The following is a 288358-nucleotide window of genomic DNA, read 5'->3' on the forward strand; positions in this document are numbered from 1 at the left end:
CCTGCTTATGAATGAAACAAGCACATTTCCAGCACTGGAGAGGCCAAAGCAGGAAGAAACAGAGTTCAAGGCCAGCCTGTGCCTCAGAACAAGGTCCTGTCTAAAAAACAAACAAACAAAAGATCTCCTTTCCAATGGGGAACAGCTAATAATTTGTGCTCATCAACTCAACTCTTGTTTTAAGATGGTCTAACTAACTTACATGTGTGTGTGTGTGTTACTTTTCCTTTTCCTTTTGAGGAACGAGTAAGCATTAAACTTCACTCTTCTTCCTCAGGCCCCGTGTTTTGTAGACTGAGATGGTTTCTGTTATATTAAGTGGAAATTAACAGTACAAAACCTATGTAATTGTTGTTTCCCATTTAATCCCAAGGAAAAAAACATTAATATGCTATTTCCCTAGAGAAGAGCTATAGTTAGATATTAAGTTGAAGGGCTTGAGAGATAGTTTAGTGGGTAAAGAGACCGAGCCCGATGACCTGAGTTCAATCCCAGGACTATGATGGTTGCGGTTAACAACTGCACACATTTGGTCCCCAGCTCTGAAAAAAAAGAAAAGAAAAGAAAAAAAACCTCCACACATGTTCTGTCATTTACACACACACACACACACACACACACACACACACACACACCCCAAAACTTTAAAACTCAAAAATAGGTAATACACAGAGACTAATAAAAAATAAAATTAATAGTAAATGTAATACCTTTAATATCCAATTGTTGTTCCTCAATTTTTATTCTAACTATCAAATTTTACTCTTTTTACCTCTAAGACTGTTGTGGCTAAGGTTACTAAATTAACAGGACACAAGCTTGAAGTAGTGGCTTGGGTGGAGTTTGATGGTACCAAAGAGCAGTTCTGTGAGTGGGATCTAACTCACTGCCACAACAAACCACAGAGGAATTACTTTTTAACATTTTTTTTCAGTGATACACAGCTATGTGGTCTCGTGCTGACTGTGCCCAGTTTGGTGATGTCACCAAGGGCAGGCGGGCGGTTGCTGCTTATACAGAAGGAGTGACACCACATGTTTCTAGTGAAGAATTACAAGGCTTAAATTCTCATCGGTCTGTCTAATACCTAGCTTCTTTCCTGGTTGCAAAACTAAGTAATTTTACATAGTATTTGCATGTCTGCCTCTGAATTTAAAAGAAGAAAATAATTCCCCATAATATATATAATATTATGGGGATATATATAATACTATGGGGATATATATAATATATTATGGGGATATATACATATATATATCTACTATGGGATTTGGACCCATATAAAAAGAGATACCCGTATAAGAAGATAGTCACTGTCTTTTTCAATGATCCCCTGTGAGAACAGAACAGAACCAGAGAAAGCAGCCATCTGCCAGTCATGAAGCCCTCTAGCCCTTACCAGGAACAAATTGACCTGCACCTTCCTTATGTTAGGCATTCCATATCCGCTGTAAGAAATGAGTATTGGTTGTTTAGGCCACATGCATTTAATGACCCATGACACCAAGACATCTATGTAATGTTACTATCACAGCCCGATGGCAGCAAACATGTGTCACCTGGTGTTTTCCATAGGTCAGGGGTCTTGGCATAGCTTAAGAGTTTTGCCAGATTACAATTAAAACCGGTAATGATGTTGATTTACCTGAGGTTCCAGTGGTGGTGAGTATGTTCTTTGTCCCACTTCAGTTATTGGAAGAATTCAGTTTCCTGCTGTTGTACAGGTGAGACCTTTGGCTTCTTGCTAGTTATCAGTGGGAGACCTCCCCAGTTCCTAGGGACCATCTGCAAATTTCTTGCAATGTGGAGTTCCCCACCATGGTCACTTGTTTCCTCAAAATCACCTATGAAGAGAGAGCACAATGAGTATTAAAGTCTCTGTCAAAGAATTAGTCACATAACCACTTACTTCCCAACATGGTTTGTAGAGTCTTTTGGCTAACACAGGCCCTAATACTGACAGAGTCAATATCGTGTTCCTCTCAAACCTATAGGTTGCATCCAGCCCAGGATAGTTATGAAGGCATTCCAGCCTGAACTTGCTTAAAACATTGGATTTTCTTTTTTAAATATTTGTTAGCATTGTGTGTGTGATGGGGAGATGGTATGTGGATGTCAGGGGACAACTTTGTGGAGTTGGTTCTCTCCTTCCACTTTTATATGGATTCTGGAAATCAAACTCGAAATCTCAGGCTTGCATTGTCTCTGATGGCAAGCAACTTTCCCTCCAGAGGACCCAACATTAAGGCTTTTTGGTACAAAACAAAAACAAACACCATAAAACCAAAATCAAACCAAACAAACTAACCAAAAAACCAACCCTCAATTGTGAGGTGCTAGAGTTTGACCTTTATAGAGAGAAGTGACAAGGCCATGTGGCACTGTCACAGGGCTAGACATGCCTGACAGAGCAGGAACGCCAAGGGCCAGGGTCCTGTGGATCATCGTAGGAGATCGCCACAGGCTGGCTAATTATCTGAAGACAAATTTACAGCACACACTGTGTAAAAGTAGATCCAAAAATGGGGAGAAGTGTTGAAGTGACGAAAGTTCCTGGCAGGGAAAAAAATTCCCTCATTTCTATAGTTGTCGATCCATGAACCAAAACCCAATTTCTAAAATTGAGTCAACCAATTTCTAAAATGCAATCTAAAGTGGAATCTTGTTTTTAAAGCTGTAAGGTTCAAGTTAATTAGAATGTCAGATGTGTGGAAATGGATGCTACCACAGTAGCAACTCTGGAAACAATAAAACTTCATGGTTACAAATTCACAGAGGTAGACATGCCTGGTTGGATTAAAGGTATGAACCACCATGCCCAGCTCATTGCTCTGGTTTTGATGTGTAAGAAAAATAATTCAAGGGTTGGGGATTTAGCTCAGCAGTAGAGCGCTTGCCTAGTGAGTGCAAGGCCCTGGGTTCGGTCCCCAGCTCCGAAAAAAAAGAAAAAAAAAAAAAAGAAAAGAAAAATAATTCAGCGTTTTATCTTTATGATCAGGGTAACCAAATTAATATAACTTGGTTACCTGTATTTCAGGATAAGAAAGCTTTTTTTTTTTTTAATTACAAAGTGCTAGAAACTCACTGTTCTAGAACAAAATGAGGACTTCTAAAAAAATTTTAATGATACAAATTAGTAATAAATAGCATATTTTATTCAATCACGTAAATTTGAATATGTACAATACAAGTTTGGATAAAAGGATTAGAATCGGGCTGGAGAGATGGCTCAGTGGTTAAGAACATTGACTGCTCTTCCAGAGGTCCTGAGTTCAAATCCCAGCAACCACATGGTGGCTCATAACCATCTGTAATGAGATCTGATGCCCTCTTCTGGTGTGTCTGAAGACAGCTACAGTGTACTTTCATATAATACATAAATAAATAAATCTTTAAAAAATAGAATTAACTTTGTTGATGATAACAGTGACTATTTTAAATGTATCATATATCATTTGGACTAGAGTGTATACCTCAATAGTAGGGTGCTTGTAGCATATGTGAGGCCCTAAATTCAATTCCCAATGCTACAAAAATAATGAATGGATGAATAAATAAACGATATTATTATTTGAGACACTGGCTAATTTTAAGGTAAAGTGATACTATGAAATTTCTTTTTAAAAGAAGAACGGATCATGGACAAAAGCTGACTCACTTTTGCCTCTCTAGTTTGCACTTCGTTTGTTTTTAGAAGCAGAGACTATGCGTACACCATACATAATTCCAAGAGCAGTCGGCTGGAGATAGATTTCCTATTACTGAAGCCAAGCCCAAAATATAGGAGCTTGGATTTCTTCACCTTGTGGAAAGAGGCTTTTAGAAATAAAAGTACCCAATTCTAGCAGGTGAAGGGACCCCCCAGGGACTTCTAGAAGAGACTGGCTGCAAGGGCTGTCACTAGCAAATTGCTCTTGGTTTCCTCAAGTAGCCTTTCCTGGCATCTACTGGGCAGAATCCTCCATCCATCCTCTAGCCTCCTCTTCCTAGCTCCGCTTCTTTCCATGCCAGCATTTCCCCCTTCTCTTGACTACTCCCTTCGGGTAACAAGCTCCTCAGGTCGCCCCACAGTTCGCCTCTTCATTCTGCCAGGTTTGTCCACCCTGCATCCCCACATCCACTCTGCCACTCCTTCCTGCCACTTCAAACTGCCCCTCGAGGCCCAGCCCTTTCACTTCCCAGCCCTGCCTCCTGAAGCTCGCCCCGCCCCTTATCCCTGCGTGCGTCTGAGGTTGCCATAGCTACGGTGTACACGGCTACCAAGCCTCCCATAGCTGGTTTTCTGCTGGCGGGAGGAAGACGGCAGCACCATGAGCCAGACAGTGACCATTCAGGAGCCCAGGACTAACGTTCCGGGGTTTCTGTTCCAGTGCAGAGATGTGTTGAGGGCCAAGGGCAGATCGGCCACTCGAGTGTACGATTTCCTGTACGGTAAGGACTGCCCAGACCTCCCGGGGGTTGGGGGGAGGCTAATGTGACCTGGTAGGGGTATGGCGTGCTAAAAAAAACTAGCTTCAAGACAAACCTTTTGGCTCTGGACCGCATAGCTGGGACCCGAGTCCCAGCACACAGTGGGCCACGCTCTCTGCAGCACTTCGGAGGCCACAGGTGTGCTCAGCTTCTCCAAGTACCAGACCCGGGTCACCCCTTTTCCCCCCATAATTTATCATCCTGAAACCTAGTCTGGTTCATTCATTCAGGTACATATTCATAAAAGTGTGAAGTCATTTGCAGAGCTGGAAGGTGTTCTGGGTAAAGAGGTTCCAGTTTGTTTCATGTTTGTTTTCAATGGTTTCCCTCCTCCTCCTCCTCTCCTCCTCTTCCCCCTCCTCGTCCTCCTCCTCCTCCTCTCTCTCCCCTTCCTCCTCTTTTTCCAACCTTTTATTAATCAAAACATTGTTGATAAATTCAGTGCACTGCTTCCCCTAGGACCAATTAAACTCCAGTTTATGTTATGTCCCGATTTTCCTCTTGTGATCTATCTCTCCAGAGCTTAAATTCGGGTTCACGCGTGCATCATCCTCTAGAGCCTATTACAGTACCGTACACAATATTATGTATAAAAGTGTTCACTAGATTACTGGATTCACTATAAGTGCAACCATTTAAGCATGACACTTTCTTTTCCTGATTTTTGCCTTCTGTAGAACCAGGCTGTTACCTGAACCCAGCATTCGTTTCAGCCTTATGGTATTTCCTTTGGATCTCCAGACTCTTCTTCTGAAGACCCATTTCCTTGACTTAGGCTGTGTAATTACCGATTGCATGCTCTTTTACTTAGGGTTTCTGATGCTGGGACAAAACATCATGATCAAAAACAAAGTTGGGAAGGAAAGGATTTACTTAGCTTACACTTTTGCATTACTGTTCATCATCAAAGGAAATCAGGACAGGAACTCAGGCAGAGCAGGAGCCTGGAGGCAGGAGCCCATGCAGAAGCCTTGGGCAGTGTTGTTTACTGGCTTGCTTCCCTGGCTTGCTCATCTTGCTTTCTTATAGAACGCAGGACCACCAGCCCAGGGATGGCACCATGGGCTGGGCCCTCCCCCACTGATGACTAATTGAGAAAAGGCCTTATATCTAGACCTCAATGTGTTTGAATGCTTAGCCCACAGGGAGCGGCACTGTTAAGAGGTGTGGCCTGGTTGGAATGCCTTACTGGAGGAAGTGTGTCACTTTGTAGGTGGGCTTAGAGGTCCCCTATGCTCAAGCTCAAGAGGATGACAAACACGTGTAAACCAGAACTTAAGCTCTGGAGAGATAGATCGCAAATGGAAAATTGGGGTGTAACATAAGCTGGAGTTTAATTGGTCCTAGGGGAACTAGCGCACTGAGTTTATCAACGATGTTTTGATTAATAAAAGGTTGGAAGAAGAAGGCATTGCTGGAGGCATTTTCTCAACCGAGGCTCCTTCCTCTCTGATGACTCTTGTGTCAAGTTGACACACACAACCAGGCAGTATAACACTTCTGTCTCAGGGTTTATTGCTGTGAATAGACACCATGACCAAGGCAACTTATAAAGGAAAACATTTCATTGAGGCTGGCCTACAGGTTCAGAGGTTCAGTCCATCATCGTCATGGCAGGAAGCATGGCAGCATCCAGGCCGAGCTGATGCTGGGGACAGAGCTGGGAGTTATATGCACATCTTGATCCACAGGCTACGGGGAGAGACTGTGTGCCTCACTGGGTGAAGCTTGAGCATAGGGGACCTACAGAGTGACACACTTCCTCCAGTAAGGCCACACCTGCTCCAAACAGGCCACACCTCCTAATAGTGCCACTCCCTGTGGGCCCAAGCACTCAAACTCATTGAACCTATGGGGACCATACTTATTCCAGTGGTCCACTTTGTTTATTCTTGGTTTCATCTTATGAAATTAATCTAGTAAATGTTTGGCCATGGTATTTTCATCCTTTGACTCTCTCTCTCTCTCTCTCTGTCTCTCTCTCTGTCTCTCTCTCTCTCTCTTTCTGAAGGCTGCTTATGGCTTTAGTGTCACGTTGGTTGACTTTTTTCTTAAGTTTTACTTAATTTATTTTATTTAATGTGCATGAGTGTTTGCCTGTGTGTCTGTCTGTGTACCACATGTACGTCTGGTACTCTTGGAAGTCAGAAAAGAGCATTAGGTTCCGTGGAACTGGAGTTACAGATGGTTGTGAGCCACCTTGCGGGTGCTGGGAATCGAATCTGCTAATAGCTAGAACAACAAGTGCTCTTAACAGCTGAGCCATCTCCTGGGCCTCACCTCGCATGATTTTGATAGATAGTATGCTTAGTCATCAGTACTCTTCATCATTAAACATGTACCCAGGGAGCAGATACTTGCAGTAGTGAAGTAATCGTTTGTTGACCATTGGAGAGATAACTTGGGCCCATCATCCACACAGTTTGTATAAATCTAAGGGATAAATTCTAAAGATGGCTGATCTTATCTCTTAATAGAGAATTATTTTTTTTTAACCATGTCTATAGTTCCCAAGGTTGAGTCATGCTGTTGGCATCTTCTGAGTGCACTGAACGTGGAAAATGGTGGCTAAGTGTATTCCCCTCTGTGTGTGTGGTGAGAGAGGGGCAGAAATTAATACCGGATGCCCTCCTCAATTGCTCTCCGCCTTATATTTTAAGGCGAGGTCTCATTGACCGTACTGCGCATTGTTGCTGCTAGACTGGCTGACAGGAGCCTCAGGGCTCCTCCTGTCACCTCCCCTGGCCTGGGCTCACACCAATGCAGGCCGCCGTGCTGCTTTTTATGTGCATGCTGGGGCTTTGAACTCGTGCTCCATGCTTGCGCAGTAAGGACTTCAGTGAGTGATCCATCTCCTCAGCACTGTTAACTTCGTTCTTTTAACTGGAAATAGGTATAGTGTTTATATATACGATTCCTCGTGTTGAAGTAGTTTTTAGGTGACTCAGGTAACAGAAGTCCACTCACAGGAAAAAAGAAGAAGGACTATTTAGGGTCACATGACAGGCTTCTTGTTTGCATTCAAATTCCATGAGCTCTGACTTGGAATTCACAGGAAAGAAACCCATCTGACAGACTCCCTGGTAAATGGAAGAAGGTAAGAAGACTGTAGCTGTTCCAGTTAGGCGATGTCTGAGCTCTCTAGTTTGTGCTCCAGTTAAGAAATGGCAAACCAGGCACACTGACACTTGCCTCTAGTCTCTTCCTCAGAAGGCAGAGGCAGGAAGATCTCCTGCATTCAGGAGTTCAAGGCTAGCCTGGAAAATATAGCAAGACTCAGTGTTGGAAATGAGAGAGGCCAGCTCAGTAGTACATAAAGGCCTGTTCCTCCCTAGAACCTACTCGAGGCTAGGAGAGAACTGGCTCCCGCAAGATGTCATTCGGCATCCGCACACGAGCAGTGGCAGATGAACAAATGCAAAACCAGTCATTTTTAAAATGTGCGACAGTGGCACAGAGATTCGATTGAAGGCTCACTCCCTGAGTTGGAACCTATCCCCACCATGGCTCAGGTAGCCAAGAACCTGAGACTAGATCTATCAGCCATGGGCACAGGGGACAATAAAATGCCACTGTCCTGCAATGACTTCTAATGCATTCTGCTATGCTCATGCACTGGCACCTTGCTCAGCCATCATCGGAGACTTCCTCCTGAAGTAGATGGGACCAAATACAGAGGCCTACAACTGAACAGAGAATGAGAGACCTTGGAGCATCCAGTCCTGCATGGGACGTCTCCACCAAATCCTCCTTCTCAGGGCTGCAGAAAAGGAGGCAGAGGGGATAGAAGACACCATGGAAACAAGGCCTTCTGAACACAGGAGGACCGATGCCAGTAGGAGCTCACAGAGACTGTGACAGCATGCACGGGGCCTGCACAGGTCTCAGCCTGCTGGGGTCCCAGTGCTGAGAGGGGAAGTAGACACAAGCCCTAGCCCTAGCCCAGAAACTATCTTCAGTCGGTAACCACTCACAGAGGAAAAATAGTTATCTCCAAGGAAGGCTAAGCCCCATGCCCCGCAGTAGATGGCCAACCCAGAGTGAACTCCACCGCATTTTTGAAGGTTCTTTGTTGTATAATGCTTTGCTTTGCTGGGCTTTTTTTAAATGTTATTTTATTTATAATATATATATATATATATATATATATATATATATATATATATATATATATATATAATGGTTTTCACTTTTGTGTTTTTATGGGATTTCTGTGAAAGCCAACATGTGTCTCCACCATTGTGTTTTCTTCATTTGGGTCTTTTTCTTCTGTCTGTTTTATCTTATCCCAGTTTGCTTGATTTTTACTTATTATCATTTTTAGATGCCCGTTTGTTTTCTAAAGGGGGGGGCATGGATTTGGATGAGAGGGGAAGAGAGAAAGATCTAGAGGAGTTTGGGGAGGGAAAGGTAATCAGAATATATCGTATTAAAATTTTATTTTTAATTTAAAAAAACAGAGAAATAGATAAAAACGAGAGAGATAAATGCGAGAGTCACTCTGTTCCCGGTAAACATACTTTATTCTTTGTGTCATTTTACTGCTTTACAGACCCGTTATTTATTGTGTCGAGCGAACGAGACCATGCACAGGCCAACATCCAAGCCACCCTGGTTCGAAGCAGACTGGTAAGCCTAAGTCATCTACTAACACAACCTAATCCATCTGAATCATCTGGTCTGGCTACTCACTAATCAGATCGACTGATCAGGATCTGGGGACTATAGGAATTACTCTACTATGATTACCTGGCCCAGGCCTGTTCATACATGTAGGTCATTTCGAGGGTTAAGTAGTAGTGGACAAAGAACCCACACACTGGGCTGGAGAGATGGCTTGAGGTTAAGGACGCTTGCTGCTCTTACAAAAGGATGGGAATTCAGTTCCCAAGACCCAGGTCCAGTGACTCACAACCACATGTCACTGAGTTGCTCATAACTCCATCTCTGGGGGGATTGGATGACTTTTGCTGACTTTCTGTGGGCACCTGGATACACACACACACACACACACACACACACACACACACACACACACGGAGACAGACAGACACACACACACACATACACACACACATGGAGATAGACAGACAGACAGACACACACACACATACACACACACGGAGACACACGGAGACACACACACGGAGACACACACACAGAGACACACACACAGGAACACACACACACGGAGACAGACAGACAGACACATACACACACACGGAGACAGACAGACAGACACATACACACACACGGAGACACACACACACATACACACACACGGAGACACACACACGGAGACACACACACAAACACACGGAGACAGACAGACAGACAGACAGACAGACAGACACACACACACACACACACACACCGGAACCCATAAACTAAGTCAATGGAAATTACGTATGTGCCCATGTTAGAGAATTTAGGTAGGGGCGAAGCACACAGAGCACAGAATAACATAGTCCCAGCCCTGGCCTCATAGCCACCATTGTAGGGACAGCGTGAGTGTACAAGTGGTTCCTCCCCTGCTGCCCCACACACTGTACTTTTGGAAAAGCTTGCAATGTGATTCGTGTTAGAAAATCTGACCGTACAATTTTGACCTTTCCCCCCTCTGCCTCCCGTTCCTAACATCAGAAAAAAGTCCCCAACTTTCGGTCCATGTTCAGTAACCTGTTTCATCATCCAAGATACTCTATGTACTGGAGCAAGTCAGACCCTGTCCCACCTCACGTCTCTCGAGAATGGAGGGGACAAGAAGCCAAACACAAAGAAGTTCTCCGGCTTCGTGCTGCGTACGTGCCTGGGGTTCCTGCCCTGAAACATAGTCATGTTTTTAACGGATGTATTGATATTTTAAAGAATTAATTACTCTGCATGATTTGAAAATTGACAGCTGTGATGAAAATCCCTCTTTCTAAAACAGGACTGATTGAGAGGTAATGGCTATGCCTTTGGATCCATTTCCCCTAGCTGGGCCGACTTGTCTGGCCTCAGTGGGAGAAGATTTGGTCCTGATGTGACTTGGTGTGCCAGGGTGGGTTGGTGCCCGGTTGGGGGATACCCTTTCTCTTCAGAGAATGGAAGGGGGAAACGGGAGAGGGGGTAAGAAGGTGGGACTGGGAGGAAAGGAGGGATGGAGGCTGTGAATTATTCAGCATAAAGCAAATTAATAAATTAATGAAAAAGGTAGTAATGGTCCTACATTTATATAATTATATACATAAATATTATGTATAATATATATTAAATGATTTAACTGTTACTGCTTAATATATAACCATATAATAATTAATATATTATATGTAACATATTACTATAATACAATATATAGTTGCATATAATTATATCATTATTACATATGTCATAATATTGTTGCATATGCTTATATTATTATATACAATGTGCTGTATATTATATACAATAAATAATACATGTTTAACCATATGCATATTTATGTGTATGTTAAAGGATAGCTCACCACCAAAGACAGGGATGACCCAGTCTGTTATTTCTTTCGTTTATCTCAGAAATTGCAAGTAATCTTTTCTGCTAGAACCTTAACTATGGTTTTTGTTTGTTTGGGTTTTTTTTTTTTTGTTGTTGTTCTTTTGTTTTTTGAGACTTACAAGTAAAGCACCTTCAAAAATAATTCTACCGAAACCCTGATTATTTAAATGACTTAGAAGTCATGGTGAGTAGTTAATAAACAGTGAAGTGTCCCAGACAGGGAACAAAATCACCCTTTGAGACTCTGCTCTTCTCCTTAAGAGCCGCAGTATCTTTATTTGGGACTTTGTAAACCTCCTCACTTTCCAGCTCTTACTTTCCCCTTACCAGATCCAGTAACTGTGTCTAGCCTAAGGCGGGGGACAGCTAAATGCACCGCTGTCCCTCCTACAACACACAGAAATATGGCCGGGAGAGCTGATGACTCGAATATCTTTCTCTGCTTCATTTTAGAGTGGATGCCTCTTTCCAGAAGCCCGAGGAAAAGTATGAAGATGCGGATGTCTCTGGAAAGAACCGCTATAAGTTCTTCGACAGGTAAAATGTAGAGAGTAATAAATGTTAGAGCCCCAGGGAGAGGTCCTTATGGCGGGACAGCGGTTATAATGTCAGCCATCACGTTTAGTCCTTTCTTTGAATGTTAGCCCATTTTCACAACAGACATACCACAGAGGGTATATGAGGTACCATGGCAACAAAGGATGCATAGCAGATAAGGAAAGGGAGTTATCAGATGAAGTCAGATCTAACATGCATCTCGAAGTCACGGTGCAGGGGAATTGCTAAATGTGCCAAAGGGACAATCCTTGTGGATGCTGCTTCAACCCAGTCAAAGGATTTTCCGAATTTCATTTGTGACTCATACTCTCGCGACCAATCCAAAAGGAGGATTTTGGGCTGGAGAGATGGCTCAGCAGTTAAGAGCACTGACTGCTCTCCCAGAGGTCCTGAGTTCAACTCCCAGCAACCACATGGTGGCTCACAACCATCTGTAATGAGATCCGATGCCCTCTTCTGGTGTGTCTGAAGACAGCAACAGTGTACTTATATATAATAAATAAAGTAAATTTTAAAAAAAAGAAAACAAAAGGAGGATTTCCTTGCCAATCTTGGATTAGAAAGTAATTTTGATACCACATCCGAATAAGCTTCTTTTCCAGCGGGAATTTGTGATCTACCCTATGATGGACAAACATTTCCTAATAGAGGTGTTCTGATACCTTTTTTTTTTTCTTTCAGAAAAAAAATGTTAACTGAAGTTAGATACAGATTCTTAGGCTCTGGGTGGGACGGGGAGGCTGTAAAGGAGGACGCCCTTGGTTGTTTCCAAAGGTTTTAGGAACTTGAGGAGCTACTGAAGATTCATAAGCATCAGATGCCCAAGTAGAGAGAGGCGCCAGGGAATGTGGCTGCACGGGAGACACCAGTGTGCACGCTGAGGGAGCAGAGCTCCTGCTATGTCCTGTAGTGGCTGTACCTCCTGGGCCACATCTGGAAAGTTGCATTTTTAAATAAGAACATCTCCAGGGTTCTTGTATACACAAAACTTGGAATATTTCTTTTTTTTAAAAAGAAGTTTATTCAAACTCACTGAGGTTTTTGTTGTTGTTGTTGTTGTTTTGTTTTGGGGGGGGGTGGGAAGAGTAATTAAAATAAAAAGAAAGTTTGAGCCGGAATGAAAACCTCACAAGTGTGCTTTGTCCCCCACCCTCAGGCCCTTCCTGCCTTTTCTTCAGCCGTTGCCGCTCAATGTCGTTTTATCAACAGCCAAGTAAGTGCTTTATTTCAAAACCTTCTAGACTTCCCATTCACATCACACGTGCTTCCAGAAGGCAGCTTTCTAGGCCAATACTTTGGGAGCTACGGATTGCTGGCCGCCATAGGCAAAAGCCTTCCTGGCCCCTCTAATGACTTTGTATGCCAAGGTCCGAGTATTACTATTATATGGAATATCAAAACTTACTGATAAAAAAAGAAAAAAGAAAAAAAACTTACTGATATTTTTACTAGGTTATTGGTAATATTTAAAAAACAATAAGAATAGAAGTAAATAAAGCATCAGACACATGTTGCCGTTTTAATACTTTAACACATGAATGACTATGTGTGTAGGGATACAGCGGTTTTTGCCTGGTCCTGTAGGATTTTAAACGTTCACATTGGGCCTTAACTTTCATCCTTGTAGGACAGGACCACTTCTTCTCTCTCCTGAATCTTCCAAGTACTCAATCATGCCTACCAAGTCCACTGTGGGCACTCAGACTGACTACCGGGACGCAGACATTCAAACAGACCCATACTCTCCAGAATACGTTGTGTGTCAAGACACCATTCCTGAGCTCTTGACCCTGGCTAACCTGACCTGGGGTGAGTTAGTAATTCACACTGAATATTACAGATAGTAGTATATACTACTGAGTTCCTGGGAATGACCCATATTCAGGCAATTCTGGTTTACACAGCTAAGCAATAACTCACACATTGGGAGAAAATGTTTGCATAAAAAATATTAGGAGGGGTTGGGGATTTAGCTCAGTGGTAGAGCGCTTGCTAGCAAGCACAAGGCCCTGAGTTCGGTCCCCAGCTCTGAAAAAAAAGAAAAAAGAAAAAAAATATTAGGAAGGGGCTAGTCTCCGTCTTTAGAATAGGCAAGAACAGGGAACTAACGATTCAACAGCAAAAAAGCATTACCTCACTTAAAAATGGGCAATGAGGGGTTGGGGATTTAGCTCAGTGGTAGAGCGCTTGCCTAGGAAGCGCAAGGCCCTGGGTTCAGTCCCCAGCTCCGAAAAAAAGAACCAAAAAAAAAAAAAAATGGGCAATGAGCCTGAATAGATATTTCTCAAAAGAAGACAGTGGCCAGCAGATGTAATTATATATATATATACATATACATATATATATATATTTCCCAGAATGCAACAGAGATAAAATGAAATGAGAGTTAGTGCTGTAAGGTAGGAAAAAGAAATAAAGGATGAGGTTTGGCCAGCAGCAGCAAAACTATTTTAATTTGTAGATAATATTCATTTAAAAGCCTAATGGGGGTAGGGTGGTGGGATGAATCAGTGCTTAAGAACACTGGCTGATCTTCCAGCTGACCTGGGTTCAACTCCCAGCACTTATGTGGGAGCTCACAACCATCTGTACCTTCAATTCCAGGGAACATGGCCTCTTCTGGCCTCTGTAGAGTGCCAGACATGCAAGTGGTACAATATCATACATGCAGGCTAAACACCCATGTGCTTAACATTAAATTGTGATATTAAAAACAAACAAACAAACAAACAAAACCCTGGGCTGGAGAGATGGCTCAGCGGTTAAGAGCACTGACTGCTCTCCCAGAGGTCCTGAGTTCAACTCCCAGCAACCACATGGTGACTCACAACCATCTGTAATGGGATCCGATGCACTCTTCTGGTGTGTCTGAAGACAGCTACAGTGTACTCACATACATAAAATAAATAAACAAATCTTTAAAAAAACAAAAACAAAACAAACAAAGAACCCCAATAAAGGGCCAGCATGACAGTGCGCCCCTCTAATCTCAGCCCTCAGGAAGCAGAGACAAGTGGATCTCTGAGTTCTAGGCTAGCCAGTGTTATATAGTGAGGCCCTGTCAACAACAACACACTAAGTAACTAAAAAGAGTGATCCACAAGAAAGCTGATCATGAAATCAACAGGCAAGGAAAGACGAGCAACTTTACTGCGTGGGCTGTAATGTAAATAGAAACGCTATTGGACGAGTTCACAGAGTAACTACGACAGAAGAGAATGTGCTTAGTCACCTAGTGACTGGACATGCCAAGAATTTACAGAGGAAAATTTAAAATGGTTCTTTAGGCCTGTAGAGGTGTGATGATGCAGAAACACACCATGTGGATGTGGGAAGCTCACGCTGAAACGGATATGATCTCTCTCCTTAATAAGTTATACCTCCAAGTAATTCTAACCCAAATTCCTATTCCTGGTCTGACCGTCCCCGTCCCCGTGGAGGTTAACTACCTTTCTCAAACTCCCTTTTCGGTGAGCTACTCTGGTTTATAAAGCCTGCAGGGGGCGACTGAGATGGACTAGAAGCTGTGTAGTAAGGAGGGAGGGAAGGACGGAAGGAGGGAAGGAGCTGTGAATACCTTCTGAGGGTAAACCTGGCAGTTTCCAGAATTAAAGCCATCCTATCTTATGTTCTAGCTACCAGACTGGTGCATTTCTCCTAAGACTCCTAGGGAAGCTCGCAGCGGGCACAGCGAGACCAGGACAGGGAAGTTTGCTGCAGCGCTGTGTAGACCCAGGATGTAGACCCGGGCTACGCGCTGCTTAAACAGGATGACGTCCTCCATCTCTCTGTGGGCGGAGGCCACGCCCCCACCACGTGGTGGATTAAAGAGGAGTTTCAGAACAACACACATGTAACAGCTCTTCAGCTGAAAGCAAGCGCAGCCTAACGCATGTAGCACGCTATGTAGGTCACTATTTTTAACAGTCAGTACGTTTTGTTTTCATGTACTTCTTTTTTTCTATCTCATCTCGGAATCAAATCTGGCTTCCAATTCATGCTCATTACACGGGACATACCTCCATACATCAGAACACAAAGTAGACCGCTGCATTTGATACCGACCTCCACTCCACGCAGCTGACTTCAACGTTGAGCCCCTCGGTTCCTTTATTTGTAAAACAGGAATCATTATATTTCCGTGACAGAGATTTGCTGAAGGATAAATGAATTTGAACAGTCCTTGCTATATTATAAGTGGTTAAGTCATAGACAGACGAGCCTTCACAGCTCACAAAATGCCAAGCTTGGGAAAGTGCTCTAAAGTCCTCCTGTGTTTATCCTGGGAGAGGGAAGAGGAGGACAGGGCTCGATATGGTGATTAAAACAATCATTAACTTTATTTTTAATTTTTAAATTTCTTTCATTAGAAAAGGTGAAAAAGTTATTTGATAGATAACATGGCTGTCAAGTATGGTATTTTTGTACTTTTTGTTTTAAAATACTGAGCAAAACCCTACACAAATACTACATTGATATACCTGTATATATTTTCAAATACAATAAACATGGGATTATTCATTTTTCTTAAGTTGTCTTAGACCTAAAAAATTTATACAATTGTATGTGTGCACGCATGTGCATGTGAGTGCAGTGCCTGTGGAGGCCAGAAGAGGGCGCTGGATCCCTCAGTGCTCATAGGCAGTTATGAGCAGCCTGATGTAGGTGCTGGGGCCCAAACTTGGGTTTTGCAAGAACAGCGTGCACTCTTTGCTGATGAGCTATCTTTCCAGGCTCTCCTCGTTTCTTTAACTTATGTATTTCTTCATTAAACGAATTGATAGTCCTTCCACTGACGAGTGAACAAGACATGAAACAAATTAAGAAGTAGTTTTTTTACATGTGGTAGGAACTTTTTTCGTCAGACTTTCATGTACAGTTATTTTTAAAATGAAAAAGATTCAAAATTTAAACGGGAAACCCACACGGTACCTATTTCCCTTAGTAGTTTTCAGTTTTAGGAAGATGATGTACCAGATCCAAGCTGCCTTTAGATCTGCTAGCCACCAAATGTCCAACTGGGTTCCTAAAACCTGTGCCAGAGAAGGCTAAGTTGAGGTAGGCCTCAGCCTGTGCCTCTGAACCATAGCCACAGCTCCATAAATATTTAAACTCTTAAACGTGGAGATAAGATGTGGCTGTAGATTGTATACTCACTGTAGGAGGCAAAACAGGAAGTATCAGCTAATGGTTACTCATTGTCTGTTCTTTTTTAAAGAATGTATCTCTTTTTAACATCCATGCAACAAGTTCTAGTCACTGACATATCTCTCCCTCTTCATCTAACTTTTTATTTATTTATTTATTTATTTATTTTGGAAATTTTAGTTTTATTTCAAGTGTGTGGGGTATCTTGCCTGTATATGTGTCCGTGCACTACATGTATGCATTACTCACAGAGCCCAGAAGAGGGTGTCAGGTCCTCTGGAACGGATGGTTTTGAGCTGCTATGTGGGTACTGAACCTGTGTCCTTTGGAAGATCAGCCACTGGGCCCTCTCTCCAGCCCCCTCTTTGCATTTTAAAACTATGAACTTGTCCAGTACAGGACACTCCAAGGTGATCATTTGGTGGTCATTGAACACGCATGTGACTAAAACAACTTCTGTCTCAGTAAGAGGAGGCATGGAGGCCACAGACGATGCTAGTTTTGAAGCATCCAGGCTGCCTTTCTCAGAGGCACCACGGTATATCCTAAGGCTTGAATCTAGAGCGGGATTAGGAGGAAGGCATGTAGGGTGGCTAGCGGTTTGCCCTCTGTTCCTGAGCTGTGACATCCCCTGCAGGCCGAGGTCTCCCAGCAGGACTGGCTGAAGTGGAAATGATAGAGCGTGCCCGGGAGAAGCGAGCTTGGGAAGCCACTCTGCCCCCACTGAGTGACAGCTTGCAGGCTGAGAAGAGGAGGAAGATGATGAACGCCATGGAGAGGAAGGAGTGGGCCTTCAGAGAAGGGGAGATCGAAAAGTAGGTTCTCCGGCTCCTGGACAGCTATCAGGGGGTTGGTGAGAGCAATGTTCCTACTTCATTATTATTATTTAATTTACATATTCATTTTGGTTTTTCAAGACATGTTTTTTTCTGTGTAGCCCTGGCTGTCCTGGAACTCACTCTATAGACCAGGCTGGCCTCAAACTCAGAGATCCACCCATCGATGCATTCCAGGTGCTGGGATTAAAGGTGTGCCATCACCACCACCTGGCCATTTTATTGTTTTGTTTAATCTGGAAGCATTTCCCCCTAATATGTGTGTTTAAAAACAACCCTCGACTTGTGCAGATACAATATTGGGCTTCTAATTCTTTTGGGAGCAGTCGCCCACTCCTGATCTTGTAGAAGAGCTCTGTGAAGTTGAACATGAAACCCAAGAGCCCTTCTCCAGGGTTTGTTCTGACTGTCACAGAGTCCCAGTGATTTCTGCAAAGCTTCTTAGAGATCCCCTCTGGGTCATTCCCCTGGGTCAGGCCTAGGCCAGAGGCCCCTCTATGTCTCACAAAACAGCCTTGTGACAGTCCTCTCATTCCTACCCTCCAAGACTCATAGGACACTTGAGTTTCTTTTTTTCTTTTGTTTTATTTTTTATTGGATTTTTTTATTTACATTTCAAATGTTTTATCCCCTTTCCCACCCCTCCCCCTTCTATGAGGGCATTCCCCCACCCATCCACCCATTCCCTCCCACCTCCCCGCCCTGACATTCCCCTACACTGGGGCAGGACCAAGGGCTTCTCCTCCCACTGGTGCCCAGCAAGGCCATCCTTTGCTACATATGCAGCTGGAGCCATGGGTCTGTCCATGTATTGTCTTTCAGTGGTGGTTTAGTCCCTGGGAGCTCTGGTTGGTTGGTATTGTTGTTCTTATGGGGTTGCAGACACCTGAGTCTCTAGCCAGAGCTGATGGAGTATTTCCCACCGGAAAGGCAGATGGTGGAGGTTTTATCTGTGAAGTGACAAGCTTGTACAACAACATACTTAAATGACACCAGGTCTCGGAACTTCTCCAGTTTTCCATTTACCTGGTGGTGGTGGTGGTGGTGGTGGCGGTGGTGGTGGTGGTGGTGGGTGATGATGATGGTGGTGGTGGTGATGGTGGTGGTGGTGGGTGATGATGATGGTGGTGGTGGTGATGGTGGCGGTGGTGGTGGTGGTGGCGGTGGTGGTGGTGGTGGTGGTGGTGGTGGGTGATGATGATGGTGGTGGTGGTGGTGGTGGTGGTGGTGGTGGTGGTGGCGGTGGTGGTGGTGGTGGTGGCGGTGGTGGTGGTGGTGGTGGGTGATGATGATGATGGTGGTGGTGATGGTGGTGGTGGTGGTGGTGGTGGTGGGGGTGATAATAACAATGAGATGATTGTTATTATATTGTACCACATACGGCCATTTTCAGATGTGTATAATTCGCTTTCAGCACATTTTCCTACTGTGTTTTTGGTAATGAGGCTGCTGTTGACGTCTAGAAACGAGGAGACATTATTAGGACCGAAGGGTCCTTAACAAGTATGCCAGGAAGGCTCTTGCTGAGGTGGGCCTTTGTTCTAGTCCGTGCCGGGCTGGGGGGTCTGTGCTTTTGCACAGTGCTGTCAAAGCCCCTTACGCACAAGAGAAGACCCGAGAGAGGACTCAGTCTGTTGTTGAATTTAAAAATTTTTTTTCCAATTCCTTTCCGACTAAGCCAGAATCATACTGCACGCAGTTTGGGTAAAGGCTAGCAATCCACTGAGAAAGTGTGTGGCAGGGGACTCAGTGTCCTCTGTGCTCCATAGACATTTAAGTTGACTGCTGTCCTTTGGAGAGGAATGTGTCTAGTAAAAATGCATTAAAGTACTTAGAATGTTTCTGGGCAGGGTGATCACTTCTGAAGGCGATTTAAACCTAGGGCCAAATTTAATAAACATGCTTCCAGTTCCTCCAGTGTGGAGATGGGAAAGCCGGGTGACTACCTGGGTTCTGAGCCTCAGGGGAGCTGCTCACTGGCTGTTGGGACTGAGGAAAGGAGGGGCCAGAGGATGAGGTCAGAGCCTTCCCCTCTCCCCAGGCTGCAGTGCTCTGACTCTAGAGAAAAGAGCTCTGCTGTTTGAAGTGGGAGACTTGAGAAGGCTGCAGGGAGAGCCGGAAGCCACCAATGTCGCAGGGGATGACGGTGATGACGAGGAGAGATACAGGGCACAGCACTCCACCATGCTCAGAGAACTTTCTAGAGCTCGCCCACAGCCTATTGAATCAGGAGGTTAGAATCAGCAGCCTGTGTAAGAGCAAGCCATCCATTTTACACTTAAGTTTGCCTGCATTAACTCATTCTCTGCCAACCACCTTGGGGGAGAGGCAGAGAATGCCCGTCTTGCCGTGGAGGAAACCGAAGTAAAAGCAAGCTGGAGAAGTGACCCTGGCACAATCTCGTTTAGTCACTGCCTGCTTAACACTGGGGTGTGTTCCGAGAAATACGTTGCTCAGAGAATCCACCCCTGGGGTGAACCTGGGCAGTTACAGGTCACACTCAGTGTGGCCCTTCGATGTGACCGAAGATGTGGTCAATATGGCTGCCACCAGCATGACGCGGCAGTGGATTCTGATGACAAACTTTAAAAATAACACAGTAAAATAATAAGAAAAGCCTGGGTTGGGGGCTTAGGCCTATAAAGTCAGCACTCAGCAGGCTAAGGCAGAAGGATCGGGCGTTCAAGGCCAGCCATTGACTGCATATTGAGTCTGAGGTCATCCTGGGCTACGCGAGGCTCTGTGTATAATTAGTGAATTATTAACAATAAACAGCAGCATAAATCTGTCAGCCTACATAGTGGATGTCAACATTACCAAGTGTTCTACATTATTACATTTGCTGTGCTTTTACATGGCTGGCTGCCCAGAATGTCTGCTTACAACAGAATCACCATAAATGGGAATGATGTGTTGAGCTAAGGCGTTTCAATGGCCACATTGTCACTAGGCAATAGGAATTGTTTTGCCTCCTTACAATTCTAAGGACCGGCATGGTAGATAAGGTCCATTATTGGCCCCAGTTCGCTGTAGCATGTGACCGTATCCTTCACTCAAGTGGGGGTGGGGGCTGCTGTTGTGTGGCTTAATTTTAAGAGCATCTACTTCCCCAGAAGCCTTTATCACCCGGCCCCCCACCCTCCTCCACGATCTGCACTTAGTGAAGGCCTGAGACACACCTGACCTGTCTCTGGTCCCCTTGGTCTTTTCTGAGACAGAATTTCCCTATGTGATCCAGGCTGGCTTTGAACTTGTGCTTTTGTGCATACCACACCAGGCTTCCCAAGGCCTTTTGAACCATTTCGTCTCCCGGCTGAGGCTGAACCTCCCCTTCTCCATGTAACAAACCCCACTCCTGTCTTCCGGCTCCTTGTACCTCTGACTCCCATCTTCCTCCTGGCCTGGAACTGACCTCGTGTTGGAGGGTTGGCTTGTGGGCCTGCACGTCAGCAGCATATCTTGTTTGCCGTTTTTTTTCTGCCTGACATACAGCGGTCACCCCATAAACATTTGACAGATGAGTGCGAAAAGTTAATGAATCAGTTTCTAAGTGGGAGTGGGCATGTTCAGAGAGGGAGGGCAGGCTGGGAGACAGCCAGAGACTGGATACAAGAAGCTTCTAGAGGAGGAAAAAATTCCTAGAGGGAAGGTCGGAGGCAGGGGTAGACGAGAATGAGCACGACTTGTTGTTTGTTTTGTTTTGGGAGCCCCAGAAAATAGGAGGGGATTCAAAGCTGGCAGAAACAATGGTTCAGAAGCAGCTGGGTTACAGCCTGGACGTGGCTAGACATATAAGCAAGAGAGGGAACTCATGAGCACAGATTTATGAAGTAAAGGGAAGGTTATTAACTGAGTTCCTACCATGTCAGGACCAGCCCCGTTCACAAATCCCTTGTTCTCTAGGTTCAGCTGCTCAGAGAGCCCATCTCTTACCCCATCTGCCCGCTCTTCTGGCCGAGCTTCGGCTTCTGGACTGTGCGCATGCGCGCCCCTTCCCCACGCCCTCACTGTCTAGAGATTTGCTGCTGCTGGAGTGGACGTCTGCCCCTCCGTTTCAACTTGCTTGTCGCATGTTTGCCACAGTGGTCTTTTTAAAGCACATGAATACGATGCTCACAGGAAGGACCTGCACTGGCTCTCAAATAGAGCTCCCGATTTGAGAGAGTAATACTCTGTAATCTACCCCCCCAAGACTGCAGGAACTGCGCCTGGAGGTCTTGAAACAGTTGCTGAAGAGGCGTGAGGAGAACCAGAATGAGATGGACATGAGGCACCTGAACAACCAGTGGTGTGAACTGCAGGAAAAGAAGGAGGCCAAAGTATCGCAGATCCATCACAGACATGTATCAAGTAATCTGTGGCATGAGCCAGCCAGGGAGGGGACCGGGCTTTGGGGCTTTGGCCAAGCCGGACTAAACTGGGAGGGAATTCTATGGTCCTGCTGTATTGATTAGGAAAGGGAGAGGAGTTCTATTTGAAAGGTGGACATTGGAGGAAAATGACTAAGAAAGTCAGGTGACCGAGTTCTAACAGATAGCCAAGTTACAACTATATCAGTGTTGGTTTCCTACATTCATAACCCAAGACTCTGTTTAAAAAGTTCATTGATTAACTTTTTTTTAAATTCCTGCCCCCAGAGATATCATTTTTTTCTAATTGCTTCTCTCCAAGAAATTTTTAATGCCACAGATGTATTTATGTTTATATATCTTACAATTATACATTCTCATTTTATGCATTAAAAATGAGATACTTTACTACTTACTCAGGGCAGGATTAATAATAATTTTTTTTTATATCAGAGTCTGAGGAGATGGTCCAGTGACTAAGCTCACATCCTGTGCAAGCACAGAGATCTGAGTTCGGATCCCCGGCACACCACGCAGTTGTGGCCGTGTGTGCCTGTCACCCCAGTACAATGTAGGAAAGAGAGGAAGATTTCTGGGGCTGGCTGGCCAGCCAGTGTGTCTGAGAGAGCAAGCTCCAAGTTCACTGAGAGACCTTGTTTAAGGGTTTAAAGCAAAGAGCGATAGAACAGGACGCACAGTGCTGGCACAGAGGGGTACCTTCCTACACGTGTGACATTCTCTACACAAACACACAGACACAGAAGAAGTAAAGTAAAAATCTAAGTTAGAATTTATGAAAGCTGAAATTATTAGCAAGCATTTAATTTAATTTTGTAGTTTTTCTTAATGAAAACCCTTTTTAAAATTACCTATAAAAATTGTGTTAGTGGGGCCATTGCGATTGTTCACTGGATAAATACATTTAATTCCTGGGACCCATACAGTGCAAGGTGAGAACCAACTCCTGAAAGTTGTCTCAACCTTCACACATGTGCCACGGCACTTGGCAGCGCCCCCTCCATGCACGAATACACACTCAGTATGTACGTGCACATTCACACACACTTAAAATAGAATGTAGTTAATTTTTTAAATGTTGTATGGCCTTTTAAGAGTGCTGAGCCTGTTAAGTTGCCACACCCCAGTGGAAGGCTACATACCCATGCATATATGGACAACACAAGTAGGGCATTATGGGTAAGAAACAAATAAGCAAAACGAGGGCACTCAGTTGAGTGGGTAGGAAAATGGAGGGTTGAGGAGGGGTGAATATAATCAGCCCATGGTATACTAAATTCTCAAAGATCTAATTAAAAAAGAATTTAAAAACCAGCTCTGAAAGCTTTCCAGTTGCCTCAAATTCATGAAAAAAATTAAGAATTATATTACCAGTGTGCTCAAATAACAACTCAATCACATTTTTAAAGACCATTAAAAAGTTTTATTTAAAAAAAGTAAAATTAATTCAAAAATTAAAGTCTGACCTTAAATTCTTTTTAGTGAACTCAGCCTATTATTATTATTATTATTATTATTATTATTATTATTAATTATTGATCTAACTAGCTTGCTGTTGGCTATGTATTTAGATGTCACTTACATTTTTTCCTCTTCGGTGATTTGCTAGTGGTGGATTTGACCACCTTTTGTAGATAAATGACCGAATGTGAACTATTCTACTAAATTCTAACACTCAAAGTCACACACAAAGACCTGCAGATGAACTGTGAACAGGTGCAAGGCAGCGGTGGCTCTGGGTCTCCCTGAAGTGCGACTCCTCACTCTTTCGAGGGATTTCAAGTGTGTGTGTGTGTGAGTGTGAGTGTGTGTGAGTGTGAGTGTGTGTGAGTGTGTGTGTGTGTGAGTGTGTGTGAGTATGTGTGTGAGTGTGAGTGTGTGAGTGAGTGTGTGTCAGTGTGTGTGAGTGAGTGTGTGTGAGTGTGAGTGTGTGTGAGTGAGTGTGAGTGAGTGTGTGTGAGTGTGTGTGAGTGTGTGTGAGTGTGAGTGTGTGAGTGTGAGTGTGTGTGAGGGTGAGTGTGTGTGAGTGTGTGAGTGTGTGAGTGTGTGTGTGAGTGTGTGTGTGTGTGTGTGTGCTCGCTCGCACGAGTCTGTGCCGCCCTTCCCTGTATCGGAGCCATCTGGGTGGAAGAGCTGTTTCTAGTGCTGCCCTCTAGCTGTGGTGGGCCCTCAAAGCATTCTGCGTTTATAACAGAGCAGGGAGAGAACCATGAGAGACAGAGCCCTGTATTTCAGACATCAGGAAACTCGTGGGCAAAGGGAAGAACATAGAAGGGAAGCTGCAACGCAGAGACATCATCAGGGACTATTCCAACTTCGCATCTCAGGTCTACGGACCTCTGTCTCGCCTTGGCCGTTTCCCAGACAACAACTCAGAGGACTTCGTCGTCAGAAACCACTATCTCAACACCTATGAAGGTAAAAAAATAAAAAATGCTGTTAGAGGTTTGGTAGAAGACATCTGCATTCGGTACATTGACGGTAAGCAGTAGAATATTTGAAAAAGCATCAATGAACACATTTCCTGCTTTGTCAGTAGAGTACAGGTTCATACAAAGTAAAAAAAACAAAAAAACAAAAAAAACCAAAACAAAACAAAAACCCAGACTCAAAAGCAACACCTGTAGAATAAATAATATAACGGAGCAAATTCAGTTAGCTACTAAACATGTATGTAAACACGGTAGCTGCGTGTAGTGGCAAATGTCTGTAATCTCAAATCCTCAGAGCTGGAGGCTGGCAGATCACCCGAGTCCAGAAGTTTGGGGCTAGCCTGTGCAACTTAGCAAGACTCCGACCTAAAAACAAACGCCAGCAATCAAGTTGTGAAATAAATTTTTATTTAAAAACAAAGATGGAGACAAAAACCTTTACGCCAGGTTTACGAAACAAACGCCATTTATAATAAAATCACAGACATTTAAAACCTAGACGTCGGAGTCACCAGGTGGCCAGTTTATGGAGAGACCTGTGCCTCTTATGAAGCCCTAGAGACGAGTTTACATTTGTAAAAGTTCAGCTCACAAGCTGAAGCATCGTCTGGCCAGGATCGTGAGTCAGGGCTTGGTGAACACCCCCTTCAAAATGGGGGTGCCATCTGCCACAAGGCTGTAGACTTGCTTCCGTAGGGCACATCATTATTTTAGAATAGTCTCTCGCTGTGTCACCCAGGTCACTGAGAACAGAGGCTAGCCCCGCAGACCCCACAGTGCACTCTCAACACAATAACTGTAAGCACTGGGCAGTGAAAACGTGTTCTTCCTCCCGCAGGATTAATGGAACTTGAATCGTCCCTTCCTGATTTTGTGACGCAGCCGAGGATCCAGGCTCCGAAGCCTAAAGTCATTACCACCAAGGCCGGCTTCCTGAAGAGGATGGCCAGGACTGACTACGAGTTGGCAGAGATTCACAAGGTATAGTTGGGCTCTGAAGACAAGATGCTTCCATTCCGACTTCTACGGAGGAATGCCACACCCTGAACCACAAGTCATCAAAGGCAGCAGTGACGACGTACCCGAGACACAGTCCACATTCTTTCTCCTTCCTAGGCTTTCTCTCTTGGAGGAACCCCACGCTGTCCAGAACTAATGCATAGTCTGCCTTCCTTTCAAACTACCAGCAGACCTTCTAGAGGTTACCTCTCCCTACACAGAAGTTTCTGGAAAGTGCTTCCTCCTTTGGCTCAGCACAGTGTAAAACCTGAAACTGTGGCGTTCAGCAAATTCTACTCTTGGTCGTTACTTGGTGTTTTGAGTTGTAACAGGTTCCTTTTTCTTCCTTGTACGTTTGCTGTGAGGGCACCAGGAGGGAGAGGCGATGTGGCTGACTCCCTTTTCATCTAGTTTAAAAGCTAAGCAAGAACGTTGAATGTCCATCAAATGTCAGCATCAGACTCCCAGGGCAGACTTGTTAAAACGTGCCGCTAGGCTCCACTCCCGGGTGTCTGCTCAGTAGGTCTGGGTGAAGCCGCAGAGATGTGGGGCAGTTTTCACAAGTCTCCAGGTGACACTGTTGCTGTAGGCTCAGGAGCTGCGCTTTGGAACCCCTGGTTTATGACATCCTCCTGTCCAGAGACATTTGCTTGCCCCAGTAGTGTCTGTAACATAAGACTTTATGGGATCCCCAACTCTATATGAAAAATATAGAACCTCAGGGCCTGGGGAGTCTGTAAAGCACTTGCTGGGCAAGTATGAGGACCTAAGTTCAACCCCCAGCACCCAGGTAAGAAAGCTAGGTGTGGTAGCACATATCCCAGCCCTGGACAGATAGATGTAGTCCCTGGGCTCACTGACCAACCAGCCTGGCATAATTATCAAGCCCCAGGTCTCAGCGAGAGATCATGAAAAAACCAAGGTGGCTGTGTCCAGAGGAACCACATCTAAGTTTGACCTCTGCTTTACACACACGCACGCACACACGCACACACGTACACACAAGCATGCACATAAAACTACACGTAAGCACATGTAAACGTGTGGACCCAGACACATGCACTCTGAAAAACCTTAGGACCTTGATAACAATCACAAATATCTTTTGTCCCCAACTCTGTCCCCACCTGTGTTTGCCTCACCTTGAATGCTGTGCTCAGAGGTCTCACTTTCTGTAGGATTTGTTTTTCCTGTACTTTGTATTGTACTACAGAAACTTACTTTTGCTTCCAATTTGCTAAAGCGTGGGACCTCGTGCTCATGTTACCTTCTCTAGTGCTCAGCTGTGTTTATCAGAGCAAAAGTCCTGTGAGTACCAATGTACCCTGCGTCAGCGTATGACCCCACGTTGGTCAAAATGCATCATCCATTTTAAGTCACTGTTAGATCTGGTTTTCTAACGTTCCACTTCTCTGCTCACGGGCGACATAAGAGAGCTCATGGCTCTCTTATCTTTCCTTCTGATTGTCCCATGTGCGGGATTGGTACCAGTCTTGGGCAGTCCCCTAGAATGACCTTGAAGCATCCCTTCTTCCTTCTCCTCTGAGAAGAATTTAGACAAGACTGAGACGATCTGTCCCTCTAGTGTGGAAAGATGCACAAAGCCATCTAGGGCTGGTATCTTCATGGGGAACAATTTAACCTGTGCTTCAATTTCTCTACAGCACAGAGAGCTACTTTGTATTTGTTTTTAGTAAATTATATTGTCTAGAATCTCATTTTATCTGTTATTTTTGACACGATCACCGATGGTATTTTTTTTATATTTTGTGTTATATATATAATCATGTCCATTTTTTCATTTGTAACATTGTCTTGACTCTTTTCCCTTAATCTCTCCTACTGAGGGTAGCTCATTTTCTTGGAACTGTTCTTCCAAACAATGGATTCTCAGGTTTAGATATTCATCCACACTACTTTCTTCTCCTGCGTTTATTCTCTCTCTCTCTCTCTCTCTCTCTCTCTCTCTCTCTCTCTCTCTCTCTCTCAATTGTTCTGTGGTAATTTTTCTAAGCTTGGAAAATTGAATGTGTAGGTTATCAATTTCAAACACTCAACCTTAATAAGTGTTCTAAACTAAGCATTTCCTTCAAACACTGATCTTTGCTGTCTCCCTTGTTTCGATATGTGATGTTTGCCATTCTTAATCTCTAAGTATCTGATTCTAAAAGTATCCAATGTGACTTTGAACCTGTATTTTAATGCGTCATAAAATTTCTGAATACATAGGAATTTTAACTCGATTTCTAGCTGGCTTCTAGCTTAAGGGCACTGTGGTTAGAGTTTCCAACCTTTGAAGTTGGTGAGGCTTTGGGGTTGGGGACGAGAATCGAGCCGCATCATACCCAGCATGATCAAGGCCCTGCTCTAATTCCTCAGTGGTACTGAGAGTTGATGCAGAGAGCAAGGAGAGGCAGGAAGAGGAGGAAGTGAGACCAGGATGTGATTACACTTATAAATTAATACAAGCCTATCTTCAGCCTATAACACACAGTGTGCGTGACAGATTGTCTCCAAGTCCTCATTCATCCCTGGGGTGTTACTGTCACCCAGCTCCCTAACATATGTGCTGTAAACACGCAATACATTTTTACTCTCTGTCCCTGCCCCGTCCCTGTTTGTTTCGAGGAAGAGCATAAACTAACTCCTTATCCTCCTGTCTCCACTTCCTGCGTTCAGGGATTACAGGTGTGTGCCAGCATGCTTGGCACATTTTTATTTTTATTGCTTTAAATTTTTTTAAAGATTTATTTATTTACTTAATGTATATAAGCACACTGTAGCTGTCTTCAAACACACCCAACCCCATTACAGATGGTTGTGAGCCATCATGTGGTTGCTGGGAATTGAACTCAGGACCTCTGGAAGAGCAGTCGGTGCTCTTAACCGCTGAGCCATCTCTCCAGCCCCCTGCTTTAAATTTTTTTAATCAATGAAAAAGAAAAAGGAAATGAAACAACAACCTCCCCCCCCCCCGGGAAAAAACAAAACAGGCCAAGAAGATAGCTCAGTAGATAAAGGTGATGCTGATGAATCCTGGCAACCTGAGTTCAATCCTCAGAAAGGCAGGAGAAAAGTGATTCCACAAAGTAGTCCTCTGACCTCCACAAGTGTACCATAGCAAAGGGAATGGGTGCCCCGCACATGCAAGTGCACACACAGACACACACACACACACACACACACACACACACACACACACAATGAGAACGAATATTTTTAAAATTAAGAACAAAAGACTTTATTTTACCTTTGTTTATTCTGTCTCTGCTGCTCTCCCTGTCTTTACAGATGTGTACACCTCTGACCCCTATTGTTTTTCTTGCACCTTAAAAATTTGATCATTTTCAGCATGGTCTGCAGGCAGTGAGCTCCAAGCTTTGTGTCCAGTCTTCTTCCACTTTTGCTCTCAGTTGGGGCAGGAAGGTAAAAGTTCACATACAATAAAATCTACCCTTTAAAGTGTCCAGTCTGTTAGCATGTCCACAGGCTGGTGTCTGTGCTCACTGTCTAATTCCATCGCCCCTCACCATACCCCGAAACACCCCATACCCATACTTCTTAAGTTTTTCTCTCTCTCTCTCTCTCTCTCTCTCTCTCTCTCTCTCTCTCTCTCTCTCTCTCTCTCATCCCTACTTTTTCTTTATGGATTTGTTTGTTCTGAACAAACTATACTGCAGGAATCGTACAATAAATAGCATCTTGTGGCTAGCTCCATTCATCCAGCATAGTGTTCCTGAGGTCCTCTCCTATTCTAGCACAGCTCCAGGTCTTTTTATGACTACATAATATCCCATTGTGTGGAGAGACCACATTCTACTTAGTCCCTCCTAGACCGACGAGCACCTCAGCTGTCTCTACTCTCAGCACCATGGCCTCCTGTGTTCTAGTCTTGGAGAGGCATGGCTGTAGTTCCTCTGGATGTGTCTGGACGTGTCTGGAGTAGAACGATAGGCCATACGGCAACTGTTTTATGTTTTGATGAACTGCCCGGTTGTTGCCAAAGCTACTACAGTATTTCTCTCAGTGGCAGTGTGTGTGTTCCAGTTTCTGCACACCCTTTTGTCTCCTATGGCCTTTTCTCTTCTAGTCACTTCGGCATGCGTGAGGTGGTGTCCCCATGTGGTTTTGACTTGCACTTCCTGGATGCTTGATGACGTTTAAGAATCTTTGAAAGTACCTGTCGGTAGCTTGTCTGTTTTTAAAGACACGTCTATTTAAATATTTTGTCCGTTTTAAAAACCAGTTGTCCTTTTGTTACTGAATTTGAAAAATATTCTAAAGTCTAGACCTTTATCACTTTTGAACTGTCTCCTCAAAGCACAAAGATAATTATTTTAGTCTTCTCTTTAAACGTATCTTTGTGTGCATGCCTGTGTGTGTGTGTGTATGTGTGTACACATGATTGCAGGTGTCCACGGAGGCCAGAAGAGGGTGTTAGCATAGCCCAGACTGGCCTCAACTCACTATGTAGCTGAGGATGAGTTTGAACTGCTGATCTTCCTGTCTCTGCCTCCTGTGAGCTGGGATCATGGACGTGAACCACCGTGCTGGTTTTATGAGGTGCTGGGATTGAAGCCAGAGCTTCACGCAAGCTTTCTGTTGAGGAATGCCCAGCTCTCCCACTCTTTTGCCATGATCCGGTACTCCAGCTCCCCGTGTGTTATGCCTTTTGCTATTCTCTGCAATTCCTGGGGCTTCTATTCCATTTCTGGTTGTTTTCTCATTGCCACTCACCCTGAGAAGCTTTTATTGACCATTTTCAAATGACTTGACTCTTGCCTTGGCTATGTTAAGTTGGTTCCGAGCCTGTTGAAGGCATTTTCTGTTTCTGTTACAGCATTTTGGTTTCTAACTACGCACTGTGGTTCTGTTTGAATGTTTTCATCTCTTTGCACTGCTTCTCATAGCTTGTCTACTTTCTCCCATCCATTCCTTTATCATATTAATCAGAGATATTTTTCAATCTTTGATGATTCCAACATGTGCATGCTTAGGTCTTGTTGATTTGACCATTTAGATAGACTTTTTTTTTATTTTTGCCTTTTTAGCGTGCTTTCTAGAATATAGCCTAAAATTGACAGTCTGAAGTTTGGTATCAAATAACTGAGGTAAATTGGCCGTGTGGTAGCATCCTAATGTCTTGCTGGGAGCTGGACCACATTTGATGTCTGAGGTATCTGTGTAGGCGGTGCTCTGTTTTGGTGTCCTTGTTTCTGTTTCTCCTCTTGGGTTTGGAGTGAGAAGCATTTACATGGACTCTCCTGGTTTGGCGTACTGGGCTGAAGAGACTCATTAGTGCCAGGTTTTCAGTCTAGCATCTCCCCAAGGATATATTATCTGGAGAATCCAGGACTGTCTGAGGGGAGGGTGAAGGACCATCTTCCAAAGGTGTTTCATGAGCTATGGCACAGAAACCATGGAGGAGAAATTCCCAGAATGCCCTGAAGCAGTTACCGCCATACAATACTTTCAGGTTGCTCTTGGTAAGACATTTAGCTGGAAAAACACTTTTTTTTTTTTGGTTCTTTTTTTTTTTTTTCAGAGCTGGGGACCGAACCCAGGGCCTTGCGCTTCCTATGCAAGCGCTCTACCACTGAGCCAAATCCCCAGCCCCGAAAAACACATTTTTGATGGACAGGTGGATTGGCTCCCTGAACTGACCTGTTTGAGTTCAGTCTCTAAGAGCCATGTGGTAGAGAGAGGGAGCCAACTTCTAAGAGTTGTCATTTATCTGCACATACATGTGTGCTCCAGCAACCCTACACACATACTCAAACACACACTAACACTAAACTAACAATTTTTTTTTAAAATGCATACATAGTGAGGCAAAGTATCACCGTGTAACTTAGACCACCTTGGGATTGATGGTCCTCCTGTTTTGGCTTCCCAAGTACTGAGATTACAGGACTGAGACACCATGCCCAGTTTCATTGGATTTTTAAAAAAAAAAAAGAATGAAGTGTGTGTGTGTGTGTGTGTGTGTGTGTCTGTGTCTGTGTCTGTGTGTCTGTGTGTGTGTGCGCGCGCATGTGTGATGCGTGCACATGTGTGGGCCAGAGGTAGATGTTGAATGTCTTCCTCCCCACCGCCTTGTGTTTTGAGAGACTGTCCTTCCCTGAACCCGGAGCTTGCTGATTTATGTGGCTGGCCAGCACGCCCCAGGGGTCTTCTACCTCCCCAGGGTTAGGATTTCAAGTGCACATTTCTTCATGTGGCCTCTTAAGTAGATTCTCCGACATCTGACTCGGGTCCTCTTACTTGTTTGGGTCGTGCCTCACGGACCAAGCCACTCCCTAGCCCCCATAAGGCATCTTTCAAAGCTTTTTTCTTTTTGGTGCTGGGGGTTGAACTCAGGCAGCTAAGGTCCAGGCCAACAGCTAGCATTGAGCTGCAGCCCCAGCCCTAAACTTCCTCACCTAAGTCATAAATATATAAAACATACCGTTCTGCTCTTGCCTTTTATTAATTTAATGTCTTGCATATCTATCTATATCAATATTGCCAGAACAACTACCTTACTTACTGTTTTTTACACTTCAATGATGGATTGCTGTATGCCTCCACCTTAGTAGATATGTAGGTTGTTTATGAATTCTTAGCAGTGAACTCAGTGTTTCATTGACTCTTGTCTGCACCGTTTGGTATACATGGCTGAACACAAATCATGTTCCCAGACACAAATTACTTCACCACAGCACCACAACATGTGAACATCCTATTGTTTTGACGGATATTGCCAAATTTTCTTACAGGAATGATATATCTGTTTTGGCTGTACACACACACACACTCCAGTTTCCGCGTGGTTTCTTGTGGTGTGGCCCAGAGCTCTGCTCTCTGAGCTCCCCAGCTGTTAGCGTATTAATGCCTGCCCACAGCTGTGTCTTCACTGCACCCCCAGCCCTGGCTGCCCAGAGCTGGCAGCAGTCCCTGCCAGTTCTTTCTCGGATGAACCCAGAGGTTTGGTTACTACCACAGTTAGGAGATATTAAGTTTCTGCTACACTTTGTACATGTTTAACAACTTCAACCATTAGGGCTGTGCTTTTCGCTAAATGTCCTTTGCTTACATTTTTATGAAAAACATAATGTAAAAATCCCTTTTAATGACATTATTAACCAAGGTATAGGCTTTAAATCACAAACACAAGAGCTCGTGGTACTTTTACATTTAAAGTATTTCCCGATGCTAAGATTGAATTGCTGAAATAAACCTTACGTATAATTTTGACGGGACTTTTGGAGACATAAAAGGGGGAAACCTTTAAAAATACAAAGCCACAGTACTCTGTCACCAGGAATGAGTTAACCGGTATTTTATAATTCACATTCTTCCAGGCAAAAGGAAAAGTCCCTCTCCACTGAGAGACAAATATCGTTTAATGTCCTCCAGCTCCCCTGCAATATCAAAACATACTAAACATTTATTTACCTACTCTCCGCACAGGAGAATCTCCTCTTTTTGATATTGAAAGCGATCAGTGAGTGATGCGTGAAAGCAGGTGCTTGGGCTCATGCATGTGCCCACACAGTACAGAAACCTTTAAAAATTAAAAATAAAATCCCAGAGCTCTTTGATGGAAATTGATACAAAAAACCAGGTAGGGGTTGAAGAGATGGCTCAGCAATTAAGAGAGCTTAGTGTTCTTGCAAAGGACCTGGATTTGGTTTGCTGAGGACCAGGGTTCAGTTCCCAGCACCTACATGGTGCTCTCAACCACCTGTAACTCCCAATTCCAGGTGATCCGACTCCCTCTTCTGACCGCTGAAGGCTTCTGCACACGTGTAGTGCATACATGTACACTCGGGTGCACACACGCACACACACAGCATAACATCAACTAATATGTATTTGAAAATAGATTCTGTGTTTATTTAATGGTTAATGTATCCCTAAGAGTGCGATCGCACACTGTACACAAACACCCCAGCCAGAACCACTTGGCTAACCTTGAATATAGGCTTAGAGACCCTGAAACTCAGATACACGGTCTAGATCTGGCGCTGGAGGAGTCTGGGAGAACAAGAGATGACGTCAGTTGGTATCTATTTCAGGCACTGTTGGATAAGAAGAATAAAGGTCCAGAAGGACCGAAACCTCTGCGATTCCTGCAAAAAAATCCCATCCCTCAGCCTCGGCTTCCAACCCCCTCTTTGGAGATGACTTCCTATGTAAGTCTGAGGCTTTTATTTGGAACACTAAGTACAAGGACTTCAGTTGGCCCCTGCTTAAGGTAGTTTGGGTAGAAAACAAATATGAGTTCACAGTGTTAGTGTCTCAAGCTGTGATTTAAAATCAGCTCCCTCTCTTTTAAATTTCTTTTGAATTCTATTTTATTTTATGTGTATGGGCATTTTGTCTGTACATATGTCTGTGTGCCACATGCATGCATTGACTATGGAGACCAAGCAAGGGTATTGGATTCCCCTGGATCTGGAGTTGCAGACAGCTGTAAGCTACAACGTGGGTGCTGGGGATGGGAACGCAGTCCTTTGGGAGAGCAGCCAGTGCTCTTAACCACTGAGCCATCTCTCCACCCAATTCTCTCTTAATTTGCACGTATCAGACCTCTAATGCATGCAAGTGAAATCTAAACCCAGTCCTCTCAAGAATAAAGATACAAAGAATGAAATGTATGTCAAAAGGAAAAAAAAGAAGAGGGGGAAGGGAGTGAGGGAGGGGAGAGGGAGAAGGGGGGAAGGGAGGAGGGGATGGAGGGAGGGGAGAGGGAGTAGGAGGCGGCCTGACTGGGTATGGTGGCAGGCCTCTAATCTCAGCACTGGGGAGAGAGACCAGGGCAACGGGATCACTCAGATGCCTGCAGTGCATTCTCAGAGGAGGGATGCAGCAAGTAGAAAGTAGGGTTTTAGCAGAGAGCAGCAGAGAATCTGTAGGGTTTTATTTGAGGGGGGTGGGGTGGGGGGGGCGGGGCTCTGAAGGGACCCTGACAGCTTCACTGCTGAGCCAAGGCTCCCTCTGCAGGCTCTGCTCACTCCTTCAGTTGTTCACTGTCTGCCATGGGCGTCAGCTCCCCCCTGCGCTGCGGCTTTACTTCACATCTAGAGGCCTTGATTAGACCCCCAGGTTTGCTGCTTTTTGACACACCGGTTTAGACAACACGTTTTAAACAGGACTCCCGTTCCCTCTGCTCCTAGTCCTCCCTTATCCTCCACCACGAATTCCTTTCATTTTCATGTGCTATTCATTTATTCATTCATTCGTTTATTTATATCCTAAATGTTGCTCTCCCTCCCGGTTCCCCCCTCCCAGAGCTCTTCACTCCATCCCTCTACCCCTTCCCCTCAGAGAGGGTGGCCCCCCTGGGGGGTATTCCCCTTCTCTAGGGCATCAATGTCTACAGGACTAGACACATCCTCTCCCACTGAGGCCAGACAAGCCAGTCTGCTACACAGGTGCCTGAAGCCTCAGACCAGCCCACGTAAGCTCTTTGGTTGGTGGCTTAGTCTCTGGGAGCTCCCAGGGGTCCAATCAGTTGACACTGTTGGTCTTCCTATGGGGTTGCCATCCCCTTTAGTTTCTCCAGTCCTTCCCCTAACTCTTCCTTAAGAGGCCTCCATCTGCATCTGTCTCAGTCAGCTGCTGGTAGAGCCTCTCAGAGGACAGCCATGGGAGGCTCCCGTCATGCGTGTCCTTTTGGGTCTGGGTTACCTCACTCAGGATGATATTTTCTAGTTCTAACTCATTTGCCAGCCAAATCCATGATGCCCTCATTTTTAATAGCTAAATAGTACTCACTGGCTCTCTTAAAACCCACCGAGTTTTGTGGGTTGTGTATGGGCCACGTACTGGAGCACGGGTAACCTCTCGAGGTTGCATTCCTGAAGAAAACGGTCTTCCCTCCCATACCACCATCAACTGCTAATAGCTCATCAACAGGAGGTGGGACTTCGTGAGCCCGTGCCCCATCCATCCTGGGATGTTGGCGGGCCTGATCTTGTGCAAGTCTTGCACGTGCAGTCAACACACCCACTGTGAGTTCCTGTGAGCAATGGTACCGTCATGTCCAGAAAACACCATTTACTTATAGTCGCCTGCCACTTCTGTCTCCTACCATCCTTCTGTCCCCTCTCCCACGACAACCCCTGAAGCTTTGGAGGAGCAGCGTGATAGAGTTGTCCCGTTTAGGGCTGAGCACGTTGAAGTCTCTGGTTCTCATCACGCTGACCCGGTTATTTCAGTCAATTTTCATAGGTGGTGACTCTTAACCACTGTATTCTGATTTTGCCAGTGTAGCTAACTCATGTGAAAAGCCCCCTCCCCCCTCTCCCTGCTTTCTCCATTGCTCATAAGCAAACACAAAAATCCGAAAACTAGAGGACATAACCAGCTGTACTTGGAGGATGCAGTATATGTGGAGGGCTAGCCTGGCTCCATGTGGAGGGCTAGCCTGGCATTCCCAGCATCCCTCCTTTTAGGCTCTCACTGATGATTTATTATTCACAAAATAAAATGATGAATTTTAATGACGCAGCAGGTAACCTTTAGGACACGTTGTGTTTGTTCAAGGAGAGCAGAGCCCCGTCGAAGTCTTCTCCTTATGCTTGAGGTCAGCCTTCAAACAACAGCGTTTGCTGCCTGTTCTCAGGCTGCTCCCCTTTGTCCTCGTAGGAAGAAGGAGAAATAGAAATGGCTATCATCTACTTGCAGAAGTTACTCCGGGGCAGAGTCGTGCAGAACATGGTGCGTAGGTCTGCCCACCGGGCCAGCATTTCTCCCTTGACAGTAAACAATGGAAACTGTCTGTGCCCGCTGCCTAGGTGAATTCCCTCCTGTACGTTGATCCCTTGTTCCGCTGTACAATACAATTAATTACCCCCACCCCCTTCCCATCCCACCCCAGTGCCATCCTTGTCTAACACAAGGCCAAGAAAAGAGGAAGTACCCGCCTGCTGTGGGTCACAGGTGTAACTCCGGCTGCATGAACTTCTTTTCTTCCATGGGATGACTTATTCCCCAGGCTTGCCCCTCTGTATTTTGACTTAGGGCACTACAAGCCAAGAGGGAGTCCCTAGCTTTCTATTGTGTTTTAAAACGGTTATCTGAGTTCCATAGAGTGGGCAGTATCTGTGTTAGAAATACACCGTGGCTTCAGCTCGAACTCCTGCTGTACGCCCTCATTACCCTGTGAGTGTCCTCCACTGTTTCCTGTCTAGGACTCAGTTTAGAGGGAAGTGATCTGAGTCTGAGGGATGCTCCCCTAACAGCCAGCAGCCTGGGCTGCTCCCGACTTTAAGCTTTGGCAGGGCGATCTCTGTTGCTGCAGCGCTCACACCTTACTGTAAAACACACAAACCCTCTCTCGTGGTTTTCCCTCCCGAGGGCTGTCGTTCTTGAGAGACTCGGATGTGACAAGTCCAGGGCAGCCGAGTACCTGAGCTCTGCACTTGGTGCTCCCCTCTCAACTCTGTAATCCAAGGGAGAACCATGCAGTGCTCTTCAGACTGTGTGCTCTGAGGAGGCTCATTCATTGGAAAAGCACACTGACCTCACATAGTGCCATCTCGGGTTATTCTTTTAAAGGGGCACAGTGATTAGATGGGGACTCCAGTTCCTTAACACGACCCAGTAGTTACTACCTTGTCTGTGCCCGATGGAGGAAGCAGCTCACTGAAAGCACACACCCACACCCATACACCCTTACCGAGAGAGAGAGAGAGAGAGAGAGAGAGAGAGAGAGAGAGAGAGAGAGAAGGGAGGGGGAGGGGGAGGGGGAGAGAGAGAGAGAGAGACTGGGAGAGAGGTGAACTGGTGAGCAGTAGGCCTGGAACTCGCGCACACGTGCCTCCCAGCTCACTGCTCTGGATTTGCTTTGGTGCAGATGTTTGAGGGTAAGGAGAAGCGACTGGAGTTGATCATGGAATTGCGCACCAGCCACGCCCTGCAGGAGGATGACAAGCTAGTGAAGAAAGCAGAGAAGCAAGTGACCCTGGCTCTACAGCGGCAGAGGAACCTGCACGAGGACAAGGTTCTGCCCTTTGTCTTGACTTGCTGCCTCTCTGACTTGCTGTGCGTCCGTCCCCTCGAGGGGCAGTTACTGTTATTACAGCACTGGTGTGACAATAGGTGAAAGGAGTATAAAAAAATTATTCTACAGCCGGGCGTACAGCATTCTGGGTAGCCCAAAATATGAGTGGGGGCCGACCCCAGCTGAGTGGAAACGGTACGCTTTGGTTTACTCTTAAAACAAACAAACAAACAACCCAAGAGATTGAGCTGTGGTGGTGCAGGCCATCAATCCCAGCACTTGGGAGACAGAAGCAGGCCCATAATCTGAGTTCGAAGCCACAGAGGGAGTTCCAGGACAGCCAGGGCTGTTAGAGAAACCCTGTCTCGAAAACCGAAACCAAACATACCTTTTCCAACTTGAAGATTTTTCCCTTTCGAGTTTTCTTAAACATTTATTAGGAACTGTGCTGCACTCTCTCAAGCCTGGGCTTAGTTGAAAGACCAAATAAATAACAAAAATTAACATGAAAAAAATGCAGCATGAGATTTCTGTCTCACTGGGCCAGCACTTGCATTTATTTTGGAATTTTGGTGTCACACATGGATTGCTCTTGATAGCTAAGCCACCCATTAAATATGCGTCTGCCTCACAACGTTAGGCTCCCCTGCTCTACCCTTTGACACTGAACAAGTCCCCGCCCACCCTCTGCAGAACTTCAGTGTTAAAGTTGTAGTACGGACAGCAACATTGTTTGACCCACTTTGAATAACACCTGTAACTCTCATGCTATGTGATAATTGAACACAAATGATAGCCAAGTTAGGAATGACAACAGCTTTACCTTCTTGATATGACAGCAATGCCATAGGTCAGTGACCCTGGGGGGAGGGGTCGATTTTAGATGACATCGATGTCATTGAAGTTCAGTGGGCGTGGGGGAGTAGGAGCAAGGTTGGAGGTGAGACAGTAAGAGAGTCAAGTAGACGGATGAAGGGCAAAGATTATATGGACCTAGACTGTCTGAATCTGATGGTTCTGGTGTCTTGGAGATGTCCAGATAGGGAGCGCAAAGCCGTGAGAGCAGTAGGCCCAAGGGGAGAGGGGAGAATTCTCTCCTTGGCCCTTTGAGGCACACAGAGCTAAGCCAACTATGTACTGGCTAACCATGTCAGCCAAGCAAGAGGGGAAGGGTTATTGGGAAATACTGTCACCCCTCCAAAGACTGTTCAACTTAAGCCCTATGGAGGTGCCCAGTCCAGGGGGGTGAGGGAGAGGAGTGTTCCACACGCATAGGAATGCTGGCCTTTTTACCTTCCGTCATTTCTGTGGAAAACTGCTGAGGAAGCACAGATCCATTTTGGGATGAAGGAAGGGTAATGGCTGCAGCAGTAACGCCCTCTCAGCACTGCTGGAGCATCCCTGGCTACGTTTCCTAGAAAGGAAGGAAGCTGGACATGAACAAGTAGACGTGGATGGATCTTGAGTTAGCAGTTTAGGACATGAGAGCATTTAGATCCATGAAGACAGAGAAAGAGTCCACCCTCTCTGGTCTGAGCATCGCTCCTGATACATGAAAGAGTAGTGACAAGCCCCAGCCTCACCCTTTTTAGTGTTCGCCAGCAAAAAGGACATTGAACTTCAGGGCTGGAAAGGATGTGTGGGTAAGGATAGGGAGAGGGAGTTGAGTTCCTTCAGATCTGACCTTCCACATAACATTTTTAAAAATTGTATTGTACTGCTTAAAAAAAGTTTCACTAGGTCCTCTTTGTAACTCGAGGGCTGTGATCCATCAGGGACTGACTAGACACTCTGTTTCCTCAGATCTATTTGTATTACCTGGTCCAGTAAGTGCCCCAGGGTGGGGCCATTTCTGGTTTAGACTGTTCTGACAATGACCTTGCTTGGTCATTTTGTGTCATCTGACAATTACTGGCCCTCTGTCTCAGAGTCTTTATTGTTTTTCAGTTGTCAGTGATTGAAAACCACTTGGGTGACCTGGAAGGAAGAGTGCTAGCGGATATGTTCGACTTCCTGTCCAAAGAGCTGGTGAGGCTGCAGGAGGAGAGGAGGATCCACGCCTTCGCCATGCTGGCCGAGCGCCAACGGCGCATGCGAGAGGCAGAAGAGAGCGGTCGGCGCCAAGTGGAGCAAAGGCGCCTGAAGCAAGAGGACCAGATATTTATGGAGGCAAGTGGGAACAACTGGGCGGATGTAAGCTCCCCGGAGGGAGCCGGATGTGACCAGACATCCCACTCTACGATTCCTCTCAAAATCATACAGACATTTCATGACATAAAATGTGATTTGTGTGTTTTGGTTTTCACTTGGCTTTCCACTCTACAGTAGGAAGTGCGGAGCACTGTGGGTACTCTAGGGAAAACAGGACACGGCTCTCTTCTTCTGCAATTTAAATGACGTAGACCGGGTATGTAATTCCAGGATTCAAGATTCCTCGAAGGGAGCAAATGAGGCCAAGAATCAGGTCCTCTTTAAGGAGTTGAGGCCAGAGGAGAATTGAACGGTGACTAGCCCTAGCCTGTGGCTTATGCAGCCTGAGGCTGTGGCTACTCTTTTTTGAGGAAGGAAAGTGAAGAGAACGATGAGTTCAGGGACAGGAGCATAGTCAAGAATACTTGACTATGTAACCTAGTTTGTAACTGTAACCTAGTTTGGGATAGCCGAGTGGGAAACACAGACATTTCAGTGGCATCTAGGAAGGACACAAAAGAGTTGAGAAAGTTTTTGGGCCTGACTTAAGGACCATTTATGTGCAATGACATATGTCATTAATATATATATTAATATTTATTATATATCATATTGGCATATATATATCGATCATATTAACCCTGCCTCATCTCTATTATATGATCAGCTATCTAGTGTTCTAGTCTTTGCAGCTTTCTTCTGAATAAATGCTGAATTTCACAAGAGCAAGCATGCTGCATATCACGTTGTGCTTTCTGCAGCAACAGCAGCATACGCCCTGCACATATTCAACACTCAACACGTGTCTTAGTTGATAATGCATTGAACTGCCATTGAGATGCTAACATCAGGAAGGCAAGGGGCTCAAGGTTGATATTGTGGTTGAAGGCACATTAAAGAATAAGTATCAGCGCATTGATGGGTCCTCTAAGAAACAGGTCTTACCTCAAATTTAAAGAAATATTTAGACATAAAAATGGTTTTGCCTCTACAAGACTCACAATTTGTTGAGACATACATGTAAAACACATATATACAAAGGTTAATAGTTTATGCTCATGATACTTCGTGTGTGTGTGTGTGTGTGTGTGTGTGTGTGTGTGTGAGAGAGAGAGAGAGAGAGAGAGAGAGAGAGAGAGAGAGAGAGAGAGAAGCTAATTGGTTTTGCCTGAGATTAAAGAAGCAAAAGTCTAAAGCTAAGGAAGGACCATCATGAAAGTGGAAATGGGCTATGGTAGGAAGGACCTGGTGGCCTTTTCAGGCACTAGGAGCAACTGTACGGATACAGATTTATTTCCAGTTCATCATACTATACATGTATGTGGTTGCATGCCCTCCCCAAACCCTCTGAATTCTATTTCATGATCTCATGAAATCCCCGAGAGAGGAACTAGGAGCCATCATGATAATTCAGCAACCCCCGGGGTGACCTGGGATCCTTCTGGGCTCCTCTTCTGCAGCCTCTAAACTCTGGCTCTCATGGCAACCTAGGCTGACTGCTCCCATCAAAGGGTTTGTGTCCATGAAATAAAACAGAAGAAGAGAGAAAAAGAAAAGGAAAAAGAAAGCCACATCTTTCCCCATAAGAACCTTCCTGAGAAGTTGAGTAGATCACCTCAGCACACATTCTCTTGGTCAGACCTTGGTCATGTGGACCTGACTAGGCCCCGTGGAAGCTGGGAAACATAGTCCTTGGGTAGCTGTTCACCTGGCTGAAATCCAGAGAGTCTGTTATTTAATAGAAAAGACAGAAAGGATGTCTGGACATATTCTGTAGCCTCTGATACAGTTAGGTAGCTTGGCCAAGTCACACTACCGACAATCATCAGGGTCCAACCCAGGCTATTGATCTGAAGCGACCATCTTTGAGGGGTGCCTTTTACCAACATCCGAGTAGGATCTGTAGTTCTCAGATGGGCTAAATGGGTTGGGCTGCCTAGAAAGCATAGACAGGCCGATGAGAAACAGATGGGACTAGTGACTTAAGGAAAGAAACGTACGGACTGTGAGATCATCAAGCAACGCCTGTGTAGCTCTTGTCTCATTTACAAGAGAAGTTCCCAAGTACTATTTTCTTTTAAATTTTTGCAGGTGATTAAAGTACACCAAAGTACGGTGACCTCCTACCTGGAAGACATTATACTGACCACTGAAGAGAGAACTGCAGAGGAGCAAGCCAGGGAAGAAATTGAGAAGATCGCCCAGGAGATCAACAATATCGCTTATGAAATGGAGAACCGGTATGCATCGCGAGACTGAACTAGATGTTGATGTAGCTACTGTTATTCAGATATGATCTTTCAGGCACTTAGGGCCCCACAAGCCATCTGTAAGCCATGATTCAGCGCTTGCCTAGGAAGCACAAGGCCCTGGGTTCGGTCCCCAGCTCCGAAAAAAAAGAACAAAAAAAAAAAAAAAAAAAAAAAAAAGCCATGATTCGACATCCATTTGTCTCCCTAACATAACTCTTTTTTGCTGGAACTCAGCATGCCCATACCCTTCCTGGTAGGAGCGTTGGGGATTGAATTCCTATTTTTCCTCCATCCTTCAGGTTATTGCCAGCCCAGGCCTCATTACAGTGACTAGAACTGTGAGCAAAGTGGATGTATGTGTTTGACATTATATGCACTTAATCCTAAGGTTTTAGACTTCTAAGCACTTGCTGAATTCTTTAACATGCGCTTCATAGCAGGCTGGATAGGGTCAGACTCTAAGTTTTGAGGAAATCAGACATCGCCAGGAATGTACTCTTTCCAATCACGGTATTCACGAGCTGCTCACGTAGGCCACGGGTCTCGGTGCCCATCAGCCGCCCAAGCAGGGAAACAGTGAGGAGATCATTCGCTTATCCGCCCCTTTGCTTGTTTCTGTTCTGGTTTGCCAGCCGAACGAATCTTCAGTCAGAGGAGATTGTTGCCGAGCTGGTTTACAGTTTTCTCATCCCAGAGGTACAAAAAGACTTTGTCAAAGAGAAAGGTAAGCCTCTGCGGGCTCCCCCCTTCACTGTCCTGTCACGGGGCTGTATCTCCAAAGGGGTGGGGATTTCTGAAGAGGCCCTGGGTTCTGGCTTCACAACTTGTTCAGCTCTCTTCTTGCTGCTTGGCCTCGGGGTCTCACCACCCCCAGCAGAGGCAGGGGTAGCCCCAGTAAGATCGCCAGAATGCCAAACTTCACCCTTCTTTAAGAGGAAGTTCTCAAGTCCCCAGGAAGCTGTGCTCTTTGATCCACACAGGGGCAGCCTCCTGCTGACCGTTCCCAGAAACAGCAGGTCCTGAAAAGCAGGGACACCCTGAGAGTCTAAGGACATCTTGCTGTTTCCTGGGTCACTAACAGTTGCTTCTGGTAGGGTGGCATCTGAGTACAACAGTTTCAAGTTATCCTGTGTCAAGAATGGCATGTTTTAAATAATGGTACTTTTAGTCAGTAGAAAAGGAAAGGATATGTCTTAAGAAGCAAAAAACATTTGGGGCCAGAGAGATCGACACAGTGGTTAAGGGCACATGCTGTTTGCTCTTCCTGAGGACCTGAGTTCGGTTCCTGGCACCCATATCAGGTGGCTCCCGGGGGATCTGAAGAATCTGACCTCTGACCTCTGTGGGCACTCGCATTCATGTAGACACCTGGCTTCCCAACCACTACATACGCACAATTAAGATAATAAAATTAAAATTAGGGGTTGGGGATTTGGTTCAGTGGTAGAGCGCTTACCTAGGAAGCGCAAGGTCCTGGGTTCGGTCCCCAGCCCCGGAAAAAAAGAAAAAAAGAAAAAAATTAAATTAAAATTACAAAAGAAAAAGATTCTTACGTAACCTTCAAACTGTCCCAGCCAGGTTTGATCCCAGGGAGGGATGTCATCAGGACAGGAGGACAGGCAGTGACTCACAAGCCTTTAGCTCGTAGAAAGAAACTTCTGGAGAAATTGAAGCAGAAAAGTATAAGATTTGCTTCATTAGGGACAAAGGGCTAGTGGACTCTAGTCCATCAGATCAAAGAACGCTGATATTTTTCCCACACACGGTGGTATAATTTTACAGCAGGTGCCCTCTAGCGCTCAACATTTACCTGTTCACAGTGTCCATTTGCAAACTCTTATTTTATTGTAGTCAGTGTATTTACACACTTCCTGGCCATGACCCTGAGACTCCCAGGAACATAACTGTCAGCAAGCAGGAGGTCGAGTTTTATGTTTTCCTGGATTCTACCTCATTGCCACACAAACAGTTGTTGTGCTTTTGGCCTTGGGGCATCACAGAGTCCACAACCTTAGGCTAAACACTCAGATCAAGTAACATACGTCACAGCGTACAGGGCTGCTATGCTTTCAAGATCCTTGAGAAGACAGCAAGCCCTTTCTTCTTTTTCCTGGTCCAAAGTTAGGTCAGCCTTCTTCAGAGCCATCTTTCTTCCTAAGTGAATTGAAAGAGATGGGAGTGGAAACATGAGCTTAATATTTACCAGTTTGAAATTCCCTCCCAACGGCAGGAGCAGAAGACCCAATTTTGGTTCCCAGCGCCCAGGTTGGGTGGCTCACAAGTACCTGTAACTCCCTCTCTGGGGGATTGGACACTTCTGGCCTCTGAGGGCACCTGCACTTACGAGCATGTACCTACAACATGTACATATCAAAATCTAAAAGATGAAATAGCTAAGGACAGAAAAGACGTTCTCAAATCTCCCAAGAGCCCAAGGGGAAAGATTTGGAGGGGGATATTGAATGTCGGGGACCCAGAGGGACACGTCAGCATGCGAGTGCGCGGGTCCACGGGTCCTCAGCCTTTTCATGTAATACTGATTTTTATTTTAATATTTAGTGTTCAGTTCCTTCTACATCTAGACAGAGAATAAACACTTGGAATTTTTGCTTCTCCTCTCTCTCTGTTTCTAAGACAGGAGCTCTCCATGTAGCTCTCGCTGTCCTGGAACTCTCTATGTAGACTAGGCTGGTTTCAAACTCACTGAGATCCACTGTCAGTGCCTCCTGATAGCTGAGATTAAAAGTGTGCACCCAACACCTGGCTTTGTTTCTCTTTTCAAGTAAGAGAGCTGTATGTTTTACACACATGCATTGCCCAAGACTAAGATATATTTATAGGCCATTTAAAATTATCTCATTTTTTAATAAAGATTTATTTATCTTCTCTGTCTCTCTGTCTCTCTCTTCTTCCTCCTCTTCCTCCTCCTCCTCTTCCTCTTCTTCCTCCTCCTCCTCCCCCCTGATCTTCTCCTCCTCCTCCTTCTCCTCCCTCTCCTCCCCCCTCCTCTTCCTCCCCTTCCTCCCCTTCCTCCTCTTCTTCCTCTTCCACCTCTTCCTCTTCCTCCTCTTCTTCCTCCTCTTCCTCCTCCTCTTCCACCTCTTCCTCTTCCTCCTCTTCTTCCTCCTCTTCTCCTCCTCCTCCCTCTCCTCCCTCTCCTCCCCCTCCTCTTCCTCTTCCTCCTCCTCTTCCTCTTCCTCTTCCTCCTCCTCTTCCTCTTCCTCCTCCTCTTCCTCCTCCTCCTCTTCCTCCTCTTCCTCCTCCTCTTCCTCCTCTTCCTCTTCCTCCTCCCCCCTCCTCCCCCCTCCTCTTCTTCCTCTTCCTCCTCTTCTCTTCCTCCTCTTCTTCCTCCTCTTCCTTCTCTTCCCCCTCCTCCTCTTCCTCTTCCTCCTCCCTCCCTCCCTCCTCACCCCTTTGTGTGTCTACAGAAGCAAGAAGAGGGTATCAGATCCTCTAGAGCTGAGGTTACAGGTGGTTGTGAGCCAGCTACCTGACGTGGGTTCAAGGCTCCACACTTGGGCCCTGTGGTCCTTACTGAGCCTTCTCCCTAGCCCGGTTATCTTACTGGGCATGCCCAGCTCAAGGCAGTACATTAAGCACGAGAAATCGCACACTATCTTTTAAGAGCTACAAGTGTGTTCTCGTTTTTTTTTTTTTTTTTTTTTCCTGTAAAGGAAATTAATGATTGGGAACAAAGGACTTGCAGGGTCAAGTCCTGGTCAATGTGGCCTCAAAGCCCCTGCCTTTTCAACCATATTACTGCAAAGTGGGGTGCTCTGCTATGCAAAGTAATCAATACTTGAGGAGTAAAGGATACATAGTACTTTTTATTGTTCTTTTGGAACTAAGGTCTCATATATTTACCTAGCCCAGGCTGGCCCTGAATTAGTAATCTCCCTGCCTTAGCCTCTTAAGTGCTGGGCTTGCAGGCACGTGCCACCATGCCCAGTCTATGGTACATCATACTGTCCTTAATTAGCTAGCTGTATGGTTTAGAATAAATTATCTAATTCCTTTGTGTGCCTGTCCTTCTGAAAATGAGGCTGTTAACAATGCCTCTTTTACGGTTGTGGTTGAATTAAATACAGGCCCAAACAGTCTCTAATGCAAATTAAGGACAAACGCAGCTTGCTGACGTCACCATCATTATCAACATGACCACTTGTCCTTCCCAAGGATTGCAGCACTTGCTGCTGTCTGTCCTAAGGCTTGCTAATACACGTTCCTAGGTTGTGTACTTAGGATTGCCTTCTAAGCTCATAGTCTCAGATGTTTCTACCCAACAAAGGGGAATCTGTTGTTTCTGGGCCATGGAAAGGCAGAAGGAGGACAGAAGGGTGTAGCTGAGGAAGGACGTGCATCTGCTGCAGTCTGAGGAGAAAGGAGTGGTCTAGAGCTAAGACATGCCCTTCAACAGCACAACTCAGGACCCCTTCCTCTTAGCTCAGAAGACCAGGACCCATCAATGGGCTCTTTGTTATGTGAATTTTATTATCTTAAGAAAGCTTTTAAAATTCAAAACATAAGAAAACTAGCCAGCTCCAAAGTCTATACAATCCAGGGAACCTGTGTAAAGTTAGATTTGGCCTTCGGATTAACTCTTTGGTGAAGTTACAACCTTGATGACCCGATTGTCTCTCAGTAGTGCCACAGGCGTAACCAAGCTTTCTGTGGAAGAACGCTTCAAATTTAAAAGATAACAGGTCTGGTTTACTGTCCTTCTAAAATACACCTTAAGTCTTTTTTTATTGAGTATGGTTAACCCAAAGCAGAAAAATGTGTGTTTTGAAAATTTACCATGTTTTCCCCCTAACTACTATCTTATAAATACTCACTGAGGGATGGCTTCAAGCAGGAAATTAAAAAGTTCTCCTGTTGTTTGGCCCAGTGAGGAACGCACAGCGGAAGCACATTCTAGCAGCCCATCAGATCATTCACAGCAACACGGAATCCATGCTCCACCAACACGCCATTGAGGAAGAGCAGAGGTCGTTCCTTGAGCAGACTGAGACCTCAAACTCTGACGTGCCAACTCTCTCAGTCTCTGATGCGCCAACTCTCTCAATCTCTGACGCGCCAACTCTCTCAGTCTCTGACGCGCCAACTCTCTCAGTCTCTGACGCGCCAACTCTCTCAGTCTCTGATGCCCCAACTCTCTCAGTCTCTGACATGCCAGCTCTCACAGTCTCTGATGCACCACCTATCTCAGTCTCTGATGAGCCTCCTCCCTCAGTCTCTGATAAGCCTCCTCCCTCAGTCTCTGATGAGCCTCCTCCCCCAGTCTCTGTTGAGCCTCCTCCCCCAGTCTCTGATGAGCCTCCTCCCTCAGTCTCTGATGAGCCTCCTCCCCCAGTCTCTGATGAGCCTCCTCCCCCAGTCTCTGATGAGCCTCCTCCCTCAGTCTCTGATGAGCCTCCTCCCCCAGTCTCTGATGAGCCTCCTCCCTCAGTCTCTGATGAGCCTCCTCCCTCAGTCTCTGATGAGCCTCCTCCCCCAGTCTCTGATGAGCCTCCTCCCCCAGTCTCTGATGAGCCTCCTCCCTCAGTCTCTGATGAGCCTCCTCCCCCAGTCTCTGATGAGCCTCCTCCCTCAGTCTCTGATGAGCCTCCTCTCCCAGTCTCTGATGAGCCTCCTCCCTCAGTCTCTGATGAGCCTCCTCCCTCAGTCTCTGATGAGCCTCCTCCCCCAGTCTCTGATGAGCCTCCTCCCCCAGTCTCTGATGAGCCACCTATCTCAGCCTCTGATTCGGAAACTGTGAAACATACTCAAGATGAGGAAGAAGGCTAGGTGAGTCTACCTTTCCACCTGGAAGAAAGTCCTGGAGGAGGACGCGCAGTTCCATTCAGCTTTGGGCACAACTTCAACCAAGTGTGACATGAGTGGACTGTCACTAAAAACAAAAAACAAACAAAAGCGAAACAAAAATGAAGCACTTTCATCAAAACTGACTCACCTCATCTAGGTTAGGGTACCAATTGTTGAGTTTATTAGACAGAGTTGGCTCTATAGCAACTGAATTCTTGCAATCTAAAAAACAAAAACAAGACCGTAGGTTATTTTTGGGGAGGTCATTTTAGCCTACAATGTACTCCATCACAAATAAAGCATCATGGATGTGTGGACGTTGTTTGTAAAGCTTTTTCTCAGCGGTGGACAAGGTGCACCCTGGAGCACCGTGCTTCTTGTTAGCTCAGACACAACATGACATAGAAACTGCCAAGTTCAGCCTAAACCTCGTCTGCAGTGCACTTCAGGGACTGGCGTTTGGCTCAGCTAAACGTCCATACACGTAGAACTAGAGCAGTCCGCATTTGGCACGGGCCTGCTCAGTGGGGTTTAAGACGGGAACACATTGGGTGAGTACAGAACCTGCCTGCTATAAAAGCCTTGCAACCCAGAGGTTAGACTCTCCTGTAATAATCTTGTTGGCATGGTTTCCAGAGGTCCCTAAATAGATTTTCCCACTTATAAAAGTTAGCGCACTGAGAGAGAGCTCACAGCTGTGATTTCCCCAGTGGGCACTAATAGTTCGTTTGCAGGTCATCCCAGTGTAGGTGCGGTTTACCCATCAGGAACCACTTTTATCTTAAGTAGTTAGTTGCTGGGTTACACAGTTGACACATGGCACATTAACTACCAGTAGAAGAGAGCTGAAGAGTAGGCCATTGAGAGGAAAGTCCTGCACGATCCATTACAATATTTGTCAATGAAATAACAAAATTGTAAAGAAATGCTGACGGTAAGTCAAAATGAGCCAGAGAGAATCGGAAAACAGTGCTAACAACCCCCAGGGTCTGCATGTCACCCTTTCCCAAACACAGTTAGCATAGAACACATTCTTTATAGAAGAGAAGGCAGGGTGCCGAGAGAGGATTCCTCACAGGGAAGTGACCATGGTCAAAACACACTGCAAGTACTTATGAAGAAGCCACAGTGGAGCCTGTCTTGTCCAGCGACGCACAGCAATTAGCAACAACAATGATAAAAAAAAAAAAAAAACCACTCTTCACAAACAGGCATGTTCCTGATTTTTGTGAGAGTCAAGAGTATGAATTGAAAATATTTAAAACTTACAAATCGATCTCACACACTATTAGAAGACCTGCGTTCTACCCCAACCAGCTTTGAGGATAACTTTAAAAGGAGTTGTGGGGAGGAAAAAAATTTATGATATGAATAGAAAACAGGCTTTATAAGGTTACAAGGGAAACTGACAAGCCAGGGTGAGCAGGCCAGGGTGAGCAGGCCAGGATGAGCAGACCAGGGCGAGCAGGCCAGGGCGAGCAGGACCGGGTGGAGGTGGGGGGGGGTGGTAGGAGGGTGGGGGGGAGGGGGGAGGGTGGGATGGGAGGGTGGGGGGTGGGGTGGGAGGGTGGGGGTTGGGGTGGGAGGGTGGGGAGTGGGGGAACCAGGGGAGTAAGTCAGGGGGAGCAGGCCAGGGGATGAAGCCAGTAAGCAGCATTCCTCCACAGATTCCACCTCAAGTTCTCGGGTCCTGGAAGAATAAGTTAAATAAACCTTTCTTCCCCTACGTTGCTTTTGATCATGGTACTTATCACAGCAACAGAAAGAAAACCAGGGCATATGTCCTCCAAAACAAAACAAAACGAAAACAAAGAACAAAACACAAAAAGGAGATGGTCCCTCTGGTCTACCCCATGGCACCTCTGGGCTCTGAAGGTCCTGGGACCACCTCGCCCCTTCCTTCAGCTTCTCCTGAACTTACACCATTAGCGTGTCATGAATTTAGGTGGCTCTCTTAGTTTTTTTTTTTTAATTTAGGATTTTGTTTATATGTATGTTTTTATCGAATTTTACCAAGGATGCTGACTGCCTAGGCTTGGCCCTGGTGGATGGTGCCGGAGCTCATAGTTCTGGTTAAGGTAGGTGGAGTAGAGGTCAGGGCTCCAGCTTCTCCTCCTTCCAGCCATGCATCGGAGTGACTCAGGCTCCTCTCTGGGCCACCAGTCTGGGGATTTTAGTAACTACCACATACTGGGTGTTTTAACTCACTTCCAAATGAAGCCCTACCCATATAAATGTTGGCACCTGGCAGCCTGCGTCTCTTATACCATCTAGAGCTCCATACAGCATCTGCAGAGGAAGAGAGACCAGACAATCCCCTCAGAAGCTGAAGAGCATTTCTTTCCTCTGGTAAGTTCCTAACTTGTCCTGGATCCCCTGTCTCTGCTGTAAATAACTTGCCATTTTTATCCGAGAGGTAAACAGAGACCTTTGTATGTGAGAGATGATAAAAGCTGTAATAATTTACCTGTGGCCCCAGGACTTCTGGCCAGGTGCCCTGTCTGAGCTGGAATCCCGCCCATTCATCTCAGCTACAAAAGTGCTGGTCAGTCCACAAAAAGACCTGCTCCCAGTCTCGGAAATAAGTGTCTCCTCTCAGTCTTCCCAGCCAGTTAGGCACCAGCGCCCAGGGCCCAGGGCATAACACCTGCTGATGTCCTCTTTCCCCAGAGCTCACTAGACAATCTGCTTCTAGAAGGGTCTGAGGGAAGAAAAGCCCTCACTCAGTTCCTGGTAGTCCCAGCCAGCTTTCTGCCCTGTGGTTGGAACTGCAAGGTCAAATCTGTCTCACAGCCATCTCCTTTGCTGCCCCTCCCTCGCTCTCCCTCCAAAAGCCAACGTGTCTGTGTGGCCTTTAACTCACTTTCATGTAAAATACTGCTGTCCAGGAAACTGACTTAGGAATAAAAAGTGTTAGGAGCTATACATTCAAAGACACTTTACCTCCAGTGGCAAAAGCACCCTCAGAGAGGCAGAGGGCAGACGTTGGCCCAGAATTACTTAGACCCTTAAAACACACTTCCCCTTCCTTATATGTTTTACAGTGAAGGCAGCTATGAAAAAAAGGGAAGGGTATATAACAAGAGTAAATACGGTAATCTGGTCATTGCTAGTTCAGGTGCTGGACTTGGGACTTAGGAGTGCCAACTGGGGCCTCTTACTACATTGGACCTGGGGTGTAATGTGGGCAAGAACAAGTATAGTTTCTGCGCCCGTGGACACTGTAGCTTAGCTGAGGGGGGGAATCAGAGGTAGAGACTGCTCATTTGTCTAGCAGGACATCGGCCTCTCCCTGGGAGCCTGACCTCGGCCCATACGAAACACCAAAGACTTAAGCTGAGACTTCTGTATGCAACCAGGAGGCTGCAGCAGGGGTGCTGAGCTCTGGGCAGAAACATCATCCCTCACCCTTCAAAGTGGACCCCAAGGGAGAAATCCAACAAAAGCAGTGGCCACCTAACAGGTATGATATTTGCCTTCTTTCTCTCTCTAGGAGTCAGATGCCCTCTGCCTCTGTACAGAAGGTTTATGGGAGCACAAATGAAGTCAGAGGTCGGCAATGGGGTGGAGTATGGAGGACAGTGGCACCTTTTTCTTTTCTCATCTCCTCTGACTTAAACAAAGCGTGAAGACAGTTGTGGAGCCTGGGCACCCTGCTACCTGGCCTGCCTGCATTGGTGCTGCGAGGAAGCATCACAACAGAAGCCCTGTGTATGCGATATCAGGCATTACACAGGCAGCCGAGCCCCTCTGTGACAGGGTTGGAGTCCCTGTCCTAGGAAATGCCACTGCTGAACACTGTGAGGACCAGGAACTGTTAGCACTGGCTCCTGGAGCTTGTCAGGTTAGTGCTGGCAGCTTCAGGGACAGAGACGGCAGCAGGATGGTCACAAGGCCTCACATCCCGGTTAGCAGTGTCTCAGCACTCACTATATCTTTATCGTCCTCAGTACTGGTGCCTTTGTACAGCGTTCGGCTTTAGAGTGCTGTTTTCTCCCGTTTCTACCTGCTCATCAGAGCCATTCCTGTTACATTCAGCACCCTAGGGCCTTTCCCTGTCCCAGACAACAGCCTGAGGCATAGGCCAGAGACACGGCTTTAAGGCTTCTCTACATCCAAAGCTACCTTAGGAGATACCTCCAAGGCCACCAACCCTTCCCTCTGTGGCACTGTCCCTTGTGCACACCTGGCTGTTTTTCATTGCTGCTGGGAAGGCAAAGGAAAGGTGGATGAATTATCTACACTGAGGTGAATCCTTGGTCTCTAATGACATGGCCAGAGTCTAAAGTATTCTAAGCAAAGCCTCTGAGGCTATGGCTTACCCCATTGGTATATAGACTATTTTTTTTTATACACCAAAGTACTTGCTAAAAATGTTTTAGTTATATAATGAACTTAATCTAAACTTGGATCACCAGGTTATAGCTCACCGGCCAAATCTGCCCCATCAGCTGTTTTTTTTTTTTTTTATCAATAAAGTTTTATTGGAACACAAAGTCATGAGGCTGTTTTTGCCCTATAACAGCGGAAGCAAATGTTCCTTCCCAGAAAACGTTGCCAACTAGTTGAAAGGTAACCAACTTGATGCTAAACAATTGTGAAATAAACATATAGACCACTACAAAACTAATTAGACTAATTGTAGGTGGTCACTGTTCAAATTGTCAAGCGATTGCTGACTGATTGCATGCTCCGTGTGGAATGAAAAAGCAGTGTAGACACAGCTAAGTACTTCTCCTAGTCTCTGTCTCCCACCGAAGCAGCCAGCACAACGTGCTTTGTCTCCCCTAGCTGCGTGCACACAGCCTTTTCATTCATGTACTGAGAAACCCAACTGTCATGTGATTCGTGTTGTTTCTGCACCACACATGGCTTAGAGATCTTCCACATCCACATAAAAACCTGCCTCATTTATTTTAACCGCCTTAAGATATTTTAGTGTTTATTTTTAAAGTTTATTGTTAAAAGTTTTGTGGGAGGTCGGAGGATAAATGGTGGGAGTCCGTTCTCTCCTTCCACTATGTGGGTTCCAGGGAAGGAACTCAAGTCTTCAAGCTTGATGGCAAATACTGGCTCCCTGCACGGTCCACTACCGCTGGTTCTTACAACCTTTCTGCCACCCTCTTCTGTGACGATCCCTGAGCCTTGGAGGAAGAAGGGTGACATGGCTGTTCATTTAGAGCTGAGCACCCCACCGTCTCCTTATTGCACCAATCAATCACCAGCCACTGCAGGATAAAGCCTTCTCTGATGAGGGTTGAAAGATTCACTAATCTATGGTCTTGAAGATAAGAAGTTCGGGCTCGGTTTAATAGTATGTCTATTTAGCAGGACAATAATATCGGGTTCCCCTTTAAAGCCTATCACCTAGCCAGCCATGCAGTTTTGGCCCAATAGTACCAGGTTTGCCTTCTGCCTGGTGAGGTGGACCTTTAATCCAATTAGAAATTAGAAAGTTGTTGCTCACTCCCGTAACATCCCCGCCATTGTTGTAGCACTGCGCGTATATTGTCCAACTAATCTTTACGACAGCTTGAAGGGCTGGCTCGCTTGCAGGGTAGGGCTGTGGATGCCTTTTCTCCCCTAGTTGCATGCACAGAGCCTTTCAGCACCACTAAAGTTAGGCAGTAGGGATGACATTTCCGGGTCAGTACGAGCTTGAATCCTCCATGTCCCATGACGTATGTACATACGCTGTGTCTGTAGCACTAGGGTCTCACCATCAAATTCTGGAGGGAGGAACAAAGAGCAACGACAACAGCCTATATATTTGGGGGAAGGTCTGCAAAACTGCCTTGACCAACAACTTGAATACGGGTAGCCCATACCCAGCCCTGGGATTTTTATATTATAGCCTGTGGTGCCCGGGGAAAGCCATCGGTGTTCCTCTTCTGTCATTGTAGGGTAGCTCCATTTAAAATTCTTTAATACACATACATTTGAGGGAGCTCTCACTGCGTATGTTTGCGTGTGACTTCCCCAAAGGTCTTTCGAGCCATATATCCTTCCCCTACCCCCTCCTCCAGCCTGCCTTCCCAGCTCGAACCCCATTTAACCCTTCCTATTCCATTATTCCCCCTTTCCCTTCACACCACCTCGCTCTAACCCCCTTCCTCGAGACCCCTCCTCCACGCCGCCTTACTAATCATCTGCCTTCTATAGGTACCACAACTTAAACACACGCATGTAAATATTCTACATACGAGAAACAAACTGTGTCACTTGTCGTTCTGTCCCCTCACTCAGAATGATTACTTCTAGCTACACCCATTTACCTACAGGTTTCATTTCCTTTACAGCTGGGTAATACCACACTGCATACATAAGCCACATTTTCTAGTCGTCAGTTAGTAGAAACCTAAGCCATTATCATTTCCTGACCAGTGTGACTAGAGCAGGATTTCCATTTCCTTAGTTATAAACTGAAGGGCTTTCTTTTAAAAAGTATTTAATTTTGCGGCCATGTGTCTGATCCCAGTGTCCATATATGCACCCTATGTGCAGGAACCCACAGAGATCAGAAGCTTTGGGTGTCCTGGAACTTGAGTTCCCTGTGGTTGCCAACTGCCACGTGGGCTCTCGGCGTCAAACTCTGGTCCCCTGCAAGAGCTGTGAGTGCTCTTAACCTCTGAACCATCTCTCTAGGCCCAGCTGAGTATTCTTTTTCTATAATTCTATAATGTGTTTCTCTTTCGTACGTTGCCTCTTCATATCCTCAGCTCATCTTTTCTGTTTCTTCAGTTTTTTGAAACAAGGCCCTGTGTAACCCACGTTGGCCTCAGTCTTGCTATGTAACTACAGCTAGCCTTGAACTCCTGACCTTCCTGCCTCTGCCTCCTAAATGCTGGCACCACAAGTACGTGGCTTCCTGCCCAGCCTTAGTTCGTCTTGTATCGAGCCCTTTTCCTCATCTAAAGGAGCCTGTTGCTAACACTTGGAGTTAATCCTTTAGTCCAGAGTCATATTCTGTGTCATGTGTTCGACTTGTAACATCCAACTACAATGGAGTAGACACAGGCAAGCTTGTTTTCTGCCCTTGGTCTTGCTCTGGAAAGCTTATTTAAGGTGGCTTTTTTTTCCAGCCTCTAGAATTATGAAAGGTATTTTAGCAAACCTTTGTCACTTAGAAATAGGTTTATAGTTCCCATGCCATGCATTTCAATGGGTTACTAAGGTTCATCTTTCCCTGACTCGTTTGAGACATTACCTTTGTCACCACAGCAATGTACTTGTCTTCTTAGACCCTCCCCTGAGCCCACTGTGGACTTCATATTTTCTGTTTCTCCTGGAGATCTATTTTGGTTTTAGCTATTTTATCTGGGTACTATATTGAGTTCTCTTAAAGGTTGTGATAGATTCCTTTGGAATTTCTAGATAGTCAGTCATATTTTTATATACAGTAGATTTTTATCCCTTCCTTTCTTATATAGCTTTTTGTCATGGCCGCCATGCTTATAATGGACAATATCCATGTCAGAGAACAGGCTCGGGCTGATGTATTCTCTCAAGTGGTCTGTATGCCAGACTTCTTCGCTTACCTTTTGAGATTTATTTTTATTTGTGGGTTGTCTTGCCTGCATGTTGTCGGTGTACCGTGTGTGTGCCTGATGTCCATGAAGCCAGAAGAGGGCACTGAATTCCCTGGAACTGGAATTGCAGATGTTTGTGAACTGCTGTGTGGGTGCTGGGAATCAAACCCTGGTCTCCTAGGACAGCAGCCAGCGCTCTTAACCATGGAGCCATCTCCACAAGCCCTGGATGCTGTAATTCTAAGGAGTGCTGCACATAGAAATTCAACATTCTTGCCATGTTCTTAACTTTACTTTCATATTGTAAGTTCCTATTTCCTGGCACCTTCTCTGTGGGGTCTTTTAAGTTGTGACTGACTCACTTTCCCCTAGAGTCAGTACTAAGTAGACCCACCATTAGCCTGGGGGTCAGTCAGGGACCACACAGGTGGTATAAATCGGAACTCAAGTAAATTTGAGTATGGGCTTATCAGGGATTCTCAACGCAGCTATTTCTTCCTACCTCACCTGGAGCCACACCAGAAAAGGCTCTGAGCTGCTGTGCTGGCCTCTGTGGCATCACACTGAGCTATGACCCTGAGGACACCCTGGTTCTTGCTGAAGGCCACGACCTCATCTTTAACCCTTTCGCCTCTGGTGCTCCTGTATCATCCCAGGCTCCAGGTCCAGAGGAAACAACCCTTTGTGTGTGGTACTAGTGATAAAACTTTTATTTTCACTTTGATGAGAAGCTTTTCTATGTATAGAGATTTCTAGAAAATGCCATGCACTGAGCTCATGAAGTCCTTGTCTCTTCCTCCTGATTAACCAAGAATTTAAAAATCCTGAGTTTTAGCAAATGCTTTTTAGCCTCTCTTAGTCTCTCTGTCTCTGTCTCCTCCTCCCGACATGTGTGTGTGTGCATGTGTGTGTGTGTGGAGAGAGAGAGAGAGAGAGAGAGAGAGAGAGAGAGAGAGAGGAGGAAAGAGAGAAGGAAAATACCTTCTCAATCTTATGGGGTCAGAGTTGGGAGACTTCTATAATAAATGACAGATTAGTGAGAGAAAATGAATATGCTTATGAGCATGTAGTTCACACACATGTAGTTCACACACATGTAGTTAACACGCATGTAGTTCACACACATGCTCCACAGAGAGAAAGGAGCTCTTTCAAAGTCAGGGCTTGGAGCTATGTCTTAAGGAGTAGTTCTAGGAAGCTGGGTACAGAAAAAAATCCTGCCTCCCTGAAATCCAGCACCTCTGAAGGCAGAGGCAGGAGGTCATGAGTTTGATGCTATCGTGAGCCTATAGACAGACCCCCCTCTTATAGTAAAAGGAGTTTTAAAGTCTTTATTTTTAAATAGGCATTAAAGTAGTGACAAGACAACGGGGTGAGTTGTGTCAGGTTTGCAAATGGGGTGAACAGAGGGAAGGAGCAGTGGACCCCAGATTCTACAGGCCCTGCTGGTGAGTCTGAGTTAAGGAGGTTCTGTGGTGTGCGTGTGCATGTGTGTGCGTGTGTGTGTGTGTGTGTGCGTGTGTGCGCGCGTATGTGTGCATGTGCGTGTGCGTGCATGTGCATGTGCATGTGCGTGTGCATATGCATGTGTGTGTGTGTGTGTGTGTGTGTGCGCGAGCGCGCGCGTGCATGCAGGAGGTAGGAGGAGCGGAGAGACCTTTGGTCTCTGATTCCCTGTATGGCTGTAAGGCGCTGGAAAAGGCAGAATCTCTCCCATTGTAACTGCTTCTGGCTCAGCATCTTCAGAACTTCTGGGAGAAATATTTGAAGGGTTTTCATCTTCATGGTGAGTGAACTTCCTGTTAGGTGGCTTATCCCAAGCAGAAATGGCCCAATGGCCGCTGGGACCCTCAGAAGGGAAACCCTTGGTTTTCTCATGAAAAGAACAGAAATAGAGAAAAGAAATGACATCAGCTCGAGTGACAGGGCTGCTGTGACCAATACTGAGCCTGAGAGCCACCCCATGTGTTGGTGCTGGTCCTGAGCTGTCAGTGAGGTCCCCTACATGGGACCTCCCACACAGTCTGTTTGGAGGAGGCTGAGGAAAATACCCTGCTCTGTAGACCCTGCTCATCCACCCACCACACACACCTCCTGCATTCCCTGGACACGTAGACAATAGTTTCCCCCATACATGAGACAAAGAAGCAAATCTAAACCCATGGGAGCACAAAATAGCTCTCAGTCTCTCTGAGGGGTTAAAGTGTAAAGCCATGGGTGTTAGGGCACTGGGCATGACCGTAGAGACAGGCACGAAATCTGAGGCTGTGATGACATGTTAGAAACTGGTCGGGGGTACAAGGTGTACTTGTACTGCCAGCCATGCCAACACTCATCCACATCCAGGCAGAGCCGCAAGCCATCTGACCTCTCACATTTGTTGACTGAGGCCAGCGAGCACAAAGGCCAGCTTTCATTGATAGCAGCTGAGTTCCGCCAGAATACATGACTTGGGGGTTGCTCTCTAAATGACCTCTAGAGGTCATCTCCATGCCAGGGCTAAGGGGGAGGAGCGCTTCATTTACGTAAACCATTTCAAAACTAATCTACTTCCTCTCAACTTGGGGAAGTCTATCCGTTTAAAGCACGGATTAACCAGAGAAGTGGGATGGCGGGGGGGGGGGGGGGGGTCCAGCCCGAGTGCCTTCATTAACACAGGCACACCTCAGAGCTCCTCAGGTTACCTCAAACCCTGCTCTGCATAGAGCATCTCTGCATGAAGTCATGACTTGAAATCATTTTGCAAATAGCAAATGTTAATCTATACTGTGTAAATGTTAGTCAACACTTTTACCCATCTTCTCCCCTCGTTGGACAAAGTTGGTAGTCTTATAAGTAAGTTCCGCTTCCCCACTTTGGTCGTTGAGTTGGTTTTTATTTTCTCTACACCCTGCCGCTCTGTTATTTATGCAGGCGTGATGCACGCACCCTGGTGTCTCCGATGGGTTCTGTCGTAAGACCAGGGCTCCACTGCAGTTTCTCCTCTGCCTTCAATTAGGCTGCTACTTATATCTCAAAGTTGTGTAGTCTCCTCATATAACTGCAGTGATCCCCACCACAAGTTTTGAGTTGTGACTCATTGGGAGACCAGTGTCCTTTCACAGCCTCCTTCCAGGCAAAGACCTGTCTCTTTGTAGATTGGCTTTAAAAACTGGTTATAACGTGAGTCGTTTCAGGGTCTATTGAAAGATGTGTTATCCGAGCGGCCACCTCCATAATACCTCTTTGTGTACCACATTAGCCGGATTTCTGAGGTCCATCCTTTTTTCCCTGATGGCAGGCACACCTGTGACATCAGTGTCACAGAGAGCCTGTCAGAGTCAGATCTGAGGCAGCTGAGAAGCTCCCAGGTGACCGTGCAGTCCCTAAAGCTAGCACAGCACTCTCTGGAGATAAGCCCAGTTCTAGATTCCTGTACTGGGATAAGGAAATGACATAACAAGGAAGGTGAAGCATCTTAACCTCGAGGCTCCGACCACACAGAATTTTCTGACACAGATCTAGATGGTTGGGTGGCCATGGCTTCCTGTAGATCCCACATTCTCTGCACTGAACTCCAGCTACTGGCTCCTCCAGGCTGCTTCTCTGGCCTCCCTATTCTGGTCGACTCCGTCAGCACACAAGGCAGCATTCTTAAATCAGATCACTATATAGGTTTTTCTTGTAAAAGTCTTTAAATGTTTGATCCACATTTGTTCTAGTTTTTTGTTTTTCAATTTTAAATAGGGTTAAAAGTACTCAAATTTTTATTACAATAATTTCTGGATTTTTAGCAATGCTAGGTTTGAACTCAGGCTCTCCCTCATGGTAGGCAAACTTCTACCCAGACTCACATCCTCAGCCACTTAACTATTTTTTTGAATTAGTTTTGTTCGTTGACCATTTCATATATGCATATATTGTATTCTGACAACTCCCTCCCCATACCTTCTTTTATTTCATTCCCTCCCCAGCAACCCCCTCCCTCAACCCTACCAGCCCCTTCTCCAGAGTCCTGTCTTTCAGGCTTCGTGGCCATTTAGTTTAACCAGGGCTCTCTATTCGGCCGTGAGCCTGGAACTATCTATCAATCCACTGGAAACTGATGAAGGTCATCGGTGTACAAGCTGAGGGCAGTGACTGCCCTTCTCCCAGAATCTGCCCTTAACAATTCACTGTGGTTTACTCATGGTAAGCATGTTGACACTGTTGTGCAAGTCTTCATCCTGTGACATCAAATCTGTGTGCCCACGAAACACCTCTCCACTCCTTTCCTCTGCAACTATTTAAATGCTTTCTGTTTCTTTGAGTCAGGCTATGCATATGTCTCGTTTAAAGAAAAACCACACGTGGTTTGTTTTGCAGTTGGTGCATTTCGTTTAGCATACTGTCCTCAAGGCAGTAGCACCTTACAGTACATGGTACCATAGCACATGGTAGCACCTCACAGTACATGGTACCATAGCACATGGTAGCACCTTACAGTACACGGTACTATAGCACATGGTAGGATTGTAGGATTGACTTCCTTCCAGGGTTAACCAGTACTTCACCACCTTGTTGGTTCATTCTTCGAAGGGATCAGTAGTTTTCCTGGTGGTACTTAGGGCGTACAATCAAGGCGAGAGCTCTACCATGAAAGCCAAATCCTTGGCCCACCATTCGATCTGGTGAGGCACATGAATTCCTTACACCTTCTTGGTCTGCTGAACAAAGCCATCCAAGGCTGTGGAAACATCTCTTTTTTTTTTTTTTCCTTTTTTTCAGAGCTGGGGACCGAACCCAGGGCCTTGTGCTTGCTAGGCAAGCGCTCTACCACTGAGCTAAATCCCCAGCCCCAACATCTCTTCAAGATGCCAATTTCAGTTGTTTTTACTTAGACCTAGAAATGGTTGTCAATAACGTAGTGATTCTATTATTCATCGGTTGAGAACTGTGGTGCCATTTTTTTAATAGTGGTGGTACCATTTCACACTGCCCCAGCAGAGAACCCCGGTTTCCCTGAACCATTGCCAGTGCCTTGGAGAGGGTTACCATCCTAACGAACGTGGGGCAGTGTCGTGTTTTACTTTTGATTTGCATTGTTTTCTAATGGGTATAAAGAGGTTAAACACCTTTGCCGGTCTCCTTTGGGAAGTGATGTGCTTCTAGGTTTGGGGGTTTCTGTTGTTTGTTTTTAAACGTGTGCCACGTCTTTTATGATGAGCATAATAGTTTTTTTTTTCTGTGCAACCTTCTTCAACTTGGAGGATACCAATAAGTGGTTAGGTAACAGTCCGTTCACCTCCTGCAAGCAGCCCTGGGCTACACATCACTCTGTTTGCTCTGCCCTCTGCTTGCAGCCCGCTGTCCTCTTGGAAGCTGGCCGGTGTGACCCTGTATGGTGCCACATAAGCACCCTCAACAGACTGTATTACATCTTCACCAACAGCAACATCTCTGTAGGAAAAGGAGAGGCTGCCAGTTCTTCCTTATGTCTTACTTGTTTTCCCCCAGTGTTTTATTTAATTCCTTTGAGTATGGCAAGCTGTACGGAAAATCAAAGCAGTCAACCCTTTAATGCAGCTCTGTCTCCATGGGTGTCTGACGTCCACGCTCAATAGGACAGCAGCTGAATGAGTCAGCAGGCCATTTGTCCCTAGGGGACAAACCCACCATTCCTCACATGCTCCAAAAAGACCCTAAACACTTTCTTTGTAAGTCTGACCCTGGTCCCATTGGGAGCCCTTTGGGGTGGGCAGAGGATCAAGAGGGAAGGTTACCGTGCAGCCTCCTGCAAGTTGAGGCTGAGCAGTTTGTAGTAATCAGGGGCAGAGGGGCTATGGACACCCCCATGTGAGCCCCTTCACGTAATTGCCTTCTTCTGATGGGGTTAGAGAGGGAGTTATGTTTTTCGTCTTTCCTTGGCCCTTATCCTAGAAGGGCCCTTTCTCCAAGCACAATCTGACTAGTTTGCTACATGATTGATTTAAGTGTTATATTATTTTTCAGGTCTTTGTGACATTTGATTCATCTTTCCTAACATTTGTAATCTCTCGTGATTTCTTTTTTCCGTTTCCCCTCATAAATGCACATCTTCTCTGGTACCTCTCTTTTGTGCTTGTAATCATCCATTCATTTTGCTGATTTGTTGATTTTTTTGAGGCACAGTCTCTCTCTTCCCCTGTGCATCTCGGGGTTTTTGCAATTCTTGGTATAGGTTAGACTAGACTCCAACCCATAGTCCCTACCGCCTCAGCATCCTGAGTGCTAAAATTATAAGATCGATCCACCAAGCCAGGGTGGTATTGTTTTCCTGGGGGTGGGCCCCCCCACGCAGTGTCAGCTCTGCTCACAGTAGCTGACTGAGGGCCGATTAGCTAAGCTGAGCACCCAAGGAATTTTACCTCCCAAATACTCCTGACTCAGAAGTTGGCTTGTGGCTGGGATGGTCAGGACACAGGACAGCAAAGGACCTGGGGAAGAGTAAAATGCAGACACCGTGATGGCCCCTCTCCTGGGCAAGACCCCAGAGAGCCTCTGGGCAGGCAGGCTCTTAAGGGTGCCCCCAGTTACAAGCCAAGGTCAGACAGCCTGGCCTTCCTGAGTCTGGGGGTGGGAGCAGGACAGAATGAGCCCTGAAAAGTCCTCAAGGATTATGCTGTTGGCTTAGTCAACCTCCCATTCTGGTTTGTTCCAGTTGCTCAGGCAGCTGTGTCACCCTCATTTATTTATTGTGCCCAAACCGCAGCTTGTGACCATTTTTCTGATTCTTTTTGCACCAACCAATGGTCTGTTCTTGCCTCATGCTGCCTTAAGGAATTAATCCAAGTCCTGGTTTCTCTTGGGCCCCATTTTCCTCCCTCTTCCCTCCCTCTCTCCTTCCCTCCCTCCCCCTCCTTCTCTCCCTCTCCTCCTCCCTCTCCCTCCCCTCTTCCCTCTCCCTTTCCTCCCTCTCCCTCTCCTCCTCCCTCTCCCTTTCCTCCCTCTCCCCCTCCCTCTCTCTTTCCTCCCTCTCCCTCTCCTCTTCCCTCTCCTTCCTCTCCCCCTTCTCCTCCCTCTCCCTCTCCTTCCTCTCCCCCTCCTTCTCCCCTCTCCCTCTCTCCCTCTCCCTCTCTCCCTCTCCCTCTCCTCTCCAGGGTCTCACTATGTAGTCTTGGCAGACCTGGACCTCACTACGTAGACCAAGCTGGCCTTGAATTCACAAGAGTTCTTCCTGCCTCTGCCTCCTGAGTGCGGGGTGTAAAGGTGCATGCCATTAGGCTGCTCTGTCATCTCTTAGCACTCTCTCCTGAATTCTAGTGTCTAATCTCCAGGCATTCAAGGTCTTGAACTTTCGTTCTGATCCAGCACTCAGGGATCAGCCTCTTCTTTGCCACCGGCCATTCCTGTCCAGGATTTGTCTCCCTCTCCTATCTAAGAGGAACTGGCTATTCACCCTGTCTCTGATAAACTTCCCAGCCTAATCTGTGGAACACCTTGTTCTTTCTTGCTCCAAAGACTCGCCATGGCTGTCTGGGATTCCTGCCTGTGGCACGGCCACATTACTGCATGACTCACCTTTGCTCTCCCACACTTTCTAAATATTTAGCTCCAAAGGTTCCTCTTGGAGCTCCCTTGCCTCCCTTTCACTTTCCCCAGGACTGAAAGTGTTTTCTGATATCTTCTCTGTCCTTCTCCACATGTCCCTTGGCAGGGACAAGTTTTGTTCTCTCTCTCTCTGTTTCTGTTTCTTAATCTGTCTCTGTCTTTCTGTTTCTTTCTCTCAAAAATCACAAATACAAAAATAAAAGTAAAAAAATAAGACATATCAAATGAGAATAAGACAGAAGAGAAGAGAACAAAAGCAAACACACCGTGAAGTGAGGTTGCTACACCCATTTTCATTTTCCAACAAGTAACAGTTGCAAACAGCTTCTTGATTAATGGTGGGATCCTGTCTCTCCTTCCCCCTCGCAGTTCTGGGACTCTGAGCACGTGCAGGTCTTGTATCTGCTGCCATGACCACTCTTAGTTCCTATGTGTATCAGTCGGTCATGCTTCCTTGGACTCATCCACCACCCCTGACTCTTAGAATCTTTCTGCCTTTTCTTCCAAACAGGTTCCTGAGCCCTGAGCAGAGGATCTTGATAAACACATTCCATTTAGACCTGAGTCATCCAAAGTCCCTCACTCCTTGTGTATGTCCGGTTGTGAGTCTCTGTGTTAACTCCCACCTACTGCAAAGAGAATCTTCTCCAATGAGGGCTGAGCAGAGAACTGATCTATAGACACAGCAATACATCACTGGGAGCCATTGATTGCTGTTCCTTCGGTAGGGGCAATGTGAGGTTTGCCCTTAGCCCCATGAGCTGTCTAGTCTCAGTTTCTTGGCTACTTTGGCAGTGAGAGTATGGGATCCATCATTCTGTGCTGGGGTATTTTCTATCATTTACATCAAGTACCTCTCCAGTCAGACGAAGATATTTACAGGTATGCCCCTCAGTGTTAGTTTTGACACTCATATTTAGTTTTCCTGAGATGTCCTGGGAGGAATGTATGAGTTGGAATAAACATACACGCACGCGCGCGCGCACACACACACACACACTCACATACACTCACACACACACGTACACTCACACACAAACACACACAGAGACACACAGACACACACACATTCACATACATAGACACACACACAGACACTGACACACAGACACACAGACACACACAGACAGACACACACACACATACTCACACACAGACAGACACACACACATACTCACACAAACACACACAGACACACACACTCACACACACACAGACACACAGACACACACACACACACACACACACACACACATCACATATCACACATCACACATCATACTGAATAAAAGATATCCTTTCAGTGAAAGCCACTGAAAACTGTTTTTCTTTTTGCTGACTGCACAACTTCTTGCCTACTAAATTCTTAAAGATCACTGTGGTGGTTTGAATGCTTGGCCCATGGGGCACTATTAGGAGGTGTGGCCTTATTGGAGGAGGCACAACTTTGTTAGAGCAAGTGCGTCACTGTAGAGGTGGAGCGTGTATCACTAGTTTTGGATGAGTCAGACCGCTGTTATTACTTTAGGAAGAAGGCACATGTCACCTCTGGCTTTTAAAAGTTTTGCTGTTTGTGTTGGTTTGGGTATTTTTTATTTGTATGTGTATTATGCCTGCATGCATGTTCTGATCACATGCGTGTCTGATGCCTGCAGAACAGGGCATCTGATGCCCAGGCACCACGTGGGTGCTGGGAACTGAATTGGGGCCCTCAGCAAGAGGAGCTGTTAACTGCCGAGCCCTCTCCAGCCCCAGCTGTTTGTGTCCTAGTCAGAAAAGATACATTGCCATTGTCCTTTCAAGAACTAGGAAGGGAAACACTTCAGGGAGAAAGAGAACATCTGCCTCTCTCTTTATTGTCCCTTGAGGCCTCTCAGCACAGACTCTCTGTGTGCTGTAGGCATTTTCAGAACAATGATCTCAATATACTCCTTCAAAACGGAAGAAAGTCTACCCAAGGAGCCCTGCTCTGTACTGCCTATGTAAAAAGTGCGTTGTTCTTATGCTGCCCCCAAGCAGGCTAGATGGCTATTTAGCTGTGAGTATGAGGAGTGGAAGGTACAGGTGCCCCTGCCAAGGCACCTGCTGCCTCACAGGAGTCTGTGGAGCCCTGGGCCTCTGGCAGTTCAGGACACAGCCTGCTGAAGGACCGAGCTGAGCGGCTTCCCTTCTGAGGCTCTTCAGAGGTGACCTGAGAGGCAGCCGGAACTAGACACTCAGTAAAAGAAAATGCATCCAACACAAACAGAGGCAGAGTCAAAGGCTGGTCACTACAGAATGAGCAGGATGCCATGCTGTGGCTTGAATAGGAATGTCCCCCATAGGCCCCTCGTTTTGAATGCTTGGTGTTTAGGGCGTGGTGTTACTGAATAAGGATTAGGAGGTGCGGACTTGTTGTTGAAATGATGTCATGGGGGGTGGGCTTTGGGGCTTCAAATGCTCAAGCCAGGCTCAGAGTCACTCTTTCCTGCTGCCTTCGGATCCGGATGTAGAACTCTCAGTTACTTCTCCAGCATCACGTCCGCCTGGACACCACCATGCTTCCCACCGTGATGATAATGGACTAAACCCTGAACCTGTAAGCCAGCCCCAGTTAAATGCTTTTCTTTATAAGAGTTGCCTTGGTCATGGTGTCTCATTACAGCAGTGACTAGGACACATGAGAATGAGGCCTGGGGAAACTGAAGCCCTTTTTGATTCTGGCCATCTGTTTACAATACCCTCAGCTTGTAAACATAATTCGTGGCTTTCCATCCAATGGTATTTGTTTTATGAAGTTGGGTACACTTGAGTTTCGTGTATTTACATTTTGAAATTTCTATATCCTCTTGACTGTCCTCCTCTCTCTCCCCTCTCCCTCCTCCCCCTCCTCCTCCCCCTCTTCTTCTTCCTCTTCTCTTTCTCCCTGTTCTTCCTTTTCTTCCACTACTTTTTCTTCTGTCTTTTTTTTGAGACGGGGATTTTTCTATGTAGCCCTGCCTGGCTGTTCTACAACTCACTCTGTAGACCAGGCTGGCCTGAGACTCAAAGATCTACCTGCCTCCCCCTCCCGAGCAATGGGATTAAGCTGTGCATCACCACCGCCACCCGGCTCGCTTTACCTGTTCTGATCAGTTTTGGTTTAAGGTTTATTTCGTTAGAACAGCGAAGCTTGCTTCTTTCCGGACTCCATTTGCTTGAAACATCTTCTTCTACCCTTTAACTTAAGGCAGTGTCCATGTTGGGGTTATAGTTCTTATAGACAGCAAAATATTGGGTTGTCTTCTAATTCATAAACTAGTCAGTGTCTTTGATTAACAAATTGAGACCATCAATTGAGAAGGTCACTGAAAAGTGTGACGATTCTTATCATCTTGTTGATTTTTGCAGTTTTTTTTTAGTCTCTTTTGCTTAAACTGTCCCAGCACTGTTTTTTCCCGTTAGGTCTTTTGGATGTTGTTGAAATTTTCCCCCCTTCACGCGCAAACTGAAGCATTTCTTCCAGCATCTTCTATAGGGATGGTTTCATGGTCATAAGTTCTTTTAGCCTCCTTTTATCATGAGAATTTTTTCTCTCTCCTTTAGTCATGACTGAGAACTTCGCTGCACACACTAGTCTGGGCTTACATCTGTGTCCTTTCAGAACCCGAAACGCATTACTCTGGACATCTGGCTTCTAAAGCTTCCATTGAAAAGTCAGCTGTGAAAAATGGTGAAGAGGTCTGTGTTCGAGGTGGTGTGAGAATGCTCGTACCCACCCACGTCCACAAACAACCCTTATCCCCAAGTACCTTCGTAATGGAGCAGGTGTGTGTGCATATGTGTGGTGTGCATGTGTGTGTGTGTGTGTGCACATGTGTAGTGTGCATGTGTGTGTATGTTGTTTGTGTGCTTGTGTGCATATGTGTGGTGTACATGTGTGTGTGCGTGCGTGCGTGTGTGTGTGTGTGTGTGTGTGTGTGTGTGTGTGTGCATATATGTGGTATTCCCAGTGGGATGAGTGCCCAGTGTTTTATTTCCCTGTATGAAGTGGTTGGTACCTACATAGACTTCATTATTGCTTTGATGTATTCTCTGTATATGTATATGAGAGAGAGAGAGAGAGAGAGAGAGAGAGAGAGAGAGAGAGAGAGAGAGATTATATGACCCATGCAAATGAGCAGCTTTACAGTATATGTCCCATAATTCTTATTTCAGGAGTAGCTGGAATATTTACACAACATTCCTTCTTAGGTCTTTATCTGCTTTTTTCCAGGCAGCTTGGGGCGTCTCTGTTTTTTTCAAGATGTCTGGGAAGGGACTCTAGCTGTCTGAGCATGGCAAACACCGCTCTGGCATGCCGTGCCCATCCACTATGCCTTCCGCCTTGCGAAAAATCATTAGCTTACATTCCTTGAGCTAGCCTCAAAGGTCTGCTTCCTTATTTGGCCTCTTCCTCCTCCTGAGGCTGACTACCAAGATCCAGCTATCACAGTACTGAAGCCCAGAAATCAAAAGCCTCCTTTGACTCGCCTAATTAACATGACCAATCAAAATTAGATACCTCATCCTAATACAGTGTTGTCCCCGTGTTCCTTTATAAACTGTGTTTTGCCTATAGCCATACCTGTCTCTTCTCTGTCCAGAGGTAGTCCTTTATGTCCAACCCCCCCCCCCGCCTCAACTTCCCTAGGACAAATATCCCTCCCCCACATCCCTTGTTCCTTCCCTCTTCTCCCTTGTCCTCCATCTCCTGTCTTTGTCACTCACTCCCTGCCCTTTGTCCTTCTGGGGCAAATAAATCTTAGTGCTGAGAGTTTGGTGTTGGGGTCTCGAACTGATACCGGTCCCTTCAGTCTGGGCTTGTCTGAGGAGACTCTCAGCTGATTTACTGTTTAGTTTCTCTCAGGAACTGTGGAGCCTAGTGAGTCTTACTCACTAGGGGACTTCTGGGGTCTATGTTGAGTTTTTCACTCCTCTGTCTTAATGATGCATGATGGTGTGATTCAATCTCAGATAAAACGACACAATACCTTAAAGAAGCAAGTAATATCAACACTTTCCTACTAGAAGTGACACTTGCAGGTCACCATAGCACTTTGTGATTGTAAAAGTCCCTGAGTTTCAACAGTAAGTCTATAGGACTTCCCCAAGGATTCCTGAAATGTCTGTAGTAATTGTTAGTCATTTTTGAACAAAGAATTTTATTGCACATGCTTAGAACAGGGTGCCGCCTTCTAAGGCTGTTGCTGGCTTACTACATTATCTCTTGGCTTTATAAGGTGTATCCAGATTTAAAATGATAACTTTGTTCTATGTGTAAAAAGGTTTCTTAATACAAAGAAAGAAAGAAAATGCTATTGACCCTTCTCTCACGGCTGTCTTTGTTTTGTGCTAATTAACGTTTTAACTGCAATATGATGATGTGAGGTGTTTCTTCTTGGGTCCATTTTCTGTTCCATAGGCCTCATACCTAGACAGGCAACTCTTCTCATAGATTTGGTTACATTTCTTCTATGATTTTATTGAAAATATTTTCTCTGCCTTTGGCATGGCGTTACTCTCCTATGCCCGTAAGTCAAAGGTTTGGTCTTTTCATGGTGTCTTGAAGATCTCTGTTCCACTAATGCAGTTTGCTTTCTTAAGTTCTTCACTATCATTGGTCCAATCCTGTGCCTTGTCATTAATCCCTGGCATTCTGACATCGACATGATCTAGTCTCTGGCCGAGACTTTCCATTAAGCCTTTGGTTTGGCTCATTTAGTTTTCCACTCCCAGCTTCATTCATCTCTGGTCTTCTTCACTGTCTCCTCTTACTGAATTCTGTCTCCATATCCCGGGTTACCTGTTCATTCATTCACCTGTCCATTTGGGGTCTCTGGAATTTATTCAGGAATTTACTTCTGTCCTCTTTAATTCATTCTGATGCCTGTGAATTCTTTCAAGAATATTTATGACTCTTCCTTTAAGTTCCTTGTCTGGAATCCCCTCTAAATCGGTCTTAAAGGTCCTTACCTTTTCTTTGGAGGAGACATAGTGTCTCGGGTTTTTATGCCGCCTGTGGCTTTACAGTGGGAGTTGTGCAACCTTCACTGTCTTAGTTAGGGTTTTACTGCTGTGAACGACACCATGACCAAGGCAAGTCTTATAAGGACAACATGGGGCTGGCTTACAGGTTCAGAGGTTCACTCCATTATCATCCAGGTGGGAGCAGGGCAGCACGCAGGCAGGCCTGGTGCAGGCTGAGCTGAGAGTTCTACATCTTCATCTGAAGGCCTCCAGGAGAAGACTGGCTCTCACATAGTTAGGAAGAGAGTCCCGTTATGCATCCCTACACTGACACACTTCCTCCAACAAGGCCACACCTCCTAATAGTGTCACTCCTGGGCCACACATATGTGGGTTCACCTTGTGACTTTTGGTGTGTGGCTCCCATCACCTATGTTTCATGTTTATTTAAGTCTTTGCTTGATGCTAACCCTCAACTGGTTAGGCTCAGCTGGGTTATTCGAAGTTCAGTCTTGAGGGTGTTTGGTACTGAACTCTATAGGAGAGGGGTCCCCGGATTGGATAGGAGAAGGTGTGGCCTCTGACCTCACAAGTGGGTACTCCGTGTGAGTTGGGCAGAGACGGGTATGGGTTGCCAGGGTTGTAAAGGTTGTAGCCTCTGACCTGAGATGTGAACCAGTGCTTTAAGCAGGTACCGAATTGCTGGGAGCTGGGACACAGGCAGAGCCTCTAATAGGAGGAGTAGGCAGATTTGCCACACCACCTAGGAGGGCAGAGATGAGGGGGACAAAGAGAGAGGAGATGTGTATGATCTCTGACGTAGGGAGTAGAGAGTGCTCGGCACAGGAAAAGGGAAGTTAGAGGGGTGGGAGGGAGGCACAGGTGTGGTTCCTAACCTGGGCTGTTAGCTCTGTCCGGATGCTGAGATGCTGTGGGTATCAGACACCAGAGGCCTTTCGCACAGGGAGTGAGCTCTGCTTGGGTCCTGAGATGCTGAGGACTGGAATGCCAGAGACTAGAAAATGTAGTCTCAGACTTAGGGTGACTGCCAGCTGGGTCCTGGGGCACTGGGAGCTAGGATACCGAAAGTGTGTGACTGAAACCTGGGGAGTGAGCCCACTCGGTTTCTGATGCTCTGAGAACAGGTTCCAGGTGGGTTCTGAGGCATTTGTGGTTAGGCTGCTGGAGGGAGGGAGGTGTGGCACTAACCTCAGTAGTAGAGGTTTTATACAGGTCTCGAGATGCAGGACGGTGAATTACGTGTGGATCCTGAAGGGCTAGAGGTTAGAGTGATGGAATGAGGGAGACAAAACGAGGATGCTGAGAACAATCTCCACCCTGGAGGGCTGGGAGTTAGGATGCTAGCAGGAAGGAGAAACGGCCTCTTAGTTGCAAACCAGGCTCTACCGAGGTCCTGAGATCCTGAGGTAGTAGGAAATGCACTTCTGTTCTGAGAGGCCAGGGTTAGAGGATGTCAGAGGAAGGATGATGGTGGTTGGGGTTGGTGGGGGGGGGGCACTAATCTGACCAACTAGTTCCAATGAGGTCTGTGTGGTTCAGGGAAATGAGCGCCACACCTCTCCTGAGCTGCTCAGGGTTGCTGGGGGGAAGGAGACCCCTAGATGTGACTGCTAGAAGTAGGAGGGAATTCCATTCAGGTCCTTTGGTGCTGGGGGATTATAAGTCTATTCAGATAATTTATACAGTCTTCCCCTCCCCTTTTGAAAAGGATCTTTTTGTAAACTTGGGTGGATGCCAGGCATAATGTGCTGTTACACCTAGCTCACGGCCTCATTTTGTCTGATGTAGAACCTTTTCTCTGTTTTGTATTGAGTTCCTTAGACTGGATGTCAATCTGCTGTCAGATAAACAGTCTGCAAATATTCTCTCCTCTTCTGAAATGTTTCATTTCTGCCCTCGGAGCCCTGGCTTCCATGAGGAAGAGGGAGGGGAGGAGCACCTTCTCCCTGGCTTATCATCCAGAAGGTGACAGATGGGGTGCGAGGGTCTGAACCCCTGGGGGAAGAGCTTTTGGGAATGGAAATCCTGTTGACCTGGGAAACTTTTCACAGCTGACTCAGCTGAATTGGGGGATAGGTGACATTACCTCCTCAAGGTTAGCTGGCCTTTGAGTAGTGTCACAGTTATCCTCCACTGTCAACCTGACGCCAACCTAGAGTTACTTGGGAAGAGGGGACTGTCAAATCAGGATGGATGGAGGCAACTTGGACATAGAAGAGGTGGAAAAGGAGCTTTGGGGATGGGAGATTCCTGTGGTTCAGCTCCCCTGCCGCCTCCAGTCTCTCCAAGGGCTAAATGCCAACTGAGGTACAAATGCTGATCTTATCAGAGGCAGCCAGGAGCCTAACAGCCCACAGGTGCTAATTGTCAAGTCAGCTTTCCAGACTTGATTTTCACAGCCAACCTGAGGCAGTCAAGTGATTAACCCTTCAGGAACCTCACCAGAAGAATTGCTTCCCTCAGATTGACCTGTAAGGCATTTTCCTTATTGCTAATTGCTGTAGGAGAGCCCAGCCCTCTGTGGGCATGCCGTCTCTAGGCAGGACAGGGCCTGGGCTATATAAAAAAAGACAGCTGACCGTGAACCTGGGAGACAGTAAGCAGCTCTCTTGCTTCAGTTCTTGCCCTGAGCCCCTGTGCTGACCTCCCTTGACAGTGGACTTAACCTCTAAAATAAGCCTCTTCTAGATTGCATGGGGATCATGTGGCAGGGAAGGAACAGAGGGAAGGAGGTTCTGTCTGCTCTTTTACCCAAACTTCCTCCCCAGACTTCTGGGTCTCCTCCCCCTTCCCCCTCCTCCTCTTCCTCCTCCTCCTTCTTTCTTCCTCCTCTTCCTCCTCCTCTTCCTCTTCTTCCTCCTCCTCCTCCTCCTCTTCCTCCTCCTCCTCTTCTTCCTCTTCTTCCTCCTCCTCTTCCCTTTCTAGATGAGGTTCAAAGCGACTGCATTCAGGGAAGAGATGGCTCTGAAACTCTGATGTGGGGAGTTGTTCCCATGCCCCTGCCTTCCCTTATATTTTTTTCAGACTGGTCCAGATTTTAGATTTAAGGGTACTGACTTCTCTGGGGTCCTGGCACCTGTCTGTTTTTCTGACCATGAAAAGAGGAATCCCACAGACAAGTGTAGGAGAGGTCAGAGATGATTCCTGCAGTGCGACTCTGCTTTACCCTCAGAGTCTGGTATTCAATTGAAAACCTTATTTTGGCATAGCCTTTTTCTCTCTGTGTGGAATCCTGAGCTACAATGCACCCAAAGGCTGTCATCTTCCCAAGATCTCCCCAGCCCCAGAAATCATACTGAATGCCAATCATTCCCATGAGTTTGCTAGCCATTGATCAAGTATGACCCCTTCAATCCACTCAGTGCCTCCATGGTCCAATCCCGACAGCGTCTTCTCATTTCTTCCTCCTGTAATAAGCTCTTTCCCATATTCTGGCATAAGTGTTCTGTCTAGGGTCCCTACTGTGCTTAAAAATGTCACAGTCACATTTTTCTTAACACCAATTCAAACAATCACACTTTCCCCATGGGATGTCAGGTCTAGCATCAATCCACACGTGAGTCTTGCTCAAAAGGAAGAGGGTTCCCAGCATCTCCCTGAACAAACGTTTCATTCTGTGTTTTTCCGTTCTAGTCCAGGACACACAGATGTAAACCTGGAGATGAGACCTGAGGAGAGGTGGAACCATGTTGGCCTTGTACAACGTGAAGAAGCAGATTCTGTCTTGGAAGAGCCTATCAACGTAGATGAGGAAGATGGAGGTCTTCAAATCTGCCGTGTATGTGGGGACAAGGCCAATGGCTATCACTTCAATGTCATGACCTGTGAAGGATGTAAGGGATTTTTCAGGTATGATCACCTACCTATCAACCTTCATGCACTTGCTGTATTGACACACTAGGTCACATCTAACTTGGGTTTTTCCGTCAACTTGCTGGACAATGTCTGTAGGTCTCAGCTTGATCTGGGGCCATGTGGTGAACCCAAGCCTACCCTCCTAAGTACTCCAAGAGAGCCACGTATACTTCAGAAGAGTCCTCATCTTCAAGGATTCTTTCATCTCCTATCCAGGAAAGGATCATTTCCATTAATTCCATTGTTCCTCTATGTGTTCTTGAGTAAAATAAAAGGTCAGTAAAAAAGTAAAAATAAATAAGTAAAATAAAAAATGTAAAAGGCAAGTATTCAAATCACTCTTACAGTACACTTGTTAAGAAAGGGATGGCATAAAGTAAATTAAAATTAAGATAGTTCCATCTAGAAACAGAGTTTTTAAAAAAAAATCAAAAAATTTAACAAACTAAACCAAACTGATTCAAAAGAGGGGAAAAAAATGTCCTACTTCACAGCATGTTAGGTCTGGAGTAAAGGTTCACCAACATCCAGATGAAGACTAGAGAGACCAGCGACAATTCAGCAAAGCCACCTTCAGCATTGGGACTCAGATCCAAGGCAGGACCTTCAGAAACAGAGAAGGTCTACAGTTCTCAGCTCAAGGCCACACTTCGGACAGTCATATATTTCCAAGACAGCAGATTTTGAGTAACTTCTCTTGGGAGAACATCAACAAACATCTGTTCGCTATGACTAGGCTATCAGCAATACACCAAGAAATTATTCGACCCAAGTCTAGCTTGGCGAACCAGTAGATTTATATCATTCTTAAGTCCTGAGGTGTCTCCATTCAGGCCCTAGTTGAGGATACATTATTGATATTTCTCTTCACGACTTGCAGGCAACTCCAGAACAGAGTCCCCTCTGCTTATACTTTATATAACCTTTGAAAGTCCCTTTTGAGTTTGCAACTTCTAACTTAATGACCTTCCCAAGTGTTGTGAATCTGCCTCCTATATCCGGGCAGGGAACTGTTACAATCCAAAGGACCTCCTCCTTCAGCTCCTAAATTCTTTCCCAGTCCTCTGAAAAGTTCCCTGAGTCGTGGAATGGATAATATACATGTCTGATTATTTCCTTTCATTGGCCTAGAAGCATTGGGCCACCAGGCACCAGCAATGACACTGATGCTAATTTGACTGGTTATGAATCTCTAAAGTAACCGCCACTCACTGCAAAAAGTTTCAACAACTAAGGCTGACAGCAAGCGGTGATCTGTAGGGACGTTTAGGGAATTTAGAAGTAGAAGTTTTCTACTGCTGGGATAGAACACTGTGACCAAAGGCGACTTGAAAAGGGGAAGATTCATTTGGCCCACATGTCCAAGTCAGTTCATTATGAAGATAAGTCAGGACAGAAACTCAGGGCAGCGATATAAAGGTATAAAGTAAGAACCGAATCAGAATGAATGGAGGAATACACAGTCTGCCTTCTTCCTCCTAGCTTACCTTTCTTCTACAACCTAGACAGGTTAGAAGGGCACAAACCACCATGGGCTGAACCCTTCCCTCTCAGTCATTGATCAAGAAAACGCTCCACAGACTCAGGCACTGGCCAATCTCCATTTTCTCAACTCAGGTGTCTCTTCCCAGATAATTCTAGTTTGTCTTAAATCGATGAGTCAAAAGACACAAAACAAAAACAAAGAAAACCGCCATTACCTGAATAAAATCGCTAGGCATATACATGTTTAACAAAGCCATAGCAGTCGCCTTCAAGTGAGACCTATACTCTCTCTAGTTGTAAGATTTTGCCCTGGCTTAAGTACTAAAGAAGTATTCCCTCCCATGGATCTGGCAATAAAGCCAATAGAAAGATATTGGTTGCATCCATGACAGTTGGGCCACTACTGCACCGGCAGGCTTATCTTGCCCGCCATGCTTGTAGCGGAGCACACAGTGACTTAAGGGGGTAGGACTGTCAGCAATAATTCTCTTCCAGTAGCTTGCACAGGGCTTTCCAATATCATGTAAGCCAGTCATCCAGAACAAGCTTCCAGCTCAGCGCCAGCTTGGTTTCTCCACATTTACAATTAAAGCATGAAGTGTATTCCAGTAGAAATTAACCATCTAATTCCACCATGCAAGAGTGCAATAGTCTACGGTATGTAGGGCCTACCTAGTCAAAACAGCGTGAGGAGGTAACCCACCTCTGGCACTGAGATTTTCTTTCAATGATTGTATGACCCCTGGGAGTACCTTTTTATACAACACACACACACACACACACACACACACACACACACACACACAGAGTACCTTTTGTTTATAGTCTTTAACTTCTGCTGTAATAACTCATTCTTTAAATCAACTCAGTGCGTGTGGGGTTATGGAATTCCAGTGAATTGAATCTGGTTGCCTTCACCCCAGTTCTTTGCATCATTACTTCTGAAATAACTATTCTTGTCAGTTCCTCAGGAAATCCAACACAGAACACTGGGATTTATAAGAGACCCTGAAGAGTAGCTTCACTCATTGTTTATTTGCATGGGAATGCTTGGAAGAGGCCTGTGGCTATGTCTACACACGAGAGCATGTTTCATAAGCCTAGGCCTTGTACTCTACCTGCCAATCCTAGATGAGATAGGTCGAATAGGCTGAACTACATATTTGCACCACCAATAGCATCCATCTGTTGAGGCCGCAATCAGGAACAAGCCTTACATGTCTGGATACTGTGCAGAATATCAGGACACCTCACGAGAATACAGTGACTTTTATCTGTTTCCTAACCTTTGCTAGCTGCCCTCTGGCCAGACGGTATAGGAATCAAATGAACAACCTCTACTGGGGCCTGGGGCCAGATGGCCCGTATTTGGGTAAGGCCATCTGCTTTCTGAGGAGACTCAATGGGACGTGTGTGCTCACTGAAAACTATGAGGGACTCAGATGTGAAAGGGGCTATGTAATAGCATTCGACAACAGACAGAGTTTGTCCTCACTGTGGCCAGACCAACAACTCCGAGTCCTCCATTTCCCCAGCAAGTCATCCTTCAGGTCAGGCCTCTACACGTCCAGCATGGACTGTTCTGGCCTTGTCTCATGAGCTACTGTCATTCGAGTTGCTCACCAGCTACTCTTCCTCCTCCTCCCATCAGCCACTCGGTGTCAGTGTTCATCTATATGGCAGCAGCCATCCATTCCTGTTTGTCGTCCCTACTTGTGCGGGCCGCCTGGGTATCAGGCGCCTGCGCGAGTAGGTGTTGGCCTTTACAGCACTTCCTTTGGCCCAGATGTTGGTTTACTTGGGGGGTGGGGGTGGGGACCCAGTGCTGACGTCACGGCCCGGGTGGCAGATGAGATGGTACACCACGCAGCCGTGAACAAGCACGCCACCTTTGCAGCATCTGATCCTGTGCCATCCAAATGGCCTTCAGTCCAGAACCTGGTCATACAAGATGCTGTTACCGTCGCCGCAGCACAGCTGGTAACTGATTCTGCTTTTAAGTCTCACAGACGCCTTGTCACTGCCGTTCTAGTGACCCCCCTCTCCGATGTGGGTTAGCACCACACAGGAACTGCTTGTTCAGGTGGCTTTTGTCATGCCCTTCCTTCCAGCCCTCTTAAGTTGCTGGTGACTTCTAGCACAAAGGGATCCTGAGGCCTTGTGAGCCACAAGTATTGATCCTTCTTAGCTTCTTTCTGAACCAATCCACACAGTACCTCCCTCTTATCAAGTCACACGAAGGATAGGCAACCTGGATAACATGGAGTACAAACGTCACCAAGACCCTGGAGCTCCAAGAACACCGGTAGCCACTGTACACCCACAGACACAGGTGCTGTAGAATCTTTTCAACAATACCGTCGTCTACTGTCGGCGTCTCGCCCGGCCATGTGTTCCTAAGAACTTCGTGTCTGGTGCTAGCTGATTTCCACCCGCATTTCTTTAAATGTACTGGCGTGTGTTTCAGACACTTCTCTAAACCTTTAACTGGTTTAAGCTACTCAGGGGCTAACATCGTATCACCTGTGTAATGAAACCTCTTCTTACAGAGGGATGGGATTAACAAAGCGAGGGCCACCCTTTCACAGCAAACAGCATTACTATGGCGGTGATCCTGGAGGTAATAGATAAGTCCTCTCTGATGGTCCTGGAGAATGCAAACTGCTCTTGGGACTCAGCAGCTAAGGGATGGGGGAGAGAGTGTTAGCAAGGTCCAGGACAGCATCGGGGGACTCCATCACTTGTATTAGTTGTTTTGTCAGGAAGAGCAGCATTGGGTGCAATGGATGCTAGGGGAAGAGCATGGCTCATTCCCCTCCAGTCATCTGCTTCCTCTCAGTCCACTCTGGACTGCTGAAAAGGCATCAGTCAGGAATAATATCCACCTCTTCCAGTTCCCTGATGGAATCAATATTGTTACATAGCCACAGCCTGATGTCGGCAGCTTCCCAGGGTCTCTTCCTGCCCAACCAGGGGAGAAATGCATTCAGTAAGCTCTACTTTGCGGAGGGAGGACAGTGACCCAGTCCTGAGACGAGCTTAGTCCTTCTTACCTACCCCACCGGTCCCTGTCTCTGTCCACTGCTGTCCACTCTCCCAGTCCTTTGGGATATGTCATGAAATAGGATTCGCTTGGTTGAGGATCCTAATAAAACCCAAGTGCTTTACACGTGAGTAAGGGATCAAGAAGTCCACCATTCAACCCGGTGCTTGGGATTTCCAAGCGTGCCCCTCATCGTGGGCAGCATTTTTTTTTTTTTTGGTTCTTTTTTTTGGAGCTGGGGACCGAACCCAGGGCCTTGCGCTTCCTAGGCAAGCGCTCTACCACTGAGCTAAATCCCCAACCCCATCGTGGGCAGCATTTGGCACCCCAATCAGAGGCGCATCTGACAGAGGTCCAATTCCACATCTCCTTTGTTCATACCAGGGGTTACCTTAAGAACCCCATTTACACAACAGTCTAAATTGTTCAGATTCACCAAAGCTTCCTCTACCCCGTAAAGATCCTGTCCTAACCACAGGGCACAGCCAAGCTAAAGCCCCATGATATCCCTGAGGTCCTTGTTAAGGAACCTTTAACTTCTTAACCCTCACATCAGTACACTCCTACCTGGCCTACAAAATGGAACTAAAACCCCTGCCTGTCTCGTGCTTGACTCTCTCAGTAACGGCCCCCATTGTTCCACTGCCTCTAGTCCCCATTAATTCTCTCAGTAACGGCCCCCATTGTTCCACTGCCTCTAGTCCCCATATCCACGGGGACTCTGCTGGTGATAGAAAATCGTGCGATGGACACATGAATCACTCCCTGAGGAACCAACATTCCTCATATGGCTTCCGGTTACGCAGCTTTTGCCTCCCAGAAATGAGGCTCAATCTCGCCACTTCTACCTTACTCAGATTGGTCCCAGCTACTCACACGTCCCACAGCCACAAAAGCCAGAGTGCGAGCGGCTCTCTCATTCCTTGTTTTTGTCTTTCTCAGTTCACTCGGATCTAAGGCATTGTGTTTCCTGGTTATCATGGTTTCCTGAGGTGGGCCATTATCAAGGACTCTCAGTGCTGAATCATGGGATTTCTCTCTTCCTCTGTATTAAAGACTGAACTGAACAAGGTCTTCTATCATTCCTACCCTGCCTCCCCTCACCCCTTATAGTCCATCTCTCTCCATGCCTTCCCAGTTTGGGATCCCAGGAAGACCTCTTTTCTTTCTCATAGGTCTTTCCAGGTGTAGGAGATGACAAGCCAAACGTCCACCCCTCCCTCACTCTGTCCATATTTCTCATCCACTGGTGTGGATGATGTTAGGGTGTTACCTGTGTTTTTTTCTCAATATACTTCCTCCCTTTTCAACGGGGCTCTCTGGCCCATCATCAGTTTGCAGAGTGTCCCCATACTTGAGCGTCAGTCCCCATTTACCGAGGGGATTTGTCACTCTGTGTCATGTAAAGGAAAACAGCTACCCGGGGTCCTCCCCCAATGATTCTCTACTCTCAAATAGCTCAGCCTGAGCCGCATCTCTTATCACTCTCTTTGGGGGCCATGAAATTGGTCCTCCCTCACACACTTTGGTTCTGTTGGTCCTTGCTCAAGTACCCATGCGTCACCAAACCCTTCCAGAGGAGACCTGAACAACTGGGCAGTTGGTGACAGATCAAAGAAATGATTCCACAGAGGTCTAGCTTGGTGAATGGCTGAGTTTCTTGGAGACACTTGGCTGAGGGGTTAATTCCAGGATCGTGGATGACTTGGGCAGGGATAGCACTGAAAGGTCCCGCCGTATCCCAGTGGATGTCTGACAGGAGCAGCATCAGTGAGGTTTCCCTGCACAGTTTGCAGTTAGCCGCCCCCACCCCCACCCCGAGTCTCCTCTCCCCTAGAAATTGCTTATTGTTTATATAACTTTGGGAAGAGGGGTGTCTGGAGTTTTTCATTTTGTGAGCATCGTGAGTCTTTTGAGCCTCCCTTATCCCCCCGAGAGTGAAAGGTTCCAGTCTAACTTGGCAGTCACCCCCACCCCCGAGTTTTTGGTAGTGATTAGTCTTCTGAATGGAAATGAATGTTCAAGCCAAGGCCCCATCCTGCAATCCCAAAGATGTGGGGTGCTAGTCATCATATGGAAAGGAGCTCAGCAGGGTTTGTCCCTCACAGGAGAACTTATGGTCCTTGATGATTCCAAAGGGGCCATGCAGCAAACCCTATGATATGATCAGGTCAGTGTCCCCAGATCCCTGACTTTGGGGATAATGCAGTCACGGGGTCACTTGGGGGATTGATCTCAGGTCACTAGGGCTAACTCTACCAGGATAGATCCAAAGGCACAATGATCCAGGAGACATGATCATTGACTGCATGGGCTGCAGTGGAGTAACACACCTCAGCAGTGCCAGGCCACATCCAGTCACAGGTCACAGAACACTTAGATCGACTCGTGGGACCAGAAGAGAATGGTGGGACCGACTAAAATGAGAAATTTGAGGTCTCCTTAGCTGAGGAGTCTGCATTTTTCTGTTTTGCCAACCCAAGAGCTCTGGTTGTAGTCTGGCTTCACTTGGAAAAGCATAGGGCCAGGAAACCCACACAGTAAAAAGGATGCTTATCCCAGGGATAAAAAAAATTTGGTCCGGAAGACACCACCCTATCATGTAGGTTAGAGCTGGCTTAAGCCTACTTCTGAATCAGTAGCAAAGAACAGCGGTTAAATTGAGCTGAGCTAAGCACGTACCACAAACCCACTCACGAAGGCAGGTTCTAGTTCTTCAAGGCAGAAAACCTGGCTTCTACATGGACTGCCCCTGGGGGTGTGAGAATCCTCCCCGTTTGGGTGCCATCCTGGCATACCTAGAGGGAGGTGAGGCATCTGTGCTTGGGAACTTGGCTTCTAGTCAAGCAAACTTGTCACTTACCGGGAGGACAGGCGATGACCAGTCTCCTTCACTGCGCCAGGGGGTGACAGATGAATATATCTTGGGGTTGGTTTTGAAAACCAAGTCTCTAAAGCTATACAAAACATGTAGGCCAGCATCTGATACACGGCGTGCTTCTGCTGTACACCGGTCCCCTTTAGCCATCCTGGAGCGGTGGGGGGACTGTGGGTAGCATCAACCTTCTTATCTAGGTCTGCAGAGATGAGAGGGTGACACCCATGACAATACTCCCAGGCTGATGGATGGTCTGAACCCCACAAGCTTCAGAGCTCAGGCCAGCCAGGCACAGGGACTTCAGCCTCAGGTGTGGGGCTCCCAGCATCCCTCTGCTCTGTTTCTATCCTTCCAAGTCAGCTTCCCTCAGCTCCCACACTGTTGGACAGAACAGAGAGAGGCCAGAGCCAAGGCATCACTTGGGTCATCCAGATGTGGAGATGAAGGACAACCAAGTTGGGGCATCAATAGTCTTTGGCGGGAAACTCAGGATGGCTGAGCTGTAAAGAGTGGTCTGAGACTTCCGACGTCACTTACAGCCTGCCTGCAGGCGCCTCTCTACCAAGGCCAGTGGCCCTTCAGCACCCTTCGGGCTGGTGACCAAAGAAGACCCCACCCCACATACATGAACTCTACTCTATAGAACTCCCAGCCTCCCCATCCCAGACCAATCGGAGCTCGAGAGGGGAAAGGGTTTCATATGTTAAGAAGTTGCTGGTTGGTGGAGGGTGGGAGCAATGTGTGGGGGGAACGGATGTTCTGTAGCTTCCTCTTCCAAGGGGAAACCCAGTTAGAAACCATCTCCATGGATACCACGAGTAACAAGGCTATGAGAAAGGGTGGGATGTATTTAAGAAAAAGGCCTAGAACCTGCATTTGACTCGTTCTCGGAAGAGACGCTGGGGCTATAGGTGCCGGTGAAAAGCACAAGTTTCATTTTCTTCAGAGTCTCCTCTCTTGAGTCCTTGACCTTGGGGTAGAACAACAATCTACACCTGCCCCATAAAATCCCTGGTGTGCGCTACCTGCTGCTGGCAGGGCTGAAGACCAGTCATGTGGCCTGTAGTATCTGGCCCCGGAGCTGAGTGGCCCTCATAGACTACCTGATTCTCTTTCTTGTCCCACAGAAGGGCCATGAAACGCAATGTCCGGCTGAGGTGCCCCTTCCGCAAGGGGACCTGCGAGATCACCCGGAAGACCCGACGGCAGTGCCAGGCCTGCCGTTTGCGCAAGTGCCTGGAGAGTGGCATGAAGAAAGAGAGTGAGTGGCCGCGGAGCAGGCGGCTCAGGCTTGGTGGATGGGGCAGTTGCTAGAGAGCAGAGGCACCAGTGTGGGTCTGTACCACAGCACCTGAGCTCATGCGCATTTGTGAGCCTGTGGGACTTTGCTGATACAAGGTACCAGTTCTCTGTTACAGGAAGTGTGGTGGGAGATGCAGGTCAGGGCTGTGTCCTCAATTTCCTCTCAGCTGTCCCTGTGTGATTCCTTTTGTCCCCAGTCATTACTGTTGTCCTGGCAGTGTATGGGGGTTGGGAGAGGTAGAAGACCCTGCCGGGGCACATATACCGAGTCCTCTTTGTTAACACACAGTGATCATGTCTGATGCCGCTGTGGAACAGAGGCGGGCCTTGATCAAGAGGAAGAAGAGGGAAAAGATTGAGGCTCCACCGCCTGGAGGGCAGGGGCTGACAGAAGAACAGCAGGCGCTGATCCAGGAGCTGATGGACGCTCAGATGCAAACCTTTGACACAACTTTCTCCCACTTCAAGGATTTCCGGGTAGGGGGCTCAGAGCTGTGACCACATCCATGGCTACGCCAGCTCCTCAAAGCCCGGGTCACTTTCCCAGGGTTTCTTGTGGTCAGAGGCATCAGAATATCCTGAGAACTTGCTAGAAACGTATCTTGCTCCCGACCTCAAACTCTGGGATGGGAAACCTTTTGGTGATTTCCCAGCCGACTCAGGTTGGAGAATCTTCTCTGTCCTCAGTGGGTAGGAACTGGGTTAAAATTAAGCAGAGGCAGACATGTTGCCCTCCCTGAGACATGAGAAGGAGTCAGGAAGAGAAGGGGTATGGACTTCCTGTTGGCTAGCTCTGTCTTTGTTCCCAGTGTCACCACCCCCCTCTTTCACTCCCCCTGAATGGTGACAAGTAGCTCAGGTGACTGGACTAGCACAGAAGAATGGTCTAGCCTCAGGTGACTGGACTAGCACAGAAGAATGGTCTAGCCTCAGTATGTGTATCTCCATTTATAGCTGCCAAACAGAGGGATGCTCAGGGTACACTATGCAAAAAGGCTGTCCTTACCGTTCCTTCACACTGACGAGGCAGGGGTATGACTATATTAACTCATAGAACACGCGTGTCAGGAGACAACCTGAGAGAAGAAACACGGGCTCTGTGTAGACATGGATGCACACGCGTGCGCACGCCTGTGATCGTGACTGCAGCTGGTCACCTGGAGCCTATGTGGGGACTTGTCTATGATAGCGCACTGCCCCCTCATCTCTTTGCCTCCTGCCCTTCATCCCAGCTACCTGCGGTGTTTCACAGTGACTGCGAGCTTCCGGAGGTTCTGCAGGCCTCACTGTTGGAAGACCCTGCCACATGGAGTCAAATCATGAAAGACAGTGTTCCAATGAAGATCTCTGTGCAGCTGCGCGGAGAAGACGGCAGCATCTGGAACTACCAACCTCCCTCCAAGAGCGACGGGAAAGAGATCATCCCCCTCCTGCCGCACCTGGCCGATGTGTCAACCTACATGTTCAAGGGCGTCATCAACTTCGCCAAAGTCATATCCCACTTCAGGTAGGTCCTGAAGGCTGCGTGAGCAGATGTAGAAAGTAAGAGGAAATGGTCAAAGGCTGCAAAGAACCTGCACCAACCCCCCATGAACTTGGGAGAAACCGGTGCCAAGAGGCACTGTGCTGTCCCAGTCAGTGGAGGACCACTGCTGCTGGAGAACGAGCCCCCTCCCAGGATGGTTCAGTGGCTCCGTTGCCTTCCCATTTTGGGATGGGAGCTAATGGTGTCAATTCTGTAGGGTTGATGTGTAAAATAATAGAAGAAGAAGATTAGTACATGCTGGTCATCAGACCTTCCTATCCCCCATAAGGACAGAAACCATGACTGGACAATCTCAAAGTAAGAGTTGAGTTGGCAGGAAAAGAAGGAGGTTCTTAGAAGAAGAAGAGACAGACGTAGGATTTCTAATTGTCTGCCATCAAGCAGGCCATGGGGAAGGTGGACAGTCCTGTAGTCTAACAGACCACACCTCCCCAGAGCTGGCCATGGAGCCATCAACCATGACACATGGTGTCAGCAAGAGAACCAGCTGGAGTGATGGGAACCACTTCTCCACAAGACGTAGTCTGCAGTGCTAGGGGTAATCTGCACTCCAGTCTTCCACCTTGCCCTGCCCAGCCTGCTCCAGTGGGATTGAATCACACTTGCAGGAAGCACATTGTCAGGCAGGGAGCAGATAATAGGAGTGGAACACGAGGCTGTCATCACTGGAGAGAAACATTACTGGGAACGTGGATGTGTTAAATTTAAATCAGGTAGCAGATATTTCCAGTGCAAGGTATGACATGTGTAGAAGGATTCCACTCTGTAGACACACTTCTGGGAAGACACTACTTGACCCAAAAACTCATCAGGGTTTTCTTAAAGGGACAATCATTCCAGGTAGGCAAACAAAGGCAAAAGCTTATGAGGCTAACAAGGAAAAACCAGGGGTTGGGGAGTTAGCTCAGTGGTAGAGTGCTTGCCTAGCAAGCGCAAGGCCCTGGGTTCGGTCCTCAGCTCCGGGGGAAGGGTGTGTGTGTGTGTGTGTGTGTGTGTGTGTGTGTGTGTGTGTGTGTGGTGTGTGGGCAAAATAACAAGGAAGAACCGAGATATCAAGTGTTAGTTAGAGGCTGTGTAGGGTGTCAGAAGAGATGGGCTAGGCTGTAAGGGGGCTGGACACAAAACTAAGGAAGCTCGGAGAGCTCCCAGAGGTAGTAGGAGAGCAGATCTTGGTGAGTGAAGTAACCTGATGGCCTGGATTACGAGGGAGAGAGATTGGGGATGACCTGGAAGGAACTGCATCCTCAGGAGGAGGCAAGCTACTCCACCCCTCTTTTCTTCAACTTTTGAATTATGAGCTAGGGACTGGTGCCAGCTCCTGGACAGCCCGCCTAGGGGCTGCCAACCCCTCCTGTCCTTGCTGCCAGGGAGCTGCCTATCGAGGACCAGATCTCCCTGCTGAAGGGGGCCACTTTCGAGATGTGCATCCTGAGGTTCAACACGATGTTCGACACGGAAACAGGAACCTGGGAGTGCGGTCGGCTGGCTTACTGCTTCGAAGACCCTAATGGTGCCCAAGAGATGCCTGGCAGGGGGAGGGAGGGAAAGAGCTCCGTGAGAGACCCCTGGGTTCTTGGGGCAGGTTCCTGAGGTACTGGCTGTCTACTCTATGTGCATCCACAGGCGGCTTCCAGAAGCTCCTGCTGGACCCGTTGATGAAATTCCACTGCATGCTGAAGAAGCTACAGCTGCGTGAGGAGGAGTACGTGCTGATGCAGGCCATCTCCCTCTTCTCCCCAGGTGACAGCTTTCCCCAGCTGCTGGGTGCCCGCTGTGACCTGCAGGGGGCAGCAGCCCCAGGGAAGGCCTCAGCCGTTAGCCTTGCTTTCCACTACACTGGCAGATCACAGACTGTTCTTTTCCTTTGGTGAGGTGGCTGGCCAGAAATTCTTTCCTCCTGGGCTGGACTGAACTTTTCCTTTGCTCCGTTCCGACCTGCGGGAACCATAACGCCTCTTCTCCCCTCTCAGATCGCCCTGGCGTGGTACAACGCAGCGTGGTAGACCAGCTGCAGGAGCGATTTGCCCTCACCCTGAAGGCCTACATCGAGTGTAGTCGGCCCTATCCTGCACACAGGTGAGGATGAACTGGGAGAGGCAGATGAGGTGCTCCTTCCAGTCCCCTTTGGCCTGCCATGCCTGAGGCAGCTTCTGATGATCAAGGCTCTGGGACTGTTTTGTGACCTCCTCTAAGACTTCCGGCCTGAGTCTAGCTGAAGGATACTTGTCTACCCAAGGCTTTCTACGTTCCTGTCATCAAGATGTGGGAAGAGCCTGATTCTGGGGTCTTTTCTATAGGGTCTTCTAGCAAAGGTCAGTAGCAACCACAATGGTGGCAAAAGTAGACATGCCATTTGCAATATCAGTGTATCTATAATAGTTACCGTTGATTGGGAAGCGTCAGCTCTGGAGCCAAGAAGTTTACGTCTATTATAACCTATAACCTTCAAAACACTCTCCTGAGGTAGGTACAACACCATTGCAAGGGAGCCAAGTCAATGCCCACAGGGTGGCAAGGCAGCTCGAGCTTGTCACTCAGGAAAAAAGCCTGCTTGGGGCTCGGCACAGACAAGTGCTCCCACGCCGTCACCAGTGCTTGGATTCCTATAACCTAGTGCACAGCCTCAGGCCCACAGACACAGGACAGCAACAAACTTGATTACAGCAAGCCCAAGGCTTTGAAGATTAAGGCCATTTTTGGGGTGTTGTACAGTGTGGGGCTCGATGCTCCAGTCTTCACCTGGCCTGCTCTCTCTCTCTCCTTCAATTACTTCCTATAAGGAGGCTGTGGTGCTAGCTTCCTTACCTATCATGGGGAGACCGAGGGAACTGTGTTCAGATGTTGGAGAGAGATGTGAGAGGTGGGAGGGAGGGAGGGAGAGGAGAGAGGGAGATAGGAGAGAAGAGAGAGAAGAGAGAGGAAAGGGGAGAGAGAAGAGAGGAGAGAAGAGGGGAGAGAGAAGAGAGGAGAGGAGAGAAGAGGGGAGAGAGAAGAGAGGAGAGGAGAGGAGGGGAGAGAGAGAGGAGAGAGGAGAAGAGAGGAGAAGAGAGGAGAAGAGAGGAGAGAAGAGGGGAGAGAGAAAGGAGAGAGGAGAGAGGAGAGGAGAGGAGAAAGGAGAGAGAGGAGAAAGGAGAGGATAGGATAGGAGAGAGAAAGGAGAGAGAGGAGAAAGGAGAGAAAGGAGGGAGAAGAGAGAAGGGGGGAGGGGAGGGGAGAGGAGATAGGAAATGAGAGGAGAGTGGGAGAGGGGAGAGAGGAGGAGAGAGAGGGAGGGGGAGGTCCTAGCTGTAAGGCCTACCCAGTAAAGACCTTAACCACGATGACGACTCCCCTCCCCTCTAAGTTAACCTGCAAGGTCTGAATTTTCTCCAGGGGTCTCTGTGTCCAGGAACTCCGGTTGGGGATGAGAGGCAAATAACAGCTTAGGCTGCCCTGCCTTCTCAGTACAGGCTGAAGGAATCCCAAATGGCCTCCCCTGGGCTGCTCTGAGCTTGAACTTGTACATTCTCAGAACAGTGTCAGTGTGGGAGAATGGGGAGGGGTGGCCTGACGCCCCAACTTCTTCTCTGGCTGCCCACAGGTTCCTGTTCCTGAAGATCATGGCTGTCCTCACCGAGCTGCGCAGTATCAATGCCCAGCAGACCCAGCAGCTACTGCGCATCCAGGACACGCACCCCTTTGCCACACCTCTCATGCAGGAGTTATTCAGCAGCACGGACGGCTGAGTGGCTGCCCCTGAGTGGAGATCTCACGGAGCAGCCAGACCCAGATGTTCTGAATTGCCACTTCTAGGGCTATCAGATGGACACACTGATAACAAACAATGCCTCTGTCTGCAGCTGGCTAGCATTTCTCAGGAAAAGGACACAGGAGCTCAGCCTGTGGAACGTGCTGGCCTAGAAATTAGACCATCTCTGTGGTTGGGAATAAACCTTCAAATCCTGCTAAATTCTCAGGTGTTAGGTGAGAAAGGAAGGATCAGGTCAAACCAGGTAACAATGGACACCCATGCACCACACATTCCCAGCCCCAAGCTTCTTCTCAAGCTGCTCGCGTGTTCCAGACTTGAGCTGGTCTTATGACAAGTGTCACTGCTGAATGCCAGCAGCTTGTCATGACCTTGTTCTGGACATTTCAGTCAAGTTCCTGCGCCTGGCCAAACACATTGTTAATCACTAACCATGTGATCAGCTGTGGGGGGCGGGGTTCCAGTACAGACCCAGATGCAGATCCCCACCTCAGAAGACAAAGCTGAAATGTTTGCTAATAGCTTATAAAACCTTCTTAAATAACTCGTGTGGAGCTAAAGAGCATGTGGCACACAGCCCAGGAACTTTGTGTAGGGTCTGGGGTTCTGTGCGTCACTGGAAGCCAAGGAAAGGTTCCCAAATGCCAAGTGTGGAGGAAGGGGGGGGAACTATGGCTGTGGGGACAGGTCTGCACCCCCATCTGACCAGGGTCTGGTTTGCTCCCAGGGCTGTGACTTATGACAAAGTAATAGACAATAAATGTATAATGGCACGATTACCTATGTACACCAAACCCCCACCTGATCCTCACCGGATCCTCAGAGCCAGTGTGTGAAAGTATCTGACTCTTTTTATAATAGTTGGTAGGACTGTTTGTGCCTTTGCACAGGTTACACCTTAATTTCACATGCGTGTTCCATGGTTTAACGTTAGAGGAAGACAAGAGCAGGACAATAAGGGAGTTTTGGGTAGAAACAAAAAACATTTGAAAAAATACTTATTTTTGCATGTGTATGTGTGCGCGCATGTGTGGGCGCTGAGGAGGTCAGAAGAGGACACTGCATCTCCAGTCGTAGTTACAGGTGGTTAAGCCAACTGCCGTGGGTGTTCAGAACTGAACTCTGGTCCTCTGGAAAAGCAGCAAGTGGTCTTAAACAGCCGAGCCATCTCTCCAACCCTATTTTTTGATACCCCTGCCCGCCGGGGAAGAAAATGTGAGAATGAGAAAATAGAAATAAAACAGAGCCAGTTGAGGCTGATGTAAGAGCAGAGCATTCAGAACAGTCCAGACAGTGAGACCCTGTCTCAAAACACAAAACAAAGCTCTCCATTCCCCAAACCAAATGAAATCACACACACACACACTACACACACATACATCACACACCACACACACACACTATATACACACATACACACCACACACCATGTACACATCACACATACTACACCACACACACACACTACACATCACACACACAAACACCACACACATACACCACACACAACACACACTATATACACACATACACACCACACACCATGTACACATCACACATACTACACACCACACCCCACCACACTCTATACACACACATTTACTACTTATTTTAGTGCCATCTTTTACAAATCCAACACCTGCTGGTAGGACATAAAAATGAATTAATCACTTGCTCTTGTGCTTATTACATATAAATATATACATAGAATGTAAACGCAGTAGCTGAAGTTTAAATATGTGATAGTATTTGGTTGCAAAGGAAGCTGAGAGTAACTGAATTCTAACAAGCAGGTAACTACTTAACTCCAGCCATCTTCCAAGCAGAGCAAACTGTAGTGGCATCAGACCAACCAACACAAGTCAAAGAAGCAAGCATATTCCCCATTCCAACCCCAGTCTACCCAGAGAGGCCATGAACTCATTCGTGTTGGGGAGAGAAGATTGAGACCCTTCTTGCCAATTCATTAATATAGTTTTCACTCCATAAAATCTGGAATAAAGGCTTGGTTCTAACTAGAAGTATATTTTTCATTTGGAAGTCTAACTTCCACTTGACTCTATCCATAAACAGTTCCCCCATCTCTGCTTCCTCTGGGACGTTACCTGCATGCCACGCATTTGGAAGCCTGATGGTGGCCAGCTATGGGTTCAGATAAGTAGGGGTAGGATTAAGATGTAGTACAGATTATACCCTCAACCCCGGCTGAGTTTTAAAACCCACGCAGGCAGTGCTCCAAACACTAACTGGCAAGGGCATAGGAATTACAGATGGTAAGCACTTATTCCAAGAGTAGCTAGGACCCCAGGTTGCACAAAAGAGCACACTCAGAATATACATTCTCTGAGCGACCAAGACTGAGTTTGAAAACCCAGAGATCCAACTCTCTGCTCCCCAACATCCTTTTTCCTCTTCACTCCCCAGCCCCCAAGCTTCTGAACAAGTAGAAGCAAGCGTTGGTTTCTAGGTATCTTGGTGGCTGGTGGCAACGCCTCCTTTTTCTGGTTTCCTGCTTGAAAAGGGATGGCTAATTTTCCAAAGTGCCGGGGAAAAGATCTGTGTGAGACACCATATACACCTGGCTCTCCCATCAGTCAAGAGTCACTCAGCAGCCACTGTCCACGTGTCTAAAGTCTTGACGTGACCTTCATGTGAGAGGCCCCAGAAGCGGCCCTTTTCTGGAAAAAAGAAAAGACTTGAACAAACCCATCCCGAACCCCACCATTACCCAGCTCTTCCCAGCTCCAGACAACTTGTTTGCCTCCATAGCAGTTTTCCCCAGGTTGCTTTTGTTTCCATGGCTACAGCCCTCTTAACACCTGAAGGTGCCCAGGAGGACCACTCACCCATCACTCTGCCTTTCCAAACAGCACCCATTCCTGCTGCCCCACAACCCAGCATCACCCTTTGGAAGGATTCAGGCATAAGGAACCTTTCAGGGTTGTGAGGGGCAGTTGGCATAAGACCTCTCCAGAATGGGCAGTGAATCAAACCAGCCCACTGCTAACCCAACCCCTTCTGCCGCTGCAGGAATTACAGGCACGTGGTACCACATCCAGCTTCTAAAAATGTCAATGTAACTAGCTCACTAAATAAAAGACCACGCTTAGTCGAATATAAATTTGTCTTTATTGAAGCAGCAGTCACATGACCTTATATCTAACCTTTAGGCCTGACCATGAGCCAGCCCTAAAAAATGGTGTTTCTGTTTGCACTAAGAGACATAACATGTTAACATACATTATCCAGTATTGGAAATGAGCAGACTCGAACACGTGTTGGTTACATGGGTGGTACAGACCCAATGTCCGTGGTGTTCATGGTTTACAGAGACTCCCAACGACCGTTACTAAGAATATGGAAGTTAAAATAAATACAGCCACACCAAACCATGGACACAGCAACCAAAGACGGCCGCTTATACATGTTTTTACAACTGTCCCTTTCAGGGACTTCTTTCCCCCAAAGCAGTGTCTGCAAAGCTTTCTCTACATTAAGTCCAGGGGTTTCCAAGCCAGAAGCTGCACCTCCTGTCTACACATCAGAGCAAGGTCATTTCAAATGAGAGTCCTGGCTTTTAGAACAAGGGTTCGTGTTTCCCCAGTGAGGGGTGAGATGGCAGTGTGCGACTACATGTTGTAATGGTAAAGTAGGTAGGTGCGGAAAGAGGGGTGGGCACTGAAATAAAGACCACACACTTGGGGATTTTAATTTCATTACCAGGCTAACCTACTTTTTATTTAATGCAAATTACAGTACCAGTTAACTATTTCCAAACCAAGTCACATAGAACCAAATGTATTTACAAGGGAGTGGGGGAAAGGGGGAAAAAAACATTGAGCATACTTTCCACAAAAAAGTTTATATTTAAAATGAAAAAAAAATTCAGTCACAGAGGCATTCAAGTAGTAATGTTACACAGCGTTTGCTTTTCCTTTATATCAAGACAGATTTGCACAAGTGTTTGCAATAGTTTGTATACAACCCACAGTCCTTTATGTATATATATAATAATAATAAATTTTGTTTAGATTTGTTTTTATGATGGAAGCGGTCACGCTAATCGGATGTGTACAGGCCCAAGTGATCCATCGCAACACATTTATAAATGCAAATTTTACAGGCAAGCACATTTCCATAGACCTATCTGTATCTGCCTATAGACAGATATAGTTAAGAAAAGAACTTAAAAATTAACACAAGGAAGTCTACTTTGTCAAGCTAACCCCTTATGTACTGGCTGTCATTTTGCTTGTATTGTGGAGACTGCACAACGGAGCAACGGACTTGAGTAAAATGGCGTAGCCCTGTGAAAAGGATCCAAACCCAAAGGATGGCTTCCGAAGACTCTCAAGGGAGACCTTCACCTGGGATTCTCCTGTGCTTCTAGCTGTTGGTTTTCAGTGGCTTCAGTTTCTACCAGGAGAGACAGGTTTCACCATAAAGGGTGCTTACTTTTCATACAGGGGAGAAACGTGTTCATCTCTGGGATTAGAACAATCAGTAGTGTAAATAGGAACCAGACACAATTTTGATTTAAAACGAAGAAAAAATAGTAACAAAAACCCCAACTCTGGGAGATCTGGCATTGGCCAAACTTTCTTTGGAAGACTCCAAAGTTAAAACCCTTGCGAAGGGAAGAGAAGGTAACAGAAATGCCAGTGTCTTTACATCCACAGGGCTAGAGAGTACAGGAGTCCTCTCAGGACCTCTGCGTTGGTGTGGACAAGATGGCCGTGCAGGCATACTTTGCTCAAACACAAACCTAAGAAGTGGGTCTAAAAAAGAATTAAGGACTTAAAAAGCCTGACAGTATGTCATGGGAGAGAAGGTGCATTCTCCTGCCGTGCGCAATGAGCTCGTGATGCCTCAAAAATAGCAACCTTTGGTTTGGTAGTGATTTTTGTGTTTTTGTTTTTCTTCTTCTATTCAAGACACATGAAGTAGTTGGTGGCAAAACGAATACTTTTTTTCCTTTCAAAAAGGCCATATTCGGCACAGTTAAGAAACTGATTTTTAAAAAAGAAATTAAAATGCTATTTCATCCAGCAAGATGGTAGGAGGGAGGAACGGGCTCAGAGTCCACTCGACAGCCCTCGTCTGCACAGCACCTCTGCAGTAACTACTAACAATGTCACCGGGGCACGCAAGCGCCACCAGGACAGTGATTTATTTTTTAAAAAATAAAACCAATCTTTCTCTCTCGTTTGGGAGGGAAGTAGGTAAGGAGGGAGTGAGCACGGGGGCTCCCAGAATCTGCTTACGATCCACCTTAGGGCTGGGAGAAAAGACGAGCAAAATCCAATCTATCTGACACCCTCCAGCTCTAGGACCCCCCAGCACCCAACCAAGTCCCTGAACAGACAAACGGATGGATGTCACCGTTACCAAGGAGACAGACACACCCAGAACCAAAACAAAGGCGAGGCCAGAATGAAGTGAGATTTCCAACAGGGGTTCCTCTCCCCAGGGGAACTGTGGAGTAGGCAAAGGTGCTGTTCTGTTGTTACTTCAGAGGGAGTGGGGCCACAGGGACACACGGATAAAGGAAATTAAAAAACAAAACAAAACAAGAAACCCAAAAACATGGAAGCGAAGGCACTCCAAACTATATAGATACACTATACATTGCTAGAGTTATTGTTACAATAGTACAGGCCGGTACCTACTGTACAGAGTTAAAACTATATGGCTTTAAAAAGCTCGTCTACATTTTTGTCTGGTTATTAAACAGAATCACTGCCCTGAACAGTAACTTTTTGCTCATTAATAACAGTTCCTGGGTCCACATATTTACATACAAAACAATAAAACTTAAATTTAAAAACATTGAAAGAAAATATAATATACAAGCTTGAATTTGGTGAGGAGCTTTTAATTATTATTTACAAAAAGATATTCAGAGACCTGGATCTCACTTGGATAAGAGTTCTGTGATCCTGCCATGATCCTTGAGAAAGAAAAAATCATGCACCTTAGCCCTCATATATGCACGCACACCAACACACAATCACTCGCGCACACGCGCACACACACACACGCACGCACGCACGCACGCACGCACACACGCACACACGCACGCACACACAGAGAAAAGCACCTGACTTTCCTCTACTCTTCTCTTACCCCGTATCTGGGTGTGGGGAGTATTTGCTAAAACAAGCACTGATTTTTATGGACTCTAGCAAGCACACCAAGTCTGGGGTACTCTGTGTCTGGCTGGGCAGTTTAATCTGAAAGCAGGTTCCCCACTCAGGCCGCAAACCTGCTTGTTCACAGATTCTCTACAAATCCTTTCTGAAAATGGTCTTCTAAGTTGCCCCCTTCAAGGAACTATGCTGTCAAATATTCTAATTTCGGAAGTCTTTCAAACTGTAATTATCTCAGAAGCACTTACAAAAAGCGCCTGCTCATTGATTTCCATATGCTTCCGTTCTTGTCAAGTCTGATCTAACTGGAGGTATGAGAAGCCCCTTTGGTGGCTTGAAGAGATTAGCCAGCCGCACAGCGGCGAGTCCAAGGCAAATGTCTCACCGATGTCTTTCTAGTACCGACTCATTTCCCCAGGCAATACAACTCTCTTGGAGAGTTACACACGTGGTTGAAGAGGCATGACAGGGTGCTAGGGCCTACATAAGGGCTGCCAAGAGACTCCTTTTCCTAAACACCTGGAGGGCAAGACCTCAATGTGACTTAAGGTTAGGTAATGAGGGTAAGAGTCTGTGTCTCATACATAACCAAGGGTTCTACAGCCCTAGTCATCAGTTAACCTTAGCAGGTGTGTGGGGAGGGAGGGAGGGAGGGAGGGAGGGAAGGAGGGAAGGAGGGAAGGAAGGAAGGAAGGAAGGAAGGGAGGGAGGGAGGGAGGGAAGGAGCGGTGGCCATCACTCAAGCGATCTTTATATGTAAAAGATAACTGATTGTGCCTTAAAGATTCATAGGTCAAGTAATGGCCCACAAGCACCAAGGTTCATTTTAGAGTATATAAGGCCCACAAAGATACCAACCTTACAAGTATCAACAAACTAGTTATGAACTCTGTTCCTCACTCAAACAAAATCCTTCAATCCTCCTTGCTCTTCAAGGAATATTGCTTTTTTTCTTCAAAAAAACAAGAGACTTGATTCTTACACCATTCATTGATAAACAAAGAAAACAAAAATAAAACTCTAAATGGTGATGGGGAACATTCTTTTCATGATTCCGTCAGTCAATTTTGATACTGTAGACAAAAAGAGAAGGCAGTATTGAATATATGTATATATAACACATATACACATTGATATAATCAGTTTTCCTATAAAGTCAGCAGATACAAGTGACTTTATTATTTTGATGTGTGGTTTTTTAATAATCCTACCATTTAAAATCATAATGGCCTATCTATCTGACATGCATCAATAAATAAATTTAAAAGCATGATGTTAAAAAAAGCAGAAATTAAATACAGAGTCTAGATTTGAATTTAAAATTCGAGCTATTTGTAAGAATGTGGCAATTCTTGCAAGCTTGGTTTTCAGTTAAAGTAAGGGAAAATAAAGCAGGAGGCTGGTTTGACAGTTCACATTACTTAGCTACGATGTCTTCTTTTCTAAGGGAAACAACTTTAGAACAAGCTGGAAAGTTCATTCACAGTGGTGAGATCTGCCCCTGGCCTGCTGCCTTCCTGTCATTTGCCTTCTGATGCACCCAGAGTTGCTCCCTCAACACCATCTCCAGTCCCACCCTAGGGCACCAGCTCAAAACAAGATATGCAGATGGCCTTTGCTCAGGTGAACCAAGATCCACCTCAGGGTGCAACAGATTCTGCGGCGCCTGCCCTCGGCTTTGGCAGCCTTCCTGAGCCAGCATCTGCAACACTTGCATTGGTCAAGAGCAAAACAAACCTTAAGTAATCGTCTCGGGTCTTCCCTTAGAGCTTCAGAGTTTAGTGACCTCCCTGGGCTACCAACAATGCACCTTTATTCTTGTCTGTCACACCTGACATCAGCATGCCAAAGGCAAGTCTTCAAATACCCAAGGAGAAGCATACATTTCACAAGTGACAGGAAGTCCCTGCGGAGTAATGCCTGCCGAGCTCCCAACCAATTTCAAGCTGTGCACTGTATCGGTCTTACGCCAGACTTTAAAAGAAAACAAATTCAGAAAGTAAACCAGCACAGAACAGGTCTTCTGCGGCGGTGGGCCATGAGGCAGGAGTCTGGTTACGGTATACAATAGCGGATTCTGATTTTAAAAAGAAAGGAAAGGAAGAGATTGTCGAGGGAGAGACTGTGTGTTTAGTGCTCTGCCCCTCCCCTTCCAACCCTCCCCACCTCTTGGATCTCCTGAAAAGTGAGAATACAATGAATCTGGTTTGTATTTATAGATATTTTACAAGGTTAAATAAGAACAACAATAAAAAAATTGAACACTAAAATGAACAGGGGTTTTTTGTTTTTGTTTTTGTTTTCCTCTTTTTAATTTTCTTTCCAAACGTGACCAGTGTTGCTGAGTGGCACTCAAGTAAGTGCTGGTCTTCCCTGCGCAGCTGGCTACTTGGGGCTGTTCAGGTAGAGTTGGAGGCTGATGCAGAAGCGGCGTTATTGGTCTGTCCACGGTCTCCAGCATTAGTATCTGCAAATCCAAAGTCCCGAGAGAGCGTGAGCAATGTTATAACACTGCAAAGAACACACGTACACCGCTTCACCCACACAGTGCTGAGGCCTTCCGGAGCTGCATCTCCTATGTGGGTCCAGCACCCAGCACTAGGACTTCCTTTCTGCTAGGAGCTAAGTGAAGTGCCTGCGTGCGTGCTTGCGTTTGTGCGTGCGTGTGTGCGTGCGTGCGTGTGTACATTTAATGTATCACAGACTCAGGAATTCAGGTTGCTTCTGTCAAGACTTTTGCTATAGCTGGGCCCAGCAGTACTCAGCTCACTGAAAACAAGTGACACTAAGTAAAGATCCAGAGTCATGCTCCAAGGGCCACTTGCTAAGGTGAAGACGCAGCAGACACCAAAGACACATAGTCACCTTACCATTTAAGGGTAAGCTGTTTCGTTTATCACCTCCACAACCACTCTACGTTCTACTTCCTTATGAAAAAGGAAGCAGGGCCATGCTGCCAGGGTGCGGAAGCGTCTAACTCACGAGTACATGGCATATGGACCAGGACCTTTCTCCAAAGCCAGCAGGCAGCCGTTCTCAGCACAGAAGAGCTGGCTAGGTCTCAGGCTTCAACCATGACTCCCTCAGCCATGCCCTACTAAAAGGAAGTTTTTCTGTTCACAGTCACCTGAATTTGGTGTACTCCTAACAACAAGAATTCCTGGCTAGATGACAGCCCTTCAGGCCTTTCTTCATGTTTATGATTCAGGCATAGGCTGCATTAAAAACATTTCAGAAGAAGGTTGGAAAACCAGTTACTTCAGAACTGTAATGTTCCTCACAAAAGCATCCCCTCGTGCATTTCCTGGTTCCACACAATTGTCACCAAATGCATGGTCATGACCAAACGACACCCACTTTCAGCAGAAGATGCCAGGAGGAACTGCTGTTCTATCTTAAAGCCCAGGACTGACAGGTACCCACCACATCCACATTTAACCAGCACTGCTGAACGATAAAATCTGCTGGATATTCATGTTCCTCAGATTTAAAATCTAACGGTCTCATTATTTTACTCAGCATTGTATCAAAATCATTTGATAAGGAGACTTTAACAGGTACTCATGATTACCTGCTGTGTTGGCTGGCCATCCTTGCCCACACAGTGAGAGAGACCTGGTTCCACACACAAGCAAATCCTTTATATGCAAAATTACAGCTCTTAGTTTGTATTAAAGCATAAAACAACCAAGCAAACAAAAGAAGATATGGCTAGAGGCTGAATGTGGCGTAGGAGCTGCTGTGCAGAGGGTGCTTGGAGGACACCCGCTCATCTTTACTACGTTGAGACAGAGCAGTCAAACACCCGTGTGGGATGGACAGAGGCAAAAGTACTCTGGAAACAACTGCAGAGCTGACACTGCCCCAGGTCAGCCATCTTTAGAAACACGCCCACTGTTCCGCTTCTCAAGAGCCTACAGACATCCTGCCTCCAATCCCAGAACAGAGTTGAGAGGGATGGACAGACGCCATCAAACAACCTGCCCTGGGAAGAGGAAGGCAGGCCTAAGCTCATCCTAATACACTGTAGCACCTCCCAAGATAACAGTGGTGATTCAGGCCTCTGGGTACCCATGCTCACTGCAAAGATTATGGTGTGTGATTTCTAAGGACATAAAAGATGGCTTCCACCGTATTCTCTCTGGATCACTTGGTGTAAGAGAAGACAGCTGATATGATGAAAGCCCTGAGATAAATAAGAAGTCCACAGGAGGAGTGGCTAGACCTGTCAAAGCATGTTAACTACATGGACGACCCAGCCCTAACCCCAGGCAAGCCATGAGATAACTGTATCCCTCGGGAACACCTCCCCTTATTAAATTGTTTTCCTCATACAATAGATCCTGATAGTGGTTGCCTATCCCTCTACTAATCCCAGTTCCTTCCCACGTCCCCTCCCATCAGATCCACGCCTTTCTGTCTCGTAGAAAACAGTCTCCTAAGGGATAATAATAAAATAAATAATAAGGTAAAATACAGTTTAATACATCAGAATAGGACAAAACAAACAGAAGGAAAGAACCCAAGAAATAGCATGCAAACCAGAAACAGACACAGAGACTCACTCATTCGCATACTCAGGAATACCACGCCAACACTAAACTGGAAGCCATGATGTATATGCACATCTTAGCCACCTCATTCAAACTCTCATATAGCCAGATGGCTTCTAGATTCCTAACCTACAGACGAAATGCCAGAGAACATCCATCCTGTTACAAGTTGCTAAAATTCAGGATGGCAACTCAAAGCGGTAAGAACGAACACATTTGTATGTTGAACTTAAATGCCACGAAGCGCTTACACTCAGAGGCCTGGGAAAGCATCACTGACCAAGTACCATCTAAGGTACTGGAGTGTCTCTAACTGTGCAGGGCTGTCTTCATTAGGGTAAACAAAATTACTTCAGAAAAACAACTGCTGGGGGGTGGGGATTTAGCTTAGTGGTAGAGCGCTTGCCTAGCAAGCGCAAGGCCCTGGGTTCAGTCCCCAGCTCCCCCCCCCCCAAAAAAAGAAAAAAAACCCAAAAAAACAAAAAAAAAAAACAACTGCTTCTTCCTTGTTTTCTGAGAAGGGTTTGTATTTGTAGTTCCAGGGCTTCTGTGCTAGATTCTACTATAAGAATTATTATAAGAATTAAAAATATGGCCGGAGAGATGGCTCAGTGGTTAAGAGCAATGAGTGCTCTTCCGGAAGCCCTGAGTTCAATTCCCAGTAACTACATGGTGGCTCACAGCCATCTGTAATGGGATCTGGTGCCCTCTTCTGGTGTGTCTGAAGACAGCGACAGTGTAACCACATAAGATAAATCTTAAAAAAAAAAAAAAAAAAAAAAGAACTAAAATACTTTTGTGACTGTTTTGTTTCCATGTGTTTTCTAAGGTATGTGGGGTGGGGTGTGCACGTATAACTGTGGAAGTTTGAGGTTTATGTGGGGAATCTTCTTGGGTTGTTCTTTCACCTTATTCTCTGAGACAGGATCTCTCAGTCAAACTCACCTATCTCAAAAGTCTCCCTAGCCAGCTTGCTCTGAGGCTCCGTCTCCTTCTTTCGGGTATGACAGGTAGGAGGCACAGCCACAGGACACTTACATGGTTCATGGACTTAATCTCTGGCAATTCCTGCTTGCCTGGGTGGGAAGCACTAACCACTAAGCCACCTGCCCAGCCTCTGGTGATTTCTTAAACGTTTGCCTTTACTTCTTGAGATTGCCTCATTCTCAGCCTAAGTTGGCATAAAATTATGCAGTACAGGCTGGTCTTGAGCTTTTGGTGAGCCTCCTGCCTCAGCTCCCCAAATGCTGTATTACAAGTCTGTGCCACCACACCAGCTTGCAAAACTTTGAACATAAAGGTCCATATCTGGCAAACAGACATACAGACATTTTCTGGGAATAGTAGGAGTGTGTGTGTGTGTGTGTGTGTGTGTGTGTGTGTGTGTGTGTGAACGCGCACGCGCACGTGAACGCTGCCCTAGCCCTAGATTCTCAGAAATGTGGAAGTCACTAGATTCTGGAGTCACGGATTAATGACAACTGTCTCAACACTGGAGACTTCCTCAGTCAAGCTTTTCAGGCCACAGACTTAACAGTCACCATCTTGAGTTCTCCTTTCTCCTTCACTCCTCATTTGTACAGCAATTCCTATGCATTCTGGGGCCCAGTGTGATTACCAAGAGTGCACTGGGAGGCAGTGAAGGGCCACATTTTAACCTGCGGCCACAGGGTCTTAGACAGGCACAGCATGTGGGACGCACTGGCTTGGAGGAGATGGTTCTGCCACCATGAAATCAGGATTTCCAAAGTGTGTCTAGAAGAGAGACCGGCTCTAACCCACAGGAATCCACACTACGGTCTAGCTGCGACCCAGAAATGTTCTATTTATACTGACCAACGAAGCCAAAGTGACTACGAGCTACATGTGGCTATTTAGGCTGTAAATTAAAAACAACATTTAGTGCTTATTTGTTCTAAACACTTTCCGAGTTTTCCAAAAACTACGGTTATTAATTTCTACAAGTGACATATTAGTAAGGGAATATTTTGGGTAGTCGAATTAACCTGTGTAAATGTGTGTTGTGTGCACTTGAGAACTCGTGTGCATTTCATTTCCCACGTTTCTGTTATTTTGCTCTGTAACTCCAGTCCACAGCCAGTGTGCTTGTACTTACTAGGTTAGTAAGAAATCTCATGACATGTCAGGTCCCATACAAAAAATACTGGCATCCAGAAATATATTATTTATACTGCAGAAGTAATTTAGTCAACCTACTCAGTAGAAAAGGCCCTAATGTAAAGCGATGTCTTTTGTTATAAGTCACAGGGATAAACAGAGCTACCACCAGTGGAATCCAAGTGCATCCTAAACTCACCCTGACTAAATCCATCTACACCAGCAAGCTCAAAGCTCCACCTGCACAGCCAGTTTTTGCGTCTCTCTCATAACACCTACTGTGATTTTCACAATAGGTGAAATATATAGTATATTTAATATAAATATAATGTAATATGTAATAAGGGAGAGGAAACCCTCCTTAGCAGCACATCTTCAATTCTTTCCATGCTATTCCTAGAAAGAGACTTGGCACAGAAACCAAGGAAGGCATCAGTCACTGCGAAAATGTAAGCAGAACTCAGACGCCTGTGGTCTAGCCCACCCACCAGGGCCCACGGACAGCCTGTCAGTGAGAGCTCCCGTATCTGATCTGCTGAGACCAGAGACACTGCAGAGGCAAGCACATTCTAAGGAAGGGGCTTGACTGTTCAGGGTAGAATATGGGGTTATAGGAAATGTTTTCTTTTTTAAGTTAAAAAAAATCTAATTAAGGAAATAATGAACGAAAAATAAATAAAAGCACGTAAGTTCAGGCAAGGAAGTGAAATCTGAAGAACACTTAAGAAACATCCACGGTGAGCTATAAAACATTCACTAGGTGAATCCTTTAGGAGGCAGTGGAAACCTCCAGGTAATCTTGACTTAATAGGACAGGACACGCTTTGTACGCACATAAGTCACAATTTTCTAGAGGCAGCACCTACCACTCACTGCTTTTGTAAAAGTAACTAAGTTAATTTTCCTTTTTTAAAAAAAGGCATTTGTGTATGCATAATTTGTATGTGTGCAGGAAAATGTGCATGCTGTGTATGGGCATGCTCAGGAACTGCGTGATTGTGTGTCAGCCTCGGAAATGCATCCTACTACTTTAAAATACTTTGTCATACATACATACATACATACATACATACATACATACATACATACATGCATGCATGCATACACCCGTGCCATGGAAAACCTGGGGTGGTGGTGGTAGTGGATTTAGTTTGGTCCTTTTACCACATAGATCCCAGGTATCAACAAGTGTCCTTACCTACCAACATGGGACAGGATCTCTCACTGGCCTGGAGCTCACCTATCAGGCTAGAATGGAGAACCAGCAGTCCCCCAGGACCCTGTCTCTGCCTTCTTACTGCTAGATTATAAGCAAGTACACCACACTTGGCATCGAAAGCATTTTGGGGATTGAAGTAGGGTCTTATGCTTGCAAGGCAAGCACTTTACAAACTGAGCCAGGGTTTTTTTTTTTTTTTTTTTTTTTTTTTCTTTTTTTCGGAGCTGGGGATCGAACCCAGGGCCTTGTGCTTGCTAGGCAAGCATTCTGCCGCTGAGCTAAATCCCCAACCCCTGAGCCAGGGTTTTAAACCACTCAAGAAGGCCAAACTCCTGGTCCTTGTCAGACCTGTGTGACTGGGGAAACGGCATGCATCGCCATACCAACCTGGCAGGTTTCACTGCAGTGATTCAGACAAGTTTATGAAGTAAACCTAACCCAACATACAGTGCACACAGACTGGCTGGTGTGAGTCTCTTAAACTGCAATAGTTTAAAATAGAAATCTAGGTCCCGAGAAGAGCTACACTCATTTGGCCACATTGGTAACATATATAAACATGTGCACAGTGAACCTTCCCCACCCCTACTCTTCTGGGAAATTAAAAAAAGTACTTTCACTACAATGGGGAGTAGAAACTGGAACAGGGTTTTGGAAGGCAATTTGACAGTTTGTATTAAAAACTTTAAAATTCCTTATTCCTTCAACATTACTTCCCAAACTATTTTTATTAGCTAGTTTGAAAGAATACGCAGGGCTTTATGAAAAGGTAAGTTTCATTGCCCTTTTCAGAAGAGCAAAAGAAAAAAAGCCAAACAATCCTTAAAATACATCTCTCATGTTCAAAAGGAACAAATTAGATGAATTACCACAAAGCTTTAGGAATACAATACTATTAAGTAATAGAAAAATACAACATGTGACTACAGTAGTATACCTTGACACTCAAAATAGTGTAAGCCCATTTAAATGAAAAGCTCATTTTTCTGGCTACTCATGTACAGACTAATACACAAAACAACATTATCTGTGATTACCTCTGGAAGCAAGAACATTGAACACACTGTCCCCCAGATTAACTATGCATTGATAGTGGAAGAAAAAAAAAGCTTAAAAAAAAAAGCCACACAATTTTCTAAATGACACACACAGTCAAAGAACTGAAAAGAAGAAGGTAGATCTAAGGGGCAGGCCAGAACTGGTCTACATCAGCAGACATCGAGAGCTTTCAAGGCAGGATCTACAAGTTCAGCCCAGTCCAAGTCAAACGACAGAGAAGCCGTCTCAGTCAAGTCCCTCGATTCCCTTTTTCTGAGAAAGGTTTTCAACCAGGAAAGGACAAGAATCCTAGTCAACAAAACACAGTCTGAACAAAGGGCAAGAAACACGTAAGATATCTTCAAACTCAGAGCCCACAGTTCAGAAACAAATCTGAGATGGACTCCAGAATTCATTTAATAATTACTGAAGATACTAGAAATTTTCCTGACTTTAACTCTCCCAAACAAATTAGAACGAGTTTAATTTCCATTTTTGATAGAGTTATTTTTCTAAGTTGGAAAGGGGCTGAGAATTTTCTCGACAACAGAATGTATTTCCTGAGAGTTTCTGCTGTTGTTCTGACTCATGTGTAAATGACTACGATATAAAGTTGGTTTATGGCTAAGCAAGCAGGAGCAGGAAGCAGTCTCGAGAGGCGACATCTGTAACGAGGCCTGCCCAGTTCCTCAGCAGCAGCGGGGTACAGTCAAACAGTCTTAGCCTTGTCTATCCCCTTAGATGGCGTTTCTCTATTTAGGTAGAAGAGGCATATTTATGGAGTGTGCATGTGATACACAAGCTATAAAAACCAACTGCCTTATCATTTTAGAACATACCCAGGACAGTCTGTCATCTTCATCAGTACTGAGAGCTGTCCTCAACAGTTTGGTTGGCTGAGCATGATCTCATGTGGCTTACTGAGGAGAGCAACACATACAGAAATCACTTGCAGAATGGCAGGGGCATCAATTTATATTGGGTGATGGAAAAATGAAATTTGCTCACTTTTGTCAGTAATGGGTCCAGTTATTGGAACAATCCTGAACAAACACCAACAATCATGAGATCGATAAATCTGTGCTCAGTAAACGATGAAAATGTAAACTGAAATCACTGGCTTCAAAGTTATTCTCAACAGCAAGAAACTTACTGAACAATCATCTATATTCTTTAGACCATCATCCTCTACAAAGAAAGATGCTCTGAGTAAGACATCCTCCTACCCTCACTTCAATTCATCTGCTAGTTAATCGTATGATCTCTGAAGTGTTCGTGTGTGAACTCATAGAAGGTTGATTGTCCAGTTTATAAAATCTGTCACTACAGTCTTTGTTATTTTATGATTACAGTCTCTGTATGTAGTAGCTTTTTCCTCTTCTACTAGATGTATTAGGAAGTTAAAGCCCTAAAATGGGATTGATGATTTTACAGTTTGAACCTGATGGTTGTATATTGTAACACTTTAATCACTGCACCTGCAGTGGCCACCTGAACACTAAACACAACCGAACAAAGAAGTAATCAGCATGCGTTTACGTCACTCATTAGCAGACACACTATCTCAACCATTTTCAAAAAAGGTGAGACACTGTGACTACAAAGTGTGTTAGTCAAAGTTTCTGTAGCAAGAACTAACTATATATTCCCAAAATAATACTGACAGGATTTTAGGACTCCATCCAGGTAAGTAAAATTTATTGGGTTTCCAGAAGCAGCAACACAAAGAATTCATCAAGATCTGGGTATCTGGAAGCCACTTGATAGTTTTGGCCATCAGTCCGTTTCATAGCAGTGAGTATGATCATGGTCTTGTCTTGCTTTTCTGTTTCTGTTCTTAGTACTTAGCTTTGCTCACAGGCTTAAAGGAAAGCCACAGAAACCCAATCTTCCTTCTAGCCAGCTACAGACAGGACCACTTCTGAGGCGCCACCGGAAGCCTCTGTATCCCAACGAGTTTGCTGTAGACAAACTCACCGGTACTGTGCAGAGCTGTAACAGGCTGGACGGTAATTTCAGGATTATGCCTTAGTTCTGAATTCATTTTTGTCCAAACCTTTTTAGTTGACTGACATGCTGCTGAAGACAGTATTTGGTTCTTTGTGACTCAGCCTCTAAATTGTAAATTCTTTCTGATACCGAGTTTCTATTACAGGGACTTAAATCAAGAAGACCAACTACTGTAGTAATGCAGAGGCTCACATTCTAACTCATTAGACCCGGGGCATGCTGGGGCTAGTATATGCTGCTCTCATTTAGGTTGAATGATTGGAAATTCTGACCTTGAAAATTTAATATTTAAAATATGTCTAGGTTCAGATATTAGAAAGTCTAGAGCTTTGCAGATTAGCTGTCAATTTCTTTGAAGCATGAAGCAGATTTGGAAATGGCTTACAAGAAAAGCTTTGTCTATGCCTAAATGTGTTCTCTATGTCTATGTGGAGATGAGGGTCTCACTTATTCATTCTATGCTCTAGCTTCAACCTGGGGTCTTTGTGAGATTTTCTTGTTTTGTTTTCTGGGTGGGGTGGGGAAGTGAGGAGGAGGACAGCCTAATGGCGCTCTGATGCAAAATCAAATGTATTTTCGTTGCACTCTTAGCCCTGTCGATGGTTTAAGATTAGATCAACGTACGTCCACTCTTCTTAAATCATCCTCTTTAGGGTATTAGTGGAGTTCATCTGGAAGTGAGAACTAAAGTGAGGCATTCTCCAATGTTCCATTTATAAAGACTGTTTTCTCCTATAAACATCTTACACTGAGAAGCCAGGGTATCTCTTACTCCCTTCCCCCTCTGTCCCTTCTCTCCCCAATCCCCTCGAGTCCTCTCTCCATGTGTTCATGGCTGGCTTCTACTCCTCTCTCCTCCCTCCCCTTCCTCCCCCCCTCTGCCTTTCTTTGTCTCTACTCCCACCTCAACTCCCCTCCCCATGCCCTAAATAAACTCTATTCTGTACTTAAAAAAAAAAAAAACAAACCCAAAACCAGAAAAGGATATGCCTTACATATAAGTTATGTACATGTGTGTTTATAATATTTCTCGGTTACTTTTTTGTAACCTTTAATTGTAACTGCTTTAAGTGGAAAGCAGTATTTTATTCTCTTTCACTCATTTGGGTACTATCTGGCTTTGATACGTAAAGGGAGTTAAACGTTCATAGCACAGAAAATGGAGATAACAGTGTCCTTTGGAAATCAGCGGGTTAGACAAGTGGACCAAAAAGACGCGCTGTGCTCACCTGAGGCTGCTGTGGCGTTTGCAGGAGGTGAAGCAGCTGCCTGAATCCGAGCGTGAGGAGGGATAAGGATGGTGGCCAGAGGTGGGTTACTTGACAGTTCTAGAGTAACAGAGACAGACATTAAAGTTCAGACTCCACCCTTTACCTGAAATACCTTTATAGGTAAAAATAAAAGGCATGATATTAAAATACCAGTTTATAAACTGCACCAGTGAGCCAGTAATTAAGTTAGAGGGGAAGTGCACAGTCATGTGACACAGAGCTGACAGATTATAAGAACTAAGTTTATCTTGGACAAAGGCAGCAGTGAGAAGTTTGAGGCTGAGTGTATATACATCCTTCCTGCCACCCCCCATCACCTGTAACTCCTGACTGTAACTTAGAACAGCAGCAAACAGAAATGGGTAAATGAACAGACAGCAGCCAAGAAGGGTGGGCAGACAGGAGCAGTGAACACAGGAATGCTTTCGCTTTCGCTCCATTTTATATTCCTTAAGGTAAGTGGGGCTGAGTTTGCTTAAGTACCCAGTGATGCCTTCAAGAAGTGTGACTGTCCTTCCAGTTTGCTGGGGAGCGAGTCATGCCTGGCACTCTGCCTTATAATCTGTGGGTTCTCTTTTCACCACCCCCCATCCAGAGTCACATTTGAAATAGCATGTGCCTGTAGGACGATACCAACCTCTCACCTAGAGTAACATCTTGACAATTTAAATGCATGGCATTAACTGAGAAGTTGTGAAATAAAGGAAGCCCCAAACCCATTAAGTAGTTTGAGGTTTCCTTTTATTCCCCTGTAAATCTCTTTCCCCAAGTTGCTAGAAAGCAAAGTGTTCAGATGTAACAGTTTAAAAATGTTCGAGGGTCAAAACCTTTGCCAATGGTGATTTATTTACAGGTTGGCAACTAAATACTAATTTTATACTAAATTAAGATTCTAAATAAGACTATAGTCTAACTAAGAAAAGCAATGAAATGATACCAAGATTCATGAAAAATTAATGGAAGAAAAAAGCTTTAAGTGCAGAGAAAGAGTCAGTGTTTGGTGAGTGAGAGCATTTAGTCAAACAGAAGTCTTCCTCTGGGAAGCTATACCCTACTAGGGAGGGTGTAAGAGGCAGGCGTTACTCCCACTGAGCAACAAGAGGATACCACACTAGTTTGCTTGCAGCCAGGCACTTTAACAGGTCCAGATCCAGGGATCTGAGTTGGCCCACCCCAAAATCTATATCATCTGTGAATTGTAGGGATGTGTGAAAGAGTGGGTCCTACTGATCCAAAGCTGCAGGATCCCCAGGAGACAGGGCAACAACAGGGTAACCAGGAGGAGTTATGATGAGAACCCAATATTGATGGTGTCACAGAAGTCAGAGATCTCGAACAAGACCAATGATTCATTGCAATGAACATTTGCCAAGTGAAGATGTGTGGACAGAGAAATATACTATGGGACATACTGTGCCATACTACAGGTTTCACAACGAGATGTCTATGCTTTGTTTACTGATGTGGGGTGGTGGTGGTGGTGATGGTGGTGGTATGTGTGTGTGATTTTAGGTTGCAAGAGCAAACGGCAGCTATGAGGGAATGGAGAGATAATGGGACTGGGATGCATGTGAAACTCAAAGAATAAAAAGTTAAAAGAAAAGTTAAGCAGTAATATCCTGACTGGGCCAGCAGAGGTATCTGGTAGCAGCCATGGCTGATTATGCAGTGTATATAGTTATTCTTCATTAACCTGAAAGAAATTTAAACTTGTTATCCCAAGTAAAATACAAAGAAAAAACCCACCCACACATTTAATAATATTGGGTGTGAATCAGTTTGCTAGGTCTCAGAGATCTTTTAGTGTCTTTGCTGGACCAACAGAAAACAGAGCTGGCCAAATGAACAAAAAGGCAGTCAAGTCTGCTAGAATGACAGCACTTTTGGATCAAAGGGCCCTATGTGTTCAACACCTAGAAGAAATCTGAAAGAGGGAAGGAATGTAATGGAAGCATGTTGACAAAGCTACATGAAGACAAACCTCCACACACACACGGGTTGGAGGTGTCCAGTGGCTCTCCTCACGGCCCGGGTGCCCATTCCCTTTCGTTGACTTTCTCTTTTCTGATCACTTGTTCAGTGTGTGTGCACACTGGCCTTACCCAGACTGATACAGCATTCCTCCCCAAGGGCTCCCAGTGGAGGGTGCACATATTTCTTATGATTAATCCAAGAAACACAAGTATCATTTGTGCACTAACTTTCGAGGTACAGTAACCAGCAGACCGAACTTAGCTGTGTTGTAAACTTTAATTGTTAACAGCTACAGCAATCAGAGGCAAGCTAGAAATGCACATAAATATCCATTACATTAACAGAAAATGGCTGTATTTATGTAAAGTGACGTTGCAGCACTCATTCAACTCAAGTCAGTGAGCACCTCAGACAGGAAGCCCAGGGCTTCTTTTTATTTGGAGACGAGGTGTAGAGCAAGGTGTCACCGAGTTTGTTTGGAGAGAGGAGAAGTCACTGCTACCAGCGGGAGCTTGCTGTTTCTTCACAATTCTTTCACCTAACAGTGGTTATCCAGATACTCCCTACGATATACAGTCAAGGGGATGACTAGGCCTCCTCCTTTAGCCTCTTGAAACACACAGTTCTCCAACCCATTAGTTACCAACTGCTCTTAAAAACTCCGCATTTTAAAGCTGCACTTTAAATATATATATTTATATATTCAAATAGAACAGCACCCAGTAATTCCATGTCCTTATGCAGAAATACTGCTCAAGAGTAACAGTGATTTAGAAATCACTGTAATTTTACAAATCACTGGGAGAAGGCACTCCTCTACTGTGACAGTTCACTTTCAGAATGGCCGACAGGAATTTTTAAGACAAAACACATACATATATACTCACATGCATTCTCACGAACTCTCACTAATATATTTAGTCTCAGGAAAAACGATTCCCAGAATCTTTCTAGAGTCCACTTGAGTAGATAGAAAGGTTTTCCAACTACTACAATTTTCTCTGATTCTCACAGAATTACAACATAGCTACCTCTGATTTATCTATCTATATTATGTCCAAACACACATGTGCAATGGTTAGTTTTAACTCTCAACTTGATATAATCTAGCATTGATCTCATGGGTATGAGATTCTTAGAGAGAGAGAGAGTCTAGCTGAGGTATAACTGTGAGGAATCTTTTATGTAAACTGATCTGAGAAGACCCACTTTAGAAGTGTGGCACTGTCCTGGTTTAAGTCCTGGATGGTACTACAATTGAAGCGAACTGAGCAGGAGGAGGTGTGCATGCATTTGCTCTCTCTGATCCAGACTGTAGATCTTACTAGCTGCTTCAAGTTCCTGATACCCTGGCCTCCCTGCAAGGAGGACCTGGAGTTGTGAGCCGAATCAAATAAACTCTTTCTCCTGTGACACTGCCTTTGCCGGGTGCCGTTTCACAGTAAATGGGGAGAGAACTAGGGTGTGTACTCTTTAAACCATGAAAACATAACCATACCAGGATGGTGTAGAATTGTGCTTGTGTGTGATATATGGGCAAATAAAATGGTTTTCAATACCAAGATAAAATACTTAGTCTTTTTTTAAAGTGTGAATATTAGGTGTGTACATTGTTAAAAAAGCTTGAACTATATTAGTTTTCTCGAATTGAGACTTTATTTTAAAACATAGCACCAGAGCTAAACATTATAATGAAACTGCAGGGTGTGTGTGTGTGTGTGTGCGTGCGCAGGTGCATATGAACATACGTATGTGTGCACACACACCAAACCATGGGTGCCATTTTGCCTTTGGGATTACAAGTACGCACCACTAGTCTTGTCTTTCTTAATCTAGTTAGCCTGATGAAAAATGGTTCCCAGGATGTATTTACAGAGTCCACTTGACTAGATAAAATTTTTTGGAGGGGTGGCTCTGGGTATCAGACTCAGGCCCTCATTCATGTATGTCAAGTTACTGGTTGAGTTATACTCTCAGTCCAAGCTTGAAAATTACCAAGGGCAGCTGATTCTACCAGATACTGGAATCTAAAAGTGACCCAAAGACCTTCAGTATTTTCAAGGTCATATTTTAAAGCATAAAGCTTTTTTTCTTTTTTGCTTATGGTTGCAAACAACAAGAGAACAGATGCAGGGAGTGAAGGAAGCCCTGAGTGTGTGACGTCCTCAGTGAATGTGCTGCTGACATGAGCTGTCCATGTCAAGGACCCCACAGCCCACCTCTCAGGATGTGACAAAGCCTCCCCACCTCTCAGGATGACAACCACAGAAAAATGACAAAGCTTTTCCTTCTGGTCTATGTGCAGATGTTGATAGCATGTGTGGAAAAGGCCCACCAGTGCTTTCTCTCCCTGGATGTCTGTGACCTGAAGTCTGCTCTACTACAGAGGTGACTTTACCAAGATTAGCTAAACTGTAGGCTTGCTCCAGCCGTACACCCTAAGTCCTGCCTTCTTGTTATCTGTAGGCAGGAACCCCAGCTCCTTGTCCAGGGGATGCAACAACCCCACTTCTCCTTTCACCTCTGCACAACAAACACGCTGCACTTCAGAGTGCAGACACTGTTCCAGCAAGGGCCCAGACCACTGAGCCCAGACCCCGTCTGTGTTTCCATCTGTCTGTCCTCTCTTCATTTCCTCAACATTCTCACTGGACCCAAGTCCCCAAGGCCACCAAAGGACATAGTACGCAGGCAGTAGCACTCACTGAATCCTGACTCAGTACAGTGAGATAAACAGGTTAAGGCTAACACCCATCAGGAAGATGACTGACAGCAAAGGCAAGTGCTGACATGCTGTGGAGGAATCGGAACTCTTTACCCTGCTGGTAGGGCTGTAAGACGTTCATCTGTGGAAATAGTGCGCTAGTTTCTGTAAACAGAATTGTCATGTGACTGAGCAGTGCCCCAATTATTGGAACAAGCATCAGCATATAAACCATTGCAGCAGGGCCCAAAAGTCCGTCAGAGATGAATGCCTACGTAAATATGGCTGCAGCCCTACAGAATGCTCTTCATCCACAAGAAGGAATGGCGGGCTCATACATGTGCTATGGATGAAAACAGGTTAGGTGGAGGAAGTCAGATCATACGTTAAGGGTTCCATTTATACAAAATATCCAAAACGGATAAATCCATGGAGACGAAAAGCAAATTGGCTGCTGCTAGGGGCAGAGAGGCTATGGGGAATTCATGCTTAATGGGGACATGATTTCAGGAGCAAAGAAAATGTTTTGGAAGTTGATAAAGGTCTTAGCTGCATAGCACCAGAGATATAAAAATGACACGACACTGTTAACTTTTTAAAAAGTTATCCTCGTGAATTTCTTATCAGTGTTTAAAAACAAAAAACCTAGGCATCTATTGAATTGGTAACGCAAGAATGTGTGCGCCTGCACATACACACCCACACGCACACACGCACGCACGCACGCACGCACGCACGCACGCACGCACGCACGCACGCACGCAGTGAAGAGGTGCTAAATGCCAATAACTTTCCTTTGTGAAGAGCACTAAGAAAAAGGCCATTTATCAACGTTCTAGCTTAGCCTTTTGTCAAACTGCAGTTGCCCAACAGTAACACCCGAACCACACAGCTTCCTTCTGGTACCTCCAGGCCCAGGGGTGGGCACACAGAAAAACAACTTGCTCCCAAGTTAACTGGACTCTCGCCGGCCCGTCGTCTGCGAGTACTCAAGCTATCTGCTGATTTCCTACTATCCTTTTCAACTTTGTAACTAGAACAATGCTTACCCTCTTTACGATGCACTAAGGAGGTGAGGAGCCCTCTCTAACCAACACAGAGACATTTTCTTTATTTGAAAATGAACATTCTCCCTATACATTTAGGTTATTCTAAATTGAATGTGGAGGGATACATGTAAGATTTGAGGGAACAGTAATGGCTTAAGACTGTCAACATTATGCGGCTATCATCTGTGCTGAGGCGGGTTTTAAACCATGTTTAAGAGTACTCAGATGTCCTGAGACTATTAACTCTGTTAAAAGCTGATCCAAAACTCTGAAATGTTTGGGATCCTGATTACCCTATGTTAAGCAGAACACTAATGAGCAGAGGGTAGAATATTGAAAGAAGCACTTGAATTATAGAGCCTGGAAGACGGAAGTTGTAGTAACATTGGAGTGGTTTTAGAATGAACCCTCCACATTCAGTAGATGAAATGTCTTTCTCAGTCACAGAAGGCTCCCAACTCCCACACATATTTCCTAGCCTGACCAATCCTTACCACTCAGCCAGTCAGCACACTAACCTTGTTCTATTCTTGTGTTTAGTTGGTGGGGGTGGGAGGGGATCCTATCAGAGGAGTAGTAAGACAGTGGAAGACTGACACGGAGTCTTACTCAGGGAAGAAGATGACGGCTCTCTTGGGACTCACTGGAAACCACCAATGAACGAGTGCACTCGGTCTCCCATTACTGTTTACTCAGCAGCAAGCAATGGGGCCCAGACCAGAAGGGACGGTAATTTCTCTATTCGTCTTGCGTTTGGTCCTGCAGTTTGTGGGCCTTCTAGTCTCCCTTGTTTTTATTTTTTAACTAAGATAATTGAGTTTAGAGAAATATAGGTGTGGTCTGACTTAGATGCACCCCCACAGACTCATGTATTTGAATGCTTAGTCATCAGGAGTGAGGATTACAGGAAACAGTTAAGGAGGTGTGGCCTTGCTGGAAGAAATGTGTCACTGAGGTTTTACAAGCCCAAGGCAGGCCTCTTTGTCTCTCTCCCTGCTGCCTGGGGATCAGAACGTAGAGCTCTCGGACACTTCTCTAGGACCATGTTTGCCACATGCTATCATGCCCCCTTTCATGATGGGCTCAACCTCTGAGACTGTAAGTGAGCCCCAATTAAGTGTTTTCTTTTTATAAGAAAATATAAAAAGGTCATGGTGTCTCTCAACAGCAAATGGAATTAAGACAATAGGCAAAACTCATGTCTAGGTTATAAAAACCTGCTGTAAATGCTGGAAAGCAAGAAATACTAATAGTCTATCTTTTAGATTTAAATCTAAGGGTTACACTATTACTTAATCTTTTTACTCGGACTCTGTGAAATCACTATATATTTCACATGTCCAAATTTACAACGATCTGGACAAAAAAAAAAAAATGGACAAACCAGGACAGTTCGCAAACTTTCATCTATCGTTACCGCTCAAAACTGATATAATAAAGTGCAGGCTCTTCTTAACCTCCGCAGGTCCTTAATGTGACTACGTCTGTCTTAGGTTATTACCAACAAAGTGTCATTTCACATCTATTCATCGGCGTCTTAGTTACTTATATATCTCTGTGATAACATATCATGACCACAGCAACTTATAGGAAAAAAGTTTATTTTGGGTGCATGGTTCCAAAAAACTCATTAGAGTCCTTGATAGTGGAGGGGGGCGGGGTGGGAGATCTTAAACCACAAAGGAAGCCGAGAACAAGCACACAGGATACATGAAGTGACATACTTCAGCAAGGCCATACCTCCTCACCCTCCCTCAAACAGCCTCGACTGGGGACCAGTATTCGAAAGCTGCAGACTTAAGAAGGGCGTCCCACTCAACAGACAAACACGAGGTGTCTGGGATTACCTTGAGTGGTAAAGTTGAAGAGGGCAGGTGTGTCTCGCCCATTTGGTAGTTTGACATTTGGGTCCCGTAATTCATCAAAAAATGAATGTGCACAAGCTTCCAGTGGTGTTAGCCGGGCGGTCGGCGTGTACTCCAGGAGACGGCTACACAGTGCGATTGCCTCTGGTGGAGTTCGGGGCCGAAAGACCTGAAAGGACAAAACAGCAGAAAGAACAATTAAGCTCTAGCTAAGAACCCAATCAAACAATGCTTTGAGTACTGAGTTAATTCTCACCATATAAAACCGCGGTTACAAAATCTAGAATGAGAGAGTTAACTGCATGGGATAGACCATAATGGGTGAACTGCTCACTAATCAAAAACTATGCAAGAAAAGCTCAGAGAAGCAAGAAAAGCTACCTCTTAGGCAAAGTGGCATAATTAATTAAGCATGCCTAGACACTACTACAGGCATATAAAAGCTGAGATCTGGAGGCAAGCATGACTAGAATAATTTTTTTTAATTAAAGTTTTTACTGCTAAAACATGAGATTGCCTTGGTATTCTTTTAAGCAGAACAACTGTTGACAATGGACTGCACAGTCAGAGTTTTTTAAAAGAGAAGCTGTTTTAATTGTAAAAATGCTAATGGCTCCATATAATCTTGATACAGAGCCTTTTATTATTCAAAGATTCTGGAGTACCTAGGCTTCCTACTTTGTTAGTCATCATTCACATTTGGATTTCTTTCAGTGAATAGTCCAGAGTTTTTAATTGGACAACAACAACTTAGTTTTTCAGCAAGGGCCATAATCTCAGAAAGGTCAATTTAAGTCTAAATTGAAGCAATTAATCTAATTTGCTTAAAAGAACACATAGCTTTCTACTCACTGTGACTTACACTGAACCAGCACATAAAATGATGCACACAGACCTTATTCTGTAAGGACAGCTAGTAGTTAAGGGGGATGTAAACAGGAGCAGATGGGACTCAGAACCCTTGAATGTAAAGAAACTAAACCATACCCTTTGATGGAAAGAAGTGGTAGGAGAGCAAGGGTGGGGCTGGAGAAGGTGGACCAGGGAGGCGTGCAGATGGTAATGGGCGAGGAAAACCCCAGGAGGCCAAGGCTTCCTAGCAGCAGCTGACAGGGCAAGTCCTGGTCACTACAGGGTTCATTAATACTCATGAGACTCCCCAGGACTTTCTAAAGAAACTGGTAACCGGATGGATTGTTTTCCTTCCCTTTACAGAACTACTGTTAATTACAGAAATGGATTATTTCCTACAGAAATTGAGTAAGTGCCTGGAGAGCATCTTAAGAACTTATTTTAAGACTTGGTCAACTTATTGGCGACTTTAAAAAGACCTGTGGCAAAGCCAAAACTTTCTTGTCTTCATACTTTTAACTACTATAATTTGCCATAGCCAAGGAAATCTTAAAGCTGCTATACACTTTTAAATGTTTCATTTTGCCACCATTTTTGGTCACTTCCCTGTTTCCAAGTGCCAATCAAATCCATAATGCAGAAAAGAAAACCATCATAGTTAGCCAGGCATAGTGACCCACATCCAGCACTCTGGAAGCAGAGGCAGGCAATTCTTTATGAGTTCAAGGTCAGCCTGGTCTACATGTTGACTTCCAGGACAACCCGAGGTACATACTGAGATTGTGATTCAAAACTGTAAGAAAAATATTAAAATGATTGGCACTTTGTATCTAACTGACAATTTATGGATTTACTTGCTAATCTAAAATAAAATGTTTTGGTACCAATTTTGGTATTAGGTAAGTAGACAGCACTTGAATATAAATATAACTCCTGCTAAAATCCAAGCACAGAGGTCATAGAGGTTCATGCTTGAGTGTGCATGGTGGTGCACGCCTTAACCCCAGCACTTGGGAGGCAGAGGCAGGCAGATGTCTATTATATGAGTTCGAGGCCAGCCCGAGTTACACAGTGAGTATGAAGCCAGTGACACATAGTGAGGCTCTGTCTTAAACACAAAACAAAACGAGCGACCTAAACCGTACTATAGTTATGAGAATTTTTCTGTTAAAAGTCTTAAGAAGTTAGAGTTATGATTTTATTTTGGATTATTTAAAAAACTAGTTCCCTGTATCTTTTTTGGTCTTTTATTGGCTACCAGGAACCGCCTGTCATTTGGGTACTAAGGCATATACATTAGCTTGTTTTGTGAAGAAATCCTAACTTGAGGTACCAGAGTTAAAAAAGAATCTATGCCAAAGTCTTTATTAGAATAGATTTTTTTGAAGACCCGCCTTTTAAAAAGTACTCGTTTACTTTAAATCTTTAGGAGAGTCCTCATGAGAAAAGCCTTAGTTTGGTACTCTATGGATACAGGGTAAGTTGAAAAGTATGTGAATCGAGGCCTAGTCTATCCATAATATGGGGTATGGTAGCATGCGCCTTCCAAAGGCATAGTCCCAACTGGACACTAGCTGCTGTAAAGACAGGAAGCCAACAGCTACTGAAATGTGGCCTCTAGCCAAGCCTCTGCATCTATTTCGCTCCTTAACCACTGAAATAAAATACAGGACCTTTGGCTGCATGTTAAGAATAATTAAAATCCATGCTTTTCCATCTAGATGTCAATGGATATCGACCAGTGAACTATGCTACGTGAAAACCTGTATTATACAGTACAGAACCAGCGACCAATCCCCCGTACTGATTTCATTAGCACATTCCAACAGCAGTTCTCACCCTTTTCCCTAGTGTTATAAAATGGACCTAAAGTTTAAAAAAAAAAAAAAAAAGTACATACCCGTGCTCCTGGGGTGAAATGTCCTGTTCCTGATGGATCCTAAAGGTGATAATGCAGTGAAATAATCCAAACAGGGGAAGTCAATGCAAGAGAGAATAGTCCAGCAAGGAAAGATATATAGCCAATGTTATAAGAAATCCATGGTGTAGGGGACATAGAAAATGTTTATACAGTTATAAACGTAAGCATTCGTCTCCACAGCAGCAAGTCCAAATTTTAAAAATTATTTTACCACAAGTGTATGCAAAAAATTTTTTAATTTGTGCAATGGTGAGGCACAGTAAAGAAACATTTCTTTTTAATTTATTATGTTCCAATGCCAGTGTGTTCATTAAAAAAATACAAAACCAAAATAAGTTAAAATCAAAATGAAATCTAGAAGTAAAGTTCTCAAAGTAAAGTGGTCTTCCATGACCTGGATTCATCATCACAGACATGGCTGGGAGGGGCCTATTGGCCTGCTTTTAAAAATGTACGTTCCCAATATGCTAAAATTTCACAATTATTTTGTCTCAGTTATACAGTATAAACATTTTTTTTTGCTAAATTATTGGTCATGACAGAGAAATATTAGGTATATTTAATTTATATTACTGTAAATTTCAAGCCAGATACTTTTAATTTGTGTGAGCTAAGAAAGAATCAGGCCACCGCGGATTATTCTCCTCGTTTGGATTGACTTCCCTGCTAGATGTTTACTGACAGTCTCATTGTGAGGACTCTCCGGAAAACTGACGTATCACCTCAGGAGTGCGGGTATAAACTTACTTCTCTCTATTGTGGGCTTTGCCCCCTCATACCCTTGCACCCATGACTTAGAAAAAAAATTAATATAGAGCATTCTTTCCTTTTAGCAAAAACTCACTGAAAAAAACCTTTATCTTTGAGTACAGATTGAACACAGCTTCATCTGCGAGTATGCCCAATTCACCCACCAAAAGCTAAACAAGAATGTATACAGTAAACAAAACAACTAAGGGACAGTCACAGTTACAGGTGACACGCAGAATAATGTACACAACACCTAGGCAGAACGGAGCCAAATGTGCACAGGAGTTAGCAGGGTCTATTGTGTCTAGGCATTGAGAACACAAAAGTTGGCAGAACTCACCGGTAGCTGTGAACTCCCTTGACTGAGCTAAGAGAATGGAACTTTCTTTTAGATAGTTTCCAGTGGGGGAATTTTGCAAAAAAATAAATAATCCGCGGATTACTTTTAGTCTGCAGACTAAATTTAGTGCATTGGACTAAAATCCGGCCCCGTCAGAATTGAAATGTTAAAACTCAGCCAGGTGGACAAAAACAGAAAAGCATACCAAAAGAACTAACCGCGTAAAGTAAGATTCAACTGGGCCAACTAACAATTAGTATGCAGACTAAATATGGCCAGGCAAGTATGCAGCAAGGCCACAGACACCCCTTTAAACGCTAAAATTAAAAAAAAAAAAAAAAGGAATAAAACAAAACAAAATGAAACAAAACAATAAAGAAAAAGAAAAGAGATAAAGGTGAAATAAAAAGAAAAAAGAAAAGAAAAGAAAGAATCAAATGAACCGAAACACTGACATGAACGTTTGAGTGCTTCATTGCTACCTCACCTATGCAGTAACAGATTGCCTTAAATTCAAACAAGCAGACATCGAGATTGCTAGTCCATGCGGGGGAGATACTGTCATAAAATTAATGTGCCCCCAAGGTCTCCATGGTACTGAACAGATGCAAACAAATCCTTAAGAATTATTAAAATAAATTTGCATTTGGGTGACTCAGATAACAGACAGATCTCTGGACTGGCTGTGAAGATCCCTCCTGGAGCTGAGCCACGGGCCCTTCCCGATGGCTACTGAGGAAGAACCCCACACACTGCAAGGCCTCCAGGTAAAGCTGCTTCTCCTGCAGTCAGCTCTCACCAATGCTGCTGTATTATGCACCCAGCCAAAGCAATAGAAAAATGCCCACTTTTTATAACTATAGATAGTGGAAATTAACCTAGTAGAACACAGAACAAATTATGTGTTTGCTGCAAATGGCTACCTCCTATTACTTCCCATTATAGGCTTATGAAACAGACTCAATTTTTGGTCACAGGCAAAAGATAATCCCCCAGTTTAAAACTGGCAAACCATGACTGTTAAAGAGTAGCACCATTCAACACAGGCTCTCAAGTAAGCCAAAGCTGTCTGCAGTTAAGAGACCTAAATATAAGATTAAAGTAAGATAATTATCATGGATCTGAGAATAGTTATTTATGTTAATTAACAACAAAAAGAAACCAACTAATTGGTTTTCTAAGCAGGTAACAATAATTAAGTAACTCATATTTTAACATTTCCTTTGTTGGTGTCTGGAGTGCTTTCATACATGCATCTACTGATACACTGAAACACAAGGCAATCCAACCTACTACTGTGGACGGTGGTTAGAATAAGAGTGGCTCCCACAGGGAGGGGCACTGGCAGGAACTGTGGCCTTGCTAGAGTAGGTGTGGCTTTGTTGGAGAAGTGTGTCACTGTGGGGGTCAGGTTTTGAGGTCTCAGTTGCTCAAGCAAGGCCTAGCAGCTCAGTCTTTTCCTTGTGCCTGTGAATTCAGATGTAGAACTCCCAGCTCCTTCTCCAGCACCCTCTAATGGTAACAAACTGAAGCTCTGAACCTGTAAGCCAGTCCCAATTAAATGTTTTCCTTTATAAGAACTGTCACCATGTCTCTTCACAGCAATAAAACCCTAACTAACACAACTATAAATTATTAATTCCCCCTAAGAAGCCACTGAAAACTAGCTTTCAGAGAATCCACAAGCCCAGTATGTCTGAAGTCACTGCCATTCAGAATGGATCACAAACTGAAAGGAGCCCAGGCCTCATGAAGAAGCCACACAGCGTTCTAACCTCCGAGGGTTGGAAAGTCGGGTAAGGAAAGCTGAGAACAAGGAAACACGAGACCCTTTCTGTAGTCACGACAAGGCTGGCCCTGCAGTTACTGAGCTCCAGCTGCCCTAATTAAACGGCGTGTACCGACACAGTTACAGGAAGTAACATTTCCCTATACCGTGAGTCCTCCTCTTCTCACATCCCCACTGTAGGACATTACTACACACAGGCACACATTACTACACACAGGCATGCCTTACCAAATGGCTCTAACCCAGTTGACTGTTCATGGTTTTACAAAACAGCTATGGTACTCAGACTGGCTTTCCTCAGAGTACACATTTCCTTTCTATCCTTCTCTCCCATCTTAAAATGTCTGCCTAGCCTTTTCTCCTACACCTCAGCAAATCGTGACTTCGCCTTTCTTTCTTTCACCTTTGAAAATTCATTTGTGTTTATATGCTTGGAGGTCAGGGGACAACTCACGTGACTCAGTAACTTTCTTCCATTCTGTGGGTTCCAGAGATCAAACTCAGGTCACCCAGACCTAGTGGTAAGACCCTTCATCAGCTGAGCCCCTTCATGGGTCCCACTTAAACGAACCTTATTCTACTTCAACAGCCCTTGTCCTATGTCGTCTTTGAGGAGACTTCTTTTGCTGCCTTCCCTAAAGGTCTGGCTTGTGACACACAGTAGATGTAAACAGCTATGAACACAAAATTTACAACACACAATTTTATATTACTTAATACTTGCTTTAACTATGCTCTTCAAAGGCAAGAACTGCATATTTTATTTTGTATCCTTTGTGGGACTCAGCATAGCACTGGTAATAAATACATAATATTTAAATCAATGATAAATTAAAAAAAATGGTCTTCTTCAATCAATTCCCAATCCCATCCTTTGTCCTCCATCTTAAACAATTAGAAAAAATATTCCTCCAATATATAGATTAATCATGGGGGGGGGGGTGTTGTGCATGCATGTGTGTGTCTCATGTTGGGTATCAAGCCTGGTGCAGTACATATGCTAGGAATATGCTGAATTACCAAGTCATGCTCCTACTGTTAAGAGTTATCTCTTATATGTGCAACTTTTAGAAATGAAATAAAGTACACAGCCTGGAAGACAGAAAAATAAGGAAGTTATTCACTAAGGAGACTGAGTATTAGAAAAAGGAGAGGAGATTGTGATGCCGGTACTAAAAGAGGCAGAAAAAACTCCTCAGTGATGGTGTACACACTCACAAGTGGTAACTGGTTACAACAGTATTCAAGGCAGAGAGTGTTGAGAAACACGAGTCTGATTTTCCACAAGCAATGACATAGATCAGAGGTAATCTTAGGAACTAGCAGATATGCCCAATAGGCTTTATGTTTTCTGGAATACATGGGAATGTTATAAGACAAAAAGGTAGGTATAGGGTTTGCAAGGAAAGTTTGACTGCAATCTTAGTTTTTGCTTTGTGGGTCTCCCTGAAGGCTTCTCATTAATGCAGCAAAAGAGTTGACATGGCTAAATCTGCCATACTAAACGGTCATGGAAAATGCAAGGTTATCAAGTGTAGGATGTCATACTGGTGAGGGCGGGTACAGGATAGAATGAGGTCTGTCATTGGATGACAAGAACGGATGGGCGGAAGAAAAGTTTAGGGGAAGAGGAGGACACTGGAAAGGAAGGAGAGAAGAGACGGCAGGAGAAGCCGCCACCGATATCTAGCCGAGAGGACATGGAGGCTGATGGAGAGATTCTTCTCTGTGTATTTACAGGTTGTTACGAATGTTCTTCAGGGATGGCTGTGTACAGGGCTTTGTGTGTCTAGGTGGGCAATTATATCTTATCAATTGGATCGGAGGTTACTGTGTTGTGTTCTTTCTTGTGGAGAATTTGGGAGAGTGTGTGGCGGCAGGGACACTGGGCCACCACCGATTGGGATGTGTGTTTCTGCCAAGATATCTAGCAGACAGGGGCTGGGGATTTAGCTCAGCGGTAGAGCGCTTGCCTAGGAAGCGCAAGGCCCTGGGTTCGATCCCCAGCTCCGAAAAAAAAAAAAAAAAAAAAAAAAAAAAGATGTCTAGCAGGTATCTTGGGGCACTGTAGTGCCGGCCCTAGTTGGGTAAAAGACAGCCCTTTGATAATTTTACAACAATCAAGAGCCTTGGAAAACAAACAGTGAGGTTTTGGTTTAGTTTTAAGCTAAGAGTATAACTTACTTAGTGTAAAATGATTCCGCTGAGAGCTAACGTGCTTCAAACTCAACTTTCTGTTTCCTCTGTTAGCAAGACGGAACAACAACGTCCTATCGAAGCACACTCAACAAATCAGCACACGTGACTTCTTTGGCTGGACACTAGTTTCCAGGCAGCCTCTATAATGACTGAGTTAATGCATATATTTAATCTTAGCTGTTGCATATTAAACAACTATGTCAAAAGCTTGGCAACAAACATGTTTTTATACCAGCACTCAGGGAGCAGAGGCAAGTGTATCTCTTAGTTTGAGGACAGTCTGGTCTACAGATGTAGCAAGTTCCAGGATGACTAGGGCTGTCTTGAAGAACAAAGGTTCTTCCCTACATTTGTCTGTGTGTTGTGTGTGCACGCTCAGAGAGACCAAAGAGCCACCACGGAACTGGTTCCCTCCTTCCACCATGTGGGGGGTTCCTGGGATCAAAGTCAGTCCATCCAGGGTTGGTGACAGTGCCTTAACCTGGTAAGCCATCCTTCTGGCTCTCAGAAAACAACCTGACGCATGTTATGATATGAATCGGAAATTAGGAATTGCTGTGATATATACAATTTGACTAAAGGGGGACTAAAGTAGTTACATGGTGGTGACTGACCGCAGATTACATGGACAATGAGAAAATTCCACAGGGGAAAGAAGATCTGAGATTAATAATTGCTTAGCAAAGAAGAAAACGGAAAACACTGTGTGTGGATTGTGGAGAGGGATAGACACTGGCAAGAAGATAAAGATATAGAAACAAACGTGGCTTCTCCTGTATCAATTAGGGAAATTTGATTAGATCAGAAAATTAAACATGGATGCATGCCCCTTTAAGGTAAGGTATAAGACAGACAACCTCATCAGACACAGCTAACTTATTAAGTGGTGTAATACAGGGACAACAGATGGGGACAGTGGGGATTCTGCTCTACTTCTGTCCATAAACCAGTTAAGTGACTTCCACCACTTTGTAAAATTATACAGACATTGGCATTACTTATCTGACCTCTGGGTCATTTGCTAAGAAGACAAAAGCGAGCATGTGACAGTCATTTAAACAAAGGACACCAGCTACTTAACAGTGGGAGCTGGAGATTCCTACGACAACTATACTACAGAAGGTTTCGACGAGCTATCCCACACACACGTCGCACACACGCATGCATACTCGTATGCACACACACACACACACACACACGCACATGCACACACGCACACATGTTGGTGGAAGCAGAACAACTCGGTAAAGAGAGTTCTAGTAACTAAGTCCCTCAGGGAATCTTAATCTTGGGGGCAAGACAAGAACTAAGTCTGCTTACTGAAAGAATTATATGGAAATCATAATAAATAAGAACCCGTGACCTCTCTTTCATAACATGCATTCCATAGCATGCTGTCCTAAAGGCTATGAGGAATCAGGGAAGTGAGGAGGCTCATTTGGAATGTAACGAGAAGGCTGGGGTTGGACCGAGATTTCTGAAGCTGCAGGGGTGAAACCAGTGAGGAGTAGGCATAAACCAAGGCCAGGACATGAGGCAGAAATAAGGGACAAGGTGGAAGTGTATTGGAAGTAGAATGTTCTCCATCCATGACTGAAATAAGCCTTTATAATCAGTATAGCTGTACTTTGAAAAGAACCTGAAGAAAAAACAAGGCACATAATCACTATCTTACAAAACAGAAACTGTTTAAAGCCCACTTCTCTCCTAGTGACCTGCTAGCTAACTCTGCCTCCATGTACTAAAGGCAGGATAAGTTCCTTCTCTTTCCCCACCCAAATCTCTGTATTTAATTCTCTGTCTACAATGTATCATTTCCTTTAGCTTTCATTCTGGCATTTCTTCTTTGAAATATACAACACACACCAAAACATAAGCCTCCATTTCCTTCCCCACTTAAATCATTAAATGCTTTATTGATGAATTGGTTTGCACTAGCTATTATAATTACTGAGATATATTTCCTTTTATGTGTGTGTGGGTTTTCCCTGCATGTTCTTATGTGTATCACATGTGTGTTTGGTGGCTGAAGAGGTCAGAAGAGGGGATCAGATTCCTTGGGAGTTCTAGGAACTGAACCCCCAGTCCTCTGTAAGAGCAACGAATGTCTTAAGGGTTGAACAACGGCTTCAGCCCCCAACTAGCTACATCTAACAGTCAAGGGCACCCTGAATAGGTTCATATGGCCCACAAACCTTGTAATGTGGCACAGTGACAATGTCGTCTCCTCTCTAGTTCCTATACACCTGCATCCTTTGTGAGGAAGGCAGTCTTCTCATGTTTGTCTACCTTTTTGAGAAGACAAATCGCTCACCTTGCAGAACAGTACATGTGCAAGAGTGGTTTGTTTTTAGAAAGAGAATGGAGACTTAAGTAGGGGTCCACGACTTGGTCTGGTGTGTTTTTAACTTGATGTGAGGGAATGGATAGTAACGACTGAGGATCACCCTGCAGCCGAGGAGCCAGGGCTCACACCCCATGGTCTTAGGGAAGAGGGCGGAAGTGGATTCTAAAGGAAGACCATTGAGAACAAGGGCGTTCTGGCTTCTCCGTCTTTCCAGATCCAAAGGACACGGTGTTTTCAGAGAACATTACGTATGGTTTTTAAATGACGCTACTGGCTACCCAGTACAGCTTATCCTTCTCAAGTTGCTGTAAATTACTGGAACAGGAGGATTAAGGAAGAGGGGGCTATGCTACCTCTTGGGATCCAATTCTACATTTTACTTTGGAAAAAAATTTTTTTAATTCAATGCGAGCACATTCTCATCATTTACTCAACTGGAGCCATGGAATTTCTAAATTTGTGTGTATTAAAGAGACATCAATACAAATTTATTTATTGTGGAATACACTGCATGAAGAGAAAGCCGGATTGTCAAAGGACACTATATAAACGAAGGGTTCCTGGTAGTTTTAATATGAAACCTAAGAGAACTGAACAACTGTTCTGTACATGGCATAGAAACAGAGATCTAAATAAACGGTTTTATACTTCATTCGCACTTGGAAAGTATCCAGGGTATAAGGGAAACATCAGAACCCACGAAGGCAGAGCAAGGTTTAAACTAATTCTCAACAGCTCTTTCTGTGGGCTACATTTAAAAATTAACCATTCTTCATATTTTATTCTGGCTGATATTTCCACTGTAGAGAAAACTGCGGGTGGGGATAAGGGATACAACACACACATCAGCGTCAGTGGGCGCTGAGTGTTAACAGATTCCGTCACCTCCAGTGCAGCACAGCCAGCTCCACCGTGTGTCAGCATCAAGGACATGTGATATATACTCAGATTCACTAAGACTGACTGATGGCTTAGAATATCCTCCCTTCTTTCTTTATAAAATAATGACTACTTAAAATATCCCTGTATTTAATACCCATAATTCTCTATTATTTTCTCCTTAACTTAGTTGGATTGCAATATATTATAAATCACTCGCAATAAGACACTGGTAGCTTCAGTCTACTTGGCTTCAAAATCCAAACAGGTCACCTAGGATCCTCTGGGTTTGGGGACACATCAAAGATCCCAAGCATATCACACTGATAAAATTAAGTGTTAAATACAAAGACCTAAGATGACTTTACCAAAGACAGAGTTCACCATGAATTTTAAAATGAAGGGGACTTGGCCTCTTAGGAGAATGAAAGTCTCAATCTATATTTCTGGCACTAAAGTATTACTGATGTCTTTGTTTAAATAGGAAAGAAATAATGAATGTTAAGTATTTTTCTTAAGAGGGGTTACGAAAATGTTAAAGGAAGAACCTGGAATTATGTGATTAGGAGAAGAGAACAGGAAGAGAAAGGGAGGCAGTGTGGTGGCTTGAAAAGGAGCAGCTCCCAGAAGCTCATGTGTGTGCATGCTTGGCCCATAGGGAGTAGCACTATAGGAGGTGTGTCCTTGCTGGGGTGGGTGTGGTCTCCTTGGAGGAAGTGTGTCACCAGGGTGCAGGGTGCAGGGTGCAGGATTTGAGGTTTCAGATGCTCAAGCCCAGGATCGTGGGCTCACAGTCCTTTTCCTGCTAGATGCAGGTCAAGATGTAGAACTCTTAGCTACCTCCCCAGCACCATGCCTTCCCACGTGCTGCCATGCTTCCTGCCATATGGTAATGGTCTAAACCTGTTCTGTAAGCCAGCATCAACAAATGCTCCTTTGTGAGAGTTGAAGAGAACATGGGATCTCTTCACCACAATAAAATCTTAACTAAGACAGGCAGGCATACTGACTACATACATGGAGTATGAATCATTTCATCTACAGCCTTAAATTACTTTACCTCTTAAACACTTAGATGTATGAAACAAGCTATGTGGACATTTTAAAATAATCTTCTTTGAAATACCAATTTAAAAGTTGACTGTTTCTAACCTATTATATGGTTGGTTACCTACCTACTAACCTGCCTACCTACCCATCTACCTACTAACCTACCTACCTCCCTACCTCCCTACCTCCCTACTAACCTACCTACCTACCTACCCATCTACCTACCTCCCTCCCTACCTACCTACTAACCTACCTACCTACCCATCTACCTACCTCCCTCCCTACCTCCCTCCCTCCCTACCTACTAACCTGCCTACCTACCCATCTACCTACTAACCTACCTACCTCCCTCCCTCCCTCCCTCCCTCCCTCCCTCCCTCCCTCCCTCCCTCCCTCTGTGAATGATGCATCGAACATGACCGTGACTGCAAAAATCCAGCATCGGACACACACTCTTGTGCACACAAGAGCAAGTGCTAGTTTAACAGCTGCCCGTGCAGTTTGGATCACTGGATTCCTAGCTTTGGCTAGAGTTTCTGAATCTACATATATTAAAAAAAAAAAAAAGGCTGCTACAAATAAACTCCATTTGTAAATACCGACACATTCTTTTTATTTTTCATTGCATAGCTAACCTCATAACACAACGCAGGGTGGGAAAACTTCTGATGAGGCTTTTCCAATGGTTAGTAACATCTTATAAACATTATAAATTACTTTCAAAGTATGTATCCAACAAGGTTATACCTGCTTTAAAAATACTGCTTCTGAAGTACCAACAGGACAGTAAGCAAGAAAAACACGCAACAACTATGAGAAGGTCAATTTTGATGTTTAAAAGAATAAAAAAATGTAAAGGTATATTATTTTGATAATATTGAATTATGCATCTCCCATTTAAATCACAAAATTTAGAACCTTAGATTTTAAAAAAATCTAAATAAATTATTTTAATGCCAAGGATACTTTGTTCTTACTTGCAAATGAAAAGCCCAGGCTGGAAATTACCCTTGGGCAATCAACAGGAATAATAGTACCATCAATAAAATACTTAACTATCCTCACAGAGAACAGCTCTGCATTTGTAGCTGACATAGGCCACTGTAATAGTCCAGCTGAAGTACAGTGAAACCCCGAGAGTCACTTAACTATTAGCTGGTGGACTCTGATTCATTCTCACTCACCTTCGTCCAAGGATGTGCCTTGATTTGGGGGAATTTGAATTCTGTATAATTTGGGTTCATTTCTCTAATTTGCTCCCTTGTTGGTGTTCCTAGGACCTACAGAAGAGAAAAAAAATATTGTCAACTTTGTATCTATTCATACATTGATGCACTGGTTTTACAATATGAATTCCAAGCAGAGATAAAATAAACAACTCAACGGATTTTGTGAAAGCTTTTTAGTTTACATTTATACAACCATGCTATAATACCAGACTAATGTTCTAGGATAAGAATGTTAAAAATCTGAGTCATAAAAATATTACTAGGAAAGATTCCAGGGACTAACTAACATACTAGTTAAGAACACAATCATCTGTAACCCTTGTCCCAGAAGATCCTATAATATCAACTAGACTTTGACGGCACCAAGCGCTCCCATATGCTCACACAGTTCTGTAAAACATCCATGCACATAAAATAAATAATTTTAGAAAATCTGAGCAACCCCCCAGCTTCCTTCCCAGCACTGTATCCCAACACTGATCTTAGCTGCTCTACATGTGAAAAGTGACACTCAAGTTGGCGAGGCCTAACAATGCTGTGGTCGGGTGTTGGTGGCAGGTTCATCATTTCACGCAATCACTGAACATTTAGAGTATCGCTACATAAAAGAAACTACCTGAAGACCTAGAGAAGACATAAAGAACAGGAGAACTCATATAGCATTTTATTAAAACAAACAATACCAGGCAAAGTAAACTGAGCACTTCATTGCCTCCAGAGCCGCAGAAGACAGGTCTAAGGAGAAGCACTATGCACAGACACAGACACGCACACACATACAGAAACACACATGATTTTACACGTTACTTTCATTACCGTAGAGCCCAGTATGAAATGGGCTTGTCTGTTTACTGAGACAGTATGTCCATAGATAGCCCTGGCTAGTCTGAAATTCAGAGATCTTCCCAATGCTCTGAGTACTGGGCTTAATGTATCATTACTACCAGCTGAAACAAATCTGTTGAAATAAAATATTACACTATTTACAAGTTAGTGAGAGTTTCACAGGAGAGTAATATAATATTAAATATTTAATTTGTGCTTGCAACCAACAATCAGGTGTAGTTCTACAAACATTCAGAACAAGTGGATTTAAAAAGCAAAAAGAAACAAAAAACCAGTCTTACTATGTAGGCCTTGCTGGCCTGGAACTCACTGATTATCTGCCTGTACCTGACTCCTGAGTGCTGGGATTAAAAGCACACAGCATCATGACGAAGCCAAATTCCTTAGTTTTTTGTTGGTTTTAATTCTCTAGACATCATTAAAACTTTCATAATGTCATTGACTTTTTAATTAGATTTTTCTTCAAAAGATACTCAAGTCAAAGACTGAGATACACGATTATAAAACACATGTTTTCAACATATGTGCACTGTGTTAGGAACTCTAATGATTCTCAAAATACTGAAGAGACAACTGCACTCGCAGGCTTATAGCTTTACAATATATGAGACCTTGGAATGGCCGGATATAGGGAAAGATGTCATGCACACACAATGGAGTATTATTCTGCCATAAGACAAACGGACTTCTGTCACTAGCATCGTGAAAAGGACATTATAAAGGACACTGTAATAAACTAAGTCAGCCATGGAAAAACAAGTAGCACATGCTCTGCTTCTTTGGAAGCCATAGACTGAGTTGTCACACACTCAGCTTTTACATCTGCAGAGTCTCCTGAAGGACACTGACTCATGCTACTTTGTAACAGTGGAACAAAGCCTACACGGTCATGAATGAGGCTCCTTAGCCATGAGTGTTGGTTGGAAGTCAACTGATGGGGTTTTTGTTTGATTTTAACTTTTAGAGCATGCACTTGCGACATTTACGAAGCTTTAGTTATAAACTTGCAGGCTGTCATTAAAAACTGTATCATTTTAAAAACCAATAAAGCATATAATGAAATTCCTCAGCACACTTTACTCACAGCCCTGCAACCCTGAATGTGAGGATCCTCAATGGGACGAAAAGATCTGAACATCACAAAGTGTTCCAGATGAAATAGTGAACTAGAGTCATTTTCCCACTCCCGTGATTAGTTGTTACATCTTAAAACAAAGCTATTTCTAGGATGTTTTTGCTGTTGGTCATGGTGATTTTAATAAGCCAGTTATGATGAAACATTAGGGAGCAAATTTTATATTAATGTGTATTTCTAGGCTGGGTGTGATGGCAATTGCCTTTAATTCCAGCACTCAGGAAGCAGAAGCAACAGGAGTTCAAGGTCATCCTTGGTCCACATAGCAAGTTCTAGGCCAGCAACGCTTGTCTTTCTACACTTTATCATGAAGGGTTATAGAGATCAGCAGACTCTGGATAACTAGCTGAGAGATCTTCTCATCCACAGGTTAGTGTATGTTTGTCCTAGAAAGGGTGAGAGTGAACAGCATAGGCGTGTAAGCCATGCTTCCTGTCACTCACCTGGCTCAGCTGTCGCTGCACAGAAGCACTCATTAGCAAAGCTTATGCTCACCATGGGCACAGACTGTAGTCAGGCTGGGCTCCATGTTGCTTCATACAGTTTTAGGCATGAAAACTGGAGGCCTAAATGAGTATCTTTTCAGAGGTAAAAGCTAGCTAGAGATAAAGTGGCGACAGAATCTGATGCTTTCCAGGGGAACACCAGTTTTAGGGGGTGATTTCAGAGAGTCTAATTATAAGGTTATTAGGAAATTAAGTGATTCAGTTTCTAATTTCAGAGGTTGTGAAAAATGCTTAGGTTATTAAATCACAAAGAAGACTTGGAAAGAAAACCATCTAGGAAGAGCCCCCCACAAAGTGGTGGGTATTGGGTATAGGAGAATGGCTTGGTGCTGTTTGTATTCAAAATGCTAAACTCTGAACCCCAAGATCTGGTAGCTCCAAGATGAGCAGATTCTCACATATACCAGCTTTTGTTGTGTAAACCTTGCTCACTAAGTTATCGATGACTGGTTAACACAGATGCAGACAGTGGGGGTGGGGGAAAGGTTCCCAGACTGGGGATTCTTGGATAGAGACCGTAAGAGGAGGAGGAGGAGGAAGAGGAGGAAGAGGAAGAAGAGGAGGAGGAGGAGGAAGAGGAGGAGGAGGAGGAGGAGGAGGAGGAGGAGGAGGAGGAGGAGGAGGAGGAGGAGGACGTCACCATGGGCTAGGTCAACTGTGAGGACATGACCATGAGGAGTAGTTGGAGTGAGAGTGGCAGATATAACATGGCAAGTGATATCTTGTGGTTATTGACAGGGAAATGGACAAAATAGCAGAGGGTTGATATCTGCCCAGCTCTAGTACTTTAAGGTTTAGTTTAAACATAAAGGTTTTGTGTCTTTTGTGAACTAAATGATCAAAGGTGGGGAAGAAACCCCCAAACAACATTAGCACAACAATTAGTTCATCATTTACTAGAGGCTGGGACCCACATGATTGCAAAAATGTCTAATGAGTAAAGCAAGGGCAAGAATGTGAAAGACAGGCCCTGAACGACAAGCATTTAGAGAAGGAGAAGCTGGCGCTGAGGAGTAACTGTGCTGGTAGAGTACCTTCTGCAAAGCAAGCATGAAGACCTGAACTGATCTGTAAGACTGCATGTGACCGTCAGGCCTGGTGGCATGCTGTTCTGGGAAGTGGAGGCAGGGCACAGTGGCTTGTCAGCCTGGCCTAGAAGGTCAGTCTAGCTCAGGGAGAGCCCCTGCCTCAAATAAAACAAGGGGACTGTGCCTGACAAATTAACACACCAAATTGTACTCTGGCCACCACAAGACACAGGCATGTATGTGCACACAGTGGACAAAAGAGAAATTGAAAAAGAAGACTGGCAAACTGCCTTCTAAATGTTTGTTTTTATGCCTACAGACAAACACGACTCACAACTCCAGCTTTAATCAGATGGTTCTCTTTGCAATAAATAATAGTAAATATGGAGGCTTGTGGCTACCTAACATGCTGAGAACAAGTACCACTGCATGCTCAATGCTATACACACACACACACACACACACACACACACACACACACACACACACACACACACACACATATATATATTTTTTAAAAACATCCTTCCCTCAAAGATGCCTGGAGAAAGAATGTAAGAGCTAGAAGACAGGGGAGAGGCTGTGAAATGATGTCACTAGGGTCTGACACAGCCACTGTATCATGATCTCTCCATAGCTGGGACTATCGCATAAGACTGCCAGTCAGAGATCAATCACAGATCCGAGAGAGGTTGATGCGGGAGGGAACTACAGAAGATTCTGAAGTAGGGGCAGTCATGGTCTGTAGTTGTACTCTCCCTGGACAGCCTAACTGGCTCCAATAGACAGAGGTTCAAAACCATGGTCACTCTGGGTCACAAAAGAAAGCAAAACACCAGGAATATGGGAAGGAGACCTGTAGGGAGGAGGGGCTACTGATGAAGATAGGGTGGGGAAGGGGAAGTACCCTGAATGCATTATATACTTGTTAATAACGGTTTTCAAATAAAACAAATTTTCAAATAAAACAAATAAAGGGCATTAAAAACTAAAACAGAGGTCCACGTGGCTGGACTAGGTCCCATGAAGGGAGTATCATGGAAGTCAAGGAAGGAGATCAGCCACATCTTACATAACTCCTAAAGATGTTTTCTAGAACTAAGGCAATCACCTGTCAGTTCCTGTGTAGAGCTGCTAAGATTCTTTTGAACTACATCATATTACAAGGACAAATGAATTCTTTTGAGTTGTTTGAATATATTATTTTTTTAAGATTTATTTAGTCTATGTATGAGTGCTTTATCTACATAGATGCCTGCATACCACAAGAGGGCATTGGACCCCGGGGTTGACGGTTGTGAGCTGACATGTGGTTGCTGGGACTTGAGCTCAGGACCTGTGGAAGAACAGTGCTCTTTACAGCTGAGCCACCTCTCCAGCCTGAATATATTTTTTTTCTTCTGGGTTTTTCAAGCAGGATTTCTTTGTATATAGCCCTGGCTGTCCAAGAACTAGCTCTGTAGACCAGGCTGGCCTCTGTAGACCACGGATCTGCCTGCCTCTGCCTAGAAAGTGCTGGGACTAAAGGCATGCAACCACTGCCTGGCCATGACCTGTAACAGTAATAAAATTAACAAAAAACAGCAAACTGTAAAGTAACAAACTGTTAAACAGACTTCTCAACAACCTGAAAAGAGCTCATTTAAATAAAATTGACTCGTGATGGAAATTCAACTTAGAAAACAGAGTATCATAAACTGTTTATAATATGTGTTCGGCAACGGAATCACAGTTATCTAACTGGCTATTGAGATCATAAATATACTGTATAAAATTAAACAAACAAGGGAAATCACTTGTAAGGTTTCTGTAGCTGTAGACTTACACTAGAAATGTCTGACTCATTCACGTTTAGGTATACACAATATGACAGTGTGATGTCAAAGAACCATAGAAGGACACTAGTAAATGTAATGTTCAAAGAGTTTTCGTAACCAAAAGGTCCAACCATACAAAGTATGGTTCCTGTGAAAACTCCAACAGGGAATGGCCCCTTTAAAGCGGCCGAATACCAGCCAAAGCTATACAGGTGTAACTGCTGTGCAACTCAGTTCAGGAGAAGGGCGCGATGGAAAATAACCTGAGTAATTGGGGGGGGGGGGTTGGGGAAAGACACTGTACACCACAGAATTCTGCTTCTATTTTTGGAGTAGTAGTAACTGGCTTCCAGGAATAAACAAGTTAAAGACAAACAAACAAAAGCCACAGAAAGCCAAAGAACTAAAAATGAACAGCACTGAAGTCAGAAAATACCAGCAAGAAGTGGGTGGGAGGATCAAACACTCAGAGCTGGAAAATGACAGCATCGGTACATACGGACACTGGGTTAGCCATCGTGACCAGGGAACAAAAGAGAATGGAGAAGCACGGGGAACGTGCATTTACTACAGGGTGTAAAACGTAGACCTGACGAGAGGGAGCTACACACAGAAGGACTCAGTGAACGAAAACTAGCAGAGGAACGACTGCAGCTGAATCCACAGGAAGAACAAAAGCACTCCTCTCACTCCTTACTCAACACACTTGGACCCATCCATCCACCCATCCATCCATCATCCATCCATACATACATATATACATGAGATATCCTGCAGGTAGGATATAAGTTTAAACAAAAATATCTCATATCTCATATATACCTTATATAAGCTAAAAATAATTTTATACAAGATTTTCAATGTGTCTGCATTTTTACTGCAATCCATTGATTTTTACTGCAACCCATTGTATGAAGTCAGATGTGGTATTCATTTGTGCATTATGCAAAAAAAACCACTTCAGATTTTGAGTATTTCATATTTTCTATTTTTGGATTAAGGATGCTCAACCATATAACTAATATATACACACGTATGTATGTATGCATGCATGCATGTATGTATGTATGTATGTATGTATGTATGTATGTGTATTTCATTTTAGCTGAGAAAAGAGTGAAGGATTGAGGATAAAAAAGAAACCGATACAAAACCAAAATTTTAAAAACTACAAAATTTTTTTAATTTGATAAATACCATGCAGAGTTCACAAATCTAAGAGAGTCAAGGAAACCCAACTATCATAACTGTGGCATCATGTCGAGTAACAGTAGATAAAATCATTAAAGGGAAAATTTACAGGTATATCAGAGGAATATGCTGGGCTTTTAATAGGCAGGGAGGATAATACAGGAAAGGAGGGCAAAGGCATTAAATAACGTCAGGATGCTAACAAAAGTTACTTTAAAAATCAAATGAAAGGGGAGTAGCAGGGAGTTGGTTCAGTGAGTAGGAACACTTGCTGTTCTTAAGAGGACTGGGGTTCAATTCCCTGCACCCACATGATAGCTCACAACCATTTTTAGCTCCAGTCCTAGGGGATCTAAGACCCTCTTCTACCCTTGGCGAACAACAGGCATGCACACGGTGCACAGACATGCATGCAGGCAAAATACTGCAACATGGGCAGAAGAGATGTTACAGTTATACTGCACAGGATGAGGAGATACAGCCAACACTGGGTTGTGTGTGAGGTGGCACATTGTTGTGTTATTATTATTACTGTTGTTGTTGTTCTTGTTTAGAAACACCAACATTTTAAAGAGCTGAATTTTTAATCCTAGAAGAACCTCTAAACAACACAAGAAAATATAACTTAAAAAGTCATGAGTTAGTCCTCACTGTCACCTGGACAGGATTTACTGTAACCAAGGAAGCACCTCTAGGCGTCTATGAGGGGCTTCCACGAGCTGGGGTTCTGGATGAATAGAAAGGAGAAGGGCTAAACAACAGCATCCATGCGCTCTGCTTCCCGGTCATGAATGAGTATGAAGGGCGGCCTCAGGCTCCTGCGGCTATGCCTTCCCCGCCACCATGACTGTGTCCCCTGACTGTGAGACAATTACTGTGAGGAATTTTGTCACGGCAGTATGAAAATAACTAATAAACAGGCCAACGGGATAAGGCCTGGCGGCTCCCAGCTATAATCCCTGCACTTGGGAGGCTAAGGCAAGACACGGAGTCTGACAACAGACAGGGTTACACAAGTGTAAGGGCAGGCAGGGCTGTGCAGCAATTCCCTATCTCAACGCAAAAGAAGCAAAGCCAGGAGTCCCTGGACCACCAACATAAGAAGAACACCAAGGCCTATATAATTCAGACAACAGAAATCACCTCGATGGAGAGCGAGGAGCCAGGGTTTATGTAGGAAAATCCAGGAGGCAGATGGGACAGAAGCAAATTCTATTCCCACTGGCAGCTAAGGTAAAAACAATTATGTGGCTTGAAATAAGGACTGCTTAGATCAAAATCTAAAACCTAGGGAGACACTGTGACAGCAGAGTAAAGCCAAACCACAAGTGGAAGACATTTTAATAACTATTACAGCTCAACTTTGGAAGGTCCAGTAGTCACATTAGTTTTTAATGGGTTTAGAGAGCATTTTATCTGATTGATCATAGCTAATGTTTGAAATTGGACAGCTTAATTTTTTCATTTTATGGATAGCATGTTTAAGAAGGACCGTATCACTTCAGACACAGAACAAAGTTCAGTTGGATTTTAAGAAATACAATTATTATTTTAATCTCCAAAAAACTTGATGAAAGATACCCATTCACAAACAAGAATGCTTACTTATGAGTCCCTACTAATGAGTCCCTCAATGACTTGAACTAGTCCCCTTGGCTTTATGCACTTTTCTCTAAGCACGGCATTTCAATGTCCTAGTGAGCTTTTAACTGCCAACTGGACACAGCCTCAAGTCACCTGAGAAGGGAGTCTCAACTGAAGAACAGCCCGGAGGAGGCTGGCCTGTGGGTATGCTTATTGGTTTCTATGGACTGCTAACTGCTACAGGCGAGCCCAGGCCATCGTGGGAGACACCACCCTGGGCAGGTGAGTCCCCGGCTGTGTAGGAGAGCCACCAAGCAGCACCCTGACAAGTTTCTGCTGCACTTCTTCAGCTACGAACGAGCGTCCCAGTCAGAAGTAATGTTGTGTGCAGATGTAGCAAGCAGGCTTGTCACCAAATTCCTGTCCTGACTTTCCTCAATGATAGAATGTGACCTGGAAGTGTAAGCCATACTTGTAAGAATAAATTCTTTTCCCTTAAGGAGCTTTTGGTCAGAGTATTTTTTGTTTTGTTTTAAAATCATAGCAACAGAAAGGAAACTAGAATATTCACATAGTCAAAGAGGAAGGAAAAATAATAAATTATAACCCAAATAGAGGTAGAATCACCCTTCTATTGTAACAGTTTATGACCTGTCCACCTATGCAAAAAGTACTTTTTCTTTTGCCCATCGTTGTATCATGTAGAGATGAGCAGAAAGATTCAAAGAATCGAGGCTCTACCTGCTACATCCCTTTGACAACCCTTAAATAATATTTCCGCTAGATCTGGTATTGTCTACATTTTATACAACAGTTTTTCACCTACTAGCTACAAACTGACCGCATATGGAAAACACAAACATCACAGAAAATATCTGTAAAAAGCTCTGAAAAGGGTGTTTCTTACATAGGTTTTTTAAAAAATAATTTTCTTAATTTTTGAGGTAATTATATCATTTTCCCTTCCCTTTTCCCAAACCTTACCACTCACCCACCCCACTCAAATTTCACGGCTTTTTTCATTAATCATTGTTATATACGTGTATGCAGAGCTCACACGTGCAGGTGCACACACACACACAGAGGGAGGGGGAGCGGAGGAGAGAGAAAGAGGGAGCGCTCAGTCTGAATAATGTTACTTTCTTGTATACATTTTCAGGGATAACCATTTGGACTGTATAATCAATTAAGTGAGCTATTTGCTAGAGAAAATCACTTTTCCTGCTCTCTGCATTCCTTGGCTGCCTGTAGCTCTTAATCTAGGGTTGGGGTCTCCTGAGCTTCCCTCCATGGCTGTCTAAGACTGACCTGAACAAGGACTACGCTACCTTAAAGAACAACAGACAAAGCAACCGCAATGCAATGCAGTTACAACACGCAGGAGGCACTGGGTGCCTTTTTATGGCTCCACACCAGAGGGCACCAAACTTCAACAAAGGAAGCCAGTTCTGTTTAAAACTACTGTGTACTAAAGAAGCTATATTAGAAATGTTATTCCTCTGCTTAAAACCCTGCAGTGGCTTTCTAAGTCCCTGTAATATAGCATCTGCCTGCTGCTCACAGCTCTAGACTTCTCCTGATGCACTCAGTCTATCAACCCTGCTATTCACAACCACAAGCTGTGTTTAAAACACACCACGGACCTGACTTCAGGTAAATAGCTAAGCATTACCTTCCTCTTTAAATAGTGGCTGCGTTTCCATGGTGAAGATACTCAGCTCAAGGGTTAGTTTCTTAAGAAGAAGCCTTTCCACATACACCACCTCCAGCAGAAATCCAGTCTGCACACTGCTCATACTGCTCAGTGATCTGAGATGACACCACACACTCCTTGGTCTCCCCTGTCTCCTCTCAACCTACCTTTCAGCTCCTTCAGTTCAAGAACATCTACATTCCAGGCCCAATCCCAAGACAACATCTTTGACTAACTCAATTCATGCAGTTAAAAGGGTGTATGCACTGAAAGACTTTAAAAGGATAAGGGGCATGTTGGCTAGTTTTATGTCAACATGACATAAGACAGTATCACTTGGAAAGAGGGACTCTCAACTTAAAAATACCTCCACAAGACTGGCCTGAAGAGAAGTTTACAGTGCATTTTCCATGGCTGAAGACTGAGACGGGAGGACACATGCCATTGTGGGTGGTGCTACCACTGGGCTGGTGGTCCTGTGTGCTATAAGAAAGCAGGCTGAGCAAGCCACGAGGAACAAGCCAGTAAGCAGCACCCCTCCATGGCCTCTGCTTCAGGCCCTGCCTCTAGGACACTGCCTTGAGTTTCCTAGACACTCCATCCTGACTTCCCTCAGTGATGGAGTGTGGCCTGAGCTATAAGCCGAAATAAAGCACATCACCATCCGTTTACTCAGTGATGACATCACCATCTGTTTACTCAGTGATGACATCACCATCCGTTTACTCAGTGACACAGGTCAGTGTCATTCATATCTTGGCTGCTGCAAATGCTGCTGCGATGACCGTGTGAGTACAGTTCTCACACACTCATATTTGGGATAGATACTCATACAGGAATGGGCTTGGTCCTGCTAGAGTTAAACATTTTGTTGTCTTCTAAGGAACCTCAAAATACGTTCTCCATACTGTCTATACTAATTCACAGTTCCATGGATTGTATAAATGCTCTTTCCTCCACAGAAATGTGACTAAGGAAGGTTCTAACTTTACTCTTCTGAACATACATACCCAGTAGTTTAGTATTATTGTCTGTAATTACGGTTTTCTACCAACGAATTGTCTTAGAATACATGTTGAAAAAAATCAACTGGCCATAAATGTAAAGATTTATTCCTTAGCCCTCAATTATACTCCATTTCTACATTCATGCAAGTTCTACATTCTCTTAATTACTATAACTGTACGATTAATTCTGACACTAGGAATGCAAGCCTTCTAACCTATTCTTTATCAGAACTGTTTTAGCTATCAGCCTTGAGTCATAAATACTTAGAAACAAGTTCTATCCTCCTGTAAAAAAGGTAACTATTCTGTGATTATATAAAAAACACTGAGCATTAAAGTGAATATATTTGTAGAAAAACAAAAACAAACAAACAAAAAATCTAGGTGAATCTCAGCCTAAGAATATTCAAGAAAGGGGCTGTCTGAAAATCTTAGGTTAAATAAACCCCTAAATGAACAATACTTCTGTTTCTGCAACTTTAATAGTAGGAACCAGAGGGGTTAAGGACACCCAAAAAGACATGACAAAACAAACCCCATGGAATCAACTAACGTGGACTCACAGGGCTCACGGAGAGGGAGCCTGCATGGCCATGTCTGAGCTAGAGCCTCTGCATAAACATGGCTGTGTACCTTGGTCTTCCTGTGGGACTCTTAGTAGTGGGAGCAGGGACTGTCCCTGACTCTTCTGACTGGTCTTGGGACCTTCTTCCTCCTACCCGGTTGCCTCATCCAGCTTAATGTGAGGGGATGTGCTTAGTTTTATTACAAGCTGATACACAGAGTTTGGTTGACATCCACAGGAGGCCTGCTTTGTTCTGAACTTCTGAGGAATTGATGGGAGGGGAGAGGGAAGGACTGGCAAGAGGAGGAAGGGGAAGCTGCAATTGGGATGTAATGTATGAGAGAATACTAAACAGTACTACTCCCTTTGAGACACACAGGAGGTGTCTCTATCTAACGCCTAGATTGTGTTTCTTTTAAGAACTGAACACCAGTTCACTAACACTAGTGTAATACCAGAGCTAGGATTTCTTTCATGTTTTTCCTGTATGTATCATATACACATATTTAAAAAGTGCAGACTGTTTCATAAATGCTGAACGGTACTCTGTACACCTGAAAAAGCCCTTCTTTAACACTGCTTCACGATTCCATGGTTTCTACTCTGTGTTTCTAGTGAGTAAGGAGGAAGCAGTACTCTTAACAAGGTTGTGGGTTCATTCAGTCTGACATAAGAAATGGCTACCAAGGATGTCAAAGTGCAAGGCCAGCCTTGTTTACAAGATTACCAGGGCTACAAGGAAAAACCTTGTCTCAAAAAATAACACAAAACGACATCACACAACAAAAAGAAGTTACCACAGTGGTCTCAGCTATGAAACCCAACTCCACAGAGTTAAGGAAGATGACCAATCACCAGCCTCTTCAACTACATTTGGACCCAGTAACATTGAGTCCCTATTTTTCCTTATAGTAAAAGAAAAAGCAATTTTGAATTATGACACAGATCTTAAAACATTGTGATCATGGAGCTGGAAAGGTGTCTTAGCAATTAATAGCACAGGCTCTTCTTCCAGAGAATCCAGGTTTGATTCTCAGAATCCACGTGGTAGCTTACAATGGTCTGTAACCCTCCCAGTTCAAGAATCCAAATGATCAAAAACCCTCTGCTAGCCTCTAAGAGCACTGTGAACACACGTGATACACAAATGTACAAACAGGCGAAAAAACGCCATACGATAAAAATAGATCTGTAAAAAGGAAACCAGTGGCTTCCCCCAACCTGCTCTACTCTATAGCACAGCTGGCTAAATGACCTATAATCCTTTCTCCTCTTTACCCTCTGTATGCCTGTACGTGAAGGCCCAAGGTTGGGAGGTATCAGCAGTTACCCCTGAGCACTATTCTACTCCATTCATTTAAGCAGCGTCTCCATCTAGCCGAGAGCTTGTAGATAGGGCTACTCTTCCTAGGCAGCTCGCTCTGGGGCTCTCTGGATGGGAAATGCTAGGCCCAGGCACACCCATGCAGGTTTCGGGGAGCCAAGCTCTACTTCTCATGTTTGTACAGTGAGTGCTTGAACTTCCGCATCATGTCCCCAGCCTGCTTTCCCATTGTTTAAAAGTGTTATTGTGTGGTTTTTCTGTGTGTGTGTGTGTGTGTGTGTGTGTGTGTGTGTGTGTGTGTAACATTTTTTGGTTCAAAAGTGTAAAACCATCTCACCTTTATTATTTCCACCAACTGATCCACACCACTGTCCCCAGGAAATATTGGTTGTCCTAGCAACAATTCAGCCAACACACAGCCTGCAGACCATACATCTGAAGAAAAAAAAAACAAAATAAAAGAAAGGCTTATCACATTAAATTTGAAGTGAAATGTATATTTAACTTAGATTGCATAGTATTGATTATATTCAAATATGACAATAATTTAGTCAAAATCAGTGGTGGTTTCATTTACAACATTGTTAATTTTTTTCCAAAAAGTATTCATATACTTGAACCCTTTTTATTTTTTAATAAGTATTTTTATAAGTATTCAACTTTCACAAATCTCTTCTGCATGCCTGAGAAAGCGTGAAGACAGAAAGACAGAGACACAGAGACAGAGACTGGCTCAGTACATGTAGCCCTGGGCTGGCTGGATTCACAAGAGAGCCACCTGCCTCTGCTTCCTATGCACTGAGACTAGAGGCGTGTACGCCATCACCCACGTCTTCTATAAATCCTACAGTCTTAAGAAGCAAGCCATGGCTATACATATGGTTTATCCACTGAGAAAGACTACTGGCTGCTCTTGCAGAGAACCTAGTTCAATTCCCAGCACCCATATAATAATGGCTCACAACCATCTAGATCTCCAGTTCTAAGAGACTTGATACCCTCTTCTGACCTCCACAGGCACTAAGTATGCATGTGGTATGCATACATGCATGCAGGCCAAACACTCATACACATAAAACAAATGTAAAAGGCAAGCATCCTAGATCCAAACCCATGTTTTCTAAAATGTGTCAGGTGATTTGGTTGTGGTTATTTTAGAAGGACTGCCCATATTTTTGCAGACCCTGGCACAACTCAATCTATTATCTTTGTGTGTGTGTGTGTGTGTGTGTGTGTGTGTGTGTGTGTGTGTATGTGTGTGTATACACACATACATACATATACATATACACACACACAATAGATAACTAGTTATCAAACATTTGAACAGAACACCAATCAGTAACTGTATCTAATGGCATTACTGAGGACAACGGACTAAGATTTGCTCTTGGAGACAGCTGAATTAATAAGGAGACTAAAGAATGTCACCTACAGTACTTGAGTAACATTTTATTGACTCCTCACAGCAACCATGAAGAGGAAGCAGAATCAGGATCTCCACTTGGCAGCTCAGATACTCAGTTATGAGTCTGGAAGATGACTGGAGAAAACAATCTCTCTGTAGCACGTCTCACTTCTCAGTTACATACGCCATGTCCCTACAGCCACAGTAAGACAGCACTACCACCACACGGGGTACCACACACTCAACACCCCTCCTCTCCTGTGGCAGGTTTCATCAAGTGTGGACCATAGAGCCCTAAGTGTTTTGGACATATTCAGATCCTAGAGTGTAAAGCTATTTCCATACAACATTACACCAACAGCACAAATGACCTAGTATGTAAAAAGCACCAGCCTCTTGGCATGAGTGAAAAGAAGCGTTGGCATATTGCCCTTTCTGAAAATAAAAAACACGTGCTGGTGTTCATATCAGAAAGACAGAGAAAAAACTGTACTAAATTAGCTGGGTTTTATATTTGTGTTTTATTTTGTATTCTGCCTCACCCCCATGACTATGGGATTTTCCCTGGGGGAGGAGTGTAGTATGTAAGCTTTCGTTCTTAGGACTAAGGGGTTCCTATCAGAAACAAAGCATAAGGGGCAGTGGAGGTGGCTTATGGTGAAGACAGGATGGAGTCTCCTCAGACTCATGGGCCAGCTATTCTAGCCACATCAGTGGGACACCCTGACTCAAAAATATAGTGCAGAGCAATGAAGGAAGACACCTGACGTCACCCTCCCCCTCCTCCCCCCCCCCCCCGCCACTGCCCTGATAAATACATGAAATAAACAGGTTTTTGTCTGCTAACATAGCAATGGCACTAGAACAGGTTAAGAAGATAGGGTCAATGCAGACCTCAACCATCTCTAACCCTTCTATCAATAGACATCTCCAGCGAGATCTGAACAACCAGTGGGCTTAGCTGAAAAGCTAATGAATTAAGTTGCTCAAAAATTAAGCGATGCATCATTGTAGGGATTCAGGAATATCATTGCCCTACCGATTACAATATTAACATTTTAAAAGTAACATTATTTATTAACACATTTCTAAGTAGTTTAGGCTCAGAAGTAAACATTTCAGAACTAGAAAACCAGTGCAGACCCCATTAGTTAACTCAGCAGCTGAGTTTCTCCAGCGCGGCTGGGACTGAGCTCCACACACGTCTTTTTGCCATCCATCTCTGCCTCAGTAATGTTTTTAAAAGCTTATCAACATTTGTTTGAAACTTAAGAGCCAAACAAATGCATTAAGCAACTACAATACAAAATAATATTTTTATAATTCTAATAGTAGAAAAGCATAAATTCTAAAATGTAAAAAAAATTAATTCTACTCATTTCTGCAAAAGTGTACTGCTGCAGCCCTGCTCTGTCGTGCCCTGCCTTGTTGGAGAAGGGTCAGGACAGTTAACAGTCACACCCACCGCACCCAGAGCCAGCACTTACCTATACTAGACGTGTAATCGGTGGCTCCAAAGATCAGCTCTGGTGCCCTGTAGTACCGAGAACAGATATATGAAACATTGGGCTCTCCTCGGACCAGCTGCTTTGCACTGATGAAAAATAAAAATAAAAAACAATCTTTAATCGTCTAAACCTTGTAAGCAACACACTTGAAATGTTTCCAACAAGAGAAATACACAAGTTCAGCAAATTGATACTTTAAAGAGGAATTTTTAAAGTGAGCATTTGTCAAGCCTTAGCTAAGGAACAAAGAGATTTAAAAAATTACAAAAGGACACACATGTTCAATTTCTTCTGGTTTCCCCATTTCCTACATTCAACTTGTGAAATATAAAATGGCTGACGGGCAAGGTGGTGCGACCTTCCCTCCCAGCACTCGGGAGGCAGAGACAGGCGGACCTCTGCGAGATGGAGGCCACTCTGTAGTGAGAGTTCCAGGTCAGCCAATGGTATACAGTGAGACACTGCCTCAAAATAATAAGTAACTAAATAAAATATAAAGATGAAGGGCAGGAAATTAAAGAGCAACCTTCTGCAACAAAAGACTGTTAGCAAATCATAGAAGTGAATGTATCAGTATTCCCCACCTATATGCTTTTAAAAGGGGGAGTGTGGGGGGGACCTGGCTACTCTGTTAAACTTGGTCTTCAGACCCGGGATGACCAGCTCGGCCTTACACAGCCAATCCATGCTTCCACACCGCAGTCGATTTAAACACCTACTGCTAAACAAACTGTAAAAGGCATTTGATTTAAGTGACTCAGGCCCGATCTGCTCCATCGCTGCAGTGCTACGTTGAACATATTATTACAACTTTCCTCCTAAAGTAGTTTACAGTACATATTTTAAATGTTAAAGTGAGTCACAGTGTCTCTTGAAATGTCTCTCTGGGTAACTCCATCTCATATAAGCAGGCTGCTCTAGGAGCTGTTCTGACAGTAGCATGAGATACAGAAAAGAAATACATGCGATAAAATCAAATGAATGAACAAATAGAAAAAAATAAATAAATGCCAAAAACAGGTGGAAAATCTGAGGTAACAGTGCAGGACACAGACATGTGAAAATGGTCATTCAGTCTTGGGGGTCTAGGTTTCCTCCCTTTCAGTTTACTTCTACTCAATGATGGCTCTAAACTTGATTTGTTCTTTCCTTCATTATCTGTTTCAAATTTTAATCTTTTTCTTAGGCCCAGATAAAACAGTGTTCGCTATGTTAACAACACTAAGGTTTTCAGACTGTCAAAAAAGTCAAGATATTCAGTGTTAGTGCCCTCGATAACAGACGTTTCTATCTTCAGAAGTGCGCCTTGGGGACTTGGAATGGCCCCTTGAAAAAGCAGCTCTAGGATGCGGAGTTTAAATCCAGCTCCCGAACGAATGACCAGCAAGCAGGACACAGTGGCCCACACCTTCAGTCTCAGCGCTCTACAGAGGCAGAGGCAGCTGCTGCTGCGACAGCCAGGGCCACAGAGACCCTGTCTCAGAAACCAAACACACGAGGCACATTTTTTTTTTTTTTGGTTCTTTTTTTCGGAGCTGGGGACCGAACCCAGGGCCTTGCGCTTCCTAGGTAAGCGCTCTACCACTGAGCCAAATCCCCAGCCCCACGAGGCACATTTTTAATGGGTAAAGCAGATGCTTAGAAGAGAAACGCACAACAACTCAGTCATCCAACTGAGAGCTTTGACAGCCTGTATCCTTTTCCCTCATCACCAACGAAACTAACTTTTCCCTTTACCTAATGGCCCTTAGACACCCCAGTTAGACTCTATAAAATGGGTTTTTTTCACACCCCATTTCAGCTACTGCCAGACCTGTTACACCTAATTAAAAATTATTAAGAAGGCAGTTTTGTTAAGTTTTCACCTTAAGTGTCTCCAAAATCCTACCTCAGAGTTGCTAAAGAATGAGCTATTTCACACCTGTGAAAGCCCTCTTTCAAATGTATCCAGGCACAGCTACTTTACACCCGTAGAATCCGCTGGGCGCGGGCGCGAACAATGCTCTGACATGGTGGTGAGCAGAGGAACTTGCACTAGGTGGCTCTTGCAGGACTCGGCAGTTACTCTCCCCAGTAACAAACCCCATGTGATTTGGGTGCCTTTTCATAGGTGAAACAAGCAGCAGCCCACCATTCAACCATCAAATAAAAAAACGCCTTAGTGTGTATTTTCACCTGAGCCGCAGCCTGCAGTGCTGAGACCCTGGGATAGGGTTTGTTAAGTGGAATGGCTTGAAAGAAACTGCAGAACAAGACTAAGCATGAACCTACTGACAGCAGGTTGGCTCGGTTTTTCCAAATACCTCCCTTCACCTGCACTGATGTTAAACCCACAATCTAATCTACGGTTTGGTATAGACGTCTATATAAAGAGGAGGGACTATAGACAGCAGGAGTCAATGTATCATCTGTGGTGCTAAACTGAAAAAGAAGAACTTCTAACAAGGATGAAAAAGCACCCAAGTTATAAGGACAGAAGTCTCAGCACAGAGAGTAGGGCTACCCCCGGAGGCGACAGATAGAGAATGAAGAAGGGATATGGTGATCTGTCCTGTGGGGTATAGGCTTGGCTGCATGTTGGGAGGCTTTATAGCTAAATGCTACACAAAGAGAAAGCATGAGGAGTTTACACTAGCAACAGTATATAACCAAGAAATCGGCGGTTTAAAAAAAAATCATACTTGTTAGAATCTGCAAAAATGGGGAAATAATAGAGGAAATATTAATAGTAAATATTAATAGAGAAAAATATTGCCTCTCTGTATTTTACTGCACTCCTGTATTGAGGTTGAGTGTGAAGTTAAAGGAATATATGCAAATGTATAACTTAAGAGATTTATTAGTAATAAAGATGGAGCAGATATATGTATTCCATAAGCTCAAGGAGTTTATACTAAAGAGCAGTCATTGGGAATGTAAGTTTCCCAAGTACACGATAATCCTCAAACATCCCGTCCCAGACAATCGTGTATGAGGTATTACATATCAACTCAGAATAAGCCATGTTTGTTATGTGTGTTTGCACACTAGTCACAAAAGGGTTTTTAAAACAAAAGCTACCATGCATACAGTACTGACTTGACAGAGGCTTTCCTTTCGCACAGGGTCTCACTACCTGGCTTAGGCCAGCCTCAAACTAATGACCTCCCACATCTACTGAGTGACTGGAATTATCAGCAAGTGCCGCCACGGCCTTTTTGAGCCTGAATGTTAGCATTCCAGCACTCCTGTGGCAGGCGGGACAACTTAAGTCCCTGGGATCAAACTCAAGTTACCAGCCTTGAAAGCAAGTGCCTTTGCCGACTGACTTCCTCACTTGGTACTTCCTAGACATCACTCCCACATTAGACAGCTCCCTCACTTTTCCCTCAGCAGCATGTGTAACACTGTATCTGTATATATTAATTTATTTGGACATTTTCTCGCTACTAGATATTTGCAAGCAACACTGTATTAAAGATCCCTAAATATGCATAAAGAAATAATCCTCAGAAGTTAACTGTAGGATAAAGGGCACACACATTTATTGTTCCCATAAAATTATCAAAACCATTCTGACATGGACCTTCATTAGTTTGTATTCCCCGAGTACCGAGTAATGAGTGCGGTTCAGACTAGTACTGTTACAGGAGTCTATTTAAGAAAGTGTGAGGGAGGGAGGAGGAAGAAAGGAAGGGAAGAGGAGGCTAGCTCACCTTCCAAAGTCGCAGAGTTTTAATACAGCTGTATCAGGATCCAGCAAGAGGTTCTGTGGTTTAATGTCTCGATGGCAGATCCCAAAGGAATGGATATAGGCTAGACTTCTGAACAGCTGGTACATATACAACTGGAAAAAGAAGAGACATTCACTCGATACCCCTGCTTTCAAACACATCTGAGTCATTATGCAGTATATAACGTTCTCAGCAGAACATGCAAAATGTTGATTATCAATACAGTTTTCCCTAATCAAAGTTTCATGGCATTTCTACATAAATCAGGAAATTAAACTATCATTAAATATATACCTGTGCTATCCTTCAGTAATTTAGAAAAGCATCCAGGTGTGGGGGCACACACCTGAGGCAGGGAATTCTAAGTTTAAGAACTACCTGGGCAAGTCGGACCAGGTCTCACACTAAGATTCAGAGAGTCAGGGATCTAGAGCACTTGCCTAGCATGCCCACAGCCCTGCACTCAGGCCAGCTGGGTTTTAACTTAACAGAGACAGAGATCAGAAGCCATATGGGTGATAGACAGCAGCAGCCTTTAGATTAGGAGGCAGATCCATCATTCTTCCTAGAATCTCAGGCTGTAAAAATGTAGTCAGTGTCATCTTTTAGAACCATTTTTCTGAAATGTTTTTCTGAAAAGTTAGCCTCAAATCATTAAGAGAGACATAGGAAAGCTCATGAGTAAGTAATCTTATCAATTCCTACTGAGACACCAGTAACTCGGATGGTAAATTAGCCTTTAACATCCTTAGAATAATGTAGACTTCCAATGTAATTTAAAGGCAGATGCCCAGACAGATCTGAGTTTTAAGGCCTACTTAGTCTATAGAGTGAGTTCCAGGAGAGCCAGGGTTACACAGAAAAAAAAAAAAAAAAAAAAAAAAAAAAAAAAAAAAAAAAAAAAAAAAAAACCACACACAAACAGATGTCTAGCTGACTTGACATCATTGCAGAGGTAAATCTTAACTGCCAGCTTGAGAGTACTTGGAATCGATGAAAACAATTTTGGACATGTCTGTAAGGGCATCTGCACTATTCGATGGGCTAGCTACCTGAACTGAGTAAGAGAAGAAAAGGAGCTCACGCACCGTGTATCCTCTCTGAATGTGGCTAGCTGCCCCATGCTCGCCCACCATGCCTTCCCTACCACGATGCACAGTATCCCCTAGAACTATTAAGCCAAAATAAACCTTTCTGTCCTTGAGTCGCCTTTGTCTGGAATTTCATCAGAGCAAGCAGAGAAATAATATCTTAAGAGATTGTTTTAAAGCTTTGAAAAATGTACCAATGTAACGCCTTTAATCTTCTACTTATCTGGAGGCCAAGCTTCTTTTCCTTCCTTCCTTCCTTCTTCCTTCATTTTTCCTCTCTCCTAAGACAGACTCCCATGGAATACAGTCTGGCCCTGGTCCTGTCATCCTCTAGTCTATAAAGTGCTGAGATTATAGACATGTGCTGCCTTCTCCAGCATCATCACCTCCAATCTGTTGCACACGCTCACTCTCTGAGCTCTACTCCCTACTTAATACCATGGAAATCAAAACTACTACTGTCTGATTAAAAAAACAGGAGAAGTACTGATAAAGACACCATCTTTTCCGACTGTACTGCTAGGGACTGGCATTACTAATGTTAACAGGAAATACTTCCTTCAGAGGTATGAGAAAACTGCTAAGGCTAGACAGGTTCAATTTTGATTTAAATCTCACTACCCAAGTTAAAGCCTTCTTCAAAATGAACCATGACAAAAATGTAGGCATAACATCTTTAATGTCAGCATTTTGGAATTAAATTAAATCCAACTCCCTATGCACTTATACATTGTCCTTTAACTAATTTTTTTCAATTAAAAAAAGAATGGCATCTCTATATTGTTGCCTGCTCCACAACCTGATGCTAGAACCTGCTAGAAAACCCGTGAAGGACAAAAAGAGGGACTAAATCCTGTGCTGGGAAAAATCTGGACCCATTCAGGAAGTACACCCCACACAGTTTTACACATGAGTAATCTTCCTCTCCATTAGAGTTTGGCCATACGATGATTTACTCGGGATCCCGGGGAGAGTTCAGCTATGCTCCCTCCTAACCCCTGCTTTAAATGACTTTCAGTGGAAAGTGGCAGCATTATGACAGTCACCACATCAGCTCTATGTCAGGGGTGGGGTAAAGTAGGTAATTATATTGCTGTCACTGAGAAATAGAAAAAAAAAATCAGCACCTAGTTGACAGCACACATATTAAAAATGTGTTCCTAACTAGATTTGGTAACTCACACTTATAATCTCAGCACTCAGGAAGCTGAAGCAGGAGGATTGCTACAAGTATCAAAAGTTTCAGGGTGGTCTGAACTACAGGGCAATACACTATCCACCCCTTCCCTATCTCTCACCTAAAAAGAAAAAAAAAGTTTCCCATCATCTACCACAACTGCAATTAGAAAAATACTAGATAAATTCCTAACTACAGTTACATGAAAAAAAAAAGGGGGGGGAGGGATTAATATGAGATTCCAACACCTAAATAATATAATCTGTTTGCTTAAAACGGGCAGTTTAAATGTCTATGAGGAATGCAATAAACAGTAATAGAATGCTACACGGGAACTGTGGAGACTGAGTTTACTTACGTATTTGTGGTGTGTGGCACACGAAAACACTGAGAGCGAAAGTGATGCTATGGCTGGGAGCCGCCTCGCTGTAAAAGAGTTTGCTGTACAAACACGGAAACCTCACCCTGACTCCCCAGCACCATGCATGAAGTTGGGACGAGGCGCACTTGGCTGCCATCCCACCACTGGTGGGAAGAGAGACCAAGACAAAACCCAACTAAAAGCTTATACAGGGCCCAAGAAGAGGTCAGCCCAAGGTAAAGGTGAAAGCAGGAGTCTGACTCTGGCTTGAATTCACCTGTGCTCCCCTCCCCACACCACACCAAAGGTGTATGGCTATCACAGTTAAAATCCTTAACTTTGAAAGCTTTACCATATTTTATCAGAATATTTATTCAATTCCTTTATCTCATGGGCATGTGTGTGCACACACATGGGATATGCACGTGGAGGATTAGAGGACAACTTCATGAGGCTGGTTCTCTTCGACCTCACGTAGGTCCAGGAATAAAACTCCAGTTATCAGTCTCCCACAGCAAGCACCTTTACCCACTGCTGAGTAATGAAAGCTTTAAAACAACTCCATGCTTTAAAACTGTAACAATTTAGCACCATCCAGAGCTTGCTGTTTTAACAAGGAGTGACCAGTGTCAGTGGGGTTGACACATCCCAACCCTTCTGTGAACTGGAGGGGGTCCCATTGTCACATACCTTGACATAGATCACAGGGAGTGTCTGCTTGGCTCGACTATAGTGTCTGGCGACTCTGTACACTGTTTCCGGAACATAGTCCAGCACCAGGTTAAGGTAGACCTCATCTTTCTGTACGGTTTTAAAAGAAGAAAAGGACAAAACCAGATTAGAGGCTCATCTTAAGTATTCAAGTTAGAGTAAATCTCTATATACCTCTTATTCAGATGTTTAAAGAAAAGCTTCATATGGTCAATTTTAATTACACAAACTTACTTCTGGGCATGAGCAGAACTGTACAAATGCATCTAGCAGACTTTATAATCCGGGTATAGTTATAATCCATCACATTGCTTACACATGTGTTATGATAGCTTTTCGTTTATCATAATGTTTATTATTTTCTAGGCTGAAAAAATCAATATCTTTCCTCCTCTGTGGAAAGATTGCTTGAAGACAGCACTGAGTCAAAAGCCAAGAAAGCAGGCTGCTCGCCCTGGCTCTGCTGTCAACTGATGTGTATGTCTGACTGATATATATGTCTTGGCTTCAGTTTCTTCAGCTCCTGAGGAAGAATGAACTAAGTATTCTTGGAAACACTGTAGCCTCCACACAAATGCTTTGTTTGTCTGACGGTCTAGATCACTAATACATACATACATACATACATACATACATACATACATACACACACACACACACACACACACACACACACACACACACACATATATATATATATATATATATCTCAAACATATGGATGAGATCATGCCCACAAGCTTGTCCACTGGTCTCCGGTGTAGCAGCATAAAGGCAAGAGTTCAATGTCAGTCAAGAGAAAGAAGGGAGCTAGAGCCAAACAGGAAAGAGGAGAAAGCACTAGTGACACCCTGTTCTCTGAACAGCACCAGTTGGGTAAACTGAGGACGAAAAGTGAACTTAAGGATTACGCTTGGTTACTGAGTAGTGAAACTGCAGGTGACTGTTCATAATTCCACCTATCAAACTCAAGTCTGAGGCAGTGTTTTGGGCGCATCTACAGGTCAGAGCTGCTACAGGAGGGAAGGGTGGGTGCAGGTGTCAAGTTACCCACGTGTAACTCTGCTCTCCCACTCTGTGACTAGGAACAAGTATAGCTTCTTATCTTTCAAATGAAGACTGAAACAACAGAGAGAAAACTTTATTCAAGATATGAATATATCTTTTTTGATGGTCTTCCTTCTTCCATAGCTAACTGGTCTATCACTCTCATCAGCACAGAGGCAAGCAAATGATGACAACAGCCTGCGATTATCTTTATAAACAAAGTCTAACTGCAGCTCAGCGACACCCACCAATTAAACACTGCCTGTTGCTGTTTGGGGCTAAAATGACAAGAATCAAGTACTTGTGGCAGTGACTGGGTAGGTTGCAAAACTCAAAGTATCAAAGAAAAAATGGGTGTTTTTCATAACCCTGGTGATATTTAGTTTTCTGCACAGCCTGAGCTCAAAAGCAGCATGGCTACAAGGAAACCTCCATTGTGTTGACTGCTCTCATATTTAAATCATCATCGATAAATTAAGTTGGAGAGATAGATTCTATCTTGGTTTAGCTATCTAAAGTCCCTGTAAGAATTTTGGGTTGGAGCAGTGATGGTTCATGCCTTTAATCCCGGTGTGCAGGCCATAACTGTCTGGAACTCTAGTTCCAGAGGGATCTTGACACCCTCACATAGGCATGTAGGCAAAACACCAAGGCACACTGAATGAATGAATGAATGAATGTGAAATTTGGGTTCAGGCTGTGGGTGGTGGTACATGCCTTTAATTTCAGCACAGGGATCTCTGTGAGGCAAAGCCAGTCAGAAATAAACAGTGAACCTCTGCCTTGGAAGAAGAAAAGGAGATAAAAAGAGAAAGGGTGGATGGGGGATGGGGGTTTCTAGGTTCACAAGTGAGTAAACAGCAAGAAAGAAATAAAAACCAGTTGATTAATTTCAACCAGATAGCCCCCAAGTTTGTTCTTACATAACTTGTGTTGGTAGAAGAGGAGAGTTGGCAGGCAGTGATCAAAGCAAGGCATAGCCAATACAAAACTACTGTGCTCCTTGTTCTGGATTTTTACTGGCAAATGCATATGTATGTTAAGAAGCTAGGACAAAAGTCTAAGGAAAGACTGGTGAAACACGACTCTAGAGCAGTAGCTCTCAGTCTGGGGGGTGTGATCTCTTCGGGTCAACATAACAATGAAAATGCGCCCTAAATCATAATGCTTACATTACGGCTTATGAAGTGGCAACAACAATATTTTTATGGTTGGGGTCACTACAACATGAGGAACTGTGTTAAAGAGGTGTAGCACTAGGAAGTTTGAGAACCACTGCTTTACAATACTGTGAAACAAAAACAAGAACACAGAGAGGTGAACAATACAGTAAAACTTCAAAATGCTCTGAGGTCTGAAACATTCTGGGAATGAACACGGCATCACAAATGGGTAAGTTCTCCATCATACCATAGGAAAGGCTGGTCACAGTCCAAACAGGCAGTAGATAAGTGGGATGCATGGTATGTGTTCTCCAGCTGCTTAGGAGGGTGAAACAGAAAGACTATTCGAATCCAGGACTGGTAAGGGGAACACAAAGGGGAGAGAGGACGGGCAGGGGCGCTTGGTGGTTAAGGTCACTTACTCCAGTTCCCACATGGAGGCTCACAGGTGCCCTCCTGTGAGCTCACTGCCCTCCTCTGGCCTTCACCACCATCAGGCATACATGTAGGAAAACACCCAAATACCAAAATAAAATTTAAATTAAAAAGTACAGAAAACTAAGCTAAAAATAAACAACATCAGCAAAAAAGAGCACAGGAGACATAGGTGTGCTGAAATTTTGTGTCAACTTAATATTGTCAGGCTACATTTTTCAGGTATACGTGAAACACAAATGCATTTCCTGTTGAGATTCAGAGGCCGTTCTCAAAACATCTCACTAAGTAACATTCTACAGTCTTTCCAAAAAACCACTCCTGGGTTCACAAGCTCAAATAAGAGAAATTCAACTTGTGTTATAGGATCCAAGTATGGTGAACCTCAGGAGTTAGAAGGCTTTTATTTAAAAGATTGCTAGACTCAAGGGCTCCTGATTCTAAAACGTATTTGACAGAGTTTATCATGATTGACACACTAATGAGAAACCCAGAAGTGTGGGCAATGCTAGATTACGGTTTCAGCATTTGCTAACGGAGCACACCGAGAAGGACCGATGCAACAATTAAGGATGACTGTTGCATGTTCAGGAGCTTCCGGCCCTAAGGCTCCGGGTCTGTCTGTCAGTAAGTGTTAGCATTTGGTCTGGGGCTTTGACCGCTTACTTTATATTACACTCTTGAAATCGCAAATGTCCCCTACTGACTCATACACTGAATGGTACTGGGAGGTGGTGGACGCTTTAAGAAGTAGACCATGATGGAGGACACAGGTCACTGGGCATGCCTTGAAGGACAGAACCTTGTCCCTGCTCTAGACGCCAGTGCACACACCACAGTGCACTCCATCCAACAGTCTCCACTACAGCAGCACTTGTAGCACTGCTCAGCAGCCCGAAACCAGTCTCCTGAGCCTCAGACCTGACCGTGAGCTCTGAGCCTGTGACAGTAAGTCACATGCTCTAACACACAACAGTGGACAGGCAAGTTAGCATGATGCAAAAGGGAAGCAGAGTAGAAAACCAAAACCAAACAAGGATGGGATTAAATCCTAGCCCTCGGATGTCCATTTGCACTCCTCCCACCGTATGTCTGCATGATGGTATTTTCAGGTTACTAAAGGTCTCACTCATCACAACTGACAACCTGAAAACAGAAGTTGACGTCTTAAATTGTGAGTTGAAATAATTTAAATGTTTTCCATGTATATTTTTGTCACGCCAGTGTTTCGGGAGGTGGCTGACACTCTATAAGCTTATAGATTAAAGGTTTGAAGAAACAAGTGACTTTAACAGTTAAGTAACAAATGTAAAGTATACAAACAGGGACAGCGGGTGGTACATCAGTACACGATTTAACTAGACACATCCATAAACAATTCACAGAGCGTACCAACCAAGTAAAAGCACCAGGAGACAAGTCTGACAGTCAGACTGCAATCTCCCGTTTTAACCAGCCATCTAAAGCTGACACCACTAACAATGGCTTAAATGGAAGAGCAAATACGGACTGTCAAGCCTAATAGGCCAGACTGAGCGAAGCCTTAATGTGATATCTAACAAAGCAGAAAGCCTTATAATGAAAATTCAGAACATCAATATACAAAGATCAACCAGACAAAATCAAGAGCAAATGCAACAGTCATCTGGAAAGTATGCACCAGGTGTAACTACGCAGAACTCAAGAAGGATGGGTCACTGAGGCACTCCTAAGGGGACACGTGAGACGTAGCATACGTGCTGTGTTCGGACCATCACGGCCAACTCTGCTCTGCACAGTTCAGGCCTCGTTACTGACAAAAGTCCAGTAGGCAGCAGTTTTAACAGCGCAGAATGCACCAGAGAGGTGATAAAATCATGTCTGCTACAAGGCCAGTAGTCCAACTTATTACAGTATGAGAATAAAGGAAGATTAAGTAAGGGCTTTTGTAAGTTTAAATGTTGTAATGTAAATAACCATGATATTAATTCCTGAACTCCTGAGAACATTCAACTACAGAAAACATGTAGAAAAAAGTGCTATTTCATGTTCTCACAGTAGTTTTTAATTTTCTTATTTGGAGGTTCCTATAAAGATTATTCAGGGGACTCATATTTATGACAGTATTTTAAAAAGAAAGAAGACCCAGGATGCTCCACTTCTGGCATTTCTAATTTTCTAAAACTCTGGTTTGCTGTAATCTCAAAACAATTTCCTGTGAGTTGCCAGAAAATTCAGCAATTCAGCAACTGGATGTAAATTAAAGTGACTGACAGAAATACACAAGAAAGAACACGGCCTTAAAGGAAGTTCGCCAGCATCTCAGAGCCACTGCTGAGCCCCCAGATCTGTCTTAGGTTTGCTCCTACAGCGTCTGTGAGAGCCTCCTCTCTCAGACAGAGTGGACCTTACTGAGGAACTGCCCAAACTCACACAGTGTGTAACTATGGAGCACTGCTCCACAGAGGCTCAATGGGTCCTCCATGAGGCTGGTCTAAGCTATCCAACTCGGCGTTTAATAGCATGGTTGAACACCGCCTAACAGTAGCTGCAGGGGCAGGGAGACTCCACCTTATCACTATAAAATGTAAGATGGTCCATCATCCCCCACCTCACATGACTTGTAAGACCAAGGGATAAAATGGCTTGAGGTCAAAGCATTAGAGACACAAATATCACTCTAAAATGTTCATGGAGGAGAAGCAGTGATTCAGAGAGTTTAGTAATAAGATAGCCAACCCTGCATTCTCAGAATTTATGGACAAAATGTCGTAATCAGTTGTCCTTCCTCAGATGGGTGCACTGTGCTACCAAAGGACAGACATTGCAGCAGTCATACAATGGGCTGAGGATTAATGGGAAATCTTTTCCTTGAGAAGCTGTGGAGAAGATAGGGAAGGAAGGAAGGCGCTGTGGTTTAAATAACCAACGTCCCTATAGGCTTGCATGTCTGAACACTTGGTGCCCAGCTGTCGGCACTCTCAGGGTAGTTATGGAACCTTTAGGAGGTGGAGCCCTGGAGCAGGTACACCACCAGGGCAGGGTTTGAGGTTTGACAGCCTGACCCCAGTCTCTGTTCTCTTTCTGTTCCGTGTGGGATATGAAACGTAAAACTTTTGCATCCTGGGTGCCAGGCTGTGCTGCTGCCAACACCTTACAGGCCATCATGGATTGCTCCCACTTTAACTCTACCACCAAATAAACGGTTTCTCCCTGCAACGTTTTTTGCCAGGGCACCTGGCACACTACAACTACAACAGAAAAGAGTTGTGCGCAGAGGGTACACCAACACCTAACAGAAAATGGAACAAACATCTAAAACTAACTTCTAAATCACCAACACTTTTGTGCGGAAAGAAATGGACTCGCAAAGTAAACCTTGGAGGATGGAGCAGCTGCAAGATATTAAGAAGGGGAAAGGAAAGGACACCTTTAATTCTAGCACCCAGGAGCCAAAGGCACTAGTCTCTGTGAGGGAGTTCAAGGCCAGCCTAGCTTGCTCCAGGACAGGCAGGATGGCAGGACTATACAGAGAAATTCTGTCTCAAAAACAAAACAAAACAAAAAACAACCGAAACAACAAACAGAAACAAAAAAAAAAATCCAAAAATCAAAACAAAAAACCCCAAGATATTAAGAAAAACAAATCAGTTTGATGACATAAAAATATAAAACTCATGCTATTCAAAGGCGAAATAAAACAAAATCAAACACAGACCATGCCCAAAAAATGCTTTTGGGCAAAGGGATTTCTACTGCACTAACGAAGGACTGAATGATTTGTTTTGTTTTTAAGGATTGATGTATGAACAATAGGAAAACACGAATACTGAAGCTGAAGAAAGCTGGAAGAAGTGCAACTTCACTCATAATTACAGCAATGAAATGAAGATAAACAAGCTACATTTTCTCTTCTCAATGAGACAGGAAAATCCAATGTGAGGAAATTAAGTCTTAGCTCTAAGCTCCTGGAACCTTGAGAAGTCTGTGAGTTAATACCCTCATGAAAGTGAAGCTCCTCAGAGCCCATCATGACTTAGCAATGCTATTTGCTGGAACTGTCCATTAAAACTATGTATGCCTGCCTATGTGTATGGTGCCCGTATGTATGGACAAGAAGACATATTCATGGAGAGTGAGGAACTAAACATAATCTACATGCCTATGTCCTCACTGCTCTCTATGGCTAGGATATAAAGTCTACCATCAAAGGCAACTTGGGGAGGGAAAAGGTCAGCTTACAACTCTCAGGTTGATCCCATCACTGAGGGAAGTCAGGACAGAACTCAAGGGAGGAACCTGGAGGCCGAGGCTGAAGCAGAAGCCATGGAGAAGCACTACTTATCGTCTTGTGCAGTTTGTTTTCTGACACACCCCAGACAGGAATCCAAGTTTCCAACATTTTTGTGGTTTTTCTATCTCTCCTCTTTGCCCCTCTTTCCCTCCCCCTTTCTGTGTTAAAACTTAGTCTCTCACAGCCCAGGATGTCCCTGAACTCCTGATCTTTCTGCCTCAGCCGCTTGAGTGTTAAGAGATTGTAGGTGTGTATTAGCATGTACTTTTGTACTTATACCTCGATATATTTAAACAATAAAAAACCAAAAACTTAAAAAGCAAGAATTGGAAAGAACAAGGACCATAGAGATGATTCTGTATCTGAGACTCCCATGGATGAAGTCTTGGGATTTCCATCGCTGCCATGAAGACCAGCAACTCCTATCACCGAAGGCAGCCAGGCCAGGAACTCAAGGTAGGAACCGGATGCAGAGACCATGAAGAATGTTGCTTGCTGGCTTTTACAGCCTGTTCTGCCTTCTCTCTTACCGAACAAAGAACCACTTGCCCAGGACTGAAACCACCCACAGTGGGCCGGGCCCTCTCACATCAATCATTATTAATTAAGAAAATGCCCCACAGCCTTGCCTATAGGCCAATCTTACTGAGGCATTTTCTCAATGGAGAGTTAGTTCCTCTTCCCAAATGATTCTAGTTGTGTCAAGCTGACCTAAAATTAACCAACACATATGGTTGCAAACTATGAAAAACAGTAAATTTTAATCTCACTAGAGTGATTTTTCTCAATAACAAAGCTTATAACATTGTCACATTCCTTGTGGCAGTTATAATTAACTATTTTTAAAAGAAAAAATAAAATTCTCAGAAAACTTTAAAGATCATTATACTTTAAAAGAGTAAGTGTTCATGTTATTTTCCTTGGTTCTAATTTGAAATATTTTGGTATGTTCTATAATGTGTGATTAAGTGTTATTCCTTTGCTGTGCTTGCTTTTTTTAATATGATATACCCATTAGTGTTTAGTCTGTGCCCCTGTACTACAGCCTGCAGCCATGACAACTGGAAGCTTCAATTTCACTCAGCTTTTAGACCTAACAGCAATTTCTCAAAGCAGTTCAAAAACAAAGTGTAGAAAGTCATGAGGAGGTAGAGACAAGGAAAGAAAGGAGGCTAACTTAGGATCTCAAACAACGAACACTCAACCTGTGAAGTAATCTGGTGTTGGAAACTCTTCTAAGGACATACAGCAAATGAAAACACCAGTTGTGAGATTCTGCTAGCCTGGGTAAGACACCTAGGATGTGGTGCCAGAGCCACAGTGCACTGGGGGCTACATACAACGCAGTAAATCCACAACAGTGGAAACTGGCTACAGAGCTCCACACTGCCAAGCACATCGATTCACCAGAGTGTTACCGTTCTACACACATCCCAGCAAGCGTCAGAGCCACAAACATATGAAGGCCAACACTGATGTAAAGTAAGGAAGATGAGTTCCTCAGGAACTGCTGGGAACCATACGGAACTGTCTTCAAAACCAGCAAACAACTTGCACGCCATGTCCAACCCTTCACCCTAATAGCAACTGCACACTCTTCTCAAGCAGGAGATTATCCATGACCAAACCACAGGAAGTCACATGACAATTTCGGTAGGTTTAAAAAGAGTGAAAGCATGTGGAACACCTTCTCCAGCCACACTGGACACCAGCACCACAGACGGGAGGACGCTGTGGAGATGGCTTGGCTGCTAAGGAAGGCACTTGCTACTAAGTCTGATGACCTGAAACACACGGTGGAAAGAAAGAACTGGCTCCCACAAGTTATCCTCTGACCTCTATGCTCATGCTTCGGTGCATGCGTGCACAAGCGCATAAACACACACACACACACACACACACACACACACACACACACACACACACGCTCACACGCACGCACGCACGCACGCACGCACGCACGCACGCACGCAAAGCAAAAATATGAGGAAAACTGGAGAACCTACAAATGTGTGGAAATGAATCCAATCCAGACAAGGAGTGAATGAGACAGGAAATTAAGCATCAGAAATTATAAAAATGAGAAAATACTTGAGATTAACTGTAAACAAAAATACCACATACTAAAACTTTATGGGATGCACCAAATGCAGTATGCAGACACACACAATTAAAAGTATTTTTAAAAAAAAGATTTCTGGGGGCTGGAGAGATGGCTCAGCGGTTAAGAGCACTGACTGCTCTTCCAGAGGTCCTGAGTTCAATTCCCAGCAACCACATGGTGGCTCACAACCATCTGTAATGAGATCTAATGCCTTCTTCTGGTGTGTCTGAAGACAGCTACAGTGTACTCATATGTAATAAATGAATAAATCTTAAAAAAAGATTTCTGGCTAGACTGCCGGCTCAGTGGATAGAGTGCTCACCAAGCAAGCTTGAGGAACTGAGTTCAGGTCCCTAGCACTCACATAAAAGCAAGGCAAGACTAGATGAACTTAGCAACACTGTTGGAAAAGGGGTCATGAGGATCCCGGGGACCTGCTGCTCAGTCAGTCTAGCCCAACAGGCAAGTCCTGGGTTCAGTGAGCAACCCTGCCTCAAAAAAGGTGTAAAAACAATTGCAGCCCCACACCTGCACACACAGGAAAGCACACACATGCTGACCACACACACATAAAAGAAGACCTCATGGGAATAGTTACTTATCCGTATAACCAAACATTTGGGACGCTGAGGCAGGAGACTGCTGTCAGTTCCAGGTTAGCCTGAGCTATAGAATAAAACATCTCAAAAAAGAAAAAACTAAAATTGGAAAGAAGGAAAAGGGAGTAGGAGGGGAAGAGGGAGGGAGGGAGAGGGAGGAAGGGAAGTGGGGAGAGAGAGAGAGAGAGGAGAAGAGATCAGATCTAATAAGGAGTTCAGCAGGAGACACAGGTATATGCAAAAGGAGAGCAGACACACACACACACACACACACACACACACACACACACACACACCAGCACCCTTGCATAAAGATCTCAAATCAACAATCTGAGACTTTGGGGGGTAAAACTAAATATAAAGCTGAGAAGAAAATAATTTCAAACATTTAAGCAGAGACGACAGAGAATAGAAAACTACCGAATTAAAAGGAGAAGTTGAGTTTGGGGCGGGGGGGTGTATGTACATACATGTGCAGTGTATGGAAACCAGGACAGCCTTGGGTATTATTCCTTAGGGGCCATTCACAGGGTCTTTCACTGGTGCTCATACACATAAAATTAAATACATTTTAAAAAATAGTATAAAATAAATCCTAATTCAAATAGTAAATGTTATCATACTGAGCTCTATTTTGGCACTTGGACTTTTTAATTGTGTGCATATGCATGTGCATATGCATGTATATGTGTGTAAGCATTTGTAGGCCAGAGACTGTCTCTAGCCCACGATGCTGGGATTAAGGGCATGCAAAGCCTGGTTTTTATGGGGACACTGTGGATCTGAACTCAAGATTCTCAAGCTTTCAGAAGCACAGCAAGAACCCTTACCCACTGAGTCATGGCCCCAGCATAGCACTCTGTTTTCTAAGAATATCTAGAAGGCTTTCAATACATCATCAACAAAACTAACTAAACTGACTTGGCAATTATACTAAGTATTGAAGAAACAAAACTGAGTAAGATCTAAGAATGCTTTTGAGAAGGACAATATAGTAAAAAAAAAAAAACATAGCTTTTTAAAATTGTGGTAAAACTTAAGAAAATATTTAAAAGTATATGCAAGATATTTTAGATAAACTCTGAGGAGTTACAAAGGCAGAGGAAAGGGAGTGGTGAGTTATCTGCTGAACTGAGGTAAACAGTGAGTAGGAATCTGTATGAGCAGAGCAGTGGTGTAGAGTCCAGAGAGCACTACAGAACAGCAGAGCAGAGCAGACATTCCGAAAGCCTCAGGATACAGAGAAGATGCGCACAGAGAGAACTGTGCTTGGGCCAGACTGGAACCTAGATACTCAAAGGTGCTGGGCTGGAGAGCTGGCTCGATGGTTAAGAACGCTTGCTGCTCCAGTTCCCGGGGACTCCAACATCCCTTCTGACCTCTGTAGGCACCTGGCATGTACATGGTTCTCATACATACATGTAGAAAAAACTCATAAAAAGTAACAAATATAAAAAAATGAGGAGACCTTCTAAGTTATGCTAAGAAATCTGGAATTTGCCTTTTTTTTTTTTCCTTTTTCTTTTTTTTGGAGCTGGGGACCGAACCCAGGGCCACTAAGCTAAATCCCCAACCCCTGGAATTTGCCTTTTAAGTGAGTAGCGATGCCATCAGAAAGCAGCCCACTGCTGATTTACACAGAACAGCTCAACTTCCACTTCTAGTGGCCATGAATTATCAACATCTCGCTAAGAGCAGATACTCAGTTCCCAACACAATGACCCATACAACCCTTTGCAGTTGATAATAGCAAAAATAAGGTAACTATGGATCTGCTTTAAGTGACTGTTTAGGTTAGGGACAGAGACGTCATATATAATAAAAGAAGAGAAATCAACAAGTTTTCAGATGCTACTTGTAACCTGTCTAATAAAACCAACCATGGTGGTGTCCGGTAAGTACTAACGCATTTTAGCTATTGTTATCTTTACTACGCTTACAACCATCATTGCCACTACAACTCTGTTGCTCAACCATCATCAGTACGCTACTTTAAATGTTACGTTTCTATTGCACATACTATGGTGAATAATATGGCATCTTTTATACTCTGGATTCAGACTCCCAAACCCCATTTAGTAGCTGTATAAATCTGAGGTAAATACTTATATACTATTAGCTCAGTGTAGTCCGCATCGGTAACATGAAGCTAAAAATAGTATTCTTCGCAGGGGTACCATACAATATGAGTTATGAACAAGTGAAAGGGTCATGATACCATCTAATGACAGCAAGTACTCTGAATTCATACTATTACTAAATAGAGTAGTTTATTAAATGGTAAATTAACGTGTGGGGTTCTCAGCCCAATGCTATCAGTAATGGGTAAACACTAAATAAGTTCCTTACAAAACTCCAAATGTTAAGAGATCGGAGGTTACTTAAAAATGAATAACTTGCCCGAGTCATGGTTCTACTGCATGCCTGAACTGCAGCGCTAACCCACCTCCCAGCTACAAAGCAGGCCATCCACTTCATTTCCAGACGGGTTGTGTCATTCATTTTCTGAATGGGTTATTGCTGCATCATCTTTACCCGTTCCCTCCCCAAAGCCAGGGTACACAGTCATAGTTAAGCTTAGCTTAGCATAACTCTGCCCAATCTCAACACCACATGAAGTTACAAAAAGTGACATCATTATACTTTAAAAGTCTGTTATGTAAGCAGAAGGGAAAGTTTTTCCCTTCACTCAAAACAACCTATGATGTGAAGTATTTTCACATGCAAGATAACTTGAGAAAACAATTTAAATAGAGCTTGGGATTCCTACAGGCAGAATGTGGCTTTATAATATATCCTGACTCATAAAGTTCTGTGGAGTGAGTTATTGTTAAGGACAGGCAAACATCTGTTTCCACAGAAGAGCTATTTTGTGGTTCATTTATTCTATCACAATTCTACATGAAATTTCATGAGGATGTTTCGTACAGCTAAATACTAAAGTGGTGGGGGAAAATAAATCACTATTCTGTAGAATTGAAACTCACAAAATTATTAAATCTAAAGTTTCAAAACACTCTATAAATTCTCGTTGTTATCTAATCAAGGGGAAAGGCACTATTCATTCTAAATTAGAGCACCTAAAACTTACAGAGCAACCTACAATATGCTGATTGCAACAAGCTTCTGTCACCACAGCAAGCAATAATCCCAGCAGGAATGCTCAGCCTGGGCTCTGAATAACCCCTTCTAGTTACAATAGCTGGTAGCATTTCCCTAGTTATAAGCAGAGAGCTGACTGCCTAAAGGAAAAGTCTTTAGGGGTAGAGTGGGCACTGGAAAGAGGACACAGTGGTTAAGAGCACTGGCTGCTCTTCCGGAGTAACCCAGTCTGGTTCCCAGCACTTACGTGGTGGCTCACAACCGTCTGTAATTTCAGCTCCAGACCTGACATAACCTGACATGACCTGACACCCTCTTCTGGCCTTGGTAAGTACAGCACACCATAGTGCACAGGCTCACACATGCAAAACACCCACCCACATTAAAATACAAAGGTTCCCCCCCCCCAAAAAAAAAATCTAAGCCAAGAGTGATAAAGGTACTGAGAAAGTAAGAAATATGCAAGACAGACAGGGAATTTGCAGACTCAGAACTGGAAAAGGGTGGGGATGGGGGGGTGGGGGAGGGGGTAGGCAAGATAGGGCAAAACTTAACAAAAGAAAGGTGCAGAGACCTATGATTGAATTCACATAGATTCAAGGGTGGGAAGTGAGGAATAAAGTTGCAGAGTGACAGAAACCAGTCTAGGAGAAATGAAACAGAAAAAGATTTGGGGAGGGAAAGTACTCCAAATAGTAAGTATCTTTTAACTTTGCTTAAAAGTTAAGATATTTTACTTTTAGTAGAGACTGATTTATTGCTCTTCTGATAACCTTCCTTTAGAGGTCTTCCAGCATCTGCAGGAGCAGCCATAAACAGACAACTAAAAGCAGGAGCAAGGAAAAATCCCCATCTGTGGCACTCACAGAATAGCCAGTCAGTTTTCAGTCAGAACGACAGAGCCTTCCTACAAAACCAAAACCTGAAAAGCCTCCCTCTCTGCCCTTTCATTCCAAGTTAAATGTGTTAACATTTACAAAGCATTAAAATAAGCCCTGGTATGTAGGGGCTATATTTATTAACGTATACAACACACTGTTTAGGGAATTTTTCAGGAGACATTTGCAAATGAATCTGTCTGTTATCTAGTAGATCAGGAAAGACATAATTCTGACCTTTACTTTCCTCTCCGGGGTACTACAATGTCTGGCATCTAATAATAAAGAAGTCATGAGGATACGAAATCCCATTCTAACAATGCTGTGGGCCAAGGAGATGCTCTGTGACCTTGTTTGGAAGGGACAGGAGAAGGTAGGCACGCCAGAATGGACACTAATGGGCAGCTTGCTAGCCTGAGAGACGGTCTGAAAATAGGCCTACTGACCAGTCGCTCTACAATAAAGCGCCAAATACTGAGAGTCTACCATTCCTAACAGAAGCAGAAAGACCTTAAACGTAAAAAGAACAGAAACAAGTGTTACTATCAGATCAACTTGCTAACTGTGGTGGTTAAAACATTGGTTATGACGATACAGATCTGCAGACATGAGCCACAAACACGAATTAAGTATCTTCTTGGATTATAGGTCTGAGGTAAGACTAATAGTTAAGGACACACACATAAAGTTTAGTGAAAATTGTTAAAAATGTTTATACTAGAACTTTTCTGTAAAGTCAAAAGGAAATGTGGGCCTAACACTAGACATTACAAGCATGAAATCTCAAGTCCAAGTATCACGTGACCTCATTAGGAGTAATTTGAAAAAACAAATCAGGTGCTTCCGTTGTTCCCTTGTTATTGTCTCACTTCTTCAAACCAGTAAGGGGGGATGGAAGGGGGGAACGTGGGTAAAAGGGCTGAAGAGATGAGGAGGAAAGTGAGAGGCAGCAAGGAGGAGACTGAGAAGTGCCCTGACATCTATCTCCTCAGACAATGGGAGGAGGAGGTGGGTGCCGTCGCATCACAGGCCTGCCCTTACTTCACAGAATTCAAAGCGACCAGAAACAGATTTTTCAGTGTTTTTCCTTGGCTAAACAAAACCCCCTACTTCCCTTTCTCTACTAATCGAGCTCCAAGTGAACATAATGACATTAATTTTTCTTCCCCTAATAAACAGATGAACTATCAGAGGGTTCCATAAGCACACAAGGAATACAGAAATATGAATAAAAATGAAATGTGCTTGAGAACTGAAGACATGTTTACTTTAAAGTAGAAAACCCCTTTCCCTCCATTTTCCAAGGGCTTAACATTTAAGACAGGGCTGTGTTTGGATAACCTCTCACTTGACAGCGAATGTCTCAGCCTTTCAAGCACTCGGGTTCTAGACAGACACCAGCACAGCAAGCTCAGAAAATTTGCTTTCATTCTAAATTGTGTATTGGAGATGTGGGGCAGAAGGAACCCACACGTGCAAGACCACAAGCCCATGTCCATGTGAGAGACCAGAAGAGGACATTCAGTGTCCAGCTCTATTAGTTCCCTGAGACGTGCTCTCTCTCCTGAATTTGCAGCAAGACTGGCTGAGAGCAATCCCCAGGGACCCATCTGTCCCATGGCCCCACAGAGCTGGGCTATAGGTGTAAGCAGCCATGTTGAGCTTTAACTGTGGGCTCTGAAGACTTGAACTAAGGTCCTCCAGTTGGTGTACCAAGAGCTGTGAAGCTGCACCTCCAGCAGCCCCGGGCAGATCCCTTAAAATTCACTCTTCTCACTGACATTTTCACGCTAACATCAACTGGATATCTTGGGTTCAGAATCCCTGGTTTGTGCTTTGAATGTTCCCAATCAATTAGCAAAGCTAGTTGATTGGGGGTGGGGGGGGGTACTTCCACAAGAACAGCCAGTTCATACTTTCTCACGCTTACCTTCTCGCCACTCGAGTAGAAGAAATACCGCAATCGGACTATGTTACAGTGATCTAGCTTTCTCATGATCTGGAGCTCTCGGTTCTGCAAAGGAAGCACATGAAACATTTAAGGATAACAGCTCATCTTAATGATCAAGGTACTTCTAAAATACCAGTAAGCTAGAGACTGCAGCTGCATCAAGAGTGAGGGAGAGATAGGTAGAAGATAAGTCCAGAGAGAAAGACAATAGGGGTAAAAAGGAAAACTGCCTGATCAACCAGGGTAAGAAACTCAATCTCACTTTAAATGTAAACGGAAGTCAACGGAGATTTTGACAGGTGAAGTTATGATCTGACTTACCATACTGAAAGAGAGTTTTAAAAATTGAACAGAATAAGTTTGAATAATAGGGGGTAAGAGGAACCATGAAACAGAAAGGATAATGGAGTTGCAAATGAAGAAAGAATAGACTGTTATCTCAGAGCCAAGAAAGAACTTTGAAATGTGGTCATTTTTATCAAAAGTTGCCAAGAGATTAAGATTAAAACCATAAAGCTGACAATCTGGCTAATGTAAGAAGCCGATTTCAGAACATCAGTGACAACACAGACTAATGAGGGTGAATCAAGTGGGCGTGGGAGGCGCAGGAGAGATGAGGCAGGCTCAGCAAGTTCCAGCTACAGCAGGATGACAGGTCAGGAAACCCACTCTCCCCAGACACCTGTGCAGTCATGCCCAGGAGAGCCGAGGGCACCTCAGGCAAAGCAAAGGCACCCTGAGACGCTTCCGGGTGTTTTTACCAAATCACACATACATAAGTACCAAAACATAAGAAACCTTTAAAACTACAATGTTAAACATAATCACTCATGAATAACATAACTGATTAGCTGAACCAAGAAATTAATCTTAAGGTAGAATTGAAAGGCTAATTACTATGGGGGGAAAGCCTATAAACTACAGTCAAGTAAGAGATTAATAAAATAAAACACAATATTCTAAATAATCCACGAGGATTTTAAAGAGATAGCACAGTAGTTAGGGAATCTTGATGCACTCGCACAGGACCCAGGTTTGGCTCCCAGCACCTGTATGGTTGCTCCCAACAGTCTGAAACTCCAGTTCCACAGGATCCAGTGCCCTCTTACCTCCATGAGCACCAAATATGCACATACTAATTCAGACAAAACACTTATATACAGAAAATAAAATAAACGAATTTTAAAAAGGTTGACATTTCCCATAGCAAACCCTGTTCTTGATAGATAAAGCTAGTGCACTGAGCAGTGTCTATAAAACAGCTACTGTAATCATAATGTGCAATGTTATAAACGTAGTGATTTCCTTTAATTCCATCAAAAGATAAAATACAAGCCACAGAACACAAATACACTGCATCAGACAATAATGGCATAAAGGAAGGGAGATAGAGCTGTATTTGAGCTACAGTTTTATTACAACTAATGCAATATTAGTCTGAAAGCCTGTCATAAAGTGAGGTGCCAAGTGTAATCCCCACAACCACACTAAAGAGTCACCTAAGACACACGTCTCCAGGCGTGACTGTGAGGAGACAGAGTTGTTCAGCAGGTGGGAAGGCCCAGACTGAACGCTGACAGCAAGCACCATTACCTGGGCTAGCATCCTAGACCACAGAACAAATGCAATGTAAAAAGCACCACCGTCCAACTCTTTCTGCTTCCTGACTGTGGGCACAATGTGCTCTGGCCACCATATCTTCCCACAGCGATGAGAAAGCCAGTAGAGTGTACCAAAAAGTTTCTGCTCCGAGTGGGATCATCCGTTCCTCTTTATGAAAGGGGCAGTGTTCTCCTCGTCAAGGAACAACTGACAGTTAATGGTGGCTAAGGAAGGGCTGGCACTCAAGCACAGAAACTGTAGTACCATCTTCCACACATGCTCATGGAGCAGAGGGGAGCACACACGGCATGAAAATAAGAGTGGGGCTTACCGGAAAGAAAGGGGGTTTGTGGGAAGGGGCAGGGTGAGGTGGAGGAAGGGGATAGGGCTATAAAACTCACTAGAATTTATTACATTCACTTATGAAACTGTCGGAAATAAGGAAAAGGTATTTGTTAAAGACAAAGAAGTCGGAAATAAGGAAAAGGTATTTGTTAAAGACAAAGAAGTCAGTACATTCTAGAAGGGAGGGCAAAACCAACATAAGAAAGAGACTAAGTAAAATGGCACCAGTAATTCCTTCTATGAAACTGCATAAATTATGAATGATGTTAACAATCCAAAGGCAGAGATTGCCTAACTGGGCTTTTATATTTTTTCTAGACAGGGTCTCTCTGTGTAGCCTTGTCCTGGCTGTCCTGGGACTTGCTCTGTAGACCAGGGATTAAAAGTGTGTACCACCACCACCACCCAACTCAAACTGGATTCTATTTTTAGCTCTAAATACATCCCTGTATACAGAAGATACAATCTAGATAGAAACACACAGATTATTTCAAAGTAAAAGAAGTAACCACAGAAACTATACCCTAAGGAACACTGGAGTGCTGATATTAACTCCCTCTCTGACAGTCCGTATCCGGATTCCATGCACACAGAAATAATGCTCTCCACACTATCCCTAAACCTTGCTGCCTCGTCCAGAGTGTCAATGCTACCTGCTCACTGATCACACTGTCGCAGGAGTGCCATGACCTTTCCCCACCTACACACCTACCTGTTCTCAGACTGCGACTTACTTCATTCCCATCCCTTCATCTTCAGGCCCTCCTCGGCTGTCCCAACACACATTAAACTCCCCTTATAGGACTTAAAAATATTTAAGTCTACTGAAGTTTTATTTTACAGTGTATTACTACAAGCACAGGCCAACACTATTATATAAATGAATCCCAGACCTTACAGAACTCATGTATTATACTGCAATGACAAAGACAACATATACCCCATGTCTAATCAACTTACTACAAACTCCTTAAGAGCAAAACCTGAACTTGCTGTCTTCATTGGCCAGCTATCATTGGGAAGAGAACAGGAAGGGAAGGCAAGTGGACTCTTACATACAAAAGACTTGTAATTGTAACAGACACGCAAAAAGCTAGCTACTCCATATAAAACAAAAGCCACACAAATGAGAAAGCCTGACATGGACATGTCAATCAAAACTTGCTTTTCTTCTTCTTATAAAAGAAACATTAAAATGCATATAAAATACATATAAAATACATGTAACAACTGTTATGGTTTAGATATACGTTCCCTGTAAGACGCATATGTTAAAGTCTTGATCCATGGCTAGTGAGTCCAATCACTGAGTGACTGAATCCTAAGGCCTTTAGGGATTCATAGTATGTTTGGGACGAGCCTAGCGAGAGAAAGGAGTTCTCTGGGAGCGTATCGGCTTCCCAGTGAGCATCTCTGCTCCAGTACAATCTTGCACTGTAGTATCGAGCCATGGGACTGTAACTGTAGGGTCATCTCACCCAGGACTGAACCTGCTAAAATAAATCCTAACCAGAAAGTCTCTCCTTCCCTTAAGTAATTTCTGCCAGGTGTTTACATAAAGGGTTTGACTCACTTTTACCATAACTGATGTTATACCAGGGAGGGAGGGAGCACGTTGGCTGGCTTGCATCTGAAAGCTAAGCCAGAGAGCCACAGATAAGCAGAAAGGTACTTCAGGAGCCATTATGTAACCTGGAGAAAGTTAACTTTCAGGTGAGAAACACCAGCAAGCTTAAAGCTGTGGGTGTAAAGTAGGCAGCACACATCTGTCGATCATCTTCCCTCTTCCCCAAAGTCTGTCCCACTGGAAGATCTTATCCCTCATCACAGAGAACTCTGCTGCTACTGAAAAACAGGATTCACCTCAAAGACTTTGTTTTCAAGACTCCCTTCCCTAAATATAACTTCTGTAAAAAAATTAATGGTATCCAAAGAGAATGTTATCCAAAGAAATGAATCGCTTTAATCCCTAATATTTTTTATTCCATAGTAAAATTGATGTCCCCCAAGTACTCTACAAATGGCTTCTAAAAAGAAAATCTCAAAATAGCTTCAGGTATATAACAAATATTTTTAATACTTAGCTGACATAAGAACTTGGTGTCTTGGTCTGCAAAATAATATGCTAGTGAATGGTCTCACCAAATTTCCAGCACAGTGCCAGGGATTTCATCACCATGTGTGTGACAGAAGGGTGGTCTAAATGAGAATGGCCTCAGGGGCTCCTATGGTTGTCTACTTGGTCCGCAGTTGGAGAAATTGTTGTCACTTTTGCTACCCTGCCTTAAGTCCTGGGCGGACTGTGCTTCCAGCCACCGCCCAGAGAATATTGGATCTGTGGGTGAAAACCACAGATATACACATTGCTCAATTTCAACCTGCCTTATGGCTCAACACCTCCGATCCACGGCGTCTGGCGTGCCCCTCCCAGTACTCCCAGCTCAGCATCCTAAATCTGCCCTCAATTTCAGTTGCTCAGCCACCTTCAGTCCCAGCTCAGCATCCCAACCTCCCGCCTGGAGAAGCAGCTCATGGGTGCTCCACCCAACATCTCGCCAGCATCTCACGTGGCTGGTCGGCTTTTCTCCCTCCGAAGCATGGTCAACACCTCTCTTCTTCCCTCATCTGCTAGCTTGCCCATGGGGGGTGGGAGGGCGGGGCATAAGCAATTGGCTCACTGCATCTTTACTGATCAATCAAGAATCAATTGGGACCTTAGCATCAGAACCACCCCTACAGGAACTCTCTGAGAAGATTTAGGTGGTGTGGCCTTGTTGAAGGAAGTGTGTCACTGAAGGTGTCCCTGAGGTTTCAAAATCCCATACTACTCCTAGTTAGTTTTCTCTGCACCCTGTGTTTGTGGATCAAGATGTGGGCACTTCGTTACTGTTTCAACATCATGCCTGCCTACTGCCATGTTCCCCGCCATGATGATCATGGATGGACTCTAACCCTCTGAACCTGTAAACTCCCAATAAATTCTTTCTTCTGAGTTGTCTTGGTCATGGTGTCTTATCACAGCAATAGAAGACAAGGAGGGGGAAAAAACCCCTGCTTGTTATTTTGTAAAGGTCTGCAAACCTATCAGAGAGGGGGAAAAAAGTCTTATACACAAAGATAAAATTTTGCAAGCCATGAACAAAAAACCACTGATTGTGTTCTGAGTAAGAGCTTTGATTTGGGGAATATTATTGACTATGAAAGAAGTTATTAAGGGATGAGGCAAAGAAACAAAACCAAGACTATAGAGAAGGAAATGCTCAAAAGAGAATGGGAACCAAGGTCTGAGAGGCTGATTAACAGCTGGTAAGTGGAATTTGGGGATCTCTCAGGTGTCTTACTCACATGGCTATTAACACAGCAGCAGGAGCCACTGGCCTAGAAGGTTCTTTGGGAAGCAGGGAGGTTAGTTCACCTGAGGGAACAGACACTGAGGGTGAAAGGTGCAGAATGGAACCTGAATACATTCACTCCCTCCTCAGTAGGAGGGCTCTGGAAGTCACAGCAGCATAAAAATGTGTATAAAGCAAGAAAAGACGCCCAGACTTGCCTGGACTCCTAATTAGAGTCGGCGACAATAAACAATAACAAAAATAAACTGGAGAACCTAAGCATTGGTGTCACATTATTGACCCTAGTCCCATAAAATTTTAAGGTATTCAAAAGAAGAGTTTTGAGGCTTATTTATATGTAGATCAAAGTAATCACACAAGAAGAAAAAAGTGATAAGAAGTTATAAGACAAAAGCCACAAAACTAATACCCTAAAGTAAGAGTGGACACATATTTTCTATGAAGGACCAGATAGTAAAGTCTGGCAAACCACCTGGACTTTGCTGTAACTACTCAAGTGTACAGCTACACTGTAAAAATAGCCATTGACAAAATTAAAAAGACCAAACATGACCATGTTCTAATAAAACTTTATTTAAAAAAAAGGGAAAGCCCAGTTTATCACTGTTCTACAAAACAAGAGAGAAAAATTCCTGATACTCATTTTTTATCTATTACCCCTACGTCTCTCATACACACACAGAATAAATTTTGCAGATTAATTTAACCACTCGTGCTCTAGGAATTTATAATATCTTCCTATAGTGCTACTATAACCAGTCCATAGAATATCGAATTGTAAATTATAGTTATAAAGGATCCAACTGTGTGGCAAAAAGAGAAGTAGAGGACTCATACTTCCCATCAGCTGTGGTGGGTTAAAGAAGGCCTGAGTGAGGCTCTTGAAATCCTATTTCAGAGGCCGTCCTAGCATATAGATAAATGCTATCTTGAATGCATTCCTTAAACCCTGTGTTTAGCAACAGTGATGATACCAATGACCACAGAATACTGAAAATATATGACCGATATGTATATATGTATATACATATTTAGCATATATACTATGCCAGCAGCTTTACCATTATGATTTAAACCTTTCACGTTGGCAACACCATTATTCTCATTTTACAGAGGCTGTAAGTACAGAAGGGTTCAGGAAGATGCTAGTAGGGCTAGAGACGGCTCAGCAGCTGAGAGTACCAGCTGCTCTTTCAGAGGGTTCAGTTCCCAGCACCACGTGGCGGCTAATAACTGTAATTCCAGTTCCCATGGATCTGACCCCTCACACAGACTTACTTACATGCAGGCCAAACACCAATGCACATTTATTTAAAAAATTACTTAAGATGCTAGCAAACACCAGCGGTGATTTTTTTTTAATTTACTTAAACGGGTGTGTGTGCGTCAGAACTCATGCTCTGACTCTAACAATGGAATGTAACCTGTTTTGGTCTTCAAATTACTATTGACGGAGAGACACAACAATAAAGCAGACTTCAGTGCTCAGAATTTATCATTCAAAACAAGGCAAATAGACATATATACACACAGATGCCGTACAACAGAACATGGTGTGTGCAATGAAAACGATTTTATTAAAATAATGAGAGTTCTAAAACTATCTTTTAGAAACATGCACCTGGAGAAAATGTGAGTCATTTTACATGAAAGGATATAAAATTAAGCTTTAGGTAAGTCTTAATCCTACTCTGGGACCACTGACTTGCTAAGTACACAAAAACCCTACAGCTTCTCAGAAGAAAATGAGAAGGTTTCGATATCCCTCTAGAATAGAACTGAATTACAATCTCAGACTGCTGCAGACTAACCACAGACAGCAAGTGACCAACCATTCTCCTCCTCCTTCAAGGCTCTCTCTCTCTCCTGTTCTCGCAGCTCTCTTCAACTGCCTGTAATCCTGTCCAGTCTGCAGCTTGACAGCTGGTGACTCCCAACTGAGTATCACCAAGCCAATCTCTCCAGTGAACTATCTACTTAACAATTTCCTTTTTAGATTGTGTCATGTCATTAGCAAATTCCTGACTGCCTTTAAACCTGCTCCGCCCACAGCCTTCCCATTTCAATGGCTGGCACTTGCACGCCTCCAGGTACCTAAGTAATCCTTGCAGTATTGATTCGGTTCTCTCTCTGGCCTCACATTCCACAGTTGGCTCTAGCTCTAAAATTCACACAGGACTCCAGGAGTGACAATCTTGTGTATTTGTTCCCTAGCAATGGAATTTATACGAAAAGCTACACAGGAACATAAACTATAAGCTTAATGTGAACAGCCATCAAATGTCCTTCATGGGAGGAAATGTATAAACAAGTTATAGTACATCTATATCATACTATGATTCTCAAAAACATATCTAAATCTCCAGAAAAATATTACATTAAAAAAAGACAATCCCCAAAGTTTTATTCATTGTATGTGAATGAGTGTTTTGCCTCTGTGTGTGTCTGTGTACCACGTATAACCTAGCAGCTGCAGAAGCCAGAAGAGGGTGTCAGATACTCTGATAGACTGAAAGAATGATGAGCAGTTGTGAACTACCATGTGGGTGGCAGGAACAGAACCCAGGTCCTGCCATCTCTTCAGATGGTAGGATAAACTTTTTGTGACCAGGGGTATGTTGAGTGTTAAGGGCGGAGGAATGACAGGGAAAGAAAGATATCGTGGTTATCAAAGAATAATACAGTCCTTGTAGTGCTTCCAATCTCGCCTGTAGTAACGATATAAACCAACGCTTAGACTAAAGACCTTCAAGGGTCACTTGCAACAAAGCTGGAGAACCTAAGTTTGATTCCTGAACTCACAGAGAGGAAAGAACCTACTTCTGAAAGTTCTCCTGAGTTATACACATGCCATGACTTGTGCATGCCCACACACAGGCACAATAAATTTCTTCTAACTGCATAAGTAACTAATCTAGGTCCCCTCACTTACTTCAGGTTTTCCTCAAATGCTACATTCTTATCCTATCTTAAATCACAACCTCAACAGCTCCAGCCTCTCTTTATCCAAGTCTTGGCTTCATTCTTCTGCAGAATACCAAAATTATAACATTATACCTAACACATTATACCTAACTTGCGTTTATTCATTAGTGTCCAACTCTCCCCAATAAACTCTGAGCCATATTTTAGGAATATTTTAGTGTTATAGAACCTTGTTCTGATAACAATATCCAAGTCATATTAATACAAGTCAGCACTATGTATTTAGATGAATGATAGATAGCTCTACTTTTAGAAAGTACAACACATTGTATTGTAGGAAATGTTGCTGCCAGTATGGAAATAATAAAAGAGGAGCTGGAGAGAAGTTTCACAGTCCATCACAGTGGGAAAGGCTGGGTGACTCCCCCACTTCAGGAAACAGTGATAAATGCTGGTCTCCTCCTCCCTCCCATCATTAAACCAATCTAGAATCCTTCACCAGCATGTCCAGGTCTGTTACCTACATAATTACAGACAACACTGAAGTGACAATCACAGACCCTCAAGTGGCAAGTGATAAAATGCATGACTCTCTATCTCTGAATTCGTTTACTGATACGCTCTTAAGTTTACTTTTAGTATCTTAGCTTTGGAGGAATCCAAAGTGGAAACTTGAGGGTTCTTTGGAACGTTGGTTAGATGGTATTGGTTAGACGTGCTGGGGCAAACACGAGAAGGAATGTTTTGTTAAACTGCACAGAAGCGTGAAAGGCTAAGGCAGACTCGTGGAAGAATGTTTCGCTGAAGCAGACACACAGGAGAGAGGATGGTTCTAAAAGGACACGTGATGAAGGACTCTTCGCTAACGGCACACATGTACTGGTCTGTCTTACACTGTGTAGTTGAGCTGCATTTGTTGGGGCTCCATAGAGAGAAATGAACCAAAACACTTCTGGTGGTGTGCTGCAGTTTCTTGCCACTTCCACAGACGAGGGGTGATTGGTAGAGTGAGGTCAACCGAAACAGATGCACGTGCTGAGGCAAGACTATAGAGGACACTCAATGAAAGGACTCAACAGACAATGACAGGGGCTGACTACGTTTAACAGTACAGGAATCTACCAGCCCTTTCAAAACCAGATCCCTACCAAAATCCAACCAACCAACCAACCAACCAACCACACACACACACACACACACACACACACACACACACCCCACCCAGGTTTCCTTCTCCAGATAGATGTATCAGTTTCCCAGCTAATTAAAAAATGAGGGTATTTATCATCACTAGTAATAAATACTAAAATTTTACTTTAGCAAAAAGTATATTCTAAACAGCTATACAAAAGGATATTGAAAATTCAAGACTGATAGGCAATAACTGAAAAACCATAATTGTGCTATGTAAACTACTTTAAGTTTCATTTTTTAACCTTTTATTGATTCTTTGTGAATTTCACATGATGCACCCCAATCCCACTCATCTCCCCTCAACACTCCCAAACCAGCCCCTCACTCTTGCAAGCTCCCCTACAACAGAGAAAAACAAATCTTGCTGTGGAAGCTGCAGTGTGTCCCAGTGAGCCCTCTGGACTGGCTCATCCGTCTACTGTGCTGCCCAAGTGAGGTACAGAGGCTGCTCTTCTGAGTGCTACAGCTGGTGAAGGACAGGGCCAGCTCTTCTGCTCTAATGAGCCTAGGCACAGGTCTCCCACCTGCTGTCGATGGTGAGGAGGTACAGGGAAGGAGGGTATCTTTCCCTCATCCAAGCCACCACAGGGAGACGAGTGGTAGGGCCAGCTCTCCCATGCACACATCCTCAGCCCAGCTCACCTGCTGCTCCTGCAATGTGAGGGGCTGCTCTCCTGAGTACTGCAGCTGGCTAGGGTCAGGGTCAGGGTCAGGGCTGCTCTCCTGAGTACTGCAGCTGGGTAGGGTCAGGGTCAGGGCTGCTCTCCTGAGTACTACAGCTGGCTAGGCTCAGGGTCAGGGTCAGGGCTGCTCTCCTGAGTACTGCAGCTGGCTAGGGTCAGGGTCAGGGCTGCTCTCCTGAGTACTACAGAGGGTCAGGGTCAGGGTCAGGGCTGCTCTCCTGAGTACTACAGCTGGCTAGGGTCAGGGTCAGGGTCAGGGCTGCTCTCCTGAGTACTACAGCTGGCTAGGGTCAGGGTCAGGGTCAGGGCTGCTCTCCTGAGTACTACAGCTGGCTAGGGTCAGGGCTGCTCTCCTGAGTACTACAGCTGGCTAGGGTCAGGTCAAGGATCCTGCACAGCTAGAGCCAGCTCTCCCAGGTGAGGCGAGGGGCCAGTTCTGCATAGTCCTCAAACATAAACAAAGCCACTGTTGGCAGCTCAGACCAGGGATGTTTTTCTGGCTTTTCATGGCAACAGACCGCAACTCCCAGATGTGGTCTCCAGTGCCAGCACAGGCCAGGACCCCACCATGATCTCAGGTGGCATCACTGACTACTTATATAAGGCTACTCCTTACTACCCTTAAGTGTCCAGTGCACATCCTTATTTCTCTTTCTCTTCCATTTCTCTTTTTTTTTTTCTTTTTTTTTTTTTTTTCGGAGCTGGGGACCGAACCCAGGGCCTTGCGCTTCCTAGGCAAGCGCTCTACCACTGAGCCAAATCCCCAACCCCTCTCTTTCATTTCTCAACCACTCACCTGCTCCTCTTAGTGGTGCCTGGGTTCTCTGAGTGCCTGGGGTCATGTCAGAAGTGGTCTCAGGAGTGCTAGGCCCTGCTTATGCATTATGGCACCAGGCAAGGGTCATCTCAAGCATGTTCTGTACCTCCAGTCTAACATGACACAAAACTGGGGTTCATCTCAGATTAGCCACCTGTCAGGCTCCCATGGCACCAGTCTGATGTTCCTCTGAGACTCACTCCTCTCCTGGCCTACCCAAGTGGCCATCTGTCTGGGGCCCACTAACACCTGGGGCCTATGGTCCAAGATAGCTCTTCTAGTCTCCGGCTTGCTTGTCCTGGGAGCCCTTCCAGGTCTGCCTGGCAAAGACAGTGGCTGCCTCAGGCTAGCTCCCGTCTGGGCCCTCTGGCCCCAGACTTGTAGTGGTCTCAGGGTCACCTTTTTTCAGGGAATATTAGGCTACTAATCATTCAAATGTTCACAGGTCAGAACACTGAGCGTAGACATAGCCTCTTTCCTCTCTGCCACCTACTGACGCACATGTGACACAGCAGCCACACCTGCAGTGCCTCTAGGGGCAGGATGTAAATTAACTTTTAATTCTGGTACAAAAATCAAGATGAAAGTACTAATAATTATAACCACAAAATATGAATGGATATACAATATATCAAGTAAAATGTGATATTAATAATATAAAACTATATGAAATTTTCATATGCAATAAGTTTGCAGCTTAAATGGTTCTATGTGAATGCAGTTATCATATTCGCAAACCACAAAATGATAAAGAATTATCAAATTGCAAACACAAAAGCAGAAAACAACAAATGTCCTTTAGAATAAACTCAGCAGCCTAAAGCACAGGGCCAATGAACGAATGAGTAAAGCAAGACTCGATTACTCATGGACACTGTCTACGAGACTCACCATAAGCTGAAGCAAATGCAGCAGCTCAGAGTGAATAGACAGAAAGGATACTTCCCATGGTCACCAGAAGACAGGTAGGATGACATATTAGCTAAAATAAATTCTAAGTCAAAAACCAACAAAAGAAAAAAGAATAGTGATAAAAGGCTGAATCCAACTGAAATCCACCCCTACATCGTCTACATATATAAACTGACAAATCTTAATATGGTAATTTAGTATCAGGAATGAAAGATAATCCAGTCAGCTGTGTCAATAAAGAAAGACAAAAACATTGGGGGGGGGGCAGTAAGATGGCTCAGTAGACAAGAAACTCGCCATGGAGACCTGGCGAGCTGAGTGCACCTCCAGAACTTAAGAGAATGGAAGGAGAAAACCATCTCCGAGGATTTCCCTCTGACCTCCACATAGGCACCATGGCACCCCTGCATATGCACACACAGACACACAAATAATAGTAAAACTTAATTGAATAGTCCTACCAAACATACAAACCCCTCATTGATATTATGTAATATTTTCAAGCACCCACAGAACTCTGTGAAGGACAGATCACATACATGCAAAGCCACATGAAAGGTTTTAACAAATTAACAAGACAAATATTGTATCTCACATATTTTATAGCTATAATGAAGTAAAAGCAAAGAAAGTTAGAGATACATGAAATATGTCTATATGAAATATAGAAACTCTGGGTTTCGTGTGAGCAAAGCCCATATGACAAGGAGGAAAGACAGTGAGGCCTCACACTCACTACAGTAAGTTTAATTTAGAACTGAAAAAACCCAGTGGACAACAGCAAGTGTTTTCACGTTAAGTGCAGGCAGAAATTACAGCTCAACACTGTTGTGGGACTTTAAAGTGGTACAGCTATTTAGAAAAACAGGTCACCATTCCCTTAAGATTTTAATCACAGAATCACCATGCGACCCAGAAATTCCACTCCCAGATGTGTGTGTGTGTGTGTGTGTGTGTGTGTGTGTAAATGTCTGAACAATAACTATAAACAGTCATAGTGACATTATTTCCAAAAGACAAAAATATAACCAACAAAGATACAATCTGAGCATCAACCAAACGCACCACCCTTTGACGGCATTTGGCCATAGCACGTAATTCAGTATCAGGAACCTAGTGCTCCAAAAGGCCAAGATGCAGCCTCCTGAACAGCAGCAAACGAGCTCTGACCTGCACAGACTTCTGGGCTGTGCTGTGTCCTGCACTGGGGCAGCTGACGTGTAGACCAGACAAGCACTACTTGGGACAGACAAAGAGGAGCAGAGAAGATGGACGAAAGTTGCCTCCGTGACGTGCAGTAAGTAAAGCCACATAACAAAGACAGACTCATCCAAAGACAGGAGATAAAAGGTCAGCTGAAAAGTCTGCAGACAGAAATAGACAGAGACTGGGGGTGGTTCATGGTCACCTACAGCTTGTGTTTCCAGAGGCTCTGATGGCGCCGTCTGGCCTCAAAGGCACCAATGCATGTGGTACAGAGACATACGTGCATGTAAAACCCATCCTTCCTTCCTTCCTTCCTTCCTTCCTTCCTTCCTTCCTTCCTTCCTTCCTTCCTTCCTCCCTCCCTCCCTCCCTCCCTCCCTCCCTCCCTCCCTCCCTTCCTTCCAGAATGCATCCTGGTAGCACATGCCCTTAGTCCCAGCACTCGGGATGTAGACGCAGGCAGATCTCTCTGAGTTCCAGGCTGGCTTGGTCTACAGAATGAGATCCAGGACAGCCAGGGCTACACAGAAAACCTGCCTTAAACAAATAAAAAGGAGGAAGGGAAGGAGGAGGGAGCGCCTATGAAGTAAATTCCCAGATATAACCCGATGGGATAATCATCCCAAAGATGCACAAAGAGCAACAAAAAACAGATGAATAAAGCAAGAAACTGACGCTTTCAAAAGATTATAACTTAATGACCACACAAAAAAGACAGGGTAATGGTTGAAATGCTGACAAATGAATTTAAAAGTGATCAACTAATTCAAAAAATATAAAAAGGCAGATTGAAGAAATAAGGGAATTCATTCAAGCCTTGAATGAGAGTATCCAGCAACAAAAGAGAGAGAATAAGCAAAGAAATTAACATTGGGGGAGCTCCCCCAAGCAATGTCAAATATGGATTACCCAATAGAGGAATTAAACATTAAAATGGAAAGTTACTACCAATACACTAGACCAAGCAGAATATCAAAGACTGAAATAAAGTTAAAAAACATTCAGACATTAGCAAAGAAAAATGATAAGGGTGCTCTAACATCTAAGAGCTGTTATGTTAGGGGCTGGGGATTTAGCTCAGTGGTAGAGCGCTTGCCTAGCAAGCGCAAGGCCCTGGGTTCGGTCCCCAGCTCCGAGAAAAAAAAAAAAAAAAAAAAAAAAAAAGAGCTGTTATGTTAACACGTAATAAGTAAATCCAAGGACAGAAGGGCTGAGAAAAAACCCGGATGCACAATGCGATCATAGCATAAGTTTCCAAAATATAAGACATAAAAAGACATCTGAGCAAAAAAGACAGAAGAATCCTGAACAAATAATTTCTTCACATTGCTATGAAAATGCTAAGACCAGAGAACCAAGGAATATCACTCGAAGCTCTAACAAAGAATCTACAGAAGCAAACTGTCCAGCTAACACCAGACTCTTAGTAAACGCCCTAAGGGTAAGGAGGCATGGAACAATGCGTTTTAGACCCTGGGAGAACAGCGGACTGACTTTGTCTGGCAAAGCTGTAATAGTTTTTAATCTGTACTTTCAGATTTCACTGTGTGACTTTTGTAGGCCGCTAGCCACTACTAAGAACTCAGCACTACATGAAGGACTGACTCCACTTCCCCCTCTCTTACTGTTTGGATTTTTCAGACAGGGTTTCTCTGTGTAGCCTGGAACTCACTCTGTAGATGAGCCTGGCTTCAAACTCAGAGATCCGCCTGCCTCTGCCTCCCCAGTACTGGAATTAAGGACCTGCCACCACATCCGCCTTTATTTTAAAATCGGTTATTTGAGAATTTCCTTCAACGTATCTTGGTATCTGGCCCTCCCTCCATGTCTCCCATACCAACCCCACTTTTGTGCTTGTCTCTGTCCCCTTTCTCACCAACTCCCTTCTCTCCCCTCCACAAATACAGCTGAGGTTTCCATCTACTCCTGGATGTGGTCAACTTGTCCGGGGCTACACCCTTAAAGTAAACTGACTCTCCCAACAGTTTTCAGTGGCCAATAGCTCATGGGTGTGACTCGTGCACACTCCCCCGCCCCCTGCTGGGATTTTGTCTAGGGTGGGCTTGGGATGGTCCTCTGCACTCGGTCTGAACTACTAGAAATTCATGTGTAACTGCCCTCCGTGTCCAGAAGACAGTTCCTTTTCAGTCATCCCGTGTCCAGAAGACAGTTCCTTTTCAGTCATCCTCCGACTCTGGCTTACTCAGACTTACTTTTATCTTAACTCCCGAGCCTTAAGAGCAGAGGTATGAGGTATCCCGTTCAGAGGGAAGCATTCCACAATCTACCACAAAGGTCTCTCTAGTGAACGGTAGACAGCTACTGTCTCTGGGTACCACGAGAGATCCTTAGGAGTCATTTTAATGCTACTCCACTTAGAAGTAAATAGTAAGTAGTAGGCTCTCCCCAGCCACAAGTTCTTGGCCGGACATGGGTTTCAACTTGCACAGCTGGATTCAATCTAATTTAAAAAGTGGTTGGTTAGTCCCACTCCAGTCCTGCCACTACCACAGCAGTGGGCGTGTCTCGCCAGGCCAGTCACTGCCGCTCCCTCCCAGTGTTCACAGCTAAATTAAGATAAAAGAACACACAACATTTATCTCTCTAGGTCTCCGTTCCCTCACACAGAATTACGTTTGCCTGAAAACTTCATGATTTTGCTTTTCCAATATTCCATTGTGTGAATATAGACCAGATTTTCATTATTTATGAATCAGCTGATAGACATTAGGCTCTTTCCGTTTCCCGGCATTCTGATCATGGGAGAGCAAGTATTGCCGTGGTAAAAGCGGTTCCTTTGGATCTATAACCAGGAACAGCATAGCTAGATCATGTATTCCCAGCACATGTGAGGCAGTCTCACACTGACTCCAACAGTGGCTACACACGTCTGCACTCCCACCACAAGGCCCTGTAGCTCCCTTTGTCTACGTCCTTATCTGTGTTTGGTGTCTTAGGCAATCTAATGGGGATGAAATGTCATAGCTTATTTTTGCCTGGTGGTGTAAGGATAGTAAACATTTTTGTTTAAGTTTTTCTCAGTCAGTTGTCTTTCTTCTCTTGAACATTCTGCTGATTTCCATGCCAACTCCCAACACCTTTAGAAATGGGCTCTTTACCTAGTCCTGGCTATCCGAGAACTCAGAGAGATCTCCCTGCCTCTGTCTCTCCTACTGAGACTAAAGGCATTTACCCCCAAGCCCAGCTTCCATTCCCCAATTTTTAACTGAATTTTGATGTGTAGCTTTTGTTTTCGTTCTCTGTATATTCTAGACACAAGCCCTCTGTTGGATGCAGAGCTAGTAAAGACTTCCTTCCCCTCGGCTGTAGAGAAAACTGTGAATTCTTCCTTTTCTATTTCCTTTATCTCCTTCACTTCTTATAGCTCTGGCTAAGACTTCAAACACTGCATTAAACAGAAATAGAGAAGGCAGACATACTTGTATTATCCCTGATTTTGGTGGAAATGCTCTGAGCTCTACTTTATGCAGTATGATATTGGCTATGGGCTTATTGTATATTTTCTTTATTACGTAGATATATGTCCTCTCTCTCTGTATTCCCAAGGATTGACCAGGTTTTGTCAAAGCTCTTTTGGAATCTATGTAATGAGTTACATTTATTGATTTGTTGCTGAACCCTCTCTGTACTTCTGGGATGGAGCAGACTTGATTAGGGCCTATCTTATGTTACTGAATTTAGTTTATGTGCTGGACTGAGTAAGAATGGGCCCCATAAGCTCATATATTTTAATGTTTAGTAAGCAAGGAGTAAGGAGATATAGCCTTGTTGGAGTAGATGTGGCCTTGCTGGAAGAAGTGTGTCGCTGGGGGTGGGCTTTAAGGTTTCAAAAGTCCATGCCAGACCTAGTATCGAGTTAGCTCCCCCCCAACCCCCGTTGCCCTATGGGTCAGGCTTGTTGAACTCTCAGCTACATCTTCAGCATTATGTCTGCATATGTGACACCATGCTCTCTAACACAAGGATCTTTGACCAACCTCTGAAAACTCCAACTAAATGCTTTTTTCAGAAGAGATGCCTTGGTTATGGTGTCTCTTCACAACCACAGAACAGTGGCTGAAACGGAGGTTGGTACTGGGGATGGGGTATGGCTGTGACAGGTCTGACCATGCTGTTCATTGAGGAAATGTGGAAGTCTTTGTTTGAGACTTTTGTACTAGAATGCTGCTGGACGCTTTAAGCAGACCTTAATGGGGGCTCTAGTTGGAGCACAATGCTGAGGGCAAACTGAACTGTGGAGGACCTGGCTCAGGACAGTTCAGGAGGGGAAAAATACTAGGAAATGGCCTAGAGAACATTTTTGTGGTTGCTTTTTTTGGTCCTAAAATTCTGTCTAAGGCTAAAGTGAAGAGACAGCCTAGTATTAATTAATTCTGTTTTGTGGCTGTGAGATATTATAACAGAAAAGGATGAAGCTGGACAAAGAGATACAAAATATGCAGTGTGAGGGGCAGAGAGCATCAGGAAAGGTGAAGCTGAAGCTTAAAGAAAAGAGAAAAGCCTGATGCTCAATGAAGAGAGAGGTGGTGACCCCATCTCACCCAGCTAAGCTTCCAACTTGTGAAGGGAAAGGCTTAGCAGTGAAGGAAGCCATCACCAACAGAAAGCTGAGGCAAATGTTTCTGAATGAGAGGGCCAAGTTCCAGCCCCACCAAGCAGCAGCCAGCCTTAGCAGCCTTAGCCTCAGGATTCTGCCTTTAGAGTCAAGGATACAAGAGAAGGCTTGTGGAAGGAATCTAAGGAAAGCCACCGAGACCAGGACTGTGCCAGGAGTATCTCGGAGAGGCCACTGCATGAAGCTGTGAGGAAGAGGCCTAGATTTTTGTTGAAGACCCCAAGATTGTAGAGATGCTAGAGTCGTGGGATACTGGCCAAGGACACTTGCTAACAGAATGTGGAACCAACCCAAGGGAAAAAGTCTGTTGCAGTCAACAAACCTGGAAGGGGTTGGAGATCTGAAGAGCACTTTGACATCAGACATGTAAAGTTAAGATTTAGAGTTTGCCTGGCTGTCTTTTGGTCTTGCTTTGGTCCAGTACGTACTCACTTTCCTCCCTTTTGGGATGCTAATGTATAGTCTGTGCTGTTGCATATTGGAAGTATGTGGTCTGCTTTTTTATTTTGATTTTACAGAGGGCTACAGTTAAGAGATGACCACGAGTCTCAAGAGAGGTTTTGAACTTTGGACCTTTAAACTGTTGATACTTATGACAGACTATGAGGACTTCTGAAGTTGGACTAAATGCTTTTGTATTATGATATAGCTCTAAGCCTAGGGGGCCAGGGAGCTGAACGTGGTCCTTTAGATAACAGAGGCCTTCATAGGCTCTAAGTCACCAGGGAGTGACTCTATTTGAAAGGATTAGGAGGATTAGGAGTTGTGGCCTTACTGGAGGAAGTGTGCCACTGGGGTTGGACTTTGAGGTTTCAAAAGTCCAAACCTTGCCTAGTAGTGCTATCTTCTCTCTCTCTCTCTCTCTCTCTCTCTCTCTCTCTCTCTCTCTCTCTCCCTCCCCCCCCCCCTCTCTCTCTCTTTCCACCCCTCCCCCCCTCTGTCTCTTCCCCCGCCCCCCCCCGCCTCTCCCTTCCTCCCTCCCTCCCGCCCACAGATCCTAATGTATAACTCTCACTTACTTCTCCAGTGCAATGTCTGCCCATGGGCTGCCGGGTTCCCCACCGTGGAGATAATGAGCTATGCCTCTGAAATCTTAAGTAAGCCCCCCAGTTAAAAGCTTTCTAAGAGTTCCTTTGGTCACTGTGTATCTTCGCAGCAACAGAACTGTGACTAAAGCAGTTTGTATGTGTTTTACTGGGAATTTTTTGCATTCATATCCATACTACATATGAGAAATTGGCTTATAGTTTTCTTTTTCTATGGATCTTCATCTGGTATCAAAATAATACTGACTATGAAAAAAGAATCTGGAACTATTCCTTCCTTTTCTATGTAATTTGAGTAACACTGGCATTAGTCTGTCTTCATTACAGGTCTGGTAGAATTCTTCACTAAAACTATCTGGCCTGGTCTACTGAAGATATTTTTTTTTGTTGCTTCTATGGCACTGATTGTTTGCGGCTGTTTGAATCATACTTCACTTTGACTTAACTTTGTAGGTCATCTAGATATGTGTGCATTTCTTTTACATTCCTTCAGTTTAGAAGGATACAGTTTTAAATGTGTCCTTATAATTCTCCATATTTCCTCAGTATCTCCTATGTTTTCATCTCATTTCAGCCTTTGTTATTAATGTTACTAATGTTATTAATTTGAGATGTTTTTTGATGTAGGCACTGAGAGCTGTAAATGTTCCTCCAGACTGTCTTCATTATGTTCCATAGATTTTAGTGTGTTATGGTCTCATTTTCATTCAATCCTCAGAATTAAAATTTCTTTCTTGATTTATTCTTTGATTTGATTATCATTCAGTAGTTTTAAAATATCTATAGATTAAGATCTAATAAGTATTTCTAAAAGTAAAAATTACTACAATGGGGACAATTCTTGCTTTTCTTTTTCTCAGTCTTATTATCTCTCATCTTATTTTTAGAATAAAACAAACTGCTTCTTAGTATCACTAGTAGCATAGGCCAATTGGTTTCTTTTTCTGTCTGTCTGTCTGTCTAGCTAGCTAGTTTTTCCTCTGGTCAAACCTAATTACTTAATACAGTCCAAAGCAGCAATTATGTAAATCCCTCATGTTAAATAACTTACATTATAAGTGAAATTACAAATGTTATCAGGGTCTCAACTACCTGTGTAGTTAAGGAGAACGGCGTAAATTCCATGAGGAAAGGATACGTTAGTGGAAATATCCCAGGCTGAGCAATGCAGCTATGCAAGGGACAGAAGTATGTATGAAAACCAATGAAATATGCAGTCATAAACGTATCCTTCCTAATTTATACATTTACTGAAATCCTAATTAAACTTCCAACAGAGGGAAGAGTTTAGCCACAACCCATACAATGTGCCCAGTTCATCAAGAAGTACCAAGAACTCAAGTAGGCACCCCTAAATCCTCTGGTGTCATTATCCTCCAACCGACCTGGCTCTACAAAGTCATTTCTTTTCTTTTATACAAGTGAAAGGCTAGAATGCTACTGCACAGGGACCAGCCAGGCTTTATGAAATATCTAGGACCTTCCTAAAGTTGCTAAACTCCTAGCATGGAGCATTGCACGGCAGGGTGGTGCAATAGTATTAGCTCTCTAAACTGTGGTCTACTTAGGACTTTACTAATCTGTAGAACGAGGTATCATTTCTCACCTATCAGATTAGCAAAACTCAAAAGTAAAGCAAGTTTGCCAGCACAGCCATGGAAAAACAAGCACTCATTACTTAGCTGAATGCTCATTAGCAAACCCTTGTGAGGTAGAATTTAGCATAACCATATATATTTTGAAGGAGCAGCCTATCTATCCAGATATAAAACCTCCTCTAATACAGGAGATCTGCACAATGCGATTGACATGTCTCTTCCAGATCGCCAAGTAACAAAAGTACACCTTAGATACCCATAAACTGTCAAGACTCAATTAGTAAGCAGTAGTAAGAAACCATGAAGAAAGATTTCTTCTAATATACTTGCATCTTTATTTAGACCTCACACCCACAAATTTTAAAAAAGGACAAGAATTAAATCTGTTGTCAACATTTACACATTACTGTGGGAGTCTTGGTCATTGGGACAATACGAATATTTATTTAAAAGGAAAAATGTGAATACATTATTTGTAGTTGCTATGGTTTATTAAAATAAAAAGGAATCCATAATAAGTCTAGTAAATTGGAATATAAACTGGTACCCGGGACTGGGGCGGGGGCTCCGTGGCTACAGAAGCTTCTGAGGAAATGTGATAATCTAAACTCCATCCAGGACCCACACGGTCATGCACCACAGCACATGTGGGGGCCCACAATAAATAAATGTAATTAAAATTTACAGCTCACCCAAAATTCTTCCTTTAAATACTAAATAAAATTGCTAGTTTTTTTTTAAATCTCATAAGGTTAATATAAATTTATTAAACATCTCCAGCAAAGTTTAGAAAGTTTATTACAATCCACATTTTTAAAAAAAATTATAAAATTTCATCTTTAAAAATTAAAATGGAGCGCCAGGTAGTAGTTTTAATCCCAGCAATGGGGAGGCAGAGTCAAACAGGTCTCTATGAGTTCAAGGCCAGCATGGTCTACAAAGCAAGTTCCAGAACAGCAAGGGTTACTCAGAGAAACCTTGGGTGCCCCTGGAGCTGACAAATAGGACAGCTCAGCAGGCAGAGGTGCCTGCTGCCAGGCCTGACAGCCCAGGCCTCATACAACCCGCCTCATACAAGCCCAGGCCTCATACAACGCACCCTCCAACTCCACACTCGCCAACGTCAACGTCTCCCTCAACCCTACACACACAACCGAAATAAATAAGTGTAGGAAAAAAAATTTAAGTCAATGCTGTGGGAGAGAAGAGGGGAGAAGCAAGCTAAATGGTTATGTATACTTTTCTCCAACCCAACTGATAACTTTTATATAATTTCCCCTGCAATCCAGCAGTTGTCTGATGAAGATGAGAGATTTAACAAGAAGCAGTCACAAATCCCACTGCTAGTTCTCATCATTTAGGACGCATAGTAAACGACAGACAAATCTGTGGAAAACAAATCTAAGCCAATAAATCGGCCTTTAGAGGCTGAGACACAGGAGGATCATGATTTCAGAGCAAGTCTGGGCTATAAAGAAACACAGGAAGGAAGGGGTGGGAGGAGAAGGAGTAGGGGAGGGGATGAGAGGGGAGAAGGGGAAGGGAAGGGACACAGTCCAATAGTTAAGAGTAATAAAAATTTTTAAAAAGTTTAAGAATGAAGATACACAAAGCACGGCGTCCTACCTTAAATCGCTTGTCCTGAAGAACTTTCTTGATGGCCACCAGTTCTCCTGAGTCACAAAGTTTGGCTTGATATACCACACCAAATGACCCATTTCCAATGACTTTAGTGTCTGTGTAACTGACTTCCTGTGGCCTGTCAGGACCCTGTCCAGGAGTTGCCACCACTGTGGTTACCTTGCTGCCATCTTTATCTCCTACAAGAAGAGAGATGTAAAACAAAAATGAGAACTATATAGAAGTTTACAAACAAACAAGCAAAAACCCAAACCTACCAACACATACAAAGTAAAGGCATTCTTTACTTAAATACTTATCAATTTAGCATGTAAGATAGTTTTCAATTATAAGCAATTTAACCCACCATTTATTTAGTCATTCTAATTATGCCTATTCTGCTTCATTTAAATACATAATATCTTTTGCTGAAAACAAGTGCCTGCAATGTATTATTGTCATGGCACAGATACCGGAGTTGTAAGAAGAGGTCTGGAGGAAGGGTGAATAACAGAAGACAACAAGGAGGAGAGATAGGATTAAAATGTGTGTGAATGAAACTGTGGAGAATATGTAATTTTGAACACTACTAATGGGAAGCCAGCTGTCACAGCTAATGCCACTCTGGGCACACACTGAGAGGCTATATACATAAATAGATGCAATGAAATTAAAGCTACCCCAAGACAAAGTGGACTCCCTCATGACTTGTGTCTAACTCATCTTTAAGCCCATTTACTTAAAAACAAATAAATATAACTAAAAATGTATGAGTAGACCAACTCCGACCTGACCATTGTGACTTCTGGAAAATAAGGCCTTGAGTTTCTGCTCTCCTTGATCTTACTCTTTTAACCTCAAGTGCGTGTGTATAGTAATACCTGTGAGAACATAGTCACACGAGGACTAGAGCTTTACTTTAGGGATAGCATAAAACAAAGCACAATAAACCCCAGTCTGAGTTGCACTCATGTGTGGCTTACCGCCACACCTTCATCTCATTTACAGACCTTTCCTTACCTTTTTCCGTTGCCTCATCCTTGGCGACAATCCAAAATGAGCCCTTGAAGCTCAGGACCAACTTCCCATCTGACTAGGCAGTCCACAATCGTCTCTGAACTCCAAACTTTCCTAGGCCACAGATGGTTCTCAAGGGCTTTAAACTGTTCTTTTAGTGACTTCACAATACACCCAAGTTCCAGAAACTACAATCACCTAGAAATGACAATCATGCCTCCCCAACCCCCTCGGCTCTCTTTCCTAACAAATGTTAACACCAAACCAATACAAAATATAAAACTATATGTATATAATGTAAGCTCTTTGGCCTCACTGAACGATCTTTGTCTCTATTTCTCTTCCACTGTGTCTTTTACTCTTTTTTAAAGATTTATTCATTTATTATATATAAACCCAGACACACCAGAAGAGCGCATCAGATGTCATTACACAGGGTTGTGAGCCACCATGTGGTTGCTGGGATTTGAACTCAAGATCTTTGGGAGAGCAGACAGCGCCCTTGCCCGCTGAGCCATCTGTCCAGCCCGGGATTTTAAGATGCTAAGTAAACTCACACTAAGTCTCTTAAGCATTTCCCAAACAGCAGGTTCTTGATAGATGGACACTTAAAATGTTGTGGCAAACAATGACAATATGCATGTCCATTTAACACAGACAAAAGCCGATATGCAATGACTGACATCAGCCTTTCCTTAAGATGTCCTTCATATCAGGTAGGAAACAGTGACAAAGTTATGAGTGACTCCTAAAGATGGCCAGGTGATTTACTGCATAACTGCGGGTAGTCTGCATTATGCTTTTAGTTTCAAGGCAAAACACTCAAAAATATATTGCTTAATTAACGCAAATTTCAAATTAGCATAGCATCATTTGTGAATGACACATCAACACCAGTTTTTATTTAAGCACTCCTATGTATGTTTTGAATGCATACAAACAGCAGCAGAAGCCAACACACATATTGCACGCCTCAGAGCTCTTAAATATGTGCTTAGTCATAACCCAGATGTTTTCTAAAACCTACCAAGTTCTATCTTCAAAATTCTGACTGCTTATCTTAACTACAATTTTTTAATTGGCTGTCAATTCTACCTTCTCGCTCTTCCTTAAGGAAAAAAAATCTTAGTTTTCTTACCTTTTTCTTTTCTTTTTTCTTTTGCTTTGTTTTGGCTCTTGGTTTTTAAGACAAGGTCTCTGTCTATCGCCCTGACTGTCTTGGAACTCACTATATACAAAGTCAGCCTGGAATTCAGAGACCCACCTGCCTCAGTACAATACCCACCTTATTTGTTAAAGATAGGTTCGCAGTCTTTTAAAATTAAACTCTAAATCAAGAGATGCAGGGCAGTAAGATGTAGAAAAACTATAACACAAAGTACTGAATACATTTTATTAGAAAAATAAAAAGCTGAAATGATTTCCTAAAGTGTTTTTTTCATAATATGAAAGATAAGCCACATTCTCAAGAACTCTGAATTACTAAGTCTATTAAACAAGTCTGCTTTCCAAATCTCAGGTCTAATTCACAGAACAAAGCATTCCTACTTTGGAGCAGATAACTTGTATGAATGGTCGCTGGGCTCCACAGTACAAAGAAAAAGTATGCCTTTCGGGGTTGGGGATTTAGCTCAGTGGTAGAGCGCTTGCCTAGGAAGCACAAGGCCCTGGGTTCGATCCCCAGGTCCAAAAAAAAGAACCAAAAAAAAAAAAAAAAAAGTATGCCTTTCTACTGTACGAAGACAATTCAACACAGAAAGGGGAACCAGAGTTTTGACTTGGTTCCTGTAAGACATGCTAGCACAGCAGCATCTAGGATGATCTCCCCCGTGAGCCTCTGCAGGGAGGACTCCCAGAACCTCCTCATGTTTCAGGACAGAGTGCACACTACTGCAGACAACCAACAACCCTTTTTCCATTGCCAAGTCCTCGGCGTGGGAATGCCTAGTTACCCCAGCATCCTGACTGGCAAATGGGAAGAGGTGGAAATAAAGTAACTGCTAAAGTACTGAATAGAGTAGAAAAACTAAATAGCCTTTATCTGTGCCTAGTGAAGATTTGGGGTCGATGGGGGAGGTGAAGTGTGGATGTGGGGAGCAGGGTCTCACTGTATAGATCTGGCTGGCCTCGAACTCCTCATATAAACCAGGGATCCTTGAACTCAAAGACCACCTGCCTCTACCCCAAGTGCTACCCTACCCCACCACACCAAGATTCTTGATGCCCTCTCCTCTGAGTGGTGACTGCTGCAGACAATGACCAATCCTTTAGTAGAAACTAGATTTATTTCATTTTCTCTTAAGCACTTAGAGAGACCGCAGAGAGCTCTTGTATCATGCCGCGCCTGCAGTAACCGAGAAGCAATGGCTTTCAGGCTATACACAGCTCAAGAATCCTAGAACTTTTATTTCTGACGGCTTTATTTAAAGTTTAACTTCAAAAGAGTGTGGATCTGTCTTCAGGAATGAGCCAGGCATGGTGGTACAAACACTTAATCCCAAAACTCAGGAGGCAGGGGCAGGTGGATCTCTGTGAGTTTAAGGTCAGCCTGGTCTACAAACTGAGTCCAGCGAAACCAAGACTATTATACAGAGAAACCCTGTCTTGAAAAATAAAAAGTAAAATAAAATATTAAAAAAATAAAATGACAAACAAAAATTTCAAAGATTACACTCCTTGACATCCAAACAACTGGAGATTACTCACCACTAAAAGTTAGATTACCTTGTACTACATTAGAACACCACTGGCATACAAAAATCAAAATCCTCATGAAAAACTAAAAATTATAATATGTCTGTCACATTAGAAAAAGAAATAAACTACTCTGCCTAGCACTAAAATTTCCTAGAATATATGGCATAACAGTTCTCACTCCAGTTATATGACACAAACCATTAAAATAAAATCGGTCTTTAGTAACTGTCACCATCTCTCGGGTAGAACACAGAGCAGTGGAGCAGACCCGAAATATATCAATCACAATAAATCCCTCATGAAAATAATGGGAAGACCTTATGCAATGTAACAACCACATTCCAGACAGCAAGATGGCTTGGCAAGTAAAGTGCTGCTGTGCAGGGAAAACCCAGGCTGGAAACTGGAGAGGTGCTCTGACCTCCACGCATGCGCCATGGAACACACACTGCTCAGGTCCTCTGACCTCCACGCATGCGCCATGGAACACACGATGCTCAGGACCTCTGACCACCACACGTGTACAACGGAACACACGCTGCTCACACCCATCACACATCACACATACAATGATACATACAAAACAAAGACTGTTTCGCTGAAGGCTGTTAAATCTAGAATACAAATGTGGAATGAGCATCTAAAAACTCAAAAGCCCACCTCAATAGTAAGAATTAAAAAAAGACTAATAATTTAAGAGATTCTAGCACGGTCGTTTATTTTACACAAAATTACATGAATTAATAAATCTTAACACAAACTTTACTTATTTAGCAAAACCACTAATTTGATTTTTTTCCTTTTTTAAGTAACTTTTTAAATTTCTGCATTGGTGTTCTGCCTGCATGTATGTATGTGTGAGGGTGTCAGATTCCCTGGAACACACAGTTGTGAGCTCCCATTTGAGTGCTATGGATTGAACCTGGGTCCTCTGGAAGAGCAGCCCGTACTCCTAACCTCTGAGCCATCTCCCCAGCCCTTTCCCTTTTTTTCCTTCTTCCTCTTAAAGAGGCCAGTTCTCAAGATTCAGAGCTGAGAAAAAGCAACAAATGAAACATCTAACCAACAGGGTTTTAGGGAATGTTACTAAGTCCCACAGCCCAGAGAATGGCCCTGAAACCGTCCACGTGCTGCTCCGTGACCTGAGGGGGGCAGTAGAGTTGTAACAACTGTACCTGTAAAACTCGCCCTCTGCCTCAAGACCCTGGCCTCCTTGTATGACACACACTGACCGGAGTACAACATGCCAACTGGGGCTGCCAAGGGGCTGCCAAGCTTCCATGCTTCCTACCTAAGAGCGGCACTGTGTGGAGAGTAACACTACCTATCATTTCTTAATCACAAAGGGAAATAACAGTAATTTTCAACTAAGATTATGGTTGTCGGAAAAGGAAACACTGGCTGCTGTCAATTTTCAGGTTTAAAAAAACCCAGCTCTATGTTAACTGCCTAAAGGACAACTATTAAAGCAGATGCTCTCCCAAAGAAAACAACTTTGCTTAGATACATGAACCAACATAAAAGTCAAAAAGGAAAATCAAGAGCTACAGCTTCAGAATGGACAAATTCTAAAATTCAACTCTTCTTTGGGGATTTTCTACACCACAGTGTCACTGCTCACAGATGCTGGGGCAATGAAGCTGAGGAAGAAAGAAAAGGAATACCGGGAAATCAGTAAAGCAGTCACTCCTAATGGGCAGCAGCTCATTCCAGGGCAATGTCTAGGTAAAAAAATTTTTAGTAAAAAAATGTCAATCCCACCTAATCCTATGTAAAGCATTAGGGTAAACTAACCAAGCAAGAAGGGTGAGCTGAATCTGGTTCTGAAAGGGCTCGGCCGGCCGCACCGCGCTGCAGGCATTTGCTGCAGGCAGCGTTGCTCTAAACACACCGTGAGCTGTGCTGATGACTGCACTGCTACGGCACAGACTGCCGATCCTGAAATGCCTTCATTCAGGTTGAAGACTACTGTACACTATGAACTACAGGGTTTTACTATGCATATAAATACATACAAAGTTTTTGGCTCTTACAGATAATGGTTTAGCGAAAGCAAAGACTTTTCATATTTTCTACCGTCATTCCTGGATGTATAACAAATTACATATCTCTAAATTGTATTATATTAAAATGTTTTATTTTTAAAATTGCTGTTGGAGCTGGAGAGATGGCTCAGCAGTTTAGAGCAATTGTTGCTCTTTCAGAGGACCAGAGTTTAAGTCCCAGAACCCAGACGGTAGACTTACAGTTATCAACTTTAACTCCAGTTCTAAGGGCTCCACACCCACACTCTACATATGTCATGACATACATGCATGCAGGAAAACACACACACACACACACACACACACACACACACACACACACACACAATGAAGTAAATATCTTAAAACTAGGTGGTTTTAGAAAGACACGACTCAGAACCCCACAACAGTATGCAAAGCTCCCAGCGGAGGCTACAGTCTACTGCAACAGAAGAGTCCCTGCATGGGAGCTTGAGCAGAGACATGCACAAGTGTTTGTGCCCAGGTATGTGTTCTAGGATTCCACGTTTGGGGAACGAGGCTATCTGCAGTGGGTGGGCCAGATCACCTCACTCAACAATCCCCACAGACTTATCCAAAGGCTCACCTCTCAGACAGTACTAACATCTGTCACGTTGTTAACACCGTGTCAACACACTTCTACCATGCTACCCTGAGTAGTGGTATTCTCAGCATTGATCAGTCTACTTGAAGATATTCATCAACTATGAAACCTCTGAAGCAGGGATCAACGGCAGTGTGTTTACCTCACATAGAATTCTGAAGATACTCTTCATCATGCAGTATCAAATATTTACCGATTTAATTATTTATGTAAAAATAAACATCTACATTATTAGTATGCAAACTTGATTTTGTCTTTAGTAAGTGGGATTATTATACCTATAATGAATTTTCTGAAATATATTTGACTTATTAGCAGTAAATGTACACTGTATTATATATATTTGTTTTAGAATTTTAAAATGACACTATGTTCTGTGTGTGTGCGCACGTGTGTGTGTGTGTGTGTGTGTGTGTGTGTGTAGTTTGTCTCACACCGGGATGAACTCGCATCATAAGGCTTTGACAGTGGGTGTCCCTACCCACTCAGCGATCTTGCTAGCGTTGTGCACCTATTTTAGATATCGATGCACCTGGTGTTGCCTAGATTTGTTTCAAACAAAAAGAGGGGTCACAAGAAGAAAAAGTTTACGAAGCCCTGAGACACTTCAGTCATTACCCCCAGGTCAGACTGGGAGTGCACTTTCACTGGTGGCCTAGCAGGACCGCTGTGACAGACCCAGAAAGGACAATAGCATGACTGGCATAAACCCTCATGTGTATGAAGGAGGACCACTTTTTGAGCCAACTAATTAACACTCCTGTGTTGCCTCCCCTAATGCTACAACATTAGGTGTAGCATTAAATTAATAAAAAGATTTTCCCAGGTGGGTTTTTCTTGCCTGCTTCTAGTGGAGCAGATTGCACAGGCAGCGTCGCAGGACAGTGGCCATAGAGTGGGGCAACGATGGATGCCGCAGTTCAACACACTACAGAGGTGTGGAGTTTCCAGCTGTTTTGAAAGCTGCAGAGGACATGGATCTTCTAACTGAACTGCAAAACCAAGGGAATTCTGCACTTGCAGCAGAGGCATGGAGTTGCACAACTGCCCAGAGTGATCAGACAGTAGAGGGCGAGCTAAGCAGGAGACAAGCAGAGCTTCCAGTGCACTGAAGCGGCCAGGTGCCCTTAGTTACAGAAACAGGTTAAGGCCAACAGAAGCAACAACTGGGGGTGGGGAGTGGAGAATGGGGCGGGTGTGTGTGTGTGTGTGTGTGTGTGTGTGTGTGTGTGTGGGAGGGAGGGAGGGAGGGAGAGAGAGAGAGAGAGAGAGAGAGAGAGAGAGAGAGAGAGAGAGAGAGAGCGCACATGTGGGAGAGCGAGCATGGGAGAGCCATAACACTGTTACAAAGCTGTAACAGTAGCTGCTGTGAAGAGCTGAGAAACCCAAAACTGAGGTACATAAGCTGCAAGGCCAACTGCCTATGATCTGTTAACTGTTCTGGTAAACGGGCCTACACAAGAGCTACAAAACAAAAGGTGTTACCCACTTGTCTTAGTCAGGGTTTGAATTCCTGCACAAACATCATGACCAAGAAGCAAGTTGGGGAGGAAAGGGTTTATTCACCTTACACTTCCACACTGCTGTTCATCACCAAAGGAAGTCAGGACTGGAACTCAAGCAGGTCAGGAAGCAGGAGCTGATGCAGAGGCCGTGGGGAGATATTACTTACTGGCTTGCTTCCCTGGCTTGCTCAGCTTGCTCTCTTATAGAACCCAAGACCACCAGCCCAGGGATGGCACCACCCACAACAGGCCCCACTGGATCACTAATTGAGAAAATGCCTTACAACTGGGTCTCATGGAGGAATTTCCTCAAGGGAGGCTCCTTTCTCCGTGATAACTCCAGCTTGTGTCAAGTTGACACACAAAACCAGCCAGTTCATCACTTGTTATGCTTGCCTGCTGCCACTGTTACCACTCACTCACACTAGAAACAGAAAAAATTCAAAAGAGAGAAGGGGGGAGGGAGGGAGGGAGAAAGGGAGGGAGGGAGGGAGGGAGGGAGGGAGGGAGGGAGGGAGGAAGAAAGAAAGAAAGAAAGAAAGAAAGAAAGAAAGAAAGAGAAAGTCAGTCAAGACCAGTCCTTGAAGAGTTTCTCCTTGCCTGCCCACTTTCCAAATAAAACCAAAGGACTCCACCCCGCTGCTGGGTAACGGACCCCATGTTTTGAAGCGTCCAGCCTACTGCTGTGTATCTGTAATATAGGAGTGCCAGTCACTTTGGAGGATTCTCTGAGGAATGCTAACCACTCACTAGGTAGTTTGACTTATTTAATGATGCACTATATACTGGGTGCTCAATAAATTACACTCTTGGAATTCTGACTTACTGAGCAGAAACAACAACATCCTCCCTGTCTCCAGGGCTCTCGTACCTCTGACTGTGGCCTACTGTGGTGCTTATCGCAATGTTCTATACTTAGTAAAAGCACTGGCCCCTCACTTAGCTAAGAACTCTTAGAAAAACAGAGGTTATCTTGACCATTTCCCTCCTGCTTATTATTAGCACAGGATTTAACACAATCAAAGCGCTCAGCAAATGCTGTCTCGGGATTAGCGGAGACTGCTCTCGCAGCAGCACTGCTCCGCTGAGGGCTGACTGATTCTGCACCTCTGCTTCCACTTCTTTCTATGCTTGCCGCTGATCGGATCCAAATCCCGGGGTGAAAGCACATAAACGCCTTTAGAACAGCAAAATATGATTCAGAACTTACTGAAAATAGGGTGGTGTTTGCCACACGTGGGTTTACCAGAGTCCAGAATTGTTGCTCGCTCTCCAACAATATACTATGGGCTTGGCTATTAAGAGGACACATTGCTGTCCAGGTCCAAAACCTAACTGTGTTCAGCAAAACTAAACTTCAAATACTTCACAGAAAAGTCTGGTAACAGACCCTAGTAGCTACCCAAAATTTTACTTGGAAATAGCTATACTTGTTTTGAACTAGCTTTAATGAACATATTTCTATCTTCTCTTAACTATAACTGTACTTTAAACCAAGCAAAAATGTCAAAATAAAAATGAACTGCACTAATTTAACTCTGAACTGATATTATTTTACTAAAATTCATAGAATCAAGCACATTTCCTATTTTTTTAGCTTCCATGAACTAGAAGAGACTCAAACCAAACCAAAAATGAATAAATATTTGACTTGATCTAATACCACACTTGAAATAATTACCACAGGTTTTAGAAACAAGTATCTGATATCTAAAGGATATGCAGTATGCCCAAGCTGCTTTGACTTTAGAACTTTGACATTTAAAATTTTCATGTGCCTACCAAACTGCACACCTGAGAAACAAAGGGAGATAGACAGGCATTTTCCCTTTAAAAAGCTAATTTACCAGATTACCAATGTAGTAATACACCATACCCAGAAGGAAAGAATTCATTAAAAGTACTTACAGTAAAAAAGCAAATAATTACTTTAAGATCTATGATTCTGAATGAGGGCTTCCTGCCCAGCCACAAATCCAAAAGAAAGCCAGAAAAATCATCTTACAAAACTGGTGAATCGAGTTCTAGCCCATCCTGAGTGCAGCATCAGAACTAACACTCTACACATTTTAGGTCTGTTAGGACTTACCACTCAACCCTTTCATGGAAAATATGGCCTGCCTTCTGACAACCCAGTACACATTGTAGCAGCTCGTTCAATTTTGCTTTCCACTGAAATAGGCACCAAAAAAAAAAAAAAAAAAAAACAAAAACAAAAACAAAAAACAAAAACCTTGCTTCTTTCCCATAGCACATCACACAAGTTCATCTTTACATACTTTAAAGTGTAAAATTATTAATCTAAAAACTGCAGAGAAGTATCTGACACAGAGTCTGTGTTCTCTAGAACCACTGTTTACTACAGGTGGACCCATGTTTTACTAATCACTACTTAACAACCAAACTCCATTAATTGAAGGCATCAACCATGTTCACCAGTCTTTCTAGAAACGACCCCATTTCACACCCACACACAGCAGAACGTAAAGTAACTGCTCGTTTGAGTTTTTTTTTTTTTTAAATCTGCAGCTGCCAGTATCCTTTAGAAACTACAGAGATGAGAGTGACTGAAATAAACACAGCAGACTTCAAAAGAGGTGGCAAACACACAACCAGACTGTCTGACGAGCTTCCCTGCGCCCAGCCAAGATCACCACACAACGCTGACGGAGCACTTCAGAGTTTACAAGGTGTGTTATCTGTATCCATCATAAGCCAACCACTATAAAAGGGAGAGAAAAATGATTTGAAACCAGGGAGAAGGGGGTGAAAACTCAGAAACTAACTGGATTATATAGTAAGATCAGAAACTAAACCCTGGTCATCCGATCCACAAGTTCTGTACACTGTTCAATGCACCTAAAAGTGGAAGTAAACTGAGTCATGCATATTCCAAATAAATCCAAGAAAACTCAGTCCAACAGAAGCTCACACTTTGAGTAAAGTCTTCACACCTTTTAATATAAAGTGTTAAGAACACCTTTTAAAATACAACAGTTTAATTTTGCCTGATAAAAACCAACTTTTTAGATTCATAACTCATCTAAAATGAGTAAAAGGAGACTTGAGAGCACACATTTAAGAAAATGTATCATCATACAAAGGAATAATCAACTGCTTACTACCAGCTATTGCTCTTGCAAGACCAGAAGGAACAGAAATGGAAAACAGGGGAGCATGATTTTCTACAAGCAAAGAGAAGTGTGAAGAACAGATCTCACTAGATCACCCAACAGTTTTGATGTAAATTTAATACTATAATTTTTATAAATCCAAAAGCACAAACTTGCTTTAAAATAGGTATTAAATAAAAGTGCCTTTAGTTTATAAACTACTACCGTTGATGTGAGACTCTTCAAATAAAAATGGCAAAGAGATGCACTGTCCCCACTTCCCATCTGACCAGACTCCAGACACTCAGTTACTGAGCAGCACCGGGACGGCCAGCCTGACTCTTAACATTGCCACGTTCCTACATCTGCAATCAGTCACACAAAACCGTCCCTTTCCCGTAAGCTTGCAACAGTTTTACGTCAGTAAAATCAATCCCAGACAAATTTATCCCACATCTCGCATCTTAGTTGTTACTGGGGCAGGGGGAGTCTTCCTTTCTTCTCCCTACAGATTTCATTCTAAACCCCAAGATCTAAAACCAAGCTTAACCACAGGTAGTAAGCGAAGGCACAGGACTTGGCTTATTTGGCTTATTTGTCACTGTGAATACACACATATTTATATTAACCATTACGCAGTCCTTTATAGGACAACTTAGGAAAATACACCTAAGAAACAAACCCTGAAATTTTAAAATTTCAACAAAGAATACTACTTAATAGCTTCATAGGAACCCATGTAACTATGAAAAGTAACCAGATAAGAGCATGGTCATTTACGTCAGGTCTGCAAGAGACATCATACATAAATAAAATTACCTTTCTAACCATTTCCCCAAATATCCAAATCTTTCTAATGCATATTAAATGCCTAAATTATGCTTAGGTCTACCAAAGTCCATTGATCCAGGAAGGAAGAGTATAGCCAACTACGTCCGATCACAGAGCTAAGCCACTTTGTGTCTCTCCTCACAAAGCTGCATTAGAAACAATGCTCCCTGGGTAAAGAAAAAAGACACAGCCCTGAATGACACCGCCCTACACACACTGGTCAGAAATGCGGCTGACCTTGCTGGGGGTCAGCCTTCCAGAGCACCTCCCACATTGGTTAGGCCAGCCTTCCAGAGCACCTCCCACATTGGGTAGGACAGCCTTCAGAGCACCTCCCACACTGGTTAGGACAGCCTTCAGAGCACCTCCCACACTGGTTAGGACAGCCTTCAGAGCACCTCCCACATTGGGTAGGCCAGCCTTTAGAGCACCTCCCACATTGGGTAGGCCAGCCTTCAGAGCACCTCCCACACTGGTTAGGACAGCCTTCAGAGCACCTCCCACATTGGGTAGGACAGCCTTCAGAGCACCTCCCACACTGGTTAGGACAGCCTTCAGAGCACCTCCCACACTGGTTAGGACAGCCTTCAGAGCACCTCCCACATTGCTGATATTGTGAAATGTCAGAAACTGAGGACAAAGGTAGGAAACAATTTCATCCTTGGATGGCCTGAATGTCTCTAATTCTTCCCTTTTCAGATATTTTTGTCATCTCCAGTCAGATATTTCAATTGGACTTCAAGTCGATGAGAAGTGAAAAGCTCCTAATTAAACAAATCATTTGTAAAAAATCAGACAGTTTACCAAGCTACATTTAGAAAACAATGATAGTGAGTGAAATCAAAACACATATGCTGTTTTAGTTTTAAAAACCATCCAGGCTGAGAAAGTAAAGCCCATTTGTTTCATGGCTCTGTTTCCTCCCGCAGCACCGTGTTCCTGTCTGTGACAGTCCTCAATCCGCAGCTACTCGTGAGGAAGGAAAGGGAAGTGGAAGAGCTTCCTACACTTCATTTCTCACCTCCGGTCCCCAGCACCCTACTCATCATCTGTAACATCACCAGGTTTCCAGGTTAGTGAACCAGGCTGAGGGAAGGAACGAAATCAACAAAGGACCTACCCAGTACCCAACACTGAAGCCTCCCTGAAGCCTGTTCTCCACCTCACTACTACACCTGGAGGTGCACAGAGTGAACTAAAACAAGCCACATTCATAAAGGACAAAGACCCGGAATAAGGAAATAAGGAACCAGGAAGAAGTCACAGACAACTAAAGACATGGGGGAAACAGCTCAGTGTAAACCATGTGGAAGGTCTGGGGGTTGTTTAAGACACAAACATACTATAGGAAAAAAGATGTGAACAGCAAACTAAAAACCGTCATTGACCTCAGGGGATGGCCGGGGCACACCTGTTCTTTTCTGACTCCTTGGCAGTTCAATGCTAGCTTGGATTACTTGGTGAGACTCTGTCTTAAACAAACAAACAAACAAACAAAAACCTACAAGATCATACAAGTAGAAAAAAAATCCTATAGATTTAGAAGCTACAGGAGAACATAAGAGCATGAAGTAAAGCAAGAATCCAAGATAAATGTGATAAAATAATAAGTAAAAACAGGAAATCATTTCTAGTCTCTACATTAGAGTTTTTTGTTACAAAAATAATTCTCTCTCATGGGTGGAAACCAGAAATTAAAACTCGCAACACCAGCAAGGCTGTGCCTCTCAGAGGCCCTGAGAATCCCTCCTGTTTCTCCTAGTTAGGAACAAAACCTGCCCTGCACCCTGACAGCTCTGCCAGTCTACTCTGCCTCCTTGGTTAAATCTCTCCTGTCTCTCTCTTTCCTAAGGATATCTGTCCCAATGGATCATTTACAATGGCCTTATTTCAAGATTCTTAAATTAACTGCAATCTACAAAAACTCATCTCACAGGCAAAGTACCACCCTAAGCCGCAGAACTCGATATGAATACCATTCTTGACTAAATATCTGAGCTCCCCTTAGGGTGCACAGGTTGAAGCTCTAAGTCATGACAAGTTGATGTCAGGCTGTGGGGCCACTGGTGGGTAATTAAATTTAGATGAAGTCATGAGATCTCTCTCTCTCTCTCTCTCTCTCTCTCTCTCTCCCCCCCCCCCCTCTCTCCCCCTCTCCCTCTCCCTCTCCCTCTCTCTCTCTCTGCCATGTGAGAATACAGTGAGAAGCTGTCAAGAAAGTCAAAGAACCAAATCTAGGAGTAAGACTTCCCAGCCTCAGGACAGGAGAAACGCCACCCTTCAGAGAAACGCCACCCTTCGCCAGCCATCCAACCCTCAGTGCTTTGCTTAAGCACTTGACAGAGCTTCCTTTCCAAAGGGCCATTTTCACACGCCCAGTTCTCAGCTATTCTTTACCTAACAAAACACTCACAGAGCTAATATGCGGGAAACAGCAAAGAACAGAAGAGACATGATCAATGGAGGCAGAATGGACGGGAGAAAGGGAATCACAGAAGGGAAGAGTCGGTTTTGTTTGTTTTAATGAATGAATTAAAACTTAAAAAGAGAGAGGGGGGGTGGTTGGGGATTTAGCTCAGTGGTAGAGCGCTTGCCTAGCAAGCGCAAAGCCCTGGGTTCGGTCCTCAGCTCAGAGAGAGAGAGAGAGAGAGAGAGAGAGAGAGAGAGAGAGAGAGAGAGAGAGAGAGAGAGAGATATAAAGTGGTGTCCTAGACCAAAAGGTAATCTACCGGATAGACAACACCCAAATACACAAACCATCACTAAGCGATACCTGGAGGCCAGGCAGTAAAGTCCAGCTTTCTAAGCATAGCCCAATACACTGTATGGTTTTGCTTTGTTTTATTAGGGGCAAAGGATCTGGGCTTTAGAAAGTTTAAGCAGAAGAGACGAGCAGCGTGAACTTTAAATACTCTGTGACTCCACAGAAGCTACACGATGGGGGCTGTATTAGTTTTCTCTCTGCTGTGAATTAACGCCATGACCACGGCAACTTACAGAAGCCAGGGTGCACTCGTGTTTGTGGCAGTTGGATTGTGGCAGCAATGGCAAGCATGGCAGAGGGGCAATAAGCTGAGGGAGCACATCTTTTACCACAAGCATGATTTAGAGAGAGCTACCTGGGGCAGGATAAGGCTACGTAATCTCACAGGGGACCTTCAGTGACAAACTTTCTCCAGCACAGACTGCATCCTCTAAACCCCTGCAACCAGCACCACAAACTACAATCAAGTCACAGGGACACTTCATACTCAAACCACCACAATGACAATTTCAAACACTCGATTTTTCAGTTTCTTTCACTTTCCAGTTGTTAATAAGTTACAGGTCAAAAGAGAAAATAAATAGTTTCAGTCATTCCTCTCATCCCCAAATTGCCTACGATATTAAATCTTGCAAATTGGCAAATGCACTTAGTTTCCAATTGTCTTGGCTAGTTTTATGTCAACATGACACAAGTTAGGGTAATCTGAAATGAGGGAAGCTCAATTAAGAAAATGCCTCACTAGGTCCAGCTGTAGAGCTTTAGCTCAGTGACTGATGAGGGAGGGTACAGCACACTGTGGGTGGGGCCATCCCTGAGCCGGTGGTCCTGGGTTTAGTAAGAACACAGAGTGAACAAGCCATGAGGAGGAGGCCAGTACTTAGTACTCCTCCATGGCCTCTACATCAGCTCCTGCCTTCAACCTCCTGTCCTAACTTTCTTCTATGAAGAACCATGGTGTGGAAGTGTAAGCCAAATAAATCTCTCACACTCACAAGTTATTTTGGTCATGGCCAAATCACTAAATTAAGAGGGAAGAAACGAGTTAATGGCAAGGGCTAAAGTTGCCATTTTAGTGAAACTAAACGAAAGAGAAACTTTTTGAAAACTACCCAAAGACAAACTAAAGTCAGATGATCCTCTCCAGTAGAGTCTGCCTATCTTTCAGGACTACCTTACAAGGATCTGCAGTTACAAGAGTGAAAATCCTCATACAAATTAACCACTGTTAGAATAGATGAATAAATGTCATATCCCAGTACATATGTTCACATTAACTTTAAATTCCAGCTTCTCTTTCACAGGGTAGAAGAACTAGTAACAGCCAAGTCACATTCTTTGAGCCAATATTTCATTTCTAGGCATGTAGCAAAAGAAAATTGTGTGTATGTGTGTGTGTGTAATTTTAATTTGTGCATATATATGTATATATATATACGAATAGCAGTAAACTAGAGGCAATCTAGAACAATACTTTAAAAATCATTAGGTAAACTATGATATGCTCACAGTGAACAGAATACTAACCAGCCATTAAAATTACAAACAGTGGGGGGCAGGGATCGAGATATAAGGTAAATTAATGGGAAAAAACTACAAATGCTATTTGGTATAAAAGATTGTTTTTTGCAATACAAGATCACATGAAAAAGTAGGTTATAAAGTGCTATTTACTATGTGGTCTCCATCAAAAAGCAAACAGAAATTGGCTCTGAATCATGAAAATATAGGCAGTTTCTCTTTTTATAATTTCTATATCTCCTATAACTGAGCAGGTACATTTTAAAAATTAAATTTGTTTCAAGTTCTATAAGGACATTTCTTATACAGTTTTGTTTTGTTTGGTTTTGCTTTTTAGATTTATTTATGTGTATGAATGCTTTGCCAACATACATGTATGTATGTGCACTGCATGTGTGTCTGGTGCCCACCAAGGTTAGAAGAGGTAGTTGGATCCCCTACAACAGGAGTTAGATGGTTGTGAGACACCATGTGGATCCTTAGAATGAAACTCAGGTCCTCTGCAAGAGCAGCACGTGTACTAAGCACTGAGCCATCTCTCCATCCTCCAAACATTTTTTTTGCTTGCTTCTTGTTTGCAGGAAGACAGGGGATGGAGGTTGGGGGCATGGGAGAACAGGGACAGACACCACAGAACAGGATGAGGAACAGGACACAACGGGACACAAGGAAACAGGGTCCCTCTACATAGTCTGTCTTTGAACTTACTATGTAGATCAGGTTGGCCTACTAAGTACTGGATTAAAGGTGTGCATCGTCATGCCAACCAGAGGTAGTCTTGATATTACCTAACTTCTATTTTAACTACAACATTACAGTAGCTATTTCCCTTCCCCAACCCCAGTCAGTCTGTCTGTCTGTCTTCCATTTGGGGGACAGGGTTTTACTATGTAGCTCTGGCTGTCCTGGAACTACTATGTCATGGACCAGGCTGGCCTCATACTCATGCAATCTATCTGGGATTAAATCCATGCACAACTACAAAGAGCTACTTCTTAACTAATGCAGTCTTAGTTCTAAAATATTATAGAGCATTACAAGGAGCTGGATTAAACGGCACACTCAGAGTCAAGGTTTATTATTTAAACATTGGGTGTTTGTAGTCAGTAAAGAAAGAGTCGATACACTAGTTAAATTCTGTCAACTTGACATAAACCTAGACATGCCCAGAAAGAGGAGGATCTTAATTGAGTTGTCTCCCTCAGACACTGTGGGCATTTTCTTATTTGCTGACTGAACAGAAGGCACAGCCCCCTGTGGACCATGGGCAGGTGGACCTGAGCTGCATAAGCAAGTAGGTAAGGAAGGCAGAGAAGCAAGTCAAGCAGCAGCACTCCTGCACAGTCTCTGCTCCAGTTCCTGCCTCCAGGTTCCTGCTCTGGTTCCCCTTGACTGTACGCTACAACCTGCAGGAAGCTATAATGAACCCTTCCTTTCCTCAGGTAAGGCTCTCCTGTGTAAACCCAGTAAACCTGGTTCCTTCCCTGGAACCTGTGAACTGGTGGAAGGAGAGGACTCAAACCCAAAATTATCTTCTGCTCCTGCTGAATTGCTTTTGTCTTGTTTTTTGTTTTTTCATGAGGGATTAATCTATACAGTATGCACCTTAACGAGTTAAAGATCTGAAAAGAGCAGTGGCTACAGCCTACCAAAGGTCTGATGAGGAGTAAAGGGGCATAAGACAGCTTGGAGGTAAGGCACTTGCTGCAAACATGACCACCTAAACCCAATCCCTTGCACCCATGTGAAAGAGCTTCTCCTGTTACCTCCTGACTTCCCTGTGTGTGCACGCATGCGCTCGTGTGCCCACACATACACAGGCAGTAATTCTTAAACCTCATGGCATTATTTAGCAGAAAAAGAAATGCCAGCTTACTGTAATAACTAAGAAGACAGCCACATTAGGAAAACCTGTTTGTGCCTGATCACTAATTGCTGTTGCTGTAGGTGCTTGATTTATTTAATCATTACATAATTCTGAGGAAAATGATTTGTGTTAAAATAAATCTATGCCATGAAGTAGGTTTCAGAAAGGACCAAGTATCCAAGAGACCAAAACCACAGCATACTACAATGAATACCCCAAAGTCACTATCAGACACCCAAGTTCTTAAATTCAGAAATACAATCAACCCAAAAACCAAACTTGCTAAAATGAAAACTCAAAAATTTTGCTGACCCAGCAAGTGGTTTCTATGAGGGCACTGAACAATGAGCACCTCAAAATCCTGATTCCTATGGATCTGCTTTAGGTACTAATCAACTCCATGAACCAAACAGCTTTTACTCGGGGTATCACGCCAAACACTTCATCTGTCCAGTCCTAACCTGAAATACAGGTACTAGGAAGTGCTCCTCCATTGACTCAGGGATTAAAGAGCTATCGAGTGGTAACAGTGATAAAACAGTAGGGAATATATTACACACAACTGTCAGTGGTTCCTTACAGAAAGTGCCAAACATGTTGAATACAGTAACCCCAGTTTCTCACTTTATATTCTTTAAATTTATTCCCCTCCTCCCTTCTTTTTAGTTTTTAAGACTTATTTAGTTAGCTCACCTTATATGTGTATGTGTTTTGACTGCATGTATACAGTGCATGTGAGTGCTGGTGTGTATGACAAGCAAAGTGGGGAGCTTATTCACTGGATCTGGAGTTCTGGGCTACCATATGGTTGCTAGGAATCAAACTCAGGTCTTCTGCAGCAGTGGTCTTAACTGCCGAGCCATCTCTCAATCCCCTACTAAGCAACTTTAGGGTATACTATGCCACAGTCAAAATATTAATTGTGGTAACTTCAGTTTTCCATTTGATTTTAATTATCATAATGCATGCTTAAAGGGTATTCTACTGAGAGAACATTAAAAAGGGATGGCAAGGGATATGGATATACCCAGCATTTGCAAGGCCCTAGACTTGGTCCCCAGTATTGCAAAATGGAAAAATAAAGGGCCAAAAAGATGGCTCAGTGGTTAAGAGTGTGTGCTGTTTTCCAAAGACCCATGCTCAATTCCCAACATCTATGTCAAGTGGCTCACAGCTCCTGCAACTCCAGGCCCACGGCATCTCATCTCTGCATTCACCTACTATGCGCCTGCATGCATGTCCCACAAAGACACATGTAAATTAGGATGAATCTTTAAAAAGAAAAGTTAAAAGGCATAATAATCATTTTGAAAAATGATTTGAACTAGATAACCATGTAAAAAAATGAACTTAAAATAACTATGCAAAAATTAAGTCAAAAGCACAAAACTCACAAAAATTAATTCAGGATTCATTACCTAAAAATGTAAATCTATAGAACTTCTAAAGAGAACAAGAATCTAAATGACCTTGAAAAAATTTATTTAACACACACACTTAAATAGGTTATCTAGGTAAAACTGTGCTTTATTAAAATTAAAAATACCTGTTTTACCAAAAAAAGAAAAAAAAAAGACTGAGGGGAAAATACTTGTAAAACTAATTATCTGATAAGAAACTTGTACGCAAATTGTAAAAAGGATTCTTAATACTCAACAATGAGAACACAATGGTGGACTGGAAAGATGGCTTGGTGGTTAGAAGCACTAGTTGTTCTTCCAGAGGATCTGGGTTCAATTCCCAGCACCACACACCACACTTGCAAATGTTGCACGGTCCATTCAGAATCTAACATAATCAGTCACTAAAGCATCCCTTCTACAGTCAGTCTGATTTAAATTCTGCCCGGAACTCCTACTAGCTATACCATGGCCAAATTTACGTATTTCAATTCACGGTGCCTCAAGTCCCTCATCTGTACAAGGATGATAGGCTCTTATCTCAGAGGATTGTTACAGATTAAATAAGTGAACTTGTGCACTGTGCTTAGAAGAGAAGGTGCACTGTGCTTAGAAGAGAAGTTGGCACATGAGGAGCAGGAGATAAGGTACCTGCTACCACTGCTGTTGCTGCTACTATGTATCTTACTACCAGAGGTAGTAAGTACCTAAATGCCACAAAACAAAACAAAAACCAGGCAATATTAGCTATTACCTATATAATACCTATACAAATAGCATAGATAGCTGTGACAGCAGCAGCAGTCTATTTCTGCTTCAGATTTAACAAAAGCAATCCATACTTTTGGAATAACAATGCTACAGTAATGTATCAATTTTGTACAGTCCATCTTAACTGTTCCTTACATATGCACTACGCAGAATAGATCTTTGAATGCCTAGCTAAAACCACACAGTATTTAATGGAAGTCAATGAATTCTAAAATAGAAGAGGAGGAAAATGTCTATATGGACAAGTAGGGTACTTAGTGGGCAAACAGTTAAGGATGTCCACTTCTTCTGTGCTGGTTCATCATCTTGATGTCAATCTGACAAGATTTAGAAGCAACCTAAGATCCTGTCTGGGTCCCATCTATGGGGGCATTTCCAAAAAGGTTTAACCTTCCTGAATATGGACAGCATCAAAATTCAAAATTCTGCTTCCTGACTTCAGACACAGTGTGACCAGTCACCTCACACACTGGCTGCTATACCCCCTCCACCATGACGGACTGTTTTCTCTCAACCCTTAAATTGCTTTTTTATAGTCAAGAGTGGAGATGCACACCTTTAGTCCCAGCACTCAGAAGGCAGAGGTAGGTAGATCTTTTGAGTTCTTGGCCAGCCTGGTTCCAAGACAGCCAAGGCTGCATACAGAGAAACTCTAAGGAGGTGGAGAGTGGGGGAGTGGTAAGGGATCTAATCATAGCAATGAGAAAAGTAACTAACTTACCCTCCAAAATGGAACCATGGTTCTTATCTATATGACTATTGAAATCAACAATTCAACTAGTATCATGGATTTAACATCTAGTAACTAGTATCAACTAGTAACATGGATTTAACATCTCCCTTTAGTGCATGCCCCATGTGGCATTTAGTTTACTAGGAGAATACTATCTAATGAGGAAAACTACACAATGGGTTAATAAATACAACGAAAGCTGTAATCTGTGTGAGAAAGCAAGGAAGGGGACACAATCGAGAATGTGAGAAGATCCACCAGCTGTTGTCACTGTGACAAAATGCTGGTAATGTTTGGGCTCACTCATTGTTTCTCATGTAATACTCTACAGTGTCTCCATGTCATGGTGGAGCAGAACATCCAGGCAACCAGAACGTGATGAAAAGCTGCACAACTTACTTGTGGCAGATAGAAGGCAAAGACTGAGAAACAGGAAGTTCTGGAGACAAAGATGGATACTTCAGAGCCCAGCTTCAACTAAGACTCACCTCATAACAGTTTACTCTGCATTCTCATGAAGCTACTTCCCCAGGAGCACTACCTTCTGGGGACCAAGCATTCAATACATGGCGGTGTGTGTGTGTGTGTGTGTGTGTGTGTGTGTGTGTGTGTGTGTGTGTGTGTGTGTGTGTGTGAGAGAGAGAGAGAGAGAGAAAGAGAGAGAGAGAGAAAAAGAGAGAGAGAGAGAGAGAGAGAGAGAGGGGGGAACAGACAGACAGACAGACAGATATCAGGAAAGAACAGCTCAGGAAAGGTCAAGAAAAAAAAATTCCCAGGACACCTCTGAACAAAAAAACACAAAGACAGGCAGGCAGATGGGGATCTTATGCCACGATAAAGGTCTTCCATTTTACTCTGTAAGGAATGACTTTTTACATAAAGGTGCGCACAAGAGGATGTATCTGGATCTTCTGGATCTTTACCTGGAAAGAAAAGAAAAGTAGACAAGAGCTAGAAACAGAAAACTAGTTAACAGTTCAAGAGTAGGGAAAGTTGATCGTTAAAGGGCCAAGAAGAAAATAGTTTAGGTTCTGGAGACCACCGGGTAATGTAATGAACATACAAATTAATGAGCAAGGCAGTATTTAATTACAGCTTGATTCTCACAATTATTAACTACCCATATTTAGCCTTAAAAGCTAGAGTTTGCATAACACTGGTCTAAGCAAAGGGTATTAGCATCCAAAACTTAAAAGTTACTATTGGGAAATAGCTCTTGATTCAAGAGTAGGCCTGCAGAATGGTGATGGTGACAACACTGACTCCTGGGACCAAAGGCAAGGAAGCCTAGGAAGTACAGTGCTATTTACTCAAGAAGAGGGCGACAGACAAGCAGAGGTGTTTTGCCTTGGTTAAAGGACAGAGAGCAAGAAAATAGTTTAGGTTCTGTGATGGTGTCTGTTTCAACTGGATGGGTTTTAGGTGGTTACATTTAGGAATACATATAACAGGTCTGAAAGTCTAAGGGACAGAGTCTTAAGTCTAAATTTGGCCACAGAAGTAGCAAAGGCCAGCCAAGGAGGAATGTGGGAACAGCAAAGGCTAACATAAAAATCTAAGCCCTCAAGTGAAAAGGAAAGGGGAGGAAGAGTCTGCAGGGAAGACTGGGGAAACGGTGAGGATATCGTCAGCCAAGTGGAAACTAACTGACAGAATCTTCCAGGGATGACTTTGAGTGAGCCACACTGATCAAGTCTACAATCCTCTGGTTGTAAGGAACATAAACCAATTGGCCCAGTGAGTAAAATGCAAATGAGGGCTGACAAGGACTCAGCAGAGAGTCTGGCACACAAGCAACGAGAACCTGAGTTTGGCTGTTTTGACACCCCGCTCCCACCAAAAAGCCAGGCATGGAAGTGCGCCTATAATCCCAGACCCAAGGAGAAAGAGACACAAGGATCCCTGGGGCTTGATAGTCAGCCAGTCTAGGCCAATTGGTGATTTCCAGGTTCAGTGAGAGGCCTTTCCTCAAAAACTAGGGTGAAGAACAATGAGTAATGCAGCTGAAATCAACCTCTAGCCTCCACACACTTCCACAAACTTGAACAAAGGCATGCACACACAGACACACCAGACTAACTGATGGCACTGAAAGATTGATGGTTACCAGGCTAGAGGGAAGAGGCAATGGAGACTGGCTGCGTAATGGGTGGCTTCTTTGTGGGGTACTGAAAATGTTTCAGAACGTCATAAAGGTAGTGGATGTACACGGTGAATGTACTAAATAACACAGAATCAGGATAAAGTTTTATGACCTTTCACCTCAAATTTACAAAGGCAGGGGGTGGGGGGAGAGATAAGGCAAGCCAAAGAACTATGACGAAACAGGATTTATCCAACTGACTGACTTTAGGCATCACTTTCCCCGATGTCATGGGTCCAAAAGCACTCAATTATCTCTTTTTATCACCTCTACTAATTAGAGATATTTAATGAGGGACCCTAGTGTGTACTATGAAGTTTTAAAAGAGCTACTCAGTAGATGTGTTTTATCATTAACAAGGGTTTTTAAGTATATATATATATATATATATATATATATATATATACACACACACATATATATATGTTACATAAATGAGTAATTATAAAAGCGCTACATTAAATGCAGGAGATTAATTCTAAAACTTTCCCAATTGCTGCTGCCTTCCGCATGTAAGTCCATGTGTCTTTACAGACTGGGTTTGGTTAAGACAGCAGACATGTGTGCTGCACTCGATCTGAAGCTAGACCATCAGAACCACGCCTTGCACGCTCGAATTCTTCTCTCCTGGGAATCTGTCCAGCTATGCAGAACACAAGGCCAAGCCAAACAGAACAAACAGATAAGAATTCATGGGTTCTGCCATCTGGGCAACACATAGCCAACCACTAGGTATTTAAGTGCGGTCCTCCAGCTCAGCTACCCTCAGTTTACCAGTTAAGTGACCACGCCACAGGGGGATCAGCTAGCTCTGTGTGGTCCACAGCAACAGAGTCCAGCCTACCTATACAAACACTTACAACTAGTGAATGTTTTAAGCCAAGTTTCAGACTGATATTTTCATTTAACAGTTTGTAACTTAATATTTAAACAATAAAGGACAAACATTAGAATTCTCTCTGGTTTCCTAAAATTATAAAAGCTTAAAACCGTTAAAAATGTAAAAGCAAATTTCTATAGCATGGTTTCTTTCAAAATCAATTTTAACAGTGAATGTTTTAGGACTTGCTTTCTTTTGTAACTATGTATCTACAAGGAAGTGTGCATACACGAATGAGTGCGGAAGAGTCCTCACAGGCCAGAGGCCCTGGATCCCTCTGTAGCCAGAGGGACAGCAGTGGAGAGTCACCTAACCTGGACATGGTTCTGCACTCCTAACTACTCCAGCATTATAGATAATTATTTTTACCACTCACCAAATACAAGTTTGGGGTGGTTTGTTTATTCCTCTAGTTTAAATAACAGGAGTCTACAGTAGAGTTACTAAAGTTTCCATATCTTACTGTGACTACTGGTTTTTTTTTTAAAGATTTATTTATTATGTATACAGCGTTCCACCTGCATGTACATCTGCAGGCCATTACAGATGGTTGTGAGCCACCATGTGGTTGCTGGGAATTGAACTCATGACCTCTGGAAGAGCAGACAGTGCTCTTAACCTCTGAGCCATCTCTCCAGCCCCAACTACTGGTTTTTAAAAGCACTAAACCATAATAACATAATTGTACATTTTTTATTTGTTTTTATATGTATGGGTGTTTTTGCCCACATGTATATCTATGTACCATGTGAAGTGACGGGTGCCTGAGGAAGCAGATGACAACATCAAATCCCCTGAGACGGGAGCTACAGATAAATGTTAGCTGCCAGGGTGCTGAGAATCAAACCCAGGTCCTCGGAAAAGCAGCCAATGCTATTTGCTATGGCTAACTGCAGTCATCGCTCCAGCCCTGACATCAACTTCTTAACATGAGACAATCAAAGCTTATCAAGTCACAAATACTAAATGATATTGGTTCAGCACTTCTCTAACAGTACAACAGTTCCCCCACTGATAAGGACACAATGCTACCTGAACGATCTGCAGAGGTTATCTCTCTGTTCCCTTCTGGGGAGACAGCACCTGCAATGGTCCAGGTGCTGACCCTGCACTGTGAAACACGTCACTGAGTTGTGCCTACTGCTGACAATGACTTTGTTTGTAGGGCAGGAACCAGGGCATCTCTGAGTCACCTGGTGTCACTTCAGACACGGGAGTGTAAATAGGAAACATTTTTATGAAAGGAAATAAAACTCTTACTGTCTGAATTTAACAACATCATCTTTTTCTTTTCTTCCAGTTATCCATACAAGTAAAACCTGGCCAGGCAGTGCTGGCCCACGCCTTTAACCCCAGCACTTGGGAGGCTGAGGAAGATGAACCTCTGAGTTCAAGGCCAGCCTGGTTCACAAAGTGAATTCTAGGTCAATTTTTTTAAAAAAATGGATGGGGAGTGGGGGTGGGGGTGGTACTGTACCATATAAAACAGATATAAAATTCTCATGTAGGTTTAGTAATATTGATGTTTAACGCACCATTAATGCATCCCAAGAAATTCTCAGAAAGAAGTTTACTATTTTTAAACAAGCCAAGTGTTCCTTGCCTTTATATAGCTATAGAGGGGCAGGTGTTACAGAACTTCAAAAAGAGGAGGCGACCCACTAAACAGTTTCCATCCGCTAATGTTTTCTTATCAAAAAGTACATTTTCTCCAGACTCTTTAAACAAAGCACAACATCCTACAGATGGGAGGAGGAATGACCAAGCTCTTGGTTCCCTCTCTGGCTCTCTTGAGAGCACATGTCTTATATATAAAAGTACACACATGCTTTCTCAGACCGTGGCACAAATCCTAACTTCCTGTCTTCTAAGTAGTACTCCAGCTCTGAATTACAGGTCACCCAGTGGTTCTTCTACTGAACCTGCAATATTCATGAACCCCATCAGGTAACATGAGTTCCTGTCTTAAAATAGCCAGCTCACAAACCCCCAGGAAGCAAACACCTCCTACATCATTGCTTCACCTCCCCCTTGTTCTTAAATACTTTATACTGTTCAATTAGAAAGAAACGGGTTACAGGATCCCTGCAGGAAACACTGCTTCCAATGAGTCTGAGAAACCGTAACAACCAACTTAACCTACTTGCTGCAGACTCTCCCTGCCCGCCTAGACCTTAAGTCTGTCACCTGACTGCTTCACTCTTCCTTTTGTCAAACGCATCACACCCGAAATTACAGTTCAGATCTGCAACACCCTTCTTATCAAGACTTCCAGAAACAGTGCACTTGAAAAGCCAAAAATTTGAAGATGGAAAAATAATTATTAACTAACAACACTGAGTATATTCTCGATGCTAATACCAAACTGTTTTCTGTGCATTACATATTTAACCTCTACAGCATTTGCATGGGGTATGCGATATTTTTTATTATTTTAAAGATAAAGGACGTTTTCGTAGAAATTTGGTTCAAAGTTAGAGCTAAGTGTTTAGGGCTAGAATTCTAAACCAATCTACGGATAGAACCCTGCATTGAAGAAAACGGTTTAAAAGGCACAACTTAATGGCGTGAACTTTAAACAAATTACTTAACTTTTCTAAACTCAATTCTGTTTTTGCAAACTACAGGTAGCAAAAGATATAGTAAACACCCAGAAGATGCTAATTCCTTCAAAAAGACCCATACCCAGAAACAATTACTCACTGGAAAATAAGCAATAAAATTATACAAGTTGTATATATCGTTTAGCTCTCACTGTTTCTACTAAATCAAATCGACCTCTGGGCCAGGAAATGGGCTTAGCTGTGTAAGGTACAAACCACCAACCCAGACAACCCGAGTGATGCCAGAACCCACACCATGGACAGAACAAACCTATTCCCGCAAGTTGTCCTCTAAAATCCACACACAAGTAATAAACATATTCTTAAAATGTTTTTAATTAAACCAGGGACTAGAAAATGTCTCAGTGGTTAAGAATATGTATTGCTCTTGCAAAGGACCTGGTTCCAGTTCCCAGTACCCATATCAGATGGCTCCTAACTGCCTATCACACTTCAATTCCAAGGAATCTGACACCCTCTGCTGAACCCTTGGGGCTAATGCAGGCACATGCATACATTTAGGTACACACATACACTAGACAAACAAACAAACAAATAATCTTTTTTTTAAATTAAACCAACTTCGGAGCTGGAGAGATGGCTCAGCGGTTAAGAGCACCCGACTGCTCTTCCAGAGGTCATGAGTTCAATTCCCAGCAACCACATGGTGGCTCACAACCATCTGTAAGGAGATCTGATGCCCTCTTCTGGTGTATCTGAAGACAGCTATAGTATATATAATAAATAAATTTATTAAAAAAAAAAATTAAACCAACTTCAAAAAAGGTCCAAGAAAATAAAATTCTTCTGCTGTTTGGGAAGCAGCAAGCTGGAAGTAGTGCGGTGGCACAAACCACTTTTACCTTTCTTCATCCTCAAACTCCTCACCTGGCTGCTGGGTGCCTTACTTGACCTTTCAGGGTCGACAGTGCACCTGCTGCAGCTGACCCTGAATGCTGAATGATAAATGTGGGGTGCCTTAAAGTGCACAGTCCAACCATACCCTTAACCCGAAAACCCTCCCACAACGCTTCAGTGCTGAGTGAAGCTCAACGAACGACTGCAGATCGGCACATCCTGAGTGGCTCTGCCCACTTCACCCCACTACATTCTATTTCTCCGAGGAAGCTTCTGTAAATTTTACTGAGAAGAAGAAAGCCTGAAATTGCAATTGCATCCCCTGACTAAAAAGCCACCTGTTGTGTAGAACAATGAAAACCCTCCATCTTTCAAATGGTGGCTGCAGTGCCTACCTCACAAGAATGCTGTACCGGTTAACACAGAACTCCCAGCAAGCTAGGAGGATATTCTCTGCAATATACTCTTTCTTTAGCTTTCTAGCTACCTGTTTTTTCCCTTTCTATAATTTATCTAAGACTAGTTAATAAGCTACCATGTGTCAAAGAGCACGGTTCTGAAACTCTAACTAGCCTACAATTATCTCATTCCATCGCTAACTTAGAAAAAACAGCCACCCTAAAACACAAATGATCCTTACCTGTACACACTGAAACGTCATCTCTACCACCAAACAGAGCACCAATCTACCAATACCAAAGGCCTACCTACTATTCACTTAAAAAAGCAAACAGGTTGAAATCTCCTGTGCCCACAAGCATCATTCTAAACTTTGGGAAAATACAATCAAAATCAAAATTCTGCATTTAAAAACCAGGTGGTGGTGCAGGCCTTTAATCCCAGCACTAGGGAGACAGAGGCAGGTGGATCTCTGAGTTTGAGGCCAGCCTGGTCTACAGAGTGAGTTCCAGGACAGCCAGGGCTACACGGGGAAAGACTATCTTGAAAAAATAAAAGGGGCAAAGACAGACAGTAGACACACTAATTATACAGGTAAAATGTTAAGTGTTAGCAAGAAAGTAGAAAAACAGGGCCAGGAAATGCAGGTTTTTAAGAACTTCAAGGATGACCTTTAAAATGACATAACCAGATTTTAAAGATAATCATACCTAAAATGAGCGCAGATTTTAACCATGGATAGAACAGATTCACAACCAGCAAACTGTTGGGCTAATTTTTCACTTTAAAATAAAAAGGCTTTTATTTTATTTTCTGGGGTTGGAGAAATGGCTCAGTCGTTAAGAGTACTCACTGTTCCTACCAAGGATCCAGGTTCACCTAAATGGCGGCTAGTAACCGTCTGTAAGTCCAATCCCTCTTATGGCCTCTTCGGGCACTGCTGCACACGGTGCACAGATACGCATTCAGGCAAACACCCAAATGAGTACAGTAATGTGTGTTGGAGGCAGAGCATACAAGACAACAGCTTAGGGGAGCCTGTTTTCTCCTCATCACACGGGGCCAGGGGACTGAATTCATGTCACTGGCCTTGAAGCTGTGCTCTGACATGCTGACCCATCTTGCAAGCTCTACCTTTTTTACTTCTTGATAAAAGTGTAAGATTCAGAAGAGTTATGAAAAACCAGATTTAGCCGGGTGGTGGTGGCACACACTTTTATTCCCAACGCTCGGGAAGCAGAGGCGGGCAGACCTCTGAGTTTGAGGTTAGCCTGGTCTACAGACTGAGTTCCAGGACAGCCAGGGCTGAAAGAGGAGAGAGGAAAAGGGAAGCTGCCCTATAATCCCGTAGGAGGGACGCTAAGGCAAGCTAGGCTTCACAGGAGACTGCCATAAGGGAACACTAATTGCAACAGCTAACTGAGTTCCTACTGGGGTGAAAGCCGACTGCACTGCACTGCACTGTCATGAAAAGGCAGCGAGGCTACCCACTCATCCATTTTGAAAGGCTTTACTCACAGCAACGGCAATGCTACTGCTGGCTTCCAGCTTCAGATGCTCCGCATTCTCATTACAGAAAGCCAGAATGCTGGTGAGAATTGAGGGTGTGGCTTCTGACGGTACCAGGAGACCCAGTCTCACGACACAGCCCCTGTCCCTCTGGCTCTTATAGTCTTTCTGCCCCCCTTCACAGTGAGCCTCAGATGTGGGGGTGTTGCTGATGCATCTACTGGGCCTGGGCCCCACAGCTCTGCATCTCGAGTAGTCGTGGTCCCCTGCAGTAGTCTGTCTGTTGCAGAAAGGGTCCCTGATGAGGAGTGAAGACTACACTTTTCCGTGGGTGTAAGGACAAGCGTTTACGGAGTATTGCTGGGGATTACGCTGGTTTAGCAATTAGTAGTTATAGTCTCTTCCAACGGCATGACATCACTCGCTAGCACTGAGTAGTTCTCTGGGTCTCCAGTCCTAGGCAGCTGATAAAGCTGGAAGCAGGCGAGGTGGTCCTCCCAGGGAGGAGCACACCAGTTAGCTTTCCTGGGCCAAAAGATCAGCCCTGAAAACATACATACAAGGAATATCACATGAACTCATAGGCTATACACTAGGAGCTTTTATGTATATACAAACATATATTATATAATAACAATTCAGTGAAAAAAGAAGCTATGGATTTGAAGGAGAGCAGAAGTGTACGGGGAGGGTTTGGAGGGAGGAAAGGGAATGGACAAATGTGATGAGATTGTGGTCTCAAATATAAACAAAAGACGGACACAGCAGAGAGCAAGGAATATACAAATCAGCTTTAATTCCTATTTTATATACTCGCCAACTTTCCTTATAGATTTAAATCGTTTTGGAGTTCTATTTTAAGGGTTCTTTGAGATTTACAGGAATCCTTAAGTGAATCATTTCTACAAAAAAGGGAAGTGAAGACACTTTTTAGCAGGCTTCTTAAGACAATAAATGTTCACTGTACCAAAAAAAAAAAAAAAAAGGAAAATAAAGATAGCAAAGAGAAAAAAGTAAGACTACTTGTTCTAGTTTCCTTTCTGCTGCTTTAAAAAAACAAAATGAACAAAAAAAAAATTGTGGAAGAATGGTTTATGTGGCTTACTTACTTCCAGGTCCCAGTCCATCTGTGAGGGAAGTCAGGGCACGAACTTTAGGAAGCCATGGAGGAACAGTACTGTGCGTTCCACTTTCTCACACTGCCAAGGCCACCTGCCCTAAGATCCCACCCTCCCGGAGTGGGCTAGTACTCTACAGCTCCTGTCCAGTTACCAATCAAGACAATCCCCCACAGACAGGCCCACTGGCCAACATGCTCGGGACAGTTCCTTAACCAAGCTTTTCCTTGATTACTCTAGGCAAGTTGACAATTAGAACTAACTAGGACATGACCTATAAATAAAGCTAGACGATGGTCTAATGGGTTCTCTTGTAGATTGTGTTGCAGTCAGTGAAACCCTTGATACATATTCCTTAGTAATACTGTTTTCACTCACCATTAGGAACCTCTCTCCTACACTATCGTCTTTCTCATGTGAAAATGTGTCATAGGATTGTTGAAAGGACGGAATGACCATAACATATGCAACAGAGATACTCAAGTATCTGTGCTAGGACTACAGTTTTAGTGGGCATCTAAGTCTGAGAACACATTTAACTTTTCTCCTTAAAATGAGACTGGCTACACATTCATTTCTGAAACTGCAAAACTGTCCTCCAGGGGAAAAAAATAAGAATTTATTCTACTTTAGCAACATATTTCTAGAAAGCCTCTGTCAGAAAGTGACAATTTGAGGAACATAAACTGTTCATTTTATTTCACTTTATCTTTATTCTGTTTCTATACTAAATACTGTTTCACACACTGACTGGTTAACCTCCTTGTATAAACTGCCTTCAGAAAGTATTTAGTTGTTCTAATATTCAGCCTTAAGTACATAAATTTAAAAATATATTACATAGTAACATTCTACAAAAACATATTTCCTTCAAAAATCACATAGAACCACTCTCGGTTCATCAACTCTTAAGTTTACTATCTTCCACTAACACATGAAAACAAATTAAACATACCAATGCCAGAGGCAAAAGGTAAATAAAGTCCAAGCAAAAGTACTGCAAAGACTTTTCTCTATTTTCAGAAATTTTTGTCAATTTTCATGGTAGAAACGCATCCCGCTTTATCAAATCTACTTTTGTTATTAATCAGTGAAATTTGTGCCAATTTATTTTGAAAATTAAGTTTAAATCTATAGAAAAATAAAGAGGAATGCAGCAATATATACAATTTTATGGATTTTGGAACAAGTATAGGAAATTTAGGCAGTATATATAATATTAATGACAAAAAAGATATCAAAACCAGTATTAAAAGCCTCATTGTATTCAACAACCTAATAGTAACGGATGTCACCTGAAACAAATTCAACCAAGGATAATGGCTCCTGGCTGGAGTTACAGAATAATTACAATATGATATTTTGTTTAAAATCACTTTGAGTTAAGAAGATGTCTTGAACTAACTGTGTCAAGTTTCAAAGGTGCATGTCCAGGGACACAAACCAGAGTCAAGACAATTTAAACATTTTACTGTGTACACCTCTAAGTCCATCTGCTAAAACACAAAAATACTCCAACGTTTCTAAAATATCTTTACACAAAAATCCCAATATCAATAAATATAAAACTATGTGCTGAAAAAAAAATCAAGAGTTGGTACAGACACAAAAAGATGGTCATCAAGAGACGGTAAAGGCATTTGCCACCACACCTAATGACCAGCTACACACTCCCACAGCCACAAGGTAGGAGAGAGTGACTTCAGGAAGTTGATGACCTCACACTGCAACACAGTATGTGCCCACACATGAGGGCGTGCCCGAGGGCGTGCGGCCGTGCACACATGAGTGAGTGAATGAAAAATAAATTTTAAAGAAAAGTGTGCCAAGTACTGCTATGAATGACCTTGAACAATTTTTCAAGTAAAATAAAACTGTGAGATACAAACAGTGAGCTAGCTTTCTTCTAAGAAAACATGACTATGTGTACCTATGCTTATTTTTAACCAAAGCCTAGTAAACATGGTTCTTTACTCAGTGGAAGGCTGTAAGATTTTCCTTTCCCTCACACATTCAGGTTGGGGTTTGGAATTGTGTAGATACTTTACAATTATAAAAACAAAACTCAAAACGGGAGTGAGGAAGCACCCCTAAAACCTGACAGCAACACCAGCAGAGAAGCTGCTTAGCAACCAAAGGACACGAGGGGTGCAGTCGCTCTCCTGCTGCCTGGCCTTGGCAGTTTGCCCATGCCCCAGTGCATGTGCGTGTGCCCCAGTGCCCCAGGGAGGAACTAACTGAACTCAGGGATGAACAACAACAAAGTAGGGATGAAGCGGGGAGGAGAGAGGGCAGAGGCATTAAGGGAGGTGCAGGGAGGGGGGGGATAGGTATAGTCAAAACGCATTGTCTAAACGTATGGATATTTAAAGGATAAATTTAATGGGCTGAAGTGATGGCTCAGCAGGTAAGAGTTCTTACAGAGGCCCTGAGTTAGACCCCTAGAAAGCACATCACCCATGACTTCATTCCAGAGGGCCTGACACCCAACCTCCTCAGGTGAAGGCATGCGCACAGTACACATACATGTATGCACGCAAAACTCTCATGTACAGAAAATAAAACAAATCTTAAAAATTTAAAATATTATTTTGAAAACACTGACAATCTGGTGTGGTAGCACACACATCCCAGAACTCAGCAGGCAGAAGCAGGTGGATCTCTGTGAGTTCAAGGCCAGCAAGGTGTATATAGTGAGTTCAGGCCAGCTAGAGCCTACACAGTCAGACCGTGTCCAAAAAAAAAACATTGACAGCAAGATTTAAAGAAAAAAAAAAAAAAAGCCTATCCACATGTGATGGCTATTCTTGCTAGCTGCTTGACTAAATCTGGAATTAACTAAAACTCAAGTGGCTGGGTATACTTGTGAGGATTTTTTTTTTCCCTCAATTAAATCATTTGAAGTGGGAAGATCCACTTTTAACCTGAATCTTCTAAGGTGGGAAAATCCACCTTAACCTGGCCTACACCTGCTGGCAGACATATAAAGTACACAGAAAAAGCAAGGTGGCTTTCTTTGCCTGCCTGCGCTCTCCCTGGTTCGCAAGAACATTCCTTCACTGGCATTAGAGTCTACTTCAGGATTCCAGTGTATACTGAAGACCAGCCTCGTGGACTGAACAACTAGATTCTTAACAGCCATTGTTAGACTAGACTAGCTGGACCACACCCTGTAATTCACTCTAATAAAGCCCATATATATGTATGTGTGTGCATATGTATGTATATGTATGCATGTATGTGTGTATATATATATATATATATACATTCATTCTGTAAGTTGTTTCTCTATATTTCCCTAACTAATAACACTATATATTTATCAAATATGCAGCTTAATCCACGAGATCTTTTCAAATGATTTTAAAACAGTAATCCCCCTATACATTCTTAGCAATTATTAATTACAAATGAGTCTTACATTACTATTACTTTTCATAACCTTGAAATAATAGTAATTAGATTATATGTGTACAAATATAGTCATTTACTACTTAAGATTTCCTCATAGAAGAACAGAACGCTAAGTTTAAAACTTAAAGTCTGAAAGGGAATTTTTATAATCCAAACTTGTCACCCTGAAATAGTTCGTGAAACATGAAGTCATGATGTATTTCTGACTTAAAAAGTACGAGTCAGACATGGTGGCATACACTCAAGATGCTGAGGCAGAAGAATTTCAAGTTCCCGACCAACTGGGATTATACAGTGAAACCCTGACCTTAAATAAACAGATCTCGATGGAGCTGTAGATGGCTCAGCAGTTAAGACCACTGGCTGCTCTTCCACAGAACCAGGGTTTAATTCCCAGCTCCCACACAGAGGCTCACAACCATCTGTAACTCCGGTTACAGGGAACCCACCTCTCTCTTCTGGCCTCCACCAGGCATGCATTTATTGCTCAAGCATATAGACAGGCAAAACACCATATACATAAAAGAAGGTTTGTTTTGTTTTTTAAGTAAGGGCTAGATAGAGCTGGTTACAGAGCAGATAGGAGGTCCTCCGTTCAATGCTAGCACTACAGAAAAACAAACACTTCAAGTTGGCCCTGCATTTTTATAAAAGCACAAGCAAGAGAAGAAAAAATATTGAATACATTCACCTTAATCAAAACTTAACTTCTCTGAATCAAAGGGCACTATCAAGGGATTGAAAAGGAAAACCACAAAAAGTGAATTTTTAAATGTACCTACAATAAAGGTAAAATACCTTCATAATAAAAATGAAGGTAAACTATTCCAAAGTTCCTATACAATTCAATAACAAATTTAAACAGTACACTTTTAAAGGCAAAAGATTTTCATACACACTTCTCCAAAGGAGAAAAGCCACAACCAGGAACAAATGGATGGAAGTGTTATGTCATTTCACTACAGAATAGACAGCCACAATCAAAGAGCAGAAAAGACAGAGCTGGAGAGACAGCTCAGCAATGAAGTGTTTGCTGCTGTTGCAATAAACCAGTTTTGTTCTCAACACCCACTCGAGTGGCTGAAATCCACCAATCCTCTTTTCTGATCTCCACAGGCACCCATACTTCCAGGCACACATCACATAAATAAAAGAAAATAAATCCTTTATAATAGAAAATAAGTACTAGAAGGTGCAGAAAAATTGGAACCCAAAAATTGGAAAAATTGGTGGTAATGCCAAATGGTACAACCCCTATGAAAAACATATTGACTCTCCCATAGTATATTAAATACTGAAAAGCCACATAACCAAGCAATATCACTGGGGATATAGCCTAAAGAAATACCTGTTGCTCAAACAAAATCTTCTACACAGGGCTTTAGAGAAACTCTATACAGAATGTTCAGAACAGACCCAAAAAAGGTAGAAATAACTGAATAAATAACATGAGGGAAATGGAAACGCTCGCGCACGCGCATACACACATACACACACACACACATACACACATGCACACACACACACACACACACATGCACGACACACAATATCTAGCCATTAAAATAAAACATGGCACAAACAAAAATGAACCCTAAAAATATACTGAATGAAATAGGCCAAACACAAAAGGCCCCATGATCACAGTGTACAATTACCTTTATATAAAACATCAAGAACAAGGGGGCTGGGGATTTAGCTCAGTGGTAGAGCGCTTACCTAGGAAGCGCAAGGCCCTGGGTTCGGTCCCCAGCTCCGGAAAAAAAGAACCAAAAAAAAAAAAAAAAAAAAAAACACATCAAGAACAAGGAAATTCATAGAATTTGCAGGTTCATGCCAGAATCTATGGTGAGGAGAAATGGCACAACCACTCAATGAACCGCCCCTGCCCCTGCGCCTGCCCCTGCCCCGCCCCTGTCCCTGCCCTGCCCCTGCCCCTGCCCCTGCCCCTGCCCCTGCCCGAGTGCAGGGATTAAAGGCACGCAGCACTAAGGCAGGCCAAATGAAGAACCATTGTGGGCCAGCAGGAAAAGGTGCTTGCCTCTAAGCCAGACAACCTGAACTCAATCCCAGGGAACCACAAGCTGGAAAAAGAGAACCAATCCCCTCAAATGGTCATCTGACCTCCACAAGGTCACCACGGCACCACTCCAGTTTTGGAAGGATGTTCCTTTAATATTTAAGAGGCACGAACCACGGTGCTGCCACTGTGTTTGTTCACTGTCTTAAGCGTATGTAACAAATTTTAGAAAGGCAGTTGGCGCATAAAAATATTCTAGTCTACTATTTGATATAAGTGGGGATATCCAGCATCTATTTACAAGTACCAAGTTAACAAAAGTCTGAAGAAAATAATTCTATGCAAAGCTGAATTCAGCACCCAGAAAGAGCCAAGTGGGGAGAGGGGAGACAAAGGTGGAAACAGAAAGGAGCTCATGATTCCTTCTTCCGACTGCTCTCTCTACTTATATCTGCTGGCTGACTCTTTAAAAATGTCCTGGCAAGGACAAAGTAGCTTACTCAAAGGCCTCCTATAAAAACCTCTCAGCCACAAGTAGTCAACGCTGGCTGATGTTCCTAGAGCTCTGGATGACGTCAGCTACCTCAGAGTCGACAGCCTTTAGCATGGAGAAAAGGCTTCTGGGCAGCATTGCTGCAAACCGGGACTAAAACTGAGTGGGGGAAATAAAACATTCCGCTTAATGCTTAACTAACAACCTCAGTAGTTCTCAATGAGCCAATAGCTATCCATACTTCTGAAGGGCATCTCAGAGTGATGGCTCCTACTAACACATTACATAGCTCAGGAGAGGGAACGGATTTTATACTCCATTGTATCTGATGTTGCTATCATATTACACACAAACTACAAAGAGTTTTCAAAAACAATACAGTCTAAAAGAATGTCTATACAAATATCTGATCTACACAAAATACGAAGGCATCTGCTTACAACTGATACTTAAAACACTAGATCCTAAGAAGTGCACCTTCCTTAAAGTCCTCTAGAACACCTCAGAGGTGGATTCCACCACTTGCAGAAGGAAATGTGGCCACTTTTTCTCAGGTAAATAACAGAGGTCTACTCCATCTCTTCCGAGTGGAGCCCAGAATGATCTTACACAGGTAAACTGATTCTAAAGAACTAATAAAGATACCTGAAGAGTATAGCAAGCCTTATTCAAAAAAGCAGCGTAACTTATCATATGCCCCGCAAACTTCCCATGGTAACGCGGTTCATCTGTACCTCCTATTAAATGAAGGAGTGCTCTTCCTTATACTGCTGCTGAGCTGCTGCTGTCTTAAGGGGCAAACCCAAGAACCATCAGTTGGCAGCAATCAAGCTGTGGTATACACAGTAAGGTGGGAAAGTGAACTCCAGGAGCCACAGCCACTGTGACTCGCTGCCCGCTCTGCCTTGTTTCCAGTTTCCCAACCCCTGCTTCGCTGTGAGGTGACAGGTTCAGTGTATGGCTGTGGATCTTGCTAAATGTCAGGTCCCCTAAGCCTCAGTTTCCTCTTTTATAAATCATGTGTCTTCTAGGACTGTGGTAAAGATAAAATTACCTTCCTTGGTGTTGTATAGCCATGCAATAAATACTCCGAACCTGGAGAGGCTAGATCAACACCACACCTGGACTTTTCTCTACCAGCTCTAAGATTCTGAATATATCAATTAAAACAGCAAATAAAGCATTTCTGAATACATCAATAAAGTTACCTTCCTTCCTCATCTAGTAAATACTGACAATAATGTCTCAAGTGTTTTGGACTTAAAAATGACAGAGTTTGTTAAACAGTAGGCACTCCACAAGTGAAGTCTGGATTAGACTGCTAAGATTGGCCGTCACCTAGATCCAGGGAGACTCACTGCCATTACCACCCAACCATTTTAGTTTCTATCCCACCCACACTCTTTTGTCCACATCAGCAGCTGCAACTCTTCTCCTAAACTTTAGGACATGCACGGGCTTTCTAAAATATGAGACAAGCATATAACAACAAAACGCTGTGGCTTCATTACACATAACACACAACTACATTTTCAAATATTCTCTCACTTCTAAACTAATCCTGAAAGGGAACCAGGTGTGCCATTTGCCCTGAGACCATCTCAAACGCAGCGCAGTCCCTGACGGTTCTACTGGAAACCATTCTTCTAAGGACTGAGGAAGCTGACCTACTCAATCCCATTTAGTTTTGTAATAAGTTCTTATCATCCTCGACATAGAGAAAAAAAATTTAAAACTAGGACATCTTCTTCCAAGGTGCACGGCCACTCCTTGTTTTTTGAAAACTCGGGAATTCTCAGAGATTATTTTAAAGTTCTCAAAACTGTCTGAGTAAAGTGGCCCTAATGCATAATTGAACACATGTCATCTAGTTCTTTACCCCTTGGTTCAAGAAAAGCTTACTTCCTATTCACTGAGGAAACAAATCTCTCCCATGTTCCAGAACTGTACCTGAGGGCAGCTACCTCACTATGCACACAAATACAGAAATAGACCGTGCTGGTTAGTCAAAACTACTTTGCATACTCAAATATAAACAGTCACTGCTTACACATATTTTGAAACCACACTATTTAGCAGAAATTATTAATGATATTCTCCACTCTATCTCTGGGAAACTCAAGTGATAGACCAATATACACTAGTTTATCAAAAGCCTTAAAGACCCATGGCTATCATGACACCCTCAAAAGACTACAGGTGTGTGTCAAAGATGAAAGAACTATTCATATCTGAGCTTCGTCTGTTCGCTTACTCTCTATTCTTTTAGAGAACCAACTTCTTGGTAAAAGGAAACTTATGTCAGGATTCCCTGTTCTGAATCTCTCTTCCATCCTTACCCGCTCCAAATGAAGTCCTTGAAGGCTTGAAGCCACTGTGGCACTGCACATGCTCAATGTTTCGAAGTATGTTCCATGCTCGCTTTGTACAGCCTAGCAGCTCTGTTCTAGTCGTTGGATCACTTCATTCACGCAGCCGTCATCCCAAGAGTTCAAAGACCATAAACACTAAGCTCACAGTATAACTGGTCTCTGTCTAGCTTCCCTTCTTTCCCTTTCTCCTTTAAGTAACAAAGAAGTGAAGAGGTAGCTTAGTATTTATGAGCCCTTGTGGCTCTTTCCAAAAGACCTGAGTTCGGTTTCTAAATATACCAGTGCCATGTATCATCACACCATGACACAGCACATGCCTTCAACTCAGTATGTATAAATGACACATACAGAAAGCTGCTCTGTGTACTTCAGGAAACCAAGGTAAATAAGATGCTTTTCTGTCACGCTGTAGCTTATCACCTTCTAGAAAGAAACAAGACAAGCAGACTAGAATGTAAGGAAGCATGTATAAAAGGTCACTAGGAGTGTCAAAAAAATCACACACAAGTGAACCTCTCAACCATGGGTAAGAAATGGATGACTAAGTGGTTAAGGACAAGGGTATCTGGGACTAAACGCTGAGAAAGTCTTTATAACATCAAGGCAGAGAATACATAACAAAGACCGTCCAGACCAGTACAATTTCATTGAGATCAGGGCAATCATAGCAAGGATACATCTAACAAGCAAAGCAATAAACATTAGCATATTGCCAGGCAAGGTGGTGTACTTGGCAGGCAGAGGCAGGAAGATCTCTGTGAGTTCAAGGCCAGCTTGGTCTACAGAGTAAATTCCAGGACAGCCAGGGCTACACAGAGAAACCCTCTCCAAAAAAAAAAAGGAGAAAGGGGAGGGGGAGGGGAGGGGGAGGGGAGAAAAACCATATTGGCAGTTATGTTAATACAGAAGGAAATATTACCCTAGCAGTCAACACCCTTTGAAGAACATAAAATTCTCTTAACCTTTGCCAATATAAAATTTTAAAAGAAGTGGAAAATACAACTGAGAAAAGCATGAATCAATGAAGTGTTCTTAACCCATATACATTTTTCCTACTACTTGAAAATAACTAAAATACATAAATAGCAAATTGAACTAATTCTTGAATAAAATTCTAACCTGCACTGTCAGTACCATGGCCACTGTGGCCACTCAGAATCCGAAATTAAGTGGGAAAAACTAGGCAATGAAGATTTAATATGAAAAAATAGTAGGAAACAATAATTTTCATAATACATGTTGAAATAGTTTAATATACAGGGTTAAAAATATGTAAATACATAAATTTCATTTAACCTGTCACTTTTACTTTATGTGACCAAAAATGTTAAGATGCAGGGTCTTGCACCTGGGGTTTACGTGTCTCTCAATGACTTTGATCTTGTACCTTTCATTCATAGGCAGTCATCTGGATTAGCTGAACCGCAGCCTGTAAGTCACTTTTTAAAAATCACTTTTCTATATATAGAGAAAGATGCATTCTCTAAGTTCTGTCCCTCTAGAGAACTCTGCCAATACAGATTTTGGAAACAGAAGTGGTTCTCGAGCAACCTAAGTGTAAGAAGGGGTCTTTTAAGTATCTGAAACAGTCTTCCCAACTTGCCAACCCTAACAGTTACTGAAGCCTTTGGGGAGTAAGTACTGAAAGCCCATGGCGTGAGCCATTTTACGAACATAAGGAGACAAATGCATTTGGTCACCCTGACTCACGAATTATGAAAGGCTATGGCTTTGGCAATTCTTCATGTAAAATGCTTGACAACTGGTTGAACATAAGGAAAACGACGCTGCTGGCAGGCTGTTCCTAGCACATCTGGATAAACTGACCAAGGAAAATACAAGCAACTTGCAGCATCTCAGCAACTTCTATGAACTCGAGTGATAAAAATGATGGGCTCCAGATGCCCATAAAGTCTAGAGCTTTCTACGTGCACCGTGGAAGAGAATCTTCTCTCCTGCACCCAGAGCTCAAGTTGTGGAAAATCAAACTGAGTAAGGTTGGCTGAATTATAGCAAAAATGTGTTTGAACCAAACCAAAATTGTTTGACGGGTTGGCTGAAGCATTTGTCAAAAGAGGGCCTACTGAAAAGGAGCTGGAGATGGCTGATACCCCTTTGCTTCGTGTCAATTAGGGGGTGTCGGTGGCTAATAAGGGCATTAATTGGCAAAGAGTAAGATCCTGAAACTTGGGATGGGGATTGAGGGAAGACCCTACTGGAGCCAGGAACTCTGAACCTCGGGTTCTCAAGAGTGTCTCACCTGAGAAAGCAGTCTCTCTGCCCTCAGCAGATATGCGCCCAGCCGCACTGCCTGAAATCCTGTCTTCTTCACCTCTAAGTAAATTAATCCTCCACTGTCTGCTAAACCAGAAGTGACTTTCTCTGAAGGTGATGCCAGGCAAGACCATAATACCGATGTCCCTCAGGGTCTACCAATAGTTGCCTCTACACCTATATTCAAAGTTAATAAAGCAGGCTCCTAGAGGGGAGGCAGGAAGTGTAGTCCATGAGGAAAGGTACTACACTACTAACTACCTTAATGAGTTTTCTAATTCATTCAGCCAAAAGTCTGGGGAATCTGTGTGGAATGGATTTTAAGTGGGATAATAATGGTAAGAACATTAAAACTGGATCATGCTAAGTTTATTGATAGGGGCCCACTGAGTGGAGATTCTAGGTTTAATACGGAAGCTTACACAATTTAAAAAGGTGACTGAAGTTTGTTTGAATTGGCTTAAGTATTTGTCAAAAGGGAGCCTACTGAAAAGGAGCTGAGATGCCTGGTATCCCTTTGCTTAGCTGATGAAGGGATTTTAAGGCAAGGAAAGGGGGCAATGCTAGAGTGAGTATGCTGTGTAAAACCTAATCCTCCACAATAGGAAGATCCATAAGACATGCCTTTTACTAATCCTCTGTACTGGCTGGTTCTGTGTGTCAACTTGACACAAGCTGGAGTTATCACAGAGAAAGGAGCCTCTCTTAAGGAAATGCCTCCATGAGATCCAGCTTTAAGACATTTTCTCAATTAGTGATTAAGGGTGGGAGGGCCCATTGTGGGTGGTGCCATCCCTGGGCTGGTGCTCCTGGGTTCTATAAGAAAGCAAGCTGAGCAAGCCAGAGGAAGCAAGCCAGTAAACAACATTCCTCCATGGCCTCTGCATCAGCTCCTGCTTCCTGACCTGCTTGAGTTCCAGTCCTGACTTCCTTTGGTGATGAACAGCAATGTGGAAGTGTAAGCTGAATAAACCCTTTCCTCCCCAACTTGCTAATTTGTCATGATGTTTGTGCAGGAATAGAAACCCTAAGCCATCCTATAAGATGCAAAATGGTGAAAGGGGCACCAGCACATTTGAAGAGCTTTGCTGTTGTCCTTTCCCTTGTGCCAGACCTTAGAGCTGGAGATACTCCTGCTTAGTTGGACAAAATGAAATGCAATGGTTTAACTGGGCTCCAAAGAAGCAGGGGCCAGTGGAAGAACTAAATCACCAACGGCCAAGTGATCAAAGCTATTGCAGTGGGTAGGATAGACAAAGCAATGTCAAATGGCCTGGCCTGTAAAAGTCAGTACAGGCAAAATGAATTTAATGGGGGAATAACTCATTTGGACCTTTAGTACTGGTTAATCAATCATGCTGTTTCCAGGCATGAAATAGATAAAGATGACTACTGAACTCCTGATCTGTCTACTCAAAAAATTTCTCAAACAAATTAAAGAATGGCTACATTGTATCTTACGATGAGAATCTTGGCCCATGAACCTATTTCCAGACTTGAGCCAGTCTGCAGAACCAGAACCCCTTGAATGAAGAAGAGATGGCCAGGCTCTCCTGAGGAAAGACCTTGATAAAATACTGTGGTAGTTTGAGAAAAAATGGCCCCCTAGTGGCTCATGTATCTGAATGCTTAGTCACCCGGTAGTGGCATTACTTGAGAAGGATTAGGAGATGTGACCTCATTGGTGTAGATATGGCCTTCTCAGTGGAAGTGTGTCACTGGTAGTGGGATTAGAGATTTCAAAAACCCAAGCCGGGCCAGGCCCAATAGCTCTCTTCTTCCTCCTGCCTGTGGATCCAGATGTAGCACTCTTAGCTCCTGTCTTCTCTAGCATCGAGTCTGCCTGCATGCTCCCTTACTCCACCCCAGGATGCTAACTGACTAAACCTCTGCAACTATAAGCTAAGCCCAACTAAGTGCCCCCTCTTCTATGAGCTATGTGTCTCTTCACAGCAACAGAACACTGACTAAAATAAATATCTACAAGTCTTACTGTTAGCCTTTCCCCACTCCTTCCCCAGAGAGATATATACCTCTTTACAAGGGTAACTGTACCTTTTTTTTTTGGGGGGGGGGGGTGGTAATCAAACTTTCCAGGATCTACTAGATACTGCTTCTGAATTGGACTGATTCCAGGAGACCCCAAGAAACACCGCAACCCTCCAGTTAAAGCAGGGACTTAGGGATGTCAGGTCATTAATATTTTTGGCTGAAATCCAACTTATATTAGGTCCAGTGGGTCTCTGAATTCATCCTATAGTTATTTCCCTAGTCCTAGAACGTATAATTGATATACATACACTTAGAAGTTGGCAGAATTCTTAGTCATCAACTGATCATAAAATCTTAAAAAGAAACATCCAATCACTGTGTCTAATGCAGAAGAGGTAAAGATATTTGCCAAAACCCTGTCCTATTTCCCTTTGGAACAAATACAGAAAAATCACTGACAGAAGTATAGTGGCACACACCCAACCCCTACTCAGGAAGCTGACCAGGAAAATAGCAAATTTAAGGCCATCCCATGCTACATAGTGAAATTCTGCCTCAAAAATAAATAAAGGCATTATATAAATACATACAAACTAAGAACATTTCCAGATATATTTACCAAATCATAACTTTGAGCACTAGTGGCTGATGTCACAAGATAATATGAGATAATAACCCTGCAACGATATACAAACACATGATCCAAGTAACAGGAGAATGAAGTCAGCCGCTCAAAAGGTCCTGGAGACCCAGCAGCTCCGGAACCAGCAGTCACATTAGGGCTCTATGAACAAGGATGCTGCGGGGAGAGAAAAGGAGTCGCAGCAGGTAGAAATCCAAAAGGTAGAGCCTGAAAAAACGGTACTCTGTAGAGGAAAATCAAGCCTGTATCACCACGAACAATACAAGAAATGGTAACAATAAAGATATTTAAAAAAAAAACTGCAAAAAAAAAAGATATTTAAAAACAAAATAACGAAAATATATTGGCTGTGCATTTAGAACAGGCTTCACAGTTCTTTAAAATGATCAGCAAGTTACCATATGATCCAGCAGTTCTATTTCTAGGTACATATTCAGAAGACTTAAAATATATCCACATCAAAACTTGCTCATGAATGTCCAAAGCAGTGCAGCCAAAGCCCAGAAAACCCACATGCTAATGGACTGATGCACATGACACTTCCATTGAATGCAATTATTACCCAGCGATAAAAAGGAAGGAGGCCTTTTTAATCGTGCATTCTTTAGCATGAAAGACTGTAAGCTGTGTCAAGGAAAAGAAGCTGGTCCTAAAGGAAAGGCAGGGACAGATGTGGTAAACATCACGTCTGCAATTTCAGGCTACCAGACCCTGGGGAAGCAAGGGCATGAAGATCCTGTCATCCCACTCAAGAGGACAGAGAACGGTAGATCTCCAGATTGAGGGCAACCAACCTAGTCTACACAACAAGTTCCAGGCCAGCAAGGAAGAGACAGTGAGACCCTGGCTCAAAAACAAAAACAAAGAAATAAGGAGGGAGGGCGGAGATCTTACTATAGATCCATTTATATGAAATCTAGACTAGATATACACAGATTAATGCTTGCCTATAGCTAGCCAATAGATGATAGAAAGAGACCAGTAATGAACCGGTTTGTGTGTGTGTGTGTGTGTGTGTGTGTGTGTGTGTGTGTGTGTGTAGAGCGGGCGTTGAGAAAAACATTCTAAAATTGAGTCATGGTGATGGCTACACAATTCTATGAAAATACTAATAACCACTAAATGTTCAGTGGATAAACATTATGATATGTGAATTATATTCCAATATAGCTCTTCTCAAAAGGAAGTGTGGGCGTTTTCACAACCTGTTTTGGCTCTGACTACTGTTCAATGTCTAGATAGTGGGAATGATTCAATAATTTGACTAAAAATAGTAGTTTAATTATACCATAACAGGAGGTGGATGGACATGACAATGACATATACTACAAGCAGGGAGAAACAATATCTAAGGTTAATTTCATTCTGCTTTAGATTTGCCTTGAATTTATTTCTCCTAGTGCTGGAGAATGAACCATGGCCTCACAATGTTAGACAAACACCCACGGCTCAGTGTTATCCCCAGCGCTTTCTCTGCGTATCCTGACAGAATGTCAGCTGCCCAAGCAGCCCTTGGACTTGTTTCCTGCCTCAGTCTCTGAGCAGCTGGGATCACAGGACTTGCTCTCGTGTTATTTTTAAAGATAAACTAAAATTATACTAATCAATGAAAGGACAAAGACTACTGGAGAGAACAGCAGTCAGTGTTAAGGCTGTACCTGAGAAGTAAGGGTCTGGAAGGTAGATGACCAAGTAAGTGTATGTATTTGACTCAACTCAGTCTCTTCAGCGTGCCAAGAAGGAGACGGTGAATTCATTGAAAGACATTACCTGATCTTATAGAAGAGGGGAAGTAGAGAATGTCACATGCAAAGAGAGGCTTGGTCTTTGTGAAGCTCCAACAAACTTCTCAGACATTCAAAATAAAGAGTTCTTTGGCACAATTGAGATACCCACCTTCTCAATTCTCACGACATAGACCATGGCTTCATACAATTACTCTCTACACAGCTAGTCATAACATTTTAAAAAACAGAACAAAAAAATGAAAAGAAAAAAAACACTTAAATGAGGACCAGCAAAATGGATCAGTGGATAAAAAGTTGAAAAAGCAGACTAGAAAGTGTTAAATAATAACTCTTAAAAACAGCTTTGAGACACCTACAAACCAGGACACAAAGCTACGAATCTGTCAACCTGATGCCAGGTCTAACAGCAGCATAGCTAATGCTTCAGTTTTTTAATTGATTTTTTTGGTTTATTTTGTCAATCACTAACCAATTCTAAAAGGGTCAGATTCCAAAGAATCTACTGCATATTGATTAACTTCTATTCTTGGGAGAGACGAGGACCAGAAGGAAGGAGGCTCCAATTACAGGCACTAACGAATACATAATACATACCTGAATAACTGGTTGAAAACACAATTTAAAAAGTACTTCCGGAAAAATAACTACTGTTTGAAGTTAGCATCAAATTCTGTAAAAAGGGATAAGTATCTTTTCATGAACGATTGAAAGGGACATCAGACATGTATGGCACAAGCCTTTAATTTCAACACTAGGGAGGCAGAGACTGGCAGATCTGAGTTTGGGGACAGTCTGGTCTACAGAGTGAGTTCAGCCAAAGCTACACGGAAAAACCCTGGAGAGAGAGGGGAGGATGTGGGGGAGAGAGAGTGAGCGAGAGCTCTTATTAATGACTAATTTGGAGAAGCACTTCCTGATATTATACAGGGATAAAAATATGTAGCAGAAGATTTATTCACAGATTGCCAATGCTCTCCCAAAGCAACCAGTGCTAACTTAACATTACACAACAACAAAGGAAAGTCACATGTTATTTTCCCTTTTGTGCTGGCATAAATCCTAATATTTTTTCAAGGAACTATACTGTATTTACTAATAGGCATACCTGAAACTAACTTCAAAACCACTATGGTGAAAAGTCACAGAGTCATTGCTAAATTATCCTTTAAAGGGCTTGGACATCCTTTAAGAGTTGTTGGACATGGTAGCCAGCTTGACTTCCCAACTCCTGATCTGGGATTAAACTGAGACCATCACTGAGAGCCTTTACCCGCTGAGCCACGCCAACCGCCCTCAGCTGTAAACTTAACTGTAAGGTCATCTCGAGAAAACTGTTTCTCGATCAATGGTCACTTTGTCTTCTGTGCACAGAAGCTTTGACCCACACACATTTCCACATCATATTCAAAAGTTCCAAAGGCAATTTTTGTGATAATTAAAAAAGCATTTAGATAACCAAAGTTAGGTACCAAGACTGCAACAACCAGGCCGAGGTTCCTGCACCATGAAACTTTTTCTTCTGAAAATTACGCATGGTTTTCCTTTTACCAGCTCTAAAACACCCCGGAAAGATCAGACAGAGAACGATGTTAACCGTTTCAACAACTTCACCGCCTCAGAGTGACTATGTGCTCGGTGGAACAGTGCCTGGGGAATCAGGTTGGTCCTGTCTTGGGAGCAGGCTTTACTGCTGCCCCGCCCATGCACCTCTGCTCCCCACTCACACTGTAGGGCACTAATCTCACCCTGCCTGCCCTCATCCCTGTACCTCAAGCCCCTAAACCTTATTTTAAAATACTAAAAAAGACAGCTCAGTGCTAAAAAGCTGCTAAAAGCCCTGGCCACCAAACCAGACGATCTGAGTTCAAACCTCAGCACCCACATAATGGAAGGAGAGAGCCGATTCCTCCAACCTCCACATGCACATACAGACATTAACAAATGTAAAAACTTTAATGGAAAGTACAGAAAAAAAGGAACTGTGGCACCAGGGTCAGCATGTTTCTTAGCCTGCTCTATACACAAAGCTCGCACAAAGTTTCCTGGGCCTGGAGACATGGCTCAGTGGTGAAGAGCACTGACTGTTCTTCCAGAGATCCTGAGTTCAATTCCAGCCTCTACATGGTGGCTCACAACCATCTATAATGGGATCTGAAACCCTCTTCTGGTGTGTGTGAGGACAAAGCACTCATAAATACTGAATAAATAAATAGTTTCTCATCACAGTATACTGCTAAGTACTTGATAACTTGGCCTTTCCCAGACTTGTCTGCCCAAAACAACTGCAATTCAGGTCCAGAGTAAGATTCTGATGAAACTGGGCACAAGAACCATCTGAAGGGGTGGTAATATGAGAAGACACCTCATTTTCTAAATGCAGTTTCTAGTCAGCCATGATAAACTGCTCAATCTCTAGGTCCCTAAAGTTTTGGAATAGTGCTTGCCACTTGATACTTAGCATCCTCAAGGTGTATGCACCAGAGGTCCACGCGACGCTGACCGAAATATCCTAAGTCTTAACAGCTGTGAGTCAGTCTAGCTAATAGGAGTGAAAAGCAAGGTCCTGGTTTTCAATCTCACTCACAAACAGGGTTGTTTTTATTCCATTAAATAGGAAAATCAAGAAATTAGCTAGTGAGATGGGTGTGGTGGGGCATACTTAAATCCTAGCATTTGGGAGGCAGAGGAAGGCAGATCTCTGTCTCTCCAAAGCTAGTTCCACGACAGCCAGGGCTACACAGGGAAACCCTGTCTCAAAAAAAAAAAAAAAGGGGGGGGGGTGAGGAATAGTTCCTAATAACCTATTTCTTCCATATCACAAGGAAATGAACCTTCCTTGGAAATTAGGGCGCCTCCAAGTTGCTAACTAGTCTTTGATTATAAGACAGTATAATTTGATATTGCAGAATACTATGCAACTTATAAATTGGTCTATTTTCACTGATGATTTTTTTTTTGTTGTTGTTGTCTTTCTATGCAGTCCTGGCTGACCTGGAACTACTTCACTTGCCATGTCGACAGGGCAACCAGTGACCGGCCTGCCTCCTCAGAACTGGGATTAAAGATGTGTGCCACAGCTGCTAATGAAAATGTTATGTGTTGAAACAACCTAAGTGATAGTATTTCCCTCTTTCCATACCTTATATACAAGCACTATATCTGAGCAACCAGCCAAGTTGTCTTCCAATGGTTCGCCATAAGCCTTGGCCAAGCTGGCCTCAAACTTACAGAGATCCAAGTCCCTCTGCCTCCAGAGTGCTGATCAAAAGCCGTGTGCCACCACTGCCCAGCCTCACCATAAGCATCTGACAAAATGTTAACCAAAATCACCGTGCACTCACTCTATTTTGAGTAAAAGGTGTTATTCAACAGTAGAATCTGTGTATATGTTAATATTCATTTAATCTCCATAAATCTGGATGTGAATAAAAATTGATTTCATTACAGCAAGGAAAAAGTGTTTGAGAGGCTAGAGAGATGGCTCAGTGGTTAACAGCATGGACTACAATTCCCAGCAACCACATGGCAGTTCACAGTTGTCTGTAACTCCAAGATCCAGCACCCACACAGAGAGAAATACAGGTAACACATTAATGCACACAAAATAAAAATAAATTAAAATAAAAAATATTTGAAATATACTTATTTAATAATGCCTCAACAGAAAAAAATGTTAACAATCAACTTTTAATTAAATCTTAAAGGTATTATTTTACAGGCAAATTTTACCTAAGAAGCATTACTTATGAAAAATACATTTAAGAATGACCCAAAGATTAAGACTATATAAAATGACTAGTGGTGGAAGGCACTTTCATCCCAGCATTTGGGAGGCAGAAGCAAGTGGGTATCTGTTAATTCAAGGCTAGGCAGGTCTACATAGCAAGTAAGTACCAGAACAGCCAGGGCTACACAGAGAAAAACCCTGTCTCAAAACAAAACAAAATATGTGTTTAAGTATAACCTCTAGTTACTGTCCTCAAATACAACCTGGCATTTCTAGGTGAGGATTAGAAATTAACAGACTAGAAAGTTAAGCTCTGCTAGTAACCGACCGCCAGACACTTATTGTATGCCATTTTTAAAAACTGAACTCATCCGCCCTCTCGTCTCAGCATTTTCTCAATTTCCCATTACAATGAACAATGTAACCCAGCGGTCAAGTCTTCCAGACCAATAACCTCAGACTTTATTTTTAACTCCTGACTCCACAAATATTCTCCTTCAGTCCAATCCAAAGCCCTGCCAGCTTTTCCCTCATGAGTCCTCAAATCTCTTCCTTTCATCCCATGTTCACATTTCACTGTGATCTCTAACATAGTCTACTATCTCCCAAAAGGCTTCTAATGTCTCTCCCTTCAGCTATCCAAATCCCTTCAGAACGTCTTGTTCAGCAATGCACAGTTAGTGCAGACAGATAGCTCCTAGATCCCCACCCGAACCTACAGGCCTTTTCTGCCCTTTATTAACTTACTTTCCTCTAAGCCTCAGCTCCCACGTCCCGGTTCTCCCGTGTAGGCTGGGGTAATTGAGATATACCACCTTACCTCCCATACAGAACAGACTGGCTGGGCCTGCCTTCTACCCAGTGCACTGCTTGTGTCTCCACAGGCTCATGGACTTAGCCAGCACCTGTTTTAAGAAGCACCTCTGCGGAAACCTCCCTGCTCCTTCCTCATCACCCTTTTCCTGTGTCCCTCTGAACAAATGGTTCACTTGGCGTTTTATAATACTGCGGTTATCAGGCTTATCGCCTTCGCCCTTTTCTGAATGTGTATGCCTTTACATCAGAGGCTCTGGGAACAAGGACTTAATGTCATACATGCCTTTTTGAACACCAGCACCCTAACAAATTCCTCTTTCATCTATGTGTCCTTAATATCAAGGTTATTTTTAAAAAAAAAATAGTAATAATTAGCATCTTTTTAATGTTGACTGATATGGTAAATATAAAATTAAAACACTTTAAACTATATTCCTCTGGGATTTCCTCCACCCTAAAGAAACTCTATCAAGGCTAAGTTGTTTTCAAAGAAAATCCTGGAAACAAGAAGAGAAATTCCCAACTTTGGTATTTTAGTCTGGCATTACAGATCTCTGAAATAAACCTCATAAATGGTCTAAAATTGACTGGGTTTTTTTTTTTTTTAAACTAGTCAAAGCACAAATACTGAAGTACCATGAAAGGCTCTTCAGTAGTTACCATGAAGTCTACTTCATCATCACTGAAAATGACCCTAGCATTTTTTAAAATTCCTTTCAAATGACTCCATAAAGTGCTTAGAAAGCATGACCCTTCCCTGAAAGATGTGAAATCAGCTTCCCTCTTAACATGCCCTGCGTTCTAAATTGGCTAGTCACTCACTGAAGGAAAGAAAAAAGTTAACTTGCAAAAATCTCTCCCACTCAGCTATCGCTCTGGATACAACTTTGGACTTCTCTGTTCCAGACAAGGTCCAAAAGCCTACAGAACTGCAATCCTGCATGCAGCTGGAGGATTCCTCACTCCCAGTTGCTTAATCAATTGCACATAACAATCCTGCGTGCAACTGGAGGATTCCTCACTCCCAGTTGCTTAATCAATTGCACATAACAGCACATGCATTTTAACTTTTTAAAAATCTTAGTTCTTCAGTTACAGCAGCTCCTCTCAGCCACAAAACAGTTTTATCTATCTCCTCCCTCTTCTTTCTCAAGGAATAAGGAAAATACCATAGATATTTTGGCCAGAATCTGCAACTATGTTCTAATAAGCTGTCATGAAATACCACATAAACATCTCCACAAATAGATACATTTGAACACTGGATACTCGGTATACCAAACACTTCAAGAACACAGACTTTTTTTTTTTTTCAGCACAGATTCCCCAGCAAAAGACTGACAGATACTCATAGATACATTTTAAATCAGCCTAAAAAGGTATCCACTTGTACTCTTTAAAAAAAAAATTAACAAGTAATAAATGCAACACCACTTCAAAATTAAACTTAAATGACAGTCAGTGACAACACTTAACTTAGTATTTGGCAATATGGCAATACAACCTCAATCAAAAGTTGAATCTCCAAGTTACCTTTTGATTACACAAATTATATGGTGGCAGATTGGTAATGTCAAAACAGGAAGGTTAAGAGATAACACATTAAACCACTTAAAAATTAAAAACAATGCACTCAGAGATGCATCTGCTGCGGGATATTTCTCAGCTCCCACCAGCCCGGAGAAGAGTGAGGGATGGATACTAGCTCGCCTCCAACGGGAATGTGGGTTACCAAGCAAGTTCCTCCCCAGATTCAAAAATACTTTGTGTAGTCACACAGGCAAAAAGGAAATATTAGGAGGCTGGGGCATTTAGTATCTCTATTTAGAATGCAGACCCGTGATAACCTGAGCTAACTAAAATAAACCCCCTCATTCCAGAAGACACGGACTCGGCAAATGTACATCATGGTTTATTAATCAAGCGTTGTCCTCTTTATTCAAAGGGATGGGCAAGCGAAAGCTTCCACCGCTTAACCCGGAGGCACTGGGGCACTTGAAAAGACTGACTACCAACAGCACGGAGAACGTAAGAAAATAAGTTTCGAATCCAATCAGCCAAATAAAACTAATATTCTCTCAATTCAAGGTTAATGAGGCTGGGGGAGGGGGGTATGGGTATGGGAGGAGAAAAAGGAGCTGCCTCATCTTGAGTCAAGACAGGTTTTGCCCTTTTCCACTACCACTGGCTGACTGACTGTTCTATCAGGTCTGTTAGTTTAGATCCTGGTATTTCGAGGTTTCTTATCTTAATGGTGAGGTGGAGAAAGGGTGTAAAATAAAATCGATACTCACTGCTAACTTTCATGCTACCAAAAGCTGAAGGCTGCTGCACTGGCTTGCAGCTCTCCGCAAAGGAGGTGGTTCTCGGTCGCCCCGACATGATGGCTCTTCTCGATTCACCTTTTCCTTCCTTAATCCTTTTCTTCCTTTTGTTTTATGTTAGGGTACTAGGTTAATAATAAATGCAGCATTAAGTTCTCCCGCAAGAAAAAAAAAAAAAAGACTTCGTTCTCTTGGCCTTTCACTCCTTTTGTATAGCTATTTAAGAAGAAAAAAAAAAGGAGCTATGTATTTCTTCAAGACAGATCGGTACGGATATTTAACACATAGATGATTTAGAGCTGGGGGGAAAATATAATTCTTTCACCTCCCTTTCCTGGGAGAGGAGAAAAAGGGTGGAGTGGAATCCTTAAAAAATATATATATATCACGTGAACGAGGGCAAATACTTGATTGAAAATAAGTACTCTGAGTATTATATTTTCCTCGGGGATTTTTTTCCGAGTCAATGAAGAAGGGAAGCGGCGGAAGGATCACGAGCCTCACGCTTGAAGAGAAGGGGGATGGGAAGGAGGGAGGAGATGGCTCGGAGATGCGACGGCAAACGCTGCGGCTCCGGCAGCAGAGGGATCCGGCGGTCTGACGGCGGCGGCGGCCGGGTGAATCGGAGGGCAGCGCAGTCGCGAGTCAGTGGCGGGCGGTGGCGGCGGCGGCTCCTCTCCTCATTGCGCCAGGAGCAGCTGCAGGCGGTGGCTGGATCCAGCGGCCATGGCGGCAGCGGCGGCGGAGGCAGCTCCCTTCAGACCCCAGGCAGCGGCTCCCTGACTGCTCCCCATACGCCGGGGACATGGGAACCAGGCAACCGCTTCCGTCCCTCGGGGTCCCCTCCCCCGTCCGCGGCCCCGGCACGGCCGGCCTCCGCCCCTCGCCTCTGCTGAGCGGCTGCTCGGGAAGTGTCCGCGCTGTGCCCCGAGCCCGAAGCCCTGTCAGCGGCTGCAGGGACGGCTCCTCCTCGCTGCCTTCCTTCCTTTGTCACTCGGCCCAGGCGGCGGCGACGGCGGCGACACAAGCCCGCATTCGGCCGGGTCGGGGGCTGCTCTGTGCGAGGCGCGCCGTCTGCGCAGTCGCCTAGCCCTTCCCCACTCCCCCCTCCCCCTTCCTACTCGTCCTCCGCCTCCTTCCTCCCCCACCCAGCCTTACACCGCCCAGCGCCCCGCCGCCCGCGTAACAGGCGTCTGGGAATCGCTCGCCGAGCCCGCGCCCGCCAGCTTCGGCTGTGGAGCCGAAACCTAAGCTGGAACCAATCAAAGACGTCGTTTGCTTGCAGCTCCGGCCGGAAAAAGCCGAGCGGCCTAAATAACCAATGAGGAGACGCCGCTGGGAGACCACGCCCCGGCAACGAGGAATGCCGAAGGTAGCCGAAAAGAGGGAAAGAGGGTTCGCCTTGTTCTGTGGCTGGCTGGAGAAAAGATTCGACAATAGCGACAGTGGCCAATCGGAGCTCTAGGCCCGCAGGGGGAAGCCTGAAGAGTTAAGGACAGCGAAACTCCCGAGTCGCGGGAGGAACTACTCGGCTGGGCACCGCGCCCGTTTCCTCATTGGCTGGACAACTCCACCGGGCGTGTTCTTTTCTCAGTGATTGGTGAAGGGAAGGGGGCTTCCGAGGACATCTGGCCAGTCAGAGCCTCCCCTCCCTCTTTGAGGCGGGGAGAAGACGAAAGCGGAGGGAGTGCATCTATAAAGTGCCATCTCATTGGTCTGCAGCATCGGAGCTGTAGCGCGGGGGAGGGGAGCCGCAAAAGGGAGAAGGAGGGTGTAGGAGCCCGTGGCGGCGGCCAATGGGCGACCACTGCTGTGTAATCGCAAGACCTAGCTGCAGTGGGATTGGCCTCGGGTGGTCCCTAGAGCGGGCGGACCGGCTGAGTGGTCGGCCTGCGTCTGCTCTCCGACCCGACGCTCGTGCTGGCTGTGCAGCCGGTCTGAAAATGCTGGCGGTCGGAGGGCCGAGCCGCGAGCGCTCTAGTGGGACGAGAGGTTGTCCCCATTCCCGGGAGCTCCGCGGGGCGCAGCTTACCGAGTGCGCCCGAGGCTCCCCACCGCGCGAGCTAAGGATATGGGAACGTCTTCCCTGAAAGACGTAGGCACTCAAATGGAAACAAAGCTTCCAGAGAGGGAGCGCCTCTGGGCAGCCGCGCCCGCCCGTCGCGGGGGGCCGCTGATATCGTGGGGGTGGGGGGAGCCCTTTGCAGCAGGCGCACACTGCCAGGTCTGGCCTTCTGGAAACGCCCCCGAAAGATGAGCTCATGCTAGATGCGCGCGTTCTTTGGGCGCGACTGTACAGCGCAAAAGCAACCCCGAAAACAGGTGAGGGGAAATGTGGTCAGGCCGATACCCTGAAGCCTACAAGGAAGCTCAAGTCAGAATTGCTCGTAGCAGTTTTTAGTGTTTCGGGTGATATGCACACTGCTGCTCAAGTAGGTTTCACGTGTAGTCAAGCGTCCATTGTTCTACAAAGGAGACCATTGCCTTGGTCCGTCCATCCGAGAGCTGGGTAGCGTGGCTACTATGACGAGAGTAAATTAGAGTGGACACTGGCAATCCTGTCTGTAATCCCGTGATACTTGTAGTATCCACCCGCATAGTCATCTCTTTCTGTTGAGATGCTATCTCCAGAAAGCACATGTAAAAGTACACGTACTTGATCAGATTACCTAGCTATTGCTTTAAAATCTGATGAGAGGCTTGGGGCAGAACAAAGTAAGCTTTGAAGGGAGACAGTAAAGGTCTGGATAGTGTTTGCAGACTCAGATGTCTATAGAGGCCTGGCAAAGCGAATGAATGACACTGGCCTGGTGGAAGACAATAGGAATGTTAGGCGATGTGGAAATGGGAGTATCCATCCATGCCCTTAAGGGGGTCCACATTAAGATAGCCCTATTCCCTTTTTTGTTCCCAAAACCATAACGTTGAAGTTTTATGTGAAATTTTTAAATCTTAAGTGTTGGCTATCGATACGCCGAAACCACGTAGACCAACAAAGTAAAATCCCAGGAAAATATGCCCAACAGGCAACCAATTTGTAATCTCATCCCTTAGCACAGATTTTATGCCCCAGGTCCAGAAGAGGCTCTTGCCCTTCACAATTAAAATAGTATATAAGGTAGCTGGATGCCATGGGGGAGGGTAAAGAATGTTAAAAAGCAAACGCCTTGCTTGGCAACTTTGTCATTTGAATGGTGCCTCTCCATGCTATTATGAAAGACCTTTGCCACTGTTCTAAAATGCTGTGGTGCAAAACTTTAAATCCTTCCTACCTAATTATACCAGCAGGAAAGTAAATAACAAGGGTTTAGTTTGTAGAAACTGGCAACGTGGCTATTCTTGTACATAAAACTGGTACAGAAATAGTCTACCTTAGGGTTATGATTAGTAACTTTTCTGTTGCCTTCAGATATTTTTAACTCAATTGAAAAAAAATCTAGCTAAGGTTTCCCTTTTCATAGGAAAAATACATATTTCAGTCCACAAATAGGACTTGAAGAAGGAAATGTTTATTTAATAAAACACAGAACAGCCAGGTATGGTGGCACACACCTTTAATACTAGTACTGCCAAGGCAGATAAATCTCTGAGTTCAAGACCAGCCTGATCCACATGAGTTTGGGTGGGGGTGGTGGACACGGACTACCATTCAGTAGTGGTTTTCTGACGTTTAAAACCTCTTACTTTGCCTCCCTACATGGTGGGAACTACTGGAAAAGGTGTTAGTGTGCCTTGAAAGTTAACTAATTTTTGCAAGACCCACAAAGTTAAGGTAGCAGAACCAGGGTTCATGCCCCTTGTTCTTAGCCTCTACTGCACAACTCTCTCTTGGTCCAGTCCCCACAGCCCTCAGGTTCTGCTAAAGGTGTTATGAAAGCCTGATTACCTAAACTCAATCTGCAGAATCCACCAATGCTGAGGGAGGGGACCAAATCCATTAACTTGCTTCTGGCCTCTAAATCTGAACACCATGGCACATACCAGTGCCACTAGTAATAATAAAAGACAGATATCTTACTCAACCAGGAGCTCACCAATTTGGCTAGACTGTCTGGCCAGTGAACTCAGAATCTACCTGTCTCTGTCCCCCAGTTTTGGGGTGGTAAGCACCCCAGCTTTTATGTAGGTTCTAGAAATCTTAACCTAGCTCTTCATGGTTATACTTCAACCACTGAAGCATATCCCCAATCCTAGAATAACTAATTTTAGTTATACTTTTTTAATTGAATGTATATAGGGTGTTACCTCTATAAGTATGTCTCTGCTTGGAACCCACAGGGACTTCTGGAACTATAGTTGCTGACAGTTGTGAGCTGTCATGGCTATGCTGGAATTGAACCTGGGTCCTCTGAAAGAACCACTGAGCTATCTCTCCGGGCCCCAAAATATAAACCTTGCAGTTTGAGAGCTGGCAAGATGGCCTAGCAGGTAAAGGTATCTGGTGCCAAGCCTGATAACATGCTTTCAGTGCTCAGGACCAACATGGTAAAAGGACAGATCCAATCCCATGCAAACTCAAGAACAAGCCTACACATGGAGACAAACATGCACACACAACAAAGCTTGTGAATGTAATTTTTAAAATTTGCCATTTGAGTTGCTGGCTTGATTTTCATTTTTAAAAAAAAAAAAAACTGTTAATAAGTTTTGGCTTGGGGTTAGGGAAGGCTTCCTAACAAGTTTCTGAAATGACCTTAAACGTATTTTTGTGATTTCGTACTATACATTTATTCATAGTTTGAGTCATATATTCGAATGCTCAATCATCAGGGAGTAGCCCTACCTAGAAGGATTAGGAAGCGTGGCCTTGTTGGAGGAAGTGTGTTACTGGAGGTAGTCCCTAAGGTTTCAGAAGCCCAAGCCAGGCCCGTGGGTCTCATCCTACTACCTACGGATAAGGATGTAGAACTCTCAGTTACCTCTCCAGCACCAGGTCTGCCTATATGCTGCCATGCTCCCCGCCTTGATGAGAATGCACCAAACCTCTGAAGCTGTAAGCCAGCTCCAATTAAATGCTTCCCTTTATAAGAATTGTCATGTCATGTTTTCTCTTCACAACAATAGAACAGTGCCTAAGACACTGACATTCTCCACACTGATGATCATAAAATCAATATGTCCTTCAACTGGAAAATGTTGAAGACGTTCTACATCACGCAGCATCAAATACTCCACCAAGATATAGTTCTTGATACTCGTTTATTTAATTGTACAATGAGGAATGCACTATTGAATGACAGGACAACTTGCAGGAATTTGTCCTTCTCTGCCCTTGGCAGTAAACAACTTTACCCTGAGCCTCTACCTCACCAGCCTTAAACTTCAATTCTTTATGTAAAAATAAACAAGCCCATCCATGTCATTCAGATGCAAATTTTCTTTTTTAATGAAGGATAAAGTCATCTGCAACAAACTGCAAATAAATTTCGTTACCATCAGCAAATGTTTGATTGGTGTGTCTATATTATATAAGCATATATGTCGAAATTTCCTAGTCAAAGAAGGATTGCAAGTAGAGCGAGCTTAAGCAGCCCTGCTCAAATTAACACGACTGAAAAGACTGGCCAGCTCTCATCATCTCGGCGGCACACTAAGTACCAAAGTATAGAGATGACTGAAAGCCATCCAGACATGACTCCTGTCCCAGCCTGAGGGAGCTCTCCTGCAGTGATAGCAAGCACAGAGGACTGGAAGGGTCCCAAGGGTTTGTCTGCACCTTATATTTAAGACTAGTAGTTACTATTAGTGCTCTCTCTCTCTCTCTCTCTCTCTCTCTCTCTGTCTGTCTGTCTGTCTGTCTGTCTCTCTCCTCACTCACTCAACAGGGTCTCACATCACTACATAGCCCTGGCTATCCTGGAACTTGACATGAGACCAAGCTGACTGGCCTCAGAGTCTCAGAGATCTGCTGCCTCTGCTTCCTCACTGCTAAAAGTAAAGGTATACACCACCATACCAGCCTATGTTTGCCTTAAGAAGTGACAGGGAAAAGGAAAAAAAAATATATATATATATACACACATACATATACATATACACACATACACACACACACAATATTTCTAGTTATTAACTGGTAGATACTAGTACCTTCATTCCTTAGTCTAAAGAACATGTGTTATTGATCCGTAATATAACTATTCCCAGATTAGAACAAATCCACCATCTCAGAGGAATTTTATAGCCAGTGTCTTGGGTTTTGTTTTGCTTTTTATTTTCAGTAGCCTGTTGCTTATGCATTACAAGGTTGGTTTTTCTTTTTAACCTGACTTTCACAGCTTGTTAAACTGATTTCTATGAGTCACATATGAGGCACAGATTTTACCAGTGGAGCAAGAGCACATGATAGCAACAAAGACACCAACTTGTGGTAAGAAGCACTTTGTTGGTTAGTAGCAGAACATAATGATCAGCAAATAGGCTTGAAACTTTTAAAACTCTTAACCTTACGAGATACAGTCCATATGTTCATGGGGAGCAAAATGACAATTTTATTATGATACGGGGTGACAAATTAAGCTGTTTAAATTATCATCTCTCTGTCTACCCTCTTTGGGTTTTGGGGTTTTTGAGACGGGATTGTTTCTCTGTAGCCCTTTCTGTCCTGGAACTGTAGGGCAATAGTCATCATTTTTATTTATGTCATTAGAACTCCCCCTCGTGATCCCAAGACGTACAATCTTCTGTACTTTGCCACATTTCAAAATCTTTGCAATAAACCTTTAAAAAATCAGGGCTGGAGAGATGGCTAAGAATATTAAGAGCACTTGTTTTTTCAGAGGATCTGGATTCAATTTCCAGCACCCACGTGGCAGCCCACAGGCATCTATAACTCCAGTTCTAAGGGATCTCATACCCTCTTGTGACCCCTGAGGACTCCTGCATGCACGTGGTGCACACATACTCTGAGGTACATGCAAATACACAAATATTTCTTTTAAATACACCCAATAAAGCGTTTAACTGCTTATCATCTCATATCCCTCTTTAAAAAGGGGGTTCTATTGTTCGTTTTGAGGTAGGGTTTCATGTAGCCAAGGCTAGCCCTCAACTAGCCATGTAGCCAAGGCTGGCCTTGAATTCCCATTCTTCTGCATCTACTTCCCAAGTGCCAGTATGAGAGGCATGTGCCGCCATGCCAGGCTAAGAAGAGCTTTTGAAATATGAAATTACCATCCACTGTTATTAAAGTCGAAGCACACCCTGAGCTGAGATAAGATAGAGACAGAGATAGGCTAGGAGGGAACTTTTGTAGGCACCGAAACATTTGAAGGCACCACCTAAGACTTAAGATTTTAGGGGCTGGTGGTGGAATAAAAAAAATGTGGGGCTTTAAAAAAAATTCCGGGGCTGGGGATTTAGCTCAGTGGTAGAGCGCTTACCTAGGAAGCGCAAGGCCCTGGGTTCGGTCCCCAGCTCCGAAAAAAAGAACCAAAAAAAAAAAAAAAAATTCCTACATGTATTCCTGGTGGGAGGTTGAAGGGGGACATACATGCCGTGGCATGTGGCAGTTAGAGGTCGTTTGTTTGACAGTAAGTGTTAAGAATAACTGTGCCCACGTGTGTATGGTTTCTACTCCCTTGTTACTGTCCACCCTTTGATGTGAGTTTTGGGTCGTCTTCACCAGCTAAGTCTGGTTCTTGCAGACAGTAGAGTTGGGTCTTGTTCTTTCAGTCTGAGTCTTTTTGGTGGAACTGAGGCCATTTGCATTCAAGGTTATGAAAGGGGGTTCTATTTCCTATCACTTTACTCGGTGACATTCTGTGTTTTGTTAGGTTGCGAGCATTTCTTTCCCTTCTATATTAGTTGTTTGGGGTTTGCAGGTTTGCTGTGCTATGTGTGGTTATTTGCTTCCTGGAATTACTTAGCTTTTTGTATCTTTCCATTTTGGGGGTTGAGGCAGTCAAAACAAGGTTTCTGTGTAGCCCTGGCTGTCCTAGAACTCACTCTGTAGACCAGGCTGGCCTCGAACTCGGAGATCCTTCTGCCTCTGCTACCCACACGCTGGGATTAATGGCATTCACCGTCACTGCCCAGCCTTGGTTCCGGTCTTGAGAATACACTTTAATGTATCTTGCTTCTTCCTCCCTCTGTAATATTCTTCTAAGAATTTTCTGTAGAGTACAAAACAAGGTACATATCCAATGTGTTTGTTATAAAGTGCTCTTTAATTCCCTGTAAATGTTCAATTCATTGTACATGGGTAAGATGCACAGGAAACATTTAAAACACATTATTGAAAAGCAAAAGAAAGAAGAGAATATTCTGAAGTGCTAGCTTTGTAGGCATATATTGCGTTCATCTTTGGTTGTCTTAAAATACCCTTATTTCTGCATCAATTTTGTGAGATGGCTTCACATGGTATAGCATTCTTGATTCACAATTGTTTCCAATCCGAGCTTTTATGATTGCTGATGGGAAATAACTGGGGTGAATTCATATCAAAGGATGGACAGTAACAAGTGAAGAACTAAATGTTTCAAATCTGCCTTTGTATGTGAGTTAACATTTTCCTCATGGGCTTTGTATTTTTTACATCCTAACAATGATGTATCAGAAAGAACTTTTTCTGTCCTGTCTACATGGGCAGACAATGTCTAAATGCCCTTGTGTTTGGATGTCTATTTAATCCTCTAAATTTGGGAAGTTTTATATAATTATGTTAAATAGTCTGTTACCTTTGATTTTAGCTCTGCTCCTCCTGTGCCATGAATGTTTAGATTTGGCCTCTTGAATGTGCCCCAGACTTCTTGAAAATATTGTTCACCACATGTCTTTTTCTACTACCCTGTGTGTGTGTATGTATGTGTGTGTGTCTGTGTCTGTGTGTGTGTGTCTGTCTGTCTGTGTGTGTGTCTGTGTGTGTGTCTGTGTCTGTGTGTGTGTCTGTGTGTGTGTCTGTGTCTGTGTGTGTGTCTGTGTGTGTGTCTGTCTGCGTGTGTGTCTGTGTATGTGTGTCTGTGTGTGTGTCTGTGTCTGTGTGTGTGTCTGTGTGTGTCTGTGTGTGTCTGTCTGTGTGTGTGTCTGTGTCTGTGTGTGTGTCTGTGTGTGTGTGTCTGTGTCTGTGTCTGTGTGTGTGTCTCTGTGTGTGTCTGTATGTGTGTGTTGTTTGTGGAATCATTATCACTTTTTCCTCTATTCCTGAAATCTGTTCTTCAGCCTGATGCTTTTTGGTGTCTTTCTGTTTCATTGACCATCTCTTTCATTTCTACTATGTCTGTATGTTTCTTTTGTTCAGTGTTATAATTTCCTTGATGAAATCCTCACCCACTGTGGTGGTTTGAATATGCTTGGCCCAGGAAGTGGCTCTATTTGGAGGTGTGGCCTTGGTGGAGAAAGTGTGTCACTGTAGGGGTGAGCCTTGAGAACTTCCTCCTAGCTGCCTGGGGATGCCAGTCTTCTCCTGTTTGCCTTTCGAACAAGATGTAGAACTCTCAGCTCCTTCTGCACAATGGCTAGATGCTGCCATGTCCCTACTGTGATGATAATGGACTGAACCTCAGAACCAGTAAGCCAGCCCCAATTAAATGCTGCCCTTTTATAAGAGTTGCCTTGGTCATGGTGTCTCTTTACTGCAATGGAAACCCTAACTAACACATTCACCACCCATAATTTAGACCTTCTCCATTTTAAGGTTTCATTCATTTCAGAGACTGTCTAGTTAAGGTTTTAGATACCTTTCCTTCATGTATGCATCTGTTTGAGCTTTCCGTGTGGTCATTAATTCCTTTTAAAAGTAAAACTCTAAATCCTTTCTCCAAGATTTCAGCTATCTCTATTAACTCATAGGAAGTGACCCAGTCAACTCCTTGTACTTCTTTGTCGTGCTTTGCTCATATGCTAGAGTCAATTTGTCCTGTAGTTTTGACTCCCATCTTGTTGTTGTTGTTGTTGTTGTTGTTGTTGTTGTTGTTGTTGTTGAAGACAAAGACGACGATGATGATGGTGGTGATGATGATGATGGTGGTGGTAGTGATGGTGATGATGATGATGACGACGATGACGATGATGATTTCTGTTAACTCTACTTAGAGTGGTATCTACATGATTATCTACTACTGTAGGGAATAGTGGAACTTTGTGTTGATTGCTAAATGGGGTCACTGAGGTGATCCTATCTTGCCTATGTGCCAATAGGACCAAGGATGGGACATGGGACTGTACACTGAACACCAGGGCAACCAAATGAAATCAAAACCCTGATTCCCTCTTTGAATTCTATGAACTTGCTTGAGGCAGAAGTTGAGACACCAGATGAGGCTGTAGTTAGAATCATGGGTCCAAGTTACCTCTGGGACCACAGAAGAATAGACTTTCTGCCAGCCCTTCAGTGACCATTGGGACCTCAGAAGTCAAGACCAGGTCCCATGCTGACCTTTGAAACCAGTAGAACCAAAGCCCAATCTCTCAAGAGACACTGAGAGTACGAAAGCTGAAGTTTCCACTCTGCCCTGACCTCTAGGGCCACTGTAGATGAAGGCTTGGCTCCATGGTGTTCTTTATTCTTTAGTCTCTACAGGGTAAGAGGAAAACTTGTGAGGAGCAATTCTCTCTTTCCACCAAATGGGTCCAGAGGATCGAACTCAGCATGTGAGGCTTAACAGCAAGCACCTTTGCCTCATGAGCCATATAGCTGACCCATGTGTGGGGATTTAGATAATTATGTTTTAAGCTTCCTATAGTATACCTTTCATCTTTTTGTATTTGAGGCCATCTTCTAGTATATTAATCTAAGGACTAAAGGGTCATAAACCAATAACTTAAAGATTATTTTCTGGGTCAGTATAGGAAGAAAGAGCTTTCATAGAAAAAAAGTAAGTTACAGAAGTACAGTAGAAAAAGTAGCTGCAGAAATATGTGTACCAGAAAAACAGGAATCTGGGGGTCGTTTGAGTGTGTGAAGTCAGGTCCAATAGAAAATCAAGCTGCATTCATTAGATGTTACTTCACTAAGTCAAGTGCACTGCATTAGCTCTGTATTTAGCATCTGTTAGAAATAAACGCAACATCACATCACTCCATGGGCTAGCCTGTTCTTCACGGTGAGCTCCAGGCCAACCAGTACCAGACCCTGCCTCAAAGATAAACAAACAAACAAGTGAAAAAGTAGCTCAAAAGTATCTTTAGGAAGCAGTGCTGATCAAAATAAAATGTCACAGGCTAAAGAAATGGCTCCGTGCTTAAGAGTACTTACTGTCCTTCCAGAAGACCCAAGTTCAGTTCCCAGCACTCACAAGCCACACAAAACCATCTCCATCTCCAGTTCCAGGAGATTTGACAGCCTCTCTGAGACACCCGTATGCATCAACACACATACACAGACTCGTGCACACACACGCACACACATAAATAAATAATAAATATTTTAAAATGGTGTAAATCGGGCTAATTTTGTTAGTAAATCATAGAAATATTCTTTTTAAATGTGATAATATTCTACAAAAATTTCTTTTTTGGTTGGTTTTTTTAAAGAAAATTGGCATTCATTCACCGTGATTTATATTTTCCCCAAAAGCTACTAATTCAACTGAAATGAATTCTTACATCTGCTCATTTACGATGCCAGGGTAGGGAGCTACATTCTTGTGTATGTGGATGAAGGAAGACAGCCTGTAGGAGTTGATTTTTCTCTACCATATTAGTTTTGAGAATCAAACTCAGGTGATCCAGTTTGGCGGCAAGCCTCTTTATCCAATCAGCCATCTTGGGAACCCAGAGTGAAACTCTTAAAGTCCCCAGATTCCTCAACAAACAAAGATACTACACATAATCCTTTGTTAGATAAGTCAAATTAATGGAAGTAGCCAATATTCACAGACAGCATGCTAGCCTCAGGCCTCTGCCAAGCATCTTGACTGCAGAAGTACCGGGATAGAAGTGGCAGTCTCCTGAGATGCTTACCTTCTGGAGAGAACCCTACAGGAAACAGTTCATATGAGAACCATAGTTTGAACCTAGTTTAAAGAAGAAAAAAAAAAAAAGTCAAGTGGTGGCACATGTCTTTAATCCCAGCACTCAGGAGATAGAGGCAAATCAAATCTCTGTGAGTTCAAGGCCCACCTGGTCAACAGAATGAGTTCCAGGACAGCCAAGGCTGTGACACAGAGAAACCCTGTCTCCAAAAAAAACAAACAAATGAACAAAATTTGTGATGTACTAATAGGGTTATAACTTGTGCTCAAATCAATTGCCTGAGTGGAGGACTTCAATCTGAAGTGGGGCTAAGGATTTGGGGCTGAAGAAAGGAGAGGGACATAAGTCACGCTTCAGTTCCACCCCTTTCTTACTAAACCTCTAGAGGCTGGAGCTGTCAGAGGACAGCATGTGTGTTCATGTGATCTCAGAAAAACCAGTTTTGCTGAAACAGAAAGTTGATAGAGGAGACTAATGGGAGATAAGGTGTAAAGGGTGATTTAGGGTCAGATCTGAGGGAGCTTTGAATGTTACAGCAAGGAATCTGGGCTTTGCACTGTAGACCAGAGAATGACAGACGGTATGTTACAGAGACAAGCATCGTTGTGACACAGCCTCTGAAACAACACGTATTGGGAGGTTCTCCTTGTTGTTGGTGAAAATGTCCCTTGAGCTAATACAACAGCCTGTTTGCTCCTGTGTCTTAGAGCCAAGGAAGTGTGCCCAAATGGGACCGCAACGGATGGCTACCCCAGCAGAAGACAGTCTTTGAAACATTGCACTGTGAAGAAACAGTTTCCTATCAAGCCTTTGACAGACCCTATAAGTAATTTTTAATGTCCAAAGGAATGAGGAACCCTTAGCAAATGCTTTTTATTTTTTTAAGCTTGTTACATTTTTGTTCTTAGGGGTATAATCATGTGTTTTACGGTATTACTAGTGGCTAGATTATTTTGAAGTAATTTGAATTTATCTTACCCTATTTCCATTCATATTTTTAAAAATGAGAGTGCAAATATTTTCACCTTGAATTAAAACAATGAATACACATGAATTGAAAATAACAAATAAGTGTTCACTGAATACTAAAAGCACTTTTAAAGCAAATTCTAGGCAATTCTGCTTTATTTTTATGTGTATTCAGATATAATAATAATAAATGCGGGCCTGAGACATTCTCAAAGCAAATACTTCAGACCAGAAGTAGAGGCTCATGCTTTCAATCCTAGCACTGAAGAGACAGAGAGAGGCAGGCGGATCTCTGCAAGTTGGTCTATATAATGAGTTCCGGGACAGCTAGGACTGTGTAGAAAGACCCTGTCTCAAAACACCAATACACAATAGCAAATCAGAAATCTTCACATGGGGCTAGCTCCCCCAATCTCCCAGAGTATTTGGTTCATGTAAAAGCTTCAAGAAAATTCCCAACACTTCCAGTCTGTTTCATATCTTGAATGACAAGATGGAAAGAATTAAGCAGATACAGTGACTCACCTCTATAATACCAGCTCTTCAGGGGACTGAGACAAAAGAAAATTCAAGGCTAGCCTCAGCTATATATCAAGTTCCAGGACATCGTGGGTTGCATGACGAGATCTTGTCTCAGACAACAAAATTGTGTATTTTTTTGTTTGTTTTTAATGTAGTCCTGTGGATTAAATAGGTAAGAATTTCAAGATTCAAACAGAGCTGGTCCTCTCATTCAGACCCGTCTCATTTAGATTATGGTCATGAAGATGGCTCTTGGCTCTCCTTTTCTTTCGCTGTGTAGAATGGAATTCTGAAAGAGAAGGAAAGGGAATGCATGAGTCCTTGAGGAATATATACCATCCAAATTCAACATTAGTCAGCTGTGCCAGATATCACACCAGAAAGGGTAGCAGCTCAGTTATATAAACTGTATTGTGTTACATGTGTTGTTGGTGACCTTGTGCTGCATCTGTGTTGGTAGTGTGTAGTACTTGAGGGTGAAAGTGTGGTCAAGCATGTTGGGACACAGATATAATCCCAGTCTGTGGGAGGCTGAGGCAGTGAGATTACTATGACTTTAGGCTTACCATGGGTTACACAGTGAGTTCCAAGCCAGCCTGCTGTACAGAGTGAAACTCTGCCCCACAAACACACGAAAAAATAGTAATAATTTGACCATGAGTAAGGCCCCGGATTTAAGCCCAACCCCACAAAATTAATAAATAAATTAACTAATAAGTGTAATAAAGCATTATTCCTCTAAATAGCTGTTTCTACTGTGGCATCTCAGAAAGATCCCCAGTTCAGGTCTCTTTAGTTTGTTGCTGTTTTGAGGAAATCAACCTGTCTAAGGTTATTGAACACATCATGAACTTGCACTTCCTGACAATTTGCATGAATGAATTTTATGGTCTTATGAAGAATATCTCAAGTAGGGGCTGGAAAGATGGCTCAGTGGTTAAGAGCACTTACGGATCTTTCAGAGAATGCAGCAGGTTCAAATGCCAGAGCATGTCTTTAATCCCAACACTCAGAGGCAGAGGCAGACCACCAAGTGTTCAAGCCAACCTGGTCTACATAGTGAGTCCCAGGCCATACAGGGGAGAGAAAGAGAGAGAGAGAGAGAGAGAGAGAGAGAGAGAGAGAGAGAGAGAGAGAGAGAGAGAGAGAGAGGGAGAGATTGTCTCAAAAAACAAAAAATAAAATAAGTTTTAAATATTTTTAACATTAAGCATTTTGTATAAAAGTTGCTGCCTTGTGTCAATAACACAAAAGATCCAGGACAATTGCCAAGAAGTACTTATTGTCCTGTCTGCTGGGTGCCTAGACTGTGCCAGACATGGTGTGGGAACACAGTTGCATACAGGAGTGGAGAAAACTTCTCTATATGTTTTTAAAGCCAATCTTTGTCTATTCCTTTAGTGTTTTTTTTGTTTGTGTTTGTTTGTTTTTTTAAGAATATTTCCAAAACCAAAGGATCGGGATTAAAATCAGATCTCATGCAGAGCCACAGAAGCAGTAGACTGTTGTCAAGCTTTTAATCTCACATGAGGGGAGTTAAAGTGAAGTTTCTAAGCCTCAGGAGAAACATCAAAGGGGGAAAAAATATCAAAACATTTGACAAAAAGCGGTACATATGTAGCTTGATTCCTGCTTAAATGCATTATATTTAAAGTGTCCTGAACCTCACTGATGCTGGGCACATACATGCTCAATAAATATCGTCAATATGAGTGGTATGGTGGACACTGAAAGTATGACACTTAGTAATATCATTGAAATTATAATTTTATAAAACATTTGCATATGGATCAGGTGTTGGAGGAACATGTCCAAATTAAAAAAAAAGTTTTAAAAGCTGTTACTTTTCTGAACTTTTTTTTTTTTTTACATTTTATACTATTGTTGCTACAATGTAATCTGAAAGCAGGGACACCTCCCCCCACTTAAATTAGAAGCATTCAAATATAACAATCGCAGCACAGGACAGACTCTGTCCACCACTGGGCTTCAAGCATGTCTTAGCATATCTGGCAAATTGCTGGGTTCTTGCTGCCAAGAGGTGATTTACATAAGAGGTTTAGCAGAAAGTCTGCAAAGAAGTGTGGGTGCTGGGGAGGAGGAGGAGGGTTTGGCCCGACTGTTTTTCAATTGCACTACTACAATAGCCCAGTCTGAATTCCAGAATTCCAGTTGGTCCGTGTGCATGCCATGCTAGCTATTAACCTATTTTGGGTGCCACCCTTGTCTCCAGACAATGCCTACCTAACTTGAAAATTTATACTCCAGGAAGCTTCATAGACTCAGACTGTAGATCATCAAAAACAGAAATAAAATATGTATTAAAAATCTCAGTTTTTATAGCAGAACATATATAAAAGGGAGATGTTGAGACTTAGCTCCACTTGTGTAGAAAATATGACATTATTTCTGCTGTGTCAGAGGCTCCAGGAAACACAAACATTTTGATTGCTTGAGGGCGAAGTGTTACACATAAATATGCCTAGCATAAGGTTATGGTGACCTAGCTTAATGATGCCAGTTCAGTGATGAGTGCCAGAGACACAGAAACCTTAGCAACAGATAGTTGGATAGCCAAATAAAACGTGTTTGCTTTTTCTCTTTAATTAATATTTATTTATTAATATATTACAGCATGAATTTGAAACATTTAGTGTAATATGCAAAGATAAAATCAGGCTAATTATAATTTCCATTCTTTCTAGTATTTTTTTTTTGTGGTGAAACCTTTAAATTCTATTTTGGTTATTTTGAAATGTAAAATTAATTGTTATAAACTGTAGTTTCCTCCTGGTGCTATTCAACATTCGAACTATATATGTTAGATGCTCTTCTATTACTGTGATAAAACATCATAACCAAGGGGACTTATAGAAGAAAGGGTTTATTGGGGCTTACAGTTCCAAGGACTTGGAGTCTATCACTATCAAGACAGAGAAGCATGGCAGCAAGCGAACATGGTGTCTGGAGCAGCAAGCTAAGACCACAAGCACAAAACAGAAAGAACAAAAGGTCTATGATATAAGTCTTTAAGTTCTCAAAGCCTGCCCCAAGTGACATACCTTCCTCCAGAAAGGCCATAGCCCCTAGACCTCTTCAAACAGTGCCACCAACTGGTGACCAAGTGTTCAAATATATGAGCCTATGGGGGACATTTTCATTCAAGCCAGCACAAACAACTTCCCCTTTTCTAACTGTTTTGGTACCCACCATCTATCTCCTTATTATGTCACCTCCTCCCTCCCTTTCCTAGTCTCTCCTGCCCTCTATTCTACTCTCTGCATGTGTGCATGCTAAACTTTTTGAGCTTCCAAAAACAGGTGAAACACAGGCTATCTCTGTTCCTGATACATTTCATTTAACATAATATCCCATTCCATTATAACATAAATGATAGGATTTCACCTTTTTATAGCTAAAGACTATTGTGTGTATCATATTTTTAATCTTTAAAATTTGCTTATTCTTTGATAATTTTTATGTCTATACAATGTATTCTGTTTTATTTAACCATATCCATTAGACTCTCCTCCCCATCCCCACTGAACCCATTCTTCTTTCCAACAAATCTCCAGTACTTTCTTATCTTTTGGTTGTTTTTCTGTGACCCACTGAGTTTAACTAGGATGGCTTATGTGAGCAGGGTTATTTACTGTAGCTTGCACAACTATGACCAGACCACAATCCCCAACTATTATTATCTATTAATAGCCAGCCACTCAGAGAGAAGTGAGACCTCAAGAGCCTCCCACCAGTCCATGACTGCTCCAGCATACCACAGTTTTAGCCAGTCATACATGGATACACATCTTAGTTAATCCCTTATCTCTGGTGTGGTTAAATAGTTCTGCAGTAAACCTGAGAGTATACGTGTATGGTGGCTATAATAAAACACCTGACAAAAGCAACCTAACAAAGGAAGAATTTCGTTTTAGCTCGAGCTTAGAGAGTGCAAGCAACATGATAGAGTGAAAGTTTCCTGGTCATATTGAACCTGCGTCTCAAGGCAGAGACTAGTGCTGGTGATGGTCTCTTCTTTCCTAGCCTATAGAATCCTGCCTCCCCCATCTAAAGAGGGTCCTCTCACCTATCCTCAATCTAAAAACTCCCTTGCAAACACTTACCTAGATATTTGTCTCCTAGTAATTCCAGAGCTGGTGTTCTTGATCAAAGTTGACCATCACAATGGTCTTTGGCATTGCTGATTCTACTGTCTCTATATACATACCCAGTAGTGGATTTGTCATATGGTAAATCTATTTTCAGTTTTTAAAGAAACTTCCATAGGTGTTGTGGGTCTTTAATCCTAGCACTTGAGGGACAGATACAGGCAGATCTCTGTGAGCTTCAGGATAGCCTCAATCTCTAAAAGGAAGGAAGGAAGGAAGGAAGGAAGGAAGGAAGGGAGGGAGGGAGGGAGGGAGGGAGGAAGGAAGGAAGGAAGGAACAGTGGGCTTTCATAGTTCTATACAATGATTGTACTAATTTCAACAGCTTATAAGGCTTGTCTGTGGAACTTCTGAGGAAAAATGTCCGATTAGAAATTGCCTCTGTGGGCCTGGAGAGATGGTTCAGGGGTTAAGAACACTGGCTGTTCTTCCAAAGTGCACAGGTTCAATTTCTATCATCCACATGGCAGCAAATAACTATCTATAATTCCAGTTGCAGGGGAAGATGACACCCTCATACAAATATACATGACGGCAGAACACCAATGTACATAAAATATAAATAACTTATTTTTAAAAAGAAAGAGATCGCTTCTTTGTAACTTGATACATAAATGAAAAGAGTCAGGATACAGGACTATTTCAATGAAAGATTGGAAGATCTTTTCAAATTAAAAGGAAGCAATAGAACAAGTGAGTGCCAAAGGGGTCCAGAGGGGTGATCCACCAGTCCTGTCTTCCTGTTGACTGGAGGGAAGTCAGAAAGCCCACCCAAAAGACCACGTATCCTTGGTAGGGTATGGTCACAGAAAAAGCCCATAGTTCTTCCACACCTAGTGATTAATTATAGAATTTGGGCAGACATTAACTTTAAAGACTTGTTTTTTACATTTACTTATTGATTGAATGATGTGTGTGTGTGTGTGTGTGTGTGTGTGTGTGTGTGTGTGTTTGTATGCATGCGTGTGCCTATGCACACACATGTTTCATGTTTTCTCCTTTCGTTGTATGGGTTCCAGGGATTGAACTCAGATAATCAAGCTTATCATGCCATCACCACTGAGGTGGGATGACTCGTGTGTGATGTGTCATCAGTGAAGAGTTCTTTATATCCATTTTGTCTCCACTCAGAAACTGGGCCATGACCATTTGCTATCTGTCCTGGGTGTAAGGTACTTTGCTTCTGCAGCTGATCTGTATGTCTGAGTTGCTCTGAGCCTGGAGGCTGCAGTCTCTGGTTTAGCACCTCGTAGTGAGAACAGCAGGAGGCTAAGTAAAGAAGCCTTTTGTTCTGTCTCTGAAGGAGTTATGTAGCTCTGGGTTAGTCTCAGGAGGAAAGGGGAGGGAGGGAGGTCTGTTTCTCTTCTCAACACTTGTATGACTTTCAGAGTGTGTGATTACATGGTAAAAAGTTCACTATGAGTTTCCACATAAATTCAGGTCGTAAATTGAATAAGAGGTTTATAACAAAGAATGTCTATATGCATATCCACTAGGAGCAATTATCTGGCTAATTATTCACCATTTGTTACTAGCTTACAGGTTCATAGAAAGTTAAAGACCGTAACTAAGCTGTCCTTGAAGTTTTGTATAGATGAACCCAGTCAATATCTTATCCCCTGTTTTTGCACCTCTGGTCCTGTGGTGTATATCATCTTTATGACCTTCAGTTAATGTTTTGTTTTGTTTGTAACCCCTTGGAATGTGCCCTGGGTTTTAGAAGTCTGTTGTTATCTCAGAAGCAATTAAGCAATTCTGTTATAAAAGGGGCTCAAATGTCTTTGTCTCTGTTGCTATTCCGAATGACAGTGACCCTAGCATGCTAGATGCTTCTGCAGAATAAATGCTCTTTGTTTTTGCAACTATCTGAGTCTGAGGTCTTTCTTCAGTGTATCTTGGACCCTTACAATCAGCAGTGGAAAAAGGATCTATTTTGTCACCCTTATGTCTTGGAGAACTATGGCCAGATTTGTGATATGAAGAGGGACTGGGTTACCCTGGGGAGCTCATAACAAGGAGGAGTCACAAGTTGAGTCTAATCAACCAACCCAGCAGAGATTCCTGGTCAGCAAAGAAGGGGGCTATGGGGTGAAGACAGCTGTCCCTCACATCTGGCATCTGTCCAGCCCGAATCAGCAGCAGCCTAAATGATAGAAAGTCAGTTCTTCAAATCAGTTGAACCATTAACACTCACCATCTACACTGGGCAGACTCCAATTTTAGAGGACCTAGGGGGAAAAAAATACATTTCATCTTCTCTTGTTTCATTACACTTTGTGTTTTGTCTCCCTTTTTTTTAACTGCATTTTTAGTCATATTTAAGTTTTATTTTGTTGTTTACAAATCTGTTATGTTTTAATTCTTTTTCTAAAAGATTTATTTATTTTATGTATGTGACTACACTGTAGCTGTCTTCAGACACACCAGAAGAGAGCATCAGATCCCATTACAGATGGTTGTGAGCCACCATGTGGTTGCTGAGAACTAAACTCAGGAACTCTGAAAGAACAGTCAGTGCTCTTAACTGCTGAGCCATCTCTCCAGCCTGTTTTAATTCTTTATACATCTTCTTATGTTTATCTTACTTTTTTTGAATTATTTCTTTATTGGCAATCATTTTTTACCTCCTGGTTTTTTTATCTCTCCCATCTATCTCATAACATTTTCCTCCCCCCTCCTCTCTCCCTTCTTCCCTCCCTTCCTCCCTCCCTCCCTCCCTCCCTTCCTCCCTCCCTCCCTCCCTCCCTCCCTCCATGTGCAGCCCTGGCTATCCTGGAACTCAGTATGTATACAAGGCTGCCTCCCAAGTGTTGAGACTAAAGGCATGTCCCTCATTTTTAAAAATTAAAATAGAATCACAACACTTTCTTCTTCCCTTCCCTGCCTGCAGCCCCTCTAAGCTACCCTCACTCAAATTCCCTCCATGTCACCCCTGTGAATTTGAGAGCCTCTTTTTCTTGATTATTGTTGGTGTGTGTGCATGTGTTTAGTTACTGTTCTGTTGCTCTGAAGAGATACCATGACCAAAGCAATTTCTCAAAGGAAACATTTAATTGAGGGTTTGGCTTGCTTACCCTTTCAGAAGGTTTGTCTCTGACCATCATGGCAGGGAGCATGGTGCCAGGCAGGAATGGGGCTGGAGCAGTAGCTGAGAGCTTGCGTCCTGATCTGTGGGTAGAGTAAAACAGTCAAATACCTGAGTCTATGAAGTCCATCCTCACTCAGACATTCCATTCCACTCACATTCCACTCCCTGGCCCCCATCGTAGCTATATCATAATAATACAAAATGCATTCGGTCTAACTTCAAAATTCCCCAAAGTTTTTCCATCTCAACACTGATTAAGAATCCAAAGTCTTGACAGGCATGGTGGCACATACCTTTAATCCCAGTACTTGGGAGGTGGAAGCAGGTGAATCTCTGAGTTTGAGCCCATCCTAGCCTATAGAGCAAGTCCCAGGACTACACAAAGAAACATTGTCTTGGAAAAAAAATAAATGAAAATTTAGAGGCTGATTGAAGTCTTACTAAATAATCTAAAACAACCCTTTCTCCCAGAGTGTGGCTTAGAACCCGGTGACTCTCAGAAGATCAGGAAAAGCTGAAATACTTTTACTAGGTTCCAACCTAAAAGAATGACTTGGACTCTTGGTCTTAAACATTGAGTCTACGAATCCATCAGCATCCCAAATCTTTCGGAAGAGGATAATTACCGTCCTGGCAGCCAGATGCTGATTTGCCCAAGGATGCAGGAATCAACCTTGCTAGTGAATGGCAAAGGCACCTGATGTAACACAGAAGGTAAGAAGTCAGTATGTATTCCTTCTGTCCTACAGTCCACTGAGGAGGGACTTCCTGCCAATGGCGATAAAAGCAGAATTCACATCTCATAATTGTAATGACCTTGATAAAGATCCATCTTGGGGTTTCACAGATTTAAGGGTTTGTTTGTTTATTGAGACGGGGTCTCACTATGAAGCTCAGGCTGCCCTGGAACTCAGGTTGCAAACCAGTCTGGCCTCAACAAAACTCAAGAGATCTTCCTCCCTCTGTGCATGGCCCCCCACCCCTGGCAGAATTAAACATTAAGGAATGGGACAAGTAGAGCAAACATGAGGACCCTTGTAACCATCTTTCACTTGTGTGCCGGTGCACACATGGATAATAGAGAACTCAGCCTCAGGATGCTTCTCAAGTTGTTCAGTGCGTTGGGGGGCGGGGGGTAAATCATGATCCAGCAACAGGAATCCTTGGATTATTTTAGACCTTTTTCCTTGCCTATAGGTAAGTTCCATGTGACCATGTGACATACGAGTCAACTACTCCTAGATAAAAGGATATATGCCAGGGCTGGGGATTTAGCTCAGTGGTAGAGCGCTTACCTAGGAAGCGCAAGGCCCTGGGTTCAGTCCCCAGCTCCGGAAAAAAAAAAAAAAAAAAAAGGATATATGCCCTGAAAAGCTCTTGGCCCCAAGGAAGACTCTCATCTTGTAGAGATTGGGTGACATAGCTGAATTTATGGGCACAGGGGTGGGCTTCTGTGCCTCATCTCTCACTGTCTGGCTCCTAGGAGTATGTGCTCCGAGTAGCCATCAGCTGTGTGAAACGTCCCCCAGGGAAGTGAGATCAGGCTGCCTGAATCAGGCTGCCCTCGGTTGCGTCTTGGCTCTGGGATTGTTTCCATTGTTAAAGATACCTGGTAGTTGAGAAGACGATACAAAGCGGTACTTGTAAAAGTTGTTTGAAAACTTTAAGGACTGTAGTAGTCAGTAATGGTGTTTACTGATAAAGGTAATGTAAGTCCCTTAGGAACTAAGGAGGTGGTGGCTCAGTGCCTTCTCAACTCTTCCAAAGGACCCAAGTTTGCTTCCCAGCACCTACGTCAAGTGGCGTACAACTCTGTGCGGCTCCTGCTCTGGAGAATCAGATGCCTCTGGCCTCTACAGGCATGATACACACATCTACATTTATTCTTTTTATCAACATTGTTTTATTTTATACATATACATCATATACATCATATACATCATATACATATACATATACATCATATACATATACATATACATATACATATACATATACATATACATCATATACATATACATATACATCATATACATATACATATACATATACATATACATATACATATACATATACATATACATATACATATACATATACATATACATATACGTTGTCACTGTCTTCAGACACACCAGAAGAGGGCATCAGATCCCATTACGGACGTTTGTGAGCCACCAAGTGGTTGCTGGGAATTGAACTCAGGACCTCTAGAAGAGCAGTCAGTGCTCTTAACTGCTGAACCAGTTCTCCAGCCTCTTCATCTACCTATAATTGAAACTAATTAAAAAAAATGTTTCTCAAGTTAAGCCAGTTCAGTATTTAGGAAGACTAGAATGAAATAGTTTTTCTTCCCGGGAGCCAAAACCACCGAGGGCACAGTTTCCTTCCATTTGCTATCACAGCCTGTCACATCTGCGAGTCTATTCCAGCAGTTCTAACACCCTTGTCATATTGATCTGACTCTAAACACCACTTCACTCACCTCAACCCACCTCACAAGGGTCTGCAGACTCCTCTGTCTTATAGAGAAGCTAAACTCTTCACTCGTGAATTCCAAGCCCTCCATCACAGCTCAGACCCGTGGCACCCCTGACCAGCTTCTAGGTGAGGGCTTTATTTGTTTGGACCCGATGAGCATCAGAAACATGGTGGCCATCCAGCCTTTGCATTGTGCAGCTGAGGGACCTGAAACCCTCAGAGGGGATGTGATAGTCCCCATACCTACACACAGATCTTCCACTTGGAGTAAGATGCTGTACTTTCCATTCTGTGCTCTAGTCCTAAGCATGGGACATGTAGAACTGGTACCCGGGAGACAAGATGGCATGGTATAAATGACATGTGAGGCAATACAGAGAATTTAAAACTCCTCCGAGCTTGTAATACTGAGAGTTTGCAGTAAATGATCTAAAAGATTTTTTTCGTTTGGTTTGGTTTGGTTTGGCTGTTGTTGTTGTTGTTGTTATTGTTGTTGTCTTTAAGATTTACTTTATTCATATGAGTACACACTGTCGCTCCCTTCAGACACACCAGAAGAGGGCATCGGATCTCATTACTGATGGCTGTGAGCCACCATGTGGTTGCTGGGAATTGAACTCAGGACCTCTGGAAGAGCAGTCAGTGCTCTTAACTGCTGAGCCATCTCTCCAGCCATTGTTTTGTTTGTTTGTTTGTTTGTTTGTTTGTTTTTTAAAGATAGGATCTCACTATGTAACTCTGGCTGGTCTAGAACTCTCTATGTAGACCAGGCTATCCTGGAACTTACAGATATCCCCCTGTCTTAGAGCAACAAATGGAATCTAGGTAGATTGGTACATACCTTTAATCCCAGCTCACTGGAGACCTAGTCAGGCTGATCTGTCGCTAAGTTTGAGGCCAGCTGGTCTACAGAATGAGTTCAAGAGCAGCCAGGCTATACACTGAGACATGCTCCCCTCCAAAACAGCAACAAACAACCAATCAAGAGGGAGTCTGCTTTCCTCTAGGGAGGTTACTAAAGCTGGGGGCAGAGCAGTCCTCAGTTCAGTCTGCTTTGAAATGAAAATCATGCAAATTGTCTTCCAAATTGAATGATTTAGGAACAATAATAATTAACAGACTTGTTAAGGTTTCCCTGGGGACCGACCTATTGAATTATTAGTGTCCACAAAGGCTTGCCTTTTGACTTGAAGCTAACAAGGATCATTATGTTGGGAAACCTCACCAGAATGACACTGTTACAGTTTGCCCAGTTAGAAGTTGGAAAAACCTCATTTTCTGCCAAAGGTTTATTACTGCTTCTGCTGAGTGTGGGATAATTTACAACCTCCCTAACTTCAGCTACAGGAGATCCTTTTGAATTCGGTGGGCACCCGCACTACTGTGTACACACACACTCACACATACACAAAAGAGAGAGACACACACACACAAGTACACATAATTAAAAATGAAATATTTTTAAAAAATAGTTAAATCGGGGTTGGGGATTTAGCTCAGTGGTAGAGCGCTTGCCTAGCAAGCGCAAGGCCCTGGGTTCGGACCTCAGCTCTCCCCACCCCAAAAATAGTTAAGTGTGTGTGTGTGTGTGTGTGTGTGTGTGTGTGTTACACAAAATGAGTCTTATCAACTTCTACCTCTGCTTCAATGAGTAGATGATGCTTGAAATTCATGTATTATTTATTCGAATGTCAAGTATTGCTTATATATTTTTATGTTTTCTAGTAAATCATGACATGGAATGAGAAAAATGAAACATATTTGATAACATTAAGATTAATAAATGGAATTTTAATTAAAGAGGTTTCCATATGCCAAGCTGAGTGAAGGTGGTGTGTGCTTTAATCCCAGCACTCGGGAGGCTGAGGCAGGCAGATCTCTGTGAGTTCAAGGCCAGCCTGGTCTACAGAGTAAGTTCCAGGACAGCCAGGGCTAAACAAACAGAGAAACCTTGTCTTGAAAAGCAAAACAAAACAAACAAAAAAGAGTACATACATTTCCTGTCTTGGGGCTGGGGATATAGCTGTAATAGAGTGCTTAGCATGCCTGAAACCATGGGCTCTGTCCCCAGGACCCCAAAACCTATGTCAATTTTAAAATTTTTTTTATATTTTTGAAATATGCTGTGCTAGTCACTGTTCTATTGCTGTGAGGAGACACCATGACCATGCCAACTCATATATATATATATATATATATATATGTATGTATGTATATATGTATATATATATGTATATATATGTATATATATATATATATTCTATAGCTGTCTTCAGACACACCAGAAGAGGGCATCAGATACCATTACAGATGGCTGTGAGCCACCATGTGGTGGCTGGAAATTGGACTCAGGACCTCTGGAAGAGCAGCCAGTGCTCCTAACAGATGAGCCATCTCTCCAGCCCCCCAGGGCCAGCTCTTTAAAAGGAAAACATTTCATTGGAGGTTGACTTAGTTTCATGGCTTAATCCATTATTGTCATGATGGGGAACAGTGTGTAGGCAGATATGGTGCTGGAAAAGGAGCTGAGAACTCTACATCTTGATCCTCAGGAACCAGAAAAAAAAAAAAAAAGACCAAAACACACTTCCTTCAACAAGGCCATACCTCCTAATAGTGCCACACCCCTTGTACCTATGGAGGCCATTTTTATCCAAACCATTGTATATACGCTTAGGGACTGGAGGCTTGGGACTGAGGGATCGCTCAGCATTAAGAATAAGTGCTGTGAGCTGCTAAACTGCACACCTTTAATCCCAGCGCTGGGGAGGCAGGTGGATCGCTGAGTTCGAGACCAGCCTGGTCTATAGAGCAAGTTCTAGGACAGCCAGGGCTGTACAGATAAACTCTGTCTCAAAAACAAAAACAAACAAAAAAAACTAACAAAAGCAAAAATCAAAAACAACAACAACAAAAATCAACCAATTAAAATAAAAGAAGAATTGCTGCCCTTGCAGAGGGTGGGAAGTTGGTACCCAGCGCCCACATGGCCATTCACAAATATCTGTGACTCCGGTATTAGATCTGACACTGCAGTGAGCACATACATGTGCATGAAGGCAAACAGCAAACATACATACAAAATTTCAAAAAAATATATTTTTTTAATTTTTGAAAAGCAAAACATTAGGGAATCAAACTTTTGGGCATACAGCTATTGGAGAACAATAGTTGTGGGGCCGTGGACGGTGCCAGCAAACTTAGTAAGGTTGAGTGGGTTGGAAGACCCAGAGCTTTGAGAGGACGGTAGGAGCTTCACCTGCTTCTGACCAGTCCCCAGTCACGTGACCACACACCTATATCGGATGTGACCTGTGGTCCCATAGATCAGAACAGAGTTCTTCATGCTGATGAGGTACCTAGAGGCCCTGAGGGTTTAGCTAATAAGCTTCCCTGCAAAAGGTCCACCCTGAAGAGGAAGTGGGTGTGCAGCCATTTTCCAAGATGAATGATCAATAAACAGGAACCAAAGCCTGTCTGCATGGAGAAGGCCTTCATCTACAGAGCTGTGCTGCTTAAGTCTCCTGCAGAAGGCCCCTCCACGCTAAGGACAATCTCCAATGAGTTAGGCCGGAACTCCCCGCCTGAAGACCCAATTCAGTTCCTAACTCCCTGTGACCCAACAGTGTCCGGGTGTTCAGGGTAGGAACCCACGGCCCCAGACTCCCACAGGTCCACTGGTTCCCTCTGTTCCCAACTCTTCAGTGTGGTTCCCAGTGGCATCTGGATGACCAGGAGTCAGGAACTCCAGCTTTGACCTCAGCCTGTGCCACTTCTCACTCAGCCTGAGACCCCCACCCAAGGCCATTCTCCCACGCCCTGAGCTACGGTACATCAGTGCTTCCCTCAAGCCCACCAGCGACAGCAGCATAGGGTAATTATGGTCTAGCCCCCTGCATTTCATCGGCCCGGTGGAGGTCCTATACCTCAGCGGTGAGACAGAATGCGGAACCACAAATAATGAATCATAATAGTAATCGTAACTGTTAATATTTGGTGAGGACTAATTATGTGGCAGGTACTATACTTAGTGCTTGATGTGGATTATGGTACTTAATCTGTATTTCACGTGTAGATACAGTGAGGCAGGTGTGAGACGTGGCTTTCAGGGGTTCAGCCTTCCTAAGGCCACAGCTTCTCATGCTGTGGTGACTCCCCCTAATCATAAATTATTTCCTTGCTACTTTATAACTAATTTTGCTACTGTCATGAGTCATAATGTAAATATCTGATGTGTGTAAATATGTGACCCCTGTGAAAGGGTTGCTTAACCCGCCCCCAAAGGGGTCGTGACCTACAGGTTGAGAACCACTGGCTTAGCTGAAACCGCTGGGGCATGAAGATGTTGGGTAGTTCATCCAGGGTGACAGAGTTAGTGCGTAGAGAGAGATACAGCATGGAAAGGGAAAGAAAGTTCCTAATTAAACCAATAGATTATTCTCTTTCTCCAAGCGGTGGGCCCGTCTAAGTCACTGTAAATAATATCGAGTGAGTTTATCCCCTGCAGTCACATTTATTTGTTTGTTGAATCTGTCATAATGCAAAGAAAACCCTTTGGAGGGAGATCTGCACTAAGCGTGATAAGGAGAAGAGAAAGATACAGTCTTCACCACCTCCCCCTCCCCGAAGTAAAAATCAAAACAAACAACAAACCTATAACCAGAGCCCCGTAGGGAGGCAGAGTGAGAAATGGTTATTACAAGTGAAATCCAGTAAGTGCCTTCATGGGACCAAGGGCCAGAGTAGGGGACAAAGCGTTTCAGCAGTGTCTGGCCGCCGGACTGAAAAGCTTGTGTTAAACCTTTATCGACCAGTAGGATCCTGAACACAGATTCGTAAGGGAGGGGTATTGAGGCAAGGGGACCACCCAGGCAAATGCTCACTCTGACTCACTGTGGATTCATGATCCTACCCTGGCACGACCTTTGGAGGAGTCCCCAAGCCTTAGGACATCTGTAGGCAAGTCCTCATTTGTAGATAATAATAGGGGAAAAATAATAAACCTTGGGAATTGGAGATCCCCTTAGGTTAACTCGGCCCATCCAAGTACACAGAGCTCTTGTAAACCCTCAGCCAGGCTCAAATACTCCTGACATCAGGTCCATGGTGACCTCTTCCATCAGCAGATTCCAGCAGTTTCTGACATGTCCCTTATTCGCCTGCTTACCTGCCTGCCATCCGTACGTTAGACTGGAACTTAAGCTCTGTAAGGATGGGGGCTCCGGCTTGGGTTGGATCCCCAGTGACTAAAGATAAGTGGGCAGATGATGGATATCTGTTGAGATTCATGCATTCCCTCTCCGGCAGCAGCTAACCATGGGAACCTGGGAAGACTGCGGCTTGCTTGTGGCATCCCATGAGGGTGGCGAGACCACCGTTGCCAGCACATAGCCGGATATAGCATGGGTTTGTTTTCTTTTTTTTTCTTTTCTTTTCTTTTTTTTTTTTTTTTTTTTTGGTTCTTTTTTTTCCTGAGCTGGGGACCGAACCCAGGGTCTTGCGCTTCCCAGGCAAGCAATCTACCCCTGAGCTAAATCCCCAACCCCAGGTTTGTTTTCTTAATAATCACGTGCTACAATAAGTGGGCAGATGATGGCTTTTCGCTGAGATTCATGCATTCCCTCTCTAGGTAACTGACATTGACGAAGATCTCAAGTGATTTCTACAAGACCATCATTTAGAGATGTGCAGGTCACTTTCCCACCCACTTTGTGTCTCCACCAAGATATCAATCTCTGTGGAGAAGCCAGGAATGCTCATGAGATCTTGCAGTCTGGAGGGAGAGGCACCGGTTAGAAGATACCCGCAGCTACTTCATCAGCAAATCGCAAGCTCCATTGATTAACGCTTCAGGTATATTTTTCTTTTTATCTCCCTGATGACTATCAATCCCTGAGGAGAAAGTGAATGGGCTTCCTCATTCACTTGATTGCTCTCTCAAATAAACTTTATTTGGGGGTGGCTCTGCTTTTTTGTGTTGTGTCTGGAACATCGCCTCACTTTGCAGCACCCTCCAGTCGGGCATGGGTGTCCTTTCACCTTACTCACACGGGGTTTTAGAGCAACCCAAGCTTGCACTAACCATTCATGTCCACTACCCATCACTGCCTCCTGCCTCTCTAACAGACAGCTAACCGTCCTCCTGCCTACTCTTACCTTCCACCCCTTGCGTTATTGTCTTGACTTGTACAGGGAAATTTATACAATAAAGCTCCCGACCTTCCGTTTAAGAAGCTAATAACAATAACCTTGAACAAAATAAAAGGCCCTGCATACAGTACAGTAAGGTTTCCCGAAAGAAGAGGAGGAGAAGAATATACCTGAGGCGTTCAGTGGCACTTGGGATTTACTGATAAGGAACCTACTGGTGTCCTGTCCCAGTGGATGCCTCTCCCTCCAGGCCACAGTGAAGAGCCCTCCCAGCTTCTCCGTTCCACACTGTACTTGAAGTAAGCATGTAGCTCTTTCTTACTCGTAGCCATTTTATTATCTAGAAAGTCAGACACGGCAAGGTCTAGCCTGGTGTCCAAAAGGACGGCTGTCCTGTTACCAAGGTAGGACATTCAGGAGAAGGAGCAGACTTCAAAGTGACAGAGAAGCATTTGGCTTAAGACTTGCTGAACCCGTAGGCCTGAGGGTATCCAGCAAGCAATTATATTTTAGTGCTTAGGCTCTGGAACACAAAGCTGAAACAGATCTGTGAGTCACCAACAGTGATATTTGACACCTCCCCGGGGGATGGGAATATTGAATATCATCAGGATTGGGGATGGGAGGGGAGAGAAAAAGACAAGGCAAAGGCAAAATAAATAAATAAAAAATAAAAAACCTTTCACAGTGGCCACACAATGACCGTCTACAGAAGCCTCCTTCAGAGAGAAAAAGGAATCCTCAGGGACCATAAGGAAAGCCCGGTGAATTTAATGTCAGATATGCCAAAGTTGGCACTGATGTAGAGGGAAGGTTAATCGTTTATATCAAACACAGCAGAAAGTAGGTGGAGAACAAAAACGCAGGCATTGCTACTGAGTTCGTCAGTAAAGAGAGAGAATGACAGTCTTGGAGAAAATCATTCCGGCGGACGTGTTAGAGCCAAACTGGAAGCAGTCAAGTGAAAGAATGAATTGTACGGATGACGTCAAAGCTGAACCTACAGCCTGTTTTGAGATGCGGGGTCCACGCAAATGTTTCGAATACATGTGATCCCTGTGCTCTAAATGTAACTGTCTCACTTTCATTACTAACTGACTCCAGAATTGGGCATTTTATGGGTCCTACAGTGTATCTGATATTCAACTGGTCCCACTGTATATATAAAATGAGACTTCATTTTATGGGTAGATTTAGTACACCAGCATGGCACTACATATATATTCTTTTAATTTACGCACTGCTTCCATTTTAGACGTCGTGTTGTTAGACGTCCAATCATTTTCCTCGAGGTCAGTCTTACCAAATTCTTCCTGGACGTAAGATAAGACTCTTTAGATTTTTTTTTTTTTTAAGCACAACCTAAATTCTGCTGGAATCACCACAGGTCTGGTGAATGTCTGTATCTTTTCCTCATCATCTCCTAATGCCTTGAGGAGGCAAGCCTCTGGGAAACTTTACCTTCCTGCCCCAGCCTCTACCACTCAAAGGCTGGTAGGATGCCAATCTCAAAGTGAGTTCAAGGTTCATGTAGCTCATTACTCTCTTTTTACAGGCAAATAAACGGAGGATTCTTGGGAGAAAATGACTTATTTAAAGGAGCACTGTTGCAACGTAAGCGCAGAGATAGGGCTTGGGTTCAACGCTGGATCTGTAGTTTCCCACACGTATGACACCAGGTTAGTAGCCGCTGGACCTCTGTTCCTCAGCTTCCTCATTTAGAAGCGGAACTAACGACCACCACAGCCTTGTGTGGTTACCGCCTGGTGGAAGGAATGCAATGAGAAAACATCTGGCTGGTGCCTGCTACGTGGTAGAAAGTTGACAACTGACTTCACTCACCTGTCACACAGGACGGAGGCAAACTGACTGACATCTCCCGACTCCTAGGTCAGAGCTATTCATACTCGGGACTTCACGTCCAAACATTCCTGGGGCCACATGCTGGCTCTTAAAGGGCTGCAGAAGCTGAAGTAGTTTTAAGGGGATAGATTTCCAGATTCTCAGATTCCACGTGGGCTTAGACCCTCAGGCTCTGTGGCAAACACATTTACCTGCCGAACCATCTCATTGGCCTCCATTAAAACCTTTTTTTAATAAATTAGTCATTTGTAAGTTAGGCAGTGGTGACACATGTCTTTAATCCCAGGACTGGCAAGGCTATTTAGAGAAACCCTGACTCTCTCTGTCTCAGAAAAAAGTAAAAGTAGATAGACAGACAGACAGACAGACAGACAGACAGACAGACAGACAGATAGATAGATAAACAGACAAGCAGATCAATAACTTGGCATTTGTGGTAGTCCATAATCTCAGTACTCTGAAGGCAAAAGTAGAAAGATCTTCCCGTGTCTGAAAATATCCAAGGTTACACAGAGAGGCTGTGTCTCGATAAATTTTAGTGACTACATTATTTATTGACTCAGTGCATTTGTATAGAAATCAGAGGACAACTTGTTGGAGTCAGTCAGGTTCTCCTCCACTATGTATGTTCCAAGGATGAAACTTGGGGTGTCAGGCTTGGCAGCAAGCACCTTTACGCACTCAGCATCCCACCACACCTTTTTCTAAAGGGCTGCTGGTGGCTTAAGGTTCTGGGTTCAACGCCCAGTACCACACAAACTGGGTGGAACGGTGCACACCTGTGATACTAGCACTGGGGAGATGGACATAGGAGGATAACCTGAGCTACCAAAGACACAGGAGACCCCGTCTCCAAACTGCTTAAACACTTCAAGCCTGGAAATATACTGTATTTGGTTAAAATATGTGGGCAAGGGAGACAGAAATAAAGACTCTAGAGGAGGGAAAACCCTAAAATTTCAACCATGCAAGCAGAGATCATATAGACTTATACGGCAGATGAGGTTTACATTCACCAGTAAGCAGTTAGCAGGGTGATGAAATAGGTTTACTTATACAATCCTGGAAACAATATCCTTTGTAACTCTTAAAACATCTGATGAAAAAAAAATGTCAACCTAAAATGTATTAAGAAAAGCATAGTTTTTGAAGAAGAGGTTCTGCCTACACTTCCCATAGTCTCACCACTGTCTGTCTCTGGTTACAGATGATCTCTTTTTGGTTCTGTTTTTTTTTTTTTTTTCTTTTTTTTTCTTTTTTTTTTTTTTTTTTCGGAGCTGGGGACCGAACCCAGGGCCTTGCGCTTGCTAGGCAAGCACTCTACCACTGAGCTAAATTCCCACCCCGCTCTTTTTGGTTCTTTTTGGTACGCATGTGCACACACACACACACACACACACACACACACACACACCTGCCATTTTCTTCTGGACTTTGCATTGCTCCTGTGTCATAAGTGTTAGCCTTCTCTGAAGAGCCTTCGGCCATTAAAGGAGAGTTGGCTTCCTATTTATCTATGGTCCCAGCACCCTCGAGCTTTAGTATGTACCGTAGTCTCCTGTAGGGCTTGCCAACTAACACAGATTTCTGGGTCCCTTCCTTACCTTTTTAGATCTGGAATTTCAGGAGTAGGACCCCCAAAGGTGATTTGCAACAAGTCCTCAGGTGACAGTCATGCTGCTGACCTGACCCCCCACCCCTATTTGAGAGATACTAACACCTGTCTGGCCTGTGGGTGTCATGTATGGAACTATAAACAATAACACAAGAAATGTGCCAGGTATAAAGACTTAATCAAATCAACCTTCTCAAACACACTTCTGCAGTGTTAAGAATCCTTCAAGGTCGGGGCTGGGGATTTAGCTCAGTGGTAGAGCGCTTACCTATGAAGTGCAAGGCCCTGGGTTCGGTCCCTAGCTCCGAAAAAAAGAACCAAAAAAAAAAAAAAAAAAAGAAAAAAAAAGAATCCTTCAAGGTTAGATTGACTTGGAACGTAGCTCAGAGGAAAGGAGAAAATGGAGCTAAGAAAGCATTGGCTGAACCAAGGTAAATGACTCATGCCTGGAATCTCAGAACTTTGGTTGTTGGAGCAGGTGGGCCACCACAAAGTCAAGGCTGCCTTCGACCATGTATTGAGTTCCAGGATAACCTGGTCTACGGATATTTAAAAACAAAACAAAACAAAACAAAAGAATATGAAGTTAGAGAAGATGAGTGTGGCCAAAACAATGATGTCCCATACAATTAAGGAAGGGAGGGAGCAAAAAGAGAAAACACTGCCTCCAAGTCTCCTGGGGTCCATATGCTCATTGAAAGGACTCCTATTCACCACAGAACTTCTTCTGGGCATTCTGGAACATTCCATATACTATCTCCTTTAGTCCTCAAGTCATTCTTGGTAGCTCATCTTTCTTAGTCTTTCCACAAGAAAACTGAAGAATAGAAAGGTCAAGACCTCAAAGTTTGTTCTCTAGAGCTGAGTGGTGGTGCATACCTACAGTCCCGGTAGCTTGACAAGCTGAGGCAGGAGAAGGATATCCTTAAGCCTGGGAGTTTAAGGCCAATTTGGGCAACTTGGTGGGGTTTTTGTCTCAACAGCAAACAGCAGGCCCCATCGATCCGCTCACTGATTGAAGTAGACTCACAGAAGGGCAAAGAAAAAAGCATCAGTGTGTTAGCACTGGCTATACGGAAACCACGTGAAGAGCCAGGACACCAGTGGAATCAGCAAAAAGATTAACAGTTGGACGTGTTCATCATTCATCAGCCGACACAGAACAGAAGGACATCTACAATAGGATCCTACTTACTGCTCTTAACTGATGTTTTAAAGCGGTGCTTCTGAGCTCTGGGGGTCGAACCACCCTTTCACAGGGCTCACGTAAGACCGTCGGAGCCATCAGATATTTACAATAGTAGATAATTCCTAACAGTAGCACAATTACAGTTGTGAAGCAGTGAACATAATTTTATGGTTGGGGTCATCAAAACATGAGGAACCGTATTAAGGGGTCACAGCATCGGGAGGGCTGAGAACCACTGTGAAGAGACATTTGAGGTCTGGGGACGTAGCTCCGTGGGTAGGGCATTTATTTGCCTGCCATGTTTGAGGCCCTAAGGAGATCCCTAGAACAACTCAACATGGTAGCCCATGGCTGTAATCTCAACCCTGGGGGAGATGGAGGGAGGAGAATGCTCAGAGTCCTCAGTGCATAGCAAGGGCAAGCCCAGCACATGCTATATGAAAGCCTGTGAGAGAGCAATTTTACCAACCATGTCTCAGATATTGCAGCACTATTGGGAAAAGAAGAATAAAACATGGTCGATAATCTTAAAATTAAACATATATAATCTCCAAACATTCCCACATTGTAGAATTTTCAAAACCAAGAGCTTATAGAAATGAATAATTAATATGTTTCCTGTTATGTGAGGCTATTGCATTTGCATTTGGTTGTGGACACATGTCTTAATGTATAGAGTCCCATAACAAATATGAAGCTTAAAAAAAAAATCAGGTTATTATAGTCTATTGTGAGAAGGTAATTGAAACCAGTTCAGAAATGAAGCTGCCTTTAAACTTTTTGAATGAAGATATTAAAGTGATAATGCAAAGGTCAAGCTTAAGATGAGATATGGGAGTTTTTTAAAAACCACAAATAGCACAAGACTTTAATCCCAGCTCTTGGAAGGCAGAGGCAGGCAGATCTTAGAATCCAAGGTCAGCCTGGTCTACAGAGCAAGTTCCAGGACCTAGCTAAGGTTACATAGAGAATCCTGTCATCAAACACACACGCATACACACACACACACACACACACACACACACACACACACACACACACATACACACACACACATACTTCTTTCAAAATAGAAAGTATGCTGTGTGAGATAATACATATATATATGTATATGTATGTGTGTGTTTGTATATATACATATACATATATACATACACACACACACACATATAAATATGATGTGCTTATTAGCAGGTTAGACATTCCAGAAGAAGAGACTAGTAACCTTAAGGTCATACCAACAAAAGTTATTTAAAATTAAACAAAGAGTGAAAAGAGACTTGGTAAGACTCTGGCAGTATCAGTTACCTGTGCATAAGAACCTAATATGCAAACAGAATTTATAAAGGAGATAAAGAGCATGGACAGAAAACAATCTGAGGAACCTCTGGCCAAGATTTTTCTGTAAGTTTAATGAAATCTATAAACCAACAAATTCAGGAATCTCTAGAAAACTCTAGGTCTCAACCTTCTTAATACCGTGACCCTTTAGTACAGTTCTTCACGTGGGTGACCTCCCAATCACAAAATTATTTTGTTGCTGCTTCATAACTGTAATTTTGCTACTGTTCTGAATCATAATGTAAATATCTGTGTTTTCTTATGACCTTTGGCCACCCCTGTGAAAGGGTCATTTGATCCCCAAAGGACCCACAGGTTGAGACAAAAATCTAGTGGGGTGTGTGTGTGTGTGTGTGTGTGTGTAGAAGAAAAAGGCCAAAGGAATACAATAAATTGCTCAAAACCAGTGGCAAAGGGAAAATCTTAAACATATTCAGACATGGGGCTGGAAAGGTTGCTCAGAGGTCAAGTACATCTGTTGCTTTGGCTTAGGACCCAAGTTCAATTCCCAGCATCCACATGGCCGTTCACAACCATTAGTAATTCCGATTCCATCGGAATCTGTTGTCCTCTTCTGACCCCTGTGGGCACCAGCAGGCACCTGGTGCACAAACACACACAGAGGCAAAACACACATAAGATTTAAAAAAAAAATGAATAAGTCTAAAAGTAGTCAGATGCTGTAGAGACAGAGGAATGAAGAGAACACGATGGAAATGTTCTTGTCTGAACCAACAGAGGTGACAGGTGGATGAACAGCTTTCAAGGCTGGAAGACCATACTGACCCATGATCCTAGATCAAGAAAAAGACGTCAAGACAAGATCAAGGGGACATTTCAGACATGTACACAAGCCGAAAGTTGAAAAATATCAATAGCACATTCTATCTTAGAAATACAGATACCTTCACATTGGGCTCCAAGACAGCCAGGGCTACCCAGAAAAACCCTTCTAGAAAACAAAACAAAACAAACAAACAAACAAAAAACCCAAAAAGGTTGGGCTGGAAAGATGTATCAGCAGATAAGAGCCCCAGCTGCTCTTCCAAAAGACCTGGGTTCAATTTCCAGCACCCACGTGACAGCTCACAACTGTCTGTAATTCCAGGGGGTCTGACATTGACACCCTCTCATAAACACACATGTAGGCAAAACACCAGCGCACATAAAATAGATAGATAAATCACTAAACCAACGATTTCTAAGTTACTTAATTAATTAATTGTGTGTGAGTGCTCATGCTTGGGGAGGTCACACGACAACTTTCAGGAGCAGTTCCGCCCTTCTGCCTCCTTGAGAAAGGGTGTGTTTTTCTGGCCTGTGTACTCCAGGCTGGCAGGCTAGAATTCTACAAATTCTGTGTGATTCTCCACCTTCGATCTCCTTGCCAGACTGCTGGAATTACAGAACCACCCCGGCATCCTGCATTTTGACATGGGCCCCAGGGATGGAGCTAAGGTCAGCAGTCTTGATCAGCGTCTTGCTGATCTGATATTTGCATATTTTTGTTCGTGTTTTTTCCAATCCAGGTGCCCAGCATTTCTTTTTTCTTGCTTAGTTACATTGGCTAAAATCTCCAAAACGGTGGTAAACGTGACGTGAAAATCCTTGGTTTGTTCCTGACACTTTTGTAAACAATCCCCTTATCAAACTCTGACATCTGTTTCCTACCAGTATTATTATCAAGGCAAACAACAACAGTCTGGGGTTAGAAATCACGGAGGACAGGACGTGGCTGGACAGGAAAGAGAATCCCAGTTTGCAGAGGTAAGAGGATTGTATATCCAAGGCCAGACTGGACAACATAATGAGATGCTACCGTGAACTAAACAAGGCAAGGAAACTTTCTGTTTAACGATGAGATCCTTAAAGAAGTCAAAATGTTTGCTTTGGGGGGAGGGGAGAGAAAGTGCCATTCTAGAAGTATCACAGGCTGTGATTTTTATCCTGTGTGTGGGAGAAAATAATTGACCCCTTCTGTTTCTTGTGAGGATGCTGTGAGGATATCAAGCAAGAGACATTGCCTTCACGAAGGAAAGCTACCGGCGAGACATGTTTTCTAAGACCTTGTCACATACAGCCAAACCCATGGAAAAACTACTTTTTAATGATTAAACTTAAATTGCATTAACCTTTTTAAGATTTCATTTATTTATGGATGTATTCACCCACTCGTTTTGTGGTGGTGGAGTCGGGTGGGGGAGGGCCAGACACACCACGGTGCCAGTGTGAAAGCCGGAGGGTGACTTGCAGGGGTCAGTTCTGTCATCCCAGCATGTGGATTTCGGGGATCAAAGTCAGGTCATCGGATTTGTGGACAACCACGTTTCCAGCTGAGGTGCTTTCACAACCCTCAAGTTGTGTTTAAAATGTTCTCTGTAATTTTTTTTCTAGAGAAGAGTTAACTGCAGATTCATTGTAACTATTTTTCTTCTCGGTGAGTGAAGGAATTCCATTGCACAGAAAAGTTTGTGCCTATTAGGACATCACAGGCCTGCTTGGAGAAATTCTGCATATTAAAAATAAACCTTAAGGAGAGAGATGCTATTAAATATAGTGATGGTATTAAACTCTCGTGGTTTTATTTACCTGGGGTAGGGAGAGAGGGGAGTTGTCTCTGACCTTTTTTAAAGATCTATTTTTATTATTTTAATTATATGTATGTGTGTGGGTATATGCACATGAATATAAGTGCCCACCAAGGTCTGAGGTGTCATATGTCCCAGGCAGTTGTCAGCCACCTGATCTGGGTGTGGGGAATTGAACTCAAGTCCTCAGGAAGGGCAGCACATGCTTTTAACCACTGAGCCATCTCTCCAGCCTGAGTCTCTCTGACTTCTTTTGGTTAGTGCAAAAAGAAAACAAAGACCTCATTGGCTTTCTGACTTTATACTACTTCCAGGTAGCTGAAGCGGGAGTCCTTCAAAATACAGGGACAGACACAGTCCCAAAGAGGAAAGAGGACGAACAACTCCTTAGGAGCTGCACACTGAAGGAAAGATTGTGGAAAAAGCAGTGACTGGAACCACTGGGCCATAGGTCAAGGCTGACAGTCCGATGATTTAGCCATAACTGATAGAGGATGAGATTTAGGCACATTGGTGTTATGGTTTGGGGGAGAGCTATGTGTTAGAGGGAGTAGAACCTTTAAGAGGTGTGGCCTGCTGAGCATGCTAGCCAGGGCCTGCAGACCCAGCCATCTGGGAGGCTTTGCAGAAGATATAAAGTTCAAAGCATGCCCGGGCTACAGAGCCCTGTGACCTAATGAAAGGAAGCTAGGTCACTGGAGGGGCTCCCTTAGGAAGGCACTGAGACTCAGGTCCCTTCATCTGAGCCTCCCAGCTGCTTTGCAGTTCAAAGGTCTTTTTAGCCTAATGCTCCTACCATGGTATACTATGCTACCCTAAGCCATAAAACCAAGTCACCAAGGACTAAAACTGCCCAAACCCTGGGTCACTTTAAACCTTTCCTCTTTCTTCATTGATGACCTCAAATATTTGTAATAGCAACAGAAAACTAACACAATAGGGATTCCATTTTATACCTAATTATTTAAGTGTTATTTTAGACATAGTATGTACAATAGTATATGCTTAAATACCAACCTGCACTTTTACCTGTTACATCAACCATCATAGTCTCATTCCCAGAGACAACAACTGTTCCCAATACAGAAATACAACTCTGACTCCTTACAGAAATGTCCACAAATATGCAAACTGGAGGTGAGGTAAGCCATGATTGCAATACAGTGGATGTCACCATGTCAACATGTGTCTTTTAACCATAAATATCTTTGAAATTGTCCTTAACAGTTAGTATAGCTTTCTATGGTGCAATTACTCATTTCAGCTTACCTGATGTGTTGGATAGCTTTATGTCAACGTGACCCAAGCTAGAGTCATTTGGGAAGAGGGAGCCTCAGTTGAGAAGAAGCTCCCACCAGGTTGGCCTATGGTCAAGCCTGGGGTACATTTTCTTGATTGATGATGGAGTGGAAGGGCCCAGCTCACTGTGGGTGGAGCCCCATGTGCAGGCTGAGCAAGCCACTAGGAGCAAGCCAGGAAGCAGCCTTCCTCCACAGTCTCAGCTTCAGTTCGGCCTCTTTACAGTCAGTCTGATGGAGGCAGTTTCTTAATTGAGGCTGCTCGTCCCAGATAATCCTAGTTTGTGTCAAGGTAACCAAAAACTAAGCAGCACAACAATTGTGCTTGATATAATGTTCTAAGAGGGGTAGGGGTGTGTGTGTGTGTGTGTGTGTGTGTGTGTGATAGAGAGAGAGAGAGAGAGAGAGAGAGAGAGAGAGAGAGAGAGAGAGAGAGAGAGAAAGCAAGACCTTCTTTCAACAAAAGGGGAAGAGGATGCTTGGGAGATGGCTTAGCAGTTAAGAGCACTAGATGTACTTGCAGGGGACCTGGATTCTAGTACCAATGCCAACAAGATAGTTCACAACAATCTGTAAGTCCAGTTTTCACCGTTCTGTTTGAAGCCATTTTCACTGGTCATCCGCATGGTACACACACACACACACACACACACACACACACACACACACACACACACACAATTTTCCACTAGCAGCCTTCAGATGAAGATGTAGAACTCTCAGCTCAGCCTGCACCATGCCTGCCTGCATGCTGCCCTGCTCCCACCTTGATGGTAATGGACTGAACCTCTGAACCTGTAAGCCAGCCCCAATTAAAGGTTGTCCTTTATAAGACTTGCCTTGGTCATGGTGTCTCTTCACAGCAGTAAATCCCTAACTAAGACACTGGGGGATTCGATTTGAAGGAGAAGAGGGAGGTGAGGATCTACAGTTAGCCTGCCAAGCTTCCCTGACAGGGGTGATGGACCCTTTAAGTGATGGTGGTAATGATGACGCGGATGAAGACTAAGTTAGTGAGGGAGTGTAATGGTTTGGGACAATGGTCTGGTACTAGGATACCTGGGTTGAAATTCTTGCTTTGACATGTAACACTCGCTGTGTGTCCTACACTGCGGTTAACGCGACAGTATTGTTACAGCCCTCAGAGGCATGTTGGGAAGTTTAAATGAGTTAAGTGCTCAGGGTTGTTCTGGGATTGCAAGCATGTAACTGCTGGCCAGCATGAATGCCTGTGCTCACAGAGAACAGTGCCAGAAGATAGAAAATGTAAACAGAACAGACATAGAAACGGTTCCTAGCCTCTCAGAGCTCACAGAGCACAGACACTACCCTCAGGCAGGCGTGGGACAAGGAAGCGTGTTCAGAAAAATGCCTGACTCGATTTTTTTTATTTTTGCCCTTGAGAAGCTTCTTAAACATCCTAAATGATGGCTTTGGGTCTGTGTTTCTTCTTGTGTAAACTAGTTGTTCCCAGCCGCTGCCTACGTGACTAGGCAGTTTAAAGATTTACTAAATATATGTCTACTTTGCTTCTCGGGGTGAAACAGTAAGGCTCCTCTTTGCAGTAACAACGGCCCGGCGTGTCCCTGAAAAAATCCGGGCATGCGCCTTCTTCAGAGCCACAGGCTTGCTCTGACTGCAAAAGTTACCTGCAGCAGCCAAGTGGCATGCTTTCTCGCTCTATTCAGGTCTCTACGCAAGCTGCGACTTCCATGGCAGCCCTCCACTGTGGCTAGACTTAACATTGTAATTCCTGTCTTACAGGACTCTCTATTCTGTGTCTGGTCCCCTTTTAGCAAGGTCTGGCATTTAGACAAAAGCCACCAGTCCCTCAGGAGCTTGAAGGAAGTTCCTGCTTGCTAAGAGGAGGGTCATTCTTAAATCTGGCAAGAGTAACCCTCAGCTCTAACCTGTGGTGTTCCTTAACTTGTCAAGGTCAGTGCTCGCCTCTAGGCTCCCTCAATCCCTGCTCACAAGCCCCACGCCGGCTCTCAAACCCCTTTTCTTCCGTTCCCATTTGTGGAAATCTTTCCCCATTAGCTTTTGCTTGCTTTCCCTGTAGACAGCCTTGGCAGTTTGGAATAAACTTCCCTTTTCACCCGCCGAGCGTCTATTTTGGTTTCTTTACTCCTCCCATTTCATTCAATCTCCTGTTCTGTCTGATTTATCACTCTCCATTGCACTTTCAATTTCTAATCTAGAAAATCTATTGATTTGTTTATTGCCACTCTTTATTAACAGAATATGAGATATATTAGACTAGGTGTGTGCTAAATGATTTTTGTATGTATGTAGTGTATGTATATATTTAGGTTTTGTTTATTTGTTTGTTTTGAGGCAGGCTTTCTCTGTAGCCCCGGTTGTCTTGGAACTCACTCTGTAGACCAGGCTGGCCTGGAATTCACAGAGATCTGCCTGCCTCTGCCTCCCAAGTGCTGACAATAAAAGCGTGCGCCACCACTGCCTGGCTTTGTGTTTATTATTTTATTTTATTTGGTTGGGGGTTTTTTGTTTTGTTTTGGTTATTTTTGAGACAGGGCCTCTTTATTTTGTAGCTCTGGTTGTCCTAGAACTCATGAGTGGACTAGGCTGGCCATAATCTCACAGAGACCCACCTGTCTCTATTTCCAGAGTGCTAGAATTACAGATGTGTGCCCCCACACCCTGCCTATATTCTTAGCACTAAGGATGTCATCAGTGTGAGTCTAGCCGGGGCTACCAGATGTTAGATATCCTGTCTCCAAAAGCCCTTTTTATATCAGAAGTTTTGTCCTTTGATTATTTCTGGATTCTCAATACTTATACTAGTGTCCAGAACTTTGTAAATTTTAAATAAATATTTGTCGAATAAATTACCATCGATAAAAGTTGACATTGTAGCACACATATTTTGAATTTATTTTTAAAATTATTAATTTTTTTAGATAAGGTCTCACTATATGCACTATGCAGCTCTGACTGTCCTGGAACTTGCTAAGTAGTCCAGGCTAGCCTCAAATTATTACATCTGTGCCTCTGTCTCCTCAGGGCAGGGATTAAGGATCTGAGCCACCATGCGGGGCTTCATTCTGGATTTTCTTGTTCAACGCTTTCTCGGTGAATGGCACATCTTGGGTGTATTTCCATGCTGGTATGTGCAGTCCTTTCTCGTTTTTAGCAGCTATAATGGATGTTCAAAGTAAGTCTATACAATAATTCTTTTCCTCATTAGTAGGCATCGTATAATTTCTGACTTGAAATCATGTGTCCTAAACAACACGTCTGTCTTCATAGACAGACGGGTTCCTGGGCTTGGGACAAGGAGGTTAGGAAGGAGAGATCTGCCATGCTGGGAGAGTGTGGAGGAGAGGAAGGACGCCATGCCTGAGAAGAGTGCAGGGCAGAGAGAGATGGTCGCCACATGAAGGAGCCGGGAAAGCGTGGCCCAGAATGTGGCTCAGTTGGGCAGCCCTAGTCCAGAGCAGCCGAGATAGAACTTAGAATTAGTAAGTAATAAATAACTTGGGCTTAACCGTGTGGAGGTTAGACCCAGCCATTGAGCTGGTTAAAGCATATCAAAATATAAAGACTGTGTAGTGTGTGTGTGTGCGTGTGTGTGTGTGTGTGTGTGTGTGTATGTCTTTCATTTGAGAACATAAAGCATTGAGGCAGGCAATGAACCTGCCACCGAGATGTATTAATTAAAAAAAATATTACATTTATCTATTTTGAACGTTAATATTTTTTTTCTATTATATCAATTGTAAGGATCTTCCGTTGCTTGCACTTTTGTTTTCTTCATAGAATAAATAAACCTCCTTCATCCTCTCCTCTCATTGTTTCTCATGTTGTGCCCATTTTGAGAGCCCCCAAAGACCACCAAGAAGCCGATTCTGATGCAATCACACAAGAGTCTTCAGGAGCTTCAGCCACCCCGTTGTCACTGATGCAGCAGGATGGGAGAGGGAAACACTGAGCTCTGTCTCAAGCAAGCATCTATAGAGGCAAGCAGACAAGCAAGGGGGTTTCCAGCTTGACACACGTCTGACTGAGAGGCTATTGCAGAATTTGTGGCCCTTCAGAATGATTGGTTGGTGCTGGGAGCCAAAGCGTAAACTTTCATAATATCTTTAGGTCCAACTATAACTTCTGCTTTCCTCGAGGTTGGTGGTTGTTAGGGAGTGACCTGGAGACCAGGGCTAGCTGCAGGCCTGGTGGTCAACTCGAGTTCAACCTTAGGTCAGGTTCTCTAAGAAAGAGCCTGAACCCAAGATGGACTTGGTGTGCTTTCTCACTCCTATTATCTTAGAAAAGGTGCCTGTGTGAGCTTGTACAGTCAAAGAAAGGGTCTCAGGAAGCATGCCTTTCCTTTCGGCTGTCAATTTACTTTGAAGATTTATCTGTCCCTGTATGAGTATGTGTGGCTGCCTACGGATTCCCCTGAGCTGGAGTTCCTGGCAGTTGTAAGCCATCTGTTAAGGATGCTGGGAACTAAATTCAGTTCTCCTGCAAGGGCAGTGTACGCTTTTAAGCACTGAGCTATCCTTTCATCCCCTTATTCAACATATCCCTTCTGTTCTATTTTATTAATTTCACTTGACTGCAAAATGTTCATAGACTCTTTAAAATGATTTCACAATCACTAGTTCATTGAGACCATAATTTTAAAAACTGGGCCGTTCTTTCTCTCGAACCAGGAGACCTCAGCCGTGAACAATGCAGCCATGTCCAAGATTAAGGCTTGAGACCTGTGCGGGAAGAAGGAGGAGTTGTTGAAATAACTGGACAATCTGAAAGTGGAACTGTCCCATCGTCACGTCGCCAGCGTGACAGGCAGCGCCAGATCCAAGTTCTCCAAGATACAAGTTGTACGAAAATCTGTCGCCCGTGTCCTCACTGTCATCAATCAGACTCATCAGGAAAACCTCAGGAAATTCTACAAGGGAAAGAGGTACAAGCCCCTGGACCTGCGACCCAAGAAGATGAGAGCCGTGCGCTGCCGGCTCACGGCACCAAGAGAGGCTGAAGATCAAGGAGCAGCAGCGGAAGGGGCGGCTGTACCCACTGCGCATGTACGCAGTCACGGTCTGAGGTGACAATGACAATAAAATGCAAGACTGACTAAAAAACAAACAAACAAACAAACAAACCAAAACAAAACCGGCCGTTTCTCTCCCCTACTCTGTTAAATCAGCCTACTGCAGAAAGCACCTACTGGTATTGTCTGACAAGTCGGTATCCTGTTAGAACTGGAGACCTCCCTTGAAGCCCAACCCAGTTGAGGTGTAGGCTCTTACCCATCTTTCCCCAAGAGGGGAAACCCATGCTCCATACTTGCCAAGAACGAGCAGATGGTCTTGAACTGAGTCTCTGCTACAGATGGTATCGCTTGACTTTGGATCCATTTGCTACGCCCCGCCCAACAGACTGATGTTAGCTCCCTGAACACTCGATATGCCTAGATAACAGGGATCGTTAGACGGCTGGCTCGTTTTCATGTATCAGCTGAGGGGACGTTAGTTAGTCTGTGGGCCGGGAGCTGTTTCCATGAAACGGTCGCATTTAAAGCCAACAAAAGTCAGGAAGAGAATTAAACGTTCTATTCATTCACATTTTGCCCACTCTGAATTTAAGAGAGCAAGGGAAATGGGGACAGCCTACTGGATTCAAGTACAGAGAAGGTACATGTTTCGGAATATAAGGCAGAACACTGGACAAGCAGACGGCCAAGTATAGATAGATAAAAGCACTGCGTCAGGACATGCTGCAGCATAAATGACCTGAGGTGGGCTAGGAAGGCAGGGAGATTATAGGCATGTGTAAAGGGAGTCTGATTGGAGCCTGTCACCCACTGCAGAGCAAGAACTCCAGTACAATGTTTGTTACAATGGCGGCAGACAGAGTTAATATTCCTTTCATAGATACATAGCTTTTTGTTAGAATAGCAATGACCCAGGCTTAAGGCCTAAATGCATGTGACCTGGAGCAGGGTCTCATTGTTTTCTCCAGACATCACCTGCAGTATCTCGGTGGGCTATGTTTGGTTACAGACCTAGGGACAAGGGGCTGAAAGGCATATTTTATATATTAAAGCTGACCTGGCCTCCAGGTTCTCCCAACATCCCTTACTCCCTACCTGGCAGATCCTGCCTCCAACTCTGAACTTTCTAGCCTTCAGACTGGGCTGCCCTTCCCCCAGAGGGTCTTCCCTATATAATCCAGTCATTTTGGTCTCCTCAAGCTCTTCTCTCCCTTCTCATGGTGACTCTCCTGGCCTCAGTCCTTGGGGCCAGTGAACTACCTGAGAGCAACTTCTCAATAAACCTGCATTTAATATAGTATAATCTGACTTGAATTGGCTCATTTCGCTGGCAGAGAAATAACTTACTAGGTAGGCTACACTTCTTTTTTCCACGATAATTTTTTATTGGTGATTGGGGAATCTAGCATCTTGCATCCCCTTCCCAGTCTTCCCAGGCCCACCCTCCCTCCCTTGTCACCACTCTCCCTCCCTTGTCACCACCCTCCCTCCCTTGTCACCACCCTCAAAAAAGAAGAAAAAAATTTTTAAAAAAAGTCTAATTTGTGTTGTCTATATAGTCACTGGAGCATGGTCACATTCTCAACAGCCAGCCCTTTCAAGAAAACTGAATCTTTCCCTACCCGCACCCCTGACAGAAACCCTCTATTGTGGAGAGCTACACTTGAACATCCTTATCACAATTTTAGAAAGGTTTCTTCCATGGTTTCCTGTCTACGCTGTTACTTTGGTGGGGGCGGGGACAGGGGTTGTCACCAAAGCCTTCTATGTACCTCTTTCTCAACTGTGAGTCTGTAGTCCTCGATGTCACTCAAAAGTAGCTTCCTTGCCCTTTACAGTCAACAGGGGGCTTGGATCATGAATTTCCACATGGTTTCTGGCAACAGCATGAATCTCAGAGGTCAACATGGCCTCACACCTATCCACATCCACATGGCCCCTGTTGGCAGCGTGGCCCTCGGACATCGTCACACCCTCAGTGGTAACACTAGTCACAGATATCAGCAAGAACCCAGGCTACAGTGGGACAGAAGACCCAGACACGGCCCTTGGCAACACGGATCTTAGACATTAACATGGCCTTGGATGGCTTGCACAGGCTGCCCACATCTGATCAGTTGCAATTTTCTCAGGTGCCTCCTAGGAACCACTTAGTGATACTTATTGATAGGACTTCAAACCCCCCCCCCCAAAATTTCACAGGTGGAAGACAAAAACCAAAAAAAAAAAAACCCAACCCCCCCCCCCACAATGAGCTGTGAAGCTCCCGTGGGGAGCACATATGAACACATATTCTGTTACTTCAGCTTGAGAGCCCCTCACCTATATTCTCCTAACACTTTCCTTTCTCCTGAGTGTGCTGCTTAAGTCTCATACTAAAATCTTTATGGCACAGCCTCCAACTCTGCTTTATAGACTGGCTAGCCCTGTATAACTCTTTTTAGCACGTGTGCCTTGAATCCCCATTTGACCCAAGTCAAGTTCTCTGAAACTCTAGGGGAACCTCTCGGGCTGCTCATTGTGGCAGTGAGGAGTTTTGTTCCTTTACCTGTACCCACAGATGCTGGCAGACACCTGCATTGCCACAGCCTCCCTGAGACTCAGCAAACATTAGCTTGGTGCCTAGGTCCTGGTAGAGATCCACAGCTTTTGTTTGTTTTTTTTTTTTCTTTTTTTCAAGATCAGCTCAAGAATAGGCTGACTACAAATATGTAGGGAAAGGACTTTCCTGCCTACAGCTTGGGCAGCCTCAAGAGAGAATCGAGATGAAACAGTCCTTGGTTCCTACACTGAAAGGAGATCATAACCTCTCTCCTTTGTACAGCATCTGTGCAATCATGTGTGATCATTTAAATATAAGTTGAAGGGGTTGGGGATTTGGCTCAGTGGTAGAGCGCTTGCCTAGCAAGCACAAGGCCCTGAGTTTGGTCCCCAGCTCCAAATATATATATATGTGTGTGTGTGTGTGTGTGTGTGTGTGTGTGTGTGTGTGTGTGTGTGTGTGTGTGTGTTGATATAGCCAAGATGTGAGAAGCAAATCTGCTCCGGGAAACAGATGCTTTTTCTCAGTTAGGAATTACAGGGCATGCTTGTCAGTTAGGACAAAGAAAGATGTAAGTTCTGTTCTTGGAAGGGGTTTTCTGAAAGTTGAGTTTGTTCTTCTCTCTGTCCACCCACCCGTTCGCACGTCTGTCTGCCCACCCCTCGTGTTGCCCTTACTAACTAATAATGCTTGCTTTCCTTCACTCCCAAGATGAGAAAAGAACATTCCTATTTTTTTTCTCTTTGAATGTCCCAGGCAGAAATTCAAGGTTCTTCTACAAGTTAAATATGCAGTTTGTAGACAACCTTGTTTGGCTGTAGTGTCAATGTGCCCCTGATGGCTAGCGCTCGGTGCTCATGCAGTGGCTTCTAAGCAGCGAGCCCTTAATTGTGTTTTCCTCCTACCACATCAATATGCAGATGGCTCCTAGGAAAGTAAAGTAGGCTACAGACGGCAATGGTACAATGCTTAGTCCCTGAAGGCTGGAGGGATGATTTTGTTCAAAAATATGTAAACATCCGGCTCCCACCCTCACCTTCTGAGGATACAGCACAGTCCTTCCTCAAGGTGGAACAGAGTGAGCAGGACACTTATATTGTCATGGTCATCGGACTTCAGCATTGCCTTCTGATCTCTTGTGTGTACTGCTTTGCAGTCCTTTCCCCCATGTTTCTATATCTTTGCCAATATGAAGTTGAACTTGTTTTCCCCTTTCCTCCTTTTCTTCCTCCCCGCTTCTCTTTTCTCAAGACAGGAGTTTTATGTGAAGCTCTAGCTGTCCTGGAACTCGGTCTGTACACAGGATTGACCTTGAAGTCAGATCTGTCTCCTCTGTGTTGGGATTAAAGGCATGCACCACCACCACCAGAATATTTTATTCCTTAAAGTAATATCCTCTTTCCCTTCCACCGCTCTTCCTGCAAGGGCATTTGAGTACACTGTAGAGTTGCTAAAAAGTTGAAGCGAGGCTGGGTGCTATGGTACACACTTGTAATCCCGACATTTGGAAAGCAGAGGCAGAAGGATCATGTGATCAAGGTCAACCTGGGCTATAGCCTCAGCTAATCTACCTAGCAGGACACTTACATAGAAGTTAGATATTGTCTGTCCTGTGCCTCTCTTCTTGGTTCCTCAACCTGAACCTGGGGTGGGGCAGTGGTTATTAAAGTCCCATGTTGCAAAAGACAGAGAGAGAGAGAGAGAGAGAGAGAGAGAGAGAGAGAGAGAAAGGAGGAAGACGAGGAAAGGGGGGAGGAGGAAAGGAAGGAAGGAAGGAAGGAAGGAAAGAAAACTGGCTACAACAAAGAGAACTGACTACTCTTTCAGAGGTCCTGAGTTCAATTCCCAGCAACCGCATAGTGGCTTACAACCATCTGTAATGGGATCCGATGCGCTCTTCTGGTGTGTCTGAAGACAGCAATAGTGTGCTCATATACATAAAATAAATAAATCTTTAAAAACAAAACCTGCAAAAAATATGTGGTGTTTTTTTTTTTTTCCTCCAAACTGTGTTTTTCATCTCAGCATTGTGGAAACAAAGGGAAGCCATCTTAGAAGTCTAGCCAAAACTGTGCAGGGAAGGAAATTTTTGCAGGCAACAATTTCTCCATCCAGGGTCAGGTGGTCTTAGGTATAGAGTTAAAGAAAGGAGGCTCTGAAAGGAAGGAATATTCGAGGGATATTCAAATCTTTTCCTGGAAACGAGATTTTTCCAGGAACTCGAGTGCCACCTCTTTTTCTCTCCTGTGTATCTCTTGAGTCATTGTCATACTAACTGTCAACGGTCATGGCACCGAGGGTGGCTATGTCACTTTGAATGCAAATAAGGCAGTATTAAAATGACTTAGAGGTTGTCTGCTTTACGTGGAAGCCATCTTAGATCTAACCAGTTTGGTTTAGTCCCCCTAAAGAGAGATTTCTGGTCTACCCACATCCTATTATTGTAGATAAACAAGCTTAGAATGGGGTAGACATGGTTTCTCTTGACTTTGAGGGTTTTGTGGGGAATTAGTTTTGTTTTATAGAATTATTTGTTTATTCACTGTAGTGCATCTGTGTATGTGTGTGCCAGCATATGCTAGTGTGCTACACTGTGACCCATGTGTGGAGGTCAGAGGACAACTGGTGAGACAAGGAGTGACAGTTGGTTCTTTTTCCAGCATGTTTGTCCCAGGAATGGAGTTTGGGCCATCGGGAGTGGCAGTGGGGGCCTTTACCCCCGGAACTATTGTGCTGGTCCCTGGATTTCTAAGGAAAAGTTCAATCACAATAGCTGCCATCTTTCCAATCTCCACTGAAGATTGTTTTTTTTTTTTTTTTAATTTTAGTCATACTTCTGCTGGCTTCAAACTCTAAGATGAGAATAATCTTGAACTCACGGTCTTCCTATTTCCACTCTCCAAGTGCTGGGATTACAGGCTCAAACCTGTAAATTTTTTGGTTTCAAATAACAAACACCAGAAAGTATTCTCTGTCTTTATTTCTTTTTTTATTAGATATATTTATTTACATTCCAAATATTATTCTCTTTCCCAGTTTCCTGTCCATTAGCCCCCTATTCCCTCCCCCTCCCCCATACCGGTGTTCCCCCCACATCCACCCCCCTTCCCACCTCGACTTTCCCCTGCATTGGGGGTCCAACCCTGGCAGGACCAAGGGCTTCCCCTTCCACTGGTGCCAAACAAGGCTATTCTCTGCTACATATGCAGTTGGAGCCCTGGGTCCATGTGTAGTCTTTAGGTAGTGGTTTAGTCCTTGGAAGCTCTGGTTGGTTGGCATTGTTCTTATGGTGTTGCAAGCTCCTTCAACTCTTTCAATCCTCTGATTCCCCCAAAGGGGGGTCCTGTCCTCAGTTCAGTGGTTTGCTGCTAGCATTTACCTCTGTATTTGACATGCTCTGGATGTGTCCCTCAGGATAAAACACCCTTTTTATAGTGCTACTTACATGTTTATAGTGCCTGG

General features: G+C 43.7%; 3 protein-coding genes, 1 non-coding gene and 1 pseudogene across 15 annotated transcripts; 3 read left to right on the forward strand and 2 right to left on the reverse strand.

The window, feature by feature from the left end:
- The first annotated feature begins 4224 nt into the window (after positions 1-4224).
- On the forward strand, positions 4225-47882 carry Cfap91 (cilia and flagella associated protein 91). Of its 4 annotated transcripts, XM_008768768.4 has the most exons (17): positions 4225-4431; positions 9023-9099; positions 10114-10271; positions 11440-11523; positions 12701-12757; positions 13172-13353; positions 17330-17507; positions 21721-21878; positions 24131-24313; positions 25166-25308; positions 33387-33503; positions 35962-36033; positions 37172-37318; positions 39266-39487; positions 41600-41748; positions 42393-42484; positions 46649-47882. In XM_008768768.4, the coding sequence occupies exons 1-17, from the start codon at positions 4311-4313 to the stop codon at positions 47545-47547; spliced, it is 3039 nt and encodes a 1012-aa protein (XP_008766990.2). In that variant the 5' UTR covers positions 4225-4310; the 3' UTR covers positions 47548-47882. The 4 variants fall into 4 exon arrangements, with proteins under 4 accessions (XP_008766990.2, XP_038944830.1, XP_038944831.1 ...); XM_039088902.2 differs by lacking the exon at positions 35962-36033; XM_039088903.2 differs by lacking the exon at positions 10114-10271 and having other exon boundaries at positions 4369-4431.
- Positions 47883-50812: 2930 nt separating this feature from the next.
- Positions 50813-91829, forward strand: Nr1i2 (nuclear receptor subfamily 1, group I, member 2). 2 transcript variants are annotated; one of them, NM_052980.2, is made up of 9 exons: positions 50813-51028; positions 72264-72479; positions 81019-81152; positions 81483-81670; positions 82426-82700; positions 84107-84249; positions 84363-84479; positions 84710-84815; positions 86320-87260. In NM_052980.2, the coding sequence occupies exons 2-9, from the start codon at positions 72292-72294 to the stop codon at positions 86462-86464; spliced, it is 1296 nt and encodes a 431-aa protein (NP_443212.1). In that variant the 5' UTR covers positions 50813-51028; positions 72264-72291; the 3' UTR covers positions 86465-87260. The 2 variants fall into 2 exon arrangements, with proteins under 2 accessions (NP_443212.1, XP_038944598.1); XM_039088670.2 differs by lacking the exons at positions 50813-51028; positions 72264-72479; positions 81019-81152 and having other exon boundaries at positions 81531-81670; positions 82446-82700; positions 86320-91829.
- Positions 89598-239761, reverse strand: Gsk3b (glycogen synthase kinase 3 beta). Of its 8 annotated transcripts, none has more exons than XM_006248373.5 (12): positions 238119-239726; positions 185954-186147; positions 163990-164073; positions 148438-148548; positions 145101-145231; positions 141385-141491; positions 138827-138924; positions 125749-125844; positions 115190-115228; positions 112420-112606; positions 104804-104902; positions 89598-95103 (listed from the first exon to the last, which is right to left on the reverse strand). In XM_006248373.5, the coding sequence occupies exons 1-12, from the start codon at positions 238204-238206 to the stop codon at positions 95036-95038; spliced, it is 1302 nt and encodes a 433-aa protein (XP_006248435.1). In that variant the 5' UTR covers positions 238207-239726; the 3' UTR covers positions 89598-95035.
- On the reverse strand, positions 175341-175472 carry LOC120095744 (small nucleolar RNA SNORA17). Its single transcript, XR_005491536.1, has one exon. It is a non-coding gene; the product is annotated as a small nucleolar RNA SNORA17 (small nucleolar RNA).
- Positions 239762-277802: 38041 nt separating the features above from the next.
- Positions 277803-283654, forward strand: LOC134481006 (large ribosomal subunit protein uL29-like; annotated as a pseudogene).
- The last annotated feature ends 4704 nt before the right edge of the window (positions 283655-288358 follow it).

Source organism: Rattus norvegicus, chromosome 11, assembly GCF_036323735.1.
Source record: "Rattus norvegicus strain BN/NHsdMcwi chromosome 11, GRCr8, whole genome shotgun sequence".
Taxonomy (NCBI): domain Eukaryota; kingdom Metazoa; phylum Chordata; class Mammalia; order Rodentia; family Muridae; genus Rattus; species Rattus norvegicus.

Coding starts and splice junctions, on each gene's coding strand:
- Cfap91 (XM_008768768.4), top strand. CDS start 4,311: ATGAGCCAGACAGTGACCATTCAGGAGCCCAGGACTAACGTTCCGGGG. Junction 10,272..11,439: donor GTTCTCCGGCTTCGTGCTGC/GTACGTGCCTGG, acceptor GCTTCATTTTAG/AGTGGATGCCTCTTTCCAGA. Junction 37,319..39,265: donor GGAACCTGCACGAGGACAAG/GTTCTGCCCTTT, acceptor ATTGTTTTTCAG/TTGTCAGTGATTGAAAACCA.
- Nr1i2 (NM_052980.2), top strand. CDS start 72,292: ATGAGACCTGAGGAGAGGTGGAACCATGTTGGCCTTGTACAACGTGAA. Junction 72,480..81,018: donor GGATGTAAGGGATTTTTCAG/GTATGATCACCT, acceptor CTTGTCCCACAG/AAGGGCCATGAAACGCAATG. Junction 84,480..84,709: donor CATCTCCCTCTTCTCCCCAG/GTGACAGCTTTC, acceptor CTCCCCTCTCAG/ATCGCCCTGGCGTGGTACAA.
- Gsk3b (XM_006248373.5), bottom strand. CDS start 238,206: ATGTCGGGGCGACCGAGAACCACCTCCTTTGCGGAGAGCTGCAAGCCA. Junction 186,148..238,118: donor TGGTAGCATGAAAGTTAGCA/GTGAGTATCGAT, acceptor CTCTTCTTGTAG/GAGATAAAGATGGCAGCAAG. Junction 95,104..104,803: donor AAACGCCACAGCAGCCTCAG/GTGAGCACAGCG, acceptor TTGGATTTGCAG/ATACTAATGCTGGAGACCGT.